The 259,508-nt window shown below is 39.2% G+C and overlaps 19 protein-coding genes across 41 annotated transcripts; 5 read left to right on the top strand and 14 right to left on the bottom strand.

Moving 5' to 3' along the window:
- Positions 1 to 5,529: 5,529 nt before the first annotated feature.
- skap2 (src kinase associated phosphoprotein 2) lies at positions 5,530 to 13,619 on the bottom strand. Its single transcript, XM_004077831.4, has 12 exons — positions 12,977 to 13,619; positions 12,620 to 12,725; positions 12,511 to 12,536; positions 12,240 to 12,338; positions 11,499 to 11,579; positions 11,167 to 11,250; positions 10,940 to 11,064; positions 10,685 to 10,748; positions 10,430 to 10,546; positions 10,265 to 10,342; positions 9,311 to 9,423; positions 5,530 to 5,890 (listed from the first exon to the last, which is right to left on the bottom strand). The coding sequence occupies exons 1-12, from the start codon at positions 13,014 to 13,016 to the stop codon at positions 5,798 to 5,800; spliced, it is 1,026 nt and encodes a 341-aa protein (XP_004077879.1). The 5' UTR covers positions 13,017 to 13,619; the 3' UTR covers positions 5,530 to 5,797.
- A 2,775-nt stretch (positions 13,620 to 16,394) lies between these two features.
- Positions 16,395 to 19,712, bottom strand: hoxa2b (homeobox A2b). The gene is given in 3 exon segments (XM_004077830.4): positions 16,395 to 18,765; positions 19,213 to 19,302; positions 19,305 to 19,712. Coding segments are annotated over 3 exon segments (1,032 nt in total). The 5' UTR covers positions 19,579 to 19,712; the 3' UTR covers positions 16,395 to 18,097.
- A 3,705-nt stretch (positions 19,713 to 23,417) lies between these two features.
- hoxa9b (homeobox A9b) lies at positions 23,418 to 24,811 on the bottom strand. Its single transcript, NM_001104665.1, is given in 2 exon segments — positions 23,418 to 23,984; positions 24,188 to 24,811. Coding segments are annotated over 2 exon segments (744 nt in total). The 5' UTR covers positions 24,681 to 24,811; the 3' UTR covers positions 23,418 to 23,733.
- Positions 24,812 to 26,045: 1,234 nt separating this feature from the next.
- hoxa10b (homeobox A10b) lies at positions 26,046 to 27,989 on the bottom strand. The gene is made up of 2 exons (XM_004077829.4): positions 27,217 to 27,989; positions 26,046 to 26,675 (listed from the first exon to the last, which is right to left on the bottom strand). The coding sequence occupies exons 1-2, from the start codon at positions 27,902 to 27,904 to the stop codon at positions 26,401 to 26,403; spliced, it is 963 nt and encodes a 320-aa protein (XP_004077877.1). The 5' UTR covers positions 27,905 to 27,989; the 3' UTR covers positions 26,046 to 26,400.
- Positions 27,990 to 31,487: 3,498 nt separating this feature from the next.
- On the bottom strand, positions 31,488 to 34,099 carry hoxa11b (homeobox A11b). Its single transcript, XM_004077828.5, has 2 exons — positions 33,317 to 34,099; positions 31,488 to 32,598 (listed from the first exon to the last, which is right to left on the bottom strand). Exons 1-2 carry the CDS (start codon positions 33,885 to 33,887, stop codon positions 32,369 to 32,371), a joined length of 801 nt encoding a protein of 266 aa, XP_004077876.1. The 5' UTR covers positions 33,888 to 34,099; the 3' UTR covers positions 31,488 to 32,368.
- A 3,018-nt stretch (positions 34,100 to 37,117) lies between these two features.
- Positions 37,118 to 38,893, bottom strand: hoxa13b (homeobox A13b). Its single transcript, XM_004077827.5, has 2 exons — positions 38,199 to 38,893; positions 37,118 to 38,097 (listed from the first exon to the last, which is right to left on the bottom strand). The coding sequence occupies exons 1-2, from the start codon at positions 38,830 to 38,832 to the stop codon at positions 37,862 to 37,864; spliced, it is 870 nt and encodes a 289-aa protein (XP_004077875.1). The 5' UTR covers positions 38,833 to 38,893; the 3' UTR covers positions 37,118 to 37,861.
- A 5,992-nt stretch (positions 38,894 to 44,885) lies between these two features.
- Positions 44,886 to 55,911, bottom strand: hibadhb (3-hydroxyisobutyrate dehydrogenase b). The gene is made up of 8 exons (XM_004077826.5): positions 55,737 to 55,911; positions 54,815 to 54,975; positions 54,618 to 54,727; positions 54,414 to 54,535; positions 48,366 to 48,499; positions 46,065 to 46,141; positions 45,826 to 45,982; positions 44,886 to 45,477 (listed from the first exon to the last, which is right to left on the bottom strand). Exons 1-8 carry the CDS (start codon positions 55,804 to 55,806, stop codon positions 45,319 to 45,321), a joined length of 990 nt encoding a protein of 329 aa, XP_004077874.1. The 5' UTR covers positions 55,807 to 55,911; the 3' UTR covers positions 44,886 to 45,318.
- Positions 55,912 to 56,222: 311 nt separating this feature from the next.
- Positions 56,223 to 71,352, top strand: tax1bp1b (Tax1 (human T-cell leukemia virus type I) binding protein 1b). 6 transcript variants are annotated; one of them, XM_004077825.5, is made up of 18 exons: positions 56,223 to 56,513; positions 59,353 to 59,546; positions 62,154 to 62,256; positions 62,554 to 62,744; positions 62,832 to 62,990; positions 63,724 to 63,872; positions 63,971 to 64,061; positions 64,716 to 64,901; positions 64,996 to 65,247; positions 66,447 to 66,617; positions 66,757 to 66,829; positions 67,302 to 67,420; positions 67,533 to 67,658; positions 68,202 to 68,288; positions 68,976 to 69,174; positions 69,248 to 69,393; positions 70,033 to 70,118; positions 70,405 to 71,352. In XM_004077825.5, exons 2-18 carry the CDS (start codon positions 59,370 to 59,372, stop codon positions 70,601 to 70,603), a joined length of 2,514 nt encoding a protein of 837 aa, XP_004077873.1. In that variant the 5' UTR covers positions 56,223 to 56,513; positions 59,353 to 59,369; the 3' UTR covers positions 70,604 to 71,352. The 6 variants fall into 6 exon arrangements, with proteins under 6 accessions (XP_004077873.1, XP_023819660.1, XP_078788919.1 ...); XM_078932793.1 differs by having other exon boundaries at positions 56,383 to 56,513; positions 64,996 to 65,259; XM_078932795.1 differs by lacking the exon at positions 56,223 to 56,513 and adding an exon at positions 56,982 to 57,062.
- A 56-nt stretch (positions 71,353 to 71,408) lies between these two features.
- Positions 71,409 to 85,826, bottom strand: jazf1b (JAZF zinc finger 1b). Of its 2 annotated transcripts, none has more exons than XM_011485169.4 (5): positions 85,576 to 85,826; positions 78,082 to 78,154; positions 76,114 to 76,310; positions 73,077 to 73,246; positions 71,409 to 72,652 (listed from the first exon to the last, which is right to left on the bottom strand). In XM_011485169.4, exons 1-5 carry the CDS (start codon positions 85,688 to 85,690, stop codon positions 72,500 to 72,502), a joined length of 708 nt encoding a protein of 235 aa, XP_011483471.1. In that variant the 5' UTR covers positions 85,691 to 85,826; the 3' UTR covers positions 71,409 to 72,499. The 2 variants fall into 2 exon arrangements, with proteins under 2 accessions (XP_011483471.1, XP_078788923.1); XM_078932797.1 differs by lacking the exon at positions 71,409 to 72,652 and adding an exon at positions 72,695 to 72,848.
- Positions 85,827 to 91,784: 5,958 nt separating this feature from the next.
- Positions 91,785 to 128,325, top strand: creb5b (cAMP responsive element binding protein 5b). Of its 4 annotated transcripts, none has more exons than XR_013648160.1 (13): positions 91,785 to 92,008; positions 96,832 to 96,909; positions 97,150 to 97,243; positions 98,676 to 98,797; positions 100,062 to 100,219; positions 110,282 to 110,408; positions 111,743 to 111,853; positions 121,848 to 122,171; positions 123,394 to 123,621; positions 123,720 to 123,828; positions 125,863 to 125,918; positions 126,464 to 126,549; positions 126,932 to 128,325. XR_013648160.1 is itself a non-coding variant. In XM_004077824.4 (11 exons), exons 2-11 carry the CDS (start codon positions 96,856 to 96,858, stop codon positions 126,018 to 126,020), a joined length of 1,485 nt encoding a protein of 494 aa, XP_004077872.1. In that variant the 5' UTR covers positions 91,785 to 92,008; positions 96,832 to 96,855; the 3' UTR covers positions 126,021 to 128,325. The 4 variants fall into 4 exon arrangements, 2 of the variants coding, with proteins under 2 accessions (XP_004077872.1, XP_011483467.1); XR_910234.4 differs by having other exon boundaries at positions 91,912 to 92,061; XM_004077824.4 differs by having other exon boundaries at positions 125,863 to 128,325.
- Positions 128,326 to 129,576: 1,251 nt separating this feature from the next.
- cpvl (carboxypeptidase vitellogenic like) lies at positions 129,577 to 134,660 on the bottom strand. Its single transcript, XM_004077823.5, has 13 exons — positions 134,495 to 134,660; positions 134,102 to 134,280; positions 133,898 to 134,019; positions 131,839 to 131,953; positions 131,688 to 131,746; positions 131,510 to 131,589; positions 131,366 to 131,432; positions 131,158 to 131,280; positions 130,901 to 131,032; positions 130,693 to 130,791; positions 130,420 to 130,593; positions 130,141 to 130,323; positions 129,577 to 130,059 (listed from the first exon to the last, which is right to left on the bottom strand). The coding sequence occupies exons 1-13, from the start codon at positions 134,497 to 134,499 to the stop codon at positions 129,961 to 129,963; spliced, it is 1,437 nt and encodes a 478-aa protein (XP_004077871.1). The 5' UTR covers positions 134,500 to 134,660; the 3' UTR covers positions 129,577 to 129,960.
- Positions 134,661 to 136,479: 1,819 nt separating this feature from the next.
- Positions 136,480 to 161,385, top strand: chn2 (chimerin 2). 4 transcript variants are annotated; one of them, XM_020710122.3, is made up of 15 exons: positions 136,480 to 136,618; positions 136,823 to 137,100; positions 141,157 to 141,204; positions 145,514 to 145,552; positions 147,558 to 147,613; positions 150,028 to 150,059; positions 150,130 to 150,243; positions 150,353 to 150,623; positions 154,798 to 154,881; positions 155,705 to 155,789; positions 157,285 to 157,458; positions 157,560 to 157,637; positions 157,778 to 157,915; positions 158,011 to 158,116; positions 160,132 to 161,385. In XM_020710122.3, the coding sequence occupies exons 2-15, from the start codon at positions 137,052 to 137,054 to the stop codon at positions 160,301 to 160,303; spliced, it is 1,446 nt and encodes a 481-aa protein (XP_020565781.1). In that variant the 5' UTR covers positions 136,480 to 136,618; positions 136,823 to 137,051; the 3' UTR covers positions 160,304 to 161,385. The 4 variants fall into 4 exon arrangements, with proteins under 4 accessions (XP_020565781.1, XP_078788916.1, XP_078788917.1 ...); XM_078932790.1 differs by lacking the exon at positions 141,157 to 141,204; XM_078932791.1 differs by lacking the exon at positions 141,157 to 141,204 and having other exon boundaries at positions 136,501 to 136,618; positions 136,848 to 137,100.
- A 1,894-nt stretch (positions 161,386 to 163,279) lies between these two features.
- Positions 163,280 to 164,969, bottom strand: fkbp14 (FKBP prolyl isomerase 14). The gene is made up of 4 exons (XM_004077820.5): positions 164,611 to 164,969; positions 164,153 to 164,304; positions 163,960 to 164,087; positions 163,280 to 163,884 (listed from the first exon to the last, which is right to left on the bottom strand). The coding sequence occupies exons 1-4, from the start codon at positions 164,820 to 164,822 to the stop codon at positions 163,726 to 163,728; spliced, it is 651 nt and encodes a 216-aa protein (XP_004077868.1). The 5' UTR covers positions 164,823 to 164,969; the 3' UTR covers positions 163,280 to 163,725.
- Positions 164,970 to 165,032: 63 nt separating this feature from the next.
- On the top strand, positions 165,033 to 172,600 carry plekha8 (pleckstrin homology domain containing, family A (phosphoinositide binding specific) member 8). The gene is made up of 13 exons (XM_011485162.4): positions 165,033 to 165,320; positions 165,763 to 165,879; positions 165,954 to 166,109; positions 166,399 to 166,520; positions 166,715 to 166,873; positions 166,965 to 167,008; positions 167,131 to 167,237; positions 168,058 to 168,379; positions 168,991 to 169,076; positions 170,167 to 170,225; positions 170,501 to 170,702; positions 170,781 to 170,842; positions 170,932 to 172,600. Exons 1-13 carry the CDS (start codon positions 165,281 to 165,283, stop codon positions 171,127 to 171,129), a joined length of 1,674 nt encoding a protein of 557 aa, XP_011483464.1. The 5' UTR covers positions 165,033 to 165,280; the 3' UTR covers positions 171,130 to 172,600.
- A 2,946-nt stretch (positions 172,601 to 175,546) lies between these two features.
- On the bottom strand, positions 175,547 to 184,145 carry colq (collagen-like tail subunit (single strand of homotrimer) of asymmetric acetylcholinesterase). Its single transcript, XM_011485160.3, has 17 exons — positions 183,941 to 184,145; positions 183,301 to 183,410; positions 182,968 to 183,066; positions 182,178 to 182,222; positions 182,013 to 182,039; positions 181,256 to 181,327; positions 180,998 to 181,060; positions 180,888 to 180,914; positions 180,768 to 180,812; positions 180,642 to 180,677; positions 180,380 to 180,460; positions 178,795 to 178,891; positions 178,074 to 178,204; positions 177,685 to 177,804; positions 177,456 to 177,597; positions 177,255 to 177,357; positions 175,547 to 177,156 (listed from the first exon to the last, which is right to left on the bottom strand). The coding sequence occupies exons 1-17, from the start codon at positions 184,035 to 184,037 to the stop codon at positions 177,087 to 177,089; spliced, it is 1,365 nt and encodes a 454-aa protein (XP_011483462.1). The 5' UTR covers positions 184,038 to 184,145; the 3' UTR covers positions 175,547 to 177,086.
- Positions 184,146 to 185,036: 891 nt separating this feature from the next.
- hacl1 (2-hydroxyacyl-CoA lyase 1) lies at positions 185,037 to 195,640 on the bottom strand. 3 transcript variants are annotated; one of them, XM_004077819.4, is made up of 19 exons: positions 194,708 to 195,640; positions 191,316 to 191,519; positions 190,500 to 190,559; positions 190,172 to 190,276; positions 190,050 to 190,090; positions 189,458 to 189,538; positions 189,301 to 189,373; positions 189,146 to 189,223; positions 188,951 to 189,045; positions 188,748 to 188,860; positions 188,492 to 188,627; positions 188,170 to 188,275; positions 187,547 to 187,627; positions 187,361 to 187,462; positions 187,123 to 187,277; positions 186,881 to 187,039; positions 186,701 to 186,808; positions 186,440 to 186,626; positions 185,037 to 185,324 (listed from the first exon to the last, which is right to left on the bottom strand). In XM_004077819.4, exons 1-19 carry the CDS (start codon positions 194,903 to 194,905, stop codon positions 185,292 to 185,294), a joined length of 2,115 nt encoding a protein of 704 aa, XP_004077867.2. In that variant the 5' UTR covers positions 194,906 to 195,640; the 3' UTR covers positions 185,037 to 185,291. The 3 variants fall into 3 exon arrangements, with proteins under 3 accessions (XP_004077867.2, XP_078789615.1, XP_078789614.1); XM_078933489.1 differs by lacking the exon at positions 194,708 to 195,640 and adding an exon at positions 192,660 to 193,058; XM_078933488.1 differs by lacking the exon at positions 190,500 to 190,559 and having other exon boundaries at positions 194,708 to 195,639.
- An 849-nt stretch (positions 195,641 to 196,489) lies between these two features.
- Positions 196,490 to 203,712, bottom strand: LOC110016742 (serine/threonine-protein kinase pim-1-like). The gene is made up of 12 exons (XM_023964277.2): positions 203,685 to 203,712; positions 201,843 to 201,995; positions 201,040 to 201,162; positions 200,201 to 200,260; positions 200,011 to 200,093; positions 199,887 to 199,931; positions 199,591 to 199,797; positions 199,288 to 199,468; positions 199,027 to 199,197; positions 198,514 to 198,945; positions 198,221 to 198,300; positions 196,490 to 197,132 (listed from the first exon to the last, which is right to left on the bottom strand). The coding sequence occupies exons 1-10, from the start codon at positions 203,710 to 203,712 to the stop codon at positions 198,851 to 198,853; spliced, it is 1,146 nt and encodes a 381-aa protein (XP_023820045.2). The 3' UTR covers positions 196,490 to 197,132; positions 198,221 to 198,300; positions 198,514 to 198,850.
- Positions 203,713 to 207,092: 3,380 nt separating this feature from the next.
- ankrd28b (ankyrin repeat domain 28b) lies at positions 207,093 to 225,782 on the bottom strand. Of its 3 annotated transcripts, none has more exons than XM_078933297.1 (28): positions 225,667 to 225,782; positions 217,877 to 217,960; positions 217,337 to 217,415; positions 216,857 to 216,927; positions 216,555 to 216,755; positions 215,474 to 215,561; positions 215,097 to 215,239; positions 214,787 to 214,999; positions 213,793 to 213,871; positions 213,594 to 213,708; positions 213,312 to 213,394; positions 213,148 to 213,211; positions 212,990 to 213,058; positions 212,755 to 212,895; positions 212,573 to 212,684; positions 212,462 to 212,488; positions 212,304 to 212,378; positions 211,824 to 212,025; positions 211,639 to 211,726; positions 211,435 to 211,552; positions 210,770 to 210,989; positions 210,475 to 210,562; positions 210,296 to 210,379; positions 209,395 to 209,540; positions 209,201 to 209,283; positions 208,991 to 209,073; positions 208,790 to 208,881; positions 207,093 to 208,568 (listed from the first exon to the last, which is right to left on the bottom strand). In XM_078933297.1, the coding sequence occupies exons 6-28, from the start codon at positions 215,559 to 215,561 to the stop codon at positions 208,285 to 208,287; spliced, it is 2,697 nt and encodes an 898-aa protein (XP_078789423.1). In that variant the 5' UTR covers positions 216,555 to 216,755; positions 216,857 to 216,927; positions 217,337 to 217,415; positions 217,877 to 217,960; positions 225,667 to 225,782; the 3' UTR covers positions 207,093 to 208,284. The 3 variants fall into 3 exon arrangements, with proteins under 3 accessions (XP_078789423.1, XP_023819964.1, XP_078789422.1); XM_023964196.2 differs by lacking the exon at positions 225,667 to 225,782 and adding an exon at positions 220,226 to 220,489; XM_078933296.1 differs by lacking the exon at positions 225,667 to 225,782 and adding an exon at positions 219,792 to 219,816.
- Positions 225,783 to 237,596: 11,814 nt separating this feature from the next.
- Positions 237,597 to 258,877, top strand: hdac9b (histone deacetylase 9b). 7 transcript variants are annotated; one of them, XM_004077816.5, is made up of 11 exons: positions 237,597 to 238,091; positions 244,140 to 244,378; positions 244,664 to 244,832; positions 245,856 to 245,979; positions 246,078 to 246,199; positions 251,852 to 251,983; positions 252,289 to 252,404; positions 253,633 to 253,755; positions 254,215 to 254,392; positions 254,511 to 254,725; positions 256,914 to 258,877. In XM_004077816.5, exons 1-11 carry the CDS (start codon positions 237,983 to 237,985, stop codon positions 257,250 to 257,252), a joined length of 1,866 nt encoding a protein of 621 aa, XP_004077864.1. In that variant the 5' UTR covers positions 237,597 to 237,982; the 3' UTR covers positions 257,253 to 258,877. The 7 variants fall into 7 exon arrangements, with proteins under 7 accessions (XP_004077864.1, XP_011483460.1, XP_078789418.1 ...); XM_011485158.4 differs by having other exon boundaries at positions 237,598 to 238,091; positions 245,856 to 245,973; XM_078933292.1 differs by having other exon boundaries at positions 237,609 to 238,091; positions 244,664 to 244,834; positions 245,849 to 245,973.
- Positions 258,878 to 259,508: the final 631 nt, after the last annotated feature.

Genomic DNA, 259,508 nt, shown 5'->3' with positions numbered 1-259,508 from the left:
CTGCGGTGCATTGCCAGCACTGAGGTTTTAGCCATTTTGATTTATACAGGTTTTCTTTTGTCAGTTGTTGGAAAAAGGTCACGAAAAAGGGAAAAGTAAAAAGTAAAATGACAGTTTAAAAATGTTTGACTTCAATATGACAAAAGATTAGTCATAGCTGTTGTTAAACACATAAAATAAGAGCTAATATTCTCTTTTAGAAAATAAAGAATAAAATCTCAATTAAATTCGTTATTAGATTCATTATCATCCTCATGATCATTTTTTAATTTATTTCTTAAATACAGAAAACAAAAGTTAGTTTTATTGTCATTTACAGTGAGAATTTCAAACTTGTTTCATAAAATCCCAATTAAGATTCCTTTTGAGGAGCCTGAGCCAAAAACAAGAATGAAACAAATGCAAGGATTGAGTGAGATATGCTTCAGTGTAGGCAAATTACAGATAAATCAGGCACTGCTTATGCATTTTAAGTGCCACATTATACAGAATCCATTAGTAGCAGAAGCAGCTCAGCACCATCTGAGATATTGAATCGTTGTAGCTGCAGCTCAGATAAGCCAGAATGAGTCGATATCAGAAAAACCTCTCTGTTGCAGCATTCGATGGACCTAAAGGAGAAAATGCCAGAATTGCACAGCAACAGCAGAGATTTACTGTTGCACAACAGTGGTGACACTGTTTCTCTGTCTGAAATAATAAGAAACTGCCCTATTCACTGAAGGAGATGGACTGTGAGACTCAAATGAGTGTTAATTAAAAATGTTTCCGATTTCTTGTAATTCATTTCAACACTGGTGATTTCACTTGAGCCATAAAAACTGCACAAACCTTAGCCCTTCTGTCTAAAAAACCAAAGCTGCTGTAAGACATCCAAGTAATCTTTTTTTTTTTAATGGTGAGAAGGGGGGCCTTTCTCTTAATTATCCTCAAGGCTGAAACATTTTTCTTTGTCTTTAAAATGTCACAAATGCAAATGAGCGGAAATAGAGACTTTCAGTCATTCATCAAACCCAGCAGCCTAACCTGTCTCCAGCTATGCTGAACTGTACATTCTGTTCTCAAGCCCTTTTGGTGTGCAGTAATAGCGATTACAGGGAACTGGCATGATCACAGTAGCAAATCCTCCAGCGCTGATCGCCGTCACTTCACTGCTCTGAAAGCCGGAGGGGGGGAAACTGAAGCTGAGATCACTTCTTCAGCATGACATGATGTTAAGTGTAATGAATCCTCTGGCATGTTCCACCAAAAATAAGCAGAAAATATTGATAGAAATCCCAGTATAATTTGAATTTCCCTCAACAGTCTTAAAAAAGCTAAGGACTTGAATCTCTGCATTTACAAATAACTGCAGTCAGCGAGATGTTTGTGTTGGATCTCACACTGCATTAAACATTCTTTTAACTGTGTTAATACTCAATGTAAACATATCTTAAACCATGTATAGTTACATGTATATATTCTCAGCATTAAATGAATATGGGTCCCAGCAGAGGAGAACATTGTTCTATCTATGTGTCACAGGTTCAAGTCCCCTCTGACTAACGTCTTGTTATGGATAAAGAACGAGTAAAAGGGGAGCTCTATGGTCAGACGCAGAATGGAGATGCTACCAGTGGTGGCACAGAGAAGAAAAGGGAGGGCTAAGAAATAAAGAGAGGGGAAAGATGAAGAGGTAGAGGGCAACATCTCCAGAGGCCTCTGAGCTTCACTGCCAGTGTGTGTAAATCAACAGGCAGCTCACGGCTGCAATGAGGTAGAAAATAAAAAAAACATAAAAGTGTCCAAGTGAAATAAGAGCGAAGGAGAAATCTTTTATGATGAGCCTAAATTCTCCTTATTGTGCAGTAGATTCGTTGACTGGCTCGGTTTGTCTTTTCGGGACACATGCCATCATCTCATTATCTGCGTAGAGCCATGGATGGCGTTAATCATCCAACTGCAAAAATTAGCTTAATTTTACATGTTAATTAACAACATAATAAAAACTTCTTCATCTTACTAGTTAGATATTCAAAATTTGCAATACTTAATGCATGTTCCAATTGTAGGGATATAAGTGATCTAGATAGATCAGAGTATAAAGCGACTATACCTCCCAGAAAATAATTGACTTTTTCATAAAAAAACAAAAACTTTTTGAAGATCCACACTAAACCACTCCCCCAGCATTCATTAAAATAAATGTTTGTTTTTGTGAGGTTATGATGTTTACCCCCACCCAAACTGTCAAACAGTTAAAATTGTTTCCATCTGCTTCTAGGCTTTGAATCTTTTAGGTTTTGATGCACATAGGCCTCAGGTTCTCTATCTCTGTTGCTGTTTTCCAGAGTATTGTATATATAAAATAGATGGTTGTTCCTCTGGTTGTTCTTCCTGTGCTTCACTTTTCTAAAAATAAACTATTGTTAGAAATAATTATGCTGTATTATCACTTCAATAAAGTCTTGTGCTCGTCTTAAAAATGCTTCCATGTGGCAACTTTTCAGCAAAGACCTACAAAGTGTGATTTATTTGTGTTTACCTTTTAGAAAAACGTTTATATTTTTTGTACACTTAAAATAGTAATACTCTGCGCCAATATCCAGATACTCCTTTCACTGTGTCCTCTGCAACATGCTAGGATTTAATCAGTGTGTACAAAAGAGCAACTCCATGTGGACACTAAATTAAACGACTAACTTGGCAGGGCCACTTCTTGGACACACACCAGAGCTGACACTAAATGGGAGTGATGGCAACAATCTGTTAGCCAGTGACTTGGCAAGTTCAGAAAGCTCTTGTAAGTCAAGCCTCTGTCGGGGGGCTGTGTCACTATTTAAAGAAGGTGACATTGAGATGGGACCTGAACCTCAACTTGGGCTCTTTGGAGCCGGGACCGTCCAACACGGAGGAGAAGAGAGGCAGAGAGGGGAATTTACACAGGATTGGCAGGCAGCTGCAGTATACTTGGGTGTGAAGGTTAAGGGGGTCTATCGTTACAGCTAGATCTTAGCATGCACCTTTGACTGCTGCAGAGTGCAAGCTTTCCCCCCTCAAGCCATGCAGGGTCGTGACTCTCCTCACTAACCAGTAGTGTAAATCAGCTGTGGATCACAGACCTGATGTTCGAGCCACCACATTGAGTAAACAGGCAGATTACCAAGTCTGCAACCTTGTAAATAATCGGAAGGAATGGGGCAAGAGTGAAGCACGGGAGAAGTTCATAGCAGGTGGACAAACACCTGTCACTTTGATAAGCTTGATTTATATTGAGTGACATCTCAGCACATAGCTCTACACTGACAGTCTGAACTGTCACTCTCACGCCCAGAAATATGAATCCTGTTTGCAACCGTGACACATATTGGGGGGGGGCAAAACCCTATTTGTAGAAACAAAAGCTTTATCTGTGTTGATCTCTCTTTTGGGCAGCAAAAACGGAATTTCCGACACCAAAGTTATGCCCACAGGTTTACATCTGTCACCCCATAGCTGCACCTACTGACGAAACACCAAAAATTGATATTTGCACAAACACAAGAAAACAACTTTATTAGCATTAATTTCTCCACATCAAATGGCAGAAAAGCACAGTCACAAAACATGTGGTGAAGCGATAACTCTCATTTCACAGACAAAATATCTGCTCTCAACTCGCGTCATAACCCTGAAGCAGAAATCTTAATACCTCGAATGGTGTGAGTTATGTTAAAAGGAACTGACCTCAATTAAAAGTGGCTCACATTTAAGAAGTGTCCATTTCAGATTTGAAGATTTATACCGAAGAAGGAGGAGGGGGAGTTGTCTAATGGAATTCTGACATAGTGCCTGTCAAAGAGTAATACATTTGCTGCAAAATGCCCTGAGATATCACATTAATAAGGCAGATATATCTCTGACAAAAACTGTGTATGAAGCTGTTCTCTGACCCACCACTAAGAGACCTGTTAAAGGGCAGGAGAACAAGCTGATGGTTAGCATTAAAAGCATTTAGAGTTCAAAAAAGTGACCATGACAAGAGTCAACGTGACTAAAAGTCAAGATTGGCAGTTGGAAAGTTTGTAAAAGCACCTCTTTTTAAACAATTGGAAGTGGAAATGATTTACGTCCACTTCAAGCTCATTGTTCCAAAAGTCACTCTTCCTGCAGGGAAACACCGTTTTACATTTCCATCAACTTCCTCAGCAAATCCAGATTAATTTATTGCTGCCTAGCAGCTCAATTTATAAGTATTTGGCAGGCCAAAGTGTGTCTTTACGATTCAAAGTATTAATTTGTGCTATTTTGGGATCATTACCAGAATTTAGTGCTCACAAGATTCACAACAGCGTGGCATTTATCTTCAAAACATTATATCTTGATGTTAAATTGCAATAAAAGCACCTGTATAGTCAGGAGATATGGCTGTCCAAGTCTAACAGGAGATGGGGGAGGGGGGGTGGGTGAAGTTAACATCCATTAAGGAAATCCTTTATTGGCACATAAAAATAAGAGGCAGCATTTAGCCTTGCTTGTCTTAGACAACTTGACCCTTTTGCCAATATAAAATGGACAGTTCTTGGGGGGGAGGAGCACCTTGTCAGCAGTAAAGAAATATTAGTGTTTATCTATTAAAATCCACAGCCCATGGTTCATATTCCGGATGATCTGACTGCAAACATTGTCTTGATGTCATTTGTCATTACTGTGACAAAATTTCACATTAAGAGCTGATCCCCTCAAACAATTCCTCTATGTGCCCGATGTAGTATATTCAATAAGTAATTATAGTAATTCATTACACCTCCAATTAGTAAGGAAGCTTTATCACCTCGCCATAAAGACTGGGATTTATGATGGCTTTGAATGTCACCCAAAGGACAGAGGATACAACACATCACTCACCAGGAACAAAGCGCCAAGACAGGAGTGAGAACAAAAAAATTGTTGATACATTTCTTTAAAGTAAAATCTCTCCCCCGACCTTGATAAGCTTTGACAGTGGTTTCGGGTTTTGTGTCAGATTTGGGCAAACACAGAAATGAAAAGCTGTCCTCCAACTTCTGGATGTCAAAGACAGAAGAAAACATCATGTACAGTATGTATATAACCTCTGAGGGGACATGCTCGGCTAATGCCACCACGCCTGCTGTCAAACTGCCCCTCAGAGGGTGATAAGCACCACTTCCATGTGTGTGGGTGGCTGTCTTATTAGTGCACCTCGGTCATTGCAGTCGGGCCTGCAAACACAAGCTTCCATCTGCCATGCTTTGATTCTCTGCCCAGCAGAGTCTCTTAAGGATCATCTTCCTTTTGAAGTCTGGAACAAAAGTGCAGAATAGAGGAAATAAACTCAGCTTTCAGTTAAAAAAACAAACAAGACATTTTTAAATTTCACAGACATGTTTTACATACTGGAAACATTAGTGCACAGGGGTTTTATTTTTTCCTGTCAGTTGCTATGTTGATTTTGGTCTTCAAGCAAGAAGTGAGGAATGGCGTTTTAGGGGATCTATTGCCATCTTGTGGCACGAACTGTAATTAAAATAATAAATGCTCTGAGGCCCGTTTGTGTACATTTTTTATTTATTTATTTTGCCAAATGCAGAACATGAAATTATTGCAAAAAACATCTACAAAGTATTAAGTAGAAACTTAAATACAAGAAGGAAACTGTTCTGAATAGACAATGGAAAAGGTTTTTAATCTAACCTCTAATGTGTTCTTATAAAGTAGATCAGAAAGCAGAATAAAAAGAAAATAATTTCAGTAGCAACTTAAACTACTTTAAGTTCACAAAGTTAGTGGAATAAAGCGATTGCTCAAACAGCTGTTATTACAGGACATACAGCTCCAACAGGTAGTCTTTGGGAACAATCCCTATTGCTCCATTTTTCTCTCCGACCCACCAGCCAAAGTTGCTGTACTCCTGGAAACACACAAAGAATAATCAGTCTGGGCTTTCCACTGCAAAAACTTTTCAACAAGAATGTGAACAACAAGGAAAAGAATAGTGGGACTCTTGGGACAAAAAAGCAAAATAAAAATCAAACTTTCAGCTACATTCTTTCTTGGCTTTGCTGCTGTCTTTGGTCTATTAATAATAAATATGTATACTTTTCTCAAAACTCCATCAACTTTGGGTCACTTGATTATATCAGAATCTTTTGTTTTGTTTTCATATTTTGGTCTTGATCAATTACTTTAGACCATAATACTTTCCAGTTACTTAAGATGGTTTTTAAATCATTGCATTCATTTTATATCTCCATTTTTCCCTTTTTTATGCCCTTTCTGCTAAAACAGCATTAATCTTTTGTTTGAGCGCACTAGATTGAGATGTTCAATGTTCTCTGCAGTATTTTTCCACAAATTGTTTATAATCAGTAGAATTTCCTTCTCTTCATTTATATTCTTAAATCACAAATTATAATATATAAGTAATTTTATTGGGATAGTATAATGGTCTGGTCAGCTCCTCGACCAAAGAGGAATTTTTGTGAATAGAAACTGAACACACCACTGAACGTTGAACTTCCCAAACCACATGTAGAAACAAACATTCTCTTCTTGCATAAATCTACATTCTGCTTTTATTGCGCCACACATTAAATGTGTCACAAAGCAGAGACAGAGACCCGGGAGAACGCAACTGAAAGCTGAAATGGTTTAAAAAGGCCCAATACTTTCCAGGTTTGCAAAGGCTGCTAGTGCAAAAATGTGTTTCGCAACTAAAGACAGCAATTTTGAAAGCAAATACTGGCAAAGAATTGATGTCTTCACATGCCATTTAGGAGGTTTTATTGTTAACAACTTGCATTGTAATCTGTGGTTGTGCTGCACCAGAAAATGTACTTGTATAGTTTTAGTAGCTTCATTTTTTTTTTCAAACATTCTGTCAGTTTTAAGTTCATTATCATCTCATAACAGTTTAAAAAAAACTCAGCATGAAAAAACCATCAATGTGCAAACCATGCAAAACAAAAATCTGCTGTTTGACACTTAATCCCTCCAAATAGGATGCCAAAACTGGAAATGGACAAGGTGAAAAAAAATCTGAGACAAGTAACTGCTTTCACTCCCTGTTTCTTTCTGGACAAGAGTCCAGCTTCACAGCAGGGTTTGTTCATGACTCAACTCTGGAGAAACACAAGCTTGCAATGACAGGCAATTGATGACATGACAGATAAAGAGGTTTGTGTGTCTTGTAAAGATATAACTGCTCTGTCAGAAAGATCAAACCACCACACTGAATTCTTTAAAAATTACAGACTACGATCATTACATTAAGTTAAAACAACAATCACAGCATCAATTTTATTGCATAACAGGTAAATTTTGCAGCTGGTTTTTCATATAACTGACATTACCCTGCATGCATATGTGCAAAATCTCTCTGGAGACTTTCAAAACCACAATCCATTGTCTGAGTGCTATGCACCCGCATGGACGCACCCGCCAACGTTGCAGATTACCATCAACCTACAGATAAAACGCCGCTGCAGTCCTTCATCTTGTATCTTTAACCTCTCAAATGTTGACTAACTTCCTGCTTAAAAAATGTGGGTTGGACTCGTGTGTCGGAGGGGTCGATGGTCTGTACAGCATGTCCTGAACACATGCCCCCCCTCCTCCCCTCCACTCGGTCAAGCCTCATAAGCAGAACCCTGGTCTTAGTGGGGGGTCTTACAGCTGTAACACCACACCTTTTCTCTGGGCTTTGGAATGGGGGAGGGAATGAGGAGGAGGCGGAAAGGAGAACAGTGGAGGAGGGAAGGTTATGCCTTCAGCTGCAGATGGCTGCAGGAGTCCAGACAGGTTTTATGGTCATTGCCCTCCCAGCAGGCCACAACCCCCAACACCAAGGTTTAAGCTAATGGCAGCCCCAGTCTGAGTGAAAGGGCAACTTGATTCTTGGTCCTTTTCCATGCAACAAGGAGCAATAAACAGGCATTTGTTGAGTGTGTTGATAGGCCTGCATGCATTTATACCCACAAGTGTAGAAAGACCATTAACCTATTGATACAAATATGCTCCAAAATTACCTTAATTTAGCATGTACTTGGAGGGAAAAACATATTTTTCATAGCTGGAAATAAATTCAGGCATCAAGGGATTGAGACTGGAAAAATAAAACAATATCAACAATAGGGAAACCTGAAACAAATAACAGCCTTTAAACTAGATTATTTTTTAAACTTGGAAAGTGATGCAAAAAAAATCTTGAAAAAGCTGACGTCTTTCTAATGATTAACCGACAATACCTACTTATAGTGCTCTTAAACAGGGGAAACAAGATTTAATTGTGGCCTGCAGAAAATTTGTGAACAAAGAAATCCCTATACCATCTGCTGCCGCTAGATGGCAGGCTTGAGTTTTAAAAGGAAAGTGTGCAGTAAACAGTGTCAGATGACTGAATGCTCCATAGAAACTGAAGCAGGCAGTAAATCCAGCGTGTCCAAATGGAATGCATTTCTCACCTTTTTGCCGAGACAAAACCACAGGTTTTGACACGCATCTGTAAAGGTATGTAATTCCACTTATTTTAGGAGCCAATAGTTGTAAAATGTGGCACAGCAAAAAAGTGAATTTGGTGCTCCCATGACCCGGATAAAAACAAAAGGAGTTCTGTTTGATCATAGCCGAGATGCAGAGCATCCCCACTGATTCGCTGGCTTTCTCAGTTGACATCCCTCAGAAAATGTGCGTCTCTCCACGTGTCCTCACCTTCTCTGCGTGCCAACTTTGGATTTCCCAAGAACACACTTTCCTATTTGGCAAGGTGAAAAAGACTAGGGCTAGGGGCTGCTCAGCGCCTGGCATGGCAGCGGCGATGAGTGCTGAAACACTCCAGATGGAAGTGATGGAATGGTGCTGTGTGCCAGCTAAGCCGACCCTGCCAACAGCACTAAAACAGTTTCCGTTGTGACACAGCTAATTCCCCTCAGAATGCCAGAGAACAAACCCAGCCCAGTTTCCTTTTAGGCATCAGCTGTCAACTTTAGGCAGCGGGCCAGCTGCAGCCAATAACACATCTAAACAGACAGGTCCTAAGAGACCCTCAGTTCAGGTGGTCCATACCTGCAGATCTGCAGATTTTGTCAGGCTTTTGCATTAATCATGTTTGTACTCATTCTGGTTCAACTCTGAATAACAAAAACAATGTACAGATACTTAAATTTGTCTTTACTTTAACCTTTCATTATCAATGTACTAAACGTCTCTGGAATCGGACTTTTACTCTTGATTTCGAAAAAAGGCCACCAGATCTCAAGGATTGGAAAATAAAACTGTGACCATGGAGAAGAAGAATATTTTCTTATGAAAACCAGGATTCTCCTGAACTTACCTTGCTCAAGATGTAGATGGTTTCTCCACGCTTGAAGGACAGCTCGTCCGCCTGGTCTCCGTCACAGTCCCACAACCCTTGGTAGTAGTTCTGGTAGTTGGTGCTCTTATCAACTATGGGTGGAGAAAAGCAGCACAGGGAATCACGGTTCCACAGAAACTTTTAAGGTGAGAGTCCTGCTGTCAGTCAGAGTAGTGTGTGCAGCAGGAGGTTGTGTATTGAGCAGTGGCTTCACCACAGTTTCATTATAAAAGCAACATGTTCTTCACATGTTTTCTCACTGCATAATTTAGAAGCAGGAAACACTAATAAGTTGAGAAGACATTTCAAGGGAAAAAAAAAACATTCTAGCTTCTTCATCATCTAAACCTAGACTGGTAGCATACTAACCACATAGACAGAAATAGCCACCAGATTGTGACATATACTTGCAGTAAAAGGAAGTTGAACAGCTGGGGTTATTTCAGTAGTCAAACGGCATTTCCCTCTACAGGATACCTCTTCTTAATGTGGCCTTAAATGATTCATTTTGCTCAGAAAAGTCTCCACCTGTTCCATTATTCCCACTGTCCACGACCTCCTCCGACTGCCATCACTCCCAGCCTTGCTCCAACTTACCTTTCTGATCTCATGAACATCAACACAGCTGCTCGTGCATTCAGACCTTCAATTCATTCTGCTGTTCTTCCTGTTTGTCTCATTAGCTATTCTGTCGCCACATACTTTAAATCCAAAATAAAAACTGTCCTCTATGGAGGCTTTTTTTAGTATTTTATGTGAAATAATCTACACTTGTCATGAAGGATTATTGCTTGTTTTTTTTTTCAAATAATGTTATTAAAAGTGACTCAAAATGTCAAGAAGGTTTTCTTCCCGTTATCTTTATGGTATTCAACATAATCATCTATCGACATAACAAATGTCACTTGGGCTTTAAGCAGAAGCACTGTGTACCTGGAGCAGGAGGACGAGGGGCTTTGTTTGACACCTCCACCTTAGGAGGAGGCTTTGGCAGAGGGGTTATCTTTTCCTCTGAGGACACACAACAACATGAATGCAAATAAGTAGCCTATAAATAGTTAGGTACAGTATATATGGATGGAAGCAGGGCGGCCAAACCTGGGAGTTCTTCATAGAGATCTTCATCAATAGCTGCATCAACCCCAACATCATCATAATATTCATTTGACTCTTCTTCATCTTCCTCCTCTTCCTCTGGGATTTCACCGGTCATGCCTGGAAAAAGGAAAAATATAGATATAATTTTAATCTGAGCATAAAGAAAACATACAATCCTTTTTCACCGTCACATCATAGTTGAACAGTTTGGAAAACTTCAAAGTTTCAATTCAAACAAATGGAAATGGTTCCTACTTCTCAAAACGAAGTTGATCTTTTTCACCCATTCCTTTGCCTCCTGCACAGACGATGCACAAAACTGCAAGGAAACAGAAAAATAAAAAGTGCAGTCATTTGATTTTTTTTTTCATATAATCATGAACATTATCTATATTACATTTCCGCATATAGAAATTAAAGTAAAAAAATTGACAAGTAAAAGGTGTAAATATTTTCTGGTAATAAACTTCTCACTGTAGCTAAAAAAAGACACACAAAAAAGGAGTTTACCTGATAAACTCGCTTGTCTGGAGCAGAAATCTCAAAGCAGCAGTCCTTCTTTGAGTCCTTCCGTAAAGTATTGTTCAATTGGACAGAATACCCTTCGATGTTGAACTCGCCCTTCTGCTGCTTGTCTGCTCATAGAAAATAATGTCATCAGGAATGCTTCAGATTCTGCATCTATAGAAACAAGAGTCAAAGCTTGCGGAATGAGGAATTATGAAACAAAAGTAAACCTTTCTCGCTGCCATAATAGTAGAAAATGTTTTGGCTTAGAGCACACCATCTCTTCTGCCACTCGGGGCCAAAAAAACTGTGATCTGAAGAAGAAAAAACATTTTTGAGAACAAGTTTCATATGAAATGGGAAGTTTAAGAAAAAAAAACGAACATATGAAATAAAATATGAATATGTTTTTGAAAAATATAATGTAAACAATTCAGAAAGATTTTGAATTAGTGGTTGTATTTTTGGCGTGTCATTTATTAGCTGAAAAAGGGAACAACAACCGGAAATTCAACAACACAAGACCTCACAAAGCCCTTTCAAGATGTAACCAGAGACTAACCTTTCCTCCGTTTCTCAAGACACCCTTGCTTGAAAACAGATTTCAGGTCCTGGACTGCCACAGGTGGAGACTGCTGAACTCCTGCAAAGAAAGTACAAAAATTCTAATCATATGGAATCAATAATCTATGGTTTTTGGAAAAATTTAAATATATTTTGAATATTATTCGTTTCAAAATCCAAATTGACATTTGTGGTGATTACAGAGGATACAGAAGCACTACTATTATTTTTTTTACCTCTCAAAAGTCGAGGTTTTCATGGAAGCCTGCAACTTTAATGCAAATGTGCAAACGCCGAGTCGAAGAGCAGCTGTGAAACTAGCAGCTGCTCACAGCTCATAAACTCTGCTCTCCTAATCACCCTTTCATGAGGATTTCTCTCTTACCTTAATTCAAAAAGTAAATACAGAATCACACATTAGATTGGCTTAAAGTGGTGTATGACAACATTTTCCAGCTTTAGCTGCGCTTTTCTTTCCTCAGACTTTCGGCTGAGAGCAATAAATTGTGCTCGAACTGTCTAGGGGGAGGGGTGGAGGAGGTCCAGGGGTAACAGTTGCACCCCTCTAAATTGGTTCCCAAGTATGTTGCCAAGTTACAGTTGGAATGTCTCCCTCATTGTGCCACTCAAAGTCACTTTCTCCTGGAAGTGCACACAGACTGGTGCGTTTACTCAAAGACCTTTCCTAATTTCAATCCAGCACTTGTGAGGAGGAGAGGGAGGGGTGAAGGTGTGGTACCATCGTAAGGCTCCTCTTCCTTGTCTGTGCGCTCAGACTGCAGCGATCCTCCATCGTTGTTGCTGTCTGCTTCCTCATCCTCATCTGTGTCAGCCGAACCTGCTCAAAAAAAGTGCAAAATGATTATTTTAAACTGTAAAATAAGGAACTATAGAAAAGAAAGAGGATACTAAGCCTTTTTATGTTACTTATACATAAACATGACCTATTTCTTCACTTGAGATCATAATAAATAATACCATAAGGGGAAAAAGGAGAGGCCAACACTCACCCTTGTCCTTGAAATCTTGTGGGAAGCTTTAAGACAGCAAATGGGGGTTAAATGAATATTTGGGAAATTCTTTTTACAATAAAATCAGGAAATGTTTGGTGCACCATACCCTTGTTTGACCTCTTTGATTCTTTTTATGAAGGCCTCCCTCTTTTCTTTGGTCTTCCTGCTCAGAAGTTCTCCTTTTAAGCCTTTGCAGAGGAAATGTTCCAAATCTAAGCAAAAAGAGGTTAAACATTAACAGTTGCGCCAAAGCAGCAGATTTCTGTCTAATAGACGCCACGTTTCTTATTGAATGACGACCAGCAGGTGTGAGCAACATGTATGGATCGCATGCAAAGCGACGCCATGGTAAACAAACTTCCTCTTTTAAAATTAAAAACAAAAACTGTAGCTTACAGATCGATTCAAGAGCAACAGAACACAGAAGGGCGCAAAAGACAGTTGCGCGTAATGGATGCGTTACCAGAAATGAGCGCTGCCAGCTCCTCAGGGATCGTCCTCATCTTCAGAGTAAAGGAGTTCAGGGCCCGAGGCGATGGATGGACCGTCAGGAAGAGAACAAAAAAAGCCTTTCACGGAAGCAGCTCGGGCTCGAGGACGCGGAAGTCAGCGCGGCTGCTTGTTTGTCAGTGACCACAGTTCCTCTGCGGAACCAAAATACTTCCCACGCTGGCGGCCACTCAGAATCCTGACGTTTATTTGCTCGTTATCTTTCCGTGAAAGGCACCGACGACAGGGATCTGACTTTAACCGAGCCCTAACGGCATAATAGTGTCCAATTTTAAAGCGATGATCATACTTTTGATTAATTCCAGACGATATTTCTTGACGCGCGCTGTTTAACGTACATTACAGTGTTCTTTAAAATCTCTTCTCTGCTTTAGCAATGATGCATGCTCTCTCTGAGCTTTATGAGTGTGTCAACGTTATAAATCTGATGAGGATCATTAAAATATTATTTCAAAAGAGTCACATGGTCACTCCGAACCAGCTCTATCACTGTTAAAACACATTTCGAGCTAGAAGGAGCTTTGCTGCACATCAATTATGACTGATCATGTCAGACAAACAACGTTTAAATGTGCCTAAAATCTGGTGCATTTGATGGGAATCAGTCTTTTGACACATTATTTATAAATATGTCAGGCAGTCATTAGCCACCATCTGACAAGGGGTATCCAATCCAGGTAAAAAAATAAAAAGGAGCCTTTGATCTGCTCTGTCTGTTTTTGAAATGAATTAGGTGAGGTGTATCGGGTTTAGTTTAGCTGTAGGTGCTTCATGGTCCTGCAGTCAAAGGCTTTCCACAGAAATATTCACTCCAAGAAAGACAAGACACAACATCTGAGATGCTTCACAAACCTCTGAAGACAATAAATATTTCAAGACCCACTTTATTAAAAATGTTTTTTTGTGTGTTTTTAACATCTTGTGGCATTTTTATCAAAATGGAGCACATGTGTGAAGATAATTAAGCTTAAAATTGCAATTCTGAGTATTTCTGGGCTGCATGGTGCGCAATGGTTAGCGTTCTTGCCGCACAGCCAGAAGGCCCCCAGCTGGGGGACCTGAAACAGAACATCAATGGAGGAACTTTCTGTGTGGAGCTTGCATGTTCTCCCTGTGCATGTGTGGGTCTTCTCTGGGGTCACCGGCTTCCTCCTACTGTCCAAAAACATGCTTCATTGGTCAATTGGTTGCTCTAAATGGTCCCTAGGTGTGCCTGTGAGTGTGTATGGGTGTGTGATTGTAGCCTTGCGACAGACTGGCAACATGTCCAGGGTGTACCCTGCCTTCACCCGCAAGTGGTCGGGATAAGCTCCAGCAGCCCTGTGACCCCGGAAGGGAAAAAACGGCTTAAATGATGAATGAGTATTTCTTTAGTCAAATTATTGCAAACCAAAATTGCAGATAAAAAATGCAGTTGGAAAGGGATTGTAGATGTAACCTAGGACTTATAAGTCACAAGGTCCCTCCAATTCACAGTGGGCTAAAATTAAGCAGTGAAGTAAAGTCATGGGCCAAACTCAATATTCCTTGAAAAATAAACTGCAACTGATACGTAATGTTCAACCTTTTCACACAGTGTCTTCTTGCGTTATATTCTTTCGTTACAGCCACGTTAGCTCCACACACAAGATAAACAGGTCTGTCATTCATATTCGTGAACCGATAATCTGCCTCCCCTCTGTCTTAAAAGCTCCTGTTGTCCAACTTTTGTTTGGCTATTTTTGTGGAGGTTGAAAGTAATTTGTCCGATGTGACTGGAGCATGGCTGTCAATGACTGTTAACAGAAAAAAGGAGCGCTTACCGGTTTCGACTGCGTGCCAACATACTAGCAATGCATTGTGGGAATTTGGAGTATTACGGCCATCTCTAAATCACATTTGATATGATCTCATGGGCCAATTATAATTACCTGAGTTTGACAGATGTGCACTTGTACGACTAGATCATGTACATCTTTGTTTTCCTCGTCTGAGCTGGTATCTGGCTCAAAACTATACGGATGGATAGCTCCAGTATTGCTTGCTATTTTTTTTGGGAGATAGTGTAAACAAATGGATGATGGGAAATGGAGGTAGGCTTACTCCAGGCCAAAAGTTCCGCCCACATCTCAGAGCCAAATTTCCAATGAATCACTGCTGCTCTGCAGAAATTATGTCTGAGAGCAACACAAGTTTTTCGATTTTGACTTAAAATGGGATAACCACAATTAAAAGACTATTGGAACGCTTTCACAAAAGATGATCGGAGTGGGACTTTAAAGAACAAGATCTCTCTCGTGTTCTCCTTGACTGATATTCTGCTCAGTCATTTTACTGGAAGTAGTGTCTTTGCAGAGTCACTCTTTTATGATCCATGCGGTTATTTCAACCCCAACCTCCCATGACCTGGTCCTGGTGTTTTAAGAAAAGAGGAGAGCCAGCTTGACCTCTGACCCCTCTCAGCACATTGAAAGGGAGATCTGCTTCCACATAAAGCTTCATATATCTGCCTGTCATAAAACTGAATTTGATTGGTTTCTTCCCCTCTCTCAAATCATTGCAGGGTTTCAATCCACTTAACTGCACACAGAAATGTCTAATTAATGCATGGGAACAATCATCTGTGTGGAAAACTGTGGACAAAACAAATGCCCAGCAGCCTAAAGCAAAGTTACTGATCTGTTAATCTTGTAAACACTTTTTTATTTCTGACAGCGTGTTCCTAATATATAGAGTATTGAGTGATTCCAACAAGTTCCTGCTTCTTCTACAAGGCTTCTACTGCTCTAGCTTTGTTTTCAATTAGGCTAATGTACAATTAGCATCACTTTGAACCGCTTTCTGTTGAAGGAGTAATTCATCACCTCATTCACAGTTGGTTTTATTGCTTAAGCATTGTGCCACCATCCTGCTGCAGTAATCACAGTGACTTTTTGCTGTTTCTCATGTTTCTGGGGAGCTACTTTAGTTTGCAGGCAGAAAAGAGTTCCTGCAGGACATGCAATAATGAGCAGTACTGAGCCTGCAGACCATTTCAGTCTGGAGACGTTGTTTGATGATTCATATGGAATAAACTGGATTATTATTTTTTATTTATATGCTATATTTTGTAACTCTGATTAAATTATTGAAAGCAAAACTACCTATTTTGTGTCAGTTCTAAGTCAAATCAAATCAAACTTAATTTATATGGCACTTTTCCTATGAAAGCACAATACAAAGTGATTTACATTAACACAAAAGAAAATAAATAATATAAAAAGAAGAACATAAAATCAAAATAACAACCACGAAAATTAAAAGAGCCCCATCCCCACACAACCCCCCACCCCTTTCACACCTCCCACCCCCAACTGATGGGTGAAGACGATGAGAAATAGGAAATAGGCAGAGCACGAAAACAAAATGTTTATTGTTGGAAACGCTAATAATAATTGGAACCTCGCTCTCTGAGAATAGCTGCATAGCCAGCCAAATGCAGCATCCCAGGCGGGGACCAAGCAACAAGTCATGAAGAGCTGGTTCAATTAAAAAAAAATCCTTAGTAGTAACAAAAAAAAAACAGTTAAACTAAAAGTTGATTCAATCAGTTGGTTAAAAAATTAAAAAGAGGGTACACCAGAATAAAAATTCAGGAAATTCATAATCAGGACCATATTTAATACAAATACATTTCAAAGGTGATATCTGCTGAATATCCATCATTTTATCATGCTAAATTGGTATAAAAAATATTTTGGAAATATTCCATCAAGCTCCATAGTACCAATGCAGTATTATAGATTCTTCTGAACATGCACAATTAAAGGCAGAGAAATTGTGAACAAGCACCGTTTATCGTTTTAGTTTTGTAGGCAAAGGCATAATGTAAAAGCCAACTGAAGTCCGGATTTCTGCGTGGGGCCAGAGCAGACAGCTCTGGAATTTTTTTTTTAAAATGCAAATTGACTGGATCTTCGTGCAGACAGAGAACACTCGCATTACTGTAGACAAACAGGAAATAAACTTCCTAAAGTTATGAATTTGCTTCCCTTCCAGTGTTTTTGTCTTTACTTCCTCAGTATGGGAGTTTTTAAAATAGTGAAGGGCACAAGCCATTCTTGAGGGGTACTGAGCCTCTATATTTATATCCATTAAACTTACCTTCCTTCTAACTTTAAAACAAACAAAGGTGAAAATGTACTTTGTAATGTCTATAGGTTTAAGTTTGTGATGTTTTCTTAGATGCTGTTGATGCAAAAACAGACAGAATAAAATGTCCCTTTTTCTGAAAGAAATGTGTGTTTAAGGAAGGCAGCCTTGGAATCATTTCATAGTTTTAACATTAGGATTTTGGTCATTTAGCTGTTATCATTATTGGACTATGCTGTATTGAGTTGTTGATATTCTTACAGGATAAAAGAATGAGTTTTAAGGGAAATTCTGTATTATATTCCTTACATTTTTAAATCCTATTGCATACATCCACCATACATGACAGTGAATTTCAAATAAAAACTATTGTTTAATTTTATGTTTCGAACCCAAAAGGACATTTATTATCTAAATGTTTTGGTTTTTTGTTGTTGCTGTTGTTGAAATTCCATGGTAAAATATAAGGAAAGTCAACCCAACATTGTGATTTTGGTTGTCAATCAGACAAAAGTGTCTTTGTTTGCTCTTCATTACAATACGTCTTTATAACAGAAAGGAAAAGTCAAGATATTGAGAATACTTGTGAGGGTTAAATGGATCCTTAATTGTTTTATTAATGACATTTTGGACTCTATATTTATCCTGGAGATATGGAAGATTTAGGAATTAAGTCCAAAGCCGAGTCATTGTTCAGAATTTAGCAAAAGCTCTTTAGCATGATAAACACAAATGAAACCAGCTTATTCACTTGTCGTAAAGCTTTATTTCAATAGAATTATTTTGCTTTGTTTTCTAAAAAAAATACAAATGTGAGGACGTTTTAAGACCTACAAGAACCAATGATGCTTCAGTGAAAGCTTATTTAACTTAAACTTACCTCGTGAAATGTGATTATTTTTCTGCAAACATAACTCTAAAAACCGAGCACGCAAAAACGCAACAGCAAACTGAGAAGTGTCTTTCAGTAAATCAGGTTTTGCTGGTCCATTGCTGTGAATGTTTCCGTGAAAAAGTTGAAACTCTCGGAGGGCAAATGAAGGGGACTCTGGGCTGACTCCGACAAACTCGGTGAGAAAGAGGAAGACGAGGAGATAGGTTGGAATGTCTGCAAGGACCCGTCCAGGCTGGAGGAGTCATCATTGTCTGGGCCCATTGTTGATGCGCAGGCGGGAGCAGTGGGTGTTGGGTTTGGAAAATGTTTCAGATGTTTCTCATTGCTGCTCATCAGGGAGGCAGCTTGGTTCCCCCTTCTATTTGCGTTGTTGTTGTGGGGTGAAGTCGGTGTGTGTTGGTCGGAACACCTCTCCCTCTGGGCCGCCATGCTGCTGTCCGCAGCCTGCTGGAAGTCGATCCCCGGCGCGTCCTTTACGCACGCGTATTTCCTCTCACCGTCCCAGTTCTCCTTGCAGTGACTCTGCCTTTTGTGCTTCATTCGCCTGTTCTGGAACCACACCTTCACCTGCTTCTCTGATAAATCCAAAAGCGCCGCAATCTCCACTCGCCTGGGTCTGCAAAGATACTTGTTGAAATGAAATTCCTTCTCCAGCTCGAGAAGTTGGTTGTTGGTGTACGCTGTCCTCAGTCTCTTGGACGCGCCGTCGTCAGTGCTCTCTGGCTCCTCCGGAGAACCTGAACACATAAAAAAAGGCTTTGGGGATTTTTTTACAATCTTAAAAGGGTGATGAAAAAAACACAAAATAGATGGATGAGTGCCAAAACAAATTGCATGGGTTGAAACTTGTGACAAACAAGCGCAAAGACTGGAGAGATTTACGGGCCCCAGCCTGGATATGATGGGTGTGCGCGCGGACAGGACAGAACGGAGGGGAAGATTAATGAACGTGCCAGCTGTTGGCCTGTGTAAGAAAATCTATCACTCTCTATTACTGTCAAATACTAACACTCTAACACTGCATCACACGCCGGCGCGTTACTTGATGAGATTAAGCAAGCTTAAATCAAACATCCTGCAGCAGCCTGTTGGAACGCCCTCGTAGCACAGATGCGGCTCTTTGTGGAGAGCAATTCTCCAACATCCCGCAGCTCTTTGCATGGAGGTTATTAATCATGTCTTGCCTTGGGGGGGAAAGTAGTGTGGCGGGGAGTCAGTCGTCGGCGCAGCATCAACAGGGGAAGCAGGAGCAGCAGCAGCCCGGCCCCTCTGGTGCTTTTCTTCTCATTCATCCACGGGTACTCTGCGAGTATAGACGCAGTCTGCAGCGGGCTGCAGCCTCTCAGAGCCGGCGTAGAGCGGTCTTGGCGCGGGGGGACACTCGTGTCCAAGCCGGAGACCGTCTGCAGTGTCGGCAACGAGCGCGGCGAACTCTTGATTGACGAACTTTGAAAAGCATCACCAGCGGGATTGGTCAAAGATGTCAGGCACTCAGCGAGCGACGGCTGGCTGTTGATAAAACCACTTTCTCGGCCAAATTCGTAATCCATCTCCTCCTGGAGAACCACTAGTTAGAAGCTCCTAAAACCAATTTTAGATTATGTGCAAACTATGTCACCGGCTACAGTTGTGTAAAGACATATAAGCCATATACTTTTGCTTTCACGGGGGCATGGTTGGAATTAGACCCTGCTGCTCGTCACATGATATCTGCCCAATGAATGTCCTGATTGATGGAGAAGATCTGGGGAAGGGGGAGGTGTTCTTGCCTCTGTCTGGGGCAGATGTTAGTTATTTTTGAAACAGGAGTCGGGGGCATCAAAACATGATTTGCTTTAGTTTCATATTTTCCTCTTATGCATCCAAGGAGCTGGCGCTCTTGACGCAGAACACGTGGATTGATTTTTTTTTTATTCCATTGTGACCTAATGCAGCCACAGCAGCGCTCATGTTTATCCTGACTGTTTGCTAAGGAAAGGAGAGATCACACCTGTCCACACCTCCTCCAACAGAAACACTCAGGTCCACTTCATTACACGTTTTGTGCCCATATAAAGCCTTAGATTATAAAAGAAGTCCATCCGTCTCTTATTCTCGTAGAGTTAATAATCTTAACTGCATTTACATCAATTTACACTCTATATCTCCCTCTGCATGTAATCTGCTTTCCTCCACGAGATACCTGCGGGCCACCGTGCGTAAAATCATTCGCCGTTCCTGCAAAAAGCTGCAGGAAAAGGAGGGGATCTGAGAGCTGTTTATTGCCCGGGCTCTGAACAAAAGATTCCTGGTATTCTGTGTGATCAATCTTTCCAGCCAAGAGCTCTGACAGCTCTTTGCCCTTAGAGAACATTTAAACCACATACACTTGCTTAGATCATATGTGCAGGAAGAGGATGCCCTCGGTGCGGAGCGAAGAAAACCTCAGGATTTCTCTCAGCCTTTAACGCCTTTAACACAAACATTTATCATTTAGATTCAAAGCTTGAGAGGAGATTTTATCCTGGTGCAAACAGGAGTGAATGGAATGAAGGAGCTGGACTTTGTTGGTGCACAAAAGAACAAACAGATTTTCCGTGGGATCAATTATTTGCTGGGGTGAGTGGGTGTTGGCACATCTATTTAATATTTCGCTGTCTTTTATTTCACACCGAAGTATTGTTTCTTTCAAAATAGCTTAGGTTTATGTTTGAAGAAAAAAAATATTTGCTTATTTATAAATTGAAAGGATGCATTCTGAGACTAGTCTTTTGCGTTCTACATCTGCAAATAAATTCAAAATTAATTGTGAGATTTTGTTGTTTCTACAATGACAAGTCTGTTTTAAATGTTCTCCAAAATTCTGATTCCAGTTTTTTTTAATTATATTAAAAATGTAAATTATGTATTATAGAAGGAAAGCCTTTTTCTGAAATATTTTTTGTAAACTGAGACTTTTGCTGCTCTCGAATGCTGATCTTCTGCTCCTCACGGCCTTATGGTCTTCCTTAGGATGTGAATGCTGACAGGAGGACGGGGTCGGGCGCGTTCTTCGTCTGTTCCCAAACGAAGGGAGACGTCTGGGAGACAAGTGGGCCAAAATGCGAGGCCAGGCCAAGTGTTTCTCAAAAATATAAGGATGTTTATTTAAGTTGCAATGCATCAGCATACCATTTATTTGGTGTGTTTGTAAGTTTTTTTAAACATTAAAGGGAAAAATGCACCATTCGTTTCTATTACATGTCACTAAAATGTGCCAATCTGTGCTAGATCCATTTTTTTTAATTTTTGAATATTTTTAACCATTATAAAGTATCACACGTTTGTATTTATTTGATGCTTTCTGTATTTTTTGTTTGTTATGTTATTGTTTTTCTATGTGGGATGCACAAATCTGGTGACTAAAAATCTAAAATAAAAGTCAGGGATCCCAAAATATGTGTATGTCTTCACGTTTGTGAGGTTTTCTGGATATAATTGAAAATTCTGGAACAATGAACATTTTCTGTACTTTTTTACGCATCTTTTCTTTCAATAAAACTGCTAGTATGCCATTATGTCTTTTTGAAATAAAACAATGTAATTACACCACAAGGAAGTCTAACGTTCATTCTTTATTTGAACAAACATTTTTGATTATTTAACTATTGTAACGTTTTATTTTTTGTTTAGTGAACAAAAAATTTTTCAATAGCAAATGGAGTGCAAAATCAGGCAGCAAATATTACCAGACTGAATTTACGATAGCCTAAAGACATCTAGTGTTTCATGTAATGCCAGTTGAAAGAAAACTGGATTTGAGAGCGCGACTTCCAAAAGAACAGTGTAGTTGTTCGCTTTGGCCGTGTACAGACAAAATGACTTTCGACTTTCCTTCCATGAACTTCTCCAGCATGAAGGTGTGTGTGTGTGTTGAGGGAGGGGGGGGGGAGTTCCCCCTCACTTCTAATGTCACGCACTGTGATGCATTGGGGTCATAAAGGGTCTCGAAACAACTTTCAGTTCTCTGTTTCCTTTAAGATTTTCCTTGTATATCTATGGTGCAGAGAAGATCCCAAATTAAGTCACAAATAAGAGAGTAGTTTTTTCGTTTTACTTTTTTACAAATTACAATAGCTATTTTAGAAAAAAGGAATAAATAAATCGAATTATTTTTTGTTATTAAAAGATAACCTTTTACCGTGGATTTACCTCCGTTAGTTTGGCCTCTTTGACGATTTCAATAAATTTTATTTATAGCTCTTTTTAAATTTATAAATTTAGTTAAAAATCACATGACAAGCAAACTACAACCAAAGGTGTTTGTGGGAGTGGTTTTGGTGTTTTGACGCACCACCCACCATCATGTAAGCCGCTGGCTCCTCCTGCTGGCCGTCAGGTGCAACAGCAACTTCATTTAAAAAACTGCTTCTCTGTCTTATTAAGAATTAAACTTTATCTTTAGCTTATGTAGTTCTCAGTGTTTTGTTAAGCCATTTTATTTGTTTGTTTCTAAATAAATATAATATTTCTAGGTCAAAGTTCATTTAATGAATTCCTGAAACATTTAGTGGAAATCTGCTGCAAATAAAATAAATGGATGTTTCTGCTGTCTGATTGTTGTTAGACGTTCGTAAAGTAATTAAATCTTTAGAGGCAGACCTATTGTTGACCCCTGCTGTGTCCTGCACCCTTATACGTGCTCGCGTGCGCATGCGTGCGCTTCTTCGCTGTTGCTGCATCACGCATCTGTCTGTTCACGCAGCCCAATCAGAAATGCTGCCCCTGCAGCCTCCACAAAGCTGTGCCATCTTTTACACGTTCTAAACAGTTTTGGTCATGATGAACAGTCTGTGATGCAAAAACAGAAACTAAATCAAAATGACCAAAAATGTATGTAAAATCTGATGTTTCTTTCTTATTTGTTCTGAGTTTATCTTCAATACATCACTACATTTTAAACCTAACCCAACTAAAACGTATTTTTAAAAAAAATCCTCACAAACTATCTTAATTTATTGGAAACAACTTGACAAATCTGTCTGTTTCAGACGGGTCAGGAATTGTATGAACAAAATCTCATTAATTTCAGACAGACATTTTCATCACTCTGTCAATAACAACTGTCGTCATAAATTGCTTACATATTTTGTATTAAAATATTTATTACAGCAAGCTAAATAAAACAAATCGTTGGCAGCAGTCAGCTCAAACAAAATGAAATGCATCAAATGATTTACTTTGCATTATCTCAATTATTTTACTTCACCATACTAAAATTGAAATAAAAATAAAGATTTAGAATTATAAACCATTGGCATCATTTAAATGATGGGAAACACACATTTTTTTAAACATGTTGGAATCTTTTACTTATGTTTCTCTCTCCAAATTATGGAAAACTCTCACTGCGGAACGTGCGTAAAGGTTTCAGAGAGCTGGCGAGGTATGAGGTATGTAGACGTGTTTTACACAGAACACATCAATTTAGTTAGAAAACTCTAAATTCTGCTAAAATATTAACGTAAACCATGAAAACATAGGTAGCCACAGAACATTCAAGGAGAACATTACATGCAAACAGATTTAATCATGTGCAACAAGTACAGTTAAAGTCGTGATCTCACAAACATTAAACAAAGGGAATAAATCCTCCAGCATTTATTTAAAGCACAACAATAACAACACAAGGAACAAGCTGTACCCCCCATCCCAACCAACACCACCCACCCACCCGGCTATGAGCGCTAACTGTCTCTCCGACGGTCCTTGTTTTCCTTCTTCATCTTCATTCTGCGGTTTTGGAACCATATCTTCACCTGCCTCTCAGTCAAATTCAGAAGTCTGGCTACTTCATATCTGCGGTCACGCGGGAGGTACATGTTGAACAGAAACTCCTTTTCCAGTTCCAGGATTTGATGCTTTGTGTATGGACATCGTTTTTTCCTGGTGGGCTTCGCTTGCAGCCAACTGGACGACGGGTTATCTGGGAAATGGCCTGAGAACGAGACAGTTTATGCACCAAGACATGAGACTACAAAACACCAGCAAAACATTTCCTAGTATAGATTTTCTTAGTAAGGGATCCTGCAAAAAACAATTTTGTTTAAAAATCCTTAGGAAAATCAAATTTATTTGGAAAAAAATGATTTTTTTAATTATTAAACAAGGCATTATATTTTTTACAGCAACATTTCTTACTTGTCTTCTTGTTTTCTCCTTCTGTCTGGTTTTCTTCTGGAACTTTAGAGGAGGTGGAGGACTCGATATCCACAAAAGACGCTCCGTTTTCAATGTCAACCAGAAGAGGAGTGTGCGTCTCCAAAGTCATGCATTCTGCACTGCCTGCAACGGGCTCAGGTTTGATCTCATAATGCACGGCTGTCGAGGGTAATCCCGTCAAACACAGAGACGCAGAGACTGGATCCAGAGCCCACGAACGCGTAAACATGCCATCACTGTCACCACTTGCATAATAGGTCGGAGTGATTGCGCTTCCAGGGTGGGCTGAAATGGCGCTCCAAGATCCGCCAAAAATAGAGGATTTTGCTTGCAAAAGACACGACTCCTGTCCGCCATATTCAGTGACCGCCGTTTGCTCCACCCCTGAAGCTGAGGAGAACATCGGTGCCATGTCTTCCTGCTCAGGAAGAATCCGTGCATCTACATAATAGCTTCTCCCCATCGTCGACATTGCAAAAAAAGGTCAAAATAATATTTGAGTATAAAATAATTGCAAATGCAAACGTCCAAAAATGCGTTTTACAGCTTTGCACTTTTGCGCAAAAACGGATTCATTGCATGGTAAGGTGTCGCTTTTTGTGCACCCTACATGCTCATGCGCCCAGAAAGCTGAACCTTGTCCAATGCTGGATAGGGCGCCCCAAACACGTGACCGTGGGACTGAACAATAAATAATAAATCAGCCTTTGCTGCTCAGCTAAATGGCCACCATTTTCCTCACCATATTTTAATAGCAAATCCCTGCGCTTTTATTGGCAAATATCTTCTTTTATAAGCAATAAACATGATTTCTGGCAGGTGCTTTTATTTTATTTTAGGCCAACAGAGTAACGGTAATACGTTAAGTCGTGCAATTGCAAAATTATCAGTGATTTCTAATGCGAAAACGCGTCCAAACTAGAAAAATGATTTGCAGTAAACAAAAGCTTGATCATTAAAAAAAAATCTGTCTTGGGGGAAAAGTTGTGTTTTTTAAAAGCTGAAACAACCTTTAATCAAAAGGCGTTAACATGTGATTAAATGGTCAGTTTATTTTGTAACACCTAGGGGACACTTTCAAAGATGCGCTCAGCTTTGGCGTGTCTGCAATCTGAAGCGGAAAGAGCGGTGGAGTTGTTTGGCTGCTTTATAACGCTCGCCTTTTATCACGGGCAATTGGGGAGTTTTTCTTAAGGTTACAACCTAGAGCTGTCTAAGCTAAATATACCCAATAAAGTTAAGCCCTTGCATCCCCTTTTGTTTCTTTTCTGCCGCGGACAGACTAACTTGGAATTTTCGAGGCAACTACATGGCGCACTGCAATGATCATAACCGAGGCCTTGTCTGTCATCTCCTCCTATTCTAACTTTAATCTAATATTTTACACTGTTATAGGCTCTGTTGCAGAAATGCGTAATTGCACAAAACTAAAAAATTGCTTCAATTTGACCAGAAAAATACATTTAAAAAAAACAAACAGAAACCAGACAAAGAAAACAAAAATACATAAATAAATACATAAGTGGCTAAATTTATAAATTGAAATTTAAAAAAGTGTAAGAGCGGTCACTCCCATCATAAAAGCACAAATTTATACAAAACTAACAAATAAAATGGAAAAATCCACAAGCTTTCACCCAATGTTTAGAATAATACGTTAACTGCATAGAACAGAGACTAAGTTTCATTTCACTCAACTTATCAAGAGGTAGAAAACCAAAAAACAGCTGCAGTAATATTTACTGCACACAAAGTACAAAGGTATTTCCGTCTGGAGCCGCGCCAGGTCTGAGATTGAAGCGCCGCCAGCGTGCGTCTTTGTGAGCCACATGAGACGTTTGTGGTTTTATAGGGGTGGTTTTTATTCATTTGACCAGCAAAATGTGCAAAAATTCACCATGACTTCTTACATGAAGCACCACATTTAAGCACAGGTATCCCCGTAAGGCATCCAGCATGCAATTTCTACAGATTCACTCAGACTGAAGATACACAGGAGCTCTCAGACAGTCACTGCGTCTTTTGAAATAGATCGCGTTGGTGAGAGGGTAAATAAACATCAGACACGAAAACAAAAAGTCAGAATGAGAACAATCAATAAGTTAGCAGGAAACGTTCCATATCTTCTCACATGGGTGGGGGTTCTGCACATGGCTGCGAACGGAAAACCTGTTCTCCCGTGCGCATGAGTCTCACGAGAAACTAAAGTCGTTGGAGAGCTCTCGGATCCTGTTCTCCCGGCTCATTTTTTTCAGCTTCATCCTCCTGTTTTGGAACCAGATTTTGACTTGCCTGTCAGTGAGGTGCACGCTGCGGCTGATCTCCAAACGGCGCTCCCTTGTCAAGTACATGTTGAAGAGAAACTCCTTCTCCAGCTCCAGAGTCTGGTGCTTGGTGTAAGGGCAGCGCTTCTTTCTGCCGCTCTTTGCTGTGAGCCAGTTGGCAGCGACTTCAGTTCTTCCACCTCCTGGAAGGACACAGACCAGGTTATTGAAGGAGGACAATGCGCACATCTTCATAGCACATATGAACACCATATTTTTCTTATTATTTTGTTAGAAATCTAGGTCGTTTCCAAATTAGACACATTTTCCAGCAAATGACAAGTCCCCCCCAAATGTTTAAATCTTTGTCTGACAGCTATTTATTTTTTATTTTTTTCTTTAATGCAGTCTTATTTACACTCATTTGATCATTTCACAATAGCCTCAAGTAAAGTCCAAAGAAATTAAAGCGAGGCCTGGAGCCTTTGATGAGGGTTGAAACAAATGAAATGTCCAAAAGGTCAAATTAACAACACTCGCTTTGCCTAGTTATGTGTGGCTTCTTTTTAAAGAGACACTAATTGACAAAACACACACTGATTTTGAGCTCTGATTGCTTAAATTATGGGTATTTTTTAACTAGGAGTATATGCTCCCTTGTTGTTTGTTTTACAGTAGGCCATTTTTGCCACCCAGACGGATTGGTCCTTCAAGGCTGGTGATTTTGGCTGCAAGGCTCGTCACCTTTTTCTTGCTTGTCTGGACTCTCTGCGTTACACGTCTCGGTAGGTTCTGGGGAGGATGACCTTTCCGAGGAGAGGCGGCTGTCCTCCTCCCTGGCTGGGGCGCACGACGCCGGCGCCTCCTCGTGGCTTTCCCTGCGCTCTGGTTCCGCGCACACAGCCTGCGGCTGTTGGCAGTCAATGGGGGCAGGTCGCTGCACCGTGAAGTGGTTCATGTTTTCGTGGTAGAGCCTCGATGACATGTATGTCTGAGACAAACGGAAGTAGCCGGGAACTGGCACGGTGCTGCCGCCGACATGGCATGATCCGCCGGAATAAGAAATGTCGTCCAAAGTCGCTCCTTTTGGACATTTTTCCGACTCGTTGAGGCAGCACGCGCTCTCTTCTTTTATGTTCTGAGAGAATGAACATAAATGCTGCGCGCTGGGCTGCTCCACCCGGCAGGCTCTCGGCGTTTCCAGCCACGGTTCCACCCCCTGCGCGTAAGGAGGAGAACACGGGACCATGCTCTGGCTCGTCGGCTCGTTACGCTTATCGATGACCGGGAAACAAGAGCCTCCGGGAAGTCCGTAAGAGTAGTCCGGCAAGTAGAGGCTGTTACTTTGGTAACACGAACCGCTGTCGCCTCTCAAATTGATTAAAGAGTCCACGAAAAAAGAATTTCCTGCCTGGTTGCTGGAACATGACATCGTCCTGCTATAATTTGCCTGCGGATGAAAATTTCCCTATCTGGCTGACATTTCTTGAGCAAAACATTGCCGGATAATTACTGATACTCACGCTTCTCACTGAAGTCTGCAGCCAATTAAAACAGCAGGAGACTGACTCCTCCCCGTCCGAACAGCCAGCTCCACAGTGTCACACATTTTGCTTCACAGCAAAGAGAAAAGCTCGATGAGAAAGAGGAGTTTTAGAAAAGAAAAGAAAAAAACATCCCAAGATGTTCAAACTAGGAGCCTGTCAGCCCGGAGCAGTGGATGTCACCGCAAAAGCATGCTTGACAAATGCCATAGCTGAAATTTTTTTACTCAATACACTTCTTTACCAGTCAGTTTTACAGCTCTGTAAAACCAGAGGATGCAGGGAATATCCACCGAGTTCACTTTTTTCTTGCTTGGAGGGGTGTGGGAAGAGTTTTAAGCTTTCCTGTGTTGCCCAGCTGATCTTTATAGCCTTTGCTTACTGAGCTCCTTCTTCTTCATCATTTGTCCCATAACTGTGTGAACCCTGCTTCAACTTGTAAGTCATGTAAAGTTAGTGTGGAGCTTGACTGAGCATGGCGCACATGTTGTGGGTGCAAAGGTGGCATTCACAATGCCATGAAATATGTTTTTATTTTAAACAAAAGTATGGAAAGCCGTTTGGATCATGACTTCAAGCTTAAAATATAATACTAAAAACAATAAATCATTTGGTTTTTATTTTCTAGAATCAACCAATTATTTAATATCTTGTTAGTTTTCTTTTATTTTCTTCTTAACTTGTTCTGTCGAACAATATCTTCTCAGTTTCCTGATGCCTATATATGTATAGTTTTGTTTTTACTTTACAGAAAATAGAGGCCAAAGCTCTGTGAGTGTCATACCCAATACTGACCATGATGTTGACTTATATATCCTCTTGAGATCAAGCTCATGTTTGATATTTTTTTTATTGTCACAGGACCCCATAATCAGAATTAACCACAGTGAAAATTAAACCCCCAGTGATCTCCTCGTAAAAAATGTCGCAAACCATTTCTTTTGTGGCACAAGCAAAAATTACTGTTCTCTTTACATCCACTTGTTTGTCTTTGTTTCTTTAAGTAAGCCAAGTGTTTTTGGTTGGATCCATAAATTCGTACCAAAACTGTTCCGTTTCCACTAAACTAGTAAAACATCTGCCCATGATTCTTTCCAAAATGTTAACTTTTTAACTGCATTCTCACAAATAGACTTCACCACACTTCAGAATCACAGTGATGATTCGAAACTTGTCTCTTCTCTGTAAAATTGGCTTCAGCAACTCTCACTCAGTGTTGCTGCTTTCACTCCCAGTGGACAAAAAACAACAACAACCCATACCTTCCACAGTGACAACATTGACATCAAACGACAGAGTGCGTCATAAAAAATTCGTCACTCCGAAGAAACCTTGAAATCTCGAAATACTTGTTGCAGAAGAGTTACTGAATAGCTGAACGCATTCATCGTGCATTTGTCAGGACTGTCACATAAGCAGCCTCTGCAGGTACAAAAATGTTCTGTAAGAGGGGCTAGAAAATTATTTTTAGAAGCTAAAATAATTTCCCACTAAAATAAGAACAAATTATCATCAATGAATTTATCAAAATTCCGTTCAAGATTCACTTTTTCACTGTTCCTTTTTCATTATCAGTTGTAAATTAATGTATGCATTTATTAATCTTATATAGCGATCATTATTGTGTTCCATACAAAGGCTTTATTTAAAAGGTCAGAAAAAAAAAACTAAGAAAATTAGCTGCATTTAATAATTAATATTTACTTTATCCACATTTTATTGGAAATAATATGAAACAGCTTTTTCTGTATTACAAAAAAAGATAAGATGTTTTTTTTCGTTTGGAGTATACAAAATTAGGATTATTTTTTTTATGGCCCTCCTGTGGGAGAATTAACCGTTTTGTACCATTGTTACCATTAATGTTTTGTCATTTTTGCTGAGTTTTTAATTCAAAACAAATCAACAATTATGTTATCCGTAAACAAATAAATAAATAAAACGCTATCCAACAATTTATTTTAGAAAATAAAAATCTGTAGCCACCCCTTCTGTTACTTAAATGGATGTCTAAACCTTAAAGTAATAACAAACATTATTGTCGTTTTCATAGACAATAATGCTAAGCTCCCTTTAAAGACTTCAGGAAATATTGTTTCTGCCTTTAATTCACACTCAAAACAATCCATGGCTGAGGTTGATGCCTCAGAACTAGATTTAGGGCAACCAAAAAGACCCCTGAGAGGGTTCAAACTGAAATCCAAGATCAGTCACGTTTATATCCCTCAAAGTCTGGACCCATAAAGTCTGGAAATCAGAGCCACAGATTATGCGCAGTCGCCATGCGCGCAGAGGATCTGTTTGAGTGCAGAGCCCCTCTGTCCTTCTATCATACAAGCCTTAAATTTCACACAAACTGTGACGTTTTCACTGGATTATTTTTTTTAATGAAACCTTAGAAAATAAATTCAACATATATCCTCATGTTAAGACGAAATTATTGAGTATTTGTTTAAGAGTGTGAAAATGTGAAAAATGTAAAACACTTCTTGTTTTCGTTGTTTCTTCCCCCTCTTTTTATAGCTCACATAACATCCAATTCAAGAAAACAGACAGAGATGAAATAAATATAAATTATAACCCCCCCCAGGGTAAATCGACCTATACCTTGGATTTATTTTGCACACACATTTTTTTTGAAAACTAAACGAATAATTCTTTTAAGTCATGTCCCCCCCCGAAACTCCATATGTGCTCTAGTTAATATTTTTTCTGAGGGTCTTCCCAAATCAAACATGTTTTTCTTTAAGAAGGGCTTCTGGCCATCGGATGCATTTCAGCACTCTTTAGGGTAACGCAAACACAATTCACAGATGACATCTCTGTTTCTTCCTACCTTAAAGAAATCCTCTTTCCTGAAAGTTTGATTCTCGCATCAAACTTCTTTTATATCACAATTCACGGCAATGACATTGATCTAAGGAGCGCCATCCAGTGGACGAACACTGCGGCCCAGCATGGCAACACAACCCAGATCTTCCCACTTCTGCAGGACGCAGAAACAAGTGAGCACGGAGAAGTCCGTGTCCGCGCGTTTCACTGCTCCCAGCCGTTGTTTTCATCCCCCCCCCCCCGAGTCACAGTTAATAACCTTGGTCTCAGACGCTTTATTGCACCGCACTGCAAATGCTCCAGACGAATCCGCCTTTTATGGCCAAGTCACTGAAGCAACTGGGAGGATGTGCAGCAATCAAAGTGGAATTCCTGGGAGCCTGGCAGGATGCTCCGTGTAAGGAAGACACCAGGACCCTTATTATCTTATGACAGGCCATTCAGGCTGTTTTCGGGGGTCTGGTGGTCAGTGTAAAGCCTCTAGGAAACATAAAGCGTTTGAGGTTATACGGGTGGTGAGAAAGTTATATAGTGCCATTAACAAAAGTACTTTCGCTTTAAGAAATACTCAAATAAGAGAAGTCATAATTCAAACTCCATTTTGACTAAATTAAATAATTTTACTTCAACAATCCAAAATTTTAATGTATGATTACTTTTCTTATACGCACAAATGCAAGTGTTTGGATTTTTCATGCGAATCAAGAAAGAGATCCTTTCTGGTTTATAAACCAACATTTCAGATCAAAATCAGCCTTGCCACTTTCTGCCCCCAACAAATGAAGGGGGCCTTTTGTCATGGATATCAAATATTAACTGCTGCAGGTCTGATTTCCACACAAAGGGGGCCAAAAAGCTCAAAAATACGGAATCCATGCATCATGAAATACGACACACGTTACTATATACATTTTTGAGTTTTTCTTTCTATTTTATTTGAGCCCAATCTTTTGATTCATTTGGGTGATGTTTTGTCCTCCTTAAAATGCGTTTTTGTAACATATAATCTTCAATTTAAAATTTTAATGCGCAGACAGTGTTCGAGGATAAATGCTATTCTCACCAAGCCATTTTGAGTTATATGTAACTGCATTAACCAATAAAACCAAAAAGAAGAAAAGCGCGTAAAGATGCTAAATTTCAGGATTTCCTGGTCAGTAAAGGAAGTGCAAGCGTGTGTGAATTGAGGTTCAGTGCGAAGATTTAGAAATGCAAAACAGAACCTGCGCGGTTGGAGAACAGTAGAAGATAAAGTTTAATTATTTAAAAAAAAATTAATAAGAAGTGTTTGTATTCAGGTTAAAAGAATCCAAATTTGATGTATTTTTAAGTGTAATCACTTAAACAAAAATCACAATAATAATAATAATAATAATAATAATAATAATAATAATAATAGAGACGAGAAGAAAAATATTTTCAAAAGACAAAAAATATGGTCCACTTTATGACACAGATGTTTAGTCTGTCTGTATGGGGGTTGGGGTAGTGGGGGTGCAGCAGCAGTCTGTGTCCAGTTTTTATAGCAGAGGGTTTGTGTAGTATTGTATACGATCTCTGTTCAGTTTCTTCTCCTTCATCCTCCTATTTTGGAACCAAATTTTGACCTGGCGGTCTGTCAGATTGAGCATCCTGGATAGCTGCATGCGCTTTTCCTTGTTGATGTAGACACTGAAGAAGAACTCCCTCTCCAGCTCCCTGATCTGATACTTGGAGTACGGACACCTCTTCTTGCGAGTCCTCGGAACACCTGGAGGAGAACAAAAAGTAGAAAGGCAAAGTTCACGCGGGTGTTGGCACCGTGCGTCTTGAGAAACCAAATCCTCAGTCAGTTCCTGCTCGGAGGCTTTGGTCACACTGCATGGCTGTTTAGAGTTCAAATGTCTGCCTCATCTTGGGCCTGCAGGAGCAAAACTTGTAAACAAAGATTGAGACTCATGGTGCGTTTGGCTTCAAGAGTTATTGAAAGAAGTTCCGAAAAGCGCACGAAAATCAGTGAAAATTTCACACACTGACAGAAATGACACAGTAAGGCGGTGGTTTTGACCTAACATTTAAAGCTGTTTCTGGTTTCTTTGTCACGAATAACGCCTTCTAGCTGTGGATATGGAATGAGTTTAACAAATTCTAAACAGTGCCTTAATTTAAAACTTTTCTGAGAGTTCATGTAAGTAAAAAACAAACAAACACCATATATGTATATATATTAACAAATAGTCCTACACTTGTTCACAGTGCAATTCTTCAACTCTTCACGTTAAATCTTTTTGGGGAAAATACTTTAAAAACTTGATAGCAAGCACTAGACTTCACTACCAATTTCAACCCCAAGCACGTGATCTTGGAGTTTCTTTTCTGCGGGGTAAATCTGCAGGCCCTCTATAAAGCTGATGTGCTTATAAAAGTGCATATAAAAGGCTTTTAAGAGGAGCGCGTTATTTGTTTCCTCCTCGCGTCATAGCACTCACTGCCGCTGCTGGTCTGTTTCTCCTCGCTGTTCCCGGAGGAAGACTTGGGGCTGCAGCTCTCCGCGGAGTCCGAGCCTGCGTGAGCCGGAGCGGGGCTCGTTCTTGAGTGTCTGTCCGCCTCTGGGACGCTTCCCTCCGCGCTCCCGTAGGCCGGGTCGAAGAACTGGTCGAAGGCTTGAGGCAGGACCCCGTTCCGCCCAACGCTGCCCCCGCCGAGAGCAGAAGTGGCGCTGGAGGAGCTGGAGTGCCCCGAGCCGCCCTTCACCGGGACCTCTCCTCCCCGTGTGCACGCCCAGCTGTCCCTGTGCATGTCCTCAGCGTAGCAATGTGACAGACTCCCCCTGCTGTGGTGCCATTTACTCGAAGCATCAATGCCATAATCTCTGAAAGCGACATCTCTCACGGACGGGATCTGAGGGAGCGCAGAAGACTGGTACGAGTAAGTGACGGGGTGAGAGGACTGGCTCTGGCTTAAGTAATGAGGGAGACCCGGGAAGTCTGCTCCGGACACGTAGTAAGTGCAGCTCGGTAAATACATACTGGAGCCCGAAATCCGGTCATCCAAATCCATACTCTGCGCTCGGAAACGTCCTAGGATAATCCGCGCATTGTTCCTGCGCACCGCTGCGCTTCAGCCACTTTGACGCTGACTGCTGGAGCAGAAATCCTTAGACGTACAAGGTGACGTGGGAATCCATCGCTGAGGGCCAAAGCCATGTGACCACTGGCACATTATGACAGATAGCCTACGTCTCCACGTGAAGACGCTGCGAGACTTTTAGAGAATCGACCTATATGCTATTTTGTTACACTTAAAAAAGGAAAAACAAGTTCACATGTGGTACTTAAAGGGGACTTCTTGTCTATTTTTATATGCTTTCTATTATTAGATTTAAAGTTGATGTGAATTAAAAAGGAAAACTACTAAAGTAATCTAATTTTACCCAAATACTGCCACTGTTTTTTCATTTGTTTGCAAACTTCCTCCTTAACTTTAACCTTACATAATTCCAAATACAATTAAAGCAGGAGTTTGCTTTTTAACCACACTATAAAAATGGGGTTAGACTTATAAATGTGCGTCAGAGAAGCTTTTGAATCTGGAATCTGGAGAAAAGCGCGCGCGTAAACACCAGCGGAGCAGTGAAATCTTTCCGTTTCACTGACCCAGATATGGGACTCGTGGGTTTGTTGGTGTGAGTTGGTGAAAGGTCACATGTGGCTAAGTGTTCATGAAGAAAAAGACAATGAACAAGAGGGCTTTGTTGTCCTTTGGACCAGGAAGCTCCACTTTGACCATATTAACAAAGCTAATTAGCGTTTAATTCATGCCCTTCCGTTTTATAAAAAGGGAAAAGAGCGCAAACATTAAGACAATCAGCTGACATTTACTTGGGCAGAATAGAGCAGAGGAGACGTTCATGAGCTATAAATAAATTGGAAAAGGGGCCCCAGACTGTTTTTTCTTATCTCTTGTATAAGCCTGTAGACTCTTCTTATAGTTTTCCTTTGTTGAGTAATATTTATGTCACGAAATATAAAAAGAACATGAAGTCTGAGCTCAAACGATGCATCAGATCCAGTTTAGCTGCGTTAACGAGAAGAGGAGCGCATCCTCCAGTACACCACAGCACGGCTAAAAGTGGGATTTATATCGATGATTAAGAAACATAATCAAATTTACTCACATTTTAAAAATAATTTTACGGGTTTTTAAAAAGCAAGACTAACTGAAAGCATGAAAAACTTTAAACATTTAATCTAAAAACGCTTTGTTGATGCTTTTTCTGTTTACAGACACAAACGACTGACACGTGTTGTCGTTTAACACCTAATTAAACTACACATTGATGAGGTTCCACACAAAAATCCCTGAACCCCCAAATAATAATAAGTGTTTAACTTATTTCAAACCTGCAAATACATTTTAGGTAATGTTATAAAAAGAAAGAGGGACTACCTCTTGCAAATATTTGCACCATATTATCATATTATTTCATTCCATGGAGACTTTTTAGAGTAAACTCATAAAAGTAAAATATGAAATTGTTTGCTGGCGGTAAACCGGAATGTTTCTCCCCCTCAGGCCCCAAAATGAGGAGGATGAGTTCAATCATTAAGAAAGTGCCCTGGTTTCCAGCACGCAGGCCTCTTGTCGTCCAGAAGATTTTTTGCAAAGAGAGCTTTTCTAATAATTTAACTAGGACATTTCTGATGTTGTGGGATATTTTGATCTTTGTTCTAAATTGAACTGAACTCACATTTGACTTTTTTTTTGTTTTGCCCAAACGGTAAAAATCCAAATGAGCCCGAACCACCTGCACTGCAGAGCAACATTTATTTGGATTTAAAGTGATTATGAGAAAAAAAGAAGAACAAAAACTGTTGCGATGGTTGATTTATTTAATTGAAAGTAAGTGAAATGCCAGGCAAAAAGATTTTTAAACTGTAACAAAACAAAAATAAACAAGTCTTATATTTTAGATAATATTAATACTATTCATTTTTCTGAATATTTGAGTAAATGAGTGTTGGTTTTTGCAACAAATGAGAACTTTATTTTTACTGTCTTTTATTTTATATGTATTGCAAATGCAAACAATGTGTTAATATTATTATTTGTGTTTTTTTATTATCATAAGACACTGTTATTCAAAATCCCTCCTTTTTATGCGCGCATTTTATTTTATTTCCATAATAATGTTTGAATATCTGTTCAGCATGTGTGACTGTAGGGGGCGTAATGACACAGAAAAAAAGAGATGGTTCAATGAAGAACTCAAAGAAAATTTTAACCTCCATGGAAGTCTGCATTCTAAATCACTAAACTTTGTTTTTCAGTCAGTAATCATCAACAGTATAGCCCACCTCTAGTTTTGGTATTTTAGTCAGTTGTCGATCCAATTTGCTGGTTTTGCTCGTTATAGCAAATTGTTTTTCATTTATTTTTTTATTACTATTTGTTTATTTTTCTTCGTTTTGGGATAATACACAACCCCCTCGCACACACAGTGTGACTGCTTTGATGCTGAGATGCTGAGATGCCGAGAAAGGGTTACTCCAATCTGAATCTTCAGTTTTTAATGCTTTTTGAGAGGAAGGCCTAACCATAACATCAAGAAAATAACACTTATCATTTGGTTTGTAAAATGACCATTGCAAACCAAGTTTATTTAATAAATGCCAATGGGAAAAATTATAATTACGCTAACATTTGTTATTCTCAAAAGGAAAAAAAAAGTGTTTTTTTCTTTCAGAAAAAGTGACCCTTTAGTTTCAAACCTAGACAAATTTAACAAAAAGATAGCATCCAAAACATTTAAGTATTACATATATTTCAAAACCACTTAATATCAATCTAAGAATTTTATATCCTATATTTCATATTCCAGAACACCCCCCCCCCCAGTGTATCAATCAGCCAGTGTATACTGGCATGTAAACAATAACAAAGAAAAAACAATAGTAAAAGTAGTTTTAAAAAATTTGGTAATAAAAATATGTATTTAAAACACGCAATACAACGATAAAATAAAATTCTTTCTAAATTATTTTTCTTTTTCATCTTTGTCATATCCTGTGCTTACGCAGCTATACCACTAGATGGCGACAGAACTTAGAAAGTGACCAGATCGTTCTCCTGTGTAAGGGCCCCGTAGGCCCACACACGTTATCACATCATACAGAACAATAAAATGAAATATAAGTATCACATCATTATTTTTATTCGTTTATTTTTATACCTTATAATAAACCAATTTGAGGTGAACAAATTAATAAATAAATTTGACAAAAACACACTGCATATCTCAATCATTTATTGTCAAAACGTTGGCTTATATTATCATAACAGAGGATAGATGGCTTCAGTATTAGTATGTACATGAATAAATGCTTTTAAAATATTCCATTATTTTCCTATTAGTTAACAGTCAGTTGACATGCGAGTTATTATTATTTATCTAAGAGCAGTAAGTAAGTGCTTTTTTTGTGATAGTTGAACTTTTAAAGCTCAGTCTTTGCGTAAACTCCCATTTTACGGTTGAAGTGTATTTATTTTGATGTGAAATACAGCCTAAATAAATATTTTCTTTTTTCCTTTGAATTAAAAGTTTAATTCATTAAACATTTCATGGTCTGATGTCTTCATTTTGTGTCAAAAGACCGTAGCTTTTGGTTCATGGCGCGCGCCTTAAGCCAAGAAAGTGTGGAATAAATTATTATACACTTTACATTTTAAATTGGATTTAAAGGAGGGGGGAAAAACCAAAGCTGAAATGAGTGTCCCGCTTTGAGAAGCAGTCTTCTCCTAGTATCAAAGCATCCCCGGCCTGTGGAACCACCTTAAATTCCTGGCCATTTCCGATCTTCTGTCAACAGCCCGCATCGACTGGTTCCAATTAAAACGTGAGATGGGAAATGTTTAGTTCAAACAGAGCCACTCAGGCGACATGAAAGCTGTCCATAATGTAATAAATTATACCATAGTTTTTGGATGAAAGTACATCCATGTCCGCCTTTCACTTCTTGTTAGTGTATCCAGAGCTAACTGGAACTCTTGAATTTATTGACGATTTTTTTCTCCTTTACGCGCCGATTCTGAAACCAGATTGTCACTTGTCGCTCCGTGAGGTTTGTCTGCGCGGATATCCTCCTCCTTTTGTCCTTGGTGATGAACTTATTGGAGGCATATTCTCTTTCAAGTTCTTTCAGCTGCACCTTGGTGTATGGCACACGTTTCTTTCTCCCGCGGCGCACTGCGCTTTCGCCACTTAAAGTGTCTGTGGGGGAAAAAGCATCCAACATTACATTTAAAGCAGATGAATTAATCAAACACATATTTTTATTTTCTTATTGATTAAAAAAAGGATCAATAAAATACCTTGTAAAGAGGATTTCCACAAAGGATTTGACTGCTGTTGCTCCTTGGCGCAGTAAACTTGCCCATTCCAGCCGTTGGTGATGGCCCACGACTGGTAGGGCTCCATGGGCAGCAGGGACTCGTGTCTCGGCTCAGAGGGGGCAGTCAGAGCAGGGACCACTGGCACATCCAGGTAGCTGGGCTGGTATGGACCCGAGGAATAACCCTGGTAGAAGGCAAATTCCTTCGCTCGAGCCGAGAACTCCTCACCAGAGACGGATGAGTCCACGTATTTATCCCCGAAACCAGAGGGCTGCGCGCACGCTTTGACGCCGCCGTGGGACATCCTGCACGGATAATAACTGCTGCCAAAATATCCATATGGCAAGGACGCATTGGATGAACTCTGAGTGGCAGAACAGGGGCTGCATTGTTTGCCAGGCTCCGCCATGCCAGAGACTGGCACCTCATTCGCCGTGTAGGTGGTGCTGGGAGCCAGGGAGGTTGGGTGCGCTAACAGATTCCTGCACTGATTCGCAGAAAAGTTGCCTCCAGTGAACCCCTCCATGTTCTTGTTTCTCTCATCCAAAGCGCTGTCGTAGAGGAACATCACCGGGTCAATCCAGCGCGAGTGGAGGAGCAATGAGGCGGTCATAGCATGCCCATTGAGACGACCAACCCTTTCAAAATCCCATCAACTGAGCGGAGACAGGGACTCAGGCAGAGTACCGATAGCAGCTCGCCTGGGTGCACGAGGAACGCGAGTTTATTGGACAAGAGCAAACACGTGATATGCAAAGAAGACCTTACACGTCTAGAGGATAATGCAGATGAGGCAAAATGTTGGAGAAGACAGGACACCGCACACTCCTTAGAATTCATTATTGTGCCCTTTAGGTGTGAAAGTATGTAGAATTGTGGAAGAAATCAAAATTTTGTTAATGGGAAATTTTATGAAGGAAAAAAAATTTAAATGTGTAAAGAATTAATATTTTTTCATCAGTCGTTCAGACCTAATATTGAGGGCGCAGACTCTTTCATCTTAATGTTTAAAAACGGAATGTCATATGTGAAATTATTTGGAACATTTTGACACATTATTTCTATTTCCAAATAATTTCTACATTTTTTATCATAACTTTTAGCTACAAAACCCAGTTTTTAGACAGTCAAATTGTTATGGGTTTGCAGGTAAGATGCTCTACACAACTGACTTTATAACAAGCTAAATGAGAAGAAGAAATCGATGTGAGCACCAAACATCTCTTCCTCGGCTGGTTGGAGACGCGGCTGGAGGCCAAGGTCAAGTTGAAAGTTGCCGTCACCCCCCCCCCCCCCAAAAAAAAAGAAAAAAAGGCATCAAGAAAGCAGCGTTAGATGAGGTTACAAGCACAAGATGTGCTGCTTTTTGTCGGTTTATGCGTAAAGTTGTGATTTTGTTCTTCTCTGATCAGAAGTCAATAAATGACATAAAAAGAACAACTCCAGAAAAGCACAATGATGCCCTGAAGTTACATGTTTTTCTCAGAAAAAAAAATCAAGAGGTTGTAGTGGAGCTCAAAGCCGCAGATTTTACAGTGCAGGAGACCACAAGCATTAAAATGAAATGATTTTTTTTTCTCTACAGTTAACACAGCGGACATGGTACCAGGCCTGAGGTGTGGGGAACGCACACAAACCAGGATTTCAATAAATAGTCAAACACCGACACATCTTATATTTAAAACTCGTTTTTGCGCATCAAATCCCAGCTTTAAATTGACACAGATGAGAAATGTGCGCCAATAAATATGAAGATTTGAAAATAAATAAATTAATAACCGTTTTAATAGCTAAGAATTTTCCCACTTTTTGAGGCCGTAAATGTTTATGGCTGAAGTTCAGAGCTCGCGCTGAAGAATGTACAGAAGCCTGGAGCACAAAAAAACATTTTTCCTTTAAGTAAATTCGCTCAACGTCTGTTTTTAATCGCTGCTTTGGGATTAATGGCCGAAAATATGTTTTTTCTTGATTTTAAAATTTAAAAAGAACACACAGAAATGATCTGAGTCAGTGTAGGTGCATAAGGCTTTTGAACCAATCTCACAAAATAATCGATCAGGAAGTACAATTATTTGAGAGTGTAGGATGAACAGAATGCACTTATTTTTCTGGAAATTATTTATGAAGATGATCATTTTATTGAGAAGATTTTCAATTTTCAGATGCATGTTTTTCCAAGTCTGACTGCAACACCCACCCACATTTACGCACGCTCCTAAGCTATATTTATTTCTTGGGCCAATTTCATAAACGTAAAAGGCAAATTAACTCCTTAAACCGGAATTAAAACTGTTTTTACATTTGTCCAAGAATATAAACTCACAAAGAATCTGAAAGTATTTGGAAAATTCATGCTGTGAACTGCTTTTAAATAAAATGATGAAATCAGGACAAAAAGAAAAAGTGACAAAGAAACAAACAAAACAAAACAAAACTTGTACTTCGGTTTAAAATTATAGATGCAATTTAAAATTATACTGTGTAGTTTGTGGGTATTTTTACCAATAAAAAAAAAAAAACACAAAGCAGAAGAGTCGTGTTTAAAGAACCTTTCAACTTGTTAAGTCGGGGTTTTTGTACTTGTTAAGTCGGGTTGTTGCCTATGGCAGTTAATGCTCATGTCGACATTAGGCGTTTGTGCCAGGATGTGGGCTGTTTGTGTGAATGCTACTAAACTAAGAAAAGAAAAGAAAAGAAAACGAGAACAGAACGCAGAATTGCTCTTTGTTGCAACATAAAAAGGTATTTTTTGACAAAATAGCAGTGTTTTCTCACAGAGAAATTTCCAGGAAAAACACAACCATCGTCTTTATTTTCCTGAATTTTTTTCCTTTGGATGAACATGCTCAGTTGCTTAAATTTCAGTATACCAGACAGCAAAGCTTATTAAAAAAAGTGAATCAGATGATGCAGGCTGTGAGTTTTTCAGTCTGCTGGAGGCCTGAGACCAAAGTACTGCTCTGTTTGCAACAGCTATCAAGTGGATGACAGCACAGCTCTCAGTCTACAGTGCTTAATGGACTTTTTATGGCTCTGTCTTGTGATCGCCTGACCTGTGGCACCTTGGCCTCTCAGAGCTCATTGGTAAAGTAGATCAGAGACATGCCGCTCCCCTGCTCTGGCCTACCTGGAGAAGAAAAGTGGAGCTGATCCACAAATTAATTCTGTAGACTCATAAACTGAGAGGCTGAGGCTTTCCAATCAGCTCTTTTTGGTTTTCACTTTTACAAAAATGTAACAAAAACTTTCGTTCAGTTGACAAAGAAGTGACAATTTCACAAGTCAGCTTTAACTTATTTCTTTATTCAAATGAAAGACATTTTCAAAAACAGGCACTGAGAATTTGGTTTGGGGGCTGCTGGAGAACTCAGATTTTTATATATAATTTCAATGATCTGATAAAGTGTTATCACCAGGCCTTAGACAAAAAGTGTGGGGAAAAAGCAATTAATTAAGTTCTTAAGTCATGCAAGTATCAAACAATAAACGAAAATCAATCAAGTTAGTTTTAAATAGTTCTATTAAAATGAATATGCTGTGTTTGTAAATCAGATGCTTTTTTTATGATCATTTCCCTTTTCTGGAGATTCTGAAGATTTTTAACAAATGAGGATGAACTTAAGTTTTTGGAGCTGCATGTAGATCTTTGAAGTCCCACCACCAACAACTGCCACATTGAAGACTTTGTGTGGAATTGCCCCCCCCGGCACTTTTATAACCAATGAAGGAGCCAGCTTGCAACTCCTTTATGACTGCATCCGGAGTCTCCCCAAGAGCATTGAAGAACAAAGATAATTGTGTGAGAAGGTTTATTTTTGTGCTGGTCTATAACAAATACACACAAACTCGCATCTGTAGGCCTATTCCAAAGTTAAGTACACCACATAAGAGTGGGAAGGCTGCACAAATGCAGCAATGCTCAAATTCTCTATAGACTCAAACCCTTGTTTTTACTAAATCAATCTAGGTTTTTGTTCTGCTCGTTGAAAATGGTAACGCGTGAACCATAAATAACTGCTTACACCTCTTGTAGGTGATGTAACACACTCCGGAATGGCAAAGTCATGTTTGGGTGATGCTGACAGTGAGAATCCGCAGCAAAGTTGTGGTGTAAATCTCTGAATCTGAGCTTTGAAATCCCAACCTTAAATGGCAATTCACTGTCTATCCCTCAAGTGTGTTTTCAAATGAAGAAAGTGTTTTTTGCTAACGCTCAAAATTAAAGAAAGAAAGACAAATTTCCATTAACACGATCACCGATTATTGTTTTTTTCTCCACAAAGCTGCAGAACTCAAGTGAGGTACTTTAAATAATTGTGATGCTCTTTTTTAACTGTTGGATCTGCACACATCTGGAAGGGATAAGGATCGTTTCGTGCCAAAACATGGTTAGAAATGAATGTTTTGGCTGTATTTTACAGAATTGTTCAAACAACCCAGAGATGACAGTTTGTTTTATTCAAATGTGATCAAATAAGATTTTAACATTGAATTCTGGTGAGGAGAAAAGACAAACATTTGTTTCCACGTGAGTAAAACAACATAAGTGAGAAGCAAAAGCCCATTTAGGAACATTTTCTGGTGTGGGCTTCCAGCCAGAGTGGGGTTAGTTACAGCTTGGCAAATCTTGAGGAATAGCGGACTTAAATAGGTAATGAAGTATGTACAAAACTGTTGTCTAATCAACAGATGGTTAACCCAGAATTAAATTCAGACCAATTTAAACAAAAATCATCTTTATTGATCTATATTGGAATTTTAGCTACAGATGCTGCAGCTGTTTTACAAATGTGGATCTTAAAAATATGTTTAAAAGCAAACATAACAGCTTTTTTTTCTTTTGTTTGCATCAATAGCTTTATGTTAATGTTATTTTTTTATAAAACATAGTTTATTGTGCTCAGATCCAGAAAGAAATCTCCTGGTGTAACAGCCAACACCTGTGGCAGAGTAAAGAGATGGTGTATTCTTGGAAAAGAGGGGCTGGCTCATTTTAAAGCTAGAATCCTGGACTAACCTTCAGGCTTCTGCAAAAACAAACTTGACATAGAAACTTACTGACTGACTTAATACATTCTTGTGTCAATGTTGTTTGTAGGTTTAGAAATAAATGTTGTTCCAAAGCGTAGTAGTTAAATCAAACCTTGCCCGTCAAGTCACAGTAGCCTTTGCGTGCTGTAATTCGCATTATCCTCCCTCTACATGACAGCACATCAAACATGGCACAATAGAGTGAGGCCCCTTTTCTGGAAGCTACCAAAACCATAATAAACTTTTCAGAGGAATCTGTTTCATTTCTGGATGGTTGAGGGCATTCTGTGCGTTTTATACTTTCATTTAAAATCATTGTAAGCCTGTAAAGGACTTTGCAATACTGTTGTATGTAAAGTGCTTTATAAATAAAGTTGGACTTATTTCAGAGATCACATATGAAGTAGTTCTCTAGAGTTTAAATTGAATGTTTTAGCTAGACAAATATGATCATTTGACATGTTTTAGGTTGTTTACTGGTTTCCATCACCAGAATTCATGTGTGAATGGTGAAGTTGCCAGTGGAATGATGAGATTAGCTGGTGTAGGGGTGTATTAGATGGCAGGGGTACGTACTAAGGTCAACAGTCCAGAGCAGAGTCAAACATGGAAAATCATTAAGATGTGCTATCCAACCAGAAAGGGTAGAGCAAATTGTCAGAAGGGATGTGTTTCAAGATTGGTAACAAGAATACAGCAAGCAAAACTGGGAATTACGACAGAAATGTACTGTATGTGCAGGAGTAGAAGGTAGCAGAGGCAAAGATGTTGAAATTCTCTTAGATAGTGTTGAAGATGGAAAAGTAAAGAAAGATTAAATCTGAGGCAAAAAACCTCAGGTAAATTTTAAAATAAGAAAAATCAGACTGAGGTGGTTTGAATCTGAACCAAAATGTGATTGATGGATTTAGGATAAGAAGATGTGAAGTGATTTAATGAATGGAGAAGATACGAAGAATAGTCCTACAGGAGGAAGATAATTTACTGTGAGAGCTTAAAAAAGATAAAAATCAAAAAGAAATGAATAAACGTTGGTGGGATTATTGGTAACTCCTTGAGATTCCAACACATTTTCCACCTCAGCACAGACGAGTTGCTTGAAATCAGGTTTAGATGTTAGTTGACCTATCCTTAGTTGGGAAGCCATCACAACTGATTACTTAGGACAATACTAGCTTATGTTTCCTCTAGACCACAGCTGGCCAACCCTGGTCCCCAGGAGTCACAATCCTGTCTGGTTTCCAGCTGTCCTTGACCATCTCTCTGCTGATTGGTTGACTCAAGTGATTCCACATCCTGATTGACTGAACGCAACTGGTTTAGGCTGTCAGCATCAAGCAGTCCAGGGAGAGCTGGAAACCAGGCAAGGTTGTACCTCTTGAGGAGTAGGGTAAAGGCCAGACCTAAAATGTTTTAATCTTTACATTTGTGTCGATGCTACTGCCAGAATTCCAAAATACATTTTTTTCTGAATTTACAGTTTACAGTCATTGCCGCTGAAGTCAAAATATTCCAAAATGTTTGATTAATCTATTGGTAGAACATCTGGATTTCTAGTATTTAGGCTCTCATTTTCTGTCATAGTTAAGAAATTGAATTACAGTTGTCAAATAATTTCCAGCAAGAAGGAAAGCATTACAATAATGTCTATTTTATTAACTGAAAACTTAAAGTAACAATTTCCAAGTCAAGAGAAATAACTGATATTGACAAAAAAAAAAAAAAAAAAAGGAAAACAGACAATCCATTAACACACATGGACACCAACAAACATCAGCACATTTCATAAATTCTATTTCTTCCTCTGCATAGATGGCAAATTAGTTTAATCTAGAACTAAAAGGAGTGTTGAATCACAAAAACATCCATAACACACATACATTTTTATACTGAATACAAGTGCTCAAAATGTGTGTTGTATGATGCTAGAGCTCACTTAGTTTCTAACTTGAAAAAAAAAAACAACCAAAAAAAAAAAACCCATGTCCTTGTGGTGAATGCACCCGAAATGCTCTGTCAGTCCTCTGCAGAGCCAGGCACATGGCAAAGCTGTGGATGGAAGCTGACTTTACTGGCTCTCCTCTTCACGTAGGAACTGGAACACGGAAGAAAAATCTTTATTGGCATAACCGCGAGCGCACATCATACGGTAGATCTGATGGGCTAAAGAGCCAAGAGGGACAGGAGTCTTTGTGTTTGTGGCTGTGTTCTGTGCGAGGCCCAAATCCTTAAAAAGAAAAGAAAATACGCATTAAAAACCTCAGCACAAATGAAAATGTCAGTCTGGAAAAACAAAACCACAAACCCACATATACCATAATGTATATTTTGTGTTCTGCTGAACATTTACAGGCTTCTTTCAGTGGAATGGTCTGGACAGACATCCTTTTTTTTGTAACACAGCTAACAAGGTCTGTGATCATTTCTAACAGATCTTCTAAAGAAAACGCTAAAATTTATTGGAACTTGAAAAATTCTTAATGTTAAATAATAATATTTTATTGTTTAAATATGGCCAGTTAATAAATCTGGCCATAACTTACTTTCAATCCTGATCAAAGGTTTATAGACTGACCTTTGCCATCAGCTGAGTGCCAAAACCTCCTTGGTAGTTATTCCCAGAGGGGACTCCTTCCATAACTCCTGGCACTGGGTTGTAAGTGTCACTAGACCAGCACCGGCCTGAACTCATGTTCAGAATTTTGGCCAAGAGTTTGGGATCAAGGCCAAGTCTGTGAAAGAAGCACATGGCTTAGTTTAAGATACTGCAGCTGTACATGATGACGACATGCAGAGGTTTTCCTGAGCTTCTACCTGATGCCCAGGTTCATCGTCTCTGAAGTCCCAATCATCCCAATCGCTAAAAGCATGTTGTTACAGATTTTAGCAGCCTACAACAAAACATAATGGGATCATGACAAATGTATAGTCAATTATGTAGTTTAAATCAAGCTCATTACAGGGGACACATTTGTGATCTGATATGACTCAAAAAGCAAAACAAACAAAAAACTTTTTTAAATCTGCCCAACCAAATAAGATCCACATCAAAATTCTTTTGCTATGGCTTTTCTCATTAATTCTCTGCACCAGTGGAAACTACATTACACCTTGATTCTGTTTTCTACATAAAAGTGACTTTTTTGGCATTCATCCTTTGAGTATTGAGAAGTGTGGATCTCTATATAGTCTTCTTAAACCAATATTACTGGACATATTATTTATATAATGCAATGTTGTACATTAAGTACAAAAACATAAACCCTCTGAACAGTAGAAACAATAAAACTAGTAGAGCTTTTAGTTAGAGGCGTATTCGTGTCCTCTGCACCCCTCATTGACTTTTTATAGAGTGGCCCAAAAAATTGAAATGATTATGTGTCCTTTAGGGGATTTATGATGTGTTTTTGAGCTAAATCGTTATTCATAAAACTCCAAAAATTGACAATAAACGCTGTGCTTTACACATCTTTTACATTTAAACATCATGGGTCAGGTCAAAACATAATTTACTGTGAGATTTCACCCATACAATTTATAAGCATTACTGCTTTATGACTACAATAGAGTTGACATAACTTTATACATATGATGAGATTTATCTGTAAAGACCCACAGTAAACCAGACAGATTGTTAAAACTTGATTCTGTTTAGTCGTCATTATTCCCCACATAGTGGCTCAGGTACGATGACAAAATTAGTCATTTTGACAGTTTGACTTCATGTGAATATTTAGGGTAGACCGTGATGACTCTTCTAACTTGCTTTTGCTACTAGGTAAATGTGTTTAGGGGTGTATTCACACCAAAAAAAAATCTTTCTGTCCTTTTCTTTTGGTCTGGATTCAGAATAAACTTTATTTTTTTATTTTCTACTTTTCGATACATTTTTTTGCAAGCAAACTTATACTTGTGCAGAAACATGTGTACGAAGATCGCAAAACCTATTATAGCTCTTGATTAAAACACACATATTTGGAAATTATTCTGAATTTTAATGGTGCTTGCTTTAAAGTGTGTTTAAAAGGCTTCTGTTTATGATTTTTTAACCCTTGTGCTATCTTAGATGACCCCACCCTTACATTGACGTGTTCTCCCTACCATGACAAAGGTGGATAAAGGTGGAAAGATTTCATGTAATCAATGGACACCAGTGAAGATCACAAATCATTTAAGAAAAAAGGTTCAGAGCACTGTCTAGTGGGTGTAGATGACCCAACTCTCAATGATAAAGTGCCTAGGATAGCACAAGGGTTAACAGTGAGGCTGTCTGAAAGATGGTTACTGGTAAGGAGATGAGTCCTGTGTAGTTCACCTCACAGCATGCTAGCCTAGCAGCAGCCCTGCAGAGGTGAAGGCCGTTAATGGTTCATTCAATTCAATTCAATTTTATTTATATAGCCCAATATTTACAACATTAGTCATCTCACTGGGTTTCATACCAGTAATTGTGTAGTAAACATGAATCATAAAGAACAGAAAGTCATAAAATACAATAGCTGATTGCTAAACTAAACTAAAAAGACTAAACTAAACTGCGCATCACTGCCCTTAGACCCTCCTTTGCAGTAAGAAAAATATCCCCAAAAAAACCCAAACGGATTCTGGAAAAAAGGAAGAAATCTCAGGGATTTCCACATGAAGGAGAGATCCTCCCAAGGATGGACAGGTGATGTACCAGAACACTTGGAGAGAATTAGCTTATCTAACGCTACAACTACCGGTACATATTTTATTTTATTCTCTTAATTCACAGCTACAGCAGCTTGTTAGTTCCAAAATAAGCTGATGTTGTTTATTTAGAACTTTTACACCATAAGGTAACCGTACTAAGACAATTCGGAAGTGGACCAAGGTGTCCGAGTCCGTTTTTTTTTATCAAGACCAGAATTCACAAGAGCGTATTCACACCAGCACACTTGACCCAGACTAATGTGGTAAATGAACTCTGGTCCATTTCAACCAAACCAAACAAGGCAGGGGTGATCATACTCTTAGTTTATACTTTTTAACTCATATATAGTATGGTTTTCTCACATCATAACGCACATACAATAAAAAGAACATGTCAAAAATTGTCCTAATATTTCAAAAGTTTGGGAGATTCCTTCATACCTGTCCAGTTCCAACTTGACCACAATAAACTATATTAGCTCCCATACAGGTAAGTAGTTCTTTGGCTGCATTAAATTCCTCCTCGGCGCCTCCAACCATAAAGGTCAGGTTACCCGAACTGGCAGCGCCCACACCTGAAAAACACAAATTAACATTCACATAAAATTTATGGACTTTAATTACATTTAAAACACTTTAGTGAATCACGTTGCTACCTTTCCCTCAATGAAACCTTTGTAAAGCTGCTACAGCCTTTTTATAAGACACACTTAGTTTTTTTTTTTTTTTACTGAATGTTACAAAAACGTTATTTCTTTATCTTTATCATTACCCATTATCATTGAAAATCTTAATGCAGCCATTGCAGAAAGCCAAACATTATGTCGTTGTACACAGTCATAGCTAATAAAGTATTAAAAGTAAGTCTAAGGTGCAGCAGTTACTACATTCTCACACTCCAGGAACCAGATTGGTTAATTTTCATACGGTTGTAGGCACAGCTGTTGCTGGTCCAGGTTCATGTGGGGTTAAAAGCTTAACCAGGTGCAAACCATATGAGGGCCAAGAAATTTGCCAAAGTAGTTCCATAATTAATCTTTAAGTTTGCAGGAAGCAAGCAGAGAGGGGCAAAAGTAGGTGGTAAATGTTCCCTTTTATACATTGCAGTGCTAGAATAGTCTTGTAAAAGAAAAAAAGGGGAAATGCTGTGTTACAGTCAATGTGTGACAGTTTAAATTACCGTAAGCACAACTCAATATATTAAACACTTAACCTGTGAAGTGAAGGTTACAATCACTGACAGTAGCATGTCTTCACATTTATGGTGGAGAATATAAGAGATGGTAGAAAGATGGTAGTTTTGGCTGTAATTCTGGGATACAATCATTAATGTGTGTATTTTTTTTATTAAACTTGTCTGTGGGGTAAAAACTATTCGTGAGTCAACACTTCTGAAATTTGTCCCACTTAAAAATATGAGCAAGGTCTATAAACCTTTGATCAGGATTGATCATATGTGATCATATACACACTTTAGCTCTGAGAAACATAATGTACACAAAAGAATCCAGGAAATCCCCATGTATGATTTCTAAATAATTTAATTGTATAATGGAGCAGAAAATAAGTATTTACCTCATACAAACAAAAACAAAAGATTCTGTCCTTGACAGAGCTAAGGCCCAACACTAACCCTACCTGTATTACTGCCACCTGTTTGAACTGAATATGTAGTTTCTACTGAAAGTTTCTGATTTTATGAATGTTTTTGTTTGGCCATAACCAAAGAAAAACATGTCCAGATAATATTTGTGTGTCACTAGTATCCAGGTAAAATTGGTAATGGGTAATGTAATATCTTATTTTCAGATTTTCCTTTACATTCTTTAAATGACAACATTTCAAATCTTTATTTCTAACAACAAAACATAGCACATGGGGCCATAAAAGTAACTGGAGTAAAAAGTCTGGAAATTGTTATAAACACATGAAAGGATGAATATGGTAAATCATCTCTAATTAAAGACAGCTGTGCTTTTCTAACCTGGATTCCTGTACTTCTTTTTTTTCTGTTCATAGAACTAGTCTTCAAAGCTTATAACCAATATTAGAAGACAACTACATATCACTATTATCTGGTTTCCACTCCACTATATGTTGACTCTAAGATTTACTTTAAAATATTACAAACCACTTTCAACTATCAAGGTGAATTATGGATCCCTGTTATATAGTTGAGACTGAAATTTGAAGATCACTGAATACCTGTGACCTAATGACCCTCCAGAGAAATAAGGATGAATCAGCATCTTAATATAATCAACCAGTATGAGATAAAATAATCTGTTTATTTGTATGCGGTCTGTAGTATGGCTTAGGTGAACAGCAGGAATACTAATATGAAGACAATTATTCTGAAGGGATGGCTCTAAAAACCCATGGCTATTTAATTATTTCCTCTTTTCCTTGTGGACTTATGTTTGTCCTAAACAACATAGCCACTTTACTTTGGACCCCCCCCTCTTTTTTTTCCTCACAGAGATACTCCAATAAGAGCTAAAACCATAAGATTGATGTCAGTATCAAAGCACATTCAACAGTCGATTCTGCACTGGCTGCAATGGCAGCAGCATCAAGAAAAGTTCAATAGAAATAGCAGGAAAAGTTCAATCCATGTGCACTACCAGGGGATAAATGAGTACATAAATCACTGCTAAGCTTAAGAGCAACCAGAGTAATGGACCAACTTCAACTCAAAGAAAGTAGCTTCTCTGACAGTTCAAACACATACATTGGCTACAAGATCCTAGTGCTCCAATTTTTTACCTAGCAACTGCAGCATTGGACACTAAACATGGAAAAAAAACACACTACATGCTACTTTGACATGCAACCCGTCTCCAGCATTGTTACGGTAGCATAACTTCGTTGTTTAAATGTCTTCAAGTGTGACCATCAATGTGAGATTATATATTCCAAGACTATTTTAAAAGATGAATGCAAGTATTTGTAATATGCAAAAAAAAAAAGAAAAAGGTTTAGAGTGCCACAAAAAAGTTAGAAATGATGTAGCTTTTTTTGAAAACATAAACTGTGAGATTTTTTTTAAATAATCTACTTTAAAAATAGCATATACTGTTAAAAACTTTAACTAGCCACAAAAAAATAAAATAAGTGAAATTTAGCTTGTGGGCATTTAAAAAAAAACTTATTTTGATACATTTTTTAAAAAGTCAAAACCTAAATTAAGAAACCTAGATGTTAATAGCTGATAGGTTTGGGTTTTTGTTTTAAGTTTATTATTAATAATAACAATGGTAAATGGCGTATACTTATATAACGCTTTTCTACCTACAAGGCCCAAAGCGCTTTACAGTCACAGTCCCATTCACCCAGTCACACACACATTCACACACTGGTGGCGGCTCCGCTGCTGAACACAGGCGCCCGCCAACCAGCAGAGGCAAGGTGTGGCTTAGTGTCTTGCCCAAGGACACATAGACTAATGTGCCTGCAAGGCGGGAATCAAACCTGCAATCTTACGATCATGGGTCAACCGCCCTACCGCTGCACCACGGCCGCCCTAAATAACAATGGATTGGATTTTTCTTTACTTTTCCAGACGCTCAAAGTGCTTACAATGTGTGTCCATTACTCATTCACTCCTCAGTCATCAGGGCTCCAGACTGCGACCATTTGGTCGCATTTTGCGACCAAAATTTGAGAGCGTGCGACTGAATTTTACATCCAGTCGCACATGTGCGACCAGTAAATTTGCCTCCCCCACCCTCCGTATTTTTTATACATTAAACGTGGAAGGGGCAAGTCAATGATCAATGAAATAATCAATGAGACGCGAGCGCACACGCACGCAAACACACAAACAAACTGGCACACATACTCATGAGACGAGAGCACACACTCGCGTAAGTGGCTAAAATGCGTGTAGGGGGAGGGGCCTAGAGATAATCGAGCGCGCGTAAACATCTGTGGGAAGGAAACGGAGACAAATATCATCACAACCTGTGCGTGCATCTGAGCTATGAGCAAGCGAACCATTGATTCATACCTCCGACCTGCGGCTGGTGTACCAGTGCCAGAGTCTACAGCAGGGGTCTCAAACTCGCGGCCCGTGGGCTATTTGTGGCCCCCACCTTGAAATGAAAGTTTAATTTTAATGCGTCCTGCCAGTTTGTATGAATGACATTGTCATTGTCGTGTGCGGAGCTGACAAACCAACCAATCACAGTGGAGTAAATGACTCTTGGGGGGCGTGACAATGACCGGGCTTGAAAGCAGGAGACCTGACAGCCCCCTCCCCGGACCACATGAAGGAGTTCCTTACTTTGCTTTTTAGAACGTATCTATTCGCTCGTAATTTTCTAAATGCACGCAGGCCGTGCTGAACCTTTCTCTGGGTCGCACAGACACGGAGTTTACGGGGGTTACGGTTAAGCGCGCTGCGTCGCATCCCCCCAATCAAACGGTTTATACACGGCTGTCATGGCAGCACACCGCTCCCGCGGGAGTCAGGTCAGCTGAGGAGAATAAATGTCCCACACCTACATGCGTGACAGCTAACGGGGCTTGAACTTTAAACACGTGTGAGCAACAACACGGTTTAGTCCGAGACGCACTTAAAACACGTGGGGAAAATTCAAGGATAGAAGTGTTTGAGATGAACCAGCGGCTCGCCTGGATCATTGGGGAGACCAGGCGGGGGGGGGGGGGGGGGGGGGGGGGGGGGGGATGGCGAATCTGCAGCGAGACTGAAGGAGAACAGGAAGTTGAAGTTCAATTCAGTTCAATTTAGTTTTAATATTCCTCTCCCCCTTAGTATGATCTGTGTTATTATATATTTTATATTTATTTGAATGTTTTGTAATGGATTTAGCCTATTTTTAATCAATTGGTATTTTAAATTATTTCAATTTCTCACCTAACTACAAAAACCATCAGGACACATGTCCCATAATGCATTGTTTTGTGGTCATAGGGCAGCTTTCAGTCAGTTCAGTACTAAATTTACAGCTGCGTTCGGTAGGTTGGGGCCTTGCTGCTCCCGCCCCTTTCTCCTGATATTTTTGTGATGATTGACAGGTGATGTTGGAGCAAAAACAAAAATATATGTCACACACCAGGTGATCTGAACAGCGTTGCGTCCATCTGGGTGATCTCAAACACGCTTATTGTGCGTCTTGGCTGCACTTATTTGGTGTCACCAAGATAAATTTCCATCAGTTTTTGAGCCTCTCTCTGATCTCAGGTATCTGTATTAATTGTTCTGATATCCAGTGAACATCGCCTGTTCTTTTACAGTTTACCTTCTTCTGTCAGTTTACCTTGTTGTTGCATCTTCAAAAGTGCAGATTAAAATGTGACACTTAATTTGAAACAGCACATTGTAATTTCTGCATCTATTATTAAAGTATTTATTCGTAATACAGTGGAAATTAGTAGATCTGGTTAGCATGTTGATTCACGGTATGCGCCCCTAAATTTTCTGGTTGTGCCCCTAAAATTTTCAGTTGGGGGCCACTGTGCTCCTAGTGAAAAAAGTTAGTCTGGAGCCCTGGTCATACTTAGTGATGGTAAGATACTGATCTAGCCTACGGACCCTCTGACCGTCCCCAGGACTAGGGCTGCACGGTGTGAGGAAAACTCGCGATTTGCGATATTTGTGATCAACATTGTGATGACGATATAACTTGCGCTACATGAACGAATGGCAAAACAACCGAAAACATAATTTACATTTCACTGCAACAGTTGAATTTAAATAAGAGAAAACATGCCTTAAATTATACTCCAACTCGTCACGTCGTCTAGATAGGAGGTGAACATCCACCATTAAAGAGCTCCATCCAATTGGTCGAATGCATAAATGGATTTATTTGATTCTTTAAATATTTCAAGCTGCCATAGGATTGTTTTAGCACATTTAAGGTAACTATTTATGGCAATTTTTGCCATCTTTTGCTATATGCGTATTGCACAGCTTGATATCGCGATAATGATAAATTTGCGATTTATTGTCCAGGGACATTCGTACGCATCCACACACCAGTGCAGCCAAGCTGGAGACAAGGAGGGTGAAGTGCCTTGCCCTAAGACACAACAACAGTGGGGGAGAGCAGGGATCGAAGCCGCGAACCTTCGATCATTGGCCGACCTGCTCAACTGCCTAAGATGATATATAAAGTAAATTGTGTTTGGTTAGCTTTTGGCAGCTATAATCTTACTTAGCCAATAATAGTAAAAAAAATTGAATACGTAATACCACAATCATGCACTCGTATTTTTTATGCCATTGCATTTAATTTTTAACAAAACACAAAGAAACAGGAACAAGAATATTCTGTATCAAAGGTGTTTGTTCTTTGCCATTAAACTTTACATTATTTCTGCGTAATGTTACATCAAATAACACAAGCCTCTCTTACAGTTGCTATTCTGAGGGGAATCATATCGACTGAAGGATGAGACCATAATTTTTAATCCATGCTAAACAAAAGTTAATATTATATTAATAAATATTAGATAACTTACCACCCGACACAGGTGCATCCATGAAAACTGCCCCTTGCTTTTCAGCAGCTGCAGCCATCTCCTTCGAAACAGCTGGATCAATAGTACTGGAGTCAATCAATAGGGAACCTTTCTTTACTTTTCTGTTGAAAACATCAAACTCCATTAAAATCCTGTCATCCTGACACGCTTACACATTTGAAAGAGAAAGAAAGAGGAGGTTACTTCAGAATGCCATTAGGTCCGGTGTACACATCTATGACGTTGGGACTAGAGGGCAGCATGGTAATAATACGATCTGCTTTGTCTGCGACTTCAGCCGGATTATCCACAATCTGCAAAATACACAAAATCCCATCTTCAGAATAAAAAAAATTACAGAAAAGATGTAAAAATAGATGTGTAAATTTAACTTGCACTACCTGTGCACCCAGCTCTTGCACCTCTTTGCAGAACTCTGGGAACACATCTGTAGCAACGACTGGATATCCATGCTTTAGCAGATTCTTTGCCATTGGGTTTCCCATGTTTCCCAGACCGACAAAACCCACCTGTGTCTTTGAAGACATATGCCTCGCAGAGACTGTAAAAAAATAAAAAATATGTATGTTTTTTTTTACTATTACTCCACTTAGGGACCACTCACACATGATGAGCAATAAAACACAGTGCTGTCATCCTTTTACCACTTGAATTTACTAATTGTAATGTAATTGCAGATAAGGCTTTCGTTCATTTAATTTATTCACTTTGAAAATGTTATTCTATTAAGCACGATAAAATTAATTAAGAATATGAGAAGATTTTAATATAGTGATAAAATTCACAGAAGTACTACACTGTACACCACACAGTAGCTCAGTGCAGTCTGCGCAAACACTGTCAGTATGCAGGCATTATGTTTAATATACTTTCAAAGTAATTTTACATTTTTCAGAATAAAATCGGAGCATTTTTACCTAATTCTTTACATTAAAAAACACACCTTCGTTTTGAACAGAATACTAGTATTTCCTTGTGCAATATTATAAAACCCAGTAAAATTGTCACGGACATTGGAGATTACATTACACGAAAGGAAAAAAAATATTTCTATATAACACATCTCCCTATAGCTTTTTACAGCAATATAAAGGCACACTGGGTGCAAATTCTTCTGCTAATCATAATCGATACATTTTCATTATTTAACCTCCAACATTTTCATCGAAATGAACAGAAACTTCTCCACAAACGAGCCAGTTTTACGACCAAAGCATTCGGTAAATTTACGATAACAGCTAAAAAGACGATTTACGTCTAGACAAAACGTAATGAAGTTTTACATCGTATCATTGTCCTTACCATGTACCAGGTCAACATGTTTGCGATATCTTCCCAATAAGTAAAAGGATCCTTTCAACACTGCGGCCATGCTTCGTTCCTCTTGACCTTACGTAAGGCGTCACTGAACGTACGTGAATGACAGCTTCTCCTTCCAATCACGTAACAGTCATGCGCAGCACGCCCTGCTCTCTTTGCCACTTAGTTTCAGGGGGAGGGGCTAAAGTCATGACAGTTGCTGTACATTAGCTATGCTTTTGTTCATTTTGAAATGGTCACGTTGATCTATAACCCTGCGTGGAAAGTATGATGTTTTTTTAGATTAACCAGTAAAGGTTAAATGAGAGCTCCCTGTCACTGCTTACTTTTAAAATCTGAAAATTGTACTTTAAAAGCTAATTTACATTTCTGTTTCAGTTGTTTGACTATATTGTTTTGAGTGCGCAAATGCAAATGTATCTAAATAATAATTTACATCATTTACCAGAGATAGTACCTAAAAGGCAGTCACTAATAAACTGCACTCATACATTACTAGTGTTTGTATAAAATTTCCCACTGCTATTCACATTACCATTTTAATTGCTGTCTTTATTAAAAGTATACTGAACATAATTTTTTTATAAATAACCCCTATATTGGTAAATAAAAAGTTGTCTGTCAATCCAAAACCTTTTTCGGAAATGACGTAATGTTGTTGTTATTCCCGGAAGAAGACCCAGGGAAAGCACTGAACTGCGTCAACAATAGTTTCTTCTAATCATTTGGATTTCCGCTGGGCTTCAGAATGTCAGCAAGGTAAAATACTAAAGACTTATTTTCTTAATGTTAGTAAACGTTTTCCTCCTATCTTTTTTAATGTATATTTAGAAGTTTTTCGAAAAAACGCAGTTGCGAACTGTCATACTAGCAACAATAACCTTGTCCCCCCTCCAGCTATGAGCTAATGTTATTTTCTGCCAACTGAAACGGTTTGATCCACGTTTATAAAGCTCAGCTTTTGACATGATTTACATTTAAAATGTTAAGCTGAAAAAGGTGTGTGCTACATTACTTTTTTAAAAGCGTTAGCGTTATGTATATCTTGAAGAGCGTGGCTAATGCTAACTAGCTAAATAGCTTCGTTAGTAGATAGATCAGCCTTTGATCACTAGGCCTCCTCCAGAACTTTCTTGGCAATGATTGACTTGTTACTATCGTATTTAAAAAAAGTCAAATTAGGTCAGTTAGAATGTAATTAAAAAAAGGTAATACATATTTTGTCAGTTTTTGACTTGTTTTCAGGCCTTATCACGATGAAGTCCTAAGGGGGGGTATTCCAGAAAGCAGGTTATGTTTGTTACCACGGTAAGTTTGAGGCTAAGGAAGCGGATAACCTCAGCTTTCGGTGCCAAAAACAGAGGTATGTTTCAGGGTATGTCAAGGTGCCAGCAACTCATGCTCTGAACATAACCTGGTCTGGAGCAGGTTTAGTTGAAGGTTAGTTTGTTTTCAGAGAGGTGAAGGAGCATGACGTGTCCATTTCAAGATGAGTGGATGAAGAAGCTCAGATAATACATTTTCCACCATGAGAGGCTGACAAGACCATGTATAGATGTTTAAAGATAAACTTTTTTACTTTGATCTAACTTAATTGTTTGCTTCAGTTAAGATAGTTCTTTTTTTTGTAGTTAAGTCTGCTTAAAAATAACACGTAGTTATCAGACAGTTATTTTACTTTCATTCAAATTAATTCAATTAAGTAGGTGTAACTTTGGTGTAGCTGTTAGGCCGGCATCGCAAGGAATTGTGGGGGACTGTTTTACTGTGTTTTGCTGAGTTATTTTATCCTGTTATGTTGAATTCTTTCTGCACCATGAATGAGAGGGAGGGAGAGGATGATGAGTTTTTTTAGCAGCCCTACTTCTTAGTTAACTTAATGTTAACTCGGAGGTGTGGTAAATGTCATTACTTTTCAAATTGATGATCCATTTTGTTTTAATCATTTTATTGTTATAAAAATGAGTATATCTGCAGGCTCAAACTTAGACATATGAGAGTTCAAGAAGTACAATAAATTAAGATGAAAAAACATGTACGGTAATTGAATTGGAGTAATATGACATTTAGTTTGATAAATATGTAAATTTGAGTTGTGAAAAAAATATTGAGTTGTTACCAATTGAATTAATTCATTTAAGTTGGATAATTTATACAATGTATATGCATCACAATGAAAATAGAAATGAGATAGAAACTCGTGCGTTTACTTTGTCCGTTCTTTGTCTCCAAGCAGAAACTCTTTTTTTTGCTGATGATGCCGCTGTATTACTTTATTGATGGACGTATAATCTTCATACGCCATCTTTAAAATCTCAGACTCCGTCTCACTAAAGTATAGCGCTCTCTTTTGTTCTCCACTCGTTTCCATGGTGACTCTGGAAATCAGCGATCCATTGAGAATGTCTTTATGTACTCGGCGTGCACGTGCATTAACCCAGGGTTACCAAGTCGAGCGTGATTACGATTACTCATATCCGGTCTTTTGGAACCGACATACCCAGAGTGAGCAAGTTCAGGCGGATTTCAGCCAGAGTTCAGGGTTAAAGTCAGGTCAGGGTAGTTTAAACGTGCTTCCTGGAATACCCCCCTGAAGTCAAGATGGAACCCCCCCCCTTTTTTTTTTCTTTTTTTTTTTTTAAGCAACAGCTAAATAAATATCCTGAGTGTTGTTTTTTTATTTATTTACTTTTTTTGTATTGTTAACCAGTTAAAATGATATTTACTTTACTATTTAACAACTGGACTTGTAGCTTACTGCTTAGCCTGCAGACCTGTTTTTTTTACATTTCCTTAAAGAAAATTGTTTTTTTTACTGATGGGGAAATGATTCATTTCAACTGAGTCATTAAACAGTGAATACACTGTTTTATGGACAAGTTAGAGTTGTAAATACTCATGTGTGTCTGAAATGTGGTCACTATTTGCATTCTGACCATAGGAAAGTCAATAAATGACACAAAAGGGTTAAATTAGATACAAATTGATATGCTAAAACAATGCAACTATATATATCAAGCACAGACAGATATACATTTAAAATGAATTGTGCTCAAATTCCCAAGTTGAATAAACTTTTGTGTAGAAAAACTGTGAATGACAAACTGAAATTGTTGTGTGGAGGTCATCCTAAACAAATCCACTGTCTTCAGTGGGGACGTCAAATACATGTCATAAGTACAGGTGATCACTGATTTTTTTGCATCATGATCTCCAAGATCTTGCAAGGCATTAGTTATTAGTCATTACCTAAACATTTTTAACATTTTAAGACCCAATTAAAATTTTAGCTAACCCTCCGAACATGTAGTCACATGACTCCAGTTAAGCTGAATTACCTATTGTGGTAAAATAACCCAAAATGTGATGTCCAGGCATGTAGACCCCAGGTCTTAGTTTGTTAAATGATACGCAATCACTTAATTTTTTTAAATCTAGCATTTAAACATGGACATTTTAAAACTGTTTTTGAAGATTTCATATACGTAGTTTCTTCTTTTTGAATAACAGATCTATAGTTCATTTCAAAGGCATTTGATTCTTTTCAGCTATGCATTTGAAAATAAAATGTTTATATTCAATGTTTTTTCTTTTTAAGCAACTGCTGAATGATTAATGGCACTGATCTTGGATAGAACTTCATTGAGCAACAACATGGACACATCAAATTTTGCCCACGTGGTCTTCCAAAATGTTGGGAAGAGTTATCTGCCCCACGCAGCTCTGGAGTGTCACTACACCCTGACGCAGTTTATCATACCACATCCAAAGGACTGGGTTGGCATATTTAAGGTAAATAAATGTCTTTTTCATCAGTATTTAAACACAGTGTGTTTGTAATGTTGTATTGGTTGATACTGTATGACATCTAACGGGTCATGAAAAGGGGAGTTTCTATGGCATCACTAGTACTTAGCTATAACTTGAACATGAAAGCATTATAGCATATGACAGCAAAGATCAGAATCTTGCTTCAAAGTGTGGCTGCTATAGTACAGACATCAGAATAGTTGAGATACTTTCAGTTTGTCTATTATATGTCACATATTTCAAAACAGGTTTTGACTGAGGCAGGAAGGCATTTTAGCCACACTATGTCAGTGTCCCATATGGATCTCATTATAGGAGCGTATTCAATCCATTATAGTGGCAGTTATTCATTTCAGCCACAGCTGAAGTGTAGCAAAACTCCTCTAAAAAACATGGTTTTATGAACTGTAGATAAGATAAACGTTGACACTGGCAACACAAAGAATAAAACATCTGTTAGCGCTGCTGTCTGCTCAGTTGTACTGCTTACGTTAAATATGTGTCCATGGAACTACTGATCCATAAAAGTGGGTTATTTGGTTTGAATGATTAAATTGTCTTTTAGAATTTGATCACATAAAATAACACGTTGAAGAGTTTATCATTTCCTTCTTATATTAATGTAGATGTTAAAGAATCACTCTTAATTATCCATTTATAACCAGGAGCCATACCTTGGCAGGGCTTTTCCCTGATCGTGAAAAAAACTTCTAACCCTATAAAAGTGAGATTTGTTATTTTTATTCTATTTTAAGGATTAGTTAAAGGGGGAAAATGAGATTAGTCTGACTTTGAGTTTAATCCTTTCTGTCCGATCTTTTTTGTTGAACCTTTACCAAAAAATTCAACCATTGTTTTAAAAAAGACTTATTTCACTGATTTTACATAGACACATATATAATAAAGGGATTATTATTATATTTAAATGTATACTTATTGACATGTTTGCTTTGCTGAAGAAAAAAGTCTTATTTTCAAGATATAATTGTCTGTTTTAAATGAAACACAGTAGACAATCTTACATTTTCTAGTTTTCTCTGCGTCTCTTATCTGGAATGGCATAAAATACACAGAAAAGCTGTTTATTCGGACATTGATCATAAAAATCTTATCCTGTTTGATATATTTTTCATGTTGTGCCTATGTTCTTGGTTCATCATTTTAATCTGATTTGGTAATTGGTGTATATTTGGTAAGATTAAGATGTGTCCTGTTCTGAAGTGTGACACCTTAGCAAGACTGGCAATAACTGATACAACAGCTAGTAGATAATGCAGGACAACGGAGAGGATCAAAATATAAAATTGTCAAGAAATGATTACCTTTGTAATTTCAAATATGAAAAGATTTTTACAAAATTAGATAAGAGACAGATTTTTGTCTGCACCTTAAAAAAAGTTAAACTTCATTAAAGACCGATTTACCAAACTGTGAGATGCTGTGCCACAAGACTGTTGATTGGAAGGTTTTCAGTTTGGCTGAAAAAAACATAAAAGCAGTAAAACACTCAAATCTGGCCTTTCGGACGGATCTGGTTAAGCATATGAATCAAAGGCACCAGGAAACGGCACTTTTCCGATCACAGCCTCTGTGATTCATGAACAACTCATTCTTGAGTTTATATGGGCTGACTGGCACATGGACAATGCACAACCTCCTGCCACATTAATCCAACTCACTTCTTTTTTCTCCCCAGCTTTCTCCATGGACCCCTGAAACTTTTTGTAGTCATCTAGTCACAGAACTACCGTAGTTTTGCCCCTTGGCTTTTTCTTCTCAACATCTATCCTATTTTTTCCTTCTTTTTAGGCTAGTCCTCTCTCTTTCTTATTTACTCACATACCAGTCTGCTTTAAGTTCCTCTCAGTTTTCACGCAGCATTACCTCGGCCTCTAATGAGTATGCTGGTAAGGGCTAGCCTTCAGTAATGACACTCCCTAACTAGGCACATGTTTTAATTGCTTCCTGTTCTTAACTGCTGGGAGCTGGGACTTTGCTGTTTGACATTGGGGGTTTTGAAGGCACAAGAGCTTTCTATCTCTGGCTCTGAGGAAAACTCACAGGCTTGTAGCTGCAGGCTGTTTGCACACAGGTGAGGAAATCAGATGTTGTAAGCAGGCTGAGCGCATTAAGTCGTCCTATTCCTGCTCTTCACCATCTCATGGAAGTTGTTTTGAGGAATATTTAAATGTTTTAATATGGATTGTGGGTGTTAAAAACTCTTTGAACTGGCCTTGTCGTGAAGTCGTGTGTGCACCAAAAACCAGCCAGTCCAATGTGACTCTGATTTAGTTTGACAGTTTTATGGCATTGGTCTGAAGTTATGGATGTGTTTTCTGCACTCCACCCCCTCACGAAACATCACTTAACAACACATAAAATACTTATAATTACATTTTGGGCTTACATTTTCAAGTTGCCCGTGTATAAAATTTTCACCTATTTCCCTCTTCCGGTAGGAAGCGACTTGTTGCTGTAATTTTGCCACATGATTTTTTTTTTTTTGTAGCAAACTTTATTTGTTCGTTTTATCTCATGTTGATGTAGTAAGTGAGTTTTGGTGAGGTAAAGTTCGTAAATGTCTTACAGGTTGGTTGGAGCACGGCGAGGGACTATTATACATTCTTGTGGTCTCCTCTCCCCGAGAACCATGTGGAGGGAACTGCAGTCAACCGAACCGTGGTCTTTCAAGGTTCGATCATCCATAGTTTGCCATGAATCTCACACCCTGTAATAACTGTATGCAGGACAGCCAAACAGAGATTTTTTAACATTTTAGTAGGCTAAAGGTTCAAAGGTCATGTCATACACTCACGTCTGAGTGGCAGCTGCCTTTAAGCTGTTCTTTTAATAGAACTCTCTCAACAGGAAGGAAAAGTTGCATGAAATGCACATATTACATTACTTTCACACACATGTGCAGTGTGGGCTGGGCTGACTTTCGGAATGTAGTTGAATGTCCCTCACTGAATCCTAATTCTCCTTTTAGGATACTATGTGCCAAACGACGACGGCGAGTTCTACCAGTTTTGTTACGTGACCCACAAAGGTGAGATCCGTGGCGCAAGCACGCCGTTCCTGTTCCGCGCCAGCAGCCCCACAGAGGACGAGCTGCTGACAGTGGAGGACGAATGCAACTCGGACATCCTTGTAGTCACCACCAAAGCCAGCTTCCTTGAGGTATGGCACCGTCGCTAGGGAATTCTTTGCCAGAACAAAATCTGTAAACAACGTGAACACTGTGTGTTTCTTTTGTGTTTCGATTAGCAAAAGGTGGAAGAAGCACAGCGAGAGAAAGATGAGCTCCTCAAAAACATGGCTGTCCTTGAGCAGGAGAAAGAGCAACTGCAAGCTGAGATGGAAGCCCTGCAGAAGGAGTGTGAACAACAGAAGGAGACCTGCACCCAGCTGAGAAGAGAGAACCAAGTAAGCAGTCATGTTTTTAAGAAGCCATGTGCTCCACAACTCAAATGGAGACAAATGTTTCTCTGTGTTAAACTAGGAGCCCATGTAAAAAAAAAGGTCAGTGGTCTTTTGTTGTTTTGTTTTTTTTGACATTCAAACCCTTTTTTTTTTTTTTGGTTTGTTAGTCGCCTAGCTCCCCCTAGTGAAGCAGTCGAGCCATGCGAAGAAGTCTGCCCTTATTAGGCAATAAACAAATAAATCACTGAGAAATAAACCAGCAACATAAAATCCTGTTTTTTTTATAGCATAACATTAAGTTTTAATAATTCATCTCGTCTTTGGCGGCCATAAATCTATCTCTTTAAAAGTTTTGGAGATGAAAATATCATTAGGGATTTTTCTGAAGGGTGCTAATTTTATGAATATACTTTATAGGAATGTTTTATGTTGTGTGAATCTGGGGACTCCAACATTCTTCACATAAACAAATACCAAACATTTGATTTAATCTTCAAAGTACACTTTTTTCCAGCTCTTATTAGTGATTTTGACTCACTTAACTTAGAATCAAAGATATAAATACAAAACTTAACTACCTACCTTAAAGCAGGGATTACTTAGTACTTCCTAAATTGTGTTCCTAAATCTGTTTAAGTCCAAACCCAATTTGTGGTTCCACACTATTGTTTGTTTTAGCAATTAGAAATGATTTTAAAGCATTTCTCCAACTTTATTGCGGTTCTTTTTCTTCCAGGAAGTGCAGCATTCTTCCCAAGCCCTGCTGGAGGAGAAAGAGGAGGTCAAGAGGAGACTGGAGGAGGCCACAGCTAGAATTGTACAGTTAGAGGAAGATCTCATTGGGGTCACTCAGAAAGGCCTTCAAAAGGAAACTGAGTTAGACGGGTAAAGTACAGCCTTGGGGGGTTTTTGTTTTGTTTTGTATTTTTGCCTTCTTGCATAGTTGTTACAGATTGTGACATATTTTTTGCCATCTCTTATAGCCTTAAAGATAAAGTGAAGAAACTCACAACAGAGAAGGAGGCTCTTGAAATTCACCTAAAGAACGAGAAAGATGAGAAGGAGCTTTACAAGGTAATTTATTATTATTTTTAAGACATTTTTCCTTCGTTACAGTCCAAATTCACTTGCATTTGAAACACGATTTTAATTTTAAACCCTAAATAAGACACAGTGTCCCTTAAAGAATAAAGTAAAAGGGTAGTCAGGCTTTAGTCTGTCATTTTGATGCAATATTTTCTTAATAAGATGCTAACAACCGCTTATATTATATGAATTTTGTCACAAAGTTTTCCCTTGGCTAAAATAATTACATTTAGAACGTTGAGTTACTCTTCTTTTTCATGTCTTTTTACGCTGACACAGTTATTCCACAAACCCCCCGTAGAGCAATTTAGTGTCCGCATAGCTTTCCTTGGTTTGTATCGTTTTCGTGTGTCTGTGTTGCGGTGGCCACTACACAGGAAGTGGGAGTGCCTCGCCACAGAAAAGCAGCCAGAAACCCATATCTAATTTAACTTGTGCCATCGTGCCGGGCTTGTTGCGAGAGGAGAACATTATGGGGCTATCCGAGTCTTCTGTAATTGAGATCATGCCTCGCTTAGTCTAACGGTTTTATCTAGATGTGAAATTCTTTAAAAGTCCAAAAGCAACAGTTGTGTAACTCAACTTTGCTTGTGATTTGCTGCATCTTTTGAGTTTGTGCTCACTTTTCCATGTTTGCACCAGATTCACCTGAAGAACCGGGAGCTGGAGAACACTAAGCTGAGTGCAGAGATGCAGATGCTGAAGTCTGTAGATGTGAACAAGGAAAACACCATAGCTCAGTTTAAAGAGGAGGTGGGACGCTTGCAGGCATGCCTCACAGAGAAGGAGAAACAGCACAGGGACATCCTGGCCAGAGTTACCCCCTTGGTATGAATTATTCTGTCCTTAAAATGTACGCACATGTATAATAATCGTTTATATTTAATAGATGTGAAAACACTTCACCTTATGGCTTTTCCAGGGTGAAATGAAGGCTCTGAAGGAGCAGCTTCGACAGAAAGAGGAGCAGCTCCAGGCCACACAGCAGCAGTCGTCTTTGTTGGCGGCTGAATTAAGAGACGCGTCCAGCGCACGTGACCGCACCATGTCTGAACTGTACCAGATGAAGCTGGAGGCAGATGCCCTCCGCCAGGCCAAAGCTGACGCTCAGTCGCAGTGCGTCCACCTGGAGGCCCAGGTGGAGCAGTTGAAGGCAGAGGCCAAACAGGAAGCGGTGAGGACGAAGGTCAAAGAGTTTGAAGCTTTGAAGCTAACTTCACACAAACGAAGCAACAGAATATAGATAAGATTCAGGATTCTTTAACAATTGGAAATATTTACTTAGTATTACCTGCTGCATTTTCTGGAAAATTAAATGTTTTTTTTTTAAAATCAAATTCTAGCGAGGACCATGAAGTTACTTTTGACTGATCATTCGTGTCACATGACAGCAGTTCTTAGTCTGCCAAATTCTTTGTTAAACCCAAAAAAAACAACTAATAAGCAAAAGTAAATGAAAATACATCAGCTATGTGTTTTGGTTATCTTGAAATCTTTAGCTGTTAAGCATTTCAAAAATATGTAGCATCAACACCTGCAGCTAAAAAACCTTTGACTTGCTAATTATCTAAGCGATACAAACGGACATTACTTAGAGAGCTGATGCTTCCGCTGTTACTTACTTTTTACAGTTTTCTGCTCATTTGGCCTAAAGGTTAAGAGAAAACAACTTGGTGAAGGAGCTAATGGGTAACATCAAGGAAGGAGATGGGGACAGTGCTGTTATTTATCTGTGTATCTGTTGGGTCCTTTTGAACAGTTTATGTGTCATATTAGCAGCCTGGTGCTGTTTGTTGCCTGCAGCTACAGCAGTTTATGGTGGTTTGTTGTGTTGTGTGAATTAATGACTGAAAACAGTACATTTTCATCTGACAAGGTTAATAAAAGCATCAGAGGAGTCCCTTACAAATGAAACAAATTTATTTACTAGCAGATAAATAGAAGAAAAAAAATGCCTGTTTTGAAAAAAGGTTTCTGAAGTGTTAACCTTTTTTTTTGACAAAAAAAGTTAATTTTTTATTTTTTGCTAACGAATAAAAACTGATCAATAAACCAAAGGTTTGCATACATAACAGTTATATTTAACTCTTTAAAAACCTTGTAATCTAACACAAGATAGGTGTTCTTATACCTTGTAAGGCTGGAGTAACACGTCACATGGACTTTCTAATGATTACAATAATAAATGATGACATGTTTGAGTCTCCAGGCCAGTTGCTATGACTCAACTTCAGACATCTTTGAGTCTCTTTAATATTCCAGTTTCTTTAGAGGACAAAAAAATAACCATTTCATTGAGTAGTTTTTACATGGATCAGAACTGTCCCGTCAAGGTTCTGATCCTGTTTTCCTCGTCCTGTTTCCCATGCAAAGGCCAAAGAAGAAGGAGAAGCTGCGGCAGACCTGGCTGTGGCAGCGGAGCTGCAGAGAGAGGTGGAGGACTTAAAGCTGCGGCTGCACATGGCCGCAGAGCACTACAAGGACAAATACAAGGAATGCCAGAGACTGCAGAAGCAAGTGCTTAAACTGTCTGACCAGCAAGGGGTAGGTTCTGCTGAACATCAGGCAGATTTTCATGTAAAGAAAATACTATTTTGGATCAAGCTTCTGTACCAAGATTCAGTTGAGACATTTTCCTTCAAAGGTTTTATGCTGATTCCCAAAATTGTATTTGTCCGTTTAGGAGCCAAAGAAAATCTCAGCACAAGATGTTCCCATGGTTCTTGCAACAGGAAGTCCAGACACATCAGTTCCAGGTCTGATGTCTTAACACACATGTTGACACAGCGTAGTTGGAATTAGCCTAACTCCTTGTTTTTCCTTGTTTTAAGCTAAACTCAGGATTGATTGCATTTCAGTAATTTTGGCAGATTCTTTTACATTCACAATATTCATATTTACAGTAGTTAATGAGAGTCAAAGAGTTTGAAAATCTTGCTAGCTTTATCCTTATGATTCTGCACCAGAGAGCAGCTGCTGACTTTCCTCCAGTCGGCAGAAATAAAGAAATAGATTTTCAAATCAATATTGTATTCTACAACCATGCTTCTTGGTTTTTGAGTTAAAAAAATTAATGAATAAATCAGCATTAGGGAAGTTTTTTATTATTTTTATGCAACAAATGTTTATGTATCATGTTTGTGTTTGATCTAGTTATGTAGATAAGCAGACACTGGGTGCTTTATATGTCTTGATCCCCCCCCCTCCCCCCCTCCTGTGTCTCCACAGGAAGTCCAGGTTCTGCTGATCCCATGCTGGAAGCAATCATCCAAGAGAAGCTGAAAGGCATCAGCAGAGAGGCGTCTGACAGGAATGACAAGTACAGGAAATACAAGCAGATGCTGATGGTAAGAAAACGTTTGGTTTCCGGTCATGTTTGCTCAACACATTATGATCATCTAGAGCTCAAATGTAAGAGGAAAAAAATGACGAGGGGGGCCACTGTTTGTTCTTAAATAGGAGGAAAAGGAGCGTAGTTGCATGTTTGTTGATGAACTGGCTAAGATGGAGGCGAAATTTAAGGAGCAGCTGAAGATCAACGAGAACCTGAAATTGCAGCTGGCAGCAGAAGAAGATCGTTACAAGGTCAGTGTGGCTGAAATACAGACGCTAAGCTCCACTCAGACTGTCGGCTGTATTTCGCTGTCTTCAAAGCAGCACCGTCCTCGAACCTTTCTGAGCGGAGTGTAGCTGGTCTAGCTCAAAGATCAAGGATTCGATGCTATCTCCCTCTTCGAAGACAGTGGCTCTGACAGTGTGGTTTATGAGCGGGCCTCTCTGTTAGACGACAGTTTATTGCTATTTATGTCAAGCTCTGGAGACGACCAAAGCTCGGCTCGGAGGAGTCTTCTGTCGTCCGGCCCGGCTAATGCTGTGCTTGGCTCGGGTCGGACGGATATTTGCTTAGTGTCTCTGAGGAATTCAAACAGGTTGTTTTGCTTTGAGCTGTGTCGCACGTAAATCAGAACTCTGCAAAAGGAAAGCTTTTATGGCCGCAATCAATTATCGTCTCACTGAGGGCTGACTACATTCGTAACACATTTTTTAAATCAGCAGCACTTAATAAAAGTATATGAATAAAAAGTTTATTTTGTTTTTTGTAGTTTTAACGTCTTCTGTTTCCTTCAGAGTCAGGTAGCTGAGAAGGGACGAGAGCTGAAAGAATTGAAGGACACACTCGGGCTGATTCTGAAGGAGAAGGAAAAACTGGAGATGGTTAGTGGCGGCTTTAATTTTCTGTTTTACAAAGTTCTGGCTCCATAAAAATTCCCCAAAATGCGCCTTGCTCCTGCCATCTCCCCACTTTCAATCTGGTCTGTGTTCAGAATGTCTCTAATTGTAGATGCAAAGTAAATGAAGTCCTTTTTTTTTCATTCAACTATTCCTGGCATAAGTTGGGTTGTCACGTACCTCAAGTGGTCCTTTAAGATTATTTCAGAAGAGCTGCATCGTCCAATTAGAGGTCTAGACTGTAAATGATCTTGGTGTCAGCAAGTGACAATAAAACTGGGAACTGTCTCCTTCAAAATAGAGTAGAGATCCTTTTTTTAATGGAATTGTCATTAATTAAAGTTTTTATTTTGACAGGACATAAAGCTCTGCTTTGACAAGCAGACACGTTTTTTTTCCTGGTTTGTAAAACCACCAAAGTTGAAATGATGTGGGAATGTGGTTTCCTATAGGTCAGGGAGGCACCTTTTGTGTTCCGATGATTATTTTTTTAAGTAAACTCTGGTTTAAACGGGAAGAAGTGGTGCGTTTTTCACAGTTAGACCCTGAAACCCTCACTTTCTCTGTACAATGTCACTTGAATGAAAATAACTGGCAAATGTACATTTAAATTGAAAATCAGAGAAGGAATACAGGAAGGATTTTTAACCACTTCTACTGTTTGTTACTCAGGAGGCACAAAGTGGTAGCAGTAGAAAAGGAGAACAGGGGGCAAAGGAGAAAAGCAGTCTGGAGGAGCTCCAGACTAGCGTGCCTCTGTTCCTGCAGTACCCTGTTCCTTACACCCAGGACACCCCCACCCCTCTGCTGGTTTCTCAGAGCCCCAGCAAGCTGCACTTTGGGAACCCGTATTCCATCTTGGATTCAAAAGGTGAGCCAAAAGCGACACGAGCTGCATTGACGGTTGTTTATGAAAGCGTTGCTCCTAACCCATCTCCTTGCAGACGAGACGGAAGAGGAGTTCTCCAACGAGCAGCTCAGGCTCCCACCCGTGGGCCCTCCCTCCTGGGACAGCAACGTGGTGTGCATCCAACCCACCCGCAACCCCAGCCGGCCTGAGGGCCATAAAGAGTCGGAGGAAAACAACAATGTAAGCATCCACGGCTACAATCTAATCCTTTCAAATCAGCTGGGACCCTCTGAACCCAGTGCTTGCTAAGATGCTTACATAAGAAAAAAAAAGTGACGAGTCAGTGTTTAGCCAACCAACAGAAACCTCAAATTTTTCCAAAATCAATGCAGTTTTATGTCATTAAATAAGACTATATTAGTGATGTGTGCATTTTTTCCATTGACCATTAATTCATGTTGGAAAAAAAAGTTCCTTAACATTCAAAAGACAATTATTATGTCAGAAACATCTAGAAGAGTCGTCTCTCAAAGGACTGTGCGAGTCTAACACATGCAGTTCAAGATGGCTGATGGTGTCTGACAGAAACTGTACGATTTCAAAAGGATAATTGGAGCATTTATGTACAGCTCTCATCTGCTGCCGACTGGGATTTCCCTCTGAACTTTTGCAGTAATGTCTTTCCTGTTCCATACTTTAACAGGAGCCACATCAGAGTGCATGTAGCTTTGATAACATGGATTATGATGTGCTGTCTTGTTTATGTGCAACGGGGCAGCTGCACCCAGTATCTTGACATTTTGTGGAGTTCATTAGTTTGTGTTTGAGGGTTAACTTTCCACATTTCCTTTATTTTATTTTTTTTTTCCATCCTTTTAGGTTAATACCAATGAAAAGCCCACTGCAGCAGAAACTCGGAGCCCATTTGTGAATGATGGACAGGCAGCCTTCTGCTTTGACCCCAGGTAACCAGCATAGATAGTAGTAGTAGTAGTAGTAAGAAGTTTATTTCAAATCAAATCAACATTTACCTGGAAAAAGAAAATAATAAAATAGTTGAGCTCCTATAAATGCCATCCAAACTTGACACATCTTAACATGATCATATCTGGTTTGTTAGATGTGTTTGAAGTTTTTGTTAGCCAAGCAGCCGGCCACCCACCTCACGTCAAACAGAAGCTCTTTTTAAGGTCGTGCTTCTGGGTTTTGTGACATTTTCTTTCTCCTCTGCTGTCTCCTTCCTCTCGCCAGCATGGACATGAAGCGATGCCCCCTCTGTGAGGTCATCTTCCCGCCGAACTACGACCAGAGCAAATTCGAGGAGCACGTGGAGAGCCACTGGAAAATCTGCCCGATGTGCAGCGAGCAGTTCCCGCTGGACTGCGACCAGAAGGTGTTTGAGAACCACGTGCTCACCCACTTTGACGGCCAGCCGCTCAACTTTGACTAGAGAGACGGAGAGAATCAGAACATCCGTCTGTCCAGTTACTGTCTACCACTGAAATTATTCACTCTCTTTCTGCATGTACTGGTATGGCAATCCTGTCTTTAGGACTATACTGCCTTTCCTTTTCTTACTTTAAGAAGCAGTTTGAGGTCATACTTTGAATTACTTAATTGTGTATGCAGGGCTTCTGAGTCTGTTTTCTGTTTAATTATAAAAGCTAAAACGTTTTCCTTTATTTGAATTTAAGAATCATTGTAGAGGGTAAGGATTGTGTGATGTGTAACTGGACGATTTTAAATGGTTTTGGCTCCCACAGATCTTTTAGGCTACAGGTTGTATTTCAAATCAGGGAAAAGAGATATGTGTTTACCAGACTTGCAATTAAACACACAGATACTTTCTTCTTAAACATTAATGTACAAATGTACAAAGCAGAGATGCATTGGTTCACTTTACACAGTCAGGGATAAATCTTCAGTGATTATATCCATACCAGATTTTTTCAAATCATCTATTTTTAGCATAACTGGTTTAGATTTGTTTCCTTCTGTTAAAAATCTCAGCTTCTTTGCATACAAAAAATAAAATTCTAAATATTTTCATATCATCAGCTAATCCGTGCATGCAGAGCTTCTGTTGAACTTTCTCCTTTTTCTTTTCCAATATTAAATTATTTCATTTAGAGAACTGTTTTCATTAGTTTTGTGAGTTTCATGTATAATAAAAACAACTAATAAAGTCTCTTAAAACTTTGTTGTGTCCAAGTCACTTTGTAAAATAAAAATACCAAACACACACACGGGACAAATGATCAGCAGAAGCTTTTTATTGAAAAAGAATATTACAAAAGTTTACATGAAGCAGCTTTTTCTGCAAATACAGTACATCTGTTTTTGTTTCTATACATTTTTTTTTTAAGTTTTTGGCTTCAGAAAAATATAAAAATACTTTGGTTTAATGCACTTAACACATGACTTTACATTCACTGAAGACTATATCGAAGATTTTCCTCCAAAGTGACGGCATAATATTGTGAAACATTTGCAACTTATTTAGAGCTTTACCATTCTTCCTATGAGGATTTAACTTACGGTAAAATAAAATGTAAAGAAAATCATGAAACATTCCATTAAAATAAGTCTTTTTGGCACAAACTGAATGGTGAATGCTATTTTGATGGTATACAACAATAGGAGTGTCCCTTTGTTGAATAACCGATGTCTGTGTGTGTAAATAACACATTTTTACTACACAAATCAGTCAAGCTCACTTGGCGACCAGCCACTGAGTAAAATGTCAGTCAAACAAAAGCAACTTTGCTTTTCATTCAAATACTCATGACATGAAATACTGTAACATCCCTGAATTACGGTAGAACATGCACTTCTCTCCATTTACATTAATCCCATTTTGGCAAAACTTCATTTAATGGCATCCTTAAAGAAAAGTGCTTGGGTCCTTTTGTGTATAAAAACAGCTTCTTTTTTTCTTTTTTCTTTTAAGGATAACTGATCAAGAACAATGACAAATGCTGTCACAGCATTCAGACATCAACGTAGTGTTTACAAAAAACTCTGGGATTCTCACATAAAGATTAAAAATAAAGAGTTTCATTATTTTGAAATGAAATGAAAAAAATCTATGATTTCCAACCCTTCAAGCTGTAGTTCTTGCAGTGGGACTGTCCTGTTCCAGGCTCCTTTTTAATGATTTGAAGTAACAAAGGTGTCATGTGATCAAAATCTCATATCATAAATAGTGAAAATGACAGAACAGTAGGGCAGAAAGAGGGGAGGAGTGAGAAAACCAGTGCTGGTGACCAAAGAGTTCAGCTGACATGACCTGAGAGACAGCGCTGCTCATTTCCTCCGCCCCAACGACTGCATCTTCCGCATCATCTCAGTGGAGACAGGGGGGGTGGAAGTTAATGGTGTGATGGCGGAGACCCTGAGAGGTTTTATAGCTTTTCCCACACCTGCACTTAAAAGGTTTGTGGACCCTGATCTGGGTTCTGTGGCCGTTCTTGGCGTGGTACTTGATTCCATTCACGTTCTGTTAAAATAAATGAATAAATAAATAAAGTATGGATGAATAACTGAAAATCAAAAAGGAGCAAGTTGATATTTGACTGTTTCTGTCCCTAAATAGCTGACTACTGCTGCTGGCTTTAACCTCAGACTAAGTCATTGCCTATAACTCTGTCACTCACGTCAGCAAAGCAATTTTCTCAGACTGCTCAGGCTTTGTCCTGACCGCACAGCCGCCACATGTGAATGGAAAATCCCATAAAACTCCATATCACCAAATGTATGTGTTCATGATGCTCAACCGTCAAAAAAAAACAAAAAACTTTTTCATTTTCAACAAAACTGCATTAATTTCTGTGTGCAAACACTGCAAAAACCCCACAACTCCACTTCATTTTTAGGTAGGACGAAAAATGTTTTTTACTCATCAGGGATGGAGTGAAACATACCTTATATCTCTTTTTACATCCTGGAACAGGGCAAGCAAATGGCTTCTCTTCTCCTCCGTTCATGCACACAGAACTGAGGATGGACTTGGAGCTGATGGCGCTCTCTGTGGTCCACGATTCGTCACTGTCAGATCCCTCAAAGTCCACATCGTCTTCATCACACTCGCTTCCTTTAAGAGCGTGGACAGCACAGTCAAGTATCTAAAAACTCAACCTGCACGTTATACAGAGTGAACAACATGGCCTCATTTATTGCTTAGGGATTCACATTTTGCCATTTTTGCTTTTAGGCTTCCCCATGCCTCCCTCTGAGCTCTGAGTCAGCGTCCCCATCCTCTTCTTTGTATCGTTCAGTGAAAGACTGTAAAAAAAAAAACTCACCGTGGGAAAGAATTTAAGGTCTCGGGTCACAAAGAAACAACTGTTTAATTGTTTAATTAGACACGCAATGTCACAAGAATACATGGGAAAAACTTAAATAGTGATTCCTGTTACACAGTAGCGGTTTTAGCCATGGGCAATACGGGTAATTGCCCGGGGCGCAAATTTAGAGGGGGCGGCATCCCCGTGCTTGGAAGAAAAGAAAAATTGCACCACTATTGGTTTTCTTTTATTTATTAATTCACAGACTGGCCCAAAACCAGCGAATTTGCGCAGCTACGTACTCCTGTCTTTGAGAAGGAGGAAAGGGGGAGGGGGAGGGGTAGTGGGCGCAGGCTGCAAGGAGCGCAGCCTCGATTACGCAACACCTTGATTATCGTTGCCTTTAGATTACTCAGTTCATGTTAATAATGTCAGTATTATTAACTATTGTAGATATTTCTTTTCTATAGTTTAGTTGGTGTCAATATTTGAGATCATAAATAAACAATAGATAATTTGTTTATGAATGTATTGCGGTTTCTGGAGGATTTTTACTGCTGGTGTTGCACAAAATTAGGAAAATGCCAAATTTTTTGGCGTAATCCCAGTGATGAGTTCTATGATTTAGTTTTTAATGTTTTATAAGAACTAAAAATGATATTCACAATAACAGGTTTTTAAAAAATCAAATCCCTCTGATACGTTTCACAAAGACACACACAGGACATCACACCCCAAGCTGAAATGAATGACGATTGCTAGAAAATGATGCCAGGATGCCATGCTAACAAAATGGACACAAGAGCAAAGAAAACAGAATGATTTGATTTATTATTTCCTATTATTAATATTTCCAGGCTCTGTTTGTTTTGTCATGCAGCAAGTTCATATTAGCATAATTTTGGCAGAATGTATTTTTATGGAGAGCATACGTTATTTAAGGTGATTCTAATATTCCTGTCTGTTTTTATTCCCGTTTGTGTTCAAAAAGTTAAGTTTTAAAGGTTTTAAAAGGTTTTAAAAGTTTAGCTTTAGTGTGTTCAGTAAATGTTCTTGTTCTTGTTCGGCCCGCCACCTAAAGTGTGTTTTGGATTTAGGCTCCCTGTGCCACTGAGTTTGACACCGCTGTAATACAAGTTTATAAAATTCATAATGTAATGAATGTAATGTAAATGGCCAAATAAAGATAGGGAACACAAAAAGTTATTGTCACATTTGTATGTGTTGTATGTGTGTGTGTGTGTGTGTGGGAGTAAGTTGGTGTAGAACCGCCACTGCAGTTCCATCAAGTTTATTCAAGTCAAATCTGGATCAGGAGGGTTGATGTTGGATTTTAGCAGCGGTGCAACAGTTGAGAGGCACTTTGTAGCTTGAAATAAAAGCACTTTTAGTAGATTTAGTAGTGAAACATAGATTGAAATTACACTAGTTTTTTTGAAAGATTTGTTCAGTAAAGCATAGACCAAGTATAGGGCACTTTTACATCAATGTCAGACTAACTGTTAGACATCACATGACTGTCTTATTTTATTGTATTCTTTTATCCAGAGTTAGAAACAGCAATGTTTGCTGATTTTAAGGATTTCAAAAACAATTGCCTCTAGCTGATTATTTGAGGGTTAGTTTATGGCTACATTTAGAGATTTTTTAGCACCATTTCAGTCATGAACAGAGCTCTTTCAAAAGCAATGTACCTTCATTTTTTGTTATAGTGAAAATGTCAAAGAGCCACATAACCAACAAGAAACAAAAATGAAAAGAGGGACATGTGACTGAGGTGGGTGCTCTAATTAGAATCACAGGTGTCTTCAATCTGGTAATGAGTCAGTCTGCGTTGTTAAAGAGTTACAACAATCCATGAGGCGTTCAGTGTCAGTGTGTAGCACAGAAAGAAAAGAGGGAGCTGTCTCAGGAGATTAGAAAAGAAAAAAAAAAAGTTTAAAGTAAATGTTCTAAGAGCTGAAGTCTAAGGTCCATGAAAATGTAGAGAATTTTACTGGGAGTGACTGATGGAGGAAAACTGCTGATGAATCAAATGAACTGATCATCTGATGGTAGCCAAAGAGGCCATAACGCCCTCTAAAGACCATTCATGTTGGCTTCAGAACCAAATGTGACCATCAGGACTGTTTGAGGCAAAGCAGACACAACCAAGGAGCACAGCTCTGTCTAAAGTCAGTAGTAAAGTAAAGGCTGAAATTAGCTGCCATGCATATTGACAAATATGTGCTGGAATGCAGTTCTCTAGAAAAATGAGACCAATCTGAAACTTTTTTAATGACAAATATCAGTTTTCACATTTTTATGTGACTATTGATAGTTTGTTCCTCATTACCAGAACAGCTATTTTATCCACATGCATACAGATTCTCTTTAAGAATCCCCCAATACCATGACATGATATCATTATATTACCTCTATTATCACAATAGTGTGTGTCAGATAACAGTTAATAGAAAAACACATCAACAATTTAGTGTTTCATATTTTAAAAAGAGAAAAAAACCTAATTATAGATGATATATGTTTATCTAGAATCCACATTTTCAGTCTTACTGAAGTAAAATTAAGGTCAACAGAAATTCATCAGATTATTTAAATGTCAAAACCAGTTCAGTTCAATTCAGAAGTGAAATATGATAATGCTGGAGACAAGTGCGACAGTGCTGAGTACCTGTAGGCGTGCTGCTGCGGAAGGAGGAGGAAGGGGTGATTGGTGGCGTGACCGGAGGGGTGAGGTTTCCACCCGTGTGGCGGGGTGGAGCTGGCACGGCGCTGCGCGACAGATTGCCTGTCAGATGCAGAGGCAGCTTGGGCTGAACTTTCTTCCTGAGGCTGTCGTGGTCTCTCCTGGCAGCATCTGTCATGAACCTATAATGTACCAAAAAATGGTGTCAGTCGGTGTTTGGAGAGCGACCCCTACTGGTTATATTCCAGTGAGGGGGAAATGGAAAAAAAAAAAAAAAAAAAAGTTGGGGGGTTTATAGGATAGTAAAATCTTTGATAAATGTGCATCATAAAATTAAACATTACATAGACATTGTTAAAGCAAAAGTAGAATTAAAAAATTAAATTAGAGCCACATCAAGATGTGTCTGTGATGGCAAGGAGACTGTGGCAGACTTTGTCGTACACTGGCTTGTTGTGTAATGCTTTTAAAACTGCCATTTAAACCTTCTATCAAAGACGACCAAAATTAACTCGGAGTAGTTAAAAATTCCTCAAAACACAGCACTGCAGTTTAAGTGATTCACCAGATGACAAATGAAACTGTCAGCAGAAACCTTAAGCAATATGCAATAAACGTCCTATGACATTGCAGGAATGACTGAAGAGAATACCTGGCCTTGAAATTTTAAATGGGACAACTTGGAAAATTAAAGTTTTTTGTACTTTTTTAATTTTAGTTTTAGTTTGGTATCAGAAAAGATCTCTAATAAGCAGGCTAGGCTGATAACTGCTCAGAATGAGGTCCATGAAGTAGAAAGTGAATCCCAACTGAAGGCCACATTAATACAGAAAGAAGTCCTCTACAGCGAAATGTTTACATCTGAAGTAGACTCTGTCTGAGCAAGCAAGTTTACTGTTTTAGAACATGTGTTTCTGAGTTTAAACACAAATATGAGGAGGTGTAGAGAAAAGTGATGTGGGGTAAAATCCACCCGATTGAATTTCTAAAAGCGTCCAAATTTCGTTCATCTTGAGCGGTGAAATGAATCTCTCTTCTTTGTTAGGTAGCAGTTAGCTTCTGATTACCTTTCTAAGTTAATTTTAAATTCCCCAAACTCTGGACTTTTAAAACAACTTCTGAATCTGGTGAGACACAGCGGATTAGTGCCGCTCCAGTGCAGGCGTCTGCAACCTGAGGCTCTGGCACCACATGTGGCTCTTTTACCACTCCATTGTGGCTCTCTGGTTATAGGAAAATAAAAAGGTTTTAATTTAAAAAAGTAACTGTAAAGTAAAAAGGAAGTAGTAAAGTAAAAAAAAGAGTAAAGTAAACTAATTCCAACTTTATTCAACAAACAGTGAATCAGGAGTCAAACTAACATTTTGACAGATTTCTGTGAGCCATGTACCACGAAAAATCAAATGGAGTTCAGTTAACTCAACCAGAATTAAGGCGCACCAGATTGTAAGGCAGATTTTCTATTTTTAAACAATTTCAAGGATTATTAAGAGCGTCATATGGTTTAAAAAATATGGTAAGGGGTCACTTAATTAGCTGTGATTTCATTTTGGTTGGTTAGATTTACAAATTTCACCCTGAGGTGCACCACAAACAATAAAATAAACTGATTTTCTTTAAATCATTACTGAAATAACTCTACCTACGAATACATCTGCTGCATTGAGGTAATCCTGTTACACAGCGTGTCTTTTATTTTGAAAGGAGGTCATTCAAACGTCTATCAAAAGTTATAAACTATTTCATACTATGAACATATGCACAACTTTGTGGCTTCTACTGCTGTCAGTGAGAATTTGACTTGAATGGTTCTTTAAATGTTGAAGGTTGCAGACCCTGTCCTAGTAAAATAAAACAAAATTAACTTCACTGTCTTATTCGGAAGCTTGTTTTTTTATTTATTTTGAGTTTAAAGTTTTGCTCGAGTATATTAGTGAGAAAGTCATTTGTTACCTGTTAATGTAGCTGAGAGCGACGTATGTCGGCTGCTGCTGCTCCTGCCTCTCCAGAACACAGGGATCTGTATCTAGACAGAATAATTGGAAGGTCAATTCCAGCTTATTTATATATTTAAAAAAAAAAAAAAAAAAATCAGCATTTTCATGTTTGCCAAAAAACAAAACAAAAGAATTGATACATCGAATTTTTTTAAAATCTTCTTTGGTTAGCAAATATTTTTGTTCGCATTTTAACTGTTAAATCTTCTAACTCAAACATTCAACGTTAGAATACCGGTAAATGAATGTTTGTTGTTACACACATTGACTTTTACAAAAATGATTCATGTTTTCAAAGTATAAAAGAAAATTTGAGTCCTCTGCTGGAAAGGGCATGAAAACTCAGACTGGATAACAGTCAAAGTTTGTGCGACTGATAAATGCTTTTGATTTATCTGTATAAAAAAATGAAATCACTGTATTGATTTCTACTCCAAATAAAAAAAAACACAACTCACACTCGGACATTTATGTGAATTACATTTCATCTTCTGTGACGTCCACATTAATTCTGATGAAGCAGCTTTTATTACTTTATGCTTATTTACCTCATGCCTGCAAACCTATAACAAAGTTTGTTCATTTCTTTTATGAATTTTTAATATTTACAGGTTTATATTGGGTCTTTCTTTCAAGACTTGTTTCAGAAAGTGCTGCATAAAAGATAGTAAGCTGATCTCAAGGACTTTGAGGTTGGAGGACTTCCTTACATTTTGTTTCAAGCAAACATGATGGATGGGATTTAAAAAAAAAAGCCTTATTTTTGTCCAGGTGAGAGTACAGAGGTTTGGTTTCTGGGAGATCGACAAGTTCAGATAACTGAAAGGACTGATCCAGACATCTTACAAATGCTTTCCAGTGGAGATGTGAATTAATATGGATTAGCCATATTAGTGCAGCCCGAGTATTGATTTATGATTTTAAAAAATGTATTAAAGAATAGGCTGCACAGTGGCGCAGTGGTTAGCGCTCTTGCCTCACAGCAAGAAGGCCCCCGTGGGGCTGGGGGACCTGAAACAGAACATTGATGGGGACCTTTCTGTGTGTTTGCATGTTCTCTCCGTGCATGCGTGGGTTTTCTCCAGGGTCTCCGGCTTCCTCCCACCGTCTAAAAACATGCTTCATAGGTCAATTGGTTACTCTAAATTGTCCCCAGGTGTTAATGTGAGAGTGCATGGGTGTGCGATTGTTGCCCTGCGACAGACTGGCGTTCTGTCCAGGGTGTCCCCTGCCTTTGCCCGCAAGTGGCCGGGATAGGCTCCAGCAGCCCGTGACCCCGAAAGGGAACAAAACGGTTTAGCAGAAAGAATGAATTAATTTATTCAAGAATAAGCACATTATATAAACATATGATTATAAGATAATACTTAGCGTCCAATAACATAAAAATGTTATTGGTTATGTATCTTGCATTTTTTGTTAAAACCCACCAGTCTACTCTGACTACTAACCAGGTATGTGTTCACAAAAGTAGTCATCTAAAGTACGTTTCTCCTTTTTTTGGATCCCTTTACTGTTTTCTGCAGAGTTAATAACCCAACATAATTGGAAATGTTCCTCTTGTTGGTCAGAATTAGGCGTCCAGGCGTCACTGTTAGAAACAACAAGATTGATCAGTGGTGGAGTAACGCCGCCCTGCAGGCACCACATTGCTCACACATGAGCACACATGGCACATCTTGAGTTTTGCCGTGCTCAGCTCCAAACCTTAATCTGGCTTATAGGTGTTAAATGAACAACAATAGCCAATCCCCACACCCCAAGGTGAAAGCGTGGCTGACTTCAAACAGGCTCCCCGCTGCCGGCCATGTGGGAGAAGATGGATACGCCATAAAATAACAGTCTCCGTGGCTTTCCAGCTGAGCCTCCCTGCCTGCCTCTGACATTACTGTAAAAAGGCTGCAAAAGCCCCCATGTGGTTTAAACTGTTGCTCTTTTCCGTCCACTAAGCTCATTTTCGCACAACACATTATGCTGAGGGGGTTTGGTACATAGAAATTTAATTGTACAACTTCATTATTAGCATTGCAGTTGTTGTAAACTACAAATGAGCAGTTGGGATTTCTTGTCCACATATTTTTAAATGACCATGCCAAAATTGGCACAGATGAGATCTCTAGTTAAACGAGGAAAGTAACACCTTTCTCCGGCTGTTATAAAACAGAGCCATGGCTATTTATTGCTTGTTTTTTTTCTTCTTTTGCATGTGAGCTTGCTTTAAATAAAGACATTAATTAAACAAAATGAAAAGGCTAAAAAAAAAAAAGTTGTAGCTATGAAGAAGAGTTTGTCATGATGGAGGGTCTGCTTTGCATCGTCAAACGGGTCTGTTTAGTGTCAGACATACCTACAAACAAAATGGAACCTTGAAAGCAGGAATATTTGACATTTAACAGGCTTTAAAGCAATGTCATTCAAGTAATCATCCGATTTTTTTTGGCTGCTGATTTAAAAACCAAAACAAAATGATGTGGTGTTGCTATATATAGCAGAGCAACTCACAGCACCTTTAGCTCAAGAGCTTTTCTTTTTCAAGGCTTAAGTCAAGAGCAAGTGTTTCATTAACTGTGGACTTATCCCCAGTGTGAAGGACAACAGACGTCTCTCTACTGTGTGGCCAAAATTGAAGAAAAAAAAAAGGGGGGGGGGGGTTTGTTCACTGAGACTATTCTGAGCCTGGAGTAATGGCGTGCATGCGTGTGTGTCAGAGTGCAGAAGAAATCCCTCAAAAGATCACTAATGAGTCTCAAGCGGTGGGATGGCGGCCCGCTCAAACAGCAGTGGATCAGTCTGTTCCCACACACTGTAAATCACACACACCTCAGGTGGGGACTAGAAAGGGGGTCTGCATGGGGCCGGTTCCCCACAGCCTCTGCTATTCTTTTGGGGCCACCATCAGTCAGGGAGCAGGGGGAAGGCGCCTCAAGTAGAGATGGGAACTTCTCTAATCATACTACACAGGTGGTCCACCTTGGTGGCCAACTAATAGAGGACTTCTGCAAAAAAAGAAATAAAAATAAAAAAAGCTGTAGAAAAGAAACCATCACCTATGGCAAAGTGATCTTTGAGCAAAGATGTTTGCATTGCAGGTAATGTTTCAGATGTAGAATAAAAATAGATGAAATCTCCAACACTTTGAATATGTAAGTCGATTTCTATACTACAGGGACATATAGTTTAAAGTTCATTTGATCTCAAAACGAACGTCAATAAGAATAAATACAGACAAGATTGATCGCTTTAAGACTTTTTGCGTTTCTAAACTCTGACGTTCGAAAATGTGCACACATGACAAACGCCATCCCGACATCACACAACCTGCCTTTCGTGAGGCAGCAGAGGAAGTGACGCCTGCTACCCTCTGAAAAACACCTCCTAGGACAAGGTCTCTAACACAAACACGCACCCGCCCACCCCCAACACACACACACACCCTCATTTCCCCAGCGTCTGGCTCCCAACGCTCATGGCTAAATGCACTGTGGGGTAGAGCGGAGTGGTGAGGATTATGGTGACATGTTTATTGTGGCTCAGAGAAGCAGGGAACATTACCAGGAGTGGTGGCACAGGTAATTCATTACAGTGACCTCTGAGGAGGAAATGAAACAGTCATGCTCCAAGTGGAAGATGCCTTTGCAGGTTACTCATCTATTTAAAACAGACAGCAACATATTCAAATAGTCAAGTTTGTTTATAAATGTACACAGATTGGTAAAGAACCTTTCGTTCATAGGTACCTGTACAACCTTTTGATTAATCCTGTTCTTTGAACTTTTCTTTAATCTCATGTCATAGTTTTTTAAACTTGCCAAATTTTAGGATCTTCAAAACACAAAAACACTGTTGTATTTATTATATTTTTTGTGACACTGAAAAAATTGGCTTATAGTAGGTGGAAAAGGCAATTAAGATTTAGTTTTGTTAAAAGAAAACAATTTAAAACAGGTAATTTAGTAAAAGTAATATTACTTTGTGTTACAAAGACTCTGGATGTTAATTAGATTTATAAAATAGTTCAAATAATTTCAGAAGTTTACAGAATAATATTGAAGACTAAAAAGAGATCTGTGTCACTTATTTATCGTAATAAAATAATGAAAAATTCCCAAACAAAAACAGGGTTAAGAGGGGGAAAAATAGGAAATGAATGGCTGTCCATTATCTTTGCAAGAGGTGTTCTGCCAAGCCTCCTCACAAACAGGAGCAGCAGTGTCTGGCTTTGGGGGGAAATCTCATTAGTCCAACCAGGTGCACAGGTTTGGGAACCAGCTAATTTATTACTTCCGCACATATTTTCCAGGGTAGAAAAAAAAAAGCTGCTAAATTTACCTCCAGCAGGCATTTGCAACAAACACAGCTTTTTCTGGAGGAACTTGGAGCCTTGATCAACCAGACTTTAGTGACACAGTTTGACTTTAAACAACACTTTCTGCTGCTGCTCCACACTAGCCTGGTTGCTTGATATTAAAAATAAGCAATTTAGTTTAATTTGTTACATATTCCCTTTTTGAAACCCAGGAAAAAAAAATTTAATTGGCTATTAAAGAGAATTTTTACAAATTTACTTTTATTTATTTATAGGGTAAAACAGTTTCTACAGTGCTGACTTTTATTGAACATGACAGTTTATAAAATGCAATATTCATTTTTGAAATTAGAGGAGAGGCCGTTTTGAGTCTTAAAGCAACTTTAACTAAGGTATAAGTACCGGTACTAATATCTGCTTTTAACTTTTAAAAAAAAGGCTCATCCATTTTTGAATAGACTTAAATGTCTTAAAGCTCCATTGGTTTGGTCATTAAAAGGTCTTGATTCAGAGGGTCAAAGAAACTTTGGCAAACAAAACCTTTTCTGGTCCCCAAGCTCTGATGTCCTTTAACCAACAGCAGAGCAGCGCCACCCCCTGGTTAACACTAGGAGCAGACTGACGTGAAATTCCACAACCAAAGTGTGTGTGTGTGTGTGCTTGTTTTCCAGTTTTCTGTGCCCTTAATTATAAAGCAGAATGTTCTGCATGCAGCAGGCCACCAGATGAGGAGGAAGACATGCCAAATAAAGTGCTCCCTCTGTAATTATTCCTCACAGGCCCTTGGCACAACGCGCAAGATTTCACACCTCCCAGAATGCACACAGGCCAGCAGACAAGAGGGGGCAGAAAAGTTTTTCCACTTTAGGCCAGCTAATTGCTTCATTATTCCCCAACAAGTCAGCTAATGGCTCCCTCTTTTTTCTTTTTTTTTTTAAATATCACACCTCGGACACATGTACACTCAACACATACTGTGAGAGCAAAGCATATTAAAGTCAGTCAAGCAACAAACAAGAACAACAGAGAGAGCAAAGTCCTGTCAGCTTCAATGAAATTTGAGCTTTGAAATAGTACATTGAGGAGCTGAATCTGAAATCACACAAAGCTCAAACTTAGGGTTTTTACAGCTCAAAATCAATCAAATTAACAAATGCATTGTGTTTTATCAACTCCAGTTCAATAAAATGGTGAAAACTGATAAGGACCATCAATCAAAAAGATATTATTGATGTGGATCTTTTGGTTATTGCATTAAATAAAAGATTAAAAAGGACTTATCAAATTGGCATACAGCGAAATTGTCTCTTTTTCCCCTCACATACCTGAGAGGCTCTGCTGACGGTGTTTGCACAGCCTGGTTACACATTGGGTTAATGTCAATATGAACAACATAACATGCAACGCGCTTTGGAATTTTCTATGAAAAACTGGAACAATTACCTATAAATCAAATGCACTTTGATTAGAATTAACCATAAAGTTTAGTAACATTAACTTTGCTCTAGCTTGTAAACAATCCTTAGATTTTGGACAAAGACATTTGTTTCAGATTTCTGGGTTTTTGGCAAGATTGTTATATATTATTTAGATTTTATTTTGACCACATAAGTCCTGCTACTTATAACACCTTTTCTATGTTTTCAAAATGAAGATGCCAATACTAAAAAACGCATTTCCACGCCTTTTCTTTTTAAATCGTAGCTTTTCCCTTGAAAGGAGCTGCTGTTAAAACATGAATTTTGTTGACACGTGTCTACTTATATGAGAAAAAACAAGTCTTTTTATACTTTGTGTAGTCTTTCAAATTCACCTTAAGAATATAAGTCCTCAGGGTTTTTTAAATGTTTTCCCCCATTAAACCTACGCATCCCAGGATGTCAGGTACATTTATTTATTGGTTTGTTGTTGTTGTCAACAAAAAGTACATTTTCATAAATTAAAATGAATACATGTACTGGCTAAAAGGTACAAAGAAGCAAATGCATGTGTAAATTGATTAAATAGGATAAGAAAGAGTCAAAATATCAAAGCAATTTAATTCCATGTCAGTTGTTATTTTCATTCAAACACAGTTTTTATTGGTTTGGAAAACAGTTTGCCCAAAACTATTTTCTCAAATTAAATTCAAACAAACCAAACTGAAAAAATTCTCTCTGAATTGTTTTTCCGTGAGTCACGGAAAAACAATTTTGCCTGAAAAATTACAAGAAAAAAATTAAAAAGAAAATCAAATTATGAGTTTGATTAATTATTTTTTTTAAATTCTAAGAAAAGCTCAATTTTGTTTAAAATAATTTATTTTTTGTAAACCCAGGTCATAACACAATCGTTATAAATTATTTTACCATATTATAAGTGAATTTGTGTGGCATTTCAGTGTTTATTTGCTGTGTCACCATCAATCATGGGTACGACATTTCGAAATTAAAGTTTCAGGAATAAAATTCAATTTATTTTGTAATATAATAATTCAATGTTTAAAACTGTTACTTAGTATTCCAGCAGTTCTTTACTCAGCTGGTCCAATTAAAGCTTTGAGTTCAATGATTACATGTTTTTTTCTGTTTGAGCAAAACTACTAATGTTTTTATTTATGCTTGTTATTTTACTGGTCTCTAGTCTCAGTGACAGAATAATATGTTTCCTATTCAGGAACTTTTATAGATGAAATAATGAATACTTTTAATAAAATAAAATATAATAAATTAATAAAACAAATCTATGCAGTGATAAACAAACAGGCACGACAAAACGTGCTCATAGTGTGTCCTGTTTAAAACAAAAGCCACTGCGGTGAAGTTAGTTTTGCCCCCTGATGCTATCATCATCATATCAGTGAGGGTTTTAGCTGAAAACAGTTTCCGTAGGCTGCTGGGCATGCGCACTAGTACTAGTTCAGTGGCACTGCGAGCAATTTACCAAAACTTAAAAGACTTTGTTACTTTTTGCAGCTCTGTTCGTAATTCCAGCCCTGTGCAGAAAGTGAACAACTTTTAAGAATTAAATAAACAGGAACTGACATCAGCAGCCACACCTAGCAACCGGGTTGTCAGGACGCAGGAAGTAGCAAGCTAGCGGAGCAGAGCCACGTCTGCTAGCTTAAACCCGGAGAAGGTTAGGCGCGCATTGATTGGCTCTTACCAATGTGGTTGTCCTCGATGTGCACGATGAGGTCGCACAGGGAGTCAAAGTGGCGTCCGCAGCCAGTGAACCTACAGGCGTTGGAGAAGAAAGACGCAGCCGCGATGCCTGTCATCGTCGCAGCTGCGCCAGAAATGAAATGAGGCCAAGCAGCGGCGGGGAGGCGGGCAGCGGTGAGAACAGCTGGAGCGCCACACCGCTGTTCTGACTTCTGCTGCTAGCTGCGTCGAAGCAGCCGTAGAGCCTACAGGACCGGAAATAGAGCTGCTTGACTTTCATCAGAAAAGCACGCGTTTCTCACCTTTTCTAAATGGAATTTACCAAAATATTTTTATACCAAAAAAAATATAAACAAAAAAAAGGATTCCAGCTGCTTGTCACTGATTGTATTTGACGTATTTTTTGTTTAATAATGCACCTTTTTTTCTCTAAGGATGAATCCTCTAAACTACTAAAGGGGTTGTTCACCACTTGGATTTGGTTGTAATTACTGGAATACCTCTATCATACTGCTAAAGTGCACAAGGTTTTTGAACTCGAAATAGTCTTGAAAGTAGCATTTCCTAAACATGTTAGTTGTCCATATTGTGTGCACTAACATTTAATCAGAGATATTAGCTTAAGAGCTGAGCACCGATAAAATAATAAAAACACAGAAAGAACCCCCTTCATTTAAGGCTAGAGAACACTGCATCAACAGGACCATTAAAGGTGGATCAATGTGACCACAATACGCTTTCTGTCTTTGAAAAAGTCCTTAAAGAACGAGTTCTGGCTAAAAAAAAAACACTAGTGCATTTCTGCAATGTGTTCAAATATGTCTTTCAATTGGCATACCTTTATTGGTACTTGGCACAGATAACTGTAATTACTGAAAATAGTTTTTCGGAAGGATTCCTGGCTTGAGTTATGTCATTGGCCCAGTCATGCAAATGACTATCAGTAATGCAAAAGCCCCAAAACCATGGGAATCTCAGAATGGTCCTCTGCCTTGTTTGTCACTTACACACAGTAGAAATCTGCTGAGCACAGCTAATGGGGATCATAGAAACAATAAACATGATATTAAGAAACATTGTTTATCGATGCAGCACTATTTTTGTGTGCTCTTTCATAGATCGAGAGCCTTTGTTCATCTTTGCTTCTGAGAGACTCTTAACTCCTCAACTTCCTTTTAATCATGTTACATACTGTATCAACTACTTTGAAGGGGATCAGTGAAACTGTTCTCAACTGATCATCCTGGTAAAGTAAAGGTTAAATAAAAATAGAAAATGATTTTTTGCTATGTAATTTTTCAGAGCTTTTTCATGATGTAAGCAATTGTTTTCCTCCATGCCAATTATTTTGAAAGTTGCAGGAATCAAATTTAAAATTGATTGATATAGTGAACAAAAGTGTAAAATTTCCAAGTTTGAATAAAATATTGGCTAACGTAAGTGTACACTCTATTCATTAAAAAAAAAGATTAATATTTTATTTTCTAGGAAGTAAAGCGCTTATTGCCAATGTATAGAAAGAAACATTCAAAAAAAATTATCATTGGTATGCATATTCCACATGTTTTTTATTAAGTTGTACAGTTGTTCCTTGACATGTCTTATTATATAAAAACAATTTAGTCTTGTCAATGAATAACCAATCTTTTATGTGTTAAATTATATGGTAAGGAATAGGGGGAAAAGGTCATTACATTTAAAACAGTTAACATTTTCTTTTTCAGTAAAACTGCATTTCTCATTTCATATTTTTTACATAGTATTTTCTATCTATAAAAACCTTTTTTAATTTTTGCTTTAATTGCATGTTCCGGTATTAATTATTTGGAAAGAAGGGTTGCCTTTTCATTCCAACAGCGCATCAACGGGGGGTCCAATTACATCTGGTGGCCACAGAGTGGCACTGTTAGTCAGGGGATAAAGTTCTTTACTGTTATTCAACAAATAATCTGTGAGAAACTTGACCACACTTGCACATTAAAATAACCAAAATTTGTCAGCTGCAGTTTAAATACGGTATTGGAAAGATAAGTCGAAACAAATTATAATAACAATTCATTTGAGTGTTTAAGTCACATCAAGCCAACAAAATCTACATTTAAAACATTTGGAGAGAAATAAACTATACCACAACTTGGCACAATGTCTAAAATATACTAATGATCGCTTCTAAACAATTCATGTTGAAAGTTGAGAAACTGTAAAAACTTTAAGAATTGAATGCATAGTGTGCAAATCAAATTAAATAAAATGTCTTTAATAGAGACAGCATTACTATATTTTATACATATTACCTCATTTTAAGCTCAGTTTCAAAACAAACCAAAAGTTAAAAAGTTCAAAATTGGGCAACAAATTTTGTCATAAATATTGTGAAGTTGAACGTAAAAGAAAAACTTAAGAAACATCTTTCAACTGTTTATTCTAAGTGGTCAAGCACACTTTTCAGTCTGAAGAACATCAAACAAAGGCAAAGTGTCCTGACTTTTTTTTCAAAAATTCTTTAAAACAAAAAGAAAAATAGTTTTAGAAAAATGTGTCTTAATTTAAATTTAATTTTAAAATTTTTTAATTTAATTAATGAATTACAATTTTATGCAATTTTATGCACATTTTATGCAATGTGCATAAAATTGTGAGAACTGTGAACAATTTATTGTTTACAATATTGCATGTCTTTAAAGAAAGATTAAAAAGCTGAAAAAATGAGTATTAGAAGAGTAATAGAATATGGTTCCTAAAATGTAGCTTTAAGAGCTGTAACACAAAGATTGAACCTTATAAACATCACAGAATGTTGGGGTTTCTACGGGCCAAAACGTTATTGAGACAAAGCGTGAAACCGTTCTGTTGTTCGGTATGGTGGTCTAAATCTGAAATTATTTTTGGAAGCAAGAGATGCAAAATCCTCCAGAATAAGAGGATAGTGATCACGTAGGTTCTTATCTGATACATTAGACATATATGTCTAATGCAATATTGCCAATGAATAAACACCTTGCAATCTACAAAGGATATTTATATCCTCAATGGAGAAACAGGTTTCCTGACAGAAAGGTCTTTTCGTGAGAAGCCAGTGTACTTTTGGTGGGAGAGCCAGAATGCTAAATGGGCCCATTTGGCTCAAATCTCAAAGCATTGGTTACATTTATGAAATGAAAAATACTGCAGAGAAAACACAGGGCAGTTAAACAGTCCCAGTCTGAGCACAGACACTAATAAAATAACAGTTCTTTCCCAAACTTCCAGGAACTTGGCTCCTCATTTCTCAGATGGTGTCATTAAAAAATAAAAAAGGAGCTTTAAAAAAGTTTTGTCCCGACCTTTGTAAATGTTAATCCTCCTAAAATTAAAAACATTAAATATGACCACAACATGATCTGCTGTTTTACTTCCAGCAGCTGATATTTTTTATCCTGCAAAAATATAAATTAATACATTTTTTTCAGGTTAATTCAATTTTAGAAAATATCCTGATATTTCAACAAAAGTATTTTTTACAGAAATTAACAAGAAATATTCTGCAACTTTGTTAGATTACTTTTCGGATTATCCGTTCAGGCGTCACCACAGGTGGTTTGGGAGAGATTTTTTACGCCGGATGCCCTTCTTGACACAAACCTGTCTTTTAACCGGGCTGGGGACTGGTGCAGGGGGATCCATACTTGGGGCCCCTTTGTGACTACATAGATTTTGATAGTTTGTGTATTCTTCCATTTTGGAAGCAAGTTTACTTTCTGGCTTACTTTATTGAGCTTAATTGGGATTTTTACTCACATTAATGTTTTACTTTTGTGGGAGCATAGAACTACTGTTGCTATAAGGACAATGCACCAATTGGAAAATTTCAACCGTTTGACTTGGGACAAAATTCAGTATCAAATATGAAAAAAAAAAATTTACTAAATCAGAACTAGTATTGGCTCATTTGTATCTTAAACTGTGGGCTTTTACATTAAAAAAGTCAATGCATTTTATCCACAGACTTAATAGAGAAACTTGTTTGAAGTTAAAACTTGCTGTTCATATGTGGAAACAAAATAAACCCACTGGATAATTCTCTTCTAATGTATTTATGACAATTCACAAATCAAATTGACTGAATTCACTATATAATCTCATTCACTTATTTTGGAGATATTCAGTTCTTTATCCCACAGTTTGAATGATTGTGGGTTAAATTATCTGTTAGCTAACAATAACAACATAAACTTTTTAGGAAAAGAATCGCACGTTTTAACCATAGTGCCTATTTTTTACCTTTAGAAAAGACTGTATCATGTTTGAGTTTTTGAATTTAGGCCAACTAATCCCACAGTTTTGTCTTTTAAAGGTTTGGTTACAATTCTGGCAGGGTGATGAAAAATATTCACATTCCAATATTTTTATCATCTTTACATTGTGTTTGACAATCTGCGAGCAATTAAAAATATGATTAACAAAAAACTTTTACATTTACCGCTGGTGTTTGACTTAAAATGTTTGAGCCATCTTGGTGTTTGACTCACCACACAACATTTCCTTATCTCTAACCACCAGAAAAGCAACATTGCTTGAACAACTGAAGCAGTGAATGAAATCTGTGAACAGTTTTCTTTTGCCGTTCTCCTCTGTTTGAGCCTTTTTCATGTTTCTTTGTTCAGTTTGTGGGTCTGCTGCAGCACAGCATCACTGGTTCTCACCTTCCCAAGGTGATCTTAACAAAAAGCATTGCACAAAGACATAATCATAAAAAGGTTTAGTATAATATAGATCACATCTGCTTTAGTATGGGTCACTGACCCAAACTGCATCGGTTCTTTCCAAGCTTAACAGTCTGTTCCTCTGGCAGCGTAATATTTGGATTGGTTGGGGAAATATATTGGCAATAAAGAGACAAAAGGATGTCATAAACGTTGATTAAAGCTCTGGTTAAAGGACAGTGGCGGAGAGGCTCTGAGTTATTAGGGCTTTTCAGACTGCGTTATTGTTTCGGTGACAGAGCTCTTAGTGCGTCTAGCAGAGTTGTCGCAGGCGAGTGGTAAACATTTCTCAACGTGTGAGGAGTCATTAATCCCTAAAGTCAAGTATGGATTCACTACAAGCAGCCAGTTGGCACCACGGGGGCCAGAGCTCCAACACTAAAGTCTTGCTCTTGAGCTGTTTAATTTCTCCCAATGCACTGCAGCTAAGGAGCTAGTATCAGAGACAATCATGTTTAGACACAAGAATGTAGAATATGACTTAGCACCTGTAAATGCAAACTTGTTATTTAAGTCCCATCCCGATAATTTTTTTAATCAATTTTAAAGCATTCATGGTCTTTTATTTATAATTATGCCATTTTTAGGCAAAATTTGAAAAAGTTGTTTTCTAGGACATAGTTTCTGCAGAGTGGCAGCAGTACATCAGAATTTTGCCTTTGAGTTGGGGATGGGACTGTTGGCACAGGATAAGCCCGCCCTCACTTCTTGTCACTCATCAGTTTATGCGCTATAGCTTGCAGCCCCTCACACCCCCAACACAGCATTAAGGGTGCAACAAAAATGGGGATCAATATTGGAGCTATCCAGTCATACAATTTTGAGCCAGACGCCAGCTCAGACTAGGAAACAAGATGTACATGGATCTAGTCATCTACAGGTGCATCTGCAGAGCAGGGAGCTTTTGGCTTGCCGTAGTAGCTTCTACATCACTGCTCCAAGATTTTTTGTCTGCTCCATGATTCACCATGATGTTAAAAAAACCCCTCAGAAGTCCATTTTTAATCTTAATTTTCTTTACGTATGTCCTCTATCATGACAAAAAAGCCACAAGAACACATTATTCATCTCAATGAGAGTCTTTAATGCAATTCAGCCAGGCAAGAAACTTTAGTAAAAGCAATATTCTGAATGTTTGTAAATGTAAAATGTTCAAAGTTTTTTTTCTGATTACAAAAGAAACTACAAGAGAGTATTAAACTATATGAACTGCATTTTATTTCTGATCACTTTTGATCAACCACTGCTTTGGATCACATTTTTACCATGAAACTAAGAAGAAATGTTGCTGTTTTGTTTTATTATGCTGGTGTGAAGCTACTTATATAAAATAAATCAGATGCCTTTTTCTTGCTCATAGAACGGATTTAAATGCTGATATAAAGGGTGAAGCAGCTCCGCTTGTGGACCCTTCATGCTGGTCACATCCAGCAGAGGTGATCCGGCGCGGTGGCGCCACACCCACTCCGGGCCCTGCGCTGAGTCCACCCATGCTTTGGGCGTGCCAATGCGCAGCCCCCGCCCCTGTCGCTCCGCCCACCAGCGGACCGCAATGATTTAGAAGTTCAGGAATCCCACGTGACGTCACCCATGGGTGACGTTATGTTTCTCTAAATAGATCGTATTGTAATCTTTGCTCAGTCCAACGTGGTTGCTGCTGCGAGGCTGCTTCTCGTTTTCTACGTTTGTTTGGTAAGTTTGAGCGCCTTGGCAGCATGCAGGGGACCGTGCAGGAGCCTCTGCAGGTTCGTTGTCTTTGTTCACAGCGGTTCTTCTCAGTGTTTTTCTCCCTCTTTTAGTCATGCAACAGCTTGTTTTATTTGTCGCTCCAGCTGTCTTAGGGGTGCTTTTTTTGTTTGTTTTTAGTTGCATTTAAAAGTGATTTTAGCAAACAGAGATGTGAGATGTTGGCAGAGTTACGCTTGTCTCCTCTCCTCGGTGCTCTATCTGTTGAATGTTGTTGAAGTTGAGCGCTGCAGATCGCTCTGTCTGTCAGGTAACAGAGGGGACAATCCTGCAGGAATCCACCTCCAGGCACGGCGAAAACGTGATGCAACAAATTGCTTTTCTTTTTTTCTTTTTCTTTCTTTCTTTTTTTAAATGTAATTTCCCCTTTCAAGTATGGGATTTAGCTTCTGAACCGGGTCCATGCGTGATTGTCACGCCTGTCCCATCTCGGGATGCGCGATGCCGGCCCCTGCGTGCTGCGTTTCACCCAATGACCGTCTGGGATAAAAAAAAAAAAGGTTGCGCGCGCTCGTGTCTGCTGCCATGCCGGTCAAGAAAAACCAGCTTAACATTTGCGACAAATAGGTTGTTTTAGTCTGAAGGAGCAGTGTGGGAAACATGACGTCATTTTACAGGCTTGTCGATAAGGGGACTTGATTAACCGATGAGATGTTGAAGGTTACTTTAAGTTGGATTGTGCTGACCAGGCCCGCTGTCGCAGAAAAAAATAAATAAAAAAAATAATTATAAAGTTACCATAATTTGAGTTACATTGGCTTGACATCCGCGTCATAAGCTTTAAAATAGTTGGATACAATAAAGAACTATATATACTTTTTTTAATAACTCTAATAGTTTCTATCTTTTCATATAAACTATCTATTGTAAAACCTATCAGTTAAGTACTATTGGAGTAATGTTTAAAAAGCTGAAAAGCTGCAGTTCATTCAGTTGTATTGTAAGTGAAATTACCTACTGAGTCATCCACTGACAGTTTGTACTTCATAAAAGTTCAGGGAGATCGTCCTGCTGAAGAAAATAAATACCCATCCAACATTCTAACACTGATAATTATACAAACAATCAAAAGTAAAGCCTTAAAGTTTCTGCTCAGTGTCAACATTAACTTACTGCTTCTGTTTGGTTCCATTGGTGCAAACTCTCTGTTTTATACAAGCTTGATTGGAGGCCAGTGGCTGATTGCAGCAGGGAAATCTGACCCCCGCACAGTTTATTTGCTGATGCTTGTTTCATGCTGGAGGTTTCTCTGGTGGTGATTGTGTTAAGACGGGGCTACAATTATAGAAGTCTTAACACCAGTGCGCCCATTAGAGTCAACAGTTTATAATGTTTCCGATTATTTCCTTTTCCTCTGCAACAGTCAAAATATTTTACAGCTTTATATGAGCACAGATGTAAGGGTTTTCTGTGCCTTGGACCTTTGTGGGACAGAAAGGGAATTGAAATCTAGTGGAGTTTGCAGCACAGGAGTGTTTTTGTCCCACATTTAGCTGAGAAGCACAAGTTCAGGGCGAGCATTGTCTGGGAGAGCCAAGTTCCCTGCCTCAGGGAATGCCACAATCCCGCCTTGAACTTGTGCTGTCAAATCTTAGGTTATGAGAAGTCAGAGGTTTGAATTGCTCTGCATGTTTGCGCTTGCTTTAACCCTGTGTGCCTTTGCACTTCAGTCCCTCTTTTTCCTCACCACATTGTTCAAAAAAAAAAAAATCCTTTAACGTGGTCTACCTGGAGAATTCTCCCCCATTTTCTATTGGAATCAAACCCCTAATCCTCCCCTTTTCTCTCACATCAGGACATAGTTAATGTAAAGTGTCACCAAACTTCCTCTGCTAAACTAAAACATCTCTATTAAATGCAGGCCAAGTGTCCTTTTCAAGGAAATGGTGTTCAATACTGATAATCTGAAGTGTGAAAGCTGTTGGAAAACCCACAGAGATGTTTGCAAAACGAGTTTGATGTATCATATGGTTTAAATTCTCAACCAAAATGTGCTGAAATGATCCAGTCCCAGTTTAGAAACAGGAAAGGAAAGGCAAGTAGTGGATTTTTTTTTTATTATATGTCGTCGAAAGCGTTCTCTTGTTAGCTGTATTATTCCTCTCCGTAAAGACTAAACCACTCCAGGTGAAACATCTGAGATCAAAATAAATAAATAAATGAATACATTTACATGAAAAAATGTTGATGTAAGGCATGAATAATGGACAGTATGTCGCAGTATGGCGCTCGTTTTGCTTGCTTTCATCCCGTGTTAAGTTTGCGTTCAGGAGTTTGCATCCGTGGACTTGGTTGTGTTTGTTGTGTCAAAGGAGGCCAGGTGAGGGTTTTTAGGGTTCTGTGGGCAGAAAAACGAGGCCTGACTCCCTGACGAGGAGAACCTGTCCAGACTCTGTTCTGCAGCTTGCTAGGAAAACACTGCTCCTTAGAATAACACAATATTCTAGTGTTTTGATTGACCTTGCGGAATAAGTCTGTAACCATGAAAAAAGTCACAAAAAACCACAACATTCATGTATATAATGCAATGCGGTAGTCATACTCAAAAAATGCAGATGTGCTTTTGTTCTGTTGGCAATAGGTAGTGTGCACGGTGTGTAAATAATGGCAGTTTTATGGTGCAAAGTTTGTGCCATAAATATTGTAGCTGTTTTAGTCATCACCTCTAGCATAAACATTGTCTACTGGGGTTAAAAACTTACTGATGGAAAGATACATTTTAAGTTCTTCATAATTTTCAATTGAAGTTGTTTCAGAGGGGCCTAAAGCTTTGCTGTGCAGGGTAGACAGAGGAAAGATTCAGAAAGATTGATGTCGCTTCATGTATTTGGCACACTAACTTTCCTTTATTTTGTCTTTAGAAAGTGCTTCAAAATTGGCATGTGTAATAAATCAGTCTGTTCACCTGCAGGTGGGTTAGCTCTTTTAGTCAGATCCAAAGTAATTGTCTGATCGGTCCAAGCACCCAGGAAGTAAACATTCAATGTTTGATTTTTGTGCCGGTCAGTTTCTGTCTTGATTGTTCTATAACGAAATGTCTAGCTGTCAGCCACTAGCACAGCTCTGGGAATGAGTCTTAAATTATAAAGGAGGGATTTTGAAAAGGAAAAAAAAATATATATATATATATATATATCTGTGGCACTGTCTGTCTGCCATTACTTTTTTTTTATTCTAATGTTTGACACTCTGTGAGATGCTAAGTGAAATAACTGCAAAATAATACAGAGATAATATTAATAATTCTCATCAATGCTTTTTTGTAGGTAATTGTATTTTTTTCAACCTATTTTAATTATGTACAACCCTCAAATGAAATCTTCATGACTTTTTTTAAAGTAAAATTATCAATATTTTTTTTAAACAAAGCCACAAGACAGCTTCAGTACAGCTTTCATTTTGAAACATTCTTCAGAAGCATCATACTTGACCAATTAACCGTGTGATTTATAAAGCACAGAGCCCCAGGTGGGCCTACAATCTATATATTGTCCAAATTGTATTAAAGTTGCTAAAGTTGCTAAATAACATGAATTTTTCTCAATACATCTTTTTTAAGACATGTTTTTTCAGTAATTCCATGCAATGCATATGGATACATTTTGCTTTCAGACACAAATTAATTAATGAAAAATATTTTATAAAAAAAAAAATCCAAAATTAGACTACTAAGTCAAAACTGAGTAAGCATTTATGTCGGCTTTTATCTCGGCAATGTTTAATTACAAAAGAAAATCAAAGTTGCTCAATTTATTGCTAGAAATACAACTTAGAAAGTACCAGTATTTGTAAATAATGTGATTTTTTTCCTAATATGCTAAAAAATTAAAACTTTACTGTAAATATTTCTCTCTAGGTAAATTGTTTCATTACTGAAATGTCAAATATTAATGAGATAAAATTATTGACAAGCCCTAATAAATCATTCATTCAATAATCCTTGAGGTAATGCATTTTCTATAGAAGTTTATCATTTTCTTCCCCACAGTCAGTATTTGACTTATTTCTATGTGCCATGCAGGAGTGATTTCTTATGCCGTGCATAACTGTTTTGGTAGTGAATTAGAGGGTTAGGATGTTCTTTTTGTCACTTCGAAGCCTTTAAGTTGCTTTTGTGTAATTTATTATCTTAAAGTGCTTTTCGTTTTCTTTGTGCACGTTGATCTCCTGTTTCACTTCTAAATCTGAAATAATGGGAATTTTGAGCAGAGACTTATGAAATATAAATATAATTGTAATCTTATCTCATTTTTTCAATGTTTCTTTGCTCTTTTTAAATTGAGCAGACAGCAATTACACAACCATTACATTATTGTTTTGACTTTGCACAAAGAAGTGTATTTGAAAAGACTTATACTTTGTTTACTTTAAACATAATTTTTCTCTAAACCGGATAAATGTGGAAAACCTTTTAGTTGTGTCTCACCAATGATGTTTTCTAAAAAGTGTGACCTATTGGTTAAAATGTAAAATGTATAGTTTTAAAGTATGTAGTGTCAACAAACTAATTTTGTTTGTAAAAAGTATTTTTAAATAACTTCAGATATTATGTCCTCTTACAAATGAAAATGGCATAGATAGAGTATACGTTGTTGTAGCTAGATCGTTTTTTGTTCATAGCCCACTGGTGCAGTAAAGGATTCAGATGATATATAATGGGATGACACAAGTCATTTTGACATTTGTAAACACAAAACATCAGGCATTCCTTTTTTTTCATTCTCCTATCTGATGTGTCAAAACTGTTTTCTTTTTCTTTTCTTTTTAAGTTTTATGAAACGCTGGCCAGAGTGATGAACTCAGACCAGGAAAGGCCTTATGTGTGTAACGCTCCTGGATGCTCTCAGGTGAGACAAATATATTCATTAAAACTGCAGAGATATGTAGAAATGCTTGTCTAACAAATAGCACGATACAGGAATGTGTACAAAAAAATCCCAACACACAATTTAGCCAGAAGAACTTTTTTTAAGTTTCCTTTTGGGTGAGAATTTGATTCATTTAATATTTAGCAGCTTTCTCACAAACGTTTACTGTCTAGCTCATGCAGTAAAAATGTTTATGTTGTTTCTTTCAAATTGGAACAGCGATTCCCCACAGAGGACCATCTGATGATACATCGACACAAGCATGAGATGACACTTAAGTTCCCTTCTATAAAGAATGACAACATGTTATCAGGTGAGTTATGCCTGCATCAATACAGACCCATTCAGTGCTGGAGTGGGGCAGGTTTGTTTGCCGATGTGTGCCAAGGTGACTCATCTGCAGACACACTCGTCTGTCATTAGAAACCTTTATGGCATGTCCTGTACAAGCTGTAATGTAAATCACTCGGCTCGTGCAGTTAGAACTCTGCGTGTGCACTCCTCAGCAGAGTGCATGGGATGCTGACATACCGCAGACAAATCCTCACGCTGTATTAAATTTCTCCTCCTCGTCCGCTAGAGGTGATTTGCATTTTCCTGTCTTTTGAGGTGACGGTAGTTTACAGTATCTGGAGTGTGAGATTGAAGAGTGAAATCAATCTGGAGTCAAGTGTCAATGCAAGACTGATCCATACTGATTGATTTCTATTCCTAGAAGCCTCCCTGAATCACCAGTCATTGAAGTCTGGACTGGACCACAGAATGTGTCCTCTTTATTATTTACGGAGCGGACTGCAGGATCAGGTTTTCTAGGCCGGGTGTCTTTAGCAGCTCCTGTTTGAGTTACAGCCCTGACCACATCTCTGTATTAGATGCTGAACAAAGGGGGAAAAATGTGGCCAAACACTCCTCAAAGTTTACAGCTAAGGCACATGTGGCAGCTTCCTTAAATTTGAAACTTTTTTTACCTTCGGATTTTGTTTGTGTTTCCTTTTTAAATGGAGGGGGGTGATTTAGTCAACAAATACAGGCTATTTATCAGAGTGCATCTATCATGTAGGAAAGTTTATAGTCTGAATAAAATAAACCACATAGTGTGCTTTTGGCATTTAAATGACTATAATTCCAAAATCACCTTGTCTGAAATCTGATATGTTTTCACCCCCCCCCCCCCCTCAATGTGAAGCTGAACACTGCTGAACTCAACAAAAGAGACCCCCACTCATTTGGGAGGATCTGTACCATGTCAGCAAAATAGCTGACAATGGATCGTCTTCCTCTCACTGACATTACAGAAAAAAAGAAACAAAAATATGAAAGAATATGGTAAATGGCGTATACTTGTATAGCGCTTTCTACCGTGCTCGAAGGCCTAAAGTGCTTTACAATGACAAACTCATTCCCCTATTCACACAAACATTCACACGCTGGTGTGGTGGGCAAGGTGGGGTTCAGTGTCTTGACAAGGACACTTCGAAACATGGGGGGGCAAGGCTGGACTGAAACCTACAATATTTTGATCAGAGGTCGACCTCCACACCGCTGCACCACGGTGTGTGTAGAAATTCTGTACTAAATCTTGTTCACTTTTATTTGCTTGTACGGTGTTCCTCATTTTTTCTTAAAATTTAGCTCAGCCTAAAACACACAATTCTAATATCCATCGTCAAATGTTCAGTTTTCCTTGAAAAAGACAATGCGCCTGGCATGTTAGCACACTTGTGAACCGTTTCTTTTACTTTCAGACCAGACTCCCACACCAACACGGTTCTTGAAGAACTGCGAGGAGGTCGGACTGTTCAATGAGCTGGACTGCTCCATTGAGCAGGAGTTTTGCAAAGCCCAAGAAGAGGAGGACAGCAAACAGGTACATCAAAATGGAGTATGGGATGAGGCTAGAAAAAAAAAAAAAGTAAAAAACCAACCTAACCGAAAACCACAGCTGCCCGCAGGGGTTAGGTTTAGTGGTTATGAACCTTTATCTTATGCGATCATTAGCACGGTCATAAATAACTGTCCCCATGCTATGATCTGATAAAATTCTGAGTAGATTAAAAACACTAAGGCTCTGCATGACCACACTTTATTCTCTCCTTAAAAAAAACCCAAACCACATGTTTTTTTTAAACTTTTTTTGTCTTCAGTTGTACTTACATCTTTGTGCATTAGGTCCCAACTTTGTGATGCCCATTTATTTGTGTAACAGCAGCAAACAAGATTTCCCTCAACATAGAGATTTGGAACATTAACACAGGTAGAGGAGATCAAGTTCCTCACCTTTGACTATAATCAGCTCGCCAGTCATATTTCAGCGAGGGAGTCGCATTTCTTTCCTGAAACCCATGAGACAGCTTCTTTAGCCAAAGCAGCAAGAGCCGAGTCACCACAAGTCAGACTGCTTATCTAATGTCTGGGGAAGATGTGCAGTACATGCTGCAGCTAAGCTGCTGTCTGGGATGTTCGGCTGTGAAGCTTTCCCTAGGTCGGGTCAGCCATGTCTCGCCTATACCCGATCTACGTGGTTCAGGATGGGAGGCTTTGCTAAGTCATCAGGAGGCGAGTCAGAGCAAGACACCGTAGGAGAGAAAGGCAAGAGGCAGCAAAAAGTCTTCAGCTAACGGACAGTTTGGATAAACAGCTCTGCACTGCAAAACTGTAGAGAATAAAGTTGGTGAAATAAAATTTTGTGACAAAACTTATTCTTGAAGCTGAACTTAAGGTGCGGGACACCTTTAACTGTGGTGAATTTAGGTTTTTTTGAGCATGAACTTTCTGAAGTGTGACACCTTTACTCCAAAGAGGATATTGTTCATTTTAAATGGTTTGGCTCTCGCCTTTTTCATGCACAGAGAGAAAATTCAAGACGTGCAATATTTGTATTGATTCAGGAGATTCTAGTTAGCATTTTATTTTTTTTAAATAAAGAGCAAAATGAAAAGTTGTTACAGCCTGGTCCTTATTAGACACTAATTACATCCTGAGTGCAAACAGAAAACCTAGCAGATAGTGATTAACATTGTTCCTTCATACCTATTTAAGCTGGGTGTTTGAAAACAGATGGCCAATCAAATGCATTTTTAAGTAGGGAGTCCGATTTCTAACCATAAGTACTCTGCTTTTCCTCTTCAAAGAACATCTCCCTGCACGGCCAAGCAGGCCAAGGCCAGCACCAGCAGTCCCACTCACGGATGGCCAGTCATGACACCAGCATAGTTATCCAGCAAGCCCTGCCTTCTCCTCAGTCCAGCTCCGTCATCACTCAGGCTCCCTCCACAAACAGACAGATAGGGTGAGTATGCTACATGAGAGAAAAAAATCCAATTAAGTGTAGAAAAAAAGACCCTGACAAATCAACAGATAGTAAATAATATTAGGTTTGCAACAGAAAAAAAAAGAAACTTACTCTATTTATTGTTTTTTTTCTGTTCCTTCATCAATACTCATAACTGCTGACAGACTGAAAATGATCCGACAAATTTGTGTCTTCTCACCTTATGTTTTAGTGAAAGCCTTAGGCTCAGCCTGGCCCCTTTGTGTTTGTGACAGCTGTCATCTCCCCATAGTTTAGTTACATTAGGAGCGCTATATGTGAGGCTGGCACTTTTGCGGCTTATTCAGTATTGTCCTCCAGCATGAGTTTGGCGAAGAGGGCCCCGGAGGACTTAGATGAGGTCACCGTTAAAGCCTCAGCTGTGAACTGCCCCTAAAACAGTTTAGTGTTTCATCTTTGAAAATAGTTCTTTTCAGTCTGTGGGAATGTCTGCCACCTTAGAGCTCTGGTACTGTGAGACATGTCTCTGATGGAGGCGGTACTTTATCAGCTGTCTGTTTGGTGTTATACTTCTTTACTTTTTACAGTGTTAAATGGTTTTGCATTTTGTTGGGGGTGGTCATTTTTCACCAAAACGATGTATGGACTTGGTACAAATTATATATCTTCTGTTTTGTTGAATTTATAAACTGATAAGCTTTGTTGAAGAGAAAACAGGAAAGTGTTCACATTGGCACCCAAAAGAAGTTCAAATTTTCATTTTGTAAATGTTTCTGTTTGTTTGTTTATCTGATGTGCCCTGCCACAGACTGGCGACCTGTCCAGGTCGTACCACGCCTTAGCCCAACAGTAGCCAGGATTGGCTCCGGCAACCCAGTGACCCCATAAGGGAGTCAGCGGGTTAAGAAAATGGATGGATGAATGGATGTTTATTTGATTTTATTGCAGGATGTTTAACAGTTGTATAGATCTCAAACGACTACAAAATCTTTCTAAGTTCAACCCAGATTTTTGGGGTTGAGGTTGTTATGATACATGTGTGAACATGTATTATCATACAACTCTGACCAACTGGTAACCATCAACCCACAGTCGGTTGGCCAGTTGCCTTATTTTTAAGTAGAACAAAATATAGCTATGCAGTCAAATTATTCACATGCTAACATACTATTCAGCATCTAAGGACAGTCCACTGCTTACATAATTCCTTCTTGATGCCTTAACTCCGAGGACAGTTCAGATTTGTGCCTGAGTGTTGTCACAAATGCTCACCAGCTTTGTCCTCGTGTAGTCCTGTGTAGATTTACAGCTTTAAGAGCTGGTGAATATTGGATGGAGGGCCCATTTCTAAGCCTGACTGACACCTTGTCAGGCCCATTGTTGAGACCAGGGATGGAATTTCATCTTCTTGGAGGAGCGCAATCACAGCCAGTAACAGAGACACAGCCAGGCAGCTTTTACCTGAGTTCACCTGTCATTCTGAACTCTTTATCCCAATAAAGAACAAACTCACTGCTACAGTCACAAAACCTTGTCTGACTTGATGAAATATTTGTGGTTTTACTGTTTGTTCGCATCATTCATAATGGTTGTTATTTTAGCCGTACTGCAGGAAGCAAAAAAGCATCTTCTCTAAACATTTGCCAGACTTTTCTAAGCGTGCTTATAAAACTCCTGAGGCGTTGCGTGTTTATGAAATCTTGCCATATGGAAAGGACGAGTAGATTCACATAAGGGAACGTTGAGACGGAAATGTTCACATCAGCAGGAAAAAAGACAGAGGAAGCCCTCTCTGCTCAAAAGCAGTTCTTCCACAGGAAGTCATTAGACTATAGTCTCTGTGAACAGCGTTTCTCCACAGCAACTTCCTTTAAAGAGAACAACACTGCACAGGCGAGCAGCAGCCCAGTCTGAAAAAAGTGGGGAAGGCAGCTGAAGGTCAGATCCGTCTTCTGCTATAACCTGTGTGTGAGGTCACTTAACTCCACCCTCTGATGTAGTTTAGTTTCCAGAGTTCTAACAAAAAGAATACATAAATCTAGAAACTAAAATTTATTTAACTATACAAAAAACATTTCTGTTAGGAATAACAAAGACATTGCGTATGTGCTTATGCATCATTCAATCTCCAGGCACTTCATGCAGCTCTGTTGTTGTAGCCTCTCAATGAGATATCAAAGACAGTTTAATTCTGCCTCTATCTCCTTCCTCATTTTGCTCCTCTGCTTTGGTGAGTGCGAGCATCCGATGAATTAGGATAACAAGTCATTTTCATTGCTCCACAATGTTTACTAAAGAGCTTTGAGGCTTGGAATCAATTAGGATTGGCTTTCCTCAAGTCCATTTACTTTAGATCTGCACCGAGCCTGCAGCTGTGAAACCTGAGGACTCCTCTCCTCGACTTTTTTCTCTCGCTCTTTTCTGCTGCAAGTCCTTAGACGAAATCTTCAGGGAGCCACACTGACACAAACCAGTGTTAAAATCAGGTATGGGAAACAGCCAGCAGATCTTAATGTTACGGATATCATTATCATACAAAGGAAAGTGGTGTCCAACTGCTGCGAACGCTTTCTGCTTCTTGATTGGAAACATCTGGCGTTGAGTTATGTCAGAGTTAAATGTGTTGGACATTACTAGTTTAACATGTGAGATGCAACACAGTGAAGAAACCTCAACCTTTTGACTTTTAGAAGCCGATGTGTGGATAGATCTGTGTGAGCACATGGCATTGAAAGATATATTTTAGCTGAAAAACAACAAAAATTAGCTCAAGGTTATTTTTTTAGCCCTAAAAAGCTCAGTTTGTGTTTTTTTTAATATAAAGGAAATGTCCACACAGCAAATGTTTAGTAAAAGCTTTCAATACATCTCTACTTAGATTTCAGTTGCAGAGACAGCAATAAAAATAATACAATGCACATTCATCCTTAAATGGGGTTAAACCTGTCATTTTAAAGCTGCAGTGTTCATTCTAGTGAGCCGTCAACTTACATGCATAAAGCAGGGTCTTGAAAAAATTAAAGGGGGCTAAATTATGTGCAAAAAGTTTACCAAACCTGTGTGAACCTTAAATGTGTGATGAGCAAAACCATTGATAGATGATGTCAGATTTTACGTTTAATGTCATCTAACCACCAAGTTATTTTTAATTAATGTGAGAGCCGGTTCCAAAGTCCATTCTCAAATAGATATATTATTTGCTCAACTGTTAGTGTCAGTATTTTTTTCATCAGTATTGATTTGCAGTTAGCTGTTTCTACAAATACTCTGGGGCTGGGAGGATTTAGCTTTATACTTGTATTTCAGTGGTTGGTTTCAGGGTGCATTGCATGCAATGGCACTTTACATCATATCATTTGAGCTTAAAGGAAGTAAATTTGTGGTTTTGCTTCCCATGCTGCTTTAAATGTTCAGTAGTTTTCACACCTTAGCCGCTCAGATACTTGTGGTCCATGTTTTTGCCTTTAGAGGAAGTCGCACAAATAGATGCCGGTTGTTGCGTCTTCTGAGCAACAATATTTCTTGCGAAGCTTGGGCTCATACATATATTTGCTTTAAACATCCTGTGTTTTTTTTACAAAGGCATTTCGTAGAGTGCTTGCTAATTCGGTAAAATGACCTGTCAAATCATTTTGCTATAGTAGCTACACTTATTTAAAGAAAGGTATTTTTAACACTTTTTAACACTAACCGTAAAGTTACGGAATTCATGAGCAATACAGTTTCTGTCAAATCTAGCATGGTAAATGGTGTATACTTATTTAGTGCTTTACCATCTTCTTGACCTGATTTACAGTCACAGTCATCCATGCTCACACACATTCACACAATGACGGTGGCTCCACTGCCAACCACTGGCACCAACCTATAACCACCAGGAGCAATGTAGGATTTTGGGTCTTGCCCAAGGACACTTCAACACATGAGTATGCAGAGCGGGAACTGAACCTTCAACATTCTGACCAGAGGTCGACCACTCTACCTCTGCACCATGGCTGTTCCATCTTGGGGGGGGGGGTCAAGTCTTAAAAACATGTATCCCATGAGGTGCAATTAAAACTGGGGCAGCTGTGGTACAGAGGTAGAGCGGTCGACCTCTGATTAGAGCATCGCAGGTTCGGCTCCCGCTTTGCCCGTCATTGTGTCAAAGTCCCCTTGGGAAGACACTGAACCCCACATTACTCCTGGTGGTTATAAGTTGGCGCCGGTTGGGACTATGCTTGTAAAGCGCTTTGGGCCTTCAAGGAAGGTAGAAGAGTGCTATATAAGTATACACCATTTACCATGAAGTTTGACATTAGTTTGCCAAGCGCTTTTCTCACACACACATATTACAAAAGTCCATATTACAATGTCGCAGAGCGGTGAAAAGTTTACTAGGTGCTTTACTTTGAATGACAGTTGAACAGTGCAGAGAAAGAGAAGCTTTTCCTGTGTAAACTTTGGTCTCAGAAACTTCAAAGGCAAAACAGGTTGTATTTACGAAGCTGTGATAAGGCACGAGGTGTTTCCTTTGTGAACACACTCTTCACTCCTTTTATCAGTCAGTGTGTTTAAATTGATGGTTCAATGCTAAATTAATAGGCAGCAGGTAGATGAATGCATGGAGCAATCAGCTGAAAAACTGCAAGCAGAAAGAGGGGAAGAAGCAGGATGTACATCTGACCTGAATTAAGATGAGCTCATTGTGTACTGCAGTGGGTTTAATAGTGCGTTTGTCGAGGAACGCCCAGAATCTGTTCCTTCTCATTCCAGCGGGTCTGTGTCATCCCTGCCCCGGGGCCACCACACATGCAGGCTCCTGCAAAAGCAGCTCACACACTGGGATGTGCCTCTCAGCTGTGGAGAGCGCTGGGATCACAACGTAGGGATGTGTGGAAAAGGAGGGATCAGAGGTGCCCAGAGAGGCGGAAAAATGGGATCAGAGGTGGATGGGCGAAAGGAAAAGGGTATTAGGAGACAGATTGGGGATGTGGAAATGGGGGATCAGGTGGAGAAGATTTTTAGCAAGATGGAACTCAGTTGGGTGGATGAGAGGACAGGACCATTGTTTGCATAAGAAAGGGAGAAGATGGATCTTGTTTGGATGTGGACGAAATCAGTGAGGATGAAGAGATCAGAGCCATGGTGAAAGATGACCAAAAAAAAGAAGTTGAGTGAGGAGCAAAAATTTAAGTAAAAAGCAGATCTTAGATTGAAAACGTCACATGTGGAAAGGAATTGGAAATACAAGGAGGTGTATGCCAGCTGTCACACAGTCAGGTTTCACTTGGTTAGATTTTACAAACATGACTCTTGATGGTTAGTTTACCTGATTCAAAATGATTGCACTCACAGGTCTCAACTTGAAAGACAGTTCCTCCCTCCTATCTTTCAGCAATGACATCTGATGTTGAATATCATGCTTGATGAATAATTCATGAGCATTCCTGAGTTGGCATGGATTTGCTTGAAGCCCCCCCAAAGTGAGGACACCTCAAATCCAGTGAAGCCCCCTCCCAGCATCCATCTCTTCACTTGCCCACTAATAAAAGTCAGCTTGTGTTGTAACCCATTACTGCTGATTTATTTGATCAGATTCATAGAATTTCCTTAGTCCAAACCCTATGGCACTCTCCTCCCACCAGTGATTAAAGGCAGTAAATCAGGGGCAGGTCCTGTGTAGTGTTTACCCAAAGAGCCAGGCAGCTGCAAGCTGTTTGAGGCCCTTGTTTCTCTCTCTGTTTACCTCTGTTTCCATGGAGACTGCACCACCATCTCCCAAATGTCTGGAACTTGGCCCTGGGATGTTTTGGTTACGTTCAAAAGTTTTTTGCTGCTGTGTCTACCCATAACAAGCTGTGACTTCACCCTGCGAGGAGCCAGTGCAGTGATGTTGGATGAGTCGCAGAGGGAAAGAGGGAAAAAGGAGTAGAGGAGGGAGGGACAAAATCAAGGGGTAGGCAGGCACTGGGTGGGGGGAGGGCGAAAAGCCAAGAGCATTACATCATTGCTGGAGCAGATTCAAAAAGGGAAGGATGTGAGTCAGTGGACTGACTGCACCTCTCTCCTTCTCTCACTCCTTTCGGATGATAGCCAAGGCTCTTGTGTTGAGGACCATTGCACTTGAGTTGGGACCATGTTGACTGGGACTGTTAAGCATTGTGTTTGTGTGGGTGGAGCCTGCAGGTTAGATAGTTAGAGGCACATATAGGAGTCACTAATGCTCTACTGGAGAGGACAAACTAAGACGAATAAACCATAGTGCAAGGGAGGAAATGAAATGTAAAAATGAATTCAAGGGAGGAGGAGGATCGAGTAGTCGTGCTATGGTGAAGTGAAGGTGGGAAGAGGTTTGTGGTGAATCTGAGTGGGGGGGAGAAGAGGCACTCAGTAATGTGAGAGTGCAGAGACCGGACAGCAGAGTGTCTACCTGCTCCCTCCTGGGGCCCAAGGCCCCTCAATGGAGCCGCAGGCTGTCAGTACTTCTTTATACACACACACAAATGCATGCTCACTTGCTCATAATGTTACATATACACATGCACTTATCTTGTTTTCAGGAGTGGACAAAAATTGCCTACAGATTTAAGTTCCACAGGTTTCATTTTGGGCCTAAAAGATATACTATTGTAATAATTAACTTATATGACAGACGTCATGAAAAGAGAAAAACAGCTTCTTTTCTTAGTTTTTTCTTGGCTGCTCCTGCTAAGGTTTATGTGATGACGACTCATTCAGCTTAACAAAATTTTAACCCATATGACAATAATTAGTATTTTTTTAATTGATTTGGAAGGTGATTTTTTTTTAGAATGTATTTGGTAGAGTTGGCACAGAGTTTAGTTGATACCCATCCACAGGAGGTGCAGTTAGATGATTGTTCGATTTTTCTCTCAAATATAAGCAGGTTGGGTTTTGCAGCATATGGTGATGACAGAGAGAGCTTGCTTTAGCATTGCTAACAGAGCTACAGGTGTAAAGTGCACAGGTGTGTTGTGTTCTCTAGAAGGCCAGAGCTTATTAAAACTGTGGTGTCTCCTGTTCGTTGTGTCCTGTCTGATACCTACTATATGACTCTCTTCCTGTGTTTCATGAAATCTGTTTTTACTATCATAAAATTATTTTAAAGATATATCATTATGAGCAGCAACAGGTCTAGCATTGGCTTGAAAGGTGTTCTGCGAGGAACTAGCATGTCCTACATGTGTCTGTGCAGCCTTTCTTTGGGTACTCCAAATAGCTTCCACAGTTCAAAATCATGCATTGGTTGGTAATTTTACACTATAGTAGCTTAAATTCTGTCCTCAATAAAAAAAATAAATATATATATATATATATATATATATATATATATATATATATATATATAATGTTTTTGCCACATTACAGAGCAATACAACAAGTTGATATATTTGTTAGAGATGGTTTAGATGTCAAATCTGTTTTCTAAAAACTACAGTTCCTTGTTTTAGCCTCTGCTGCTACATCCAGAACTGGTACCTAATACTATAGCAAAGCTGTTTTCAGTGCAATGCAGAGATGGAGCTTGGTGTGGGGGGTGAGGGGCAAGGAAAGGGGGTGAGGGCAGCTGCCCCCTCAGCAAAAAGCTTTGCCCCACATTTGCACCCCCAATGTTGGGGTCAATTATCATTATTGACAAAGATTAAGAATGAAGATGGAGATGACAGGGCATCAGTGCTGGAATTGTTGCACTACAGCAACTAATATGTCTTTATTGACACATGTTCAGTGTTGAAAACAATCTCTGTATTTACTTAAATGCAACATGGAGGGCGAATAAAGACAAAATTGTCTGTATTTCTATGTTTTCTTAAAACTGTTACTTCAGGGAAAGATAAACAGCTTTGCAGTTTTTTATCTTTAGCCCAGAAAACACAGTTTTGTCCACAGCTTCAATGAGCCACCACCATGGGGTTGTTGTTTTATCGAGTCTAAATTTTGAGAGAAACTGTGGGTGTAGTGAACCGCCACAACACACACCTTCCATGACTTTCCCATGTGGAAATATTTGGATTCCCATCGTTGTTCAGATGTCACATATGCCTTTAAATAAGTGTGATTGGGATAAATTGGGACGTTGGACAGGAGTGACACACAGTCAGGATGGTAATGATCCAGTTTGTGTGCGGAGCAATCTAAAGTGTCTGGAGTGTAAATGCACATATTTAGGTCTGGAAAAATACAGGTATTTTTTCAGGTGGTGGAGCTTTTTTTCCCACTTGGCTATACGGCGGCTTTCTTACCCACTATTATGGGGATCCAAGTTTGGATTTTTCCATTGATCACATGCAATCATTGGATGTAGTTGACCGAAATGTTTCTCGCATGTACCCCTTCTTAATGCTCTGTGGAAGCTGATCTGTATTGACTGGCAAGCAGCGTTGTACATCATGATGATACAGATAATGAGAGATTTATTGATTCTTCTGCTGGCTATTCAAAAACCATGTGGCCATGAGCTGCTATCAGAAGAAACCGTAACTGTTTGCAGGTAGATGTAGCAGCACCCTGCAGCTGGGAGCTGGTGTTTGTACAAGTCGTGATTTGGTGGTATTTGTACAAATGATGTCAATGCGAGCAGATGTTCCAAGTGTGGGTGTTAGAATGGTACAGCGGAGAGCCATTGACTGAGACAGGTCCACTGTCATTATTTTGAGCTTAGTCTGGACCTCTGTGAGAGTGATTTGTGGAGCCACCGTGAGTATTAAAAGACCTGTCAGTCCACGCATGTGTTTGTGGTCAATGGAAACTTTTTTTGAAGATTTCACAGTTACATTTCTAAATGACATGTTTCACATGCTCATCTCATGTAGCTGTGAAGTAAAATATTGCACAGTATTATCCTCATCAAGGATCAGGACTGGGTTTTAAAAATGGATTTTTTGAAATTGAATTAATATGGGTAATTTGTATTCATTGGAATATTGTATGGAAGTTTTTTTGTTACTTTTCATATTGAAATCTAACTTGCAAACTGTATTATTATGTTGCAAGCCTGATTTGCATATTGAAATATCAATTACCAAATGCATTTTCAAATTGCATTAAAAATTAAATCGCAAACTGAATGGTCAGTTGAGAATTGCATATTACTTAAAAAATATGGGTGAAAAAAATTCGATAATAATGGGACCTTTATGTAAATGCGTTGAGTAAATTCTTGAACCAATTTTCCATGAAAGTAATTTTCTTGCATTTCTATTATTTTTCCTTTTGGTTTTTAATTTAAAATGAAATTGTCACTTTTTAATTGTGCTGTTAAAAGTAAAAAAAAAAAACAAGTTCTGTTTTGATAATTCTTTGCTAAAATAATGATTTACAATATGTAGGCTAAGAATTGTTACAAATAATTTTATTAAAATTGACAATTATTTTGCAAACCCATTAGATTTAATAAGCAATCAAATAAAGTTTATCTTCTTTTATAATTCATAATTAATATGTAGAGATTTGGTGATCTAAAATGTTGTCACAATGAGATAAAAACTCAAGACAACAGTGACTCTCCGTTGTAAAGTTAAATAAACTTTTTTTATTAGAGTTTCTAAGATCTAAAAATGTTCTGGATTTAGATATGTTTGACACTTTGCAACGTTAACAAAAAAAAAAAAAAAATATATATATATATATATATATATATATATATATATATATATATATATATATATATATATATATATATACATATTATTATTTTTTGTTAATATATAATATATATATATATATATATTATTATTTTTTGTTAATATATAATATATATTATGTATATATATATATATATATATATATATATATATATATATATATATATATATATATATATATATATATATATATATATATATATATATATATATATATATATATATACACATAAATATATACCGGTATATATATAAATTCAAAACAAGTGTGAACTGTTTTTTCACATTTCTTCTTCAGTTCTGTTTTTAGCCATTTCTGCGTTCATACTATGTAACACATAGCATAAGTGTTAAAATATTCCCTCTATGACAACATAATTAGATGTTATTATTGTGTGTGTGTGTGTGTGTGTGTGTGTGCACGGGTTTCCAGACCTGTCCCTGGCTCTCTGTCTTCACTGCTGCACCTACGAAACAGACAGAGACAGCCTCTACCAGCCTCCATGCCTGGAACTCTGCCAGACCCAACCATGCCGGGCTCCTCTGCTGTGTTGATGCCTGTGAGTACACCAAAAGATCCTGTTCACGTATGGATGCATACAGAAACAAAATCAGATACTCAAGCTATGTCAGTCCGCTGTATTGTTTTACTCAATATAAACTTTTTTTAATCTATTTAAAAAAAAATCCTTAAAAGCAATTTTTATTTGATGTGATGTCAAAGTGGAACTAAAAGGTGCAGTATTTGCGCTAAACTCTTAAGCATGTGAGCTAAAGGTCAAATCAATAATTTTGTGGTTCAGTTGGAGTGAAAGTCCCCACTTTTGGATGTAGAACTCAAACCTTGTTATTAAGTTTCCAAGATGAAAGTCTGCAGTTTGGAGGGTTATATAAATCTCCAAATTTCTAGTGATATGACTAGTGGTCTTATCGTAGCTACGGACCTCTCACGCCCATTGTACGGAAAAATCCCACCCTTGTTTATTAAATTAAAAGTTAAGTGATTTGGTGCAAGATTGACGGATCAGGAGAGGGGTGCAGGTTTGGGTGATATTTTTACACAAAACACACTTAGTGCAATTAAGTTTGTGTGTCAGGTTGTGGACCTCGGCCTCTGTGGACGCACAGGGAGAAGGAGGGCCAGGCAAATGGGGGGGTCGGCTTCTCGTAGAGACCACAGCATCAGTGAGAGTTCAGCAGCTGGATACACACACACTTAACGTAAACTGAGCCCCTTAAACAAAGGTTTTTTCTTTCCTGCTTACATTGCATGGCCGACACGACTCACATTATCAGCCCACGCAGGTGACCTTTCACCCCTCTCGGCTTATCCAGCTGATTTCCTAGCATTCAGGTTTCAGCTGTGCTGTGTGACCAGTCTGACCGGGGTCAGGCAAGAGGCAAGCCGTTAGCACACATGCATGAAAACATTGAACTTGTCATCTGTTAACACTGAATCACATTTCATGGATCTCATAAATGTAAATATATATATATATACATGATGTACGAACCTGTCATAAGCTCACTGGGCTGACATCGAAAACATGCCGACGTTGCATGGGTTTCCTGTGTTAAGTCCCTCTATTCTGGCTTCCTGTTTCACCCCAGCTCCAGTTATCATCACTCTATGCAGTGTACAGGGTACCCCACAACAGCATGATTAGCCCCTCATGACTTCTCATCCTTTGTTGTTCACCAGGTCAGAGGATGTGCCTCACACTTTAACGCTCGACCTTTTATCTTAAAATCAGTGACGATATCTCATCAGGATGTAAAAAAACCTTCATAAACAGAGCAAAAAGGCTAATGGATAACTTAGGTGTTTGTGGTTTTTAGAAGGTCATATTTGGACACAAGAGTTTGACTTTTTCCACATTGTTGTCGTCTTCAGATGGAGAGGCAGATGTCTATGGGTTCGAATATGATGGGCATGCAGAGCCCCGCCCACAGCAGCTCCTGCTCCTCCACTCACATTCCCTCCATGCACTCAGAAGCCAAACTGGTGAGCATACGCAAGTATTCACATGGACACACGCACATATGTTGCAACTTTCTTTTCCACTAGGCTGTGCCAGCAAAGCTGCGCTCTTAGGCCTGTGTGGATTTCATCATCTGGTGTGTAATCAAAGCTGCGCCTGAACCTGCCAGTGCAGTGCTGGAGACTCGCTGGAATAATGGGGCCTTTATGTGAATGCGGCTCGACTGCCCACTGACTGCCTGATGTATATCTTAATGTACAGAACATGTTCTGTAAGTCCTGTAACTTGTTAGCACTGGTTCAACACAGTGGGAAAAAATCAAATGACCTCATCCTTTACAAAGCAGGCAGTTGTAGCCAAAGGAGTGACCAAGGGATAAAGTAAAAGAGACGCTGAAATTTAATTGGCTTGGAAGCTAAAGACATAAAAAAATGACGAGTTAATAACCTAAAAGAAGTCTTCCAATTTGGTCTTTCTTTCCAAGCTAGTATTGCTGCATCACTTATGGCAGCCCCCCCCAAATAAGACAGCCCTCACAGTTCAGTTTAGTAGATAGGGATTGATTAATACTACAGCAACAGAAACCAACAACCAATTGTTGATCTCAAAATAAATAGGGAGAGTCATAACTTGGGTATCAAACGGATCACAAACCGCAGCTTTGTGCTCAACAAGGCTCGCAGATTGCCGAGTTTTCTGGGGATTAACATCTTGTGGAGAATGAGGAGGTAGCAGAGGTTATTAGAAGAGTTATTGCTCTGATAGTGGAGAGTGGGAGCAGTCCCAGGGCATTTAATTCTCCCTCTTCCTCATGCTCTTTCAAGATTGATCGCCTTTGTAGTCTTTTGAGTCTCCTCAGTTGTTCCTATGGTAACACACTGGGGTAACACAATATTAGTGTATTAGGCTTATCTCTCCTCTGGCCGTCATCCAGACACATCTTACCCCCCCCCCCCCCCCTCCTATCTGTGTAATTGAATTGTAAATGCTCTGTTAGCTCTCCTCTAAACATATGCACTCACTAAATGGCTGCAGGCCCCTTTACCGCACAACTTTCTGGTTAGGTGGCTATTCGGACAGGAGGTACAGTTTTGAAATGTGCGTCAATTGAGATTCTGTTCGCTGATGCCTAATCGCAACTGATGGAATTCCACGATTGTGACCAAAAAGTGAGAGACTAATTATGTTATCTGGGTGCGATCTCCAGAATAGTTTTCATAAGCATGGTCAGGGTCTCTAATGTCTGTAATATCCTCGCTCGGGCCAGGTCGATAAATACGGCTTCGCTATCAGGTAACTGGGCCATGATCAGGCCCATGTGTCCCCTGCGACGTTCTCAATCCGGCTCTAATCGCATTACCCCAACGATGTTGACTTTCCTCCAATGGGAAATCTCCGCACTGTAACCCCACACCTCAGAGGAGCGGACCCGGATACACTCTTTCTGCTCAACGTTTACACAGCGAGAGCAAAAGGAGGAGACAGAGTGGGACTTTGATAGGCATGATGGAAAAGATATATGGAAAAAGCAAGAGAGTTGAAAGGTGAGAAACTGTATTGATGTTCTAACAAACTAAAGTGAGGAAAACATTTTCTTTTTTTGTGCATTCAACTCTGCATTGTACCTGTGTATGGTTGATTGTTTGGTAGCATTTTGCAATTGTAAGCATTGGCTGTAGAATTATGCCCTACCCTGCCAAAGAAAACACGCCCAGAGCCTGGGCTAATGAAGGCTAATTGATTTTGTGGTGGGCCAGAGCAGTAGGGAGGCCTGTCTCTGGTGTAAATAGTTAATGAGCCAAAGGACTGCTGTGGCCCCTGGGGGACTCATATCTCACTCTCAGCTCTGTGTTTGTACTCTCTGGGTCAAAGACTGGATCTGCATTACTGCCTTTATTTTGCTGCCGAGATTTTCCCCTTAAGTGCCATCATTTAAGTGGTGCAACACAGCCTGATAGAAGAATAATTGGCTTGTATGCTTTCCTTAATGCTTCAAGTTTGCCGTCTGGGGGTGTTTCTAAGAGTGGAATGCTGTATTAGCTTTGCTTCTTTTTTTTCTTCCTCTTCTTCTTCTAAAGGACATGGTACTCATGGTGCCGGGTGTGGTTGAGTTCTGCTCTGTTGTGGTCTGGGGAATTGAATGGTGCGTGTTGTACGCTGGAGGTTGTGGGATAACTGACCCTTGCAGTGCAGAGGAAACACAGCAGAGACGAGGCCAAGTTCCACAGCACGCCAGCCAAGGCATTACATCACCACTTAGGGCCAGCTCTCCACGGGTCCTTGCAAACACTCATGTACATGCAGGCACATGGACTGCCATGTCGCTGTCCTGCATGGGTACATGGACCTCCATAGCCACAACAGGCCAAGAGAGAGATGGTTCAGTACTTGTGGCAAACCGTTGACATCCATGCATGTTGAGGAAACTGTATAAACATGTCCTTTACAAACGTTCATCTTAGGTTTAAACTGCTTACGATTTTTTGAGTACGGTGGAAGGTACTCACGAGAATCGGTTTAATTGGTGAGACCAGTCTTATCGTTTTTTTTTTTTTGTTTTTCTTCTCAAAAAAACATCTGTGAAAGCTCACAGCAGCACGACTTAAGTCAAGCCAGTAAGCAATGAACTTTTGCACTGATTTTTTTGTCTTTGAATGAGCGCCACGCTTTCCGCACATCCTGCCTGCGTTCTAATTTCAGACAGAGCAGCCTTGAAACCTTTTGCTGTTGTGTAAAAATGTGTTACTTATTATCTCCCAATTATTTATTGTTTACATTGTTACCATGGACAATAAATTTGTCACTAAGCATCAGGCGAAGTGCTGATATTTTTATGTGGTAAACAATACTATATGTTCATTCGCCACTGCCTGTTTGGAACTGGCACTAGATTGGTGAATGACATAATACTTGGCATGCTCTAAATATGTTCCTTTTTCTTGGGGAGGAGGGGAAAAATTGCACTTTTCTTGAACAAAAAAAATTCTTTGCACAATAATGGCCTTAAATCAGAAGATTTTTATTTCCTTAAGATCACCTGTATGACTCTGATTTCGGTATAGCTGTAGAATTGTAGTAGGCAGAAGGACTACAGGTCAAGTATCTGTGTAATAGAGACCTTGTAGAAAATATGTCATTTGATGCCAAAAAAACGTGCAAAATTCCTCTACATTTGTCATTTTTAATCCATTTCCTTCATTTCACGTGATGCAAAGCTTAAAGCAGTAAAAACATCGCCATGCCTTTTACATCCTAGCACCAAAGCACATCTGATTAAACTTGTACCAACAGAGTTACCAATACACAATCCGTGCATACTTCTTGTTTTGTGCGCAGCGACTTGATAAATAGTGTTATTGTCAGGGTACGATGTCATTGAGCAGTGACATGAGCTAAGAGCACAGCTGAATCTGCTGGCCGCTACAGTCACAATGTGTATGTTTGGCATATACGTACAATTGAATGCATGCTCATTGTTTGCGCTTGTAGCTAATTGTCTGAGTGATGCTATCCTCTCTGGTACTTATTGTCCTTGGAGTCAAAGCACATCTTTGGATAAAAAAGATTAAAGCAAGCCATTAAGGCAGGGTTTACACATGGTTTAGATTCAGAGCTGTTATGTGCATATTTGTGGCTAGTTAAATGCTCATGGATATAGATGTGCAGTTTGCATGTTCTTTTTTTTTCCCCACTGAAGGTTTCTTTCTTTTGTGATGAAAGTAAGTGTTTAAATTTTTTTTTTTTTTTTTTTTACGGAGTAGAGTGCACAGCTCAGGAACTGCTGGATTCCCGTGGCAGCCACTTTATCGGTGCTGGATATAAACCAGAGAGGGGCCCCTCTCCTACCGCTTCCTCTTTGTTGCCAACACCAAAGACTTTGTCTAATTTTAATCAACAGAATGTAAAGATACCTGAAGTTTTTGCAAAGTTTTAAATGAAGGATTATTACTTGCCTGTGTGATCCACGTTTAAAGCAGGAATGAACTATACATTTTTCACTAATTGCCACAATTATCTGGGCGGATTTTGTATGATGCTGAACGGTATCTTTAGTTTCTAGTATCCATATATATGAATATACCTTCTAGATTTATGTGGAACCTTACCTTGAACCAGTGCCAGATTATGTTTTAGCCTGAGAATAAAGATTCTATGTCAAGTGCTTACACAAGGGTTTTTGGCCTAAAAGTACTTTTTAAATATTCCTGCTATTGTAATTGCTCAGACTTGATTCTGAAATGGATTTATGTGTTCTCCTCAATCTACAAACTGTCACCACAACAAAAAAACAAATAGTTTATTTGTGTTTTGTGAGGATTCGTATTTGTCACTGCTACTTGGCTAAAACAACTTTGGCGGGATGCCTGAGGTTCTTCTTCAGTTTGACACTTGTGGTGTGGAGTTTGTCTTCCTCTCATTGACAGAAACACTCTGGCTCAATGGGATCATCAGTGCTCAGGCACTTTCAAGTGTCTTCAGAGTTGCGTTACTGCACTGATTCACGCCCGAACTGTTGCTAGGCCAGTACAGAACTTATTATAGAATCTTTTTCACTTTCGCAAGTTATTTCCTTCTTGTTACCTTAACATTTTTTCAATGATAGTTTATTCTCATGATTGCATGTTTGAGCAGAGACGAATAATCAGGCATCTATGTTTATGAGGGCAAAGCAGGCAGTTGTGGTGGAAAGCGTTGCATCTGTTTGTCTTTGCACAGGCGCACATTGTTTTAGGGTGTTACTGTGAGTGTGAAGGCCATTTCGTCATGGTTCATTGCTTTTGAATGCGATGGGTCTCAAGTAGAGCCAAGCTTGGATAAACCGACTTCATCAACACACAGGCCAGCCTGGACTGGTCCATCCAAAGTCAGCCTATCTAAGCAGTGGAAAAAAACAGTACTTTAACATAACTTTCAAAAAAACGTTTGCGAGGTTATTTCAAAGAAAAAAGGGCGATGTTTGGAGTCTGAGTCAAGTGAATGTGTCCAAGCTGAACTTGTTTAGCTTGAAACTTAAACTAATACCTTTTTTTGTCATAATGCTAAATTCATGTTTCCAACAAATATTTCACTTTTAGCTTAATGAAAACCAAAAAATTAGACTGCCATGAAAAACAATTATATTTTTTTAAATAACAGAGTTTGTTCTCTTAAATTTATTGTATTTTTCCAACACTCTGAGCTAAAATGTACAAATCTACCCAGTCCTATAGCCGGTTAGTACATTAGTGTTATTTGTATTTGTGCTTCAGGTTATATGCCACTCTGGGGCACACTGACAGTGAATGCAGTGATAACCATGTAGGCTGCACTGGAGCAGGGCTTTACAAGAAGGGGACCAGCGAGGCAATGCAGACCGGAGTCAGAGGCCCATCCATTAACTTGACAGGGTGCAGAAGCTGCCAAGAGTATGAGCGCATGCTTTGGAGCATGCTCCTTAGTGGGCGTGCTCCTCGCTGCGCCCATACCGCCTCGGTTCCTCCAAGCACCAGCAGAGCGCCTGGCCCTGGCAGAACAGCCAGTCTATATCCACCTCCCCGACTGCGTCTGGAACCACAGGGAAGCTCTGTTCGCCTCTACCCAGAGCAGCTTGGCCTGGAACCCGAGAGAGAAAGAGAGATGGGGGCAATGGTTAAGCACAGCTCTCCCATCAGACTGTCTGTCTCACCGTTCCCCGAGGAAATCAGTTTAACAGTCCCCGGCTCTTGGCAAGCAGAAGCGGAGGGGGTGGAAGGGCAGGGAAGAGGTGCACATGCTTGTGAGAAGAAGAGGAAGGGAGGGGAGGGTGTTACTGCCTTTTTGGGCAAAAGGGAAATCTAATAAATTTGAACTAATGGAGTTTGGAGTTTTAGTGGACAGAGAAGGGGCTTTACGGACTGGCATTGGTGGGTAATGTTGGACATGAGAAGGACAGAGCAGAGCTGCAACCTCTCAGCTCCAGCTGGTGAACCCATGTTGGAGAGCTAGGAGACCTTAGCATACATAAATTCTGCCAGGAAAGTTAGAGCAATGGTGGATCGTGCAATTAGAAATACTGTGCTAGTCTCAACAAAAATCTGACAGACACAGAGGGGTGTTTTAATATTTGTCTGCTGCCTGTTTTTTTTTTTTTTAATGAAAAAACTGATGATTTCGTTTAAAAACTTTGATCTCTTTGCCAGAAACCTATGGCTCTGCAGACGGGTTAAATCTTTCTAAGTTGCTTCAAGGCGCCGGAGGGCCACAGGTCTCTTGATAGCACACTGCTCCACTTTTAAAAGGAATAAAAGTGCTCACCCTGACCCTGCTGATTTTGATTTACCTATCCTGGGCCTGGTGTGGTCTTCTCCCTTTGTACCTGCTCCATGCTCCCGCTTTCTCCTCCCAGGGTTAATAGATATGAAGTCATCAGTTGGGGAGAAACCTGAGTGTCTTCTCAGGATGTGCCCAGAGCACTCACAGGGACATCATTCAAAGGCTGTGGTGTCAGCGAGAGGAAGCAGCCATTAATAAATATCATTAATGGAAGATCACCTGGTATCTCTGAAACCACATAAATGAGATCCTCCTAAAAATGGAGTGGGAGTGGCGAGGTCAGGGGGCAAAGGTCTGAGAAGAGATAGCTTCCCTCTGGGCAAAAAAAAAAAAAAGGCTGAATCAGGGATGGTGCTTTCACAGTGAAAAATCAATAACTCCAAAGAGAGAATGCATGAAATGTAGTGTCAAGCAAGTGCATGTTTTTATGCCCCTAGTTGACAGAATTATGGTGAAAGAAGCTGATTTTTTTAATGGCCCACAAAGTTGTCTCCCCATTGTGTCTTGCTTTGTTTTCCATTTTCCAGCAGGTCAGACAGCACAGGGATGGGCTGAGTGCCATCCCATCTGCAAGGGCTCCCTGCTGCCACAGGCTAACACCTGCACTGATTTAATAACTGTTTTCTGTGGCAGCCATCTTGCTGTAGAAGACATGTACATGTATGTGGGTGTCATTAGACTTAAATGCACATTGTGGTTAAGTTCATGCGCTCAGCACAGTCTGGGGAAATACAACCATGTGTTAAAGAGTCATTAGGGAGCTGATGAAGGTGTGTGAGAGTCACAGCCTGCTCATCATCACTCTGCTAACATCCCTTAGTTGCGTCACTGTGGTTCTGGATACAAGACTTAAGTTTTGGCTGAGCAGGATTTAAGTAAGCTGCGTCCATGCTGCAGCCGGTGCAGAGGCACATGCGTGCAGAAGTCGCTTCGGAATTGTTCACAGTAAGAGATTTGTATTTTTAACCAAGTAAAAACGGTAAAGTAATTTCTTTTTTTGTCTTCACGGCAATGTTTCCCGATAGATAGATAGATAGAAAACAGATTTTAGTTGAATTTGCTGTTTTGAACTCCTAACTGACAGGTAATGGATCATTTTTGGAATCCTCACTGTCAGAAGCTTGAAAACTCGTGCATGTTCATTCTCGCAAGATGTTTCCTTATTCATTTTTTACATAGATGTCATTCTGTGCTTGTGCTTTCCTCTTGTTGCTCATAAATATCACAGCTTTCAGCTTACTGACCTGACCTTCCTTTTTCTTTCTTTGGATGCAGGATAATTGAATTAATAGACAGCCTGTGCTGCATTGCCAGCTGCATAGCTATCTGAGGCACTGATGAATGAGTCAACGCTGAGTTAACGCTGCCTTGGGCAAATTATGTTTGAGGCAAAGGCACCAAATTCCATCTAATCTCTCCCCACTGGTCTCTTTCTCTCCTGTTTCTCCCTTTTGCCTCCCTTTTTTTTCTCTGTCACTCTTCCCTGACGCCTGGTTGGCAGGAACCTCCAGTTGCAGCAAAAGACTGTCTTACTTCAGTCCACAAAAGCAGAATGTAGCGGTTCAACTGCAGTCCCCAGCTGCTCAGGTGACTGCTTGCTCTGCGAGGATTGTCACACTCTGATTGGTTGTCTTTTTTATTAATGGGTGGTTTCTTACCAACCTACTGATAAACTGAAAACTGAAGGGAAGATGTTTAGTTCTCGTGGACAGACTTCCCTCTGTGACCTGTAGGCCTAAAAAATGTCTCTGACAAGCCGGCGACTATGATGGATATGTAAGCTTTTTACTTTTCTATTTTAACTATCTAGATTTCTGTTGTTTATACACTATACACTTTCTGGTCTTTCTTATTCACCAGAGAAATGTAAAGACTCTTGGCTATTATGTTCATTTCAAAAGAACACACTCCTAAGATCTGTGAGTCTTAGTGTGGCAGCTGTAAACCCCGAAAACTCCCTTTGTGTTGTTGCAGGCCATGGTGTTTTAGCTCTAAAAGAAGCTCTAAAAAGAAAGCTAAAGTTGGACTTGTCAAGTGCCGTGTTGATATAGGAATTTAATATTGGTTTATGCAAGTGATCAAATATAAGAATACTGTTTCATTCTGTGGAAATAATCCAGCTAAAGACGTTGTTTTTATTACAATGTGTGGCATCTTCTCCTAAGAGAAACAGAAACTCAACAGAAACAGGCTCAGCAAGGTCATAATTTCACTGGGCTGGTTTCATGCACCATTCTTTAAATCGGCTCTCGTCTTCGGGGAAAAACGGCTAAGCTTCTTGTGTTTTAACAAATACATACCAATTGTGTGTAAATAAGAAACAACACTGAAGATGTACTCTTGTTAAAGTTTTGCAGAGCCTTTGTCCACTTTAAAAGGCTTTCTACTCAAGAGTTGAAGAGAAGAGGTTTGATGTTTGTTCTGGTCGTGTCCAAGTCATGAGCAGAACCAGCTGGATGCCATTCCCGGTGGGAATCATGAATGTGAATGTTGTTAAAAGATACGGAGTCCTGGACTGAGTTGGGGCTTACTGACAGCAGCTGGGTGAGGGGGGAAGGGACCCCAACGCAAAAAAAAGAGAAAAAGAAGTAACTGTGTTTGAGAGTGGAAAACTGTACCGCAGCAGCCTTGACATAAACATTTTTGATTTTTTTTTTTCAACTTTACAAATCTGCTTAAAAGTAAATATTCATTTGAAAATCTATTTACAGAAACGTACATTAAAATGACTGGCTGCTTGGAGCCTTACAGCGTGACAGTTTTTTAGTTTTTATTTATGTCTCGGTCTGTGCGAGGCTTCTGGTCTTGTGTTTGTCTTCATGTGATGCCCAGAAAAACAGACCTCGGGGAGATGTGGTAAACACAAAAAAAGAAGCACACCTTTACTCAGCCTCTCTCGCAGACTGCACAGACACTCAACCGGGGCGTAGTGGACCACGTTTGAAGATTACACTTTACAAGGAATTTTATCTCGCACAAACATACAAAGAAATATCTGTTATGATGGCAACAGAGGACTAAGACTGGGCTGAAGGAGTGGCAGAGGACAACATAAAGGCATCTAAAGTGTTTCCTGGCCTGCGAGTTGATGAAAGTTTGTCTTTCCACAGCTCAACATTTTAAGTTCCACTCTGATCATCTTTTAAGCTATTCAAAAAGCGTTCCATGTGGTCTTTTAATTATGATTATGTAGTTTAAAGCCAAAATAAAAAACCCACAGTTTTCCTTTTTAGTACAGAGTTTCTGCAGAATGGCAGTAGTGGATTTGATATTTGCCTCTGAGTTGTGGGTGCGGAGAAACCCTTCCCCTGTCCCCTTCATCCATCTCGTTGCATGCTCTCCTACTAGCTTACAGCCCCTCACATCTCCAATCTAACATTTCCAGTTAAACAACAATGACGAGCAATATCAGAGCTATTCAGCTGTACAGTTTTGAGCCAGATTCCAGCTCTGACCAGGAAAACGAAGCTGTGGATACATCACAATGGAGCAGAGCAGGGAGCTTGTAGCCCACCTAGTGCATTTTCTATCACAAGATCAATCTTTTTCAAACAGAATTTTTCCGTTTGCCCCCGATTCACAACAACTTCAATAAATAAATATTCAGAAATGCAATTTGCTTAATTTTCTTTTCCTCCACTGAAAAATAAATCTTCGTCAGAGTGGGTCTTTAAAGTTCATTGAATAGGAAAACATATTAACTATGTGTTTATTTTTCCCACACAGAGGCTGAAGGCTGCACTTTCACACCACCACAGTGCCATCACCAACGGCAACATGAACTCCATGGGCCACATGATGGAGATGATGCCATCACGGCAGGACCAAAGCGGTCATCATCACATGCACTCCCACCCGCACCAGCACCTGCAAGGCCCTCCCCATGCCTACCAGCACCACGGACACCACCACCACAATCAGGGCCACGGCCAGGGCGCACATCACCATCCGCAAGCTCACAATCCCCACCATAACTCCCACAACCCCCATCTCCATCCTGGGCACCCACACCAGACCTCTCCACACCCCGCAATGCACTCTGCGTCCCAGGTGAGCAAAGCGCCTTCCCAGCAATGACAATGTTTCATACACAGCATAAGTCTCACACATAAAACATAATTGCATCAAGGCTAAAACAAGGCAGTGCCTCATAGCCTTCTGAGTAGTTCTGGATCAGATATTGGTGGTTTGGTGGTTAAGTGTCTTTGAATAATAGAGCAAACTTATGTTCCCTTGCTGCAGCCACAATGCCAAGCAGTTTCCTGGCATCCTTGTCAGTGTCATTTTTTTATTTTCTGTGGCTGGTTAGCCATAGTTTAGAGGTTTGATGCCCGCCGTGAAAGGGCAAGATCTGTAAGAGGTCATAAAGTGTCAGCTACAAGAGATGCTCAGCACTGTCTTTTGGAAACTTTGCTTCACTGAGCCATTCACCACAAAGCTGCTATTATTCAGTCCCACTCGCGCCAGGTGCTGAAGTTTTATAAAAAGCTGGTCCTGATGGTGAGCAGACAGGCCTGGCTCATGGTTGTGGAACTTCTTAGCTGTAAATCTATTTGCTTTCAATTTCAAGTTTTTCTCACAGGATTATAAATTGAGACATTTTGTTCTTGCACTCTGTTCCGTGCAATCTGATGTTGATAAATTATGGTCTTAACTTAAAGAAATGCTGTACAATCTATGCCTTAGATGTATGATTTAAAAAAAAAAAAACTTAAAACAACACGTTCTGTATTCACAGCAGCCATTAAAGCAGCTTGTATTTTTCCTTGGTTCTCATAAAAATGGTAATGATCTTCGGATTGAAAACACCTGACTTTGCCAAGAATATGTCAAGATCTGTCAGCATACATACAGTTTTAGAAACAGGCGTTTCAACTGTGTCTGTCGGTGTTAGCCTGAGTGGAAGTGGGCGTCGGAAAACTGCCTCCCAACACCTCTTTAACAAGGTGGGTAGCTTGGTGAATCAGCCCACTCACTCACTCATTCATTCACTCCTGACACATGCAGCTTGGGCTTCAGAGGCGCGTGGAGCGAGCAGATGTTGTTTTTAGGGAAGTTTCCAGGCATTAAATAGCTGGATCAGATAATACATAGATGCTTGTTTACAAGCAAGAGGCCCCTCTTAACAGCAGAGAGGTAGAAAAGCCTACAGGTGATGGGTGGTTATCCAGATGTCGGAGTGCTCGCAGCACACATGTGGCTGGATGGTGGCAGACAGACTCTGTCTCATCAAAGTCTCCATAACACTTGTCGTTTGTGCCGCGTGTTTCAGATGTCACCTGCAACCCAGCAGATGCAGCCCACACAGACATTGCAGAGTCCTCCCCCCAGTGGTGGGCGGCGCAGGCGAGTCGTGGACGAAGATCCAGATGAGCGACGGCGGAAGTTCTTGGAGCGAAACAGAGCGGCTGCGACGAGATGCAGGCAAAAGAGAAAAGTTTGGGTGATGTCGTTGGAGAAGAAAGCGGAGGAGCTCACTCAGACCAACATGCAGCTTCAGGTACAAACACCAACCTGAGGTTCAGCTTTAGATCAGAACAGCATTTTAAGACTTTGTTGATGATTTTTTTTAAAAAAAGGTCCTTTTCTTTATTTCAGAATGAAGTGACAATGCTGAAGAGTGAGGTGACCCAACTCAAGCAGCTTCTGCTCACACATAAGGACTGCCCCATCACAACTATGCAGAAAGAGTCCCAAGGTTACCTCAGTGAGTAGCTCAAACAAAAACACTCCTTAGTCTTATGAATTCTGATGGACAAATTGGGATGGCCAAGGGCTCGTCTCTGTGATGCTGGCGTCCAGCTCCCACACTTTATGCAGGACTATTTTCTTTTACTCATGGCTGTGTCAAACCCTGGTAACAAGCCTGGACAGGGAGTTGGTCGTCTGAATCTCACAACAGGCTAATATTTCCATCAGACAGCACCTCTGTGGACGGAGGTGACAGAGTCTTCATGTGAGGAAGGCATCACAGTTGGGTTTTACTTCCCAGATGTGGCCAAACTCCTTAGAATCTTTTGGACATTTGTCAAGTTCACATGACTTCACAGTCTCGTTTTTCGATATTAATGCGAGTGACATTTCCATGTAATCCATTTCCATAATTAGGATAGGGGCACCGCCCAGTGTAGCTTATGCACAGGAAAATAAGGCTCACATGAAGCTGAACGGCTCTATTCTGCAGGAGAAAGACAACTCCCATACCGGCTTAGGATGACCATAACAGATGAGTTTTGCTCATTGGAGAAAGCGATTAATTTTAACGTAGACAAAAAAACGTACTATGAGCATATTTTTTAGACATAAACTTTTACATTAGTGTACTGGCCTTGTCATTCAGTTTTTTTTAGAATCGGCTTTTGACTTTTACAACTTTCAACTCCAAAGTTCTATTTGCTGGTAACTAATGTATAATAAATTTGACAGAAAATAAACTTTTACAATCCTCTTTTCAAGTATTTATGTTATATATACAAATATGCACATCAGGAACTGATGAAAAACCACAAATTAAGGGTGGGCTTGAGGGCAAGAACTTTAAAACTTTAATAAATAAACTTGAACAGACCATTAAACAAGAACAAAATTAGAAAGAGTGCAAACAACAGATGACCTGACAACAAGACAGCTAAACACACAGAGGATGATTAGCGTAAATGAAGACAGCTGTGGATAATCAACAACTTGAACCTGATGTGTCTGTGACAGCAAACACACAAAACCTGAAAACAGATTATGTCAAATACCAAGAAAACATAAGTGAAACTAAACAAAGCAAACAAAAGGTTTGTGTGCCATCCGCCATAAAACTTCACAAGAAAAAGAAACAAAAGGCCACAAAAAAAGCCCTAAAAGTGATCCATAGATATTGCATTTCAATAGGGAGAGGTCTTAGGAATGTGAAGAAAGATTTATTTGTGATACAAAAATATGCATGAAATAGCCCATAGTCTTTGGGCGGTTAGACTCTCTGGGCAGACGACGTCTTTCTTCATTGGACTACAGATGGATAAACCCCAGAGCTTTGGATACTGATGGTGGTTGAGACCACTGTGGGGTGGAGGAGGGCCGGAAAAACTGTCTAGAATGTAGAAAGATAAACGTGCATGAATTTAAAAGCAGAAATATGATTGTGATTGGCTGAGACAAGAAGGCTAGGAATTTAGCTATTGAGCGAAAGCCTAATTAATGGAAAGCGTGTAGAGTGAGTGACGCAAGCTTACCTGGAGGTGAGGTAGATCTTTATTGAAACAGCAAAGCTTCACAATAAATGATAATCCTTCTACATCTTCTGAAAAAACAGTAAGGCTTTACCTCCAAAAGTTTTCCTTCTAGAGTTTTTTTATATGTTGGTGTTACTGCACACACTCATTCTGCTGAACCTAAATAAATCATGCAGGAGTTTGTTTTTTTCTTAGAAAAAATTATAGTTGATTTGAATTTGACCCTAAAGTGACGTGTTTTTTGCTATTTTGTTTTTTCCAATTCATTGTTTTATTTTCTTGAAAGTGGTTTGATTTTTATTGGATCATTTTATGATACATTTTCTAATTTAGTTGAACAATTTGAGCTGCTCAGGTTTAAAACAAAAAGTCAAAATACCTTGATTTTGTCCCAAAATGACTGTTTTTAGCAAAGTAAAGACATTTCAGGGTTTGAGGTGCACACTTGTGTCTGTGCCCTAATTAAAGGCTTTTCCTACATCTAAACCTGATCCGCGTTGTCTCTGCTGTGTCCTCAGGTCCAGAGAGCAGTCCAGCAGGCAGCCCAGCTCCAGCATGCAAACAGCAGCAGCAGGTCATCCAGCACAACACCATAACAACCTCTACAACGACTGTAGGGGGCAGCAGTGTGCACGGGCAGGCCAACCATCACACAGACATTAATCCTATCCACTAGGAACAAGTCTAAAACCTCAGCTACAGCCCCGAACCCCCACCCACCACAACCTCTGCATTTTGAGGGTTACCAGCTGCACACGCTGCCCCCACCCCTCAAAGAAAAAATAAATATAAAAACCTCAAAGGCCTGTGAGGCTGTTCTTTATACAGTAGCTAAAGTATATTTTTATAGACCTATTAACGCATAAATGTTCGATGCTCTTGCTTTTTTACCTGCTTCTTTTGCGCTCGCTGAAAGGTTAATTTTGCTCATATCATGCACCGTTTCAATGGTTTTCTGTAGTGTAACGGTACTAAACTGACCATAGTGGTTTAAATTTTTTTTTTTTTTTTAAAAAGGACACATGAGCATTATCTGACTGTCATTGCTACGAACGATTGTTTCACTTGGCAGATGGACTGAAAAGTAAACCAAATGTTGTCTGTTTCACATGTGGACAGAGTGCTGAGCATTTGCTGCACATTACGTAAAGAAACCGAGTCATGCGGTCACCATGATGTCCAAAAAGACAGAAATATGCAAGCAGGTATAATATTTGTTTGTTTTGTTGGAAATAAAGGGACTGTTAATATTCTCTCATCAGCATAGTTTTCATAAGAATGGGACTTATGGAGAGCACGGAATACGACATGATAGTGATGTAGCCATATGATCAAGTCAGAGAATAAACTACAGTATCGATCATTTTCTCTTGAATGATCATGTAATAATCACTGTGATAGCGGTGAGGCAGCTCAGGACCAGGCAAAGCTTTAGAGTGTGTGTGGCATCCCTTCTGGTCCACTTTTTAATGTTTATTTAACTTTTTAAAATGAAGACTTCAAATTAAATAGCGATAATTGTGTGCTTCAGCACCGTTTTGCATGTGGATATTTCGTACATTTGTGTTTTCCTTCTTTTGTCTGCAGAGCAAAGTTCAGCGGCCGCGCTGTGCGAAAAAGTGACGACTTGTAGCGTTTTCTTTCCCCGTTGAGGGGGGGGGGGGACTGGCAACCTTGAAGGGAACAATCCTTGGCATGGTTTCCAAGATGTCACAACGTGCCTCAAATCTTTATTCAAATAACTGTGGGCTTATTGCAGGCGGCAACAATTGCAATTTCAAGAATCTCTTGGTTTGTTTGTTCATTCATGTCTTAATGCATTTACTATAAGGCCAAAATTCCTCTGATTCCCAGATGAATACACATCTGACCTTGAAACCTAATCTTCTCATCTTGACCGCAGCTCCTTGTTCTTTCCCAGGAATGTCAGTTCATTAGCATGAAGACCACAGTGCACTGTGTTTTACAGTAAGACGATGGAGATCCACTCCACTGACAGGTGGAGTAATCGCAGCGCTGTCTATGCACTTTGTCCTCTGTCGTGCCAGAGGGTAGAATAGCCATATTAAGGTCAGAGTAATTCTCAGTGATCCCCTGTCTACACACACCAGCAACAGACCTCACTGTGTTTGGCTTTATGAAGAGACTGTGCCTGGCTTGCATCACGTTGAAACCAGGAGGGTTACATTGCAAGGCTCTAGTTAAGGACCAAGCATCATTTCATTTGTGCTCTCGTTGTTGTTTTTCTTCTCAAAGATGAAGACAGTGAAAGTTTATATTTCCATTCCCTTTTTGAGTGCATTTGTATCTTTTATGTCTTTTTTTTTTCTAATGTTGGACTTAAATTCTCATGAAAAAAAGGGCTTTGTTGCACCAACCTTAAGTACTGAACCTTGCCTTATATCTGGCCGTCAAACCACCCTTTGTACATTAAGTTTCTCCAAATCCTTTGCATGTGAAAATGGATCAACAATCTAAAAAGTATGTTCAACTGGAATGAATAAAAACAGAGTAAAATGTATTGACAGGGGATCTTGGTTTGGAGAAAAGATCTTTGAAAAGTCAGATGTGCAGCATGAATGTGCGTGTGAGAGTATTCTGTGCGCTGGAGAACAAAACTCTTTCTCCCCACGGATGTTTTAAATGTATAATTTTAAATATTGTACATAATATTGTTCATTTTCTATAATCCTGGATATGTAACGCAACCACCTTTCTATTCAAAGGGCGTATGAATGTGTGGTACGTTTGTAAATAATGTTCTTTTCGCACTTGTTGCCTTTTGTTGTATTTCAAGGCTTGCTCCAGCACTTGTTATATAATGAACATCAATGCCTGCATCACTTTGTACATTTTTTTGTTTGTTTTTTGGCGTGTCGTTTATTACATGGTTACATTTTATTTGACATTTGTACAGGCGTCTAAGCATATTGTTGCTGTTACATTATGATATAAAAAAATAAAGCACTTGTTCTGTAAAATGACTGTATTTTTTTCTCTTTTAAAGACAATTATTTGCTCTAAATTGACTTCTGCCAAAGGAAAAACGCAGTTTAAACCAAACCTTTGTTGATGCTCAGCCTTGAAAAATATCCCCTCATAAAATACTTATGCTTTAAAGGTTTAGAATGCTCATTAATTATTGATGTGTCTAGACAGCTTGATAGAGGCCCGATGAAATAACATTGGAGTTAAATTTGCAGCACACACATGTTGTTCTTGAGTCCAGATAGATGCAAAGTGGCCGCTGCACTCAGATGAAGAGATGTGCTCATATTTAGATTTTCCATCAGATTAGAACAGGCATCAGCTCCAGGATGCTTAAGTTAGGGGATGTCAACCCATGCATGCTCACTCCAACAGGTCCTTTAGAACTTCATATTCACCTTTCAGGGGAAGAAAGTTCCACGTGTGTGGAGAAAGAGAACTTTACACCAAAAACCCTTTTTTTCTTAAACACACAACTGCAAATGTGTTTTATTTAACCCTTGTGCTATCCTAGGCACTTTAACATTGGGAGTTGGGTCATCTAGACCCACTAGACAGTGCGCTGAGCCTTTTTTCTTCAATGATTTGTGATCTTCATTACTTCATAGATAAGGAAAATATTACCAACATTTTGAAAATAGATATAGACCTTAGAATAGAAAATACCTTTTTTATTACATATATACTGGTCAAACTGCTTGATGATTAAATAGTTTAGAAGCTGAAGTCTGATAAAATGTGTGGATTGATTTCCAGCACAGCAGCAGATCCAAACGGATATGGATGGATAGATCTCCATCTATATCTATCGATCTACAAGTATATGTCTAATCTTAAGATCCCATAACTACGCCACATTTGGACTTAAAAACCAAATCAAAACACGATCTGTGCACAAAGTCGGCGATATGTTTTAGCACAAAAATGTCACATTATTTATGATTACTTATGGCTGTAAAAAGCCACATTTTTTTATAATTTGGAAAATTGTAGCTCCTTTTTGTATTTGCCATTTCATTTTGAACCTCTTTGAGTCCAAATGTTTGCAATGAAGTAACTGAACACATTTTAACAGCAATAAATCAAATTTCTAGTTTGTTCTTGAATTACACTTCTAGTGTAAAGTCAGTTTTTTGATGATTACTATACAGGCACATGCAAATGACAAAAACATGAATCAGAATAGGGCTCCACTGAATTAGATATCTAATAGTATAAATATTTAAAAAGTAAAGAACTGACAGTTGTTCTGAAAAGGAATGAATTTATTGACATTTCTTTTGAAACACTGCCCCCTGGTGTACAGAAACCAGAGATTAAACAATTGTTTATGCAGAGAAATTTAAAAAAATATTAAAAAAATAAAATCAACCCATCAGAATTAGATTGCTGTGTAAAATTGTATCCTTTCCAAAGTATGAATGAACTGAATTAATCAAAACAGCTTTTATTTGTTGTGATGACATTAGGACAGACTGAAAGAGCTTCAAGTAATTTAACCAAAATCCAAAGACAAAATAAAAGTCTAAAATCAAATGTTTCCTGTTTGAAAATTCTTTCTAAAAAAAAAAAAAATTAACATTTTTAATTCAGTAGAAAGTTTTATTTTTAGATCAACATGATTCCGGTCACTTGGAGCTCTGCGTCGACAAGAATCTGTCAATCATATCGAACGACCTCTCTGGCTGGTCGTAGGGCAGAATGTGTCCTCCTCCTCGGATTATGACCTGCGGGACAGATAAAAACTCTCTGCATGTCTTCAAAATAAAAATAAAAAACAGGAAGAAGAAACTGCAAACTGTGCTGACCTGGTAAAACTCTCCAACTTGTCTGACATAACCCGCCACATCTGTGTCACCGGGCTGCAGCTTCCAGTGAAAGCGGGGAGCAGCTTTGTACTCTGCAGCTCCAGTCCAGTTGACTGTTAGCAGGAACCTCTCAGTCAAAGGAGCAGCTACGATTACATCCAGCTGCCCGCTGTACATCAAGACCTGCACACATCGGGGAGGAGGGGGGCATTTACTTCAAGCTTTTCAAAAACCTTCTTCACATTTAGCCACTTTGCATTTCCCACTTGCACCCCTTACCCTGTAGTTATCCATCAGCTCCCCCAACCACGGTTTGATGCTCTTCATGACATCCTGCAGGAGGTGCTTCTCCACCTCAGAGCCGTCATGGAAAGTCAGGTTCCCCACGTGGATGGCACGCCGCACGGCAGGCAGGGTCACAAACTGAGAAAAGTATTCCTGATCCTCGGGTTCCTTCAAAGATACAAATGAGCAAACAGTTCTTTTGTTCAGATGGTTCCAATAAAAACTCAAGAGAGCTCTTTTTTGACAAGGAGAGACGGCCTCGAGTACCCGACACGTCATGTAGTTGAAGTAGTTGGTGCAGCCGGTGGCATTTTGGAAGAAAGATGGGTATGGACTCAAGTCTCCATTCAGCAAACTGTCAAACACCTAAAGTCAGAGGACAGAACCATGTGTTCTCACTTTGACTGCAGTGTAAAGTCTGTATTTGGTTTAAACTACAGTTTAGGATGAAATCTTTGACAGGAACATAAAATACCTCAAAAGCCTCCACCCATTTCTGCTGCTGGATGAGCTGGACTCCAAAATCTGTCTGCTTGTCTACATACTGCTTCTGGAAATCGTCGATCATTCCTGTTTGATACAGGAACTCACCGTAACCCTGCAACATCTGACAGCGAAGAGATGCCTGAACATTATGTCTACTCAACACAGAAAACTGTCGTCTCACGACAAACGACAACAAAAAAAACCATCCAGCAACAAGGCTCTTTGTTTTCACTGCTGGATACAAACCACTTCTGGGTCACAGAGTCCATCACCGATCGCCATGCCTTTAAAGTTGATCTTCACTTTAGCAGTGGGGTTGTTTTTGTGGATGTAATAGGAAATGGCGGGGACGTACTTCCCTGCATACGACTGGACAGGAGCAAAGCATAGTTTAAGTTACAAATAGTTTATCTACCAAGGACAATCATTAGATTTTTTTTTTGGTCAAACTAACCTCTCCAGTGGCGTAGAACTCATTAGACTGGTACTCAGGAAACATCTGGAAGAACTGTGTTAAAGCACTTTTAAAAAGGAAGAGAAAGGTTAGAAAACATTTACGCAAAATTGTAAGAACTTCAGAGTGAGTGTGATGACAGACCTGTAGAGATCTCTACCAACATCGTCCTGATTCTGAGCAAAACCTTTGTCATCGTCGGTGAAACTGAAACCGGTTCCCACCTGAAAAAAGGAACAAACTCCTAAATGGATGAACGTGCGACAGAAAGATGACTTTATGGAAATGATTCTTTTTTATTTATAGTAAAAATAAACCTTACCGGGTTGTCAATGTATAAAACTGAATATCTGCTTGTCCATGTGATATTTCTTAAACCAACTGCAGAGAAAACGAGAACAGCGCTCAGTCCACACCACTCTACCCATAATGCACACAGCATGTGTTTCTATACATATGCTTGATGCACTTACTGGTCAGGTTCTTGTAAACCACATACGGCCCGTGTTCCACAAAGAGTCCAAACATTGATGTGCCCCCGGGTCCACCTTGCAGCCAGAGCAGGACCGGTGCTTTTTCCTGACCAGCCTATCAGTCAGATCAAACCAGCAATAAAACATTGAGACCACAGCACCCCCTAGTGGAGGTTTTGATTGATCTATTTGGATAAAAAAAAAAAAAAAGTTTTATTTTGACAGTTGAGTTTTTACTCAAATAAGAACTTACGGAGCCTGTGTCCTGACATTAAGATATTAAAATATAGCTTGTTCCCACAGATTAATATCTCGTTCCCACAGATTACTATCTCGTTTGCACAAAATACTATTGCGTTCCCTTGAAATGATTAACTCGTGCGAACGCAATAATTCATTTGTTCGAACGCAATAATTAATCCGATCGAACGCAATAATTATTCACGTCATAAGTCATACACGTGGATATGCTCTCCGTACGGCCTCAAAAGCCACTTTCAGCGGTAACTTCCGTGTCTCTGTGACCCATATTCGTTCAAGAAAGGAACATGAAAAACAAGAATGATCACTTTATTACCGTCTCAATGAATATAAGAAAAATATCATAAGATTTATGATACCTAGGCTGCTTTGTCATACGATAGCTCCTGCTAGGCTACTACTAGCTCCGCCGCAGAGCTCTTTGCTCGTCATGCCGGCATTCGGGCAACTGGCTGGAGACGGCCAGCTGATATTATAGTTTAGGGTCAAATGGGTATAATATTCAGGACTTGTCTTTTATTGACATACTCTTCAGCAGTCAGTCGCTTTACATTCGAAGGCTATTTATAGTAGGCTACATGCTAACTAACGAACTAGCCGATCATTTATCCTGTTAATTACGTCATAGATTTACAGCCGATACCTTCACATTTCTGTTACCGCTGAAAGCGGCTTTTGAGGCCGTACGGAGAGCATATGCGTGTGAATGACTTATGACGTGAATAATTATTGCATTCGAACGGATTAATTATTGAGTTCGCACGAGTTAATCATTTCGAGGGAATGGAATAGTATTTTGAGGGAACGCAATAGTATCTTGTAGAAACGGAATAGTCTTTCGTTCGAACGAGATATTCATCTGTGGGAAGATATATTTTAATATCTTAATGTCAGGACACGGGCTCCGTAAGAATTTATCAATGTTGTTGCTTTATATACAATTGTGGGTTTCTGAAGAAAAAGAATTGTAGTTGTGATTTGTAGTTGAAGTCAGGAAAATACAAGTTATCTTGTTGCAGTACATTATTCTGGTTTTCTGAGCTTTTAGAACACTTTAGGTCGCTCATTTGGTGACATTCTGCAGCCAAATGAAACTTCTAACCTCCTGACATGAAAGGAAAATGCTTGGTTTATTTGTTAAAAAATATGATACAAAGCATACAAACTCTTTTAGGCTGAAGGAAATTCAGTTTACAAAGCCTGATTTTATCATCCTGTCACAGGGAACATGGGTTATTCTTCAGTTAAATGTCTACAAATATAACTAAAAAAGCATAAAAGTTAAAGTTTTATTCCTTAAAAAAATATTAAAAACCAACCTGCCTGTGTTTTAGTTACCATAAAGCACTAATTTCAAAAAGCTTTAGACTTACAGTCATGAAAATTTTTAAAAAGTGCTGCAAGAGAAAAAGATGAAATGTTGCAACATCACAAACTTCAAGGTTCACATTTCACACACACACTGTTCAAGTTACTGCATTTCATTCACTAATGAAACTCGAGGACAAAATCTTGTCAAAGTTTGTATTTTTATAGCGTGTCAGGAGACGACGACATGTGACAGAACTGTTGAGTTTCAGATAAGACCCTTAGTCACTGATTGACAGTTTCATCAAGAAAAGATTGAGTTTAAAGTGGAATTCCTCCATCTTTTGGTCCCAAAACAGGTTTATAATCCCAGATTGGATTAGGATCTACAGCTGCACTGACTGGCAGAGTAAAATCGGAGTAATATTATATTAAAAAGCCAAATTGTGTATCTAACTGCACCCAAGCAGCTGTGGTGAGTTAAGCCTACCATAAAGGCAGGGACAAACCAGAAGAAGAGGTTGCTGTTGTACGCCTTGTTGACGGTCAGATATCCAGCATAACTCTTGACATTTGCTCCGGGCAGGTTTCCAACCAGACTCAGCTTCTTGGCTGAAATAACAAGAGCCTGCATGGTGACACGGTGCACTCCAACCCAAACGCCCCGTAGAATCACCCTTCGGGGCTGCTTTACCTTCAGCTATGGCTCCTTTCTCGATGTAGGGAGTGAGGAAGAGCGGGGAGCCGGGGTCCAGACCACCCAGGGGGCTGACACGGTGAGACTTTCCGCAGAAAAATGAAGAGCAGCTCCGGGAGGTGGCCGACTCCAAACAGGTCCATAGAAACAAGACGTACAGGGATTCCTTCGATAACCTGCCAACATGCATGTCTTTATGTCAGACTACACAACCAATTCACTGTGGCTCCATTACCTCGAACTCAATCCCAAATAAAACTTTCAAATAAAACGGTGCAAGGGGAGGAATCGGCAGCATATCATGATAATGATATGGGCTTGTTTTGACTGGCTTAGTTCCTTAAATAATAATACATTTTACCTGGACAGACAAAAATGAGCAGAACTCACCTCATTGTTCTGACTTTGCTTCAGAACCGGTACTGAAAACGTCCTTAAATTGGAGGGAAATGGATCCGGACGGTACAAAAACTCCTTACTTTATGATGTTGTAGTCGGGCCCCGCAGTCACATGACCAGATTTGAAGGTCATGTGGAAGCATAGATCACGTGATTCAACTTTACCAAAACCAGCCCTGAGTATTGTCTTGCAGGCTGGACACGTCCGTGTAAATTCTGAATTGCAAAATAATATAAATAACATTAAAAAAAATCAGTAGGCATTATCTATCTCTATCAGTGTGATTACAATATAAGAGAGAAAAAAATGCATTTCTGTTTTTAAAAAGTCATTTCACATTACTCATATTAGTTATAAGTATTTTAGAACCACACATGCAGTCACGCTTTTTCTTTTTTCTGTAAAGGCACAAACAGTTAAGGTGTTTTCTGTGGGCCCCTTGAAACAGCAGAGCATCAAAGACACAGACACACATATAGTTTTCCTTTTTCGAGGTCTACTGCTTGTGGAAATTTAAAATTAAAAACAGATTATGCACAGTGGCACTGTGTGCACGGTGGAACAGTGATTAGCACTCTTTCCTCTCAGCAAAAAGGCCCTGGCTCACGTCCCAGCTTAGATCTGGGTTCAAGTCCCTTACGGGGTTTGAATCTTCTTCCCATATATGTGTGGTTTTCTCCAGTCACCTCCCACAGTTCAAAATATGCCTCATGGGCTAACTATTTACTCTAAAATGGGAGTGATTGTGTGCAATCTTGTGATCCTGAAAGGGGTGTTGTGGGTTAAGAAAATCAGTAGAGAATTTATCCAAACAGTGGTGTATTTTTTTCTTGTGTCTTCACAACGTTCACACCTTTTTTTGTCACGACTGACCACACCATCTTAAAATGCATCTACATCCATGCTCAAGGAGCGTTTTTATCGGCGGTCAAGTATATGTGTTTGTCTGATCGTGTTCAGATTGTACTGAAACCAATTTCAATGCCAGTGGAAGCTGTGCATGTAACACATACATGAATCTGACTCTATGTGCCAAATTCAAGTGACGCTAAAAATGTTTTATTGTGGCCTGTCAGTTTTGATAATGTGCTAGTGAGCTAATAACTTTATAATGACAAAACCTCAGAAAAGAGGAACCAAGAGTATAGTTACATTACTCTGTTAAAGAGATACCTACTAATGATTAAATGCAGAAATAAATAAAGTTTGCTTTTTTTAAGTTAAACGTTTTCCCACAGTGCAGGGGGAAGGGGGAAGGGGGAAAAGATGAAGAAGATGGTCATGCTGAAAAAAAGAGTCAGGTTGCAATGCTTTCAGAAAGGGAATTGGTCATTTATTTAAAAATGTTTTCTGTTCTAGAGATTTTCAAAGTAATTCATATTGGCCTACCTATTATATTGTAGGCAACTAAGTAAAGAATATTTGCCTTTTAAAATAAGAATTATTGGCGACTTGAAAGTGCAACTGTTCTGCACAACTTGCTCAAAGTCAGACTGGAGAAGACAAAAATTGTGAACTGATATTATGTCAAATGTGACATTTCAAAAATGACCACATCCATACCTTTTGAACATTAAGTTCTAGAAAGTGGATTTACTTCAATTCACTTATACTTCAAATAAAAGATCCCCAAAAGAGAAAAAAAAAACTGTTTGTGAACCAGATTGCTTGCTGTGAAACCGTTCATGTGCATTTGTGATTTTTTTTTTTACGTGTTTGCATAAATATATTTGTGATCCGGAGCGTGTGCATTTGTGAAACAGCTTCTGTGCATTTCCAGAATATGAGAGTGAGCTGGCCTAACAGTAAAGAGTCCACAGTTTTTTTGGCCTAGTCTTCAATTATAGATATTTATTCTCAAATAAAGTGAAATAAATGTTTGGGCTTCTTTTGAAAGGATTCCTTGGTTCTCTTTCCCAATTCTTTCATCAATCCACCAGATGGCGCGTAAACATCACCCATAGGGCGCTTTTAACGCAAAGTAGAATGTTATGACATTTGGAAAAAAATGTCATGCAGTTCAGGAACTGATCACACGTGGTTTGGCTGGTTGAACGAATCATTCATTTAACAGGAGAAGACACTGTAACAGTCTGGGATTCTTGCAGACTGAGGTAGGTCGGTTGTTTGTTTTCCGTTTGTCTGCACAGCTCCAAACTTTCTCTTTAAGGCGCGTCGACGCGGTGGTGCGTAAATTAACAAATATTCCATACAAGCGGCGCACATGGGAACCATGGCGCCTGTCCGCGGCAGAGACCCAAGCGTTTTCTTTTGAGTGTCAAGAAAAGCCGAATAATCAACCAAACGTATCCCTGCAGCCTGTCTACTCTCCTGCGTCTGCAGCGTCAGTGAATGCGGCAGCGGCTGCACGCTGAGGCGCACAGCGATCCGAGCCGAAGGGATCCTTCAAACGGAGGGGATCAGGATGAGAGGAAACATCAAGTGATCTGGGGTGAAACGGACTGACATGGAGGCACCGCCGCACCCGAGCTGTGAGCCTACTTTGGCCAAACGGGAGTGACCAAGGCGCAAAACTCACTGGTTGGGATGGCAGCATCCAGCAACTCCAGCCTCTCAGGTTCATCCATGTCCTCTGGTAAGAGTTAACTAATCTAATTGAGGATTAAATCTGAATTTATTTGTTTAAATTAAAATCTACTTAGATGCTTTTGTTATTTCAGATTACATGTATTACTACTTGCTTCATTTGCTGTTACCAAACTTCTACATTGTGTTACATAAAGTCATTCAAATGCTTTATTTACTTGGGATTAAAAGAAAAAGAAGAACATTGAAATTTCCTTTAAATGTCCCACAAATGCACATCTCTTCGCACAATCTTTGGAGAATCATGGAAAAGCATTTGGTCTCAGAAATAACTGGTATCAGCAGTGGATTGACCAGTGTTGGAGACTGGATGGGAACATTGAGGAAGGCTTTTGAGTGTTTGTTATCCTTGAACCGCCAATCTTATTGACCTTCTACCTGCTTGACTGCCATTTTTTTTTTTTTTTTACAAACGCACCAGAGTGAGATGTTCTCTGAAGACGAAAAAATCTGGAATGCAGTTTTGGAGTGACATCAGACAATTTAAAGTGCTGAAGTGAGCACAAAACTCCTGTTGAATCTTCTAGCATGGAAGGCACAGGCCAATGTGAGACTTTGCTGCTGTTTCCCCAGGTGCATTACAGTGCAGACACACTGTGCAAAATTCTGATCTAAAATGTGACTCTGGCCTTCACAGAATGAAGGGAAAAAAATTTGGATCAGCTACCCAAATAGAAACTTTCTTTTGGTTCAGTGAGCTGCTCACGATTGCCAGGATAATGTCAAAACTCAGTAGCGGTGAGATATTTTTTTTTTTTTGTGGGATGATAAGAAAGGAAATGTCACATTAAAGCACACACATAGTTTTTGAGTTTGATATTTCTAGGAAAAGCTGGATGTGGGAGTTTGGTAGGGAGAAGGATATGAGGGTAAAAAAACACAGTGTTTGTTTTACTGTCTCTGCATCCCAGCCAGGCCACATTACAGCGTCACATTTCCCAAGGTGCTGCCCATGTGGGCGGGACAGACAATCATTTCCAAGCTCATCCAGCCTGTGGTAACCACATGCCTCACAAAACATTATATCATGTGTGCATTTTCAGAAAGCCGCATTTGACCACTGCTGCTTTGAGAAGAAAGTCTTGTCTATCTGCGGCCCGAGAGAGTTGTCATTACAGTTGGACTTGCAATGTAATTATCAGGGGTTACAAGATGCAGTGCTGCCAGATTTGGAGTAATTGTCGCAGGGGTGTTATTATTTCTGTGCAGAGCTCTTTTGGAAAAAGACACAACATTTCAATAATCTCGTCTATGAGGCATATCATTCTAACGTGAATTTCGTGGGGGCTTCTTATTTGGAGAATTGTACAGAAACAAAGTTCATTCATTAAATTTGCCCCCATGCCTCTGATTGTTCTCACAATAATTAGTTTAGGGAAGTAAACATTGATTTATTGATGTTTCCTCCAATTTTTTTTCACTGCTATAAATTCTTCTGGCAGCATTCATCCCTTTTGTTTCTGAGCGATTAGGTTTACTGGCTGCTTTTGGAGCACAGAGATGTTCCTGCATGTTCTTGCAACGTAAATGCATAACAGGATGTGTCACTTTGCAGATCCCTTTAGAAGGAGGAAGGTAGTAGAAAATCAAAGGGACATGGCTTGAACTGTACAGCTTCTTTGACCTTAATAAAAAAAACTAATCGGAGGAACAGAGTTCCAGCCATGTACTTACATAGATGCTGTTTGCTAAACAGGATTTTGCAAATGTTTCTTGTAAATGTTGCAATTTGCCTCAACATGTTTTCATCCTAGGATCCATTTTTCTTTATCCCCTTCAGGGCTGAAGGGGTGTGTGTTTGTGTGTGTGTGTGTGTGGGGGGGGGGGGGGGGGGGGTAGTAGACAGGTTGCCAGTCCTACCGAGGACATGTCAGTTTTTCTTGCTCTGCAGGGTAATTCATAAAGGGCTGCATGTTTGTCACACACACAGAGCTGGAGAATTGTCACTAATATGATTGGTTGCATCAATGGCAGAAAAAGCATGTTCTGTACAGAATTTACACAGTGTGTTCTCATTCCTGATCCCTAAGGTTTTTCCTTTTCTTGTTTTTTTTTTTTTTTATTGGCTGAATCAAACAAGCTCACCCCTGAAAGACAGCCTCACACCTGTCATATATTATCTGGTCAGCTGACGCTAGCCAAAAAAAATGTTCTAAAATGATATTTTCTATGCTGCTGTCATTCCTGTTTGTATGCATGTACCCAAGGGTAATCAAAATGTACACCCAGTGTATCTATCTCTGCACATCTGTTATACACTGAAGTACATGGGGAAGACAGGAAAATACCAATAACACAGCATTTTGTATTAATACACTGGCACTAAGGCCAAATATTTGTTGATAAACATATTTCTCTGCTAGAACAAAGAACTGGGATAAATCATGAAACAGTTGTATTGCCTTATTGTTGGCTCTGTGAGCCATATATCACATTGTGTCAGTCTATCATTTTAAATTCTATACAGTAGCATCACAGATATTTTTTGCTCATATCAAGTGACCTTATGAACATTTGCTACATTGCTTGTCGTAATCAATCTTTAAATTGTTACATTTTTATTTATTCAAATAGCCACAAACTGAAATTATTTTTTATTTAGCAAAATAGATCTGCTCCAATGAAAATCATGTATTTGGTGTTTGTTCTTGTAGCATTTTTCTGATGATGGAGGACACATAAAAGAATGTAAGATTAAAACCGCGTTTCTGAGTATTTCTTTATTTAAATCATGATGGCTCAGGATCAGATAAAAATCCACGGTTTGAAAAAAGCTCATATTTGTGATGCAGCAGCTAAAATGGGTGGCCAAAGTCTCTCTGCTCTGCTCCAATTCTGATGCATCCACTTGCGGATAAATAGTTCCATGTAAGTCTTTGTTTTCATCGTCTGAGCTCAAAACTGTACTGCTGGATAGCTCAAATATTGCTCCCCATTTTTGTTGCACCAGTAATGTTAGGTTGGGGTTGTGATGGGCTGTAAGAGAGTGTAAACAAAGAAATGATGGAATATTAGCAGAGGCTAACTTCCGCACCAACGGTCCTGCCCACAACTCAGAGGCGAATTTCCAATGAATCCCTGCTGCTCTACAAAAAATATGTATTTTTGATTTTGGCTAAAAACCACACAATCATTTTAAAAGACCACTGGGACAAAAAATAAAGGTTTTGTTAACAGTTACCTCAACTTATTTTTCAGTTATTTTAATATAAAAAATTCCAAGTTGTGTATGTGTAAAAAGGTTAAAAAAGGTTAGTTAAAAATATTAATGAATACTATGAGAGTTGGGTTGGTTTTGCCTTAGAAGCCAAAAACCCCACTCTGTCCCACTATGTTCCTCTTTTGATCTGTTTTAAAAGCATTCCCAGTGATTTTTTTAATTATAATTATGGCGTTTCTAGATAAAAATAAAATAAAAATTTTGTTGTTTTCTCGGACATAGTTTCTGCAGAGCGGCAGGAGTTCTTCAGAAATTCACTTCTTAGTTTTGGGCTGGACCGTTGGCGCAGAGTAACCCCGCCCCGCTTCCCTTCCTCATTGCTGAAAACTCTGAGTTTACATTTCCTCACACCCCCAACCTAATGCCAGATGCCAGCTTAAATGAGGAAAACAAAGACGTGCATGGATGTAGTCGTCTACAAGTGGATCCATCGGAATGGAGCGGAGCAGGGAGCTGGTCATTGGCCCACTGTCCAGCATGTTTCCTGCGTAAAAAATGAGCTTCTTTTTAAACACTATTTTTTCTGCTGCTTCTGATTCACAACGATATCAAGAGACACTCAAACATGCAATTTTAGGCTTAATTGTCTTGACATATATCCTCAGTCATCAGAAAAAACACAACAAGAACATGTTAAAAACACCAAAAGCGCAATTTTCATTGGAATGGATCCTTAAGATGTCATTAAGAGGATTAATAGTGTGGTTTTAGTTGCTGCTGTCAAGGAATAAATAAAATGAATGTCGAGTGTCACAAAAAGTATTGTCACCTCGTGGTTTTCAGATGTTTAGTCAATTATAACGTGGACTTTCTTTTGCTTTATAGCTTCACATCAGACTCACGCTGGATGTGGCATTCCCTATAGCACAACAGGTACACAACAAATGTCAGGTGATTGACATTTGTCAAACAGACATTTGTCAAAAGACAAATGTCTGTTTGTGAAACTCTATGCCTATCGTTTTTCCATGTCACAACAAAAAAAGACAAAAACTAAGCTTATTTGCGGCTCTTTTTACGTATACTTTACCTATATTTACCGGTGACTGTTGGAAATATGTCTATTATCTTTATTTTTATTTTTCATATATAGCAACTCATCATGTCAGAATGGAATAAACAGTTCTCAATACCTGTTTTAGAGCCAAGTTAGTCTTATTGTTGTGAAAAGCATGCAGACACTTCAAAATACCATGTTTTTAATGTGTTTGAACTGAATATTGAATGTGTGATTTGGGCCAAAAGCAGACCAACATCTTTGCGGAAACATCTGAGAATTATTGTGATCAGACAGTGGGAAAGAAAAGCACAAGAACATGTTAACACTTGCTTATTAAATCAGCTCCAAAGCTGCTGATGTAGCCATGTATATGTTCCCAAATCTTGACCCACAGAATGTACTGCCTCTTTTTGTTGCTTTTTCTGTCCCATGCGGGCATTCTGGAGAGTAATCTATCTTGATGTTCCACATTAGAGATGGGAGATGAACCTCAAAAAGAGAAAACACAAATTCATTTACTATGAGCCAAACATTTTGTGGGTGAATGGGTAAAAACAAGGGTTCTTTAAGGAGAAACACAATGACACATTGTTTGATCGTGACTGGACGTTTGCCAGGATCAGCTGTTTTAGGGTTGGCATGTTGTGCCAACTCAAAACCTGAGCTTTTATCAGACATGTAATTAAAGCACCCCTGCAAAAGTCCTTGCAGGTTGAATAGCTTTTTCCATGTGTTTTTCCGTGTGGAGGGAGTGCAGAGAAAACATTTTCTCCTAGGATAAAAGTCCCACCTCCATCTTCATTCATCAAGCATTCTCTTTGTCATTAAAGCAAATACCTTCTGGTAATCATAATATTGAATATTTCTGACTTGTGGGTAACGGGGGACAACCCAAATTAAAAGTGTACTGGTTTCTTTTTTGGAGAACATGCTTCTGGCAGCAGCAGATCACGACAGAAGCAGTTTAAACTACTTTAAAATTCCTTTTGAAGCCCTTTGTATTTCTGGGTGTGTGCTTGTGCTTTTGTTTATGTGTCAGTGTATAAAAAAAAGACCCCTTAAGCACATTTTTTCCCATGTGGCCAAAGCTGCTGCAGAATTTTAGACTAAAATGTAATTTGACATAAGCAAGAATTACGCTTAAAGGAAACTATTTGGCAGCTGACCAGGTGAAATTGCGTTCCTTAGAAAAGCCGCAGTGACAAAGTATCAGTATTTAATGATTCGTTTTCCAAGACAGCATGTGCATTTATCAGCAAAATGAGCTTGAAAGCTATTTAGTTTAATTTTCATAGTGGAACAGAGAGCTTGTGCAGCAGCATGTCTTGTTAAAGCATCTACCTCCTTTTTGTGTCATTTTCAAAAAGTGCAGGCAGCAATTGTGGGCACCTAAATTGTCTTTTAGCTGTAACAAAGTCAACTTTAAAAGCAGATATAATTTTAGTAAATGATTTAAGCATAAGCCAGTATTTTTCTGTAATTTTTAAAAATCCTTTACACACTTTTCACTCAAAATTCCTGCTGCAGTTTAGCAAAGAAGTGCCTGCATTTACAGCGTGGAACAGATGAAAATTCAACAGAGGTGCACAGAATTTAGCAGCTCAGTTTTACAGTAATATTGATGCAGCCTGCGGGTAATGAGTTTGGCAGTTAATCTACCTGAAACTCATCTCACAGATCCACAAAGCGCTAGCTCATTTGATTAAATGAAGCAAATAACCACATTTTTATTTTGTTGTAGACCGTTGAGGCTTCAATCTGAGGATGAATACAAAGGAATGCTTCAAATGAACAAGTTTTATCTGGACCATCATGACTCATTTTGCAAACAGTTCACTAAATTCTTCTGCAGCGGCTCAGAGTCATCTGCAGGGATGTCTGTAGTATTTAATATTTAGTGAGAGCTGTATGTATTCTTCAAAAAACTGCTGTTTTACTCGTTTGTGTGGTATTTATAGTATATCATGATATATACAACATAGGTTATGAGACTGTTATTGCTTCACAGTCGCAAAGACATTTATAATCTTTACTTTTGAAAGTCTTTTTACTCATTACACAGTTTAATGGATTTAATAAATCATGACAAAGATGGGGATGAATAAAAAACTGAATGTTTTAATTTCCTCAGATGATTTAGTCTGTTTTCCTTGTCTGCATGCTTGACAAGCAGACTTGCTCATTTTCTTCACACCTCAGAACCAATTAAAAACCCCAATTTGGGTTTTCTAAAACAAGCAAGTTAAATTTACCCAACCACATTTTCATTTTCAATATATATTTGTAATCCAGTGTTCTCTTTAATTCATTATTCAGTTTGTGAAATTGACGTTCAAATTCACTGCCTAGTTTTCTTCTGGCACTGTCTCAGCAGCCAATGTATCTGACAAAAAAGATCGTTCTGTTGTCTGAGAGTCTTTGTCTTCCTTTTCTCAAATCTACTTGTTTGTGCCCGAAAAAAACAAAATGTCGGATTGTGCTATGTACTATTTGGCAATGAGGTGCAGATTTAAACTAATTTGAAAAATTGTAGACGAGAAGAATTTTCCTCCTTCTTGCGGGAAATAAACTGTCTTGCATAACAACACAAATAATAATAAAACCGAGGGAATTTAAAGTTCCAGAGGTGAACTAGTTGAAAACCATGAGTTGGCTGACTCAAGATGAGTTGGTTTCCTTCACTCCAAAGGCTGCGATGTTTGTCTTTCTTTGTACTAAAACAACATCTGCACACTCCCTTGAACCACCCTGTCACCTCTCCATCTTCTTTAGCATCACTTTAATGTCACACGTGGTGATTATACAGATGATAATTAAGTCTGTCATATTCTCCATTGTGGTATTTATATCATAGATCCATGGCTTGTGGAGTACATTTTAGTTTCGTGAAGCACTTTATTTTGGCTAACAGATTGTTGCTGGATTTTAAGGATAGAGAATTTAATGTCACCAATCGAAAATTGAATTAAAAGCTTTTTTTAGCCTTTATTTTTTTTTTACAGATGTTTCTTTTTACTTTTAGATATCACTACAATGTGATGAGCTATCATGAATGATTTTTTTGAAATTGCTGGATTCTTCGTGAAGTTCGGTTTAGTTGGTCATCCGTGCAGCTCAGCACTTCTTCCGCAGGCTTTTTTATTTTTTTTTATTTTTTTGCAGTGCTGCACAGAACCACTTCTGGGAAACCCACAGTGCAGTGCTGCAGTGAATCTGCTGGGATAAAAAGCACTTTCTTAAGTTGCTGCTATCAGCTCCGGTTGCAGTCTTGCAGATGTAAAAGGATGCAGTTTCCCACAATGGAATTCATTGGGCCATATAAGCTCTTTATCTATAACAAGAGGGGATCAAGCCAGTAAGCAATGTTTTTGAATGCAGTTCATAACCTCCCCATTCAAAACCTTAACATATTACACAATGATCGTATTATCTGAACACCTATTTGTGTTTAGGTTACCTTGGTTACTCATCACTTCTATTTGTTTTTTTAGATTTGATAAGTGATTGTTATGGTGGAAAAACAACACTGACATTTACGATTTATATTTTCCAATACTTTCCAAGTGGAGTTTCTCTGTCGGAAAATATAAAGAAACTGATTTAATACTGTGTGTGTTGGAAAAAAGCATATTATTGTTCTTGTTACAGCCTGCTTCAGTAGTGAACGTCAGGAAAAGGGTGTGTTTTAGGAGGGTCATGTTATGAAATATGGCAGAGCAGGTATACTTACTTCTAGTCTTGGGTTAACGGACAAACAAAGTTCACAATGTAAACATATATTGCAGAGGAACCTCCTCTTTGTTTACCTCTCTCAACTTTGACTGACATGCTTGTGCTCATATCTTTATAATGAGATGTTGTGTTTTTGAGCTCCTGCATCGGATTAATATAGATCATGTGTGTGAGCAAAACAATGTTTAACACACACACACAAAAAGCACACATTCATATTGATTGGCCTGGAGGTGACTCAATGATTAGATGTGTCTTTTCTTTCTCAAGTGGCAGCTGTGCAGTATAAAGGCGTATGCTTAATTATAGCAAAGACATAAACAACACTGACATAGTTGTGACAACGAGCTCCTGCTTAATACAATAATTTAGGGAGTCTATGTTTCTAGGGAGGAAGGGCATCATGCATGAGTTTAAGACATTAATGTTCTTGATTTTCATGTTTTACAGACCCTGATGATTATCAGCCCCCCATATGGAAGTCCTACTGTGAGTAACTAGTTTATTTTAAATAAAATTGGGCAATATTTTTTTTTATTTTTGGCTGTAAATATTATCATCTGTTTGTAATCTGGACACTTTCTCATGGGGAAGTTTCTATACTATGAAGGATTAGGTCTTGCTGAGCACACCGCAGTTCGACACACTGCATTTTCCAAAAGGCTACACTCACATATATACACAAAAGACACAATCGCCCACAAAGCATGTTCACTCAACAAATGCAAATCAGTAGATTCCCAAGTAAAATAGGTTACCGGCATCTCAGAAAATAGGGTTCTCTACCTGCAAAAGGGATCAGCTACAATGAGGTCCTCTTTTTCCTCACGGATGAAACGTTGGGACTCTTCAGAGTTCGTGTGATGCACATTAAACTAATTACAATTGATAGATCTTTATTTACTCAAATCTGTTCCTGTAATCAGAAGGCAAATTGCGGAATTTTCCGATGATTGCCCTTTAGTAAAGTCATCCATCTGTATCCTTTGGCCCTCTATGGAGATATTTTTAGAGGTGTCGGTGTGATAGAAATGGACGCTATCCAGATCTTGCTGGTTGGCTTAAGTCAGCTTGAAAAAGTACAATCATTCACAATGAGGAGTCTTCCTTCCCCTGCTAGGAAAATCTGCCACAGTGAGGACTGAGCCACAAACAACAGTTTCTGCACTCAAAAGCTGCAATAAACGGGTTTTTCCTAGTTAGAGTCTGGTTTGAAGACAAGGAATTTTGTGAAATAATAGATAATTAAGGTCCAAATGCAGAAAGGACAAATGGGGTTATCAAAAATAACTAATCTTGTGGTATAAATGCTTTATTTCTGTTATTTCTTTCTGTTTTTAAACCAATTTCTACAATTTTTTGCACAATTCCATTGCATCACAGCTTGTTTTTTAGGACATCAGTCTAATTTACTAAAAGAGTGCAAATTAGTCAGGCATAGAAAACACTGCTGAACATCAGTACAAACTTCTATTACATATGTCACTAGAAAAATGTTATTATAAGAATACTTTTGTGAAAAGCAGAAAATTGAAAAACCAGGGAAGCTGCTGGAATAAAAGAAATGCACTGCAGCCCTTGAAGATATTCTGACATCTATAATGTACAAGGTGTGGCCTGTGCACTGAAAAAACTTCTGAATCTTCAGAAAGTAAAAATACCTTATTTTATTAAAAATTGTCTTGTTTTCTTCTGTGTTTTTAGGAAAAACGATCATATCAGGAAAGTTGTTCAATAGCAAAATAATCTTAGTTAGGGAAAACATACTAAAATGTTTTTATCAAAATAAGAATCAAACTAAGACCGTTTTTCATTGACATATTTTTTGTTCTTATTTAAAGAAAATCTGTCAATGGGGTAGGAATTTTTGACTTATTTCTAAGAGACCTGTTTTTGCTGTGTGTCTTCTAAGACACCAAGTGGGGTACAAATGGTGGTAAGGGTTCTCAATGCCAGGGGTCCCAAGCATAGCAGCGTGGCTTTGTAGAGTGGGAAAAGCATAGAAAAAAACATCCAAGTCAAAAATGTGCCTTTTGAAAAAAGGGGAGGATAGAAGGACAGGGATTGTCAGCTTTACTTACGATGACTGGTTCCGTATTAACCCTTAACTCACTCAGAAAGTTCAGGATTGGAACACTGGACCAGAGACGTACTGTATGTTGCTTCTGATGCATGCTCTACGTCACCTTATGTGATGTCTGCGCCCCCTCCTCATAACAATGGCTGCAGCTATAAGTACATAGAGTTGTCCATATTTTGCAATTTTTTATACTTTTGCTCATGGAATCGTAAGAACCAAAAGATAATATATATTTTTGCCTACAAGTTTTCTCTATAAACACTATAAAAATGTATTTTCTGTTTCTCTGATCTATATCTTTACCATATTTGTCTACCAAAACAAATTGAATAATCTGGGGAGAGAAATATTGATCTGTTTATAGCTCATTAAGAACTGACAAATTTTATCAGTGTTTTTCCTTTCTGTTGTCAGTATACCAGCTACAGCAAGAGGCCCCAAGACCAAAGAGGGTCACGTGTCCTCAGGAGGTTAGTACATATCTAGTAAATAAAAAAGAAAAAAAAGAAAAACTCAGTTAGTTTAAAGGCTGAGTAGGAGTGAAAAGAAGGGGCAAAATGTATGTTTTATACTTGGGTGGGAAATTCCTTTTTTCAGAAGTAATTTTTTACAGATGTAATTCCAGATTTCATGCATTAATCATAAATCTAGCTGATAAATGTTTTAATTCTAGTAATATCACACAGCTTGACATTAGCGGGCAAATATGCGCAAAAACAATTGTGGGATTGTAATTACAGGGGGATGTAATGGAAAACAAATCCAGTGGTCATGCAACTAAAGCATTAACTCCATCTGTGTTTCAATTATGCAACTGCACAATGTCACCTCATATTGTTTGGTCAGAAACCAAAACCCACTGAGATTGTTAATGGCCCCATTAGTTTTATATTTTTTATTTCTGTATCCTAAACCAGTCTGGAGCCACGCTACTCCTGCACCAAAACACAACTGTTTTTCTAAAGTATTAAAATGGAAAAAAAATCTTGCTAAGAACCAGATTAGTCGTTGGAAACCTGAGAGGAGTGGTGGTGGTTTTCAAACTTTTCTTTGAAGGCCTCGTGAGTGATTGCTTTAATGCATCTATACACCACACTGTTTTTTTAAAAAGACGATCCTCAACCCTTTTTTTTTATAAAGATTTTCTCAAAAACAGAAATACAGGAAAAGATAGTTGAAGACAGAAAAAAAGAGTTAAGTTAAGAGGTAAATCCTGCTTAGAAGCTTGCAGCTGTTTTGTTAGCTTTTTTCTGCCAGGTTTTTCTGGAATGCAGTCCAGCCTCTGCCGCGCAGCCACAACAAGACAGCGGAACTCGAACTATTCTGCAAAATCCGTTACATCTCCTGCATCCTTTTTTTTTGGCATCATCTCCCACTGTCAGGAGCAAAGTCAAAGCTGTGGGTTGGTTTTTGTGAGATTACTGGGTGAGCTCAAAGGGATACTTCAACATGTGAACAAATCCATTAGGGGAGCTTCGTTGCTATATTCTGCAAGAGTGGCAGGAAGTCAGGACACGTCAACAATCAGAATAAGTGTCTCCTGATGGAGGTGAAAATGTTTTAAACGTTACAAAACATAAATATGGAAATGTTTTTTACTAAGGGTTTATATCAGGTTTCTTAAATCCAAAACATACTGGGTTTACTCTGAGTCTACTATGTTTTGGCTGATGTTAATCTGAGCTCTGGTGTGGACCAAAGCAAGCGAACCACGGTTTACTTGAAAACAAGGGTCTTAGTTGATTTGCTAGTCAACCTTGGTGTGGTTAATCTACAGTGTAGACAGATAAACCACCTGGCTAAAGTCAACCAAAAAGATTAAATGATATAGATGCAGTGCTAGTCAAAAAGAGAAAACAATAATAACGAAATGGTTCAGAGTACAAATCCAAATAAGCACAAACAAGTAAGCAGGTAAAGTCATTTTGTTGGTGATGTGTTGGATTGAGGAGATAAAGGGCCTCTTTAGTGGAGTATTTGATAGTCGGAGGGCTAACAGACCCCATAGAGGTAAAAAGGTTGATGGAGTAAGTGGTCACGAGACCTGCTGGTTTACATTCGGCTTTTTTGAAGCCAGTTTTTGGACAGCCTTGCTGCATATAAGACCTAATTTAGCCCTTTACTTTTTAACATTGCAAATAGCCACTAACATGCCTGTTATTTCATACTGTGAGACTGCTCAAATCAAAAGCCGGTCAGTTGTCAATCAGAAGTTTCTGACCCCAGTTTGACTTGAAACTAAATTATAAAGTCCAGATAAATTTCTTCTGCATATATCTCAGGTGTAGAAAGGTTTTTAGCCTCAGTGTAAATATGTTTGTTTCTGTTATATGGTTTTACGTTGGATGGAATAGTAGTTTACTTGGGTAAAAAGGCACCCAGTGGTTACTTGGTTAACTAATCTGGCTCCAGGTATGATTTATTTTCAAACCAGCCCCCTGGTGTAAATTATGGAATGGACTATGTTGATTGTTTTTGGTTTCGTTTTGTATTTTTATTTTTTTTGATGATTTGTAATCTTTTTTTTCAGCTGTTGTAGCTGTGTAACATTTGCAGCACGTTGGTCCTCAACCATCTCTTCTCTGTTGTGCAGAGTGGACAGCCACCAAACCACATCCAGGTGCAAAAATGTCCCCACCCAAAGGAGTCAAGTCCCTCAAAGCTATCCTTCCGGAAAACACTTGATATTAATTTTCTGCAGCTGGCCATTTTCTACCTGCTGTTTTGTTGCCTCTAATTTATCTCCACACTCAGTGCTTTGGCTTTATGGTTTGGCGGCTGAGAACAGACGCAGGGGCACAGATGGAGGTCATTGAGGCTGTGGTTTGGAGTCCTCTATATTTCACACAGTCTTAATTGTAATATTTCTTCCTCTGGTTTACAGATGGAGACCAGACCTAAATACTATGGCAGAGAGTAAGTGGGACTACTTTTTGCGCATGTTTGACCATCATAAAGAAATATGTGGCTCAGTTTTTGTCTTTAGGTTCCATGGCATGATCCCTCGAGAGTATGCAGATCAGCTGCTGGCAGGGGTGGAGGGTGCTTATCTCATCAGGGAGAGTCAAAGACAGCCAGGGACACACACCTTGGCCTTAAGGTACCAATGCTTTGAGGTTACCTGTATCCACAGCATCATGCCCACTTTCCAGACTTTTCTCAGCTTTTTCAACAAGGTTTATTTGACTTCATCTGCTCATTTAATCCAGGTTTGGAGATCAGACACTCAACTACAGGTTGTTTTATGATGGGAAACACTTTGTTGGAGAGAAGAGGTTCGAGTCTGTTCATGACCTTGTAACTGATGCCCTCATCACTCTTTACATCGAGACCAAGGCGGCGGAGTACATTGCCAAAATGACCACAAACCCGATCTATGAGCATCTCGGCTATACGTCCCTGATCAAAGACAAGATGGTGCACCGACTGAGCCGTGCACGCTCAGAACCCCGTCGAGTCACCTTCCAGAGGGAGGAAAGGGTGAGTTTTATGGCTGTTCACCAGAAGTTGTATTTTTATTGTTTAGAGTTTTAGACAAAAGACGGTCCATCAGGGTGCACTCCAAATATACCCTCAGAGCCACAAGGTGACGCAACCAAAAAGGATTTGTGTAACAGATGGTTCAGAACCCATAGAGCCTTGATCTAAGTGTCAACTGGGATTACATCAAAAGACAGGGAAAATCTAATCTATAAAAATGTACAAATTTGTACTTTTCTGACATTGATAATGTAATGTTTTGCTCCTCCTTAATTTCTGCAATAGGAAACATTTCCTTTGCTTTTAGAGTGAAATGAGTTCTTCTAAGAGACTGTTTGTGAGTGAGATGTATGTAATCCTGTGTTGCCTTTGGGTGTGTTCACTGCTTCCATGGTTCGTTGCTTACACTGAAAGGTAATGATGACCGAAGGGAGCAGAGACTTTGCTCTGCCTGCCATCCATATCAGACACAATGTTTTGCACTGTTCTCACAAGCTGTCGTCTGATTAGAGTCTGTGAATGATTTGTTAGTCAGGATCGAGGAAGTCTGGCCCAAGACTGAGCTCTCTCCACTAGGTGGCAGTGTTAAACTATTACCGCCTGTCTTTTTGGAGAGATTAATGGCCAGCTATTTTCATTAGCAGAAGCTTAGATTTTCTTCATCCTCCCCTCCCTCTTGAACTATTTCATGATTTATTGCTATGGGGATTTTTTTTTTTGTCTTAAGAATGTCAGCTGAGTTTGTCACTCAGTGACAGCCAAGGACAGATAGATGAAGCGTAGTTTGCAGTATTAATATCATTATTTTCCTTTCTTTTTGTTTTTTGGGCTGGCAAACACAGTACTTTTGTGATGCTGCTCCCAAACTCACCAAAACATGCGGACTAATCTCTGTTTGCTTAAAAAACAATGCATTATTGAATGCAGTCAAGCAGTAATCCTCCAAGCTGGATTTACTGCTTGACTTGATGTCTGAAGCTGTTTTTTGCAGAATTTTTCAATAACCTCTCTTTTGCAAGCAAATTTCAAACATGCCTCTTGCTATATTTCCGACAATTACATTGCATTTATTTGAAAACAGATCTCAAATTTAGACCCAAGGCTCCTCAGCTCAGTCAGCTGTAATACTGGCAGACTGTCAGCTTGAAAGCCACCTGCTTGTCACCTTCAAAAGGGAAAGAAGCTGTCTTCTGTCAGCTCAGCGATCCCACGCCTGGGAAGCAGAGACTTGGCCTCTCAGCTCACATCTGTGGTTGCCTTTTGAACTGCATGTTTACCAGTTCTACAGCCACGCCCTGAGAACGTACAGCCACAGTAGCTTCACTGTGTTGAGAAAATTCATCTGTATTTACTCAGGGTCAGGTTAATACCTATATAATGCCATGACTGTGGATCCTGGTGTAATTAAAGTGCTTGCTGAGGTGAAAAGGGGTGCTTGAGTTGATAAACAGTTCAGAGTTCCTTTGCATGTGCAGGAATTTGCACATAAGTGTCTCTTCATCGTGACTCCTGACAGTCATGTTACTGTGCTAGAATATTCTAGAAAGAGGATTTTTTTTAATGGAAGATGTGTTTTGTTGGAATTTATTTACATTTTTTTGCTTTTTGCCATTTGCTCTATGATAAGTTTAGCTGCACGACTAAATATATCTTTAAAATGTGGAGTCATGCAAACTTTTTCCTCATGTTTAAAAGTCCCTATTTATTATTCGACCTCAGTCACAAAAGCATTGATTGTTTTAATCTGTTCTCAAAGAAGACTCAGTTTCCTCTCTGTTTTGTCTCTTATTGCTCTCCTCACAACGTGCCCATTTTTCTGTTTGTTGTGGTGCAGGAGCTGTTTTGTTTGAGCTGTGGGTGGTTGTGCGCTCTAGCTGGGCTCTTCTTCACTCAGCTGTGTCCTCACAAAGCCTTGGTAGAATAAAAGAGTCAAGCTACAGAAATGAAAGCATGGGCTTGTAGTGTGGACCACCTTTTGTCTACCCCCCCCCCCCCCCCCACACACACACACACACTTTTTTTTTTTTTCAAGCTCTTCTTTAAGAGACAAGAAGCCATCTGCCCACAGACAAAGAACACAGCCCAGCCCTGCACTCCATTCCTCCCTTCCTCCCAGGGGCAAAAATATCTGAGAGTTGTCTATTTGTCATCGGTCTCTGCAGACTTAGTTGCATAGCTAAAATTGCATGGCATGCGTAGGCCTTGTCAAAGACTTTCAACAATGGTGACAACGATTTTCACCTGTTCTGTCACTTTTTCAGTTAAGAGTTCATTTATCATCATAGAAAGGATGGGTGGAACTCAAAAAGTCTTCATTTTTCAGAACTTGTGTTGCAGTCTTTCATCTGAGCCTGCAGGTATTTTGCTCTCTGCTTTTTCTCATTACAAATCCACACTTCCCGACTTTTTGAACTTTCTTCCTGCCTAATGAATCAGTTCACTTTTAGACTTAAAATAGCCCTCACTGCTTAATAAAAAGTCCAGTTTGTGTTGTATAGTTATTATCTAGGGGTGTAACGATTAATCAACTTAACTGATAAATTGATCTATATTTTTACGATACAAACACAACAATCTGTCTGAGGCAGGTTGTTAATCCGATCAACCTATCCCATTAAAAATTGTTTGAAAATGAAATAAATTGTTTATATCGATATTGGAAAATACCATTTGAATTGAGGCCCGGTAGGTTTATTTCACTGTAACGTAAAAAGTGCATCATAGCGGACAACACACGTGATTGGGTTCCTTTTGTATTATTTTGATGTGGAAAAATAACAGTGGGCTGAACTTAATGAAACTAAAATGGGAATGGATTTGCCATAAATTCTTATTTACTTGTTTGTTTGTTTGTACACCTATTTAATTTACACTTGATTATCTTGCAAGAAATACAAGGAATCAGGAAGACTTCACCTGCACTGTTCAGTATCCAGGTACTTATCTCTGAGTCACACTGGTTTAATTTTTAGCTAAAGTTAACCTGGATCGATTTTAGGTCAGTAAATCGGATCGTTCAAAATGAATCAATATCAACTATGAATCTTATCAGCAAAAAACAAAATATGATGAATCGTTAAACCTTTATTAGAGTTGCATGTTTTTTTGTCAGAGCAAACATCTTTATGGCTTGTACTGTTTGCTGACTGAACTTTTGGGTAAATATGGCAACAGCCCCCCACAGGTATTAAACTAAACGTCTGCAGACCAACAAAATGAGCTTCCTTTGGGATTTTACTTGGATTTGGGCACTGGTGGATTATACTCTGTGTTGGGATTAAGGACCTAATCTTTCCCAATCTCAATTAAAAGTCCAGATCTGGAGGTTCTGTTAGACAACTGATTGGGATGAGCAGCAGTAGTGTCTGGAAGATCCAGTCTGGACAGCATTGTGGGGAATCCCCGCAGACTGGCGTCTTTACGGCCTCGGCTTTGTCTTGACTCTGACTTTGCCCAGAGTAGTGACCCCTTTAGAGAATCCTGTGCTGACAGACTGCACTGGGAGAAGAGTTTTATCTGCAGCTAAGTGAATTGGCCGGAAGGCAGTGTGCTAATGGGAGTGTGTTGTGCGCTATAAAGAGGGCGTCTGCACTATTGATCCTGCTTTACAGAGCTGTTGAGCTGTGCGAAGCCGTCCTGACAGCACCTCACTCCCAACATCCCAACCACTTCCCATCAAGGACCGATCTCTCTGTCTCTCCTCCCTCTCTGGGTGTGTGAAAGAGGACCATTGTTGGAGGCACACTCCTGCCCTCAGGCCGCCCACTACCCGTTTTGCTCCCCCCCTGTCTCTTCATGCTCACTACTGCCACTGGTTTCAGAGCAGATGCAGACTCCAACACGTGCTGGCTCTCACCCGTCGCTCTCCCAGGTCACAGAGGAGTGAAGAGGAGCGTCTACCTCCCAGCTGGGCTTTTGCCAGCAGCGTCTGCTGCACAGAACTCACATACCGTCTCCTCACCTTTCTCCAGCAGAGAGTCTGGAGAGTCTCTGGGAGTCAAGCATGGAGGCTGACGGAAACAGGGGAGGTTTAGGAGTGGAGCTTCTTACCCACAAGGCTAAAAAACAAGAGAGGAAGCACCAGGAGTTGCTGGCTTTGGCTCTAGGAGTCAAACTTGGGAGCAAAGGAACTCTCTTGTGGAAGCCCATTAAACTGCTGGCATCTTGTCCACAGATCTCCTCCCCTTTGCTGAGAAGGAGTGCCCTGAAGGACACCCCTGAGAAGCAGTGCTCCTACGAAAAGATCCACAACTTTAAGGTAAAGAATAAAAAACCCTCAGTTTGGTAAATAGATTCATGAAAAGCTGATGTTTGTCTGTGCTAACTCAGTGTCTGTAACTGTTGTGATGAGAAGTGATCCAGCTGACACTCGAATGCAATGAGGGGAACTAATGGATGCTCTGTCGTACAACCTATTAACAGCAGAACACTTTAGTTTTTATTGATCTTAAAGCACTTACAGCTATTTTTGTTTCAGGCTAATTTGGTAAAAAGTGTTATAGAGCTGTGAGACCTTTGAAAAGTGGTCAGCAATTATGTTTTTCTCTGAACACACAAAGGGGAATTTGGTGACGCTGCCTCTGGGTAACTCAACATTCTTGGACTTGTATCTCATGTTTAGTTTAACAGGCATGTTGAAATGATCCCATTCTTTTGTTCACCACTTCTTTGAAGCTCGTCTAAAACCATCCACTTGCCATCTGCCATGTGCTGTCTTTGTTTACTTGCCCACTGATACCTATTCAAAGTGGCGCTGAAGGTGCGTGCATGTGCGTGCACCCACCTTTGGCTCCATTTCTCATCTTATCAGTGACGGCAGGGTACAGAGTCGGTCTACATCTGTTATTTTGACATTCAGGGCTTACCTCTGCGCTGGCCGGCATGTATCCGGTTGCCGAGCAGCAGATGCACATTGTAGAAAATCCTTTAAGCTGCCTTTTATATACACGTATGCTCTTATTTGGTGAGGGGCTCTGTCCTGTATGGTTTTTTGGATTGTAATCCATTCCATCAAAGGGGGGTGATTCTTCAGATTGCAGCAGCTGCTAACCTTTACTAAACAATGTTTTTTTTGATCACAGGTACACACCTTTCGAGGGCCGCACTGGTGTGAATATTGTGCAAACTTCATGTGGGGCCTCATCGCCCAGGGGGTCCGCTGCTCAGGTAAACATAAAGCCTAAATATGCAGATTATTTTGGGATTTCACGTCATGTAAATCCGGGATTATAAAAATAACATGTGATTTTCTGCTAACATCCTCTCATTTCAGTTTCTCAACCCCCACAGTTGGGTTGATTGTGGCGTTAGTCTTTGTTTGGTACGCTGGTAAATTGCTAAAAAGCCTCCTGTCGGTTCCGATTTTCATACACTAACGGATTTAATTGTATTTTAAAACATCTCTTTCTGCCAAAGTTGCTTTTGTAATTTCAAAATCCACAATTTACTCTCTCAACATCAAATGTCAGTGCAGAAATCTTTCTGTTTGTGTTTGTTTTAGTGTTGTCGAAAATGTGCAAATTATGCTGAATGTTACAAGTTGTTGGAAGAATAATTTAAAGCTGTGAACACATAAAATGGGCTTATTTGTGGGCTAAGTTATTTAGCTTTTTGGAGACTGTTATTTTTGTCTACATATCAGCATCTATCAGAATAGCTCAATGCGAAATGTGGTTATTTAATGTCAGAATTTGTTTGATATTGTTTAAGTTTTCCTAATTAATTTATCAATTAATGTCTTGGATGATTTGGAAAATCAAAATTTCTAGTGATAGAATAAAATTCTGCAAGTAAATATAAAGGTATTAACATTTATCATAAATAATAAATGTAGACATTTTACATTGGTCAGAGAAAAACCCAAAGTTCAAAAGGTCATGATGCAAAATTCCCACATAGGTCAATCTTAAAGCTGAAGAAGCCAATCTTTTGAGGACTTTCTATAAGTTGATGTCTCAATATTTTTCATGCATTTATTTTTAAAGGATTTTTCAAATTGATAATAAAAATGATCAAATTAGCTGAAAAAAGTGATTGGTTCTCTACAAAAGCTCAGGGAGGTATCGGGACTGTCATGAGTTTAAGTCCCCGTACAGACTCAGCCCTGAAACTGATGTGTGCACTAGTTTTGCTCTTTACCAAAACAGAGTGTTTGTTGTTGAGACATTTTCTAAGCTGATAAGCCAGAGGCGAACACTGGTATCATCAGACACCTCGTGTGCTATGGGAAAGAGGAGCGTTATTCCTCCTCCCCCACTGTCTTGAGTCTCTTTTCATTTCCTATCTTCTTGCCCTGCTCTGTCTGTGAACGACGATCACGCTTAGCATGAGCTTGGCTCGGGCAATCAAAAAATTTCTCTGAAGAATGACTCTAGTGGAACCCCTCCATCTGCAATTAGATCTCCTGCTAAACCTTATTTCTAGCTGTGCTCCAGCACAACACACTCCATGCGACCAAACCTGCAACGAGAACCCTCACCCTTGCTGCTGTTATCTACTTTTGACGCAGCACACAGAGCTGCAGCTGTTCTGTGTGACTGAGCAGTTTATCACCGACTATGGGAAAGCTTTTTAAGCTGCAGGTCTTACCCCTGCATGATGATTCTGCTATTATCTGCCTGAGGCTAATCTATCTTTTTTTATCTTTACTTTGCTGTGCTAGATTGTGGGCTGAATGTACACAAACAGTGCTCCAAACTGGTTCCCAGTGACTGTCAGCCTGACCTGCGCAGGATAAAGAAAGTGTTCAGCTGTGACCTCACCACGCTTGTCAAAGCTCACAACACCATGCGACCCATGGTGGTGGATATGTGCATTCGGGAGATAGAACTGAGAGGTAACCAGTCCACAGACCGGACAAAATGAAAAATGAACTCGCGCTAGATGAGATAAAATTAGATTTTTTTGTGTGTAAAAAGACGTCAATCTCTGTTGCAGGTATGAAATCTGAAGGTCTGTACAGAGTGTCTGGCTTCTCGGAACACATCGAGGATGTGAGGCTGTCCTTTGATCGAGGTTTGTCAATCACAGTCTGGATCTCTGGTTTCTTACAGAACACTGTCTGTTTTTCGGATATTCACTGGATCGTTCATCCTTCCTCCATAATTATCCGTATGTTTAATCTCAGTCAATTGTTCTCTGATTTATGGCAACAGATGGCGAGAAGGTTGATATCAGTGCCAGTGCCTATGCAGACATCAACATAATTGCGGGTGCTTTGAAACTCTACTTCAGAGATCTCCCCATTCCAGTCATTACTTTTGACTTGTACTCCACATTTATTCAAGCTGCAAGTGAGAGCTCCTCTTTGTTTGTTTTAATTGATGACGATATTCTTCCACCACTGTGGGGGTCTGAGGCTGAAATGGTTTCCTCATGTGTTGGGTAGAAATTCCGAATGCTGAATGCAGACTGGAGGCCATCCATGAAGGGTTGCTTCAGCTCCCCCCAGCACACTATGAGACACTGCGCTACCTGATGGCCCACCTCAGAAGGTCAGTTAATGTCCATTGGTCCTCACGCCAGTAAATTCCTGGAAGCAGCTAAGTTTAGTGTCATTTGTTGCTGCAGGTTAACCCAAACTGTTGCATTTTGAACATTTTGACTGACTGTTTCAACATTTTTGCTAATTATTTGTTTTATTTTGCTCATCATACTTGTTTAAGTCCCACTCCAATCATCTTTTTGATAAATTTTAAAAGCATTCCTAGTGATCTATTAGAGTTTATTCAGAATGGGCACATCAGGTCCGCTTAAAGTGAACCAGCCAAAGTTTGTTTCCTCCGATCACCCAGAACAAATTTTCTGTCTGAATACACCCAAGCGGACTATGGTCCAGGACCAGGAACCGCTTTTGGACCCATCTATGGAGGTGGTCATGGTTCGTTTCCAATTGGACTTAGCTTTGGTTCACTTTAAGATTCCTCAGTCTGAACACAATCCATTCTCGGAGCGGAATAACAGGACCAAAATGGGTATCGTAGCTGGGGGTCACGTGATGTAAACAGATTAGAAATAACACAACGGATGAGCCGTGGACAAATCTAAAGCAGCAAGTGTTGTGTTATCAAACAGAAATGTCCAGCTGTTTATTTGTTAGAACATTTATTTTAACACTTCTTACATGCTTTTCTGTGTGTCGTTACATGCCCCCCCCCCCCCCCCCCCCCCGGCGCTGTTGTGGCATTATCCTAAAAGCTACTTTGTAGTTCCTTAAAGAATTCTCTTAAAAACAATGCCATAAAATCCCAACTCGTAATGTGTTTAGAAGAACGCACTCTCATCTAAATAATCTTTTAACGTGATCCACATTGATTCTCACTGTTTTCCTGAAAATGTCATAGACTCTTATCAGCCTATCCTCTTATCTGTCATTTTGCCAGTAATCCTCTTGCGGTAGCATCCGCCGTACCAAAGTAGCAATAAAAAGTGTTGTACCTGATGCTGATGCAGGCATTCAATATTGGTCAACAAAATATAAAGTTTAAATAAGTAATAAGTAAAATAATGACTATCCCGACAAGGATTGCAAAGCACAGAAGTTCCATAATTTCTGCCTTTAGTTGCTTTCCCCCACCCTTGTAATTCCTAGCCAAAGACCAAAGAGATCTTTAGTCACATGGTTTTGTTTACAAGCTTTTGTCCAGAACAGGAATTTCCCCTTGACGGCAGTCGAACAGAGACCAAATGCAAGGTTCAGGACTCAATCCGGACCAAATTAAGCAGACTCTGTCCAAAACAAATGATTTTTCCAGTCTGTATACACCCTTAATAATGATTATGCCGTTTTTGGGGAAAAAATGAACAAAACTGTGTTGCTTTCTATGACATAGTTTCTGCAGAGCAGCAGGAGTTTATCAGAAATTCCCCTCTGAGTTATGGATGGAACCTTTGACCTGGAGTAAGCCATCCTCCATTTCCTATAATCCATATTTTTACACTCTCTCCCACTAGTTTACAGCCCCTCACACCCCCAACCTAATATTAGCGGTGCAACAAAAATGGTGAGCAATATTGAAGCTATCCAGCCATACAGTTCTGGGCCAGGTTTTAAAAAAACTAATGCGTACATGGATCTATTTGTCTGCAAGTGGATGCATCGGGATGGAGCGAAGCAGGGAGCTTGTGGCCCGCAATTGAGGTCCTACACCTGCTCCAAACTTTTTCCAGTTGCATTTTTTCGTCTGCTTCTGATTTACGATTTGAATACAGAAATACTCAGAAATGCAATTGTATATGTCCTCCATCATGAGAAAAAGGCCAAAAACGTGATTTTAATTGGAGGGGGTCTTTAAACCTCTTTATAAATATGCATGTATTTCCACCTGAACTTGGAACTGATTTCAGTTTAAGGAATTTGTCAATAACTTCCAAACAAAGTCTGATTTTTAAGTTGATTTTATAAAAAAAAAAAATCAACATTTTGACCTTTTTAATATGTTTATTTTTTGTTTTGTTCTGTTTAGCTTTTCAATATTTCCTCACACACTTATTATGTTTTGTCTTTCAGGGTAACTATGTTTGAAAAGTACAATTTAATGAGTGCTGAGAACCTGGGGATCGTTTTCGGCCCAACTCTGATGCAGGCGCCGGAGCAGAACGCCCTGACAACCCTGAATGACATGAGGCAGCAAAAACTTGTGGTGCAGCTTATGATAGAGCATGAAGATGTCTTATTTTAAGAACAAACGCTTATTTTCTATTCGTCAGTGAGGAAATTTAAGCCACCTTCATTCCAGTGAAGACTCTAAAGTTTGCAATCACACTCAACTTGAAAGACTTCTTTCTCACATGACAGTTTTCATCCAAGCTGGTTAACTTTGTATTGTTAATGCAAGTTCTACAGCTCCATCAGTTTATGTATGTATGTATGTATGTATGTATGTATGTATGTATGTATGTATGTATGTATGTATGTATGTATGTATGTATGTATGTATGTATGTATGTATGTATGTATGTATGTATGTATGTATGTATGTATGTATGTATGTATGTATGTATGTATGTATGTATTTATGAATACTTTTGTGCTGTTTCTCTCTGTAATTCAAAGACTGGTGCTGCCTGGTGTAGACTCAGTCAGGAGGATACTGAGTGAAATGTATTGCAGGCAGATCATAGTCATTGAAGGCCTGGTGCCATGTTACCAAGAGGGTTAAAGTAAATGCTTTTACTTGATGCCGAATTACAGGAAGGTTGAATTGAAAACACGACACTGTGCGGATTCTTTCAGTGTGGGTTAAAATAAAGTATAATGTTTAAGGGTGTTTACCTAAAAGAAAACAATACGATTGGGAAATTATGAAGCACTTTTTCTGAGACAAATGCACACGTGTGCTTTGTGAAGATATTTATATTTGTTTTTTTCCATCATATTAAATGCTATAGAGAGTGAGTCTTTCATTATAAAACAACATTTTGTGGGGGGGGGGGGGGGGGGGGTGACAATTTGGCCATTTTATTGTGTAGGAGGGTCTTAATCCATGCTAGCTGGCAGTATTGGATAAATTCAACCAAAAAGGATAATCATAGCCCTCCCACCACTCTCTTTTTTTTATTGCCAGTTATGATCCTGACGAAGTTTTCTTTTGAGACCCAAACAGAAAGTGTGCCAAGCATGTTCCTTTTTACACTTGGTTTAATGTGATTCTTGATTTATTTCTACAAATCCATTTTATTGAAATGTATTTTTGTGACCGTTGTAATTACAATTGTAATTTATGAAATGATTTATTAAAAGGATGTCGAGACTTGGATTTAATTTGGCGTTGCCGCCTGTTTTGCCGGTGTTCTGTACTGCCTTGAGTCTTTCCTGTCAAATAATCTTCCCACTTATCCAGTTCTACCTGTAACTGTTTTACCTGTCAGCACTGAGACACCTTGTCAGATTCCTAAAAGACTGCAAGAGAAAAAACAAAACAAAAAAGCAGAGACATATACTTGAGAAAGATGTGTCACAGTTTTAACTTCAGGGCTCCACTCAGTCTGAAATGTCTCTGGTTCCTGGGAACAATATTTGCAAAACAGAAAAGTTGAAATGCAGACTTGTTTCCTAATATATATTGATGAGATGACAGTAGTTCAAAAGTTGAGTAAATACAAACAGCAATTACACAGAACAGTTACTATTACATGTTCCAGGACTAATTTACAGTTTGATCCTTTGAACTGCAAAACTAGGAGTTAAAAAAAATTATAGGATCTACTTTATATTTTATTTTTTATAAGGCAGTTCATCAAAAATTGACTATAGTTAAAAAAAATCAAATATATAGAAAAGGAAAAACCATAGTGTTTGTGTATAAGATATGAGCACAGAATAAAACTTTCCTTTACAAGTTGTTTTTTGACAAGTTGAAGGTATAAAAGCTTTCTGCAGATTTGAAATAATAATGAAACTATGAGGTCACCAATGTTTAAATTAGGTAAAAACTATTTAAAAACACACAGAAAAATAGCATAAAAATTAGGCTATAATATTTTATACTGACAATAACAAAACAAAAAACTCAAAGCAGCAAATGAAAAAACTGAGTACTATTCTGTGGTTAACTTGCATAAGCACCTTTCTATGTCATAAGAGTATCCTGTCACAGCCCTACTCATCCCTGTCTTCATGTTTGCCATGGAACTCTTCGGTTTCATGTTTTCGTTCTTTTGAAGATTTGCTTGATTTGACTGAAAACCTGTATCATTTCAAATTTTTATGCGAGGAGGAACAATTTCAGTGACCTGTCACACAATATCCACTTTGTACATTTTGAGGAATGAAGTACCGCAAAGTGCTCAGTTCCACTCCACTGGTGATGACTGGTCCTCTCGTGGCCCAATTTCAACAGAGCTGCAGCTGTCAGCAAATTTACTGGCATTTGACTCCAGAATGTTTTGGTAAAATGCTGAAACAGAAGAATTTGTGTTTTCCTCAATGACCACAGTGTACTCAGGTCCTGTGGGACGAAGTCCTACATTAACTATTTTAAACATTATTAGGTGTTTGTGCAAATATCTGTTTGTGTTTTTCTTACTAGGGCCGTGAACTAAACATCACTTTAGTCTAACAGGTCTGGACGACATTGTTCCCAGAATGCTTGTGGTTCGCTCAGATGTAACTGCAAACCCTAGCTGTGCTCTCGAGCTCTTTTGAGATGAACTGCTTTTTTTTTTCCTTAGAAACCTTTTAAATAAATTGCACTTGTGCATACTACTAATACAAACTTTAATTCTTTTTTGTTTTGTTTTTCTGACGTCTTTTTTGGAATTTGCTGGGAATTTTACACAATGAGTGACTGGCAACTGTCTCGACTGTTTGACACATAGGAATCACTGCTTTTCTAAGATCCCCACCAATGTCTTTTCCTCCTTGTCTTGCTTTGACAAATGGCTGAATGCTGCAAAGCCAGCAAACTGCCAAACAAACTGCCTTTATTGAGCGTCTCACATTTGCTCACGATCAATTAATCAAGTGCATTTGGCTCGCAGTGCTGGATGCTTCTAGCTCTCTTGACCCCCCTCCCAAATACCTTATATTCTATATATTCCTTCTTTAAAAAAAATGATAACATGTTTTGTTGTTCACTTGCAGCCGTCCTATTTTAACACTAACAATAGTAAGGCCCAGATTATTCATTTCTGATCATGAAAAAATGTAAAAGAAATAAGAAAACAAATTGAAAGATGGCTTTAATTAAGGATGCATATATAAAACCCTATTCACATTTTGAAAAATAGGTCATTCAGAGACTGAGGGGGGAATCCTTGGCTGTTCATGTCTGCAGTTTGGAAGGATTTAAGAGATGAAAGCGTTGAATTGATTTGAAGGAAAAGACTGCCCTCTGGTGACTTAAGTGTGCAAGTTTGTAAAAAAAAACAGGCACAAATACTGAATAATATAGGCATCAATATACAAAAATGTTTAATTTGAATTTCTTTCATTATCTTAAAAAAATAGTACAGGGACTTAATCTGTGATGGTGTGTAGTTGTGTGTAAAACCAAAAATAAGTTATGGATGTAAAAATAAAACATAGCAATGGACATTTTCAAGTTCAATGAAAAAGTATTACAAAAGAGTACTAGAAAAATCCACAAATAAATTCAGTCTATCAGAGCTCATCGTGTTGGTAGGTAAACTCCCTAGCTGATATAAAACCATCTTCGTCTTCATCCTCATTTTTGAAGATGTCATCCACCATCAGTTCATTATGCGTGTCGTTAGGTGAGTATCCGTGCTTCTCAAACTCTTTCTTCAAGTACTCTTTTACCTAAAAAGTAGACAAAAATAACAAATACATTTTCTGTTTCTATGACGCTGAAAACATAATAGAAGTTCCCATCACCTCCTGTTTAGAGAGCTTCCAGTCGTCGTTGAGATCCATGTCCCGGAAAGACTCATGTGACCTGGGGCCATTCCGGATCTCCATCAACTCAATATCAAAAATTAAGGTACTGCTTGGAGGGATCTTACCTGTTTTAAAATATATATATATTCATCTCTCTTTTTGTTCATGTATTTTATATCACACTTCCTACCTTTTCCCTCGCTGCCATACGCCAGTGATGGAGGAATGGTCAGCTTCCTGCGCTCTCCTGTGCACATATTCTGCAGACCTTTGTCCCAACCTTTGATGGCCTCCCGTATCCCAAGAGTGAACCATACGGGATTTCCATCCCCTTCTTTGCGGCTAAACAGGATTAAATAGATCAACTTAAAGTAAAATTTAAAACAAAGGAACAGAAGGAGAGGAAAATCATACATGCATGTGGTATAACAATTGATCTAATAACAATAGAGGTATAAAATAAAGTGTAACAGTCACTCAAATGTTGCAGGAAACTCCATTTAGTTCATAGATTATACAATTTTCACCTTTAAGTAGTTAATTAATTTGAAAATTCCAAGTCCATCTTTTATTTTGAAAAGAAACACATACAGGCATGCATGTATAAAAGTGCATGTAGTTTCATTTGACAAATATATTTTTTATTACCTGGAATGGAACATAGTGCCATTGCTCTCCAGATAACCATCGTAATGAAGAAGTAGCATATCTCCATACTTAGACTTACGGAGACACATTAAGGGTTTATGTATTACCTCAATTTTCACCTCTGGTTCGGGCAGTTTTCCCCCAGTGACAAAAACAAGAAATGTGGGTACAATCAAGCAAAAAGAAAAACGTATCATTTTGGTACTCAACATTAAATAAATTCTACAGAAGTAAATATTACTTTAAATATTCCATAAATGATTAAATTTAAGCTAAATACACGTTTCCTACGTGGCACCCCAATAACTTAGAGGAAAAAACTTTTCAGTCGTCTGCCCTCCTAATGCTTCAATTGGTACGTCCCGTCGTAAGTACCGCCCATTTTACCCATATATCTTCAGTGATTGGTAATACAACACATCAATCATCTTAAACCCCACCTACTAAACCTGACGTAGCCTGGAAGAATGTCGGCTGCGTCTCTTGTGATTGGTTGGAGCCTTATTCACTGAAACGTTTACGCACGTTAATCTACGTAATTCAAACGTTTGCCTGGTTTGTTACTCTGTAAATTACTCCCAAAGCCCGATGGAGTCGCTGCTGCAATCAGCTGTGCCACATATCACACTATGACAAACAAGCTATGAAAGGACGAAAACAAAACTAAATAATGGAAGGCACGCTGCACAAATGGACAAATTATATAAGCGGTAAGGTCGCGTCTCAGTCGTCTCGTGTTTTTAAGCTTTAGTGATTTTTTTTAGCTAGCTAGCTTTAACGACGTGGACACCCTAATGAAAACCCTAACGAACGAGCGTTAGATTGCTTTTAGCTGTAATAAATGTATAATTTACAAAACGTGATGATAAAATTCACGTTTTTTGTGTTGCAGCTGTGTTTTTAAACAAAGTCGCCAGATAAAGAATTAGAGACGAATAGGGTTAGCTAACTCCTGTAGTTTGTTTCCATCCCGTGTCTTTAATCTCACTTAACTCCTGATTAGTCGCCAATAACACAACGTAAGCACGGTTTAACTTTATTTGGGGCGACGAAAGTAGACAACTTTTTAAATTCACTTTCCTCCTAAGACTTCCGGTGCTGAATGTCAAACTCACACATACAAAAACAGCTTTGGTACGCGTTTGTCCTCAGGCTGGCAGCCTCGCTGGTTTGTACTCGATGGAGGAATTTTGTCATACTATGACTCCCAAGAAGATGCCTGGAAGGGTTGCAAGGGAAGCATTAAAATATCAGTTTGCGAAATCCAAGGTTGGTATAAATTTTGCTCAATTAAAAAAACAACAGAAACAGCTTTACAGTTGATTTTTTTTGTGTGTGTTTAGTCCATACTTCTGACTCTACACGAGTTGACCTGACCATTCCGGGAGAGCAATACTTTTACCTCAAAGCCATCAATGCAGCAGAGAGGCAGAAATGGCTGGTGGCCATGGGAACAGCCAAAGCCTGCCTCACAGACAACCGAACCAAGAGAGAAAAAGGTATACGAATCCCTTAATGAACAATACCTGATCTGTGTTTCCAACTATATTGTTTGTGGACTTCTTGTATGCCTTGAGCAGCTTGTAGGATTTGCATAATCACATGTATTTTTTCCTTGTGTACCACAGTCAAACCATCTCATGCAAAACATGAACATATAACCATCTGTACCAAACTATACTGTGTTTTACAGTGGAAAAACAACATTGATCAAACAAGTGCAGAATTTACTATAAACATTTTGGTCCCTCTAAGGTTGTCAGATTATTTTTGTTTTCTTTACAACAGAGCTCCAGGAGAACACAGAGGCATTAAAAACCAAGATGTCAGAGCTTAGATTATACTGTGACCTTCTTCTCCAGCAAGTTAACAAGATCAAGGAGAGTGATGAGCTGGGCCAAACAGTGGAGGTGAGGTTTGGATGATCCCTTAAAATGAGAGAAGCTGGCAGTATGAAGCCCACTTTTTTATTTTTTATTGCCGATAAAAAGACACACACAAAAAAATGATCTAAGTGGTTAGACTGGATTTGCATTCCGGCACAAATGTATGCAGTTAGCTTGTCGATATTATACTAATAATTTTTTTCCCCTTTTGTTGTCAGACTGGATTAGACACTGGAAAAATGGTGAAATCAACATGCACTACTTTCCTAAAGACTCTGGAAGAATGCATGCAGATAGCAAATCGTACTTTTAGCACAGATGTGACTGCACACAGTCCACCTGGAACTCCTCCATTAGCTGCCATCAAACAAAACAAGGTGAATGATTCAAAAAATATAACAGGAAGTTGCTGCTATTAGCTGTTTTAGTTTGTTATGCAAGTTCAACTTCTCAATGTTGTTTCCCCAGTCCATCAAGCTTGCCAACCATTTAAATCTGAACCTTGGAGAAAAGTAGGTTTCTTCTGTTTCCTTGTTATTATGAAGTCAATGATGTTATCATCTTTTCATATTGACATTCCAAGTAACACAAAGTTGTGTGTTTTTCTGCCTTTCCTTGAATGATTTTATCTCAGGAGAAAAGATGCATCACCTGAAAGATCAGGACAAATGAGTGACAGCCAGAGTTTACAGTCTGGAGCAGAGGAACCAGAGAAACCTGAAGTCCATCCTTTCCCATCAAGTAAGACAGGTTTCCAAACCGCTCACTCCTAAATACTTTACAGCCCTGGGGGGTCTCGTGAGTAGAGCATCAGAACGTGGATAGATAATTGCCTTTTAGTGAACTGGTCCTAATGGATTGACAGTCATAATCATGCTTTTAATGCCATTGCAAAGGGCTTTTGCAGAAGAAAACGCCATCAAATAAGAGATTAAGTTCAATATTTTGGATTTTCTGAATATTTCTAGTAAATGTGGGACTCTTATAAAATAAAAAAAGCTCTGTGATGAGATGACTGAAAATCCATCCATCACTATTTCTGGACTAGTTTTATCCAGGTTAGTTTTATTGTTTGGGCCTGGAGCCAGGTCCAGCTGGCTGAGAGCACATGATGGGACACACGCTGAAGAGTTTGCCTTACACTGCGTCACAAGACAAAAACTACATATCCCAATACAATTTAGAATCATTACTTGGTCTATAACGCTTTTCTTTAGTAAATAGAGAAAACTGGATATGATAAACTAGTGAAGGTTTTACCCTTTGGTAATTTTAATGTAACCGTTTCAAGGATAACGTAAAATTTGTATCTACAATTTTGAATTATTGTGCTGGTGGATAGGTTTTTAATAAAGGTATTTAGATAAATTAAAAGTATTTGAAATGCTTTGCTTTTTAAAGCTCCCAGCATCAATTTTGAGCAAAGTTAAATTACCAAATAAAAGAACAACTTAGGTATTATTTTTCGAAGCTGCAAAGCTAGTTTCTTTTAATAATCAAATCAGCTTTTTTTCTCTTCACACAATATAAATGAAAGCTGTTTATCCATGTTGTTTTGCAGACTTTGGGTCATCCATCAGTTTAGTTGGTAAAGAGCCAGTGAATCCTGCTCCAGGCTCTAATCAGCCTTCCCCTGAGCTGGAACACTTGGAGCAACCAGCAGAGGGAGATGAGAAGTACGACACTCCTGAAGAGAAGGAGACAAAACAAGAACAAAACAACAAAGTGGACCAAAGTCAAGAACTTCCTAATAACTCTGAAATAAACGGCGTCCGTCTCCAACGAGAGACGGCTTCAGTCCAAGAAGAGAACGGAGAAGATGAAACACAAAAAGTAGAAGACACAGAACAGGTGGAAACTTTTTTCAGCACAATGAGTCACAGGTATGGAAATACCACTCAAGAAGGTCACATCACTGAAAGCAGTTAAGTTACTGAAACATCCCTTGGGACTGCAAATGTTATTTTAGTTTAGCACTTTTAAAATAATTGGGTTTGTGTTGTAGTTTCATAGTGGCTGCAGCTGTGCTGTATCTCATATCCAAACTTCACAGTGACTTTGCTGGACTGTAGATACGGCGTGTCACTCAATGTGTCTCAAGGTGTTATAATAAAGTGTATTATTAGTCTGTTCTCTCCTGATCACATGACAGAGGAGCGTGCGTCAAATATTTGGGTTTGTGGAACTTTTTCCTTACTCATCTCTTTTTCCAACCTCTATCTAAAGCACTGCAGTGTTGTGTGTGTGTGATACATTTCTGTTATCTATGGAGTTAGCCTTCAAAGAAAACGGCTTTAAAGGAAAAAAAATGCAAGTATTTTAGTAGCAGATACAGTATAGGTATTATTAATTGAACAGTATTGGCTCTGAATCCTTTCTATGACTTCGTTTTGCAATTTGTACACCCTTTATGTGTTTAAATGATCAAATAAAATGGCAGTAAGTCACTCACCTCTAATGTTTTCTTCTGTTTGAATCTCTCCTGCTTTTTTAGATTTAATGATATAAGACTGGATGACGACAATGGTATCCCTACACAAGAGTTTTTGGACTCATGCTATGCAATAGTACCTGTATTAGGTAGGCTGGTCACTTTCAGTCTCTTCTCATTTAAATCATTTGCATCTTTACCTTTTTGCAGTGTTTTAAGACCTTGATGAGACAAAAGTCTCTCCTTTTTTTGACCCACTTTTCTTTTTTTTTGTGTGCATGGCCTGTCAGTTATCGCTTTGATTAATGAGGTGGCAGCTCTCGTCTTTCCATATCGTTGTTTTTTTTTTTTTTCATGCCCTGCATTATTTCCTACTGCACTTCTGTGCCCGTCACCGGCTTTATTTGTTCTTGGTAGCTTAACAACCTATCGTATATCAAGGTTTACCGTGCCTGTCCTTCACAGCCACATAGCTGTATGTATTTTGGCCAGGGTGCAGTACATGTCACGCTGTACTACACAGCACGACCAGAGGAACAGTACAAAAAGTGAAAAAATAATTGAAAAATATTTATTTACATGTTAAAAAAATGGAATCAAATAATAAATTTTATGATTTTTTTTCCCCAACATGTTTAGATGTTGTCCGGTGTTGAATCTGTCTAAATCTAGTTATCACAAACTTTTAAACCTGTTCTAAATTGAAATCTCTGAGATTAGTTATAACAATATTTTAAAGAGTGTGTGTGTGTATGTATGTATGTATGTATATATATATATATATATATATATATATATATATATATATATATATAATCTCAATGTTGATTGCAGCTACACAATAAACAAACAAAAGTCAAATTAACAGAAAAAAGCCCAGAAGAAAATTGTTTTTGGGTTCTTCAGGGTTAATTTTATTGGTATTAAAGCCTTTAGACTTCAGTAGAATTAGCAATATTTTTTACCCACTTAATAAAAAATAAATAAATAAAAGCTCAAGTTTGAACATAATTAAGCACTAGTTTGTCTTAGTTGGGATTTTTTTTTTTTTGGTGAATGGATAATTTTCTTTTTTCTATCCAGGTTTACACCATCTGTACATTAAACTTAACCCAAATATCTAAACCTCTCTTTCTGCCCTTTTAATTTCTTACAAACGCAAAAGTCGTGTCATGTGATTTAGTCAGAACCTTTAGTTTGAAAGCAGCAACAAAATGATGGACGGTTCTCTCTTCTCAGACAAACTGGGTTCCACAGTTTTTGCACCTGTTAAAATGGATTTTGTTGGAAACATCAAGGTGAGTGTCACTGTTTCTAAGATATTAGAACTATACTAATTGATTAATCAAATGATCTTAAAAACCGCATTTGTATAAGCTAATTGACATTTTTTGCTCTGATTATTTGTGTCAGACTCATAAAGAGCATATTGTATCATTTAAAATACGACCTCTCTGTATCTGGTGTCAATATTGTTACTACACTATGTGAAGAATCCTTTATGAATTGGGTTTCTTGAATGAAAAAATAGATGATCGTTGTTTTTCACATTTCTACGTGTCTTTTTGTACAGAAAATCCATCAGAAGTTGATGTCGGACCCTGAATGCTTCCCGACACTGCAGTCCATCGTGCAGCATGAAGTCCGGACGGAAGTCGCCCAAGTCCGCAATTCTGCGACCGAGGCTCTTCTGTGGCTCAGACGAGGCCTGAAGTTTCTCAAAGAGTTTTTGTCTGAGGTCAACGCTGGGGAGCGAGATATCCAAGGAGCACTAAGTATGTTTGAAGGTTGACTTGAGCAACATTTTTCACATGATTGTTCAAAAATGATTTTATTTAAATCTTCCTTCCTAGATAACGCCTATGGGAAGACCCTTAGGATATACCATGGCTGGGTTGTGCGTGGAGTGTTTGCTGTGCGTTTTTTCCTAATTAATTATACCTCTCTTCTCTGATTGGTATGTATCTGTGCATTATACTAATGTTTGGATTTCCTCTCCATTAGTTAGCACTGCGAGCGGCGCCGTGTTATGAAAGCTTCACCGCTGCCTTAGTGACAAGAGAGGGCGATGAGCTCCATAGTGAATTCACCAACAGCATGCACAGGGACCTGGGAATGTATCTGCCCGCCATGGAGAAGCAGCTGGCCATCCTGGACGAGCTTTATGAAGAATACAACCTGGAATCTGACGAGGTGGTATGAAACTCTACCGAGGCGCGGTCGAGGGCTCAAATCCGCACAGCAGCATTTGCTGGACAGGAAGGTGCCAGTATAACATGCATCATTCATGCTTAAGAGTGTCAGCATGTGCACCTGGCATTTTTAGACTCCATGTAAAGAGTTCATGCCTGTTTAGGGACCTTCAGGCAGACAAAAGTTAAAACTGCACAGGAGACAATGAGATGAAGAAATGCAAATTTAAAGTCTTTTCCACAAAGATCGGTTTTGGCTGAAATGATTTACTAATGGCATTTGTTTTGGAATCACATTTTATGGTATCGTGGTACCAATTTCTTTCTTTCTTGTATGTGTTTGAAGGTACATAAATAGCTTAATATTCAGTTGAAGTAACTTTCCTTGGAATGTTCTTTTTTGTAACTAGAATGCATTGAGAATAGAAACAGGGTTGTCCTTGGAAACTAGCACAAAGCACTCTATGAAAATTCCAGGATGGGATGTTAAAAGCCATCCTATAGTATTTGCTAGATAGTAACTTAAATCTTTATTTTCTCTGGAAAAATTTAATGCAATTGTGATTTAATCATCATTGTTTTTTCCCCCCCAATTGTAATCTAATTATGCAATAAGTGAATTGACTCATATTTCGAAAGTTACTGTTTTTGAGCACTTCCTTTTAATAAAGAGGTTTTCTGTGATTCTTTACAACATTTTCTGGCTACACAACTACATTACAGCCATGCTAAGAGTTGTGACTACTGCTGTTATAGATGCACAAGCTTATGCACAAAATTCATTTTCACTGTTGTATTTATTTATTTTCTTGTCAGAAATTTGATTTTATTGGCATGCAAGTCTTTTCACTACAACCTTGTTATGACGAGGACGGATATTTGGGTCCGTAGAGCATTTTGATGCATTCAATGACAAATACCAGCAGACAGGCGGTAGAAAACAAGGAGATTTTCAAGTAAATGAACAATCTGGGAGGTGATGGATTGTGTTACTGTTGTGTGTACTGAGAATGGTCAGTAGCTTTTCGTTTAGTTCTACACTCAACATGTCGTCTTTTTTCACAACTGTGCAAAGTTCCAAATGTAGATTGGCGATTTTAATCCATGTAATATTTTATTATAATAACTGAATAAGCGTCCACCTCAACCCCCAGATAAATGTTTGACATCTGGTGTGTTTCTTTTGTTAGAACAAACTTCAGGAAAATCCTTACAGTGCTTTACATAGAGTTACCCTGATGCAAAGCATTTACCATACTTTTTTTTTAAAGGCTTGTGTACAACAAAAACTCTTGTATAGTTTATATGTTTTTGTTGTTGTATGTTTACATGATGGGTGTGCATAGACTAATTTTCATTTGAAAATGAGTTTTTGTCAATCCTGTTGTTGTATTATTGTAACAAATGAATGATGTCTTTTTTGTATGGTTGTAAATAAGATGCCCTCTGATTTTTACCCAATAAATCAAATAATGATGTAAGTTTATTTCCCAAAGTGTATCTTTACTTGGGACATTATTCGTGGAGAAAAGCAACTGGGTTTTAAAGGGAGGGGGTTGTGTTTGCAAAGAGGCATTAAGGTGGAGTCTGACCTGCCTGAATAGAATCCTCAAAAGTAGTAGGTGGTTGTGGAAGAATGTCTTTACATTTATTTTATTTACAAATAAGAACAGCAGAGTGGAAGGTCGGTGCAAATGAAAACTGAGAAATGTGTATTTTCAACAGCTTCATTAGTGTTGTTGATATAAACAGCAGTTCTTTTAGCTGAGGTGCTAACATATAGCAAAAAAAAATGTGTATAGATTCCTGAGAGAAAATAATGCATCTCTAATATGGAATTTACGAACAATAGATCATCTATACCCACTTACTGAACCTTCACAACAGGAACAAAATTTCTTTAAATGATCACATTGTGTGTGTGCAAACTTGAATATTCATTTCCCAAATATATTTCAAGTATGTTTAAAATAGCTTGTATTGATTATGCTAATCTTCACTCAAAAATGAGGGGCAAAGCTTTTTCGCTGGTGTCCCCTGTAGCTCCGTCCCTGTTTTAAGTACTTTCAAAGTACCTTTTGGACTGTTGTGTTTTTCTTACAGAAAATGACTCTTTGTTCATTTAAGTCCATTTGTTGCACCTTACAACTTTGAGATAGATTGAAATAGTTTTATAGCAACTAAAGTTTCTTTCACTTCATTACGTGCCATTCTGAGGTTCTAAATGGCAGAAATGATGCTTTCTTCTGATGCCTTCTTTAGAAAGAGATGTTGGAGGGGAAGTAAAGATTAAAAAAGTAATTAAAAATCGCTTAGATTATGATTGATATAAGAAAATAAGAGTCATGGTAAAAGTAATGGGTTTTTTAACTCTTTAATAGGTTTTTCTCAGTACTTTAAAATAATAGCTATATTTCACCAGTTTAACATAATTTTAGTACAAATTTAGTAATCTAAGTAGCCTGAGATGTTAAAAGAGATGGATACAATTTGTATTTGTTGGTTTCAGCTATATTATGAAATTGAAATCTTTTCCAGTTGGTTTACAGTATGGATTATTATATCAAAAATCAGAAATGTTTCCCTTAGAAGCTTATCCTATGGAATAGGTGTTACTATATTGCTACACTCTGAAGCATTCTAGGATGGTTGTGTGATGGTCAGTGCCTCAGAGCAACAGGGTTCCTGGTTCAAATTTCTCCTGTGTCTTTTCTTTTGAACTTAACTCTTTTTAGGGGTCAATGTATGTGATTGTCTCTCCTTGGCCCTGTGACGGCCATGGAGACTGTCCAGGAGGATTCCTGCCTTCAAACAAAGACAGTCAGGACACGCTTTAGTGACCTCATGACCCCATTCAGAAACAATTCAATTCAGTTTTATTTATAGAGCCCAATATAAAAACAATAGTCATCTCAATGGGCTTCATACCGGTAATTGTGTAAGAAAATGAAATCGGTCATAAAATTCAATAGCTGATTGCTAAACTAAACAAAACGAAACTAAACGAACTAAACTGGGTAATCAGGCTGGTATTAAGGATAAAAAGATTTGTTAGCTTTTGATACTTGGGTTATTTTTCTGCTGTGATCTGTCCACACTGACAGCACAGGAACAACAACAAAGTACTTTTAGAAAATAGAAAACCTTTCCTTATAACAAAGTAGAATGAAACAGTCAATAAAAAAAATATCTGGATCTGGTCTTGGACCCCGTTTGTTGTACGTAGATGAAGGGTCTTAGTCTTTCAGGTGGAGATATCTGAGAACTTAATCCTGTCAACTTTTTAGTTAAAACATTTTTTCCCTCACCCATGAGACTGGTCGGGTCTGTTTGTGGTACCCAGCTCATGTTGTGAATTCTTGAGCGAAGTCATGATATCTTTTCATTACAGAGCTGGAAGAATCAAGCTGGTCCAGCTGCTGCTCACCGACATTTGTGGGACCAATCTAATTGGTCTGGCCAGCGGGAATGCACTTGAGAGGATAAGTATGTTACGGTAAGCTTTTATTCTGCCGTCCAGGCAGACAAATAGTCTTGATCTGATTTGGGAACGAAACACAGCATGTAAATTTACTTAGACGGTGGGACTCAGCCTCAACCATCTCAGTGGCAATGCTGGCTGGCTTCCACCACCTTTATCGCATAGCCTTATCTCAGGGCACAGAGTCAGTTCTGCAAGCCTTCATTACGACAGGATGAAAGGTTGAAAACCCAATGCCATGTTTAAGAAACAGCAACTTCACTGGTGTTCTGCTTGGTTTAATGGGAGCCTTCAACGTAGGCTGCTGACAGCACCTGTTTTCCACCTGATGGATATCTGTTGGAGTTATCCCTCTTTTTTAGTTGTTGGCACAAACAGAACATCAATAGATTCTCCATGATGGTTACCTTTTAGCCAGGACTGTCAATAAACTAAGAGGGATGATATTTCAAATTCAAAGACTCCAAATTCTCACCATTAAGGACATTGATATTTTTCAAATCCGTGTTTTTACTTTCAAAACTAATACTGAAATAAACATTCCTTCAAAGTTCACAACATGTATTACTAGTAATTCACAGTTACATCGTAATTCAACTCGAAAATCTTCAGCTTTTCATCTTCCTTAATTTTCTCATTTGAAGAGGTCAGTTTGATTTTTTTTCATGAAGAAAAAGCTGCATCTTTATAAAGTGTTACAAAATATGCCTAAACCATGCTTTGTAAAATGTAATCCACATGTATTTTGTCCATTTGAAATTGTCTTATTTATTGTGATGAATTTTGTGATAAACCTGTAATTTACCATCACTGTATTATTTCTCTGTATTTCTATAACTTCTGAGTTCTCTATAATATCTGTGGAGGCTTTAAATAATGTTTTTGCTGCTCCCTGCACTGTATTTGATTTTCTTTTCTCCTTTTTTTTATTAAAAAAAAAAAGCTCTTTCCAGTTTTACAATTGACTTTATTGTAATCTGAACTTTCCACAGCTAGTGTAAAAATCATATCAGAATAACAGTACAGTACATTACCACATGCAGAGTTTAGCACTGTTGTGCATACACAGTATCGAAGCAGAACAGCACAAATGAGGAAAAAAGAAATCCTGCATGGTTTATTAACTCAGCTTTGTGCATGGCACATTATTATCTCTACATGGTTTGTCTCACAGTATGTAGCTACACTTTGAACGGAGCGCTTAAGACACCTGCTTTGCTGATGAATGCAATGAGGATATAACAGAAGAGCGAGTTTCTTTTCTTCACGTGGATGTGATTTATTCACAATCTCTTTCTCTGAATTCCCAAACCTTCGATGGTATCAGAGTAGGGTTGGAGAAAGGTCCTACTTGGAACTGCGACTCATACAGTAGCTTATGGAAAATGTCAGCTTATGTCCACACAGTCATTTTCAGCAGACTATATCTACATTTTAAAGATACTTAACTCTGTCGCTGCATAAGACCGAAAGACTGGTAAAAGAGGTATTAGAGTATATACAGTAATGACCATGAACAGGCTGGAATATTTGAATTCCTTCCCCTCTAGCAGCTACAGACAAGTCCGGTCGATCCTGTGCTGTGTGAAAATTAAGAGCATTAACAGTTTCAAGCCTTCACACATTTCCTTTTGTGATTGAGCCACAGGGAGGAAACGTGACTATTTGGGGCTCCACATTGTCCGTGTTAAAGCTCATCCTATGTGCCTCGGTGGGTGTACAGTCACAGCCATTTCATTTGTCCAGAAGGATATTAAGGAAAAGTTGCTCACTGAATTCCTGAGAAATATTTGAATTTTGCTCTGACTGAGTAACAAACTATTGACGCCTCTGAAGCTTTAGCACCAGTGAGCCATCAAGCGTGGCCTCCTGGTCTACAGTAACAGTCTCGCCTGAAGATTATAATCTATTTACATTTATAGTCCTTGATGTGGTATGAAGAAAAGACAGCATGAAGGTTACCAGTAATAAGTGAAACCATGATCTTTGTTGTTTCAGCCTCATGCAAATGCTGTGCATCCTCACAGACACTGCAGCGGTGGGGCCATTGCTTTGGATTTCAAACTGCCTCCTTTTTTCTAAGCAGCAACTGGAACAAGATTAATCCACCTGACCCCGCTGGTTCCTCACTAAAACATGTCCAATCAGCTCTTAGCATAACGTAGTTTCTGGACCAGTCCAGGATGGCCAGAAATCCAGTTGAAATCCTGTTAAGACAGAATATTTTCATTGTGGGCATTTGTAGCCTCACAGGCCAACTATCACCCGGAGAGGCCTCTCTGCAGAAGCAAGGATGAACTGTGAGTCTATATACCGGTGGATGTAAATATATGACATTTTTTTGTCCGTTTAATGTAGATTATAGAGTGCCTTCTTTTTTAGAGTCTCGTGCTTGGGTCAATGTAATTCTTTTGCTTTTTTTTGTTCAAAATATTCCTGTTGTGACAAGTGAACAACACCCAGGCTCCTGCTGCTCTGTCCAGCCTTCAAGTAAAATACTTGCAGTTTGTGGAGTCAAGTGCACAGTTTGGTGTACACCTGAGGTAACCGTACGACCTAAAACAAAAGGAAAAAAAACAATATTGGTATTGAATTTCTGTTTTTTCAAGCAGTACTCTTACTTGTGAACACTGCCACTGGTGTTCTGGGCTTACCCTGGAAGATATGAATTACACGTCTGGTATCCGAAATCTTTTCCATCACACTCCTCAGCGCCTTCAAAGCGGTATCCATCTCCACAGTAGGCATGTTTACACTCTATGGTAAAAGAGGGGGTAGCAAGAGAGCGTGTCATATAATACATGTACAGCACAGCCCAGGTGCAAACTGTTAAGGATCATGAAATGTGGACTTACTGACGCAGTGGTCGGTTACCACTCTGTTTCCATCGTCACACTCCTCTCCATTGGAGGGCTGCACAATCCCATCCCCACAGTACCCTTCATCATCAGGTGCGTTTTCCATGGACTGGAAAGGTGACAGCTGGAATGGAAAAGTCTTTTGCAGAGTTTAAGTGACATGAATAACATGGAAAGTGTAGATAGAAAAAAGAAGAAAAAAAAAGCTCAGGACAGGGTGTAATACCTGGATTGGCAGCCAGCCATCAATGTCTTTAAAATAGAGAGACCTCTGGTCCTTTCGGAATGCAAGAGCGTTGTCTGTATGAAGGCGCTCTAGTTCCTCCTCGTTGCTCACCACAAATATCTTAATGAGATGTAAAGAAGAGGATTTTTCACCTAAGTTAGTGTAAAATGAATCATGGTAAAGTTCTTAAACACATAAAATTCTAGAGCTAATATTTATTCAATAGGAGCTTCAAGTCAGCTGAGCACATTATTCCACTACAAAAATGGTGTTTGCTTCTTTAAAACAACTGAGAATAAAAATAAAAAAAACATGACAAAAATGTGTAGTCGGATGTCTCATAAACATATCAGAAAGTACATCTTACTGAAATACAGACTATTTCTCACCACAGGTACTTTGGGGTAGTTTGGTGTAGAAGGATAATCATTGAATGGAGAATTGCTGAGAGAGCTACAACCACACCTTCCAGGAGGCCCGGGTGGACCACGCGCACCTTTTGCTCCAACCATGTAGAGCCCTGCACAAAGACGGAGAAAGCAAAGTATGCAGTTGAAAGACATAAAGTTGAATAAATCAATATTTAACAAAAATGAAAATGTCTTCATGTTTTGTCGATGCTAATGCAGCATGGCAGATTTAATGAGCTCAAGCAGAAATGTAAACAAAAGCCTCCACGAGCTTCTGTAGAAGTCATTAAATGTTATGTCTGTGGACGTCTATCAAGAGCCAAAAGCAATCAGCTTCATTCACACAGGAACTCGATCGAGGGAGATGTCACTTTGATTTGTCGGTAACATGATCTTAGCAAAAGTGCAGAGAGCCCTGCCACTGTGAATCCACTTCAGTCACATGATGTCATCAAAACAGGATCCAGTTTCAGTTCGGGGGATGAGTTTTCTCCAGAGCTAAAAAAGGCTGCTGCTGTTATTTCTTACACTGCAGTAATGAAGCTTCCTTCAGCTGAGCAGGATGTTTGCCTCTTCTCTAACTGTAGAAACAGCCTTTGACAGACTCACAGCAGAAACTCTTTCATCAAGCAGTTCTTTTCTTACCATCTGCCATGTTGAAACTACAACTTTATTCAGCGCACTTTCAGATTGATCTCACCTGTGGCAGGTAAACCTGGTGGACCCGGGTGGCCTGGAGGTCCCTGTGGGCCAATGGGTCCCATAAGACCAATTCTCCCGGGGTCTCCTTTCACTCCCTGAAACCCAATCAAACATTACAAGATGGCAGATTAAAAATACACCCTTTCACTATGTTTAAGGATTTAAAACTCCATTCTGTGGGTACAATGGCACGTAGTGAGCACAGAAAAACATTTTATGAATGCATGTCAGAGATCTTTGTAAGCTGCAATCTCTCGCTCTTAGTAAAAGGTATTTGTGTTTGCTTTGATCCGGACTGGCACAGAGCAAAACAGTTTGTCAAGAAAAGTCAAGAGACTGAAAAACTTAGACAGGTGAGAATTGTAATGATAGCAATAATTCAAATATATATTTCCACTGATGCCAGGGGAAATATAGAAAATGCATGTATTGAAAAAGGTTAAAAGTTAACACATTTGTGTCAAAACCCTGCAAGCCAAGGAAATGGAGGTCATTATCAGATTGTTTAGTTTGTTAGACATGCAAGACTGGTTTGACAAGACTTTATTAAGTCTTCTTAACTGTACTGAGTTCCTTTTTTTTTGATTCATTCATTCATTTTCTATTTTGTTTATTCCCTTTCAGGGTCATGGTGCTGCCGGAGCCTATCCCGGCCACTTGTGGGCGAAGGCAGGGGATGCCCTGGACAGGTGGCCAGTCTGTTGCAGGGTAGAATGTGGACAATTTAGAGTTGCCAATTAACCTATGAAGCATGTTTTTGGACAGTGGGAGGAAGCCAGAGATCCTGGAGAAAACCCACGCATGCACGGGGATAACATGCAAACTCCACACAGAAAGGTCCCCATTGATGTTGTTTTTCATGTCCCCCAGCCAGGACTTGAACTGGGGGCCTTCTTGCTGTGAGGCAAGAGTGCTAACCACTGCGCCACCATGCAGCCACTGAGTTACTTGATTATTTTAATATTTTACTGTTTTTAACAGAAAATTGTTATTTTTATTACTTTAAGAATTTGCATTCTAATCCAAAGGAAATGCGTTCACAACAAATCTGAGGCTAAATAAAACTATATGTATATTTATGAAAACACTTTGGATATATCTGATTTCTGCTTTAACCTCTAGCCCCAAAGCATTGTGTGATTTTTATTACAGTGGTGAAAAAGTGTTAGTCAGTTACTGATTTGGCAAGTTGTCCCATTTAAAAAGATGTGAGGGGTCAGTAATGTTCATCATAAGTACGCAACAGACAGCAAAAGGCAACATCATAAACCTTTAATGGTCAGGCAGCCAAAATGGGGATGAAGAAAAAAATCAAGAATAGAAAGAAATACAATTTCTTATAGAACGAGCAAAACTTTTGAAATCAGTTTTCCAGCACTTGCTATGTGAATTTTTGGAAAATCTCTGTAACACATCTTTCACCTATAGCATTTTCCCCAGTTTGGCGTATTCTTCCTGTTCTCTGCATTTCATTCTGTTTCTGAGTGTGCCCATTGAATTCTCTTCACCGAATTTGCATTCAAAGCCTGGAGAACATAAATGTAGATGTGCTGTATTGCAAATTTAAACTACGATCTCCTCACCTGCTTGCCTCTCTTCCCTGGTCGGCCTGTGGGTCCTCTGTTACCTGAGTTTCCAGGTTCTCCTTTGGGGCCCATTTCACCCTGTAAAGTGAGCCAGGTATTTTCACAGCTCTCAAATATTATGAGTGTAAATCAGAGGATCAGGTGAATATTAATTTAAGAAAATGTAGCTGTAAATGTAACAGTAACTTTTCATCTCATATGGGAGATGAGACTGAATAGAGTAAAATTGGTTTGCGACAGTGTGCAGTTTTTTTCTTACCTTCTGTCCAAGCATTCCTGGAAAGCCCATGGCACCCTGTGAGCGGAAAACAGCAATTACTTATGTCTGATGTCATAACTAAAAGGACTATTCGTACAATATTTTTTAAAAAAAACTCCGCCCCACCTTGTCTCCCTTTATTCCCCTCTCACCATGGTCACCTCGTGAACCCTGACAGAGCACAAAGCAGTGTTACAGAGTGATATTTATTCCAAGTAAGTATCAATTTCTTGGGTAAACATATACCTTTTCTCCTTTATATCCGGGCAAACCCTGAAATTTATAAAAGTGTGCATTAAATGGTCAGTAAATATAAAAAATGACAGTGAAATTAAAGTCAGAGGGTTTAATCATACCCTTGGCCCAATTGGTCCCCTGCCTCCAGGCAGACCCATCAACCCTGGGTCACCTTTTTCTCCCTAATAAAAAAGAAAAAAAAAATTAGATGAGCTCAGTTTGGCCTTCACTTTTAAATCAGCCTCAAAATTACAACTCAGGCCCCAGAATTTGGTGTCTGTAATGTTTTGTATTTATTTTAGGTTATTTCTTCATGTTATTATTGTATTCAGTCAATTTTCTGGCATGATCTGCATCATGAGGTCTGACTTACTCACTTTGGCCCCACTTGGTCCTGGCCATCCGGGTAGTCCTGGCTTCCCTGGGAGTCCAGGAGGCCCAGTTCGACCCTGAGGCGACACGTCAGTTTTTGAAGTTAAATCAGAGCCTTTAATGTCCTTTTGCTTTGCAGCTAAATACAGAAAATAAAAAATAAAAAACTGAGTGCAGCTTCAGCTGACAACCAGTCCTCCACAGAATCCATCACGCCCTGCTGCACATGAAGCTGGAGAATGGCTTTAACAAGCCCTGTCACTTTGCTCTCTTTAATTAAATGATAGGCTGTATATAGAACAGGAGTCTGCCTGTTTGGAATAAAATGATTAATGATCTGGCCGGAGCACTAAGCTAAATTGCGCTGCAGTGCAGAGAAACAGCTCAGTAAAGGGTTGCCATTTCTGCTCCGCTACAGCTGCAGATTATTGTCTTCAACCTCATAAAAATCTCGGTCCTGATCTTTCAAGGTAGCTGTGTAACAGAGAGAGAGGGGGCGCCTGACAGGTATACTGGATGTTTAAAGGGAAACTATATGTTCCCCCCATCTGTGCTATAAGGGACCGACTGTACTGTAAATCCTGCCATAAAGGACAGCCTGCCTCAGCATCCCTGCATCCTGCGTCTGTTTTGTCTCCTGTCAAGGTTGCACTTGGGCGTTGTACACTCCATGGTCCAAGCAGCCGCAAGCCTCAGATCTCATGTCTGAGCAAATCTACTTATGGTAGTAAAGAATATGGAGAGATTAATGAGGACTCTCACCTTTTGCCCAGGCCTTCCGATTTCTCCCTGACAACAGGATGTAGATGGGAAACAGACACAAACAACTGATATTTAATAAACTTCTTAAAAACATTTCAAGTTGTACACAACAAATCAGTTTAAGGAAAGTTTACATAAACCACTGTAAGCAGAGGAACTGCTCACCTTTTCTCCTTTAGGCCCTCTTATTCCAGGTAATCCAGGCGGACCCTTAAAAACATTTATTTAAAGAGATCATTCTCTATATATTTTTGTCTTTGTCCACTATGCCCACCACAAAGTCCCATTTGCCTTCCTTAGCTGCAGTTTCAATTAACTAAAGGCTGACTGGTCCCTATTGATTTAAAAAGTGCCTGTTGGCTCTTTTTTTGACATGCTGAAAAGTTCCTGCTCTGCAGCTGAAACAGCCTGGAAAGAGCAGCTTTAATAAAAGCTTCTGGTTTAGGTAATTTTTTTTCTTATGTTGTTCAAAATGTTGGGCTGACAGCATGGGACGATAGGCAGTAATGACCAGAAAGCCTTTAATCTCTCATCACCAAAAATCCCAAAACACATGGACGTGTGTATTTACTGGTAATCCCTGGAATTTACGCAACCCAGGACGCCTTTCCAAGCAGGCCGCTCTGTAGACACTTTCTGAGAATGGTGTGTGGCAAACTGGCAGGCAGTGGAAAAAAATCTATTTATGTCACATCTAAATGTAGAAAATTAATGGGCTGCTGTTCTGGATGACCCAGAGAAATCCCCAACCCCTGCCCTGCAGGAACTGTCAAGTTGGAGAGGAGATGGGGAAATACAATTCTGTGGCACTAATCCTTAACGCTGTCTTTGTTTACATGAGCAAATTTGTGATGAAACTATGCAAATGATTAATTTCTTTGAGCTACTTTTGACACTAGCAAAGTCTCAGATGGGGAATGCAGCTCTGCTGATATGATTGAATCTGGGGTCATACCTGATATTTAGGGGGATCAGGAAGGCCTCTGACACAATCAGAGCCTTTTTCTTCATAGTCGAAGTCAGACTCACTGCCACGATGTGAAATCTCTTCCTTCTGATACACACAAAAAGGAGAAACATCCTTTCTCTCTTTCTTTTTTTAATAAAGGTTTCACAATCGAAGCACAAAAGTCTGCAAAGGAGTTTCATAAGCAAGATTCTCCATCACACAACAGGGCAGATGGGTTTAACCCAATGTTAAAGTGCCTAGGATAGCACAAGGGTTAACCAAACGACACATCAACAATCAGACATTCCGTAATAGAAAGCCACATGATTTTGCACTCACTGGTGTGTAGCTGCGCCAAATTGAAGGGGGTGGAGGAAAGAGCGGGGGTGGAGGTGGACTCAGTAAACAGCATGGGTCGAATCTTTTCCGCTGCTCCCGGGATGCGAGAGCTGTGCAAGGCAGGCATGAAGTCAAAAATGACAGCACCGGTCCAAGTTATGAGAGGACAGTCAGAACCTTGATCATGTGTTGCTTTGACTCGTGCACGGCTGAACCGAGACCTTACCATGAACACAAGCAAAGAAACCCTTAAATCTTAATGTCTCTGAGAAAATCCTTACATTATGAGGTTTGCTGACAGAAACTGGAAAGATTGCAAGGTGCACATGAATGGAGGAGCAAAAGGGAAACAGGTGCAGACTGTCAGATTCTGAAAAAACTTCCAGAAGAGTTCTGAGGGACAGACGGACATAAGTGCCTGTCACTGAACGACTCAAGCTCTGCTTGCTATTTATAAAGGCATTTCCAGTCTGCTTCAGGGGAAACGAGACAACAAAGTGTACAGTGATAAGTCCAAGATGAATCTGAAAAGACCTCAGGCGGAATCTAGACTTTTACAGGAGCTCAACACCTAATCTGCATGCAGAGAAAGCCCTCGTAGATCTAAACGTGCATGCAAACTCAGCTGAAATGGTCCTACCTGCAGGAAATGAAAAGAAACTGTCCAGAAATGGAGACTGAGCTAGGCCATAAGAAAGCCAGAGCTGCAGATAAAGTCCAAATGTGAAAAGAGTCATGCTGCTTCAGATTGTTGCCTTACTTTATGTCTGAGCCACAGCAGCCTTCACACACTGCCTTCTTCCTCTCCTTCCTTCCTCACTGTCCTCCCCCTCGTTTCCCCTCCCTCTTTGCTCAATCTCCTGGTTCTCCCTTACACTCACAAGAGGGTACACTGACCAATGCCCATTAAATCTTTCCTCTGCATCAGTGTGTGCTAAAATTACAAGAGACAGCTCGCCAGCTGCTCCTTGTGCCAATATTAGATTTGTACTACTGTAAGGGGTGTTATTATTGTTTCCACTCCTCTTGGGAGACTTGATCGAGACAAACACAGATTTGGCATCTCTGCAAATAGGATTCTCCATAAAGCTTGAATGTAGATTGACAATGCTCCGTCTGCTCTAATGAATATATTTATTTCTCTTACGCCACGTGCCGAGCAACTACGGCTTATTATATTACCAGTTTATTACACATTCTATTTACATCATCATTAAGCGAGCCCTTAAAAAGGAACATATGGCATTTTTAAAGAGATTTCTGCAGGGAATCTATTATTTTAAGTAAGAAATAATTCTGGTTTTGTTTCATTTTTAGTACCATTACTCTCAGATGTTATGTATCTTTCATGTCTTCAGTGGACATCAATGCATGAGTATAACAGAATTAAATGATAATGGTTTAAAATGTTTCTCTCAATGGCCATATGGAAACTTTTTCTACCACTAAAGCTAACAATTTCTGAGTTTGGTGCTCTTCTTTAAACACATGTAAGCCCTAACCATTCCTGAGCTTTGCTAATGTTTTGTTGAACGAATTAAAAGCAGTTTTCTACTTACATTTCAACAGCTAGCACGTCATTCCTTTTATGCAAAAGAAATATAAATATTTCTTTAACATGTAAAAGCATGTGAGGTTTTAATTATTTAATCATAGTGTTTTTCTTCTCTTGTTGATTTTTATTAGAATCCAGATCAAAAGAAAAGATTTTAAAAAGATTCAGTCAAACCAGGTGCAACCTTTGAGTTTTTATTGATCAAAACATTACAACAGGGTGATAATTCCCCAACATCTTTACATCAGAAAATATTATTTCATAACAAAACAAAGTACTAATTATGAAAGCTGTTTAAAATGTTTTACTGTGTTCTTATATACTACTGTGTAGTAAAAATCAGAAAGAATGTGGTTATTTCATGGAAACAATTACGTAGAAAATTATCTTGTTTTCTGATAAACTCTTGCTGAGAGCTCTGGATGAAGGTTTGTGCTCAGAGGTTGGAGCGAGTGAGCCATGGAAAGTCCTGGAGAAACAGAGAACACAGTGTGTTAACATAAGAAACCCCCTAAAAAACAAGAAATTCCTCAAAAAGAAGAAATATTTTCGCGACTCCAAATTAATCGCAAGCCTGCAAAAATGAATGGAAGAGATGAGAGCAGCAGGCATCTAAATGAGGGAATCGAGCTTCCTTCCTTCTGCTGCACGGCCATGGAGCCCGCCATCACGGACACGGACCTCAGTACAACCTTCAAGCATGGTTGCGTGGATACATTCAACATAAACACAGAGGGCTATGCCTTCTAATTATAAGAGCTCTGAAATAGAAAGGTCAGTGTGGTGTGAGGTGGAGGGACCGAGAGTGGAACAGAAGAGTTCTGCGCTGCACCTGGAGTGAACGGATTAATGTTTAGTGTGGCCTGACAGTCACATGCCACTTTGAGGATGAGAGGAGGCTCAAGCTGTTAGATGCTCAAATCCCTAATCGGAACTCCGTCTTTTAAAATCAGGGATGGATTTTCTGTCATGATTCCTTCTGTCACTCACTGCTTCATGAGAGGAAAAAATATGTAAGAGGGTACAGAGCTGGATTTGTAGTATTTGCTGATATAATGTATAGAAATTTGACACATCATTGCCTCACTCCATTCTTAAACCCACTCCACTGGCAGCTGTAAGGTGTTCTCAACAGACTTCCATCTACAGCAGTCAAAAACACAGAAATGGAACGGATTTGATGGAACATCCTGGAGCAAGAGACCACCCAAAAGTATAGGAGGGAGAGGCCATGCTCAACACAAACTCACAGCATTGTTACACAAGCATCAAAGTGGAGATCCACCCAATGTTAAGTAAGTTGCTTAAACGTTGCAGTTCTTTGTATTATCTCATATTAACTCCATGGGGTCAGAATTTGCAGGAGGGCCAGCTGCTGATTACCTGATCAACTGCTACAATGGCAGGTTAGTTGGAAAAGATGCAAGACACTGGACCCTCAAGGCTTGGAGCTGACACATGTGCTCTTAAAAGGCCTGCAAATAAAGTCTAAACTTGATAATAACATTTTTGTGGATTCCTTTAGGGTCTCCGTTATGCCCATACCCATGATTCTCTCTGTTTTACTCATAAGGCTGCTGATACCTGCTGCTTTCTGTCGGAGGAAGGGTCAATGAGCACATTGAGGAGGCTTGGCCTGTCCCAGTCGCTCAAGCTGAGCTCCAAGGCGCTCTTCAGCTCCTCCGCTGTCCGCACCAGGAACCCCTGACCCCCGAAGGCTGTCATCACCTGATCGTAGCGAGCATCAGGTAGGAGGGACACAGGCGGGGCTCTAAAAGTCAACAGGCTTTTGTCACATCGCAGTTCTTGTGAGACATTATATAGTTTACTATATGCAAGACTCACATAGAGGTCAGATCCCCCATTTTTGCCATTTCCTTCCATGCTTCAGGATCCAGTCCGCTGTATATCCCATTATTATTGACCACAATGATGACAACAGGAAGATTGTATCTGAGAGAATAACAAAAACAATTACAACAAAAACAAAACACAAGATTGACTTAAAAAAATACAATTATCAACCTGCACATGGTCTCAACTTCCATGCCAGAAAATCCAAAGGCACTGTCTCCTTCCACACAGACGACTCTTCTGCTTTTGTCTCTGCTCTTTTCCACGGCAGCTGCCGCTATGGCAAAGCCAAGGCCCACTCCCATTGTCCCGAAGGTACCAGCGTCCAACCTGCACATCCTCAGAGTTAGTGAAGAACAGGGAAAAACTAAGGTGAGAGCTGTCTGTAAGCTGCTCCAAAGAGCCCATCTTGCCTGTGTCGAGGTAAATAGTTGTTCAGCATAGTGCGTCCGATGTCCATGGTGTTTGCACCCTCACTGACAATGATGCAGTCGTGAGGCAGCTGCTGGGAAATGTGATGAAATACTGTGTAGTAGTTCATCGGCAGTGTTGTGTTCAGAGCCAGGCCCTGCAGAGTAAACAACAGAATATTAAACCGTAAAAGATATGAATAAAAAGGCCTTTTTCATTCAGTCGATAAGTCAGACTCACCTTTGATATTTCTGCATTTGCAGCGATTTTCTCCTTCAGAGAGCCCCACCATTCTGTATTTGAGGGATATTTCCAGCCGTGTTCACGGACACATGTCAAAAGCTGAAAACAATTAGAAATATTACATTAAATTAAAACACTATTTGTTGCAGACTGATAGTTTTTTGACAACTTGTGATAACAGACCTGAGTGACGATGGCTCCAATATCTCCCAACAGAGCAACTGACTTCACATTGTTACTCATTTCCTCAGCACAGAGGTCAACCTGCCAAACAAAAACAAAATAGTTTCATCTTATGACAAATAAGGCGAGAACAAATGTAGATTACAGTACTTCAACAATCAAAATACATAAAAGTACGTTTAATACGAGATATTTTCATCAGAGTTGAGCTGAGGTAGACTTTGGAAGCCAAAGGCAAAATTAATACAAAAATTATCAGACAAAAGTTTTAGAACACACTAACTAATATATTGTTTCTAGTTCAAAGTAGTAAGGTTCAATAAAAAATGGTTAAAAAAAAAAAGATAAGGTTGCTTGAAGCTAAAAATTGTGTACATTACAGAATTACATCAATACAATTTTGTCTAGAAATTGATTTCAAGATTTATTTTTGTAATTCTACTTGCGTATTTACTATGCTTTCATTTCTATGTGTATTTGAGTGAGAAGGACAAAGAAATCTGATTAAAAGAACATTGTTTATTTTTTAAAAATTTGGGATGAAAACAATTCAACAGTAATTAAGAACTCTATTTTGGCAGTTTTCCACACGGCAAAGACGTGTGGCAATAATTTTAACTTACCTGTATGATTTTAACATTTGGGTTAAACCTGGGTGGAAGCCCAAAATGCAGGATCCAGTTCAGTCGGGCTCCAAACAGAAGCACAACATCAGCTTGGAGAAGAGCTCTGACACCAGGATAAAATTTACTTTCATTTTTTTTATCAAGTGTTAAACCAAAAGTTAAACAAATGCGCTAAAAAAAAACATACAAATATATATATTTTTTTGTTTTTAGGACAATTCTGATTTTACTTTAGCAGTTTTATTAAAAAATTAATTTACGGTGTTTGCAATTTATGTATACATATTCTCGCTATGAATAAATTTCAGATGAGGCAGACCGTGAGCGGGCAGCTGCCACACAGTTGGGGTGATCATCAGGGATGACTCCTTTTCCCATCGGTGTGGGGAGAAATGGCAAACCGCTGATTTCCACAAACTGCCGCAGTAAAGCCTCTGCTCTTCCATAGGCTGCCCCTGATCGTAAGAGCAACATTTCATGCATAAGTAGTCCGTATTTGTAGAAAAAAAAAACATGGCCTTATATATCATTTAGTATGGTTATTCAAAACACACTCAAAGTGTTTTCTGTGCTACCTTTGCCAATGATCACTAAAGGTGTCTTAGCTGCCTTGAGGGCACAGATGGCCTCTGTGACAGCACTGTGGTCAGCCAAACTCACAGGTGGAGGTGGGCAGCAGGAGACTCCCCTGTAAACAAAGAGAACAAACCTCACGGTAGTATTTCATTTCTGGAAACACCAAGGTGAAATGATTAAAATGCATGAAAGGACTACTAACTTGACTTTGCTCCTGTTAACTTTGGCATTGACCATGTCTCCTGCAATGTCCACATAACAAGCTCCTGGGCGCCCGTATATGCTTGTGCGGACTGCCTGCAAAACCAGGAAGTCTCAGTTATATTTATTTGTTGACAAACAGTACCTTAAAGCCTTTTGGAGTTAGTCCTAAACCTAGATAAACGTGTGGTGTGACCTTCTCTATGACTGAGGGGATTGCCTCTAGACTGCTGGGTCTGGCAGAAAATTTGCTGTACAGACGGCACGCCTCCACCTGGTGACAAATAAAACCAGTTTTAGTGCAATTTAGCAATGTAGAGGGAGGAAAATCCACAGGGCAACATGCTTTACCTGAGGGAACTCCTGAAAGGCTCCTGTTGTTTCCTGGTTCCGATCTGATGACCCCCCAATGACAACCACAGGCCTGCACATCAACGCAGACTTTAAAAACATGATGAGCTCAGATCAGGGAAGTTTGGCTGTGTGATGTTTGTTCATGAAGGAATACCAGCAGTTCACGTTAGCATTGGCCATCCCACCCAGGGCGTGAATAAGTCCAGGTCCAGATACAACCAGACAGGCACCTGGTCTGGATTCAGAGACCATATGAAACAACATGTGAGTACTAAAGTCATTCAGCTGTTGTTTATTTGTATAGCCCAATTCATGTACTAAGACATTTTAAAGTGATTAAATAAAACATTAACAGAAACATTTAATAGAAATATTAAAAGTCGGATCATTACAATAAAAATTTAAAGAAAGTTGAAATGAAATGAAGTTAAAGTAAGCATAAACTTTTGAATCCAACTAATCCAATGCGGCTGAGAACAGGTGGGCTTTTAACCTGGATTTAAACTAGCCGAGTGTTTCGGCTGGTCTAAGGCTTTCTGTAAGTCTCTTCTAGATATGCGGAGCATAGAAGCTGAATGCAGCTTTTCTATGTTTGATTTCGACTCTTGGAACTGACGACAGACCGGATCCAGATGACTGGAGAGATCTGGTTGGTACATACGGGGTCAGGAGGTCAACTATGTGTTTTGGTGCCGAACCATTCAAAGCTTTATAAACCAGCACAACCCCATTCTCCAAGGTCTTACCTCCCGGTGAGGTATCCAATGGCAGATGCAGCATAGCAGGCCTGTATGAAGAAGGAATTTATAAGGTTGTTTTTTTATCTGGACTGAGTCTTGAAGGAGATTTCAAAAATAAAGACTTTTACCGCCTGCTCATTGCGCATTCCTACATATTTGATCCCAGCAGCCTGAGCGGCCATGGCCACTTCAATGATAGGAACCCCAACTATCCCAAACATATACTCCACTTTCTGCAGGGACAGACATGAAGAAATATAAAATAAAGCTCTTTATGCCCACGTTGCTGTGGGCAGTTGTCATTTACAATGAACACATAAAGAATTAAAATACATAGCGTTTTTAAAACGGGACAGCGCAGCACTTGAACTTTGACATGTAGGCTGAAGGCTGAAGTTGCGATAACATTGATTGAGATTTAAACAAATGTACGTTGTTGTTGTTGTTGTTTTTTACCTGAGTCTTCAGGGCCTCTGCTATCAGTTCAGCTCCAGTCACCTCAGCCATGACTGCTGGCTTCAATTCCACAATGTCAGACAAAAAATAGACTTTAAAATCTCTTTTCCCACTTTGTGTTTGTCTACCCTTTCTGCACGCGCGTGAACACGCCCCCTTCAGATAGTTTCCGGGTAGTAAACCAATCACTAACTTGTTTAACTGACGTCACCCAGATTGTGTTAAAGGTACAAACCCCTTGCATTTTAGAAAAAGGGGTTTCCGCTTCTGCAAGTTTCACCAAGTAATAATTTATAGAATAATTTTGCAAAATAATTGTTTTTGTTTAAATAGTTAAAGCTAGAAGGACCAGAAAGTACAGTTTTTTAAAAGGACAGAAACTAGAAGATTACTGAGCATTGATGAGTTAGGTAGGTTCTCATGCGGTGAAAGAGTACCACAGTTGAAATAATTGCTTTGAGGACTTTGGAGAAATACTGAGGTCAGAGAAAGCTCCATTGGGTCTTTATAGAGCTATCAAAGAGTACAGAGAGGAGCTGTGGTTTGTATGAGTTTTGTAGGACATGTTTAAGAACCTTACCTTAACAAAAAGTTGAGTGCAGTTTAATTATTTAAAAATATTATAAAAACAATGGATACATTTATGCAGTCACTAATAACAATAGTCAGTCGAAAAGTCTCTTTTTTAAAAAAAATGATACACAGTAGTAAACTTTAAGTTATCCTATTGTTTTATTTCTTTATTAAGTATACTTGGAAATAAGAAAGTATAGGTATAGTAAGTATAGCAGAATGTCGGGATCATTTTTTTCTTACCAGATTGGGACAATGGTGTTCTCCATCATGAACTTCCAGGGTTTGGAAGCATAGATGACCTCTCCGTTGATGTGGAGCTAGGCTCCAACGCCCCAAGGCCTCTCCACAGACACAAAGATCATTCCATCCACTGTGGGACCCCCGCTGGGAAGTTAGCTGTCCCCAAGAGCCCCAGATCCGACTATCAAACAGAGCTGAGAATGTCTGACAGAGATCCACAGTTAAGAACAGAGATTGAACTAAATATGTGTTGATGATGATGTTAGCTGCAGCCTTTGACCAGAGCTTTGACCTGAGAAGCTTCACTGCATTCAGACTCTAAATACTTCTTTAAAAATAAATGGAAAATGTTGTTTAGTTTTTCATTTTCTAGGCTGCTTTTGTGAATCACTGATAGACCTGATGTGCAATTGGGTCAAACGCTATGAAGTTATTTAAAAACTAGCAGCAGTGCTTTATGGTCAAGTCACAGTAAGGCTGGTTGTTTTGCTAGAATAAGTTTGAGTTTGGGTCCAGGTTTGGGTATAACTTACCATCCCATTTAAATGTGTCATAATATTATTTAATTTAATAATATTTTACTAAAGTATCTGGATAATATGTCAGTACGGCATCAAGTTCTGGGGAGAGGTTCCTTCTTTCAATTGATGAATGACATTTTTCAGTTTCTCTTTAGTCTGGTCTTCATTTTCTTGTCCATAAAGGTAGGCAACCTGTCGGAAAAAGTCTAAACATCGTCTACGGTTGTCTTTCAGGTTAGTAAAAGACAGAAACATCAGTAAAGAATTCAACAGAGAAGATCTAGGGTACACACACCCACATTTACACACAAACAAACATTGCTCACACATATACAGTGGGGCAAAAAAGTATAATCAGCCACCAATAGTGCAAGTTCTCCCACTTATACATATGAGAGACGTCTGTAATTTTCATCATGAAAACACTTCAACTAGGAGACAATAATACATTTATAATAAGATAAGTATAACTTTATATAGTTGAACAAGGACTTTTTCCAGCATTGTTTACAAATAAATCCTTTTCTCTATTAATTTTATCATGAAAATAACATCTTTTTAATTGGGAGAATTTTTACAATTGGTGGCTGACTAAATGGCTGAATCCGAATTTTAGATTTTAGGATGTGATATATCCTAAAGGACCTTTTTTATTATGCTCTTAACTAGACAGAAATAAGATCTCGAGACAATAACCAATCATTAACCTAAACTCTTTTTGGCCCACTGTACATACACTCAAAGAATTCACAAATACATTAACATGGACACAGACAAAAATTTAAAATAAACATGAAGTTTTCTCATCTGTTTTCCCACTAACCTGGTTTCCGTGAGCTGAAGAAGGAAGTGAAATCCACTTTCTGTTCTTATACAGACAGGATGACATCAGGGGCTACACGGTGGAGCAGTGGTCAGCGCTCTTGGGTTTGAATCCCGGCTGGGACATCCTGAACTTTGCGTGTTTTCCCCGTGCGTGTATATTTGGGACTCTGACTTCTTCCCACAGTTCAACACCACGCTTCATAGGTTAATTTGTAACTTTAAATTGTCCCTAGGTGTGCACGTGTGAGTGTGTGTGGAAGTCATTGTGTCTGAGCAAAGCTTATGCTACAAGTCTGAAAGTAAACCTAAATGCTAAAAAATGATTGAATGTTTTTCTTCAATTGGATATTGAAATAAAATCTTGCTCGAAAAGGCATTCCTAACTTAATATATAAAAATTTAGATAAATGTTGCTTTGCTCCTCTTTTTACTTAATGAAGAACTGTTATTAGGGGGAGGAGCTTTTTTTAGGGGGGCAAGCAACCAGCAATTGACAAAAGAGGCATGGCCCGCCCCCCAACCCTCCCCCTTTGGCCCGCCACCACCCCCCTTATGGGGACGTCACTTCTTCCTTTTTCTCCTGATTTTTTTAAATAAAATAAAAAAAACTGTCCAACACAAGAGGCTATTAGGTTCAGATTGCTCGGCTGATTTTGTTTTAAATTTGGGGTTTTATTCTACACTCCACAGGACAATCAGGTGTACATTTGTATTAACTTCCTTTGTGCTTTAATCTAAATTTTATTTTCAGGTTGGACATTCTAAAAAAACCTTTTTATATTTAATTCTTTACTATACAGAAAATAGATCTCGAGATAAATAACAGATCGTTAGCCTCATAGCATAACTGCCTAACTCAGATTTGAATATTTTTAGAAATAGGGAAAAAATACACTTCCCAGCAATTGCAATGGTACCTTTAGGCAGATATTTGGCCCAAAAATGACTTAGGCAATTATGCTACGAGGCCGACAAAGGTTTTTTTTTAAAGGGAAGGAGGGTTTTTGAAGGTGGGCCAGCAACCAGCAATTGACAAAGGCGGCATGGCCCACCCCCCACCTCCTCCCCCTTTGGCCTGCCACCACCCCCCTTATGGGGACAACACTTCTTCCTTTTTCGCCTGTTGTTCCAAATAAAAAAAAATAGTCTGTCCAACACAAGAGGCTCAATTTGCTCGGCTGACTATGTTTTAAATTTGGGGTTTTACTCTACACTCCACAGGACAATCAGGGGTAAATTTGTATTAACACCTTTTTTGCTTCAATCTAAATTTTAGTTTTATAATGTCATTTATTCTTAGGAAAGTTTTTGATTATGTCCTTTATCAGACAGCAGAGATCTCGAGATCAATAACAAATTGTTAGCCTCATAGCATAATTGCCAATTCTTTTTGAATATTTTTAGAAAGCTGAAAAAAAGACACTTTTCAGCAAGTGTAATGGTATCTTTAGGCAGATATCAACATTTGGCCAAAAACATCACTCATGCTATAAGGCTAACAAAAGCTTTTTTTGGAGGGAAGGAGGGTTTTTAAAGGTGGGCCAGCAATTAGAAATTAATAAAAAAGAGACATAGCCCCACCCCACCTCCTCCCCGTTTTGCCCGCCACCACCCCCCTTATGGGGACGTCACTTCTTCCTTTTTCTCCTGTTTTTCTGTCCAGCAGCTGAGCAAACTGAACCTGAGAGCCTCTTCTGTTGGACAGATTTGTTTTAAATTTGGGGTTCTCTTCTTTGCTCTATGTGGGGCAAATTTGTAATAACACATTATCTGCTTTAATCTAAATTTTAGTTTTATGGTGTTATTTATTCTTAGGAAAGCTTATCAGGCAGCAGAGATCTCGAGATCAATAACAAATAGCCTCATAGCATAATTGCCAAATCTTTTAAAATATTTTTAGAAAGCTGTAAAAAAGACACTTTTCAGCAAGTGCAATGGTATCTTTAGACAGACATCAAGATTTGTACAAAAAATTGGTTTAAAAAATGACTTATGCTATGAGGCTTAGGGGAGAAGCTTTTTTGGGGGGGGGGGGCACCAACTTACAGTTGACAGAAGAGGGGTTGAATCCCGGGTCAACTCGGTGGCTGATGGTGATGCCTGTGCCCCATGGCTGCTCGCCAATGGGCCCTTGGTGATGATCCGGGCTGGGCTTGCTGGTCGAGAGCTGCACCTCGGTGATGGGCCCCCCCTCAGTAAAGGGTCGCGCCTCGATGAGTGATCACCCCTCAGGTGAAGAGCCATGAGGGGTTCAGTGACAGGCTGCGCCGGCTCGATGATGGGCGGCGCCGGGTTGGTGGTGTTGGTGGGCCGGACAGAGAGAAGAAATGGTGATGAACAGATGTTTTACATTTGAGGTTCTCTTCTACACTCTTTGGGAAAACCATGTTTGTATAAACTTATTTTGTGCTTGAATTTTACTTTTATTTATTATTTATAATTAGCTGTTTTTTAAACTTTTCGTTTACTACTAAACTTGTTTTTAATTAAGCAGCACAAATGTATGAAGTTATTGTTGTGCCAAATCCTTTAAGCAAAACTTTTGGTAAATTAATCAAACATAGGAAGCTGCAAATTAAATTTCTCTAGAGGAGTAAAGACTAAATGATTCTGCAAATGCAACCCTTTAGCCCACAAAGGTGAATTATGGATCGCTGCATGAAGCTTTGTGTTATTTTTTTTCCAAGAAAATCTTATTTGTCTCAGGCTTCATTGTTCTGGCGACAGCTCCTGTGTTAAAGGATTAAAAGATCTGGCACAAATATAAATCCATACAAATGTAAACGTAATATTTTGGTTATGAAGTACTGACTGAAAATTGGCGGTTTTAACTGTTGGTTTGCAATTAAACGGAACGCTTTAATAAAATTCTGTTTAGGGGAAGAGCTTTACTGAAGGAGGGGCCCGGAAGTTACAGACAGAATAGCCCCCCCCCCGATTCCTCTTTGTTTGATTTGATAACAAATTGTTTTAGGGGGAGGAGCTTTTTTTCGAAGGGAGGCCATCAACCAGCAATTAACAAAAAAGGTATGGCCCCCCCTTCCACCCCTCCCCCCACAGCCCCCCCCTTAAGGGGACGTCACCTTTTCATTTCCTCTTTCTGTCCTCTTTCCTCATTTTCTTTCCAGCATCTGAATTTTTTATTTTGGTCTGATAACTGTTTTTTTAATAATGTCCTTTATCAGAAAGGGAAGAGACGTTGAGATCAATAACAAATGTTTTTGAGGGGGAGGAGCTTTGTTGAGGGGGCCATTAACCAGGAATTAACAGAGGAGGCATGGCCCACCCGCTACCTCCCCCTGGCCCGCCACCACCCCCCTTAAGGGGACGTCACTTTTTCCTTTCCTCTCTGTCCTCTCTCCTCTTTTTCGTTCCAGCAGCCGAGCAAATGGATCTTAGAGCCTCTTGTTCTAGATGGATTTGGTATTAAATTTGGGCTTCTCTTTTACAATCTAAGGGAAAATCTGGGGTATATTTATACAAACACTCTCTTTTGTGTCTGAATCTAAATTTTAGTTTTAGAATTTTTTATTTTGGTCTGATAATAGTTCTCAGTTATCTCCTTGACCAGAAAGGGAAGAGATGTTGAGATCAATAACAAATATTTTTAGAGGGGGGAGCTTTGTTGAGGGGGGCCATTGACCAGCAATTGACAGAGGAGACATGGCCCACCCGCTACCCCCCCCTAGCCCGCCACCACCCCCCTTAAGGGGACGTCAATTTTTTTTTCCTCTTTCTGTCCTCTTTCCTCATTTACTTTGGAATCTTAGAGCCTCTTGTTCTCGATACATTTTTTTTTTAATTTGGAGCTTTCTTCTACAATCTAAGTGAAACTCTGGGGTATATTTAAATGAAGACGCCCTTTTGTGTTTGAATCTAAATTTAGTTTTAGAATATTTTACTTTGGTCTGACAATAGTTTTTTCAAATATGTCCTTGACCAGAACAGAAAGAGGCATTGAGATTAATAACAAATATTTTAAGGGGGAGGAGTTTTGTTGAGGGGGGCCATCAACCACCAATTCACAGAAGAGACATGGCCCACCCGCTACCTCCCCCCTTAAGGGGACGTCACTTTTTTTTACCCTTTGTGACTATGTTTTTCTGTCCAGCAGCTGAACTGAATCTGCGTTTCTTGTGTTGGACAGATTTTTTTTGACGTTTAGGATTCTACACTTTAATAGAAAATCAGGAGTATATTTGTGCAAAGTCCTCCTTTTGTCTTCCAATCTAAATTTTAACTTTAGTATTTTGAAATTTTACCCCACCTCTTCCCCCTTTGGCCCACCACCACCCCCCTTATGGGGACATTCATTAATTGATAATCATGCTAAGAGGCTAACGAGAGGTTTTTTTGTTAGAGGGAGGAGTTTTTTTTCAAGAGCAGCCCGAAACTTACGATTGGTGGAAGAGGCGCTGAATGCGGGGTCAGCTCGGTGGTGATGCCTGTTCCCCCTGGCTGCTTGTGGATCCTGCAAAATAAATGCAGTGATGCTCCAGTGACAAATGTGCCAGATTAAAAACTACAAACACAATGATTTGCAACTGAAAGAGCAAGTGATGCAACTGAAATAGAAATATCTAAGGTTAAGTTTGAGCAGTGAAAATATAACCAGTAAGATAAAAAAAATGAATTTTTGGTTGAAAAGAAACTAGACAGCAAAATTAATACAGTGATGCACAATCCGTGGATGTAAATTGAAGGGTTGCATTTGGAGAAAAATTTAGTCTATGAGCCACTGGAGACTTTTTCTCTTGCAACTTCCTACTTTTGATTGATTTACCAAACGTTGTACTTAGCCTCCCATTAACACTGAATTGAATTATTGCAACTCCTTCAGTGTTCATGCAGTTAACATGATTCCATTGGATTCTGAAAGCTGAGAAAAGCCAATCTGTGGCTGAAATCCCTGTGATGCCTTCATTTATTTGTAAAAAAAAAAAAAACATTTCAATTATATTTTGCTTTTAAGTTCATGCCAAATGAAGGATTGGAAGTTTTTGATATTTGCATCAATCAGCATCAAGGGGATATTCAACATTTTAAAAACTTTGCACAGATATGCAGCCTTTTACAATGGTTTAGTGTTGCATATCAGCACAAAGTTCCTTTTCTAAGCTTTCAGAATCCGTTGGAATTACATCATATTGTGCAAACAGTCAAAGAGTTAAGGTAATTCAAAAAGCATTTTGTTTCCTTTCACTGGTGACAAAAAATGACAGTTTTATCTGTTGATTTGCAATGAAACGGAACGCATAAATAAAATATTGTGTTGGAGAACAACTTTACAGAAGGAGGGAGCAGGAATTTTCAAAGACAAACTAAAAGAGATGGCGAGATCAATAACCAATCATCAGCCTCATAGCATAACTGCCGACGCCATATTTGAATGTTCGTAGAAAGCAGGAAAAACTCACTTTTTAGCAAGAAAAATGGCATTTTGTGGCATATATTAACATTTGGTCAAAAATGACTTAGACAATTATGCTATGAGGAGAACAAGTTTTACTTTTTGCTTTAGAGGGAGGAGCTTTTTTTAAAGAGCAGCCAGAAACTTACAATCAACAGAAGAGGTGCTGTATCCTCGCTCAGCTCAGTTGCTGGTGGTGATGCCTGTTCTCCATGGCTGGTTGTGGATCCTACAAAATGAATACAATGATGCACAATGAATGTGTGTAAATGGAAGTGTTGCATTTGTAGAAAAAAACACACTTTTTGACAAGCAAAATGGCGTTTTGTGTCAGATATCAACAGCTGGCCAAAAATGACTTAGGCAATTATGCAACTATGAGTCTAATAAAAGTTTTTTTTTTAGATGGAAAAGCTTTTTTGAAGAGCGACAATTTACTTACAATCAACAGACGAGGCGCTGCATCCTCAGGGGCTGGTGGTGATGCCTGTGACCCATGGCTGGTCGCCGATCCTGGGCCTTTGATGATGGGCTGCGCCTCGGTGAAGGGTTGTAAATATGACCCAACCGCTTTTAAAGGAGAAGCTGAGCAAGGACACCGGCGTTCCGGACCTGTACAGGCCATCGGCCGATGCCCCCTGAAAACTTCCCCTTCGGGGAATGTATTTTTTATGTATTTATTTCGTTTTTCTGTTTTTTTTTGTTTTGTTTTTTGTTTTTTATATATTTTTTTAATTTTTTGTTTTTTTATTTGTCCATCTCTTCATGACTGGGTGGTTTTATCCACTCAGCCATGGATGAAGAAGGAGATCTTCTAATGCTGGCCTGCAGTGTGGGAGTGAGGCCAGACATTTCTCCAGGAAGTCCTTGCAGTCTATGAAAAAGAAGAGTAACAGGATGAAGCTGACAGATGCAGGGATCCATCCACTCAGTTAAGTTGAGATGTTTTTTTTACCTTTAGACAGCTCCGGGCGTGGCTTCAAGTCCTTCCAAAAAAATCTTTGGGCATGGAAAGGACTTTCGTGCAGAAGTTCGAATGTTACCACCCCAACCTGCCACACCGTGGTGGGCCCGGCTGAATAGGAGCGGCAATGTGTGAATTCAGGGGGGTCTTGACACGTCGTTTCTAAAAAAAACACCCAAAAAAAATAAAACACATTTTGCACACCAAGGAGCAAAAATAGTGCAAAACTGAAGCAGAAGGCTGATTACTCACCCCAGACAAATGTGTGCATTATGTCCCTCTTTGTGAAGCTGCTGAGGCCGAAATCAATAAGGCGGACACGCGGGACAGTGGAGCTGGTCTCCACCAGGATGTTCTCCATTTTGATATCCTGGTGGAAGATTTCCCTGTCTTCCAGCTCTTTAGCAGCTTTTACAAGCTGCTTCAGGATGATCTGAGGAAGACAGAAGATACAGAACACTCTGAGAAAAAACACATGGAAGAAGACCTCCTCAGAGGGAGAAAGAGAAATTAAGGACCCACTGTCAGCAGGTGGTCATGTCTGAACCCGCCTACCTTGGTCTCGTCTTCTTCCAGCATCGGTTTTTTGACTCTATAGTCGAATAGGCATTCGACTGGCGTGGGTCTCTCCATGACTAGGATCAAGTCGTCTTCCTGGTCATAGTGGTCAAGCAGTGACACAGCAGCTGTGGACCCCACCTCTCCATCAGCCGCCTTTTGCATTATCAGAACCTCTGTAGGTATCTGCTTGCCTTCATTATCCTGTAAAATGCCAGGAAAGTGTAAGATGAGGGTGAGAAGCTGCACAGGTGAGACTTCAGGTGAGCACCAGTGACTGCGGCTAAACTTACGGTTTGCCGTAAGACCTTGGATTGTGGTATGTATTTGATCGCAACCTGTAAGACACAAACAGAGCTTTGGTGAGCATTTCCCTCCTGATCTGCTCCATCAAGAGCTTCTCTATGTCACACTTACTGGGAAGCGATCAGCAACGCGAAAGCCAGCATACACGGACCCATAACCTCCTTCTCCCAGCAGGCCCTGCTTCTCGTACTTTACTGCAGAGACACAGCAGATAAGTTCAGTTATGACTGTGAGGAAAAGCTGTTTCAACAGGATTTTAATGTTCTCCTTCATTATTAAGAAACCTGACTACTATTTTTACCTTCAAATTGGTTTGGGTTGCTTGTCTCGTCTTGTGCTTCTTCCTTTTCTCTGGAATCTTCTGAAAAGAGCAGACACACATTTGAGAAACTGTAAAAAAAAAGTAACTCCAGAATGAAAGAATTCCATTATTTTTCTGAGGGCCAAAGATCAAAGCTTCTGTAAATTCATTAATGGTCACATTTTGCTCACAGACAGAACAGCTTTAGAAGAGCTGCTAAAGGACCGCATGAAATTATTGCTTCCATTTCTTACTCTCTGTCAAACATTACTGAGTATTCATCACATCATTCTTTCTACTTTGATCTTTTCTTTTAATGTTTAAAACAAAGTGACAGATGACTATTTAAAGTTTAGGTAAAAACACAGAGAAGTTTTCTGTATTAGCCAAACTTTTGACAAAACGTCTGTCTTAAATGGAAATAACTGACAATCAACCTGTCATTTTCTATTCATTACAGAATAAAGTGTGTTTAATAGAAGTACTGGCGATATTTTATTGTGCAATTTATACTGAAATGTGTGGACTTGAAAAACCAAATATAATATTTTATGACTTTTTTTATGACTTTTTTTGTCTTTTATGTTTATTGGACACAAAATATTTTTAGCAAAAATCTAAAATTTTCTGTGTGAAAATTGTTTCAATGACAAACACAGAAGATGAGCTCTAAAGAATTTGGACATTTTTAATTTATCCTTTGATACATTTAACTAAACAACATATTTTTTGTAAATGTTTCTCCAATTAATTTACATAAAAATGCAATTTGTTTTGCTTTTTCAATTATCCTCATGTTAGTCAGACTGAGAAAAATCAAAATGTTATAACCATCTTACCGTTATCAGTGTCAACGGGGTGGGGGGTGCTGCTAGGTGGAGAAAGCCTCCTCCTTTTCTGTGCAGTCACCCCTTCAGGTGAGTACTGTAACTTTCTCTTTCTGGATGTTGCATTGAAAGGCTCTGCAAAAAAAGCAACCCAAGAATAAGAACTGTTAGGACACACAAACCTGGAAATGGGTTCACTTAGGAGACGTCTGGTTTAAAACAACAATTCACTACATTTTATTTTTCATGTTAACTGGACATTCACATAGCACTTTATTATTGATATATCAGATAACCTTTATAATTTTATGACCTAATTATATTGATCAATATCAGTATTTTAAACCAGACAATGTGTATTGAACATGAATTTAAAACAATTAAAGCCTGAGATTCTTCAAAGCCACACAGAGTGATCGGGTCACTGTTTGTCATCATTTTTTTCAGAGTTATAATAGCAGAAGTAGACTTTCATTCAAAGTAATTCATCTTTGTGTGTCTTTACTCCACCCTGAACTGGCAACATTATGGAAGATGTGGAGGGATGGAGTTATTGATGCTACACAAGCTTGAAGAAAGCTTCACTTAGAAGTAGTTTGGATCAAAACAACAGGTGGAGCGATGGAGTTATTGATCACTGCGCACATCAAGCTACCAACAAATCTTAATTCTGAAGCATCTTCATTGTCCAAAATGACTGGCATACTTTTATAAAGAAAACAAATAGGAGGCAGATGTTGATGATGATAGCAATGACGTCACTGGAATGCAATAACTAGTAACTAGAAAAGTCAAAAGTGTTATAATCATCTTACCGTTATCAGAGCCAACGGGTTGGGGGGGGCTGCTACATGGAGAAAGCTTCTTCCTTTTCCCAGCAGTCACCCCCTCAGGTGAGTATTGTAACTTCCTCTTTCTGGATGTCGCATAAAAGGTTCTGGGGGGAAAAAGAAACACAACATTGAGGACTGTTAGGACACACAAGATTGAAAATAGCTTCACTTAGGAGTCGTTTGGATCAAAACAACAGGTGGAGCGGTGGAGTTATTGATCACTGCGCGAATCAAACTATCAACATATCTTAATTTTGAAGCATCTTCATTGTCCAAAATGACTGGCATACTTTTACAAAGAAAACAATAAAGTAGGGAGATGTTGATGATGCTAGCTATATAGCAATGATCTCTCTGGAATGCAAAATAAAGCATAACTAGTAATATCAACAGTTGGTGAGGCAGTGCTTCAACCAGCATCATCTAATCTGTGCTAAATATGCGATGCATGTCTTTCATTCTGATCATTTAGATCACCTTTATACTCAACATATCTATATTTGGCATTTGTAAGGCTTTATATCCAAAAATTGTACATTATAGACATTTTTATTTCATGTCCTCACTTAGAACCCATACATGGAGACGTGATTATTGATGCTTTTGTAGAGCTTCTTTAAACTAAATCAGATCTCTAAACATCCACCGTGTCTTCCATGCATTGTTATGAGATAAACACAGACAGAAATTTGAATGCATCTGCTGTAAATCCAAGTATTGTTCACACCCGTGTTTTTGAATGACTTATTGCGTGAGTTTATTCACATGAATGATTGAATGGAAACAGTGTAATTACACATATTGCAAAGTGAAACTTCACAAAACTAAGGCTAGCCAGAAAAAAATTCCCCGACAAGTAACTACTTCAAGCTTATGCCAGAAAAAAGTTTGCTTTTAGAATTTTCTTCATTTTAAATATCTCTTTATTGGAAATGATCTAATTATTTCATGGGAAGTAATTTCTATTTCGTGGTAACAAAATTCTAATTTGTGGGAAATATGTAATCATTTTTTTAGCCATGTCAGTTCACGGGCTCAGAATTTATTTAAGGTTAAGATGACATAAAGCTGCACTGAAGACGGATAGTGATGCAGGCAGTAGCTCTGCCTCTCCACAGAGGGCGCTCGTGAGCTCGTGTGTGTTCCACAGTTGTTACCAAGTAAGTTTGAAAAGATTCCATTCTTTTGTTTTGTTTTGTTTTGTTTTGACTGACTGCAATCATGGCCGATGGAATGTCATGAAAAATGTCTCAAAGTTAAAATTTCAAGAAAAAATTTAAAGAAATAAATAATACATGATGCCTGACGGACCAAAACATCTTTAAATTTCTAAAACTAAAAGATAAGGAGAATTTTGCATGCTAAAATCACAAGAAATTGTGTCCAGAATGAGAGATTAATGTACTTCATTCACAAAAATTTTTTTAGACCACATCACTGCTTTTTATTATTCACACAACTATGTGAAAGTTAACATTTTATTTTTAATGATAACGATTTTTAATATTCAATTCTTTAATTTTTTTTCTTTAAGAGTTTTGAGAAGTCAGTCATGAATTGTTTGAATAAAATAAATGTTTCCCTCAAACTCACATCACATCTCTGTTTAAACTACAAATGGCAACTCATAATTTTACCACATGCCAGACAAACCAGCTTCTATGCTGGTTTGTCAGCTCAGGCAATAATGTAAAAGACTGTAAATAGTTTACAACAATGTAAAATATTAGTAAAATATGAATATATCACAATCTGGATATAAAATCTAATCACAAACCTATACTCAGCTTGCAATCAAAAATATTCTATGGGTTTTAAACTTACCTGGGTTGAAATCAGATGGGTTGTCCATTTTAGATTGGTTTTTGTCCCGCAATGTCGCTGAAAAAAACTTTTTCTAATAAAATCACACCAACGGAGCTGTCTCTGTCTGGACGTGTCGAAGTCTCTTGGCAGAATGATGATTTTTTAGTACGTTTCCATAGATTCTGTGACATCACAAAGAGAACCAGGGCAAAACCTGACAGAACTGTGATTTCACCGTGGAAACGTTGATTTTGAATGGCAACAGTACAATTCATATGTTTGTTTGTGTCTATCTACAATCAAATCACCAAATTACATCAAAACTTCTTTGGACGATTTTCATCTCAATTGGTGTATTTGCTTTTCTTTAACAACTCTGGGTGTGGGGATGGGTTATTTATTCTATTTTATTTTAGCTCCAATTTTTGCATTTTTAGATACATTTTTAATGTAAATCTATGCGTATAGTAAACAATTCACTCACTTTGCTGAATCCCATCCACTAAACCATTTTTGGCACATTCTTCAGGTGGGTGGAGTAAACTCTGATGAACATGCCCCTCCCATTTCAGACTCCATTTTCACCTTCAAAATCCAATGAGTGATGTCATTGTTTTCTAGAGGTGAAACGATAAATCGATGAATCGAAATCCACTCCTACAATCTAACCAGATCGATCTAACCGTGGCAAGGTGTTGATCAAATGAACCTATACCATTGATAAATCATTTCAGAACGAGATGCATTGATAATCGATCTTGAAAAATACCATTTGGATTGAAACACAGTATGTTTATTTTACTATAATGTAAAAATGACTATCACAGCAGACTACACACATGTGACATCAGCATAAAATGATCCAGCCATCATTTCAGTCCAATGTGTGGAAACACTTTAAATTTTGCAAAGACATGTGACCATGCAGCACATGTGTCAAACTCAAGGGGCCACATCCGGCCCAGCATGTAATTATATCCAGTTGGCGAGATCATTTAATACTGTTGTTATTAATGTCCCGGCAATATGTAGTGCTACGTACCAATAACATTAACTACAGATCCCAAAATGCAGCGTGTCAGCTGCCTTGCAAACACCAGTGTTGCCAGGTTGGGCGGTTTTTCGCTCAGTTGGACAGTTTAGATTCTAAATTTCTGGGCAAAAATTGCTTTGGGTGGGTGGACACAATTTGGTCGGTTTTTGGTTCCTTATTGAAATATGTCTCTGCAGGGACATGTGTTCAGGTGAGGCAGTGCCTCACCTGTAAGCAGCCTCACCATTGTGAGTAACTAATAGCTGAATAAATATGTATCTACTAATCTGTTCTATAAATGCAGATTTAATGAATGAGTTTTAATCATCCTCACTGTAGGTTGCACAATCCTAAATTGGGTTGATCGTGTGCCTTTATACTAACAATGTGATTCTTTATTAATTTTTTATACTTTGTAGTCTATTTTATTATTTGACTTTACTTTTCCATGCTTTCAGCATCTGTATTTCATTAAGTGCCAAATATTAACTTTTCATTCAACCATCCTCTTTTAGCTACCACACTAGAAACCTCACCCATTCACTTTTTGTTGTCTGAGTCGCACATTTGATTTGTTTTTCATTCAGAAAAACATTCAGAAAAAAAAAAAAAAATAGAATCTGCTCTCTCTGTTTCAGCCCCACAAATACTGGCTCCTCCTTTTGCTCACGAGGCTCCACCTCCTTCACCTGATAGTGGTATCTCTGCAGGGCTTTAGATGGCTTAGCTTCACATAGCTGGGATTGAGGAGCAGCAGCTCCAGTTGTCCTGCCTCCAACTCAGTCTGCTGACGATGCGACAGTAGATGCAGCTCTTTGTGTCTCTGTGTCAGTCATAAATAAAAGCTGCTTCATGTTTTCTCTTCAGCTGCTCCTGAGTCCTGGCAGGCAGCTCTAACTGCAGAGCAGCACCAGTGGATCGGACGGGTCCTGTTTACCAGGCACAGCTCAAGGAAGTCTAGGTTCACCCTTGATTGGAATCTGAGGGGAAACCCTCCCCTATCCCACCCAAATTATAACCAACCTCTCGCATCCCCTGACCTGTTCTTTGTGTGCATTGTGATGAAACTGTTACTCCATTAAAAGCTAGAGGAATGAAAACTGGTTTCGCTTCCCCAAGACCTCTTAAAAGGTTTAAAAGTTTAGATTTAAACATTTAGAGCAGGGCTGGCAGCTTCAAAGCCCGCTGTGTCTGCATAATTTCAAGATATCTAAGCCCTACTTGTGACTGATTACCTGGTAAAAGTGTGTCCAGCCATATAGAACATGCCTGAGCAGGGAATGTTGAAAAAAAACATGCGGGAATGCATCCCTTGAGGCCAGGAGCACGTATGTGTACTATAAGAAATAAACTAACTGAACACTTCTTCAGACTAAATTGGAACCTTTTGTTTTCATATTGCCTCACTTTTAGTATAGACTAAGTGTAATTTTAGTACACCATCTAGAGAGGTGGAGGTTTGCTCTAGGAAGGAAGAGAGGATCAGACATTTAAGACACAGTATCAGTGAGTCAATGAGAAGGACTGAAGTCAAACGCTGAGTTACAGGGAGCAGAGGTGAAGAAGACAGAGGACTGAAGAGGCATGTGTTAGCAGGTGGGAACGGGTGGAAGAAGGTTTCAGCTGTAAATGTGACAAAAGATCATCAGCAAAAAATGAAAGGTATGCAAGACAGTGGTCAGAGGAGCCATGTTGGTATAAAAACAGTGGCTCTGAGAAAAAGAGACAGGAGCCAGACCTGAAGACATTAAAATCCCCTTTGAGAGAGTGTGGATCAAAATGGTTTGGACACATTGAGGGGATGGATAGTGATTATGTTAGTATCGGATACTGATGTTGGAGCTACCAGGAAAGGCCTAAAGAAGATCAAAGAGGTGGATGGATGTAGTGAAGGACGACATGAAGGTGGATGGTGGCAATGAGGATGCAGGAGAGAACGGATGACAGCAGATCATTTGTTGCAGTAACTCTTAAGGGGAGAAGCCAGATGACAAAGAATATGCATAGAAATGAATTCTGGTAGTGTTTAAATTCCATTTTCTCACTAAAAAAATATTTTTTTTCATGATATTTAGGCAGAAATCCTTCACATTTCTTTATTTAATTGAAAAAATAACTTAGAGTGGAATCTTGAACATCACTAAAGTGAAGTCTATACTTTTTGTTTTCTCTTTGTTGGCCAAAATGACCTTTTGTCACTTTGCAGGATTTCTCCTCACATGACAGTAGTGAAAGGATGAGCCTAAATAATCACATTAGTCGCAGTTCTTCATGTGCCGTGATAAGTGAATAATTATAAAGACCAGAAACTCAAGCACAGCCACATCTAATGCTCCCACTGCGATTGACAGCTGTCAAAACAAACTGCAACACAGCAATCACACGGACACACGTTCATTATTAAATAACTCATTTATTATTCATAAAATATACAGCAATCTCCGTACTGAAAGAATTCATTGGAATTTTGAATTCACAGTCATAATTTCTATATACATGCTAGTTTCATTCTTCAAGGAAAACCAAGGAACAGAAAATTCCTCTTTATTCTACTGAAGCTAGCAAATGTACATATTTCCAGTTTAAAATGATGTAATAGACAACTGAAAGTGATGTGATTGAATGTTTTTAAGTTAAAGCAAGCAGAACTAAAATAAGAACCAGGAAAAAAAACACTCAATAGAAAAATCAAATGCTGCCCTGTCATTGGTTTACAGTGTTTCCTCTTCTGAAAACTGAGCAAAGATGCCTCAGAACTGAATCAGTGCATTGATACTTTTCTAAAGCGCACTTTCACTGTAATTAAACAGCTGCCTCTACAAACCCATGTTTTCTCAGTAACTAATGAAGGCACGAAATGAACAGATGAGGAACCAAAAGTACAAATAAATTATTCTTTAAAGGCTAGATCAACAAACAACGGCAGGATTGATCAACTTGATATTAACCGGGTGCATATTTTTCAAATGTTTGGAAATGTAGGAAATCACATTTTGAGAGAACAGAGTTTAAGATGTTAAAATTGGCATTTTAAAATTTTTATGTTGAAAAAAATAATAATAAATGACCCCTCCCCCCCCAAACTTGAAGCTCAAAAGAGTGTTCAGATGAATTGGGAGATTAAATTTGGACCCCACCCCCCTGCCCTTATTCTCAGTAACAGATAAACCCAAAAATATTCTCCGTCTTGAATCGTTATGATGTTAAAAATGGGTTAAAACGCATCCGAGTCTTTTGGTCCCTGTCTTGGTGGAGTGCAAACACACCTCTTCAGGATGTTATTGCCATAAAACAGCTGCTATCTGCCCAAACGGTCATTTTCACGCTAAAAAAAAGTCAGTGTTGGTAAAGCAATGAGTACTTCAGTTCAGCATCTGCTGAAGGACATCTCTAGTGCTGGCTGAGGTCAGGGTCAGTGTGAGCCAGCCTGCTGCACCTCCTTCTCCGTCGCTTACTCTCTGGTGTGTGCAGGGAGGCTTTTAAGGCTCCTGCGGAGGCTTCCATCTTTTTTCCTCACTTCCCAAGCTTCCATCGGGTGATTTTAAGACACAGCGTGTGTTGATGTGTTTCGCTTCCCTCCGTGCTTTAATAAGTCTCGGAATCAGAGTCGTTGAGCTCCTCCTCTTTGTAGAAACCGTCGTGATGGCTCATGTTGTTGAAGCTGCAGTAGGAACCATGCTCACCTCCCAGCATGGGCAGGCTGTCGAAAGTGACACTCTTGGAGGGGCTGGTGGTGTAGTGGTTAATGGCACTGAAAGGGAGGGTGGGTGCCGAGGTGCAGGGGGACACAGGCATCATGGTGGCCAGAATCAGGGCGAGGCAGTCTGCCACGTCTTTGTTGGGGGCACAAGCCAAGGCAGGCGTGTAACCTGAGAACAAAAATAAATAAACAAAAATAAATAAATAAATAAATAAATAAATAAATATATATATATATATATATATATATATATATATATATATATATATATATATATAAGAAAAACTAGATAATAATTATAGTTTCTGCTAAAAACAGCCTGAGAGCTGACTACTTTCAGTTTTTTCCCCCCAATTGTACTGCAAAAGACAGAAAAGGTGAAGTGTTTACCATTCTCATCAACTGCAAGGACACTGGCTCCCTTTGCCAGCAGCTCTTGCACCACCACAGTCAATCCATTTCTTGCAGCCACGTGAAGAGGCCTTTAAGAAAGAAAGAAATCCTGGGTCTGCTGACACTGCTAAGCTCTCCTCGTGACTTTTCACACTACAAACATCCTACATTGCATAAATAATTATGTGAATTACATACGTTTGTAAGGCGGCATTTGTAGCATTTATGAGATTTCTGTCAGAAATCTTCTCCAATATCAACAAGGCACTGGTTTCATGACCCTGCAGAAAACAAGGATTGATTTAAAACAAAAATCCTCATTAAGTAACTTCTATAACCAGGAAGGACACTCGTTTTTTTTATCAGCTTTACAGTGACAGAACAGAGCCACCATATGGGAGGACATACCTTACTGCATGCCAGATGAAGTGCAGTGTTCTTCACAGCATCCTGAATAGTAAGATCTGCTTTTGCACTGCTCACCAGCAACTCTGAGAATCAGTGGGAGTGGATGAAGATATGAAAAGTTAGTAACCATAGTTAATAATGTTGCTCTTCCAATGATAGTCCATTTTTGGGGGAAGGTGCAGAGGCATTCCTACCGACAGCATTGGTCTGACCATTCTCGGCAGCCATCATGAGAGGGCTCTTCCCAGCAGCATCAACAGTATTGACCTGGGCATTGTGGCTCAGAAGCAGCTGGAGACACTCCACGTGATCAGTGAAGGCTGCAGCATGCAAAGGGGTCCTGCACAAAAAAAGTAGGGGTGTTAGAAAAAACTCGATTGGCGATGAACGTTACTAGTTTACTTCCGCGTGTGAGAAAGCGTGACTACAACGATGCAGTACAGACTGTGATGTAAAAACACATGAAAGTGCTCTCCTTCACCCTGTCATGCTGCCTCATCATCACACTTTTTTGTTTCTGTAAAGAATTGGTGTTTCCCCCCCCCCTTTATTTTTGAGGCACCATTCAGGCTCCTGAACCCTTTAAAAGTACTGGAGAAGCTACATTAAGCAATGTTGAAAATAAACAGCACTTCATTTCTTCAATCATACTTTTAGAACCTTACTGGTTAAGGCACATTCTTTCCATTTTTTTTTCTTATACTAAAAAACATTTAGCTGTGGAAATCAGACAATATTGACTGTTCCCTTTCTATATCTTAAGTTACCAAAATAAAAGCACTACAAATTTGCCTGGGTAAAAGCAGCTTATATATGAGATACAGTTGCAGTGCTTAACATTGTGATCATTAAATAAACAGAATTTTACAATTTTATTACAATAGAAGACGTATTGAAATACAGGTAGTAGTTTCTAGGTTATTATTGTAAAAAAATAAAATAAAATAAAAAAGACAGAAAATGTGTTCCGGTACAATACCGGGAAACATATCGTATCGCCAGACTCACACCTCTACAAAAAAAGGTTAACAAAAGGCAAAGTTTTTCACATCAAATGTGAAAAAAAGACAACTTTAAGGTTAAAGTTGCTCCTACCTGTTTTTGCCGTCTTTGGCATTGACAATGGTTGGGCCCAAAGTGTCTATGAGCATTTCAGCAGCACCTTCATTGTCACGGATTCTAAGGAAAGCAAAAAAAGAGATATCCAACAGTAAATCTATTCCAGACTCAACTCTGACAGTTTGAATAAACCAAAAGACAGCTCGGGCTCTTACACAGCACAGTGCAGAGGACTGAAAGGATTGCCTTCAGCTTTGTGAAAAACTTCCTGCTCCAGCAAAACCTCCACACACGTATCATGACCTGAAGAAAGAAAAGCAGGACTAAAATCTAATAACAAATTAATAAATGATTAAAAAAAAAAAGTAGTATCTGATGTACTTTGATTTGAGGTTCATACAAAAACAAATGCTTATTTTATATCCAAATTTCCATTAGTATGCTAACAAATATATTTTCTCCAAATCAGACTTCCAACATTTCTGGAACATGAACCCATCTGGTATTTACCATTGTAGCAGGCCCAGTGCAACGGGGTGTACCCATGGCTATCCGTCAACACGGGGAGCGTTTCCACAGACTGGGCGGCATGTAAAAGGCCTCCAAGGACGCCAATGTGTCCACATGCCGCTGCCAGGTGGACCGGCGTACGGCCTCTGCAGTCTCGCACCAGGAAGCTGGCGTTGTGCTGAAGCAAGGCCTCCATACATTCTTCGTGACCAGTCACCGCCTGGAAAAACAAGCCAGATCTTATTCACTGTCCCATCATGAGAAATGATTGATTTCTTTTGCTTTTTCTTTATTAAATCAGACTTAATTTAACATCTCCAGCTGACAGACTGAGCAGAAACACATGCATCTTGTAAGAATGGGGGAAATTTCCTGGTGTGTTTTATAATTTTATTAAGGGATGTGCCTCTTCTGAATTGTAGGGAAAAAAAGTAAAAGCTGTTCGGCTGAATGATCGGATTCAAATCTTTGATTTTCTTTCAACATAGATTTTTTTTGTAGATGCTGAATAGAGCTAAGAAAAGGCAACTGCACACACCATTATAGCTTCTGTAAGCAATTATCTTTATACAGTTTCAATTAAACAATTTTTGTTTTAGCGTAAATATTTGAGTGGCAAAATAACACAAAGATCCACCAAAGTCCACACAAAAAAAACTCTTCACCCCTCGATGCAAGGCTGTCCGGCCCCACTTGTCTTTGGCTTCAACGCTGGCTCCTTTGTTGAGAAGAGAATACACACAGTCTGTGTGCCCACTCAGGACCGCCAGCATCAGAGGGGTTCTGAGTGATGACAGTCAAGTTAGCGTTTATGTCGACACCTCAATAGGATGAGGAAAGAAAAACAAAACAAGATGTAATTCGCTTACTGTCCGTTCCCGTCTTGAATGTCAACTGCACTTTGAAGATCAGCGTTGCCAATCAGCAAACGCAAACATTCTGAATGACCGTTGGTGGCTGCAGCAAAGGAGCAGACCATTTGCATTACGCATGTTTTTTAGTCTGAGGTTACACAAACCAGGAAGCTTTGTTTTTTCTTTTTTGCAGTTTTTACCTGCAGCATGTATTGGGGTTCGCTTCAAGGTGAAATCCTTGACCAAGATGGAGGCCCCCTGGTTGATCAGGACATCCACACACTCTACATGGCCCTTGAAGGCTGCCAGGTCTAGTGGTGTGCGCCCTTGGCTGTTTCTAACATCTAAATCCAGCAGGGACTGAACCAAAACCTCCATTGCCTGATGGTGTCCATGGTATGCCTGAAAGACAAGCAAATAAAAAAAGTTTGTTAAAAAAATAAGACGGCTTTTGGAACAAAAAAAAAACAAAACATTTTTACATATTTAATTAGCCTTTAAGTATTCTAGGATTAATAAGTGAAAATTGTTAACAAAACCCTGGAAAATAAATAAGTTAGATGTGTAGAATTTAGAATTGATGCAGTATCTGTGGAGGCTAACCAGTTCTGGGAGTACTGAACAGAATTAGTACAAAAATCTTTTAGAGAGCTATGAAATCAGGTTTAGACATTACTCACAGCCAGGTGTAAGGGGCTGACGGGTGCTCTGACATCAGAATCATTCAGGATGTCTGTTCCTGAGGTTTCCATTAACTAAACACCAGAGAGACACATGTTAAAATGACATTCTTAAGTAAAGTGCTCTTCTTTCAGATGGAAAATATGAATAGGTTTACCACATCTAAGGGGGTTTCACTTGCAATCTGGAGAAAAAAAACAAAGGAAATGAATAAAATGGAATTAAAGTTCATTAAAACTGGATAACAGGGGGGGAAAGCATTTCTCACCAGCTCCAGACAAAGACGATGTCCGTATGCCGAAGCGTAGTGCACAGCATTGTAACCCTGATTGTCCCGAATTCCTGGATTTGCATCATTTCTCAGTAAATATTCCAGGCACCTGCAGACAAAGGATTCAACATGGAAGTATTGAGGCTTGAGCAGTGTGCCTAAAAACAGGTGTTACTCACTTTCCATCTGTGTCTGAGGCGGCGGCATAGTGGAGGGGAGTGCAGCCCCGTTCGTCCAGGTCGTTGACGCTGGCCCCAGAACCCACCAGAGCAAACAGGCACTGGTAATTACAGTTGGCAGCAGCGTAGTGCAGAGGCGTCCTGAATTGGGAGAAAATAAAACAAGAGAAAAACAAGGTGGGTTTCCAGCTCAGGTTTGACTCCTGCTCCAAATCAGATTTCAAATGCCACAAACCTGCCAAAGCTGTCCTTCCTGTTGAAGTCTGCCCCAGTGTTGAGAAGAAGATTCAGGCATTCCAGGTTTCTAAAAGCAGCAATACACAGTTGGACATTATGCTAAAAAAGCTCTACATTCTTCCAGATTAAAGCATCTTTAATCTGTTGCGTGCTCACCCTCCAGCAGCTGCAGCGTGTAAACAGGTCCTACCAAAATCATCAGGAGTATCGATATCGAAGCCTGCACAGAATAAAGAAATATAAAGAAAATTTGTGAATACATTTACAATTTTACATTTAAACTGTGTCTGTTTTAAGAGGGGCTACCATAAAAAAATCACCTGAAGACAAGAGCTTTCGGCAGCAATCAGAAAAACCACTGAGAGCGGCCAAGTGCAGCGGGAACATCCCATGAATCCCCCTCCTGAAAATCACAATTCCATTAATATACCTTGTTACAAAAGCCCAAAGGTCACAATTTGAAATAGAATAGTGCAGCGATCCTACTGAAAACCTCATCCCAACACTATGCCTTTACATGACTAAAGCCTTTAAAAGAGCAGCTCTTCTTCAACGCACAATTCCAAAAACTTGCAAAAAGCCCGCAGAAAAGGCAAACCCACTTTGCTGTGTCAGCTCTGTTAGTGATGAGAGTGTTAATTAGGAGCTCGTGTCCGTATCGAGCTGCGATGTGTAGAGGTGTATTCCCGTTCTTATCTTCACAGTCGATCTCAGCGCCTTTGGAGGGAAGAAAAGCATGAACGTTTTAGTTCTACTCTACAGCAGGATGGCAGATTTTCAAACTGGATTTGGGGAGTTTACCATTCTCAATGATGGCTTGAGATCTGGAAAATCTGCCGTGGATTGCAGTCATGTGAAGAGGTGTCTTACCATCTTTACTCTGTGGATTGAAGAAAAAAGGATGGTTACATAAGGATCACTCTCTTTGAAAACATTTAAGTACTGTGTGTACATGGAATTATAGGACTTTTACGTGATTATCAGAGGACAACACTAGAAGAGTGTTTAAATCTGACAGCTTTACTATGACTAAAAACAAATCTGGAATCAGCCACTCTGTTAGCTTGTTTTAAATCACTATTTAAACTGTGCAACAAGTGCTTGAATTTAACAAAAACAAGCTAAGAGAGTGTCAAACTTGAAACAAGCCTTTTCTCCGTTTTTGTCTACAAAACAGCGCTTGTGACGAGTCCGTACCACTTCACTCAAATAAAAACAAACCTAATCAACCTTTTTTAGGTAACTAACTCAAAAGATGTAAAATTTTTTCCCAATTGAGTACACACAGATTTGTACGGGAGCCATCACATCACCTGAAATAACATGCATTTGGGGAGGGGATATCACGACCTCTTAAAAACAAAGGTCAAATTTGGGAAATGAAGCAGTTTAGACTTTTATGAGATTTTCTGCTTTATACATGATGTGCATTTCACCAAATTTCCTCTGAAACTCACAAAAGACTAGAGCGCATTTGGCTCAAGCTCTTTTCAATGTGGTTTGAGATGGAACTGGATCCTCATTGTGTCTAGAGATTCTTCATACTTTGAGTTTGAACAGAATGTGAGCAGGACATCGACATATGCAAACGCTAGGCGTCACTGTTTAAACCATGAAAGATGGCGCAAATACAAGTCTTCAAGCCACTAACTGACATGGAAACAAGCAAACCCAAACCAGGCGTTTGAACAACACATCCTGAATACTAGGAAACAGTCTGCAATTTAGGACACAGGTATGTCACCAAAATTGTCAATTAATTACTGAATACTAAGTATATGATGAGGATTCTCACCTTGATATTGACATCAGCCCCGTTGCACACCAGAAGCTCCAGACAGAGGGCGCCATGGCGTGACGCAGCAGTGAAGTGGAGAGGTGCAAACCCCTTTTCATTCACCTGATTGACGTGAGCTCCACACTCGATGAGCTCATTGACAACCACATCCTGTCCGTTGTAGCAGGCCACATGGAGGGGTGTGTTTCCATAGGCGTTGGGTTCATTGATCTAAACAACCAGACAACCAGGCAAAAAACATGTTTCATCCAGAAACAGCAAAAATAAAAAAAAGGACTTTCGGGTTCTGTTAGAGGCTTAAACTTACATCCACTCCTAAGTCCAGGAGGAATTTGACAACACTAATCATTCCACTTGAGGCTGCTGCGTGCAGGGGAGTGTAGGATTTCTTATCTTTGCAGGTCACCTCAGCGCCATGAGATGCCAACAGTTTCACCACTTCTATGTGCCCTGCAGAAGTCCAGAGGACATGGTTGTGTTGCCGAACATACAAAAGCTTTTTGCGCCTCGGCTCACAACACATTGTGAGAACTCACTTTAACACCTTGAAAAATAGGGAGAACTCTTTGCTCCCTAATAAAAACTCACTTTAACACTTAAAGCTAAGCAGATGGAAAAGCATTTAAATAAAAAACGTAAAAAAAAAACAGTCCTGAAAAGGAAATCAGTCTTTTTTTTTTTTACCCATGTAAGCTGCCCAGTGGATTGCACGCCGATCCTTTTTGTCAAAAGCGTTGATGTTTGATCCCCTGGAGAGCAAGAGCCGCACCATCTGAGAGCAGCAAAGGACCAATATCAACACTCAGAATGACTTTCACAGCAACCAGAAAATCCAATACATCTGCTTGCAGCTTTACCATATATCCAACCATCAATAAATACATTTAACTGACCATTTTTCTGACCACAGAAATATTTGATTTGATGCATTTAGATTATCCAATAAAGACTTATTTCTAAAAAATAAACACAAAACTAGGATGAAAGACGATCTGCTGATCAACAATATAAACTGTGCTTTGTGCACTTGATGCACACAAGTATGTCAAGACGTGACAACGTTCAACATGACTGATTTGCAAGTAAAAGTATGATTACCAAGAGTCATTTGCATTCGTGTGTGCATAAAGTGTTCTTGTCTGTGCACATTTTGGGCACATTTGCATCCAAAGTCAGTCTGCAGCCACAGCTGTTGATATGAAATCTAGCCTATCTTGGATTTTGTTTGGATTTACACTACCGGATCTCGCCAACTTCCACAGCACATAAATATAGTATATTTCACATGAGTGAATTGCAGCGCAGCATATTCTCAACAAATGCAGTGTATGAGAATGTGTTTTATAATGTTGTACTCAAAATCTAAATCAAAATCTAAACGTTTACTGCAGGCTGGGGACACTCTCACACAAAAAACCTTCGCAACTTCATACAATGACTATTGTGTTAAAGCGTTTATGATTTGAGCAGAAGCACTTCCTCTTAGCAAGAAGACAAGTTCAGGAAGTTATGTAAACAGCTAAGGATGCTTATTTTCAATCTAGGTCCAACAGTTAGCACTTAACTGTCTATGGAACTTGCTTTTAGAAAGGATAGAGCATCTAACAGCACTTAAACTAAGAGGTTGGATCATTAACTCAAAGTAAAAGTTGATTTTTTTCTCTTTGCCCTTTCTATGAATTAAAGCAAATCTACAAGAACTAAAATATTTCTAAAAAAAACAGCTTATTTAGATCTGAACGACATTCTTATTTTAATGCTTTACCTCTAGGTGACCGCTGAAGGCTGCGTGGTGAAGCGCAGTCCGGCCTGCTCGATCAGATACATTCACATTGCTAAGTAAAGGGACGAGGGCTTCAGCACAGCGGACAGCTTTGTTAGCTGCTGCGATGTGAAGGGGTGTCTGCCAGTTCTTGTCTCTGGCATTCACATCTGCTGAGTGTTTCAGCAACACCTGCACAGCCTCCTGCAAGACAAAGCACCATGAATCACTTCTGCGTTACCTGGAAAGGACTAAAGGGTGTGCATTTAGCAGGGTGAGAGAGAACCAGAAAAACATCCTCTAACCTCACTGCAGGAGGCCACAGCCCGATGCAGGGGAGTCAGCCACTTGTTATCTTTGGCATTAACTCTTGCACCTTCAAGTTAAACAAGACTGAGAGTAAGGCAGTGTTATCTGATCTGGTTTACCAAATAAAAAACAGGTTATAGTTTCCTCTTGAGCTGCTTTAGAGAAGTTATGAGTGGGCTGTCAAGAGGGAATTCCCTCCACTGAAAGCTTTCATTCCCTCTGGCAGTCTATGCATTCCATCCTAACATTTGAAAAAGTTACCATTCCAGCTGTAGACATGGACCAGACATAATATAACCACTGTGTCAAAGCATCCCAAAAACGATGGTGATGCCAACTCAGGAGCATTTCAGCATTCCAAGAAATTCAATGATTTAAGTATTTGTATTCATGATAGAAAAAATGAACACATTTGTCTTTTAACCACTGCTAAACATACATTTCTTGCTTGATAGGTTGACTTTTAATTAACAAACCTGAAAGAATCAGCAACTCTATAATTTCTGCATCTCCAAGATAAGCAGCAGCATGAAGTGGCGTTCGCTTCTCATTGTCCTAAAAAAAACAAAAAACAAACAAACTAGAAGTAGAAAGTCACAGCTGTGACTAAAATTAAACTCAACAGTGTCCTGGTTTTCTCTATTCGGTCAACAAAACCTCTTTATTTTTAGTTCAATTATTGCAGTGGACAGAGAGTATTTTATTAAAGGCTAATAATTACAATTCAAAGGACTGAAAGGGCTAAAAACACAAGGAGTCCAGAAAAACACAAACAAATAACAGCCAGGCAAATATTAGACAAATAATCCCACAACAACAATAATGCTGCAGAATGCAATAAAGGAGAGACAGAGCATGAAGTATTATAAAAAACACATCATGAACAGATGTGTGTAGAAGTACTGACTACAGTACTGCATTAAGTCTTTCAAGGAAGATTACACGTTAGAGGATGATTAAACGTGGAAGAGCAGTATGAGGAAAGAGATGCAGAGATTAATGACTGTTGGAATTACCTGTGCATTCACATCCTCTTTTTTGAATATGAGTGAGCGGACTTCATCTGGGTCGACATTGAAAATAGCTTTCAGCAAGGGGGGCTGAAAAAGAAGAAATCTATGTTCAAATTAACAACAAAAACAAGAAGCTACTTTGTAAAAGGCAATAGAATCTTCTCAGAATGGTAACACTGCATTCGGAATGCAATGCAAGACCTGATTCAGACATTCGAGTCGTCAAAACTAAGAAACTTCCGGATCTATAAAGTCAAACAGAACAACACACACAAACAAACGCCTCGTGATTCTTTTGCTCCTCAAGAGATCCCCTTTTTTTTCTTTTTTAAAAGAACGCAGACACAAAAAAAAACGTTCGTAGCATTAGTAACATGAAAAGTACAGTGCCTCAGGAAAAAATAAAAAAACTAAGAACAAAAAACCAAAACAACCAACTAACAGTCAAGTATTTTGAAGGTAGGATGATGACCATTTTGTTGCTTTTGTGACCTCATTTTATTCATTAGGGGTTCTAACTCATGACAATGATCCATTATTATTATTAACACCAAAATGATGCTCTAAAACCCAACAGTCTGTGCAAATAACAATACTTTTGCAAAGACGAGAGCCCAGAATTCCTCCACAGTGCTTCAGCAATTAAGTTAACAGGAACTCTTCCTAGAGTTGTGGCAGCCAAGAGTGACTGAACCAGTTATTAGGTTTCAGAGTCATTTATTTATTTTTTTCCAAACAGGAAAAAAACTAAATACAATCTAAAAATAAGCATTGTATTCTAAAAACTGAATTTTGTGTAAACTTTTGTTTTTCAAGTCTAATATTTATATTTGTTAATAATAAGAAACATATAAAAAAATCAGGATGTACGTAAACACTTATTAAAAACACAGCATAATGCTTCTCTGTGGCACTTAAAACTGAAATGAAAGACCTTTATACACATTTTTGACTCAAAAATTGAAGCTACTGTTTTTTGAAACCACCCAACAATCAAATATGGCTCATTATTAACAATACTTTGCAAAATAAGTTTAAGACATGTGTGACTTTTTTTTAAACTATACTGAATTTAAAGTATGTGTAAGACAAAACACTAAAACTCAACTCACTCTAAAAGGAACAAATAGCTTTGTCACATTTTCAAAGAGCACAGTCCTACTATTTAGGGCATATAATGGTCATGAAGCTCTGTAGGGCACCACAAAGTGTTAAAACTGCTCACAAATCCGAGAACACAACAAGTGCACAATTGTGCTCTGTTCACTGATGACTTCTTTATCCTTACAATAAAGCCAACAAGAAGAGACAGATCTGCATGTTTCTGTTTTTTGCTCTCCAGAGCTGCATGAGTGGTGCGGGAGATGGTCTATGTTTCTGTGTGGCTGCTTGACTGAGCACCTCTTCTCCACATACAAGTTAATACCATCACCATGGAGACAGCCCTTTGGCAACTGCACCACTCAGGAGCCCAGGCACACGATCATTCAACCACGCAGACAATAAAAAACACACATGCGCACATGCGGTTTGGAATAGACACAAAAAGTTGTTTTCCATTATCAACAATTATTTATAGGATAATATATTTATATCACGCAGAACACCAATTAAGTTCTTCAAAATAGTATTCATAAACGACATTTTTAGACTACAAAACCTCAAGGGCTCAGTACCTCCATCATCACCTTACCGTTTCACCTGCTCACTTTACACAACAATTCTGCCAGTTTACATTACTTTCCTGGTTTTTCAACACAAGAGCAAAGTTAGTAGTAAACGGGGCGTATGAAATTCTCGTGTAAAATCATCAAAAATGATGCTGGTTCATCCTACGAAAAGGCTCACACACAAGCTAAGCTTGTTTCGCTAGCATGTAAACACACATCCCAACTTTACGTTGTCACGGCAAACTCACAAACATCCACAGATCACTTTGCTGCTTTTGGCAGACAACTCGTCTCACGGAAAGGAAGCAGCAGTTCACTGTTTAAAAGCGAAATGGTGCCCTAACAGGCCAGTTTCATATAGGCTCAGTCTATCTGCTGGTGATAAACAGCAATCATTCAGTAGCAATCTTGTACTATACATGATCTGTTGGTGTCGCGATTCATTTAGTAAATGTGATGCCAATGAATGACACATCCGAATGAATTAACCCAACTCGGGCTTTACAAATTCTCCGATTACTAAATGTTAGTTCGGGATTAGAGCAAAGCGTTTAAAAGATCCCAGTTCAGGGACTAGACTCAGATTACATTCCATTAGCGAATGCAGAAATTGGGTGAGCTAAGCTAACCAGCAACGTTAGCTTAAACTTGTGTCAGCATTTGAAACAAAGATCTCTCTTACCTGGTCTCGAATTTTGAGAACCACCATATTTTGGGATTTTAACGGTCCTCGAACAGATTCATAAAGGAATATTTTTGCCCTTTCCCCCAATACTAGGTTAGTAGCTGTTCACTGGTCAAGGAGGCCTAGACGAGTCTCGCGTAGCACTTTTGCTAGCTTCCTATGTCTATGGCATGAAAGCAGGGAGGCAGCGGAACTCCATTACATTGGCGCCACCATATTTCACGTCTCTGAAAGCTCCACTTCGATAGGTTGAACTGGCTAAACGTATGAGTAAGACAGTCTGTGATTGGCTGTTGCTAGATTCACTGTGTCGAATTTCTTAATTCTAAGGCTTCATTAAATTATTTATTATTTCACATCTTGAGGATTAATTTCATCAGGGGCCAATTCTGATTAAAAAGTTTTTTATTTTCATTTTTTATTTAAAAATGTTTTGTTTGTCATTCTCGAGCGGCTACAGCTCCCCCACCTGTGCGTGCAGGGAATAGGAACAACGCTAAAGTCCGCAACAGCAGTCGCTTTACTAGCTCTTTTTCAATGGCGAATATTAACAATAAAAACATATGTTTGAAACAGCACACTATTGTTATTATTATTATTATTATTTCACTGCTTACCAGGAGGACCTGTTTTGGCCTTTTCCAGTTTCAGTTTCAGGAAATGCATTCTTGTCATTTCAAAGAACCAAATCAACTTTAAATTTCAAACTTCTTGATGACTGGCAAGATTAATGCCTGCTTGTTTTGTACTTTTGCTGATTTTGTTGGATTATTAATCTGTATTTTAGTGGTAGCAGCACCTTAACTGGGGTTTGGAGGTTGAACTTAGATGCTGTGGAAAAGAGGGATGTCTGGTTAGTTGTGGTAGTCAAAGAAAAGATTTGTCAAGATGGGTTGCTTTAAGATAAATTATGTCTGACCTGGTGAGGTAAATCATCCTTTTACCTCTTTTCTATTCAATTCTCTCAGCTCTTTTAATTGAAATTGGCATTACCAACAAGCCTAAACTGGCTGAGGAGTTTGTCCTGACTCCTCCTTTGGGCATTCCCCCAAAGTTGTGTGAAAGCGCAACCTGATACCAATAAGTCACAAAGTAATCTGAAGAGGCTGCTTAGCTTCTAATTGTTTGGTTGTCCTTTATTAGTTTACTTATTTTTACCTTTTCATTCTCATATATTCTGCAATTCTGTATTCTGTCCATGGTCAGCCACTTGGATTTTGTTTAATTTTATTCTGACTTCTTAGCCAAACTTCCTGTTAAAGTTTTTAGACCAGAACTAAAAATGTTCATTTTGCGTCACTAACATGTGTATTTAGTCTTTTAAATATGTGCAGAGCCAACAGTTGTTTGTCTTTTTGTTTTAGGCTAGGTGAAGTCATTAGAACCTGCTTTCTTTAGATGGCTTTTTTTTTAAGTAGACAGCCTATATTTTTCCATTTCTATGAACTACAGTGACTGAATCTGAGTGTTGGTCCTTCAAATGTAATTGCTTTTAATTTACTAAAAAAACACAAATAATCACTTCTATACTGGGATAGACCGGTGACCTGTACACAGTGTAGTTTGACTTCTCCCTCAGGTACCTGGACTAGGCATCAGAGACCCTGTGCAGGAAAAGGTGGTACTAATAATAAATAAATTAATTGATGAATCACATCTTCCCTCATCTGAATGTCTAAAACATTAGTGGCCTTGTGTTAGAGTGTCCGCCCTGTGACTAGAGGGTCGTGAGTTCATATCCAGGCCGAGTCATACCAAAGACTCCAAAAAAAATGGTACCCAATGCCTCCCTGCTTGACACTCAGCATTAAGGGGGTTAAACCACCAAATGGTCCTCTGAGCGCAGATGTGTCTGCAGCTCAGCGCTCCTCCAGGGGATGGGCCAAATGCAGAGAACAAATTGCACACACCTAGGTGTATGACAGATAACGGGACTTTAATATTTTATTTCTGCAAGTGATGGAAATTAACTTACAAGGAGCACAGTTGTTTACACATAGCTTTTGCAGTTAGGCTAAGGTTTTCCTAAATAATCAAGGACATCAAATTTTACAACTATATGAGAACAAATGACTTGTTTTACGATTTCTGAGACACAATGTAAAAAATTTCAATAAGAACAGTCTGTTTTCTATGTTTCTTTATATGGTTGTGTCCAATTAAATTAAAAAGGTACACACTACTTTAAGCGAATTCCTAAAGACTAATCTTGTGCTAAGAATATAGTTGCCAGGTGTGAAGTTATGCATGGGAGCAAACATACATGAAGGGTCACGTCTCAAATAACTTCATGTTTTTCTGTGCCCTGTCTTTCAATGGGTCAGGATGAGGCAAAGGACACAGGTGAACAGTTGGGACTGGATAAAAGTTTGTCACCCACTCAGTTCAGCTGCTGTGGGACAGAGGCAAGACAGAAAGCTTTGTTACTCACTACTTTTGCTGGATGGCCGATGCAGAGCTACATGTTGACTTTGGTCATGTCACGCACAGCCTACTAGTGTCTTAAAACAATTGGAATAAGTCTTAAATTATAAAAAAAAGATGGCATGGATTGCGTATATTTGTCTTTTTTGATAATTAAAACCAAATTTGACATATTCCACACATGCAAACTGAGCATCATTATCAGTAATACATGAAAACCAATGTTTTTTTGTCTTCTGAAAGGCAAACATTTGTCTCTAAATAGGTCTAAAAATAAACCAAGTTTACTGTAACAAGTGAATAACAGCTGTGGTAGATTTAGATATAAAGTTTTCTTACTGTATTGTCAGCAAAGATTTAAAATATGGATTCAGGACAGTTAGAAGCTTCAAAACTGATATTTGTGTTATTCATTAATGCTGGGGGCCAAATGCAAAAACAACATTTATTTGTCCTAAGATAGAAATAGAGGTACAACTTTGCTTAATCATTTGCAATTCACTGACTGTGGAACTATTTGTCAGCCAGTCCCCACTTGTTAAATTGTGAATAATAACAGTAAAGTTTTATAGTAGCCAGTACGGCCAATAGATGGCAATGTTTCCTTTTAAATTGCCCAATGTCTGGGTGGTGCTATTTTTATCTGATACATCATTGCAAACTGCAGCTTTAAAGCATCGTTTGGAATTTTGGGTTATGCAACAGCCAGCGAATAATAGCAACCTAATCCTTACACGCATCTTTAATTCCCGGTATAACACTTTCTCTCCACGCATTATTTAAAAGGATATCTAATAACTTTTACAAAAGGATTATCACAAACAATTTTAACCAGTCATACAAGATTCAAAAGGATTTTTCACATGCATGTTACTCAGATTAGATCATGCATATAGAACAACTACCTAATAGACTGAGAGTTACCAGCAGGTAATAATAAAAAAAAAGTATATAAAGACACAGTGAGCTGTGGCTGCATGAATATTTTATGTGGAGCTTGTTTTTGCGGCCACAGGTGGTTATTTCTGTCCTTTCGCATGAAGCCACCTCAAGTCGATCGGAACTGTTTCATTTTTACCAAGCAGCCACTTTCCTTAGCTGCAGCCTCCAAACTACTTCTTTTCTATTAATTGCCTGGCCTCATCATCACTGGTTTTGCTGTCATTAGTTCCAATTTGTGGGGTCCTGTAATGAAAGATGCTATTTATAAATAGCCCATGCCTGTGAACGTTTATGATCTCATCAAAGGCTGCTCAAGTGTTATTGTGCTAGTTAAAAAACACTCGTCAATTAAGCATGCGTCACTTGTTTTTCACAATTTAGGAATACTAATGACTTTTAATGGTATGAACTTTGAAATGCACTACATGGAAAAAGAGATAAGCCAATTTTCAGCTTTTGCTTATGATAAAAAGCTCAGGCTCATTTTAACAGCAGATATATTTAAGCTGGAAAGACAAAATAACAGCAAAAAGGTCAATTTTTTGTGATTTCTAAGTGAAATAAGTGTCAGCAGTTGTATAAAAAAATTACAACTTGCTGGCAAAAGCTTTCTTGGCAGCCATACAGTTTAGATGTTTATTGTAGTAGGGCAACAGGTTTGCTCCTGTCCTACTTTTTACTGCAGATCCTTTACAAGAGGCTGAGGTTTGACAATTTCAGCCTCCTCTGCAGATTTTCTACAAGATCAAAGTCTACATCAGAATTTCTTTTTTCAGGGGAACTGGACTCTAATTGTTGATAGATATTTGGGTGCTTTTCTGAGTATTTATCACTAATAAAATAATATGATGACATGAAATGGATGATGAACATTCACAGAGACTGGTTGTGTCTTTTCAGGACCTAAATAGACTTTGTTGCGTTTGGTCATCACGCTGGAAAACCAGTCAGTTTTCAGTGCCCTGGCTGATATTTGAAAAAAGGTGACTTGACACGGCCACGTCCAACTCCTATTTAATGCACTGAAGATGTGTTACCTTGGCAAAAAAACAAAGCAAAAAACCCCCACAAAAAACAATGTTTCCACCTCCATGTTGGACAGTGGAGGTGGTGTTCTGCATTGCTCATTGTTCTTATCAGGTCACCAGCATCAACCTCCCATCAGAACAACTCAGAGGTTTGTTGAGGATTTTCAAATGGGTCTGCAAAAAAGATTTTTTGAGTGTGTGTGTGTGTGGGGGGGCTACAGGATTTCTGCCTTCTGAGTGTTGAACAGATTATTTATTTATTTATTTTCATTGGGGAGAGTTCCTGCTGCAATTCCTCACCCTTCTGGTAATCAAAGCTGTAAGGTCAGATCTTGCACAGACTTTCATAGTGAGGAATTCAGCCCACAGACTGCAGATTTTCTCAACAATCAGCGTTGCAATAATTATATTTAACATAATTAGCAAAGTTGTGTTGTACACATTAATGCATAAAAATTAAAGACCTACTTAGAAGAAAATTGTGTTTTTTTAACAAGTTCATGTGGGTTTTTTTCTGATGGAGGACGAATTTAAAGAAAATTAAGCTCAGTGTTGTCTTTCAGAGTATTTCTTGCTCAGTGCCAACGGTCGCGCCCATAACTCTGTGCCAAATTTCTAGCTAACTTATGCCGCTCTGCAGAAACTATGTCATAGTTAATGACACAGTTTTAAAAAAAAAATCTTGACTAAAAATGACAAACGCTTTTACAATAAATCAAAATATGATTGGAGTGGAACTTTAAACAGGTTGCAATAAGCCCCTCTGTATCCTTCAAACATTTGTTGACAAGGTTCAAAACAGAAATGGTTTAGTCTAGAATTTAACCATGTTTTGTGAGGCTTTGTGCATCTGGAGTGGAGGCACTAACATCTGTTACTCAGCTTGGGTTTCTTCCACTTTTAATCAGTAAATGTGTAAATAAAGCAATTTTTACTTTAGGAACTCATAAGCATTATTTAAATCATGCAGGAAAAAAAATCATCTGTAGCACATCAGCGGACTGATGATTTTAATTTTACCAGATCATAGTCAATTTATTATACCTGCCAACCCCAACTGCAAGTCTCTGTATTCCTGTCAGGCCTGCAATCTTGTCCCAGAAACCCTTGGGGAGCTCTTTGGTCTCGAACACTGCAGACAGTTTGGAGTCAGATTGATTGATTGTCTCCCCAGACAGGTGTCTTTGATATAGGCAACAAGCTGAGATGAGTGTCTTAGTTCATTACTGGTATAAAAGACAGCTAGGAGCCAGAAAGGCTGCTGATTGACAAGTAATCTATACATATTTCACTTGTTCAAATAAACGTATAACTTGGATAAAATAAATACAATTATCTTGTGTGTTAAGGTATGTTTGTTTTGCAGGAGATTCTGTCACATTCTTAAACATTTGTGGCACAGGTACTGCAGTAGAAGTGACTCATGTGATGACTTTAGTGAGCAGATGTCACATGGTGACAGCATTTCAATCTCCAGAAAAAGCAAGAACCAAAGGCCCTCCAGTTTTCACATGACATTTTCGCTTAGTGACACAAGAAAAACACTGCTCATACTTGACATGAAGCCTTTCACAGCCAGTCTAAATGACCCTTCAGCCATCTTTCCATTTTCAGAATATTTATGATATTTTTATAATAGACTTGTTCTTGGCAGGTTAATGCTCACAGATGTCTACACTGCTCAGATGGCTTGAGGGGGCAGGTACCATCTGAGCAGTGTCAGGGAGAGAAAGTCATTTTAACAACACCTTACACTTAGCCTAACACATCAATTCATAGTACCAAAGAATGTGTTAATGAGACAAAATGTTTTCGATGAAACACATTTTGGCAAGCCTCTGAATTATTCACTGGACCTGATAAATTAACATGCTCATATATTAAATTGGCAAGATGCGTTCACAGGAGCAGCATGTTGCTTGATGTCCCTGCTGTGTAATCCACATTAAGCATAATTATTGGATATTATTTTTATTGTGCTAGAGTTGACACCAAGCAAAATGTAATAATATTTTTCACACTGCAAAAGAATCTGTCAGCTCCTTGAAAATATCTGTTGCTAAAATGAAGGGGTTCTGTCTTTATTTATCTGTGCGTTCGTTGATCTGTCCAGTTTGTCATCATCTTCTATGATAGGATGGGTTGAAGACTCTATCCTGATAAGGGTCTAGTGAGGAAGCTGAGAGACTACAAGTTCCTTTTTTTTTAAATAAAAAACAAAACAAAAACTGAAGTAAGTGCAGAGAAAAAGTTTTATCCATGGTCTACAGGAAGCCATAAAACATGCAGCAGAAACAAAAAAGCAGTAAACTGATGTGATTTTTAGGTTTTTGGATGGCAGAAGGACTGACATGAAATTGTGATTGAGCTCCAGCTGGGCAAAGAAGAGTGCAAGAAAATATCACTTGCAAGGCTGTGTGAGTGGGTGTGTAGGTGGGCTTATGTGTGCCTGTTCAAAAATCCAGTACATGGCTAAAGGCCATTTTTATTGAACAGTTATTTCTTTGAAAAGGAAATGTGACCGTTTGAAAAATAGAAACCTGGTTGTACATTTGAGATTTTAGCATTTTGTTTATATTGTGATAACCTCAGATGCAGGAACAATTGTGATGTTTCTGTCCTGGTTGTGAAACAGTGGACCACTTCTATACCCTCTTTAGGGTGCTGGAGGGTTCATGGGAGTTCACTCTTCCAGTCCATATGTGTTTGGTGGATTTGCAGGCGTTTGACCGCGTCCTCCATGGTGTCCTGTGGAGGACGCTCTGGGAGAAGGGCGTCCGGGGAGCCATACTGATGGTCTGTATGACTGGAGCAGGAGCTGGGTCCGCAAAGCCGGCAGTAAGTCGGATCTGTTTCTGCTGCATGTTGGACTCCGGCAGGGCTTTATCACGGGTTCTGTTCATAAGCTTTATGGACAGAAATTCTATGCATAGTCAGGGGTCGGAGGGGATCTGGTTTAGGGACCACAGGATTTCCTCTCTGTTCTTTGCATATGACGCTGTCCTGTTGGCTTCATCAAGCCAAGACCTCTAGCATGCAGTGGGGCATGCCAGAAAAAAGCAGCTGAAAAAGCTTCCTCCGTAGGGTGGCTGGGCGCTCCCTTAGAGTCACCTGGAGAGAGCTATTAGTGGAGACGCTCCCCCAAATCGAAAGGAGGCAGTCGAGGTGGCTCAAGCATCTAGTCTTTCTGTGGAGGTTTTTTAAGACACAGTCTCTCCAGCGTGTCCTGGAACTCCTTGGGGTCCCCCCAGGAGAGCTGCAGGAAATGGATATTCAAAGGGAAGTCTTGGCATCTTTGCTTTGACTAATGCCCCCATGACCCAGTCCTAGAAGAGCAGAAGAAGACGGATGGATGGATGGTTGTAATAAATCAATAAAAACAGTTTTTACTCAGTTATGCATTGTCTCTATAATAAATATCATAATGCAAATACACAGTTAACAATGCCAAAATTAGAAAGAACAGTTGATAAAGGCTCAGCAACAAGTTCACTTCTCATCAGTGTGCAGCAGACATAGTTTAATCCAGTTCAAAATCCTTCACAGACTGCACTAGTCCAGGAAAAAATTTATCAAGATTGTTTCCAGGAGTGGACCCTTCATGTGAATGTTGTGGACATGTTCCTGCCTCACTGTCCCACACATTTTAGGACTGGAAGAAAATCATTCTCTATTGGAAAAAAAATATTTGAAATTTTGTCTCTGATTTTTAAGGTTAAGCTTCCATTGGACCAAAGTGTGGGACTATTTGGAGTGCCAACAGCCGGTATATGTTTACATCGTAAACAAAAAAATGTCTTACGTTAGACGTCTATTGACTAGACGTATAATCTTAAATGATTGGAAAAGCAAATTTCCCCCACCCAACACATCTTCATTTGGTAAGAAACATAATGCAACGTTTAAATTTAGAAAAGATTAAACTTTCATTGAAACAGCAAGAAAACCTTTTCATGAAACATGGCAACCATTTATTGATTATTTCAACTGTATATAAACTCAAGTCAACTTCTTTTTAATTATTTAATTGTAAAATCTGCAGGGTATTGTTTTTTGTTTTGTTTTGTTGTTTTGTATTGCTTGTTAAGAAAAAAAAATGATAAAGCCAAAATTGCTAATTATTTTTGTGTGAAATTTACTGGATAGTGTCTACTGGACAGGGCTATTTCTAATGTTATTAACAGATTCCGTTTAGATGCCCAAAGGTTAAAACTAAGCTAACTATTCTGACATGTATGAATAAAAAAAAAACATATACATACATTTCAAACAAAATTCTAAAAAAATACCTGGTGTTGTCTGAAACTGTAGTGATTTTAAGTTGAAGCTATGGATGTATGCCTTAACATTGATGCTAAATGAATGTGCATAGAGTAACAGCTTTACATATCATTTAATTTTTTGGGGGAAACATTTTAAATCAATTTGTGTCATGTGGTGACCATAAATCAAGTCATTTCTAATAGTGTGTGAAAGGCTGGACTCCATAATAAGAGATTGGCTGTCAGGCTGTCCACTTCAGTCATAATGCCAAATGAATAACAATTATCTGGACTCACTTGCGTTTCCAATTTTTAGACAGACGTAATTCAGGAAAAAGCTCACCAAGAAGTGAGATTTCTTTTTTTTCAGACAAATGTCTCTCCTGACGTGTTTCTGAGCCTCACTTTGGCCATGCTTGTTTACACAAAGAGGCAATTTTTCATGTGGTCCTTGATCTATTATTGGCTAAGGCTGTAGCTGTTTTCTGTTCCATAACAAGATGAATCCCCTACATGGCATTAGGTTTCCAGGCAACAGTGTGCACTCCACTCTTGGTTATAATTTTCTTTGTACAGTTATGATGTTTAATAGTAAGTGACTACATGGCAGGCTTCCAAATTTAACCGCTGTTAGCAGAGCCTGTAGAGCTTGATGTATGTCAGGAGGCGTAGAGGCTACAAAGCTATATTTGGCTGCTGTGTTCTCTTCAAAGAGATGAATTCTAGGTCTGGGCTTGACATTTCTCTTAGACTGGAAAATATAGGTTTGGGTCAGTGAGTTTTTGTCAGAGGAGGGGTGTTGTTGATGACCTGAGGTGCTGGTCTGCTGTTCTGCTGGGGCTCATTGTTTTATCATAGCACTTCATTTGACTATATATTTTTTTAAAGATTGCAATAATTCTACTAATGTTATCCTGGAACAAACAATTTTTTTCCACCACAAAACTAAATTATTCACACACTACAGCAGTAACAACCACAGATTTTTCTTATGTTAGTTTTACCCTAAGTTAGACATCAGTATAAATATTGCACAAAGCACCAAGATTCTGTTTTTGGTTTGTCTTTTTCTGTTGGATGTGCTTTGAGTTTATACAGTCATGTGGTGAGTGGTCATAGGCTTCAACTCATTCCGATGTGAAATGTCTTGTTCACACCTTTTCATTTTTTTTTTTTTTTACTTTGCTACTCTTAGCTGTTACTTGAGAATAGGATTGAGTGTTGTCTTTTTGAGTAAATAAAACTGTTTTTATTTAATGCAGCTGAAAATACAACTCAGTGCCTTAACACGGTGATCCATCCTACGCTCTAAATTGTATCCCTTACTCGTGTGTGGCAAAACAAAACATCAAACTCTCACATAAGGTGAAAAATGAACCAGGTCATGAGCTGTTGGGGAAAATTTTGATAGGTTGTGTATATTTGTCTCATTCTATAGATAGTAAGAGGATGGTTGTAGCCAGGGGGTGGGGAGAATTTGGCTCTTGTTGCAGCTGAGACACACAGCACTTTGAGCTCAGCTCTATGTTCTCACTGTTGTTCATCTAACCTCACCGTAGAACTCTGGGCTCCCTGGGGTCTCTGCTTCCATTTCTTTTCACTTCCTGTCCAAATGGCACTGAGCAGATGAATCATTTATTTATTTCTGAGACTCTCATGTGAAAAATTGAGATTTTTTAAAAAGTCTGCCTTAAGTATCTGAAATAACTTTATAAGACTTTTAAAAACGTTTTTCAGTGCAATAGTCTGTTCCATGTGCATTTATTTTATTTTTATTTTATATAATTTTGATGGTATTTGCAATTATACTGCCTCAATTTAAAATTTCCCTCATCTAGTTTTAGTATTGCCAATGGGTTTGTTTCTCTGCCATGAGTCCATCCAGTGTGGGGCCATGGTAGCAGAAACACACTAACCCCCAATTTGACACCGCCGATTAGTTGTATGTCCTTGCTGTCTCATCTTCCTCAGAGGCCCAAACTATGCAGCCATGTGTCATGCTAAATTCTTTGTTGTAGTCTTTCATCTTTTCTCTTTTCTCAGCCCATCTTTTGAGTTACGGAACTCCAGGAGGTCATGGTCACAGCCTCTTCCCGTGTGGCGTGAAATGTGCAGAACAAACGGATCCTAGAAATTACACAGAGATTGGACACAGTGGCTGTATATCTAAAAAATAACCCACATTAAAGTTTCAATGGCCAGATGGGTGTTAAAGGGTGACGAGCCCATCTGGTTTCATGACAAAAGATTTTTAGAGTAAGCAGTCCTAAAATGTTTCACCATATTTTTATTTGTTTGGTTAAAGTGGCATCATTTTGGAAAAGGTTTTTCCACTAGGACATGGACAATTGCTATTACTTTCACCAATTTGAAAAAAGAAATTCAACCATGATTTGTTTACAAATCTGAGATGAAGTTATTTTCAAATTCTCAGTCTTGACTCAATAGAATGGCAGTTGACCAAATGAGAACTGAAAATGTGTGTGTGTGTGTCTGTGTGTACGGGGGTGGCAAAATACACAATAGACACAAAACATTGGATATTGATACACAAATTTAAGAACAGCATGTGGAGACAGCGCAGAGTTGATCATGAACTCAAAAACACATGGAAATTTCGAAGTAGCCTGTAGCAGAACAGCAAAATTATTAAATATATGTGCCTGATGGATGGAGTGATATACTCCTTAAAAATAGCATTTTGAACAGCATATAACATCTTAACTGGTTTGACTAAAACCAGTCCTCGCAATTCAAGACTATTTGGAATTGTGTTTTAAAGATAAGAAATTAAGAAAAGTTCTGGTCCAAGATCTTTGCTGGACTCACTCCAACTAAGCAGGTATCTGGAGAGTTACTCAACCATATCATGTATTTTTATGTCATTATAAAGTTATCGACACATAAATCTTGGTTGGTTATGTTTTTTTTTCTTTTTCTTTCAGTCAGTCTGTTATGCTTTATAATGGTGTGAATTCCTGCACATTGTTCTACAAGGAGAATCATCATAGCATCTTTGGAGTTCTCGCACAAAGCTTCAAGGTCCCCACACAGTTGTAACAGTTTTCGTTCTTGTGATGATACTTCACGCACTCTGTGAAATAGTGCTTGTTAAGCCCTGGATTTAAAAAACATATAAACTAATAATCGTGTGACAATAATAGTAAATATGTACATTCCATTTTGCTTTGTCACTAAGTTTAATACATGGATGATAGCCTTTCTGTCTAAGATTGTACATTTTGTCAACAACTGTGTATCTAATTTCTGTTTGCTTGAACTTTTTCCTCTGTTGTCTGATTTCTATTACTGAAAAATTTGAAAGTCAATGCCGTTTTTGCTGCTTCTTTCCCCCATTTCTCTAAAATTTTCTGACAAATTTGTGTATTTCTATTTCTATACAACAAAGTTTGTTACTTTTGGTTTTCTGTTTTTGCGCCACCTGTAGGATGCGCTGTTGCTGAAGGATGCAGAGGCTTTTAGCCTGCATGAAGAATGCACTGTCCCACAACAGCAAACTTTCCTGCCACAGTTACATGCTACTTAGTTACATTACTAACTTTCAGTGACTTAAAAAATTAGCAAATATTATAATTAATTAATGTCAAATTATTGTCAGCACAAACATTTTAAATTACACAAACTGCAGAATAATATGACAGTGAGCTGTCAGGTGACCAGACAAAGAAAGAGTGAACGGTGGAAATTTATCAACTTTTATTAGACACTAATGGACAGATGACAACAAATTATAGTATAAATGAGCATTTACACAGGAATAAAGGACTGGAAAATACTCTATAAATTGTGATGCGTTCAGAGTAACTGAAACTGTCTATGCTTTAAGCAGAGCTGGAGATCAGTGTGATGCTGCGGAAAATACAGAAAGTCAAGGTCACCTCAGCAAAGAGTTTAAAAATACATCTCGATGCATATGGAGCAGTCCAGACACTGACTGCGTAGCAGAGGTGAGTGTTGCACTGTGGGAGATTTACCCGGTATGCATTAACACTCTCTTCATAATCAGAGGAAGAGCTTTTTCAGATGTATTGTTGTGTCAGAGACCTTTGAGGCACCACAGGAGAGGACTGTTACCGCTCTGTGTTCAACCAAAGGAGTGATGGCGTAGGTGGAAGTGCCTCGGACAATAAGCGTCAGCCCACCCTTCCCATAGTAAACTTGATTTCCTGTTGCAATTCTTTAGGTAGGCCATTGAAATGCATGAATGAATGTATGTTAGTGTCTTTTGATGTCATTGAGAAATTCAGCTGGTTATATGATCCCCATAGTTTTATATAAAATGGCAGCAAGGAAAATGTTAAGGTTTTACCCTAAATTTGTCCAATTAAAGTTTAGATAGTTTACTAAAAATGATATAATTTAATAAAATTTCAAAATAGTAGCTCCCAGACAGGACTATGATTATTTGCTCGTAAATGAGCTTGACGAGCAGGATGGTTAGTGAGGATGCCTCCGAACAGTCAACCTTTGTTTTTTTCTTCATCCCTCAGGGATTTTCTAAGGTCAGTTAGGCTTGGCTGAATTCCATCAAAGTCACATGTGTCTGCCCAGGCCTTGTGTTTGTATGATACAGACGCTTCATTGCATTTCCTCAGGCTTTTCCAGAGATGTAGGTCTAAGAGCATCTGCTTGTTGTTGTTCTGGGTTGGCTGAGGGCTCCCTAAAAATGCCAGCTGACGTTAAAGATGATCTTTCAAAGACTGGGATCAATGCAGAGCCTTTTGGTGTTGAAAGACTCAGAGCATTTGTGATTTGTGCTGCTTTAAGAGAACAAGGACAAAGTGATACATGACGAGGGCTTGTCAGGAGTGAAAACTGAGTGGGACGGGTACAACAGCAACAGGGTCAATTTGACCCAAACAGTGGATCAATGGTTTTCAGCAGAGATGATAACATTGATCAGTAAAAATACTAAGAGCTGTCCTCTGTTTCCAGTGTCCCTTTGTGCTACACATTTATTTTTAAAAAGTCTATAGCAACAGATGAAGGCATGCCATCAAGGACCTATTCAAAGTTAGAAAGTAAACTGACCTCAAGGTCAGTACATAATAAGTTGATGCTTTGAAATTGTGCCTTAACCTTTTAGAGCTCATTTATCATTCAGCCTGTGTCTCATATCTAAGAGTTGTGTTTGTTGTTACCTTCCAGGATTTATGTTAATTCTTTTCTCTGTACGCTGTGACATGACGTGCACAAAGTTGGATGGACTGTGTGTAACTGTTTTAAGAACAAACTGTGTTAAACTCTAAACATGACTGACTGCATGAAACCCTTTTCGTGTTATTTGATCCAACGTTCTAAGTGCAGCCTATATCACCTTGAAAGTCTAGCAGGAAATTCCACAGGATGCCAGACAGAATAACCCAATAAAAGTGAGAGCACCTCAATCGTTAGTGGAAAACCATGCTCACATAACTTACCCAGATGTACAGCCTAATTAGATTTTACCATCAAATCAACAGTTGTAGGCCTTTGTGCTTTTATGAGTCCCAAACCACAAGGTAAGGAGAAAAATCTGTTTGAAGTGACAAAACTTAAACCACTGCCTTTTAGCAGGTAGAATGGACGAGTTTCCAGCGCAGTGTGCTGCACCCGACATGCAGCGTCTGACTTCCTGCTATAAACTGATCTAAATTCACCACTCCAACACAGTTAACAGCGGTGACTCACAAGTGGCTGATGTAAGTAAGATGGTTGGTGCTGAGGTAATTCATGTGGAGAGGTAATTCTGTACCAGGGCTGCCCTCATAGCTATAAAGTAGCCACTAGAGAGACAAAGCTTATCGGGAAGGGTGGTGTGGGCGAGGGCCACGGTTACCTATGACAAAATGCTGTCTTCCCCTAGGAATGAGAGACGAAATCAGCACCTGACAATGATCATATCTGTGGCTGTCCTCACAGGTGGCACGATTAAATCAACATTGAGGGAGGGGAGCAACTTTAAAGTTTAGGAAATGCAGAAAAAAAAGCCACGTTATGAAGAAAACGATGGAGGGTGTAGCCTTTTGTCTCCCTCTCATATCTGTTGCAACACTTTGGTTTTCCTCTCCTCCTGCAGCCTGCCTCCCTGCTGGGTTTCATCATGCACAATGTGTCACAAGACAGCAGAGCGCTGGTGATTAAGCCAGCGCACTCTGGGAGTTGATCTGAAACCAGTAACTTTGATAGTATTAATCCTCTCATTTGGAGAAAAGAAACAGATACAGCATGAGCTAAACTTGAACAAATCCACATGTTCTGAACACGGATTCTTGAAACAGCATTTCAAAAGTAGGTTGGTGGAGTATGTTAGCCTGGAGGCTGTTCAAAACAACATCACGATGACGTACAGCTGTGGCGATGTGTTTGAAACAGAACGGTAAAGGCCAGACATTTCAGAAGGTTTCAGGGTTCACTGGTCTCTCTTTTGTTCATTATATCACTACCATTTTCCAATATCCCCATGTTCCACGTCAGTGCTTGGGTGAAAGAACAAATACGCTTGCACACATATTCTGACACGCACAGACTCACACAGTTTGTGTTTGAAATACAGGGGGTGACAGACAGTGAAGCCCTGGTTCTGGAGTGCAGAGCGGAGTGGCTCTTCTGACGTTCAATGCTTTAATAGGACTAAAGTAGACAAAGGCCGCCAATGACGCAGTAGGAGCTATAATGGGTTTGCCACATTGCAGGTTTACTGGACCCTGCTTATTGGGCAGACCTATTTCCAACTCCACAATCCCTCATCAGCCTCAGGAAGCTAGTTATAAATAAAAAGTGTAGGTTAATCGCAGCTAAGAGAAATGTCTCCACTGTTTTTGGAGTGTATAGTAGGGCATGGCAGAAGAATAGATGTATCAAGTAGGTGCATTAAAATTGTTTTAATTTTAATTCTTGCATTTTTGCATGTATGTTTTTAAGCAAATCTGGCCAAAAGTAGAGAGAAAAAACAGATAATCTTGACACAAATCATTATAAGTGAATGGTGAGTTTCAGTTTCCATCTTTTTTTCTTTTTGATTGTGTAATAATGGAAAATCACATGAACGTTGCAAAGTTGCAACTTTGGCGTTTGCGCAGCATTAAACCACAAAAACAGATTTTCTTTCCTTTTTTTGGTCAGGGTAATTGTCACAAGTGTGACAGACCCTCTTTTTCTTTTGAGTAATTGTGTCCTGGCCTGTGATGTGGCTAGCCTATCAGGTCACAGCTCACCCGTCTGACAGATACTGTGACAGATGGAGCTCTGGGTCTTTAGCCATCATTACGGTGGACTTGAGGGCTTGTTATCACTGACACCATCCCATCTAACCTGTGAAGTCATTTGTGAAGATCAATTGTTTGTCCAGTCCACTTAACTTTGATGTTTTATTCATATATCACTATTATTAATACTTAATGTCCACAATCACTCATAGTCTTCACTTGCAGGGATCTGCTATTTTTTATTTCAAAAACAAGTCTATTAATACTTTGAATTCTTCAAGGAAAACCAGCGCATTTGCATATCTGAGCCTTTAATGATCAACAGGTTTAACATGAACACATGGTCTCCATGGTTACACAACACTTATACATTACCATCATTCTTGTTTTTGTGTCTGGGGCGAGCCTGCAAGCCGTGCATTTCCTCCTTGGTTTCGCTGTGATAAAAGGATTGAGGAGGTAAATGTTGGTCCAGCTGAAACAACACAGTAAAACTCCTTCCCTGTGTCTCTGTAGCCTGGTCGTCAAAGCTCACAAACTAAAAATAGCCGTGCTGGCTCCACGCCCCTGGCAGGGGGACAGGTCAAATTATGAAGGAAGATGAAAAATTTAAAGGCACAGGCTGCTTGGCCACAAACTCAGCCCTGCATCAGTGGTTAGACAGAATATTTGACTTGGCTTTTATTGGAAAGAGTCGGATTGTGTTAACTGTGGAGTTTTAGTCTTGTGATGTTAATGGAAAGAGTGGTGCTGAGGGGCTTTTTCTCACCCACCAGTAATTTCATATCTTATGTTTCAGGGAAGCATAAGTAATAGTTTCTTTAAGCATAACAATTTAAGGGGAAAGAAACTTTATCTCTTAAAGAGGAGCTCTTGACACACTTTGAGAGGTTTTGGTAATTATGGTCATGCTTACGTAATTATGGTCACCAAGGATGCCAACTGTGAGATGGCATCCTTGGTGAGCTGGAAGCATGCTTCCTGAGAACCAGCTTTCCTCTGGATTCACACTGAACCTGGCACATACATTTAAGCTAATGCAGTGCGGTAGCACACTGCTTCCCAATCTGCCCTGTTTAGTTTGTGCTTTTATATTTTTGACATATGTATGCTGAAAGATTGTCTAATGTCCATAGCTGCATGATTTTTTTCATGAAAACAAGAAAGAAATACTGAGAAGGGAAGTTTGCAAACACCTAGAGAGATGTCCATCCATGCTGAAGATGGAGATATAAATAGAGTATACAGGTTCAATAAATCAGAAACGAGAGATAAGGTGAGATCAAGCCTCCATCTGCAGAGAAGGAGTCAGGAGACATGCCTTCTGGCAGGAGCTGAAGAAGACAGCTGTGTTTGGTGTGGTATTTTTAAACGCATCAATGCTGCTCCAATCCCTGCGCCTTGCCTGACCTATTTTTAGCCAGGGCTGGCCATTGTTCTATTTCTGTCACCTGTGGGCCACGCAGTTGTTGATTCACATGCAAATGAAGCTCGCTCCCTCCCTCAGTCTCGCATTCGTGCCTCTGCGTGGTGCTCGGTACACAGCGCGCAGTTTTTTTCTCCTGCAACTCCGCTCCACATTTCTCCCAATCTTCCCGCGCTCAGACACGGGGAGTGGGAGAAAATAGAGGCAGACCGAGAGGCAGCATTTGTGCTTTTGCACCAGACTGAGGCAGGACACCCCGGAGAGACTAGCGGCAGCCCTGCAGAGAGGCTGTGTGCAGTCCTGTGCTCCACAACAGAGTAGTTTCTCGGGGAGGGGAGGAGTTGGAGGAAGGGGGGAGACAGTTGCCTGTTGTCGCGGTTTCTCTCTCCCCTGAGTGGCTGAGGGGTGGCTCTTGTTGACGGGAAACGCAAGGCTTGAGATGAGACCTGAGCGCTGAGTGGAGTATGCTGCAGACGATTTACGAGGGCGAGTCAAGTTTCTCCACAACAGAGGGGCGCGTCGGACACCAGCAGCTCCCCAACCAGACCAAGATGCACAACGTGAACAACTCAGGTGATCATCTCACAGCCCGGCGTCTCTACTCCTTCTTACTCTCTTCTCTATTACTCTATATCCATTCCCTCTTTTCTGTCAGTCAGTCCATCCTTTCTCATCAAAACTCTTTGCGCCGCGTCTGTGCGTAAAGACAACCCAAAGCCCTTCTTCACTGTAATGTGGTAGGACCAACTACCTCCTCATCCTCAATCAATCAAGGTATTTACTTTTACAATGGCATATTACTAATTCTTCTTCTTTGGAGGTTTTTGAGGCGTCTGTCAAATTTTTAAAAATATATTTCTATGTTGTCCTGAATTCAGTTTTTTGGGGGAAGAAGTGTTGACAGTGTGCGTTTAAGCTTCCATGTCAGTGTACTTTTGAGGGAACAGGAAGAGCTGTGACAGAAATACTGTGGGGACATGTGAAAGGTTTCTCTCTGGACATTTACCACGCGCACACGCGCGCACACCCCCTCCCACGCACGCGAACGCACACACAGAGACACACGCACGCACGCACACACTGGCTGGGCTATTTTTGAACTGAGAATTGAATTGAAAAGTACATAGCTGACATCAGAATGACTAACATCTATTCACTGTATTGACTCAGGATGAGTCACTTTGTTTCTCCCCACCTCCCCAGCCCTAACTGTGTCTATTGATAAAATGTGAAGATTGCCTTCAGAAGGGAGGAATATTTTTTAGACAAATGTATTCAAATGTAATTACTTAGAATAGTTAACCAGAGGGCATGACAGAGAGTATGTTGTAAAATTACATGAGGCAGTTGTAAAACCAGTACTTTGTGTCTAAAAGAACAAGTGAGACATTAAAAAGAGTTCCAGTAAAGAAAACAGATCTTAAGAGAAAAACCCAAAGGCAATGGGATGAGCATTAGGATAGAAAAAAAGGGGGTCAAAGGTCAAGATTTGAGGATGACAGAGTCCATGTCTGTCAATAGAAAGGTTTATTTCAGGTTCTTTCATATCAGGTAACCCAAGCAGGGCTTTCTTCTTTTGTCTTGCTTGTGAGTCAAACAAGAGCTGTAGTGAGTGCCTGTATTCAGGCCCCTTGCTTTTTCTGTGGGTCAGCTATTCTTAGGTGAGTTATTTTCAGCTTATGGCATTAGCCTGCTAAGATTAGGCGTCTGTGCGTTATCATTCCATCTCAGCATGCTCCTGATATAACAGCAGCTTGGAACAGATATTTATAAAAACTGTCTATTTAATTTGTTCTTTCCACTGCAGAAGATATCGACAGACAGTGAATAACTTTATCTGTCTTAAGATTTTCTGCTAAATAGCGCAGCTTCTCTACTCTTTTCCTTTTTATTTTTATGCCTACAGACAAGTATTTAGTTCTTACTGTAGGTTGTGGTGTGTTTATTTTTTCAGGTAAATAAAACTTTTATTGTATTTCTAGTGCAACACTTGAAATTTCATGCAGTCCTTCTCTGCTAGTACATTTCAAGTGGAGCAGTAAAAAGAAGGATATACATGCACTTTCCTGTTGATTAGACCTGTTGTATCAAAGTTAAAAATAAAATCAAGCTATTCTAAGGTGGGTTTTCACGCAGAGACAGAATAATGAGTTTTTGTTAGATAAAAATACCACGCAAACTTCAAAAGAGATCTTTTAATTGAGAACAATGTCTCCGCTTTGAGGTCCAGTTGTCTGCATACATGCGTAGTTGAAGTGAATGGGATTCTGTGTTACCTTTGTGCTACTATAAATGAAAAGTGCTACATTTTCATATCAAAAATTGATCAAAAAGGCAAAAGCCTTTAGTTTTTGTCAATATGCTTTTAAGAAAACAAGATTTCCGATTTGTTTTTTATGGATAACTTATTGTGGTTTTTAGTGTTTACTGTGGATCAAAACATTTCTGTAAATGTTTATTGGTATGGATTTTTTTGGAGCTTTAGTAAATCTGATGAAAAGTTGAAGGACTTCCTGTTTATCATTTACCATTTTTGTGTATTGTCTGTCTTTTATTCAACCTAGTTTATTTTTCCTTCTACTCATACCTTCCTTTTTTAAGAAATGCTTTGAGTAAACACCTGACAGGAGACTGGCAGGTCAAAGGTCTGAAGCGTCTGAACTCGCTTCTACTTGTTTGCAGAGTCTGAAAAACGCAGCTTTGGGTTGGTTGAAGGAACAAGCTCGAGTCTTAAAAATAAAGACCTGTTTCCTGCTTTAGATGCACCAGCTGCTCAAAATAACAAGGCACTTAATGAGAGATCCAGCACCACATTGCAGTCCCGAGCATAAGCTTATTTTTTGCCCTCAAACATCTTCTGTATCTCTGTTTCTATTTATAAAGGCAGACAGGAAATTTAGATCAGCGCACATGTCTGCTCCATCTAAAAGCTCACAGCTTCCATGCTTAAAGTGTCATCAACCCCCTGAATTGTAAAATTCTGATTTATATTCAAGAAAAAAGATAAACTAGGTTAATGCTTTGAAACCTTAATGGAGGAATATTTTAAATGATGTTAAAGCTTTGCAGGTTGAATACTCTTGTTTTGCTACATTCAATTTTTCTTAATTTGAAAAGATGGGAACTCCTTTAGATAAGAGGCTATAACAAGATTTTGGTACATTATTATTGATAATATCAAAAGGGTTTTGTGTTACAACTTTGCTTTACTAATATATAATGATTGGGCAAAATTGATTTTTGCTTAAATAGTAATGAGGATTGTACTTTTTTTAATGATTCATTTTTATACATTTTTAAAAATAGATCTCTAAGTCTGACATCAAAGTTTAACAGCTGGACTTTTTATCTTTTGAGGTGAATTTTTAGTAAATAATTTGTTTGTTCGTTTTGATTTCAGTCGTATTGATTTAAGTTTCTATCGTAATGACACAAAAAATAATACTTTAAGCGTCAGACACAATATTGTAAAACTAACGGTTGCTTAATTCTGTCATCTTGATCAAAATTTTTTTTTATCAGCATACAATTGTGTACAATAGAAGGCTAATATTTAAATATGTGTCTGCAATGAGTAACCTGTGAGGGGAAGTCTGGTTATATACCCTAAAGCAAAAAAAAACAAAAAAAAAAACAGCAAAAAGTAATAAAAAGGGGAAGAGAAAAGAAGCAGCCATCAAACATCTTAAATTAAGGCTGTGATTGTCACTCTGACCGCCGCCACTGCTAATGAGAGGCAAATCGGTTATAGAAATAAACACTGTGAGGGTATTGGTGGTGTAGCGCTGCAGTGGGAGTGTGGTCACAGGCAATGACTCACCCAATCCCCCTTGGCAGGCCCTCTGCAGGGAGAAATCTGGGCATAGAGTGGGCTGCGTGTTGCTCCCTTGTTCTAAAAACAAATTTGTTACCTGTCATTCATAAATCTTCTGTTTACCAGAGCCTGCAGATGTTACGGTGCTCTTTCCTGTAATTTTGAGGCCCGTCATTTTCAGCCAGGATGAGATAGTTCTATCATGGTCACCATCACCAGCTGCACTGCAGGACCCCTGATGCACACACACACCCCTCTGAGCGTTGAGAAAATGACACAAAAGTTACATAAATGTGACACTGCTTTTATTTTTGCCTGTGTTAAATTGAGCAGACAGCCTCTCAACTGTGACAGTCTTTCACACATTGTCTATATTAAGATTCTGCTCAGAAAAGCATTTATATTTAGCTTCAGTAACTAGTGGTTCCATATTCTCTGTTCCCAGTTTAGGCTGAAGGTTTGAGTTTATATGGTTTCAGACTGCTTTTCACATTCACCTTTTAGCCATTATCTTACAAAAATACTACACCAATGTATTTTATTATTTTAAAAAGAAAAAAAAAAAGAACGTGTTTCTATTTCAACTAGTGACGAGAGTTTACAGTACATGGTTAGTATCAAGGAAACTGCTTCCAGGCATTTCAGTTTTGTTTCAGTTTAGTGTCATTCCTGTTGGTGCAGATGAGAATAGAACACATACGTGAAGCTGTTCTATTTTTCTTCAAGGGCTATATTTCATATGGGCTTGGTTATCAAATATGACTTAAGCTTTCACACTCTTCCTCCTCCATCCCTCCCTCTATCCTGTCTGAAATTTTCTAAGGCGGGTTCAGCTTGACATGCTGATCAACGTGGATATTCTTAATGTCAATCAAGCCAGGGTGGTGAATGAAACATGATATTAATTAGATCTCACAGTGGGTTTTTCTCCTGGTGATTTTAGTTTTATGTATTTTTTAATGGGGCGCGGGAGCTATATTTGGATCCATTAGGTAAAAGTGGCTGTGAGGCTGAGTCCTTTCGATGGTTTGCAGGTTCGGGCTTCTCCTGGAACGGCGCCCGTCACAAAAGGCGTCTTTGTTTAGTTCTTTCATGCGAACATTAATATTCTGTGTCAGGAGAGAAGTTCCTGTTCCACAGGTGCCTGCTTGCTGCATCTGCAGAGTTGCTGCCCTCCTCTTTCATTTCAATGATGCTGTTTTTAGAACACAGACAAGAAAATCCTACCACAGGAGTCCCTTCTAGTTGTCTTCACTTTCCGAACAAGTTTAAAGACCCTCTTATTGCTTAGATGTTGATTCTCTGCTGAGTGTTTCTGTGTCGGAGGGTTTTGTTACATTTTCTCTCTGTCTATCTCTGCTGGGGACTCCTTTCTTATATAAGAGCTGAAAAGCTGATATATTAGCCAACATGTCACATTGCCACTGTAGGCAGTAAATGACATGCAGCGAGACTCAATATCTGCAGAATAGGGAGACTAAATTACGCCGCCAGCGTTGCCATGGCAGCGGCAAGTTAGGGTGGTGGATACTAGGGTGTGGGGGTTGTCACAGACCAGGATTGCGCCACTTGCTTTTATGTTTCTATTTATATTCATCGCCACCGCATACACATGGAACGAAAAACAGGCTGCCCGACAAAACAAACAGGAACCATGCAGCTTCACACAGTGAGGAGAGGGGCGCTGCATTTCAGATTATGAAGAGGGCGAGGATGCTGGTTGTTTTACCAGAACTTCTAATCATCTTTTTAGTGCAGTTTAGGTGCAGATGTGTGACAGAACCATGGTCTGATAGGCTTCTAAAGAGCAGGTGGTGTTGCAACGTGTTCAATATTTGCACTCTGAGATGTGACCCTTGAGAAGATTAAGGCAGTGAATGCACTCGATAAACCTCCCTGCAGCAACTGGAATTTTAAGTAGGTTTCTGCTTCATAGAAGCAGTCTGGACATTGGATGAAAATAATCTCATGATTATAATCTTTTTTATTTTTTTATTGTGGGACATTTTTTCGATTTTAGCAAAACTTGTGTACATCCCTAAATTTCTAAAGGGTAATTTTTAGGGAAAAGTACATAATGAAGATGTCTCATTAATTCAGCTGGGTGTCAAAATGGGGATTTTAAAGAAAAGATAACGAAGATGAGGAAAATAATGAATAAGCACTGACAACTCTCCATGGAATAGAGCTGAAGTAACTTTGATGTTGGCAGCTGGGCGTTGGTTTGGTCTTTGTAACAGGCGGAACAGTATGTAGAGGTCGAAAAGACTTTGTGTTTGGCAATTTCTTATAATAGTTCATACCTTTGGGTACTCTGTTTGCAGCATCTGCTCTCAAGGACAGAGATGGAAAGATCAGGGTACAGGAATTTACAAACACACGAGTTCCCAGCCGACTTTTTCTTGAATTATTTATGGCAGAAAGACTTATCTGCTTGATGTTCTGGTGCAGACAGAGGAAAGGACTCCCTTTATTTATTTATGAAACAGCGGGAAGTCAGATTTCATGTTAAAACTTTTAATGACCTTTTCAACATTTCGTGCCACATGTCCATTGAGCAAAGCATATGCATGAGCTGCCGCTCCCAGAAGATTTGGAAATGACGGATGTGTTGCTGTTTGTTTTTGTTTACTGTCATAATTGCTTCCTAAGGTTCTGGGCGACAGATGCTTGTTTTCTTACTCACACGCTCCGTACATGTATTTTTTTCAATCCCACATTAGTTCTTTTACTTCTTTTTCTGCACAGTTTGGAACAGAGTACACTCATCCTCTCTTTTACTGTGTCCAATTACTTTGCTGCAACAGATATAAAACCAGACGTGCCATTGGCTGTGGAGCCCTTATCACCCTTGGACCTGCGCACTGACCTGAGGATGCTGGGGCCAGGCTCAGACCACGGCCTGTGGGAGAGGCAGCTACAGCAGGAGCTGCTTCTCATTCAGAAGCAGCAGCAAATCCAGAAACAGTTACTGATCAGCGAGTTCCAGAAGCAGCATGAGAAGCTGACCCGGCAGCACCAGGCCCAGCTCCAGGAGCATCTCAAGGTTAGCTTCTCTTTGAACAGTTGCATTATTGTCTGCGCAGCACAAAAAGACAGACTGCAACACAGCATGGCACTGTGCGGATACAGTAATTAAAGTATATGTCAAGACAACTTTACAGAGTGCAGCAGAAGAGAAACTATTCAACGATGCTTAGTGTTTAGCAACACAGCAGGAGAAAAATGTCAAAATGACCCATTAAAGCAAAGCAAAGTGATCTGCAGAACTTATCAGAAGTTGCTAGGCTTTTACAATTAAATGTATCTTTTTGCTGATGTGCACCCTTAGCTTCAGCAGGAGCTCCAGGCCATGAAGCAGCAGCAGGAACTTGCAGAGAAGGAGCGGCGACTGGAACAGCAGCAACAGCAAAGCCATCAGGAGAAGGAGCAGGAGAGGCACCGGCGAGAGCAGCTCGTCTCCAGCCTGAGCCTGAGGGGCAAGGAGCGATCCCGAGAGAGTAAGAGCTCGATACCGCCATTATTAACAAGTTCTACCCATAAAGAGCTGAACTTGAAAAAAATATATAGTAAAGCCTCGGGCAAAAACAAGCATGACATTCCATTTCTAAAACCATTTTTATGCATAAATGAAAAATATGCATACTTATTTAATAGGACAGGCCTAATATAGGTTATTCTGTCTGAAAAGTCTTTTCCCTGGACTGTTTTATCCCCCTAATAATACCCTTTCAATAAAAATGGACCAAAATGAAACACAACTGTTAGGTTACAGCACACAATGTGAAATTAACCACTTTCAATTAATCTTTGTATAAAGCTGATATATTTGTTACTCGTGCAATGCTGAAAGACATTAAGCTGCAAGCTGGTGATGTCAAATAGCGAGTTTCTTTATTGTCAGTAGAGGATTATCAGAAGCTGTGAAAATGACAGCATACATAGAAGAAAGCCTGGACAATTATTAGATTTGCCTCAAACGTTTTAAAAAAGGAGATGATGATTGCACTTTAACCACTCCATGAGACTGATGACATAAAGTGAAATTCAAGCTTTGGATTTATGCTCCAGCGCGCTATAGAAATAGCTCCAGGTATACATTACTGTTTCTTCCTTGTAGTTAATAATAGACAAGATATACGACTTTGTCAAGTCAGGTAATTTGAAACTGTTCTCTTCAGCTGTAACCATGAGATGGGGAAAAATGTTCCCGAAAGTATCACTTCTGCAGAAACTAAATAGATTTCTTTTACCACTAGAGGGAAATCTTTGACCACAAGGAGCAAAAATCCTTTTACAATCCCCTTGTTTGCTCTGAAAAAGAATGGAAGTGAACGTTTCTTTTCTGCGGGGATTATAGAAGAAACAGTTTCAAACCTCTTCCCGTTAGTTCTAAATTCTAAATAGTTCTGTCTGTTGAATAAAAAACACTTTAGACCCTATGCACATTAAGGTTAAATATCAATGCAGCAGCAAATTTAGGGTAACCTCCGTCCCTTTGGTTCTGTCTTTTGGTCCCACAGGTGCAGTGGCCAGTACAGAAGTGAAGCAGAAACTCCAAGAGTTTCTGTTGAGTAAATCCGCCAAGGATCCAGTTGTCAATGGAACTAATCATTCTTTTGTCCACCACCCTAAACTCTGGTACACGTGAGTGTTTCCTAATATTTCCACACAAAAAGATACAAAAAATGAATGTCTATTATGTCTGATATTTTTTAGTTTTAAATCTTTGTGTGCATTCTTAGGTCCTCACACCACACATCACTGGACCAAAGCTCTCCACCTCTGGGTGGCACATCCCCGACCTGTCATTACACTCTGCCGTCACCCATAGAGAACAAGGATGACTTCCCCTTGAGAAAGACAGGTTAGTACATTTCCTCACTGACTTAGCTTAGTCATAAAATTCAAATATGACCACTTTCTATATAGTTGGTTAACATAAACTAAAATTGTTCAAGATTTTCTATTTTCCAAGCAGATTATTATTACAAAAAGTGTCTTTTTTTACCTTGTTGAGGGCACTGATTGAATATTTCCTGGGGGTTCCTGATGACCTGCTAATAACATCAGTTAGGGTCATCATGACCCCTGCCCCCCTTCTCTTTCCCCAGGGCTCAGCACAAATCTCAAAGCAGTGGTGCACAGATGAACTTAAAGTCTTTCCTTTTTATGTATTTTAGCTTTCCCAAAAAACGCACAAGGAAGAATAATTTCTTTTTACGTCACAGATTCAAATATATCACTTTTGCTAAATTCTAATTAAAAGGGAATCACATTCATCCCTGTGTTATAAGAACATACCACGGTTCAAACGGTTCTTTTAAACAGTTAGGGGTTAATTGGGTGAATTTAGGCGCATTAATTCCTCCAGACTTTGTGGGCTTTAAAACCGTTTTGAAAATAGGTTCCCACCAAAAAGCAGCTCAGGTTTATTGTTTTAAGTTTGAGAAACCCTGTGGGAACGACTGCGTAAGCAGCAATAATTCCTGCCTCTCTTTTTAGCGCAAGCATGAACGTTTGCCAAGGTTGAAGCTGAATTTTTCTGAGGTCACCAAATTATATTCTGTTTTTTTTCTCTCCCATGTCTCTTTAAATTACATTTGGAAACAATATTATGCTTGGTGAGTTGGTGAACTACAGGCCTGTCATTCTGCGTGTATACACGAGCTGGAGATCAAACACAATTATCTCTTGTAAAATGGAGTCACAGAATGACAAGAAGAAATATCTGAAAGATAGATGAAAGGTTACAGAGATTTCTTTTCTGAAGTACTGTTGTATTCACTTTGATCCTTGGCATAGTCAGAACAGAGGAATACCTCCTTTAACATTTTTATCTTTGGGAAATACCTTCAGATCTACTGAGGACTGTTTTCAGAAATAACAGGGAGGTGGTTAAAGGTAGATTTATATAGTTTTTAGTCTAAACACAACAAAGCAGGTTTAAACAAGTATGAGAGAAAAAAATAACATTGCAGTCTCACCACTGTGCTGACAAATGCTTTCATAAATATCCCCCATTTTTCAGTGCCCTGCTCTCCAGCTCTCACAAAATTTCACTTACTTTTTGGATTCCTAAATCTATATGTGGTCATTTCCTGCTCAGGCATTCACCCCTACTTCCCGTCTGTCTTCAGTTAAATCCTCTGAGAGTTTGGCATGCAAAGTGCAAGCACAAAGGTAGTTGTGTTCCCTGGGCCACTGGCTGTCACTGATAACTGATTGGCAGGTGTAGCCGACTTAAGGACCAGCACAAGCAGGATGAAACTCCACAGAACTGTTTGTTTAAGAAAGATAGCCCTTTCAAAACAACGTAGAGGTGACTTAAATGCGCCAAGTCAGACACCCTACTGCTTTGTTTGGCTAAAATACCAAATTAAGTTCTTTTTTTCTTGACATTGAGGTGAGGGTTCCATGTAAAGCATCCTAAAAGGTCTGTATGTATTTTAAAAACTAAAAGTTAGAAATACAAGTCTGCTCCTCATTATTAGCTATTTAACTTAGTATCATCTAAAAAAAAACTATCTGTGATGCCCTCATCTCTCCAGTTCAGGAAAACACTAATAAAGAGGCATGTGCAGACCGTGTCGACTCAGTACGGATCCTATTTTTCAATTCCTGAAACTGACTTGAGTCAAAGGCCCACTCGCAGTCTGTGGCAAGAATAGTTGAGGCTTAGCAGAAAGAAGTGCGACACCCGCCTTGGTTTTGACCCAGTTATTAAACATGTCTATTCAGCAGGTGCAGGGGAGATATTTTCAGGTGCAGTCATGTGAAAAAGAAAGTGCACCCTCTTTCATTTCTGAGGTTTTAAATATCAAGACCTAAAATAGTCAGTGGCGCTTACAGCATTCTTAAAGTTAGATGAAAACAAGTTTAGGTGAGCAACAACACATGACATATTATATCATGTCATTATTCACTTACAGTGATATTCTTAAACACTAAAGTGGAAAGTGACAAACACAGGGCCGTTTTTATTGGTCTCAAGGAAAGTCTGGAAATGAATATTAACAAAAGTTAAATGAGCTTAAATGAGCTTGTGCAAGACATGTTCTTGTGGCATTTTTCTGATGATGGAGGAAAGATATTCAGAAAATTAACCTTAAAATTAAATATCTGAGTGTTTTTTTATTATTATTCAAATCATTTTGAATCAGGAGCCAGCAAAAAAATGTAGTTTGAAAGAGATTGTATTTGTAACATAGAAAATATGCTGGGTGGGCCATAAGTTCCATGCTTAGAGCTCTCAGCTATAAGGAAGGAAAGGGGGAGCGGGGTTGCTCCGTCCAAATGATCTTGCCCACATCTCAGAGGTGAATTTCTAAAGAACTGCCGCTCTGCAGAAACCTTGTCCTAGAAAATGACTTAGGTTTTTGATTTTGGTTACAATTGTTATGATCATAGTTAAAAGACCACTAGGAACGATTTGAAACTAATCAAAAGATGATCAAAGTGGGTCTTTGATCATCAGTGCTCAGAAAGACATCTACAGTCATTTTACTAAAAACTGTAAACGGTTTATAAAATTACAATACCTGGAAAACTGATTAAAAAAAAGTACGATTTAGTTTTTGAGGAATTGCCAAAATACATCATTGTTATGGCCCAAATGACTCAAGGATCCCACACATATGAAGAAATTATAAGATTGGGAAGCTCTGATGAAAAAAATAAAAACAAAAGATGGAAGCACATCAAGAACCAGGCGTGCCATGGGTCTGACCCTCTAACATAGCACAACTAGAAACAAAGCATAAGAAACATAGCTGCCTATAATTTTAAACTTAACAAAGAAAAAACTTCGGTCAAATGATGAGTTCAAGCTGTCGGCCAGGAGGAAACCTCTGACGTCTTTAAAAACGGCAGGTCAGCCAATCAGGTTGCTAGAAAAAAAGGGAGAAATATGGGTTGCATTCATTCATAAAACTGAAGCTACGTACACCCACACAGGACTATGTTCTATGTAAAGACTACATGCAGTGCTGCTTATGTGTACAGACTGAAAGTGAAGACGAATAAACCCAGTAAAATTTTACAAGGTCTAGTGTCAGGTGAAGAGCCAGGAACCAAAAAACACGGGTGGATACGGACTGTTTGCGGGTAAAAAATGGACCAACCTGTACTGGCCACACTGGTGGTCTGGACAAAATACCAGTAAACCCATGAAACAAAAATGTTCATGCATATTATTTCTTTGGGCATGCTGCAGGCAACAGGTAGTAGTGAACACTTAAGCAACACGTAAGTGTAAGTAAGGTTGAAGTAAGTGATTTAACATTTTTCAACCTCCCTGAACTCTGTGCACTGCGTAGGGAGCCTGCTAGTACTATTCAAGTGAAAGGTGCACAGTCCCTGCAGTCCCTTGCGTGCAGCTTGGCTGTTAGGGAATTAGACAGAGCATAATTTGTGTGGGCATACTACAGGTATTTTCCAGACACTTACCTATCACCTGCACACCCCGTGCATGCAGCATTTGCACGAGGTCAGTAATTAACCAGCCTTACTAACGACTGGAGTGCTGCATAAAGGGCACTGTACAAAAGCATGCCCCATGCATCATAGGTTTGTGTAACTTACTATATCCTTACAAATACTTTACCATACATTTACTACATGTACTACAGCAGTTCGTTCCATTTTCATGATGTCCCTTAAGGTGGACATACAAGCCTCAAAGAAACTGCAAGATACACCTGTACTTCTAAGATGCAGCCCTTTCTCTCTACAACCCTCTGGCCTGGACAACCCCAAAACCTGCACCAACCAAACGGGCCAACCCACATATAGTTACTTGTGACTAAGGCATAAAGTATAGTGGTGGAAAGATGATGATGTGGTTGTGTTCTCAGTTGAATAACTTGAAATTTAAGTCACTAACATGATCATCATCTCTTTTATCCATCATCTGTCTGTCTATCAGCATTGTCACCCCTTTTAATTAATAAACACTTTTTGTCATAAGGCAGCATCCGCGTAGGGAAAGCTATTTGTACTAAATTCCCAGCAGCATGTCTTTAAAATCTAAGAATAAACCTTAGCCTTTTTTAACAGCATCTGTTCATTTCAGGATGTAACCCAAATTGAGACAGATTTATGACTGCGGCACATCTTGGGCATTAGCACATGTAACACGCACAATCACGTCGCCGCAGCACAAGTTACCCAGGTGTTCAGTGGATATGCTTTGCAGCACCCATCTTTGCCTCCTGTTGCACCATGCATCAGGGCAATTTCTTTTCCCGTGGAGACATGTGAGAAAGTGTTTGTTCCTACGCTGCTGTCTGGCGTTCCTGTGGCGACCAATTGGGATGCGTAGTTTGGTGGCAGCAGAGTGTAAAAATAGAAAGCAATCAAGGCAGTAGGGCGTGAAGCGAATTCATATGACTCCCAACAGCGCTTTCTCTCCATTTATCTCTCTTACCTCCTTTCTTCCTCCCTCGCTGTCTTTCGTTCTACCTCACACCCACAGGATTAGAGGTCTGTGCCACGTATTAGGGAAGATGGTTTTGATGCTTTTGACAAAAGCCAGAAATAGCAGCGAAGCGCCCGCCCTCCTAACTATGCCCCCTCTCGTCCTCCCCGCAGCGCTGCCGCGTCATAGCTGCACTTTCCTATGCACGCTTGACTGTTATGGGAACTATTAAAAGGACTAATAAATTATTGATCACAAATAAATAATTGACACAGGTTGGCTATTGTGTAACAGAAGGTTTACATAACTTTAACAGAGCTTTGTGCTCTTGCTTTCACTCAGAGGATGAGCGTATGCATTCTGTTTTTTTTTTTTTAAGTGTGTAAGCGCACCTGTGGGGTTCTGTGTGCAAAGGTTGATGGGAACTATTTCTCTTACAAAAGAAATTTAACAAAAAAACAACAACACCACAGTCAATACTTTTGACTTGTCCTTGTACCTGTACAGAACAGAGTGCACTCCTTGTTGGTGGGTAAGCAAGTTGGAGGTCTTAAAATCAACTTACTAGATTTTAAAAGCAAGGGGTCTGTTGTGGAAGGGACACTAACACGGTTGTGGGTCAACACTGTGAGACTGTAGCAGAGTGTTCATATTTGAGTATCTCTGGTTTGCATTAGGGGTAGGGGGTGAGGAGAAGGCCTGAAACATCTGCCATGTTTTTGTGTTAGTTTAACTGTTGCTACTGTATCAGGCTGTGGTCACCAGGGCTGCAGGTAGCGAACTATTTCACTTAGAGCCTGTGTGTTGCTGAAAGTAATTTGGTCCAGATGATGTGGAAATGGGCCCAATCCCAACTCGTATAATTTATCTGAAACCTTCCTCAAAATCACAGTTCTTCACAGTGTTCTTTGCTTTTCAGCTCATTTTCTTTTGTTTCTCCATATTTTACAATAATCCAATTTTAAAAAGGCTTTTTAGCCTAATTCATTCAATGAAATAATCAGACGACGCCTTTGTGATTATGACATTTGTCCATCAATTAGAAGTCTGCGTTTTGTGTGCTAAACCGTATACAAACATAATCTGTTCTTTATTTTTTAGCGTCTGAGCCAAACCTGAAGTTACGATCCAGACTGAAGCAGAAGGTGGCTGAGAGGAGAAGCAGCCCAATGCTAAAGAGAAGAGATGGAAACATAATGACCCCATACAAAAAGAGGGCTCTAGAGCTAATGGGTATGCATATAGTTTGACTTTCTTAAAAAAAATTACATGATAAATTTGATCTCCTTTCTGAAAAGAAAATTTTTTACAAATGAAGTAACCCTATGTAAAATATAGGTCAGAATTTTTAGCCAATTTGTAATTTAGCTGAATACGTAAAAGCATTCATCTTCTCATAAATGTGTTTAAAAAATACTGGTCAGGCAGCCATCCTCATTCACATTTCTGTCATGCTCAGCAGCTTTCAGGCTGGGCATTTTTACATGTGTTTAAAATACGAGCACGCAATCTACATCCAACTCCTTGATGTTTTATAGACTCTTCGGCGACCAACAGTGCCCCTGGGTCTGGCCCCAGCTCTCCCATTGGGGCTTCCAGTGCCTTGGGGACTGAAAATGGACCCTCCTCACTGCCTACTACTACAAAAACGGAGGTGTGTTGAAAAAATAAAAATCACTGCAGTCAAATTTCCTACATAATGGCGTCACAAATTGTGATATTACAGTGGATCCCTTTTTGTTGTTTTAAATTTAAGCTAAATTGTTGCTTTAAAATATTATATATTATTATAAATATTATAAAAACTGTGTTACTATGAGTTTTTCATGTTTTCTTCATAAAAACAAATATGCTTTAAAAATTACAATTTTGAGATAGATTCTTTTACTTACAGATGAGCTGCAAATTCTATGAAATGAAATGAAAAACTAAAAATGACAGTCTTGGGTGTGGGCTCTTTTGTTGTTATTTTTATCACTGTCCTGGCTGCTTTTTTACACTGACTTGTTTTGAGGCAGTTCCAAGTAGATTCACGGCTGAGTTACTGACCATAACTCGTCTTACTTGAGCTCACAAGGCAGACTATTATAGAATGTGGCCGCTATGACACATCTTTGAAAAATCTTGACAGAGCAGCTGTGTTTTCTTTGACCATCCCTGTTTACTCTCCCCGGGACCTCTAGTGACACGGGGAAGGGAGGGACACCCTGACACCGGGCTGTAGGTTGCAGCTTAGGGAGAAAGACTGCGGATTTTAATTGATATCCCAGGCACTGGTAGCCAAAGACACCCACATGCTAACAACATAAACACAGCCTTGCTATTGTATTGGCCCAAGCTGAGACTCTCATGACAGTCATTGGTTGACTGTGGGGCTGCTCGTGGACCCCATGCCTGTTGCACAAGCAAAGCGTGTTTGTGCACCGTTACATTAGGTATCCTTTTTCAGAGGGAACGGGTCCCTTGGGACAAATATGGGCCGGATATCCACATACAGGTCACTGAGTACTGGTCGGGGTTGGAAGGATAAACATGGCGGTTCCAAAACCACATGCTGGTCCACTGCTCTGCTGGGTACAGGAAGTAAGCCCCAGTGCTGATGTTCTCTGAGAGTAGCCTGAGGGTGGGGACTGTGCAGTGCAAACAGGCAGCTGACTAGGGATTGAAAAAGTGAAGATGGAGCAAAGGATTTCAAAATGTTTGGTTATTTAAGTTGTAGTGAATCATCCTTTAAGGCCATTAAGCATCTAGGAAACTTTTTCTGTTGAGGATTACCATTTACCGGTAGCTGCTGCAAAAATTCTTTGAAATTGTGCGCAGTGTGAGCGCTGAATGTCACACTTAAAACTGACTCTCCTTTGTGTCCCATCTGCTTCATTCAGAGATGGCCTTCCCAGCCAAGATTATTCCGGCCTGAAGGCTCCATGTCCATGCTAAGCTTGTACACTTCTCCGTCTTTACCCAACATCTCCTTTGGGCTTTCAAATGCATCCTCCTCCATCAGCGTGAGTATTTGTTTGATAATGTGAGGTTTTCCTCTCAGTCGACAAGTTCCGAAGCTCGCCATCATTCTCTGCTTGACTTTTCTTTGTGACCGCAGGGCCCTGACCTGTGGCCCCTGATGATTTTATTGACCTTAGATAAATATTGTTCTGCAGTGTCTTGTGTCAAGCAAGCTCTTATCCTCCCCTATTACCTCATTTATCACTGCTTTTAAAAAAGTCCAAGTGCTCTCGTGTGCAGCCCCCCGATAACAAAGCACATGATATATCATCTTTTGACTCCGTGGCACATTCCATAGAGTCCTGTTTTGAGCTTCCTGCCATTGATGGGCTCTAATTTCTTGATTTTACTTCTGGTCTTTTGTAATAAGAATAATTATTAAAATAAAAAAGTTATTTTCGATTTACAAAAAAATTGAGCAGCAGTTGCAGAGCCTCTTCACTTTCTTTTCCTTTTTTCAGGCTGCTATAGGGTTGAAAGATAGATCCACTGAAATCAAGCATGGGCTGCCTGGGCATCTTTTGGGTCCTGTGCCCCTTCATACAGCTCTAGAGTCTAAGGTGAGCCCCAGTCACCAGGCTCTCCTCCAACACCTCCTGCAGAAAGAGCAAATGCGGCAGCAGAAGATCATCACATCTGGTAAGATTTTAGTTAATTTCTCTTTTATTCCTTCTTTTCTGGTGTAATAAATTATTATAATTACAATACAACAAAAATTGATAAAAAACAACAACAACGTTTCTATGTTCTTTTTAAGGCCAAAGCTCCATGTCACCCCACCCTCAATCTCCTCTGGCCATGAAGGATCGCCCCTCCAGCAGTAGGCCTAAACTACCAAAACACAGACCTTTGAACAGAACCCAGTCGGCGCCACTGCCTCAGAACACATTGGCCCAACTAGTCATCCAGCAGCAACACCAGCACTTCCTGGAGAAGCAGAAACAATACCAGCAGCAAGTTCACATAAATAAGGTAAAACCCTGCACATTAACATTCATGCACACAGGGGTCAGTTTAGAATTTCAAATGGCTTTTTACAACTCACTGCATTACTTTCAAGGTCCCAGGAGGTCTTATTTTTTACTGCAGGGAGTGTGATTTAATCATTTTAAGTACACCAATGCCAACCTATTTTTAGTCCTTTGAAAAAGCATGTGGGTCAGCTCAACTTTGGAGACCTGGGTCACAGTCTGTTCTTCTGTGAAATCCTGCTGTTGTTTCTACAAACCAAAGAACTTCTGCCTGACTTCAGATAGAAAAAAAAAATCCTTCCTCTTCCTCTAATTCTGTTATCATAGCTCAAGGCATCAGCACTCTTCTTTTTTGCTAACTCTGTGAAATTCAATTCATCTAACTGGAAATGAAGTAAAAAAAAAATAACTCTCTAGAATGCACTTTGTCCCTCTGTGGCAATATTTGTGTTTCTGTAAGCTGGCGGAGGTGACCTGGCTATAAACAGACTGACATTATTCTACTGAGCGACGTGTGCGAGGTGGTGGATGCAGTGAAAGGCGGCATTGTGTGAGCTCTAGAACTAAAGTGTCCCGATATTGAGTGCTGAATGAGCTACAGGGCTTTTGAAAAGCTCATACTTAGAAGCAAAAAGCTCAATGAGCTTCTGTTTTTGACTAACAGAAACTTCATGGACCTAGAAGTTTAGTTTTGTTTTTAACACACTCTGCCCTAATATGATCAGCTAGTATTTCCCAGGGTTCTACTGGAGAATCGATCCATTTGAAATGAATAATGACATCTGTTTGAGAAACACATCAACAGGGCCTTGGTCTGATCATTCAGGCCAATGAGATTGCAAGTAAAGCCGTTTTAAGTGGAAGTTATAAATGGCCACTAATCAGGGATAAGCCCTCAGTCTTTATTGAGATGGAGCGCTGAAACATTGCCCTAATTAATTTCCTCAGAGTAGCTTTTCCATGGTTGTTTTTAAACATCCTTTCAGCTTTTTTTTCCTCTTACAGCAGCAGTTGAGGACACTAATGGAAATTTACAACAGCTTAAGGATTTCAGAGGAGTTAAAGACTTTACCAATGTCAAACTAAAGAAGCTAATTCCTATGGGCTCTACTTGTTTATTGTGATATTTATATCAAGCCTGCATCCTGATCTTATTTGGTCTGGTTTTCCACTAACAAGAGCACACTTTAGGAGGCTTGTTTTTAGAGCCCCCTTGTGGACAAATGGTCCTAGCTGTTGTTTTCTGGCAACTATTAACTACAGTGAATGACATGCAAACCTGCTTTTATTCCTCATTCCTTCCTTTTTTCAGTAACAAACTAGTTATGTCCACTACATAGCCATTCAAGCAACCACTCATACTAACCAAACAATATTTGATTAATTAGTTAAACACATTTGGACTTGAGGATTAAACCAGAGGAACCCACATAATCTCAGCTAAAACTTCCTCACAAAAAAGGCAGTTTCTGTTGTTTTTACTGTAAACCTTTTTGTCGTGAAGACAACCTCAACTTTATAATGTCTTATTTTTCTTTAGGAAAAGAAAACAGAAACAGCTTTTAGGATATATTCAGCAGATTACCATAGTCAGTCAGTTCAGTCCTGATTTGCCTTTTTCTTTTTTTTCAAACCCTGTAAGAAAAAATTACAACAATAGCAATAAAAATAATCTGTGAAAGTCTTGTCTTTTAAATAAATTAAAAGCTGAAAACTCAATATTATCTGTTCTATAAGAAATTATAAGTTAAACCACTAAAGTAATTATGCTTTCATTTTTATCGAATACCTAAATTCACTTGCTACATATATTTGAATAAGTATGTTAAAGTTGACACTAAAAATCATATTGTTGTGTTTAACCCTTGTGCTATCTTAGATGACCCCACCCTTACATTGATGTGTTCTCCCTACCATGACAAAGGTGGATAAAGGTGGAAAGATTTCATGTAATCCATGGACAGCAGTGAAGATCACAAATCATTGAAGAAAAAAGGTTCAGAGCACTGTCTAGTGGGTCTAGATGACCCATCTCCCAATGTTAAAGTGCCTAGGACAGCACAAGGGTTAAATTTGTTTTATAAAGTATACAAACAAAACAGGCGTTGGTTACAAAAAATAACTTGATTAATGCAATGATCACTGCCTTCAGAATGTCAAAATGAATGGGAATCCTTTGTGTTTTGCAGCTGTTATCCAAGTCCATTGAGCAGTTACGTCAGCCCAGTGCACATCTTCAGGAATCAGAGGAGGAGCTGGAGGATCAGCAGCAGCAGCAGCACAAAGATGACATAGAGAGAATGCAAGAGGACGCGCTGCCCCCTGGAGGAGTCATTCGGAAGCACATGCTGAGCAGCAGCAGCGGCTCAAGCAGTGAGATGCCAGACGCTCCCTGTGGGGTCATCAAGGTCAAGGAGGAGCCAGTTGATAGTGAGGATGAAGCTCTGACCAATCAGCGCTTGCAGTCAGAGCAGAGCACCTATCTTCACCAGGTCAAAGGAAGACTGGTGATAAGAGCCATGATCTGAGAAGGGATGAACACGAGATCATCCACTCTCAGTGTTAACAAACATGCACAACTACACATGTGCTCACAAAGCACCGCATTCTGTGGAAACATGTTAGCTCTTTTCACTCCGCTGTAGACTCACTTAAGACTGTTTGTGATCCTTGTGTAGTGGTCTCTGTAAAATATGTAAGTTTGACTTGTGTACATATGAACTACATTTAGACCATTCTTTTTAAGAGCTGCTTCTGTCTTCTCAGGTTTGCTGGTTCTGACAAAAAGTTGTATATTTACTGTGGATTTAGCAACAAAGATTAACAAAGAGAAGCTAAAGCAGGTGTTTGGTTTCAGAGACTCCACTTTGTAAATTTTCCATAAAATCTTTGAATGCTCCTAAATTCATTTAATGACAATGATAATATATTAGTAAGTCCTCGTAGTGTGCTAAAAATCAACACTACATACTTTACTATTCTTGGAAGTCTATGGCGATGTTAAAGGTTTTCTGAGCTAAAATAACCAACATCTGTCTCAGAGAGAATGTATTCTTAAATCCTCAGAAAAGGATCCTCCCATAGGGAAGTCTTTGGTAGTAGGAGTGATATTGCCACTGAAATATGGTCCGCTGCTCATATTGCAATTTGAATGATAAAGCACAAAATCCCTCCTTGGGTGTGCAGGCATCTCCCAACACATCCCCAGCCTCCATGTCTCTGTCTGTAAGCGGTCCCAGAGCCAAAGCCCCGGGTTCGGCTGAGCTCTCCTCCCTCTGGGTCCAAATCAAAGCTCGACAGAGTTCCTGCCCAGCTTTCAGCAGAAGAGCCAGACTGAGCGAAAGAGAGAAGGAGAGAAGGTCGGGCAGGAAATGCCTTTTAGAAGCCAGGAGTTGGAGTGATTCATGTGCGCAGGAATGTTGAGAGAGGAGGACGTAGGGCTGGAGGAGTCCAAGGGGCCAGGCTTGAGAATTGATTTACTGTCAAGGCGAATTACAAAGTGAGTGGGGATATGGTTAAGGGAGTCCTTTTTAAAGGGAATCGCTTCCTTCGTATTCCCTAGTGGCATGCTAACCTCAACATGCAGGTTTGATGTTACTAAAAAAAAAGAAAGAAAAAAGCAAAAAAAAAAAAAAAAGAATAAACCTAGACCTTACTTCTACTTTTTATTAATTTCTTTTTTGGTGAACTTGTTTTTTTCCCCAGGAAGTGCCCATGGCGACATGTATAGTCTGTCTGCAAGAGATCAATCAAATGTATTGCATAGTTGTAAACCTTCCTGTTTCATTTGTGGTGTCAATTAAGTGTAAAAAAAACAAGCTTAATGTAAGGTTTTGTGTATGCATTCATGTGAAAAGCAAAATTGTTTGTCTTATACTGTACAGTCAGATCGTCCAGTTCTAGTGTTTTTAGTGTAAGTAAACACAATCAGAACAATGTGAGTCTTGTTCTCTCGCCCCTTTGATTTGGTTGTAATGAGAACCCCTTTGCTGCCAGTGGGGGGTGGACGTGGGGGGACTTTGGGATGGGGGGGTTGTGGTTTGTTCATAGCAGTTTGCTTTTCTTCTCTTTGTTGCCTTGCGTGATAAAAATCTCCTTTTTAAAAAAAAAAGAAAACAACAACAACAAAAAAATAAAGTTAAATTACCTCCGATGTTCTTGCACCTTTGATTGTGTTTTTCCGTCTCTTCCATTTGCAATAAAAAGGAAAGTTATTTCTTCTGAAGTTTAAACAAGCTTGTAAAAATTCTTCTTTCTAGGTCAAAAGTTGCCTTTCTTGATCATTTTAAATAAACGTTTCAAATGAACTGCTTAAATCATTAGACCAAGTCGTTTTTCCCACAACAGTTTCTACACAAACCCAGCTGTTTATTTTCAGCAGATCAGGGTATCCGTGTGTAACCTTTTAAAGGGAGCTTTAGGGATTTTCAAGACATGTCTTTGATGTGAACAAGTGAGGCTTGGTGTGGCACTGTGATAAGGTGCGCTGTGAACGGGTGATATATTACTTGTGTGAATACTTTCAAAACTAAGCTTCAGCAATTTCACAGTAAGCTTAGTTCATGGGACCAGACAGATTTTTCACACGCGCAAAGACCAAAAAAGAGAAATTCACTCTTGATGTAATGTTGCTTTTTTGAAAAACATCTTAATTATACCAAAAAAATTGAATTCCTGGTGCCTCCATGCACCCAAACTATCATTTACCTACTGAACTATGCTTAAAGAATAATCTAAATTTTAAGAGGCCACTTGTTCCTGAAGCTTTCGAGAGAACTTTAAAA

Source organism: Oryzias latipes, chromosome 16 (assembly GCF_053564925.1).
Source record: "Oryzias latipes strain Hd-rR chromosome 16, Olatipes_Hd-rR_3.1".
Classification (NCBI taxonomy): Eukaryota; Metazoa; Chordata; class Actinopteri; order Beloniformes; family Adrianichthyidae; genus Oryzias; species Oryzias latipes.
The sequence above is the reverse complement of the archived record's forward strand: the minus strand, read 5'-3'. Positions and strand labels throughout refer to the sequence as shown.

Excerpts from the sequence above, each read along its gene's own strand:
- hdac9b (XM_078933291.1), top strand. The coding sequence starts at position 237,983 with ATGCTGCAGACGATTTACGAGGGCGAGTCAAGTTTCTCCACAACAGAG. Across the intron at positions 252,405-253,632 it reads CTACTACTACAAAAACGGAG|AGATGGCCTTCCCAGCCAAG; the intron begins GTGTGTTGAAAA and ends TGCTTCATTCAG. Across the intron at positions 253,756-254,214 it reads ATGCATCCTCCTCCATCAGC|GCTGCTATAGGGTTGAAAGA; the intron begins GTGAGTATTTGT and ends TCCTTTTTTCAG.
- LOC110016742 (XM_023964277.2), bottom strand. The coding sequence starts at position 203,712 with ATGGACAACCCATCTGATTTCAACCCAG. Across the intron at positions 200,094-200,200 it reads CAACCCAAACCAATTTGAAG|TAAAGTACGAGAAGCAGGGC; the intron begins GTAAAAATAGTA and ends GTGTCTCTGCAG. Across the intron at positions 199,798-199,886 it reads CCAAGGTCTTACGGCAAACC|GATAATGAAGGCAAGCAGAT; the intron begins GTAAGTTTAGCC and ends GGCATTTTACAG.
- chn2 (XM_020710122.3), top strand. The coding sequence starts at position 137,052 with ATGGCAGCATCCAGCAACTCCAGCCTCTCAGGTTCATCCATGTCCTCT. Across the intron at positions 147,614-150,027 it reads GGGTCACGTGTCCTCAGGAG|ATGGAGACCAGACCTAAATA; the intron begins GTTAGTACATAT and ends TCTGGTTTACAG. Across the intron at positions 158,117-160,131 it reads CTGATGGCCCACCTCAGAAG|GGTAACTATGTTTGAAAAGT; the intron begins GTCAGTTAATGT and ends TTTGTCTTTCAG.
- hoxa13b (XM_004077827.5), bottom strand. The coding sequence starts at position 38,832 with ATGACCGCCTCATTGCTCCTCCACTCGCGCTGGATTGACCCGGTGATG. Across the intron at positions 38,098-38,198 it reads GTGGAAATCCTCTTTACAAG|ACACTTTAAGTGGCGAAAGC; the intron begins GTATTTTATTGA and ends TTTCCCCCACAG.
- hibadhb (XM_004077826.5), bottom strand. The coding sequence starts at position 55,806 with ATGGCCGCAGTGTTGAAAGGATCCTTTTACTTATTGGGAAGATATCGC. Across the intron at positions 54,728-54,814 it reads TGCAAGAGCTGGGTGCACAG|ATTGTGGATAATCCGGCTGA; the intron begins GTAGTGCAAGTT and ends TGTATTTTGCAG. Across the intron at positions 48,500-54,413 it reads GGATGCACCTGTGTCGGGTG|GTGTGGGCGCTGCCAGTTCG; the intron begins GTAAGTTATCTA and ends TGTGTTTTTCAG.
- hoxa10b (XM_004077829.4), bottom strand. The coding sequence starts at position 27,904 with ATGTCATGTTCCAGCAACCAGGCAGGAAATTCTTTTTTCGTGGACTCT. Across the intron at positions 26,676-27,216 it reads TCCAGACAAGCAAGAAAAAG|GAGGTGGAAGAACTGAAGTC; the intron begins GTGACGAGCCTT and ends GTGTCCTTCCAG.
- skap2 (XM_004077831.4), bottom strand. The coding sequence starts at position 13,016 with ATGAGGACGATCCCTGAGGAGCTGGCAGCGCTCATTTCTG. Across the intron at positions 12,339-12,510 it reads ACAAGATTTCAAGGACAAGG|GTTCGGCTGACACAGATGAG; the intron begins GTGAGTGTTGGC and ends TTTTTTGAGCAG. Across the intron at positions 11,251-11,498 it reads TCTTGAGAAACGGAGGAAAG|ATCACAGTTTTTTTGGCCCC; the intron begins GTTAGTCTCTGG and ends TTTCTTCTTCAG.
- fkbp14 (XM_004077820.5), bottom strand. The coding sequence starts at position 164,822 with ATGTTGAGTACCAAAATGATACGTTTTTCTTTTTGCTTGATTGTACCC. Across the intron at positions 164,088-164,152 it reads GTATGGCAGCGAGGGAAAAG|GTAAGATCCCTCCAAGCAGT; the intron begins GTAGGAAGTGTG and ends ATTTTAAAACAG. Across the intron at positions 163,885-163,959 it reads GGAAGCTCTCTAAACAGGAG|GTAAAAGAGTACTTGAAGAA; the intron begins GTGATGGGAACT and ends TCTACTTTTTAG.
- tax1bp1b (XM_078932793.1), top strand. The coding sequence starts at position 59,370 with ATGGCACTGATCTTGGATAGAACTTCATTGAGCAACAACATGGACACA. Across the intron at positions 64,902-64,995 it reads TGGCCAGAGTTACCCCCTTG|GGTGAAATGAAGGCTCTGAA; the intron begins GTATGAATTATT and ends TGGCTTTTCCAG. Across the intron at positions 67,659-68,201 it reads CAGAAGAAGATCGTTACAAG|AGTCAGGTAGCTGAGAAGGG; the intron begins GTCAGTGTGGCT and ends TGTTTCCTTCAG.
- hacl1 (XM_004077819.4), bottom strand. The coding sequence starts at position 194,905 with ATGGCTCTTCACCTGAGGGGTGATCACTCATCGAGGCGCGACCCTTTA. Across the intron at positions 189,539-190,049 it reads ATTGGATACCTCACCGGGAG|ACCAGGTGCCTGTCTGGTTG; the intron begins GTAAGACCTTGG and ends CTCTGAATCCAG. Across the intron at positions 187,463-187,546 it reads TTGGAGCCATCGTCACTCAG|CTTTTGACATGTGTCCGTGA; the intron begins GTCTGTTATCAC and ends AATTGTTTTCAG.
- hoxa11b (XM_004077828.5), bottom strand. The coding sequence starts at position 33,887 with ATGGATTTGGATGACCGGATTTCGGGCTCCAGTATGTATTTACCGAGC. Across the intron at positions 32,599-33,316 it reads GAAACAGACCAGCAGCGGCA|GTGTTCCGAGGACTCGCAAG; the intron begins GTGAGTGCTATG and ends GTTCTCCTCCAG.
- ankrd28b (XM_023964196.2), bottom strand. The coding sequence starts at position 220,252 with ATGGTGGTTCTCAAAATTCGAGACCAG. Across the intron at positions 215,240-215,473 it reads CCACTGGGCAGCTTACATGG|GGCACATAGAAGTGGTGAAA; the intron begins GTAAAAAAAAAA and ends GGACTTCTGCAG. Across the intron at positions 209,284-209,394 it reads TGGTCAGACCAATGCTGTCG|AGTTGCTGGTGAGCAGTGCA; the intron begins GTAGGAATGCCT and ends ACTGATTCTCAG.
- colq (XM_011485160.3), bottom strand. The coding sequence starts at position 184,037 with ATGACTCTTTTCACATTTGGACTTTATCTGCAGCTCTGGCTTTCTTAT. Across the intron at positions 177,805-178,073 it reads ACTACCCCAAAGTACCTGTG|ATATTTGTGGTGAGCAACGA; the intron begins GTGAGAAATAGT and ends CATCTCATTAAG. Across the intron at positions 177,157-177,254 it reads TGTAATTCATATCTTCCAGG|GTCGTACGGTTACCTCAGGT; the intron begins GTAAGCCCAGAA and ends CTTTTGTTTTAG.
- cpvl (XM_004077823.5), bottom strand. Across the intron at positions 131,747-131,838 it reads GGTTTACAAGAACCTGACCA|TTGGTTTAAGAAATATCACA; the intron begins GTAAGTGCATCA and ends TTTTCTCTGCAG. Across the intron at positions 130,792-130,900 it reads AATGGGTGGAGGCTTTTGAG|GTGTTTGACAGTTTGCTGAA; the intron begins GTATTTTATGTT and ends CTCTGACTTTAG.
- creb5b (XM_011485165.4), top strand. The coding sequence starts at position 92,032 with ATGCAGGGGACCGTGCAGGAGCCTCTGCAG. Across the intron at positions 100,220-110,281 it reads TCCACAAACAGACAGATAGG|ACCTGTCCCTGGCTCTCTGT; the intron begins GTGAGTATGCTA and ends ACGGGTTTCCAG. Across the intron at positions 110,409-111,742 it reads CCTCTGCTGTGTTGATGCCT|ATGGAGAGGCAGATGTCTAT; the intron begins GTGAGTACACCA and ends TGTCGTCTTCAG.
- jazf1b (XM_011485169.4), bottom strand. The coding sequence starts at position 85,690 with ATGACAGGCATCGCGGCTGCGTCTTTCTTCTCCAACGCCTGTAGGTTC. Across the intron at positions 76,311-78,081 it reads GCTCTCAGCTACATTAACAG|GTTCATGACAGATGCTGCCA; the intron begins GTAACAAATGAC and ends GGTACATTATAG. Across the intron at positions 73,247-76,113 it reads CCGCAGCAGCACGCCTACAG|GAAGCGAGTGTGATGAAGAC; the intron begins GTACTCAGCACT and ends ACGCTCTTAAAG.
- plekha8 (XM_011485162.4), top strand. The coding sequence starts at position 165,281 with ATGGAAGGCACGCTGCACAAATGGACAAATTATATAAGCG. Across the intron at positions 165,321-165,762 it reads ATGGACAAATTATATAAGCG|GCTGGCAGCCTCGCTGGTTT; the intron begins GTAAGGTCGCGT and ends GTTTGTCCTCAG. Across the intron at positions 170,703-170,780 it reads AGATATCCAAGGAGCACTAA|ATAACGCCTATGGGAAGACC; the intron begins GTATGTTTGAAG and ends CTTCCTTCCTAG.